The 286,789-nt window shown below is 46.5% G+C and overlaps 3 protein-coding genes, 2 long non-coding RNA genes and 2 pseudogenes across 31 annotated transcripts; 4 read left to right on the plus strand and 3 right to left on the minus strand.

The window, feature by feature from the left end:
* The first annotated feature begins 53,086 nt into the window (after window positions 1-53,086).
* On the plus strand, window positions 53,087-212,660 carry INSR (insulin receptor). Of its 5 annotated transcripts, none has more exons than XM_074384730.1 (22): window positions 53,087-53,728; window positions 72,543-73,094; window positions 152,108-152,243; window positions 158,736-158,884; window positions 161,191-161,335; window positions 163,148-163,362; window positions 165,968-166,094; window positions 168,531-168,781; window positions 171,425-171,592; window positions 176,145-176,346; window positions 177,879-177,914; window positions 184,398-184,672; window positions 186,798-186,937; window positions 195,611-195,770; window positions 197,873-197,975; window positions 200,174-200,241; window positions 201,294-201,538; window positions 203,077-203,187; window positions 203,292-203,451; window positions 205,834-205,963; window positions 207,039-207,173; window positions 207,468-212,660. In XM_074384730.1, exons 1-22 carry the CDS (start codon window positions 53,629-53,631, stop codon window positions 207,820-207,822), a joined length of 3,963 nt encoding a protein of 1,320 aa, XP_074240831.1. In that variant the 5' UTR covers window positions 53,087-53,628; the 3' UTR covers window positions 207,823-212,660. The 5 variants fall into 5 exon arrangements, with proteins under 5 accessions (XP_074240831.1, XP_003938922.1, XP_010347837.1 ...); XM_003938873.4 differs by having other exon boundaries at window positions 53,088-53,728; window positions 152,108-152,429; XM_010349535.3 differs by having other exon boundaries at window positions 53,088-53,728; window positions 152,108-152,429; window positions 197,876-197,975.
* On the plus strand, window positions 84,664-120,796 carry LOC141581115 (uncharacterized; annotated as a pseudogene).
* Window positions 212,661-234,276: 21,616 nt separating the features above from the next.
* On the plus strand, window positions 234,277-250,572 carry LOC141581039 (uncharacterized). Its single transcript, XR_012513479.1, has 2 exons — window positions 234,277-234,363; window positions 243,857-250,572. It is a non-coding gene; the product is annotated as an uncharacterized LOC141581039 (long non-coding RNA).
* Window positions 234,358-260,722, minus strand: LOC104653024 (uncharacterized). 22 transcript variants are annotated; one of them, XR_012513470.1, is made up of 8 exons: window positions 260,606-260,713; window positions 259,731-259,822; window positions 256,679-257,393; window positions 250,290-255,733; window positions 248,595-248,932; window positions 241,914-247,847; window positions 240,981-241,101; window positions 234,358-235,071 (listed from the first exon to the last, which is right to left on the minus strand). It is a non-coding gene; the product is annotated as an uncharacterized LOC104653024 (long non-coding RNA). The 22 variants fall into 22 exon arrangements; XR_012513466.1 differs by lacking the exon at window positions 234,358-235,071 and adding an exon at window positions 235,121-235,866; XR_012513461.1 differs by lacking the exon at window positions 234,358-235,071 and having other exon boundaries at window positions 239,458-241,101; window positions 256,679-256,767; window positions 257,283-257,393.
* Window positions 260,723-263,392: 2,670 nt separating this feature from the next.
* On the minus strand, window positions 263,393-265,783 carry LOC101045310 (methyl-CpG-binding domain protein 3-like 2B). Its single transcript, XM_003938993.2, has 2 exons — window positions 265,739-265,783; window positions 263,393-263,974 (listed from the first exon to the last, which is right to left on the minus strand). The coding sequence occupies exons 1-2, from the start codon at window positions 265,781-265,783 to the stop codon at window positions 263,393-263,395; spliced, it is 627 nt and encodes a 208-aa protein (XP_003939042.2).
* Window positions 265,784-273,795: 8,012 nt separating this feature from the next.
* On the plus strand, window positions 273,796-277,374 carry LOC101028660 (methyl-CpG-binding domain protein 3-like 2B). Its single transcript, XM_074385737.1, has 3 exons — window positions 273,796-273,840; window positions 276,614-277,191; window positions 277,257-277,374. Exons 1-3 carry the CDS (start codon window positions 273,796-273,798, stop codon window positions 277,276-277,278), a joined length of 645 nt encoding a protein of 214 aa, XP_074241838.1. The 3' UTR covers window positions 277,279-277,374.
* Window positions 274,651-275,574, minus strand: LOC120362751 (large ribosomal subunit protein eL6 pseudogene; annotated as a pseudogene). The gene has a single exon (XR_012513480.1). The product of XR_012513480.1 is annotated as a large ribosomal subunit protein eL6 pseudogene (transcript).
* Window positions 277,375-286,789: the final 9,415 nt, after the last annotated feature.

Raw genomic sequence — 286,789 nt, forward strand, 5'->3', positions numbered from 1 at the left:
GCAACCTCCATCCCCTGGGCTGAAGTGATCCTCCCACCTCAGCCTCCTGAGTAGCTGGGACCAGAGGCACACATCACCATGCCTGGCTATTTGGGTATGTGTGTATTTTTAGTAGAGACAGGGTCTCGTCATTCGCTTAGGCTGGTCTTGAACTCCTGGGCTCAAGCAATCCACCCGCCCTGGCCTCCCAAAGTGCTAGGATTAGAGGCATGAGCCACTGTGCCCAGCCTAGGTTTAGATTTTTTTTTTTTTTTTTTTTTTTTAGTTTTTATTTTTGTAGAGACTCAGGGATCTTACTCTGTTGCCCAGGCTGGTCTTGAACTCATGGGCTCAAGCAATCCTCCCACCTTGGCCTCCCAAAGGGCTGGGATTACAAGCGTGAGCCACCATGCCTGGCCTCATAATCTATGCTTTTGAGGTCGCTTTTGTCTACTGAATCTGTCGGGAGAAATACTGTAGATTGGTGTGCTGCTGCACGTCTTTCCGACTCACGGTTCTGTGGCATCACTTGAAACTGGCTGTGGCGAGAGTATTTTCACCGTGAGAACTGGCAATGTTGTAATTCAGTGCTCTCCACTTGAGAGGTGGTTGTTCAGCATTTGCCAACACACCACTGCACAGCGGTACCCACAGCTGGTCTTGAGCTGCTGAACAATCACGCCTCACACATGGTCACACACAGGCACGGGGACTTACAGAGGCAGGCGCAAGTGTGCACACCTAGACGTAGGAGCCACCACACACAGAGGACACCAGACACACACATGTGCACAACTGCTCTGCACAACGGGGCTGCAGCTCCTGGAAAACATGAAGCTCAAGGACACACACAAGGAGAGGCAAACACAGACACGTGCTCACAGGCACAACTTCACACATGAGCATGCAGTTCCATGTAGACATGCAGAACGGGCATGTAGACACACACAACAAACACCGCTGGACATGTATGTGGACTCGCAATCACAGTCACACAGATCACACACACACACACACACACACACACACACACGAGCAGACGCTGGCTGGGCACAGTGTCTCACACCTGTAATCCCAGCCCTTTGGGAGGCCGAGGCAGGTGGATTACCTGAGGTCGGGAGTTGGAGACCAACCTGGCCAACACAGTGAAAACCTGTCTCTACTAAAAATATAAAAACCAGCTGGATGTGGTGGAAAGTGCCTGTAATCCCAGCTACTTAGGAAGCTGAGGCAGGAGAATAGCTTGAACCGGGAAGGTGGAGGTTGCAGTGAGCCGAGATTGTGCCACTGCACTCCAGCCTGGGTGACAGAGTGAGACTCCGTCTCAAAAAACAAACAAACAAAAACAAAACAAAACAACAACAACAAAAAAGAGCAGATGTTGGCCACCTCTGAGAACACCCATGGAGACCCTGACTTGCACACTGGTTGCCACGGGACCCCACAAAGTCACAAACACACAGACCTGGAAAACCCTCACCACAAATACTCAGTGACCCATGGCTCCATACTGTCCCCAGGGATACATGCGGGGCCACTCACAGAACCACCCCAACGAGACACAAGGAGACACAGACATACACAGATTTGTACACACCCATTTCTGTAACCAACTGATTATTTCTTTCATGCAACATGCATTTATTGAGCACCTACTGTATCCCAGGCACTGTGGCAGGTATAGGATCACGGTGAACAAGACAGACACAAAACGCCTTCGCCCTGCAGGAGCTCCAGTTGGGGGAGGCAAACAGTGAATCAATCAGGAAACATACCTAGGAGATAAATTTAGATGCTGTGAATTGCCACAACAGGAAGTAAACAGCGTGGTACAGCTGAGTGTGTCGGGGAGGTGTTCGCTTGAGCTGGAAGATCAGGGAAGGCCATTTGAGCTGAGATGCGTAAGCTCAGAAGAAGTCGGGCATATAAATCAAGGTCTAGCTGGGCTCAGTGGCTCACACCTGTAATCCCAGCACTTTGGGAGGCCGAGGCGGGTGGATCACCTGAGGTCAGAAGTTTGAGACCAGCCTGGCCAGTATGGGGAAACTCCATCTCTACTAAAAATACAAAAATTAGCTGGATGTGGTGGTGGGTGCCTGTAATCACAGCTACTCAGGAGGCTGAGGCAGGAGAATCACTTGAACCCAGGAGGTGGAGGCTGCAGTGAGCTGAGATCATGCCACTGTACCCCAACTTGAGTGACAGAGTGAGACCCGGTCTTAAAAAAAATTGGGGGGAAAGTTATTCTAAGGCTTGGAGGCAAGACCGAGCTTGGGGTGTTTGAGGAACAGGAGGAGGCAGGTCTGGCTGGAGTCAGGCTGGAGGAGGACCGACATGGGACCCAAGGTGCTGGGATTACACCATGTTAGTCAGACTGGTCTTGAACCCTTGACCTCAGGTGATCCACCTGCCCTGGCCTCCCAAAGTGCTGGGATTACAGGCGTGAGCCACTGCGCCTGACCTTATTTTACTTTTTGTAGAGACAGGGTCTTGCTATATTGCCCAGGCTGATCTCAAACTCGTGGGCTTAAGTATTCCTCCCACCTCAGCCTCCCAGAATGCTGGAATTACAGACATGAGCCACCACTGGAAGGTGTTAAGCAAGGGCCTGTGAACCCATTCTGCTTTCGGCTTTAAAAAAGATGCCCTTTTTAGGCCAGGCGTGGTGGCTCATGCCTGTAATCCCAGCACTTTGAGAGGCCGAGGTGGGTGGATCACAAGGTCAGGAGTCTGAGACCAGCCTGGCCAACATGATGAACCTTGTCTCTACTAAAAATACAAAAAAATTAGCATGGTGTGGTGGCGCATGTCTGTCATCCCAGCTACTCGGGAGGCTGAGGCAGGAGAGTCGTTTGAACCTGGGAGGCGGAGGTTGCAGGGAGCCAAGATTGTGCCAGTACACTCCAGCCTGGGTGACAGAGGGAGACTCGTCTGGAGGTGGGAGGGGAAGATGCCTCTTCTTCCAGCCGTAGCTGCTATCATCGAGATGGCCACGCAGGGGCAGCACTTCCCCGTGGCTTCTTCTCTGGCCAGGAGACCACAGAAAGAAAAACAGAAAAAAAAAAAAAAAAAAAAAAAAAAAAAGACCAGTATGGAAAGCTAGAAGGCTTACAGAGGCCAGGCAGCAGCGTGAGTCAGTGAGAACCATGGGATGTGAGATACAGGTTTACCCTTCCTTCTATCACATTTATTTTTTTCTTGTAAAGGAGTGGTTTCACTATGTTGCCCAGGCTGGTCTCAAACTCCTGGCCTCAAGTGATCCTTCCTCCTTGGCCTCCCAAAGTGCTGGTATTACAAATGTGAGCCACCACACCTGATCTCTTCTCACACGTTTGACAGAGACATGGCATAGTGAAATGTTCCTGTGCTGTTGAAAACTACATAATTTCAGATGGATTAAAAATAAAATGTGAAAAATAAAGCAATACAGATCATAGAAGAAATTTACAAGGCTTTTTTACAATTTAGGATTGAAAACATGCTTTATTTGAAATTGTTTTGTGTGTATGTTTTAACTAAGACAGAAAACCCAGAAGCCATGAAAGAAAACACAGAAATGCTTTATACGTAAAAATATATATAAACGTGGCCGGACATAGTGGCCCACACCTGTAATCCCAGCACTTAGGGGAGGCTGAGGAAGGTGGATCACTTGAAGTCAGGAGTTAGAGACCAGTCTGGTCAACACGGAGAAACCCCGTCTCTACTAAAAATACAAAAATCAACCAGGTGTGGTGGTGTGCGCCTGTAATCACAGCTACTCAGAAGGCAGGAGAATCGCTTGAACTCAGGAGGCAGAGGTTGCAGTGACCTGCAATCTCACCACTTCACTCCAGCCTGGGTGACAGAGTGAGACCCTGTCTCAATAAATAAATAAATAAATAAATAAATAAATAAGTGAAAAACTGAGCACAGTGGCTCACGCCTATAATCCCAGCACTTTGGGAGGCCAAGGTGGTCGGATCATGAGGTCAGGAGATCGAGACCATCTGGCCAACCTGGTGAAACCCCGTCTCTACTAAAATACAAAAAATTAACTAGGCGTGGTGGGGTGTGCCTGTAGTCCCAGCTACTCGGGAGGCTGAAGCAGGGGAATTGCTTGAACTGGGAATTGGAGGTTGCAGTGAGCTGAGATCGTGCCACTGTACTCCAGCCTGGCGACAGAGCAAGACTCTGTCTAAAAACAAACAAACAAGAAAACCTATATAAACATATGTTAAAAATCTTATAGTAAAAATATCTTAAATATAACTAACAGAATAATTTTATAAATTATCAGAGAAATATACATGAAAGCAATACATAAAGATGAATGGGTTGCTGGAGAAGGGTTAGTACCTTCATATGCAAAGAGTTTTCACACATTGATAAGAAAAAGATGCAACAGAAATAGAAGATTAAGAAAGAATATCTGGGTGCAATGGCTCCTGCCTGTAATCCCAGCACTTTGGGAGGCTGAGGCAGGCAAATCACTTGAGGTCAGAAATTCGACACCATCCTGGCCAACATGATGAAACCCTGTCTCTACTAAAAATACAAAATTAGCTGGATGTGGTGGTGGGCACCTGTAGTCCCAGGCACTCAGGAGGCTGAGGCAGGAGAATCGCTTGAACCTGGAAGGCAGAGGTTGCAGCAGTGAGCTGAGATCATGCCACTGCACTCCAGCCTGGCAACAGAGCAAGACTCTGTCTAAAAACAAACAAACAAGCAAACCTATATAAACATATGTGAAAAATCTTATAGTAAAAATATCTTAAATATAACTAACAGAATAATTTTATAAATTATCAGAGAAATATACACGAAAGCAATACATAAAGATGAATGGGTTGTTGGAGAAGGGTTAGTACCTTCATATGCAGAGTTTTCACACATTGATAAGAAAAAGATGCAACAGAAATAGAAGATTAAGAAAGAATATCTGGGTGCAATGGCTCCTGCCTGTAATCCCAGCACTTTGGGAGGCTGAGGCAGGCAAATCACTTGAGGTCAGAAATTCGACACCATCCTGGCCAACATGATGAAACCCTGTCTCTACTAAAAATGCAAAATTAGTTGGATGTGGTGGTGGGCACCTGTAGTCCCAGGTACTCAGGAGGCTGAGGCAGGAGAATCACTTGAACCTGGAAGGCAGAGGTTGCAGCAGTGAGCTGAGATCACGCCACTGCTCTCCAGCCTGGGCAACAGAGTGAGACTCCACCTCAAAAAAAAAAAAAAAGAGAAAGAGAGAGAGAGGAAGAAAGGATGTGAACAGGCAAGTCTCAGAAAAGCACAGCCAAGAGCCAAAGAATGATGAAAACATAGTTCCCAGAAGCCCAGAGAGTGCGAATTTCGATAATAGGGAGCGGTTCACTTCATATCGAAGAGTGTGGCAATAGCAACTTCAGAAAGGAATGTATCTGATTATCATCTTATTGTAGTTGAAATTATGTTGGAAATTAGAAAATTTATTTATGAAATTCTACTGGCTGAATTTGTCTATGATTTCTAATATTTCCTTTTGGAGACAGGGTCGCCCTCTGTCACCCAGGCTGGAAGGCAGTGGCGTGATCTCAGCTCACTGTAGCCTCAATCTCTAAGGCTCAAGCGATCTTCCCACCTCAGCCTCTGGAGTAGCAGGACAACAGTTGTATGCCACCACACCTGGCTAATTTTTATTTTTTTTTAGAGACAGGATCTGACTATGTTGCCCAGGCTGGTCTCAAACTCCTGAGCTCAAGTGATCCTCCTGCTTCAGCCTCCCAAAATGTTAGCAATAAAGGTGTGAGTCACTGCACCTGATTGACTTATAATATTTTCTAAAGTTGAACAAATCTTTCAAGCCAGTCTCATAAAATATGTAAAAATAAGGTAATTGGCAGGGCATGGTGGCTCATGCTTGTAATTGAAGCACTTGGAGAGGCTGAGGCAGAAGTACTGCTTGAGGCAAAGAGTTCAAGACTAATCTGGCCAACATAGGAAGACCCCATCTCTTAAAAAAAATAAAGTGATTAAAAACATTAAAAAGTGATAACACACACTGCTGGCAGTGATGCAGAGAAAAGCTTACTGGCATATTCTGTCATATAGTAAAAACTCTCCTCCTAACAACCATAGGCCATAAAGTTTCCATCTGAGGCTGCCCCTTATTTGCCTCTGCTGTCATCTTGTTTGTGAAGCAGAGTTTGGGATCTGCCTTTGATTTCCATCCCAATCTCGCGTAAGGAAGTAGAGCAGGGGTCCCCAAACTACGGCCCGTGGGCCACATGCGGCCCCCTGAGGCCATTTATCCAGCCCCCGCCGCACTTCAGGAAGGGGCACCTCTTTCATTGGTGGTCAGTGAGAGGAGCACAGTATGTGGCGGCACCGCAAAGCGCGGCATCGCTCACGTACAGTACTACTTCCGGTGACGCAGGACGCACGCATCACGGCTCCGGAAGGGCATCATATGACGCACATCTGGTCTGTGGCTGCGGCACCCCACATCACCAGAAGCAGTGTGAAATAACAGCAGAAGTAGGAAGAAAGGCAAAGCACTATAACCATGACTACACAGTACCACGGCCCCCATACTCCCCCAAATGTACAACAACATAATGGCCCCTATAACCTCCCTTTGCCCAAAAGTCTCCCCCCACATTACTACACACCGTGTTTCCCCTATTATAAGACCCTGTCTTATATTAATTTTACCCCCAAAAGACGGGGGCTGTCTTATTTTTAGGAGGTGTCTTATAATAGGGGAAACATGCAGCAGTGGGCTTCCCACAGAAGGGGCCCACCGCTGCTGCAGATGTCCAGGACGCTGTATACACAGTGTCACAGGCTGATCACCGCCATCCCTGTATACAACACTAGAGATGGTGCTGGGCCTGTGACACTGTATACCAGTGTCTGGGATAGTGGAGGCAGCGGCGCTGGCTGTGAAGGGTGTCACACCTTGCATAGTCTGGCCCTCCAACGGTCTGAGGGACAGTGAACTGGCCCCCTGTGTAAAAAGCCTGGGGACCCCTGAAGTAGAGTCTCATTATCTACAGTGAGTCTAAAGTGAGTCTAAAGCTTCATCTTGTTTTCTAAAACATTAATTATTATTATTATTATTATTATTAGTTTTTGTAGAGAAGGGGTCTGTCTATGTTGCCCAGGCTGCACTCAAGTGATGTGCCCACTTTGGCCTCCCAAAGTGTTGAGATTACCGGCATGAGCCACCTTGAGCTTCCTCTTCTTTTGATTTTTTACAAATTGAGATATGATTTGCACATAGTATATTCATTCTTTTTAGTGTACTGTTCTGGGAGTTTTAACGAATCCATACAGCCATGTAACCACCATTGCAATCAACAACATCTACAGCAGTAGCATTGCCCCCACAAACTCTGTTGTGCTCTTTTGTAGGAATCCTCTTTCCCTATCTTTTTCTTTTCTTTTCTTTTCTTTTTTTTTTTTTTTTTTTTTGAGACGGAGTCTTGCTCTGTCGCCCAGACTGGAGTGCAGTGGCGTGATCTCGGCTCACTGCAACCTCTGCCTCCTGGGTTCAAGCAATTCTCTGCCTCATCCTCCCCAGTAGCTGGGATTACAGGTGAATGCCACCATGCCCAACTATTATTATTATTTTTTTTTGTATTTTTAGTAGAGACAGGGTTTCATCACCTTGGCCAGGCTAGTCTTGAATTCCCAACCTCATGATCCACCCGCCTCAGCCTCTCAAAGTGCTGGGATTACAGATGTGAGCCACCATGCCTGGCTTCTTTTTTTTTTTTTTTGAGATAGAGTGTCTCTGTATCCCAGGCTGGAGTGGAGTAGCAGGATTGTGGCTCACTGCAGCCTCTGCCTCCTGGGTTCCAGAGATTCTCCTGCCTCAGCCTCTCAGCCTCCCAAGTAGCTGGGACTACAGGTACACACCACCACGCCCAGCTAAGTGTTGTATTTTTTAGTAGAGACTGGGTTTCACCATGTTGGCCAGGCTGGTCTTGAACTCTTGGCCACAAGTGATCTGCCCGCCTCAGCCTCCCCAAGTGCTGAGATTACAGGCCTTTTTCCCTACCATTGATGGTCATGAATTTCATCTTTGTCCCTATAGGTTTATCTTTTCCACAATATCACATAAATGGAATAATCATTTTTTAAAAGCCGACTTCTTTGACTTTGCCTAATGCATTTGGGATTCATCCATGTTGCTGTGCAGATCAATGTCTTCTTTCATTTCATTTTATTTTTAAAATTTTGTCTAGTTATTATTATTATTTTTTGAGGCAGAGTTTTGCTTTTGTTGCCCAGCGTGGAGTGCAATGGCACAATCTTGGCTCACCACAACCTCTGCCTCCCAGGTTCAAGCAATTCTCCTGCCTCTGCCTCTCAAGTAGCTAAGATTACAGGCATGAGCCATCATGCCTGGTTAATTTTGTATTTTTTGTAGAGATGGGGTTTCTCCATGTTGGTCAGGCTGGTCTCGAACTCCCAACCTCAGGTGATCCTCCCACCTTGGCCTCCCAAAGTGCTGGGATTACAGGCATGAGCCACTGCGCCTGGCCCATTTTAACTGTTTTTTACAAAGATTGCACCATTTTGCATTCCCATCAGCAATGTTTGAGAGTTCCAGTTGCTCCATGACTTAGTATTGTCATTTTCTTATTTCAGCCATTCTAATTGGTAGTGGTCTCTCATTGCGTTGGGGCCCCTTTATTAACATCAGAAAACTTTGAAGATGCATCACATGATTGCCACTGTGACTTTTAATATCCTTGGATGGAGAAGGTGGGCAATAGGGTCTGCAGGGGGTGAGAGTATAGGGAGTCTGGGTTCAACTCCTGGTTTTGCCAATTATGTGTGGTGTGTTCTGTTGGGGAAGCTGCCGCAATTCTCTCCTCTGGAGTGTGACAACATTCCCATCTCCTAGGATTAGATGAGATGATGCAGGTGAAGAGCTCAGCACAGGATGTGACCCACGTAGGCACCACCCAGGTTTTCTCATGGCTTCTTTGCTAAACTTTTTCCAGCTTCAAAACTTTTGCCCTTGCAGTTACCTCTACCGGACTCTCCTTCTCCTCCTCCTCCCCCTCTTCCCCCTCCTTCCCCTCCTCCTCTTACTCCTCCTCCTCCTTCCCCTTCTCCTTCCCCTTCTCCTTCCCCTTCTCCTTCTCCTTCGCTTTCTCCTTCTCCTTCTTCTTCTCCTTCCTTTTCTTCTTCTTCTTTCTTTTTTGAGAGAGTCTCATTCTGTCACCCAGGCTGGAGGGCAGTGCCTCCACGTCCCAGGCTCAAGCAGTTCTCCCACCTCAACCTCCCAGTAGCTTGGATTACAGGCACGCACCACCATGTCCAACTAATTTTTGTATTTTTAGTAGAGACAGAGTTTCAACATTTTGGTCAGACTGGTCTCGAACTCCTGACCTCAGGTGATCTGCCCACCTCAGCCTCCCAAAGTGCCGGGATTACAGGCATGAGACACAACACCTGGCTGGACTATTCTTCTTCTTTTTTTATTTTATTTTATTTCAAAAGGGCTTCTGATTACAGGATAAAAAATATATATATATGTGAGTATATATGTGTGTGTGTATACATATATAACTCTATAAACATACACACATATATAATTTCCCCCTATATTTTCTACTGGTAGGTAGGTTTTTGTTTTTATTTTTGTTTTAGAAAGAAAAAAAGAATAATAAGAAAAAGAATAAAGAAGAGGAAGAAAGAGAAAGAGGGAGAGGGAGAGATAATGGGGGTATTGCTTTGTTGCCCGGGCTAGAATGCAGTCTAAATATGGGTATGCCTGTAATTGTCCTTAATAATGGAGACATGAAAGAAAATGAGGGAAGAGAATAACAAACAAGGAGCCAACCAACATTTCGTTTAAACTTCTAAGTTGATATGATGTGGTACTGATAAGAGTGCATATTTTGTGTAAAGTGGAGAGTTCTATAAATGTTAATTTCGTTTACTTGTTCCAGATCTGAGTTCAAGTCCTGGATATCGTTGTTAATTTTCTGTCTCATTGATCTGTCTAATATTAATGTTGAAGTCTCCCACTATTATTGTGTGGGAGTCTAAGTCTCTTTATTACTCTTGTATGTCTGGGTATTCCTGTATTGGGTGCGTATATATTTAGGATCTTTAACTCTTCTTGTTGTTGCGTTGATTCTTTTATCAATATATAATGTCCTTCTTTGCTTCTTTTGATCTTTGTTGCTTTAAAGACTATTTTATCAGAGGCAAAAATTGTAACTTCTGCTTGTTATTTATTTATTTTTGCTCTCTGTTTGGTTGGTAAGTCTCTCTCCATCCCTTGTTTTGAGTCTTTGTGTATCCTTGAATGTGAGATGGGTCTGGATGCAGCATACTGATGAGTTTTAGTTTTTTATCCAAATTGGCTGTCTGTCTTTGAATTGGGGGATTTAGTCAATTTAAATTTAGAATTAATAATGATATATGTGAGTTTAATACTGCCATTTAATATTAGCTGGCTGTTTTGTCCATTAGTTGATGTAAATTCTTCATTATATTGATGCTCTTTACTTTTTGGTATTTTTTAGAAAGGCTGATACTGTTTGTTCCTTTCTATGTGTAGTGGTTCTTTCAGTAGGTCTTGTAAAGCAGGCCTGGTGGTGATGAAATCTCTGAGTGCTTGCTTGTTCACAAAAAAACTTTATTTTTCCTTCACTTATGAAGCTTAGTTTGGCTGGTTGTGAAATTCTTGGTTGAAAGTTCTTTTCTTTAAGGATGTTGAATATTGGTCCCCACTCTCTTCTGGCTTGTAGGGTTTCTGCTGAGAGATCTGCTGTAAGTTTGATAGGCTTCCCTTTGTGGGTAACCTGACCTTTATCTCTGGCTGCCCTTAGGATTTTCTCCTTCATTTCAACCCTGGTGAATCTGACGATTATGTGTCTTGGAGTTGCTCTTCTTGAGGAATATCTCTGTGGTGTTCTCTGAATTACCTGGAGTTGAATATTATCCTGCCTTACTAGGTTGGGAAAATTTTCCTGAATAATATCCTGAAGCATATTTTCCAGCTTGGATTCATTCTCTTCGTCACGTTCAGGTACACCTATCAAGTGTAGATTAGGTCTTTTCACATAGTCCCATATTTCTTGGAGACTTTGCTCGTTCCTTTTTATTCTTTTTTCTCTAATCTTGTCTTCTAGTTTTATTTCATTGAGTTGGTCTTCGACCTCTGATATCCTTTCTTCTGCTTGATCAATTCGGCTGTTAAAACTTGTGCATACTTCACGAAGTTCTCGTGTTTTTCAGCTCCATCAATTCACTTATATTCCTCTCTAAATTGTGTATTCTTGTTAATATTTCATCAAATCTTTTTTCAAAGTTCCTAGTTTCTTTAGATTGTGTTAGAACAAGTTCTTTTTTTTTTTTTTTTTTTTTTTTTGAGACGGAGTTTCGCCCTTGTTACCCAGGCTGGAGTGCAATGGCGCGATCTCGGCTCACCGCAACCTCCGCCTCCTGGGCTCAGGTAATTCTCCTGCCTCAGCCTCCTGAGTAGCTGCGATTACAGGCACGCGCCACCATGCCCAGCTAATTTTTTGCACTTTTAGTAGAGACGGGGTTTCACCATGTTGACCAGGATGGTCTCGATCTCTCGACCTCGTGATCCACCCGCCTCGGCCTCCCAAAGTGCTGGGATTACAGGCTTGAGCCACCGCGCCCGGTGCAGAACAAGTTCTTTTAATTCACAGAAGTTTCTTATTATCCACATTTTGAAGCCTGCTTCTGTAATTGGAACACACTCGTTCTCCATCAAGCCTTGTTTCGTTGCTGATGAGGAACTGGGATCCCCTGCTGAGGGAGAGGCGTTCTGATCTTGGGTATTCTCAGCCTTTTTTTGACTGTTTTCTTCCCTTCGTTATAGATTTATCCATCTGTGGTCTTTATAATTACTGTCTTTGTAATTGGGTTTCCGAGTGGACATCCAACTTATTGATTCTCAGCGCTGAAATCTGAGCAACCCACTGCGCCGACTAAATCAGAGGCGTTAAGATTGTTGGTGCTTTTCTGACTCTGCACCAAGAACCGACGCTCTGAGGTGCCGGCAAAACTGCCTCGCCGGTCACAAGAGTCGCACTGGCGACCCGTGGGGCTCCTCCGCTGGGAATCTCCTGGTGTGTGAGCAACAAGAATTCATGTGAAGGTGTGGCGTCCTCTCGTTCTTTGTGCTTTCACTGGGAGCTACAATCCCAAGCTGCTAGTGATCAGCCATCTTGGAGCTCTCTCTGGACTATTCTTTATCCTTCTTTTGGTCCTCTCAGTTATCTCTCTCTCTTTCTCTTTCTCTCTCCGTGTGTGTGTGTGTGTGTGTGTGTGTGTGTGTGTGTGTGTGTGTGTAGGCAAAAAGCTTAGGTTAGCTAATTAGGCTGGGCACAGTAGCTCATGCTTGTGATCCCAGTACTTTGAGGGGCTGAGGCAGGAGAATCACTTTCGCCTGAGAATTCAAGATCAGCCTGGGAGACATAATAAGATCCTGTCTCTACAAAAGTTTAGAAATTAGCGAGGTGTGGTAGAATCCACCTGTTGACCTAGCTACTCAGGAGACTGTGATGGGAGGATCCTTCAGGCCTGGGAGGTAGAGGCTGCAGTGAGCTATGACTGCACCACTGCACTCCAGCCTGGATGATAGAATGAGATCTTATTGCAAAAGAAAAAGAAAAATGGATTTATGTATACGCAGGAGATGTTACTTATTCAGACAAATGAGAATACCTCGCCACTTGTGGACTCAGAAATAGGGTTGTCAGATCAAATATAGGAACCTGGATGTCTTATACATTTATCTGTTAAATGTGGCAAGCCTATTCAGGGACTCTGTGGTAGCCTCTGTATCCCCAGGGGCTGGTTCCTCAATTCTGATAGTAATATGGGGTTGGAGAGCAGGCTGGGTCCTTTCTTTTCCTCATCAGCTTGTTGGACCCCAGAGCAACCACAAGGGACTTTAGAGGCTCCAACAGGAAAGCCGCATCTTAATATAACCCAAGAACTGAACGTTCTCATAAAGAGATGCCCACAGAAGCACAGCGTCATTACTTTACGTACTTCCAACGGCAAGATGTGTCCTGACTTGGCTTCTGGTGCTGGTTATGAATCATAAAAGAGGATCACCCCTCTCTGAGCACTTTCTATGTGGTTTATTTAATCTCATACAATCTTTGCAACCATCCAGGGAGGAAAGTCCCATCGGACCTACTGGCCCCATTCTGTAGATGAGGAAGCTAAGGCTCAGTGAGGCAAAGGTCTATGGCACACTGTGCCCCAGAGGCTGCAGCGTGTGGAACCCCTTAGAACATCTGCTTTAGTTAAATGGGTGTGGTACAATGGGTGAGAACACATAAACCCAGGGAGGGGAACATCACACACTGGGGCCTGTTGGGGGTGGGGGGTGCTGGGGGAGGGCTAGGAGGGGATTGGGGAGGGATAACATTAAGAGAAATACCTAAAGTTGGGGATGGGGGGATGGATGCAGCAAACCACCATGGCAAGTGTGTACGTGTGTAACAAATCTGCACGGTCTGCACATGTACTCCAGAACTTAAAGTCTACTAAAAAAAGAAAAAGATAAAGATAAAAAGAAGATAAGAATGTGGATTCTTATAAAATATAGTAATTAAGAACATTAATTCTTTATCACAAACGTTTGTAGCACAGCACATCTCCCCATGCATATGAGCATTGTACCTAGGGCCGATGTGTTCCTCCCACTTCCAGGAACGTCCTTTTCTGTCTATGGAGTAGCTGTACTTTCACCACTTTATTTTCTTAATACACTCATTTTTACTTTGCACTGAAAAAGAAAAAAAAGAACATCTGCTTTGTTGACGGCATGTCAAGACAGCCTCTGGGAAGCTGTGTTAACCACGCTGGCTGAGGGGCCGGGCATCCGTATTGCTAACCCTGCCTGCTTCTGCCATTGACCTGGACTCGTGCAGACGGTGCAGTGGACAACCTCTCCCCACCACTTGCACCTGCAGAAGACACATCAGGGGACACAGGGCTATGCCCCAGCCATTCCCTTCCCGTCACTGCATTCTTCAACAAGCACAAAGCACTGTGGCAGGTGTGATAGTGGAGCCCAGGGGAGCAGCCCCCGAGCCGCAGACTTGGAAGTCCAAGGAGGCTTCCTTGGGAAGCAGTGCCCAGGAGATACCTGAAGGACATGAGGGACCTGGGACAGGCACAGGGCCACAGGTGATTGTACCCATCCACATCAAGGAGAACCAAGAGGGAAAGTGGCTATGATGGGGGAAGCTAGAGACAGAGGCCGTTGTGTCTTGGTCCAATGGCATAGCTTTAGGTTTCATCCCCAAGGCAATGGAGAGCCATGGGAGGTTTTATGCAGAGAGGAGGCAAAACCTGACCTTTGTTTCTAACTGGGAATGGACAGAATGGATAGAGGGTATCATCCTGGAAGCTGGCAAGGTGGCAGTGCTGTCACTCAGGAAGATAGGACAGAGGCTCAGGTATAGGAGGGAGAAGAGTGGGTGACTCTAGGGGGAATTCGAGAGGCAAGATGAGCTGGACTTTGTTTAGATATGGGAGGATGGGGAGTAAGGATGCCACCCAGCTCTCAGCCTGCTTCCCTAGCTAGACAGGATCTGGGACATGCTCCAGGGTCAGCACTTTGGACTGACAGCCTCAGTTCCCAGCAGTCTATGGGTGTAGCGTCCCTGTCCACTTCCCTCCATTCATCAATTTGCATTTCCTGAGCCTGGAACTTTCCAGCTGCTCCTCTGCTTGCCCTGGAAGGGAGAGGGCTGGGAAGGAGGTCTCTCATCCCAGCAGCTGGCTCACAAGACAGAGGCTGCCCCGGGCTGACGCTTTTCCTTTTCCTCCAGGTAGCACTGTGCCAGAGCATCTGGAAATCCCAGAGGAAGGGGCAGGGTGTCCAGCAGGCGGGCAAGGGGTCATGGCCGTGGGCACCTCTCTTCCCATGCACTCATGGGCTCAGCACCCTGCCAGGTGTCAGCAGGAGAGGGCTTAGGAAGCCCAGGTTGGTGGTGGGGGCTGAGAGCCCATGTCTGGGTCATCCGGACAGGTGTGAGGATGTCACCCTGGGGGCATGTCTGGCTCCTTCTTAATTTAGTTTCTGCTCACACAGCACCTCCTCAAGGGTCTTCGCCTCTCTCAATCTCTCTGCTCCCCTCCACATCTTCCCCATTTTATTTTCTGAGTTGTCTTTATGTTATTTATTTATTTATTTTTCAGACAGGGTCTCACTCTGTCACCCAGACTGGAGTGCAGTGACACAGTCTCAGCTCACTGCAACCTCCACCTCCAGGGTTCAAGCGATTCTCCCACCTCAGTCTCTGGAGCAGCTGGAACTACAGGCTTGCGCCACTGTGTCTAGCTAATTTGTGTGTGTGTGTGTGTGTGTGTGTATACATACATACATATATATATATGTATATATATATATATATATATACTTTTTTTAGTAGAGATGGGGTTTTACCATGTTGGCTAGGCTGTTCTCACACTCCTGGCCTCCAGAGATCTACCCGCCTCGGCCTCCCACAGTGCTGGGATTACAGGCATAAACCGCCTTGGGCCAGGCCTAGTTGTATAATAATTTCATTCTATATTACATCATAGTAATAATAGAAATAAAATGCATGGCCAGGTGCGGTGGTTCACGCCTGTAATCCCAGCACTTTGGGAGGCTGAGACTCGCAGATAATGAGGTCAGGAGTTCAAGACCAGCCTGACCAACATGGTGAAATCCTGTCTCTAGTAAAAATACAAAAATTAGCTGGGCATGGTGGTGGGCACCTGTAATCTCAGCCACTCAGGAGACTGGGGCAGGAGAATCGCTTGAACCCGGGAGGTAGAGGTTGCAGTGAGCCAAGATCATGCCGCTGTACTTCAGTTGGGTGACAGAGTGAGACTCTGTCCCCCACACCAAAAAAAAATTAGAAATAAATTGCACGATAAATGTAATATGCTTGAATCATCCTGAAACTACACCTTCCAATTCTCTTCCATGAAATTGTCCCTGATAGATCTATCTATCTATCTATCTGTCATTCATCTGGCTGTAATTCTATCTAACCATCTCTCTCTCTGCCTCTCCCTCCCCGACACTCCTTTCCTATCTCCCAGGTTGTCATCCACACACCGCCAAGTTCTACCAGTCAAACCAATTCATAAAATCACAAAACCAGCCCAGATTCAAGGGCTGAGAGGTAGATTCCACTTCCTAGGAAAATCAGACAGAATTGCAGTCATATTTTCTGTTCAACCAGAGTAGCCTTTCCCAGCCACATAGCCAGGGTTATGCATCCCACAGCGGGGAGTTCAGTTTAAATGCCTTTGCTCCACCATTCAGGGGTTTCTGCCCCTAGTTGGCACAAACATCCATTAAAATATAAGTGGCCTCAGTTTCTTTTTTTATTTATTATTATTTTTTAAGACAGGGTCTCATTCTGTCGCCCAGGCTGGAGTGCAATGACATGATCTCAGCTCACTGCAGCCTCTGCCTCCTGGGCTCAAGAGATCCTCCCACTTCAGCCTCCAAGAAGCTGGGATTATAGGTGTGCACCACCACATGTGGGTAATTTTTGTATTTTTAGTAGAGATGGGGTTTCACCATGTTAGCCAGGCTGGTCTCGAACTCCCAACCTCAAGTGATCCACCCGCCTTGGCCTTCTAAAGTGCTGGGATTACAACCATGAGCCACCGCACTGGCCTCTCAGTTTCTGAGACCCCTGCCTTGAGCAACAGGCATTGCAGTGTGCATAGAATATATGGTCAATACATACATATATTTTGGATAAAAATGACTTTTGAGTTCTTTCTTTTTTTAGGTGTTTCCTTCTCCAGTGCGACTATTGTGTTTAAAAAAAAAAAAAAAAAGCAATCAGCTGTCATCTGACAGAGGTTTCTTAGGGGAATGGGAGGGGTGCTGAGTCTCCAGCCCTCTTCCTGGAAGGTAGATGGGGGTGACCCGAGGGCTGTGTTTGAGGACGTGAGGAAGAATGACTCGCTGACCGGTTGGGACCTTCCCACGCAGGACTTTCCTGAGCCAGACCTGGGAGAGGTTCCCATGGCAGACGCCTGTTCCATAGCCACGTCTGAAGGCCAGGGGACTTCCCAAAGCTCAGCCCCCAGGGGCAGCTATGGGGGCACCCACCTCTTAGAATGAAGTCCTAACAATTGTCACATTTAGTCAGTGTGGGCTGGGTGCCAGGCCCAGGACTGAGAAGTTATGAATGCTGCTTTTTATCTTCCTCCCAACAAATCAAATGCACAGGCTGCTTTTCCGTCCTTCAGACAGACCTCTCTCTAGCCTCAGGGACTTTGCACATGCTGTTCCCCCTGCTTGGTATTCTCCCTTCCAGTCTCCCCCTCTGCTTCCCAGATCTTCATGATATCCCCTTCTCTCTCTCTCTCTCTCTCTCTCTCTCTCTCTCTCTCTCTTTTGAGATGGAGTTTCACTCTGTTGCCCAGGCTGAAGTGAGTGCAATGGCACGATCTCAGCTACTGCAACCTCTACCTCCCAGCTTCAAGAGATTCTCCTGCACCAGCCTCCCAAGCAGCTGGGATTACAGGTGCTCGCCACCATGCTCAGCTAATTTTTTGTATTTTAAGTAGAGACAAGGTTTCACCATCTTGGCCAGGCTGGTCTTGAACCCCTGATCTTGTGATCCACCCGCCTCAGCCTCCCAAAGTGCTGGGATTACATGTGTGAACTGTCATGCCTGGTTGACTCCTTCTCATTCTCTGGACTTCAAGTGACAAGTCAACCCAGGCAGGCGCAGGCCTCCCTCCACCTGCCCCCCACCCCATGATTTTCTTTATTCTATTCACGACGCTTTTTGACTTATTCATTGTTACTGGGCTTTATTCGTTGTTCTCTGTCTGCAGCTGGAGTGGAAGCTTGTGCAAACAGGAACCTGTTAGTTCATTTCCAGTTATGTTCCATGCTCCACTACCTACTACTCGTGTGGGAAAGTTGCTTAACATCTGTGCTTCCTCTGTGTCATTTATTCACTGGGTATGATAATTATATATATGTAAAATATATATATAGATATATTGTATATTGTATATTATGTATATATGATATATAATATATATGTATAATATATTATAAAATAGCCTATATATCTATATATAGATATATAATATATAACATATGTAATATAGATACAATATATAATATATACTTTACATAAGTTTGCTCTGAATGGCCATATTGATGGTGGTGGTGATGGTGATGGTGGTGGTGTTGGTGGTGAGGAGATGGTATTGGTGATGGTGATGATGATGGTGATATTGATGGTGGTGATGATGGTGATGGTGGTGATGGAGATGGTACTGGTGATGGTGATGATGGTGGTCATGATGATGGTGATGACAATGATGGCGATATCTATATATAGATAATGTTATATCTTCCAAAGAATTGGGATTACAGGCATGAGTCACTGTGCTGGCCGATGAGAATAATTCTTAATTCAGAGCAAACCCATGTAAAGTGCTTAGAGAACAGTGTCTGGTGTGTGTGCACTCAATATATATAGATCTATATTATCTGTATTTTATATATATATATATATATATATGAATTCTTAATTCAGAGCAAACCCAGAGTAAATATATATATATTATACATATAATTATTTGAATAATTATACATACGAGTTTTTTGAAACAGAGTCTGGCTCTTGTTGCCCAGGCTGGAGGGCAATGGCATGATCTCGGCTCACTGCAGCCTCCACCTCCTGGTTTCAAGCGATTCTCCTGCCTCAGCCTCCCTAGTAGCTGGAATTACAGATGCCTGCCACCATACCCAGCTAATTTTTTTTGTATTTTTATTAGAGACGGGTTTCACCATGTTGGCCAGGCTGCTCTCGAACTCCTGACCTCATGATCCACCCTGATCAGCCTCCCAAAGTGCTTACAGGTGTTAGCCACCACACCTGGTCCAAGTTCCACTACTTACCACTCATGTGGAAAAGTTGCTTAACATCTGTGCCACCTTTGTTTGATCTATTCACTGGGTGTGCTAATTATATAGAAACAGAGTCTGGCTCTTGTCACCCAGGCTGGAGTGCAATGGCCCCAGGTTCAAGTGATTCTCCTGCCTCAGCCTCCAGAGTAGCTGGGATTACAAGCACCTGCCACCACACCCAGCTAATTTTGTTGTATTTTTAGTAGAGACAGCTTTTACCATGTTGGCCAGGCTGGTCTCAAACTCCTGACCTCATGATCTGCCCATCTTGGCCTCCTAAAGTACTGGGATTACAGGCGTGAGCCACTGTGCCTGGTCAAATGTTTTATTTTTTATAGAGACAGGTTCTCACTATGTTGCCTAGACTGGTCTCAAACTCCTGGACTCAAGGGATTCTCCCACTTTAGCCTCCCAAAGTGCTGAGATGACAGGGATGGGCCACTGTGCCTGGCTATCTATCTATCTATCTATCTATCTATCTATCTATCTATCTATCAATCAATCAATCATCTATCTATCATCTCTCTATGTATCCATCTATCTATAATTCAATCTATCCATCTCTCTCTGCCTCTCTCCCTCCCCAATTATCCTTTCCTATCACCCAGGTTGTCATTCATACAACGCCAGGGCCTACCTGTCAAATCAATTCATAAAATCACAAAACCAGCCCAGATTCAAGGACTGAGAGGTAGATTCTACTTCTTAACAAAATCAGACACTGACCCTCTGAGGACAACAAAGGGGGAAAGCACAAACAGAATGTAAATCTCCTTCTGCCTACCTCCCTCCTGTCCTGTGATCTTCTGTGACCCCCCACCAAACACACACACCTGTTCACCAGCAGCGTTTCTCATAGTTTTTATATTAATCCCTCAATGCCTTACTTGAGTCTCTCTTCTGTAGTGTCTCCTGTGTCGGTTTTGTAGGGAGGAACCTAGCAGCCCACACTAGTGTGCCACCTTATCACAAACTGGATCAGTATGAAATTAAAGATAGAACATAGTAACAGCAACACTAATGATCATTATGAGAATGATGTTGGTGATGGTGATGGTGATAATGGTGATGGTGATGATACTGATGATTATGAGAGTGATGATGATGATGGTGATGATGAAGAAGTTGATGGTGATGATGATAGTAGTAAGCATAGTGGTGATAATGATTATGATGATGGTGGTGGTAATAATGATGTCACCCTCACTGTCATCACCACCATAATGATGATCACTGCCACCATCATAAAGATGGTGATGATAGTGATGCTGATATTGATGATGATTATAATGGTGGTAGTAGTGAGGATGGTGACAATGATGATGGTGTTAATGGTGATGATACTGGTGATGGTGGTGATGGAGATGATGACGGTGATAGTAATGATAATGATGGTGATGGCAATGATGGTACTATTGATGGTGGTGATGTTGGTGATTATAGTGATGGAGATGGTGATGGTAATGATGATGGTGATGATGATGGTGGTGATGACAATGATGGTGATATTAATGTTGGTGATGTTGATGATTATAGTGATGGAGATGGTGATGGTGATGGTAATGATGATGGTGGTGATGAAGGTGATGACAATGACGGTGATATTGATGGTGGCGATGTTGGTGATAATGGCAAGGGAGATGACAAGGGTGATACGATGATGTTGATGATGGTGGCGATGATAATGGTGATGATGATAATGGAGATGATGATGGTGATCATAATGATAAAGATGATGATGGTGGTGATGATGGTGATGGAGATGGTAATGGTAATGATGATGATGATGGTGATGACAATGATGGTGATATTAATGTTGGTGATGATTATAGTATGGAGATGTGATGGTAATGATGATGTGGTGATGATGATGGTGATATTAATGTTGATGATGATTATAGTGATGGAGATGGTGATGGTGACAGCAATGATGATGGTGGTGATGATGATGGTGATGATAATGATGGTGATATGGATGGTAATGATGGTGTTGGAGATGGTAATGGTAATGATGGTGATGGTGGTGATGATGATGGTGAGGACAATGATGGTGATATTAAGTCGGTGGTGATGATTATAGTGATAGAGATGGTGATGTTGACGGTAATGATGATGGTGGTAATGATGGTGGTGATGACAATGATGGTGATGGAGACGGTAATGGTAACGATGATGATGGTGGTAATGACGATGGTGATGACAATGATGGTGATGGTGATGGTAATAATGATGGTGGTGATGATGGTGATGACAATGATGGTGATATTGGTGGTGGTGATGATGGTGATGGAGATGGTGACAGTAATGATGGTGGTGATCATGGTAGTGGTGGTGATGATGGTGGGTAGGAATAGCAACAGTAATGCAACAGTGATGTGCCAGGCACATGATTCAGTGTTTCATCCATTACTATCATTCCTCCAACAATACAGTGAGGAAACAGACTCTGAGAGATGTAGCATGATTCCTAGTCACAGTCACAGAGCTGAAAAGTGGAAGAGCCAAGATACGAATCTCAAGGTAGTCAATCTAAAGTGCATGCTCTTTCTGTCTCAGGCTTGTGGAGTTTGGAAATGAGGAAACAAGAAAGGCTGGTTCAAGCTATTCTCCTGCCTCAGCCTCCTGAGTAGCTGGAATTACAGGCACAGTCCAGCGTGCCTGGCTAACTTTTATATTTTTAGTAGAAACAAGTTTTGCCATGTTGGCCAGGCTGGTCTTGAACTCCTGACATCAAGTGATCCCCCCACCTTGGCCTCCTAAAACGCTGGGACTACAAGTGTGAGCCACCACTCTAGGCCTGATTTCTAAGACTTCTTACATATAAAGCGTCCTTTGAAAAATATGTTTCAAATATTGTTTTCTTGTTTTTCTCTTCTTATTCAATATTTTGAAAATGGTTTCTGGTCCCCTTAAAAATTCTATCTAGTCAAATTAATCAGCCTTTTTTGTTGTGATTTATACCTTTGGTAAATATTCTTTTAGCAGTGTGTTTTTGCCAATTTTCTACACTTAACTTTTTTTTTTTAAATATCCATATGGTATTTGTTTGGTTGTATGGGTTGAAGTGAAGGTCAAACTTATTTTTTTCCAAATGATTACTCAGTTGTCCAAGACCCACTTATTGAATAAGTAGCTATCTGCATTCTGATTTAAAGTTGTACATTTATAAATACCAAATAGTTATCTATATTTGGGTCTACTTAAGGATTTTCTGTTCTTCTCTTTTTAATCCATCTCTCCTTTTGTCTGTTTCGTAGTGATAGCTTCAAAATATTCTTTCCAACCAGGAATATTTATTTGTTTAGTTTCTTATATTCCTTAAAATTTTGTGATATCATTCACATAAGTCCTATACAATTATTATTAATTTTATTCCTAGATTATACATATTTTGGGTTGCTATTATAAAATAGTGTATTTCCCCATTATATTTTATGATTATGGGTAGTCCAGCAGAAAGCTATTAATATTTAAGTATTTACTTTGTCCTTGTTATCTTCCTAAATTCCTATTAACTTGAATAGTTTTTCAGCTAGGGTTTTCTACGGCAAATAGGTTAAAAATTATTTGAGCCCTCTCTCTCTCTCTCTCTCTCTCTCTTTGAGAGGAAATTTTTGCTTTTGTTGACCAGGCTGGAGTGCAGTGGCACAATCTTGGCTCACTGCAACCTCTGCCTCCTGAGTTCAAGCAATTCTCCTGCCTCAGCCTCCAGGGTAGCTGCGATTACAGGCGTGTGCTACCATGCCCAGCTAATTTTTTTTTTTTTTGTATTATTAGTAGAGGCAGGGTTTTACAAAGTTGGCCAGGTAGGTCTCGAACTCCTGACCTCAGGTGATCCACCTGCCTCGGCTTCCCACAGTGTTCGGATTACAGGCATGAACCACTGTGTCTGGCCCTCTTTTCTCTTAATACTACTTTTTCTTTGTGTGTTTGTGTGTGCATGCTATACTGTGATGCTCAGGACATCTAAATGTTAGCTGACAACCTCGGGAATTCTAATAATGACATGTTACTTCCTTAATTATAACAAGAAAGCTTGTTTTCCCTTGTTATTTATTTTTATTTTTATTTTGAGACAGAGTGTTAGTCTGTCACCCAGGCTAGAGTGCAGTGACATGATATCAGCTCACTGTAACCTCCGCCTCCCAAGTTCAAGTGATACTCCTGTCTCAGCCTCCCAGGTAGCTGTGACTATAGGCACACACCACCACTCCTGGCTAATTTTTGCATTTTTTGTAGAGACGGGGTTTCACCATGTTGCCCAGGCTGGTCTCAAACTCCTGACCTCAAGCGATCTGCCCACCTCAGCCTCCCAAGGTGCTGGCATTACAAGCATAAGCCACCTCGCCTGGCCTCCTTGTCAAACATGATACAATGATTGAGTTAGAACCGATTATTACCAAGAAGATACAATGCTTTCCTATTTTTAACAATTCATAGCAGTAGCTACCATTTACTAGGTTCTTACTACTAATATTTGCCAGGCATTTTTCTAAGCACTTTACAGGAATTATTTCACTTAATTCCTCCAGATAGCCTTCAGGAGTAGGAACTATGATTATTTCATATGCATAGGAGAAAGCTTAGGCTCAGAGAACCCATTAAAAAAAAAAAAAAAAAACAGAAAGTGGAGGAATCAGAATTTAAACACAGGCAATAAAACTTCTGAGCCTTTGCCTTTATCTGGGCTATACTGCCCCCACTGGACGATAAAAATATCCTCCCACTACTAATTTACTAAGCTTTTATATCAGAAATAGATAAAGATTTCATCAAACAATGGCTGGGTGCTGTGGCTCATGCCTGTAATCCCAGCACTTTGGGAGGCTGAGGTGGGCGGATCGCCTGAGGTAAGGAGTTTGAGACCAGCCTGGCCAACATGGTGAAACCCCGTTTTTACTAAAAAAACAAAAATTAGCCAGACATGTTGGCATGCGCCCATAATCCCAGCCACTTGGTAGGTTGAGGCAAAAGAATTGCTTGAACTGAGAGGTGGAGGTTGCAGTGAGCCGAGATGACGCCACTACACTCCAGCTTGGGCAACAGAGCGACACTTCATCTCAAAAAAAAAAAAAAAAAAGATTTCATCAAACAATGATCTGGATTCTTTGGAGATGAACATGTACTATTTTTCTTTCTTTTACCTACAGACAGTGAGTTTCATTTAAAAGATTTCCCAATGTTCAAGAAAATACTGGCCAATGGAAAAAAAGAGTGTCCCAAATTTGTAGCATTTGCCAATTCCGGTGGTGTAAATACTTGTGCTGTGGATGATTCAAGCTACCCAGCATGTTAGCACTGAGGGTAGGTTGGGAAGAGATGCTGTCCATTGACCCATGTGACCCATTCTGAGCCAATTCCAACACACTGCTGCCCACATTGATTCATACATGTGTTCCTGGTATAAATCTCAAGGGTTATGATGGTTTATTGTTTTAACACACACATACACACACACACACACACACACACATGTACATACACACATTCAATAGAGTGCATATAATGTGTTACTACCTAAAACCCCTTATGGTGTATATAGAGCATATTAATATCCGTAATCCAGCATATTATTTCAGCAGAGAAATATATTAATATTTCATCAGAGAAAATTCACAAATATCATATAGGTGTCATCATTAATATAAATAGACTCACATCACTTCTAGTGAAGTTAGTTACCAATAAGTTTTGGTACCAGATTTATGCCAATTTTTTTTTTTTAAGACAGAGTCTTACTCTTGTTGCCCAGGCTGGAGTGCAGTGGTACAATTGCAGCTCACTGCAACCTCTGCTTTCTGCGTTCAAGTGTTTCTCCTGCCTCAGCCTCCTGAGTAGCTGGGATTACAGGTGCCTGCAACCATGTCCTGCTAATTTTTGTATTTTTAATGAAGACAGGGTTTCACCATGTTGGCCAGGCTGGTCTTGAACTCCTGGCCTCAGGTGATCTACCTACCTCACCCTCCTAAAGTGCTGGGATTACAGGCATGAGCCACCATGCCCGATCTATGCCAAAAATTTTGTGTGCCCAGAGTATCTAGGTTTTCAGAATTATGGATAAGAATCTGTGAACCATAGCCAGGCATGGTGGTGTGTGCTTACAGTCCCAGTTACTTGGGAAACTGATGTGGGAGGATCACTTGAGCCCAGGACGTAGAGGTTGCTGTGAGCTACGATCCAACCACTGCACTCCAGCCTGGGCAACAGAAAGAGACCCTGTCTCACACAACAAAAGAGTTAGTGGATCTAGTTTTATTTACTTAGCTCTGTGTGTGTATGTGTGTGTGTGTGTGTGTGTGTGTACGAGAGAGAGAGAGAGAGAGAGAGAGAGAGACAGAGACAGAGACAGAGAGAGACAGAGAGAGAGAGAAATTGGTCTAAAAATTTTTTGGTAGGTTGTCAGGTTTTGTACCAGGATTGAGCTGTTTATAGAATGATTAGGAAATTTCTCATCTATTTTAGAAATCTTTATCTATTTCTTGAACTTTTGAAGTTTAATGATTCCACAAATCCTAGAAGTCTTTATCTATTTCTTGAGGTTTTGAAGGTTAAATGATTCCATAAACCATTTGGGATTGACCTTTTTGGAGGTTGTTTTTCATAATATCTCTAGTTTCTTTCATCATTATTTATCTATCCATTCACTGCCTCTATTCCTTCTTGAATTAATTTGGTAATTTACATATTTATCAAAAAGCTCAGTTTCATTGAGATTTTTTAAATTTTAGCATAGAATTGTATATCATATTCTTTTATTTAAAAAACTCTACATCTGAGTTTATAGCCACCTTTCTGTTATTTAGATAATTGAATTATCTGAAAAACAGTTTATTCAACAGGCTAGAGTTTATTCAAGAAACAGAAAAAGAAAACAAATTCTATTTCCCAAATTCTTTTCTTCATTCTAGCTTTTTTATGTTTTTAATGGATGAAGTTTCACTTTTGTACCCAGGACAACTTCTTTTCTCAGCCTATTTCTCTAGGACTTCTTGAATACTTAAAAGGTTTGTTGACTTCCCTAGTGGCACAGTGAAAGGAGGAGCTCATTTTGTGAGGTGTAGGAGAAAGGTGGATCGGGGAAGTAAACTTTAAGCTGGGTTTTGACGGATAAATAAGAGTTTTCCAGGAGGAGAGGTTCTTTCTGGTTGAAAGTGGCAGAGGAATGAAAGAGTGTGTTTTACTTTATTTAAAAATTATTTTCTTTTTTTATTTTCTACTCTAAGAGAACTGGAGTGCCAGCTGTGTTTTACAAAGAAGCACCAGTATGATAGGGTTGAATCAACCAGTGAATGGCACAGACTTCATTTTTAAGAGTATATTTATTTGTGTGATTGTCTGATTCAACTATAAGCTCCAGGAGGGCAGGGACTGTTTTCTAGTGCCATCTCCAGGACCTGGTCTTCCCAGCTCAGCAATGGGAGGAGCACCCCATGGATTATAATGTATTTAAAACAGAGAATCCTGTGGCTGCAGTGGTGAGAAATGGACTCTAGGGGGCAGGAATGGACACTGGGCCATCAAGGAGGAGGCAGCTGCCTTGTTGTTACAGGTGGGAGATGAAGGATTTAGAGAGAAGTGAGCTAGGATGAGCACGGTGGCTCATGCCTGTAATCCCAGCACTTTGGGAGGCTGAGGCAGGAGGATCACCTGAGGTCAGGAGTTTGAGACCTGCCTGGCCAACATGGTGAAACCCTCCCTGTCTCTACGAAAAATACAAAAATCAGCCAGATGTGGTGGCAAGCACTTGTAATCCCAGCTGCTTGGAGGCTGAAGCAGGAGAATCACTTGAGTAGTCCAGGAGGCAGAGGTGGCAGTGAGCTGAGATTGTGCCATTGCATTTCAGCCTGGGGGGGGGGGAGGGGGGAGGAGAGAGAGAGAGAGAGAGAGAGAGAGAGAGAGAGACAGACAGAAATTAGCCAAGCATGGTGGCAGGTGCCTGAATCACTATCCATCAACCAGGAGCACCACATTTTGCAGATGTGGAAACTGAGGCCTAGTCAGAGACTGTCACCTAAGTGAGCAACAAAGATCTAAAATGTTGGGGCTGGCTGGGTACAGTGACTCATACCTGTAATCCCTGTACGCGAGGCCGAGGTGGGCAGATCACTCTAGGCCAGGAGTTTGAGACCAGCCTGGCCAACATGATAAAATTCCATCTCCACTAACAATGCAAAAATTAGGTGGGCACATTGGCTCACGCCTGTAATCTCAGCACTTTGGGAGGCTGAGGTGGGTGGATCACAAGGTCAGCAGTTCGAGACTATCCTAGCCAACATGGTGAAACCCTGTCTCTACTAAAAATACAAAAGTTAGCCAAGCGTGATGATGTACACCTGTCATCCCAGCTACTTGGGGGGCTGAAGCAGGAGAATTGCTTGAACCTGGGAGGCGGAGGTTCCAATGAGCTGAGATTGTGCCATTGCACTCCAGCCTGGGTCACAGGGTGACTCTGTCTCAAAAAAAACCCGAAAAATTAGCTGGGTGGGGTGGAGCACACCTGTAGTCCCAGCTACTTGGAAGGTTAAAGTACAAGAATCAGTAGAGCCCAGGAGGCAGAGGTTGCAGTGAGCTGAGGTCGTGCCAGCCGCTGCACTTCAGCCTGGGTGACAGAGTGAGACTGTCTCAAAAATAAAAGAGAACGTTGGAGTTTATCTGAAACAGCAGGTAGCATGATCCTAACCTAGTGTTTCTTAATGGGGGGTGATTTTGCCTCCCAGAGAACACTTGGCAATGCCTGGAAACACTACTGGTTGTCACAACTGGGGTGTAGCTGCTATTGGTATTGGTGGCTGGGGACAGAGGCAGGGTACCATTCAATGTCCTACCATACACACAGGATGGTCCTATGCAAAGACTTGTGGCCGTCCTGTGAGAAACTATTCGAATGGAATGAACTCCATTTGGGGCCATTTTGTTTATTTATTTATTTTGTTTGTTTGTTTCTGTGCTGTTGAACACATTTCGTCTCTGGGCCAAGGAGAGGGACACGTCTTTTCATTTGGGGCAGGGCCGGCTGAGTGATAAGCTGACCCCTCTCTACTCAGAATAGAGCTGGCTTATCAGCTCCTGTTTGTTTTGGCCTTGCTTGGCGGGTGGATGGAGGATGTGACTTCAGAAATGACCTTCGGTCCTCTTGGTTTGGAACGTGCTTACGTTGAGGTCTCTCTCAGACAGACGCAAGACCTGTCAAGCGGGGGCTGTTTTAGGAGGTTTGTTGGCTCCGACCATCTGGCGGTGATCTCGGAGATGATGATGTATGATTGGCCTTGTCTATGATTGTCTATTTTTGGTTACAATTTAGAGAAGGCTCTTCCCGCCCACCCTCCTGCCCAACTCCCACCTGTGGGTGGTCTTGAGACATGACCCCTGTTGTTTGCTTTTTTTTTTTTTTTAATTTTAACTTTTAAGTTCAGGGGCAAATGTGCAGGTGTGTTATATAGGTAAGTTTGTGTCATGGGGGTTTGCTGGTGTTATATAAGTAAACTCGTGTCATAGAGTATTATTATGATTTTTTTTTGAGACAGAATCTCACTTTTTGCCCAGGCTGGAGTACAGTGGTGTGATGTCAGCTCACTGCAACATCCACCTCCCAAGTTCAAGTGACTCTCTCACCTCAGCCTCCTGAGTAGCTGGGATTACAGGTGCCTGCCACCATGCCCGGCTAATTTTTCTGTTTAGTAGAGACAGGGTCTCACCATGCTGGCCAGGCTGGTCTCGAACTCCTGACCTCAGATGATCCAACAGCCTTAGCCTCCCAAAGCCCTGGGATTACAGGTGTGAGCCGCTGTGTCCAGCCTGTACAGATTATTTAATCACCCAAGTATTAAGCCTGGTATGGGTTAGTTATTTTTTCTGATCCTCTCCCTCCTCCCCCTACACCTCACCCTCTGATAGGCCCCAGTGTGTGTTGTTCCCCCCATGTGTCTGTGTGTTCTCATCATTTAGCTCTCACATATAAGTGAGAACACGGAATATTTGGTTTTTTGTTCCTGCATTAGTTTTGCCAAGGATAATGGCCTCCAGGTCCAACCATGCTCCTGCAGAGGACCTGGTCTCATTCTTTTTTATGGCTGCATAGTATTCCATGGTGTATATGTACCACATTTTCTTTCCTTTTGAGATGGAGTCTCACTCTGCTGCCCAGGTTGGAGTGCAATGGAACGATCTCAGCTCACTGCAACCTCTGGGTCCAAGCAATTCTCCTGCCTCAGCCTCCTAAGTAGCTGGGATTATAGGCACCTGCCACCATGCCCAGTTAATTTTTGTATTTTTAGTAGAAATGGGCTTTCACCATGTTGGCCAGGATGATCTCGAACTCCTGACCTCAGGGGATTCACCCGCCTCGGCCTCCCAAAGGGCTAGGATTACAGGCATGAGCCACCACGCCCGGCCATATACCATATTTTCTGTTTCCAGTCTATCATGGGCATTTAGGTGGATTCCATGTGCTATTGTGAATAGGGTGCTATAATGAACATACACTGTCATGTGTCTTTATGATAGAATGGTTTGTATTCCTTTGGGTGTACACTCAAGCTCTGGGCCCAGGAATGGTCAGGAACATCTTCCCACAAGAAGTTTGCATTAATAGACAAATAAGAGTTAGTTGGACCAAAGGAGAGACCTTTTAAGCAGAAGAAACAGCTCGTACAAAAGTTAGGAAACTGAAAAAAGTCTGTTCTGTTCATTTCGACAATGGTTTATTAAATATGACACAAAGGTGGCCAGGCATGGTGGCTCATGCCTGTAATCTAAGCACTTTGGGAGGGCAAGGTGGGTGGATTACTTAAGGCCAGGATTCGAGGCCCGTCTGGCCAACATGGTGAAACCTTTTCTCTGCTAAAAATACAAAAAAACTTAGCTGGGTGTGGTGGTGTGTGCCTGTAGTCCCAGCTACTTGGGAGGCTGAGGCAGGAGAATCACTTGCACCTGGGAGGCAGAGGTTACAGTGAGCCGAGACTGTGCCACTGCACTCCAGCCTAGGTGACAGAATAAGACCTTGTTTCCAATAAATAAGTAAATAAATAAAATATCATACAGAAGCATGGGCAATAAAAGCCAAAAATAGACAAATGGGATTACTTCAAACTTAAAATATTTTGTGTAGCTGGGACTATAGGCACACACCACCATGCTCAGCTAATTTTGTTTTGTTTTGTTTTTGAGACAGAGTTTTGCTCTTGTTACCCTGGCTGGAGTGCAGTGGTGCAACCTCCACTCACTGCAACCTCTGCCTCCCAGGTACAAATGATTCTCCTGCCTCAGCCTCCTGAGTAGTTGGGACTACAGGCATGTGCCACCACGCTTGGCTAATTTTGTATATTTAGTAGAGACAGGGTTTCTCCATCTTGGTCAGGCTGGTCTCGAACTCCCGACCTCAGGTGATCCATCCGCCTTGGCCTCCCAAGGTGGTGGGATTATAGGCGTGAGCCACCATGCCTGGTTCTGAGCCACTGTGCCCAGCCCAGCCCTAATTTTGTTTATTTTTATTCTTTTTTTTTTAAATAGCAATGGGGTCTCACTATGCTGCCCAGGCTGGTCTCAAACTCCTGGGCTCAAGTGATCCTCCTGCCTTGGCCTCCCAAATTGTGAACCACTGTGCCTGGTCCCATGTTTCTTTTCTTATTTGCCTTTTTTTTTTTTTTTTTTTTTTTTGGGACGGAGTTTCGCTCTTGTTACCCAGGCTGGAGTGCAATGGCGCGATCTCGGCTCACCGCAACCTCCACCTCCTGGGTTCGGGCAATTCTCCTGCCTCAGCCTCCTGAGTAGCTGGGATTACAGGCACGCACCACCATGCCCAGCTAATTTTTTGTATTTTTAGTAGAGATGGGGTTTCACCATGTTGACCAGGATGGTCTCGATCTCTTGACCTCATGATCCACCTGCCTCGGCCTCCTAAAGTGCCGGGAATACAGGCGTGAGCCACTGCGCCCGGCCTCTTATTTGCCATTTTACAGAAGAGGTGCGTCTGCCTCTCACACAGCCGGGATGTGGCAGAGCTAGGATCTGAGAAGGCTGAGTCCACAGCCAGGGGAATGGAGCAGAGGCTTAGGAGAGACAGAATGGCTGGTGGATGCCATCCTGAAAGCTGGAAACAGAAAGGCCTGGGATAGATGGGAAGGGCTGATCACAGCTGGGAACAGGGAGGAAGGAAGGCCATGAGATGGGTGTGGATGGAGTTCCGGGTGAAGACGGAAGACATGTAATGGACCGCATGACTTCTCTTCCTCTCGGGAGCAGGAAAGGCCACCAGCTGGTGTGTGTCAGGCAGGGGTGGGAGGTCTTGGGAGCTGAGAAGAATGGGAGGGCTTGAATCAGGTTATGGGAAGTGAGTGGGGATGGCTGACCGAGAATTAGGGAAAGGTTGGTCCCAGGACCTGGCTATCACCCAGTACGCTGTACTGCAGTGGCTTCTGCTAGCAGAAAGCCTCCTTCCCCAGCCATCTGTGACCCAAAGGCATTCAGAAGACTGAGCATTCAGGAGAGGATCTGGGAAGCGCAGTGGTTAGGAACCCAGCTGTAGGGCTTGACTGTCTCCCAATGGGGTGCTCTGGAAGCAGACACCAAGAAAGTATTGGGGTGTGGGAAGTGTGCACAACAAGGCAAGGATGTGGAAGAACTGAGAAATTTTGGGGCAATGATTGTGGGAATATAAAATGGTGCCCCTGCTATGGAAAAGGGTACACTGGTTCCTAAAATAAATTAGACACAAAATAAGGCCGGGCCTGGAGTTCCAGGCTATGTCTGATATCCCAGCACTTTGGGAGGCTGAGGTTGGCGAATTGCCTGAGCTCAGGAGTTCGAGACCAGCCTGGGCAACGTGGTGAAACCCCATCTGTACTCAAAAAAAAAAAAAAAAAAAAAAAAAAGCTAGATGTGGTGGTGGGCGCCTGTAATCTCAGCTACTTGGGAGGCCGAGGCACAAGAACTGCTTGAACCTGGGTGGCAAAGATTGCAGTGAGCCGAGATCACGACATTGCACTTCAGCCTAGGTGACAGAACGAGACTCTGTCTCAAAACAAAACAAAACAAAACAAGAAATAAAACATAGAATTACCATATGACTTAGAAATTCTGCTTCTGGGTATACACACAAAGGATTTGAAAGCAGGGACTCAAAGACATACTTGTACACCCATGTTGACAGCAGCACGAGTCATAACGCCCAAAAGACAGAAGCCACCCTCATGCCCACCAAGAGACAAATGGATAAACACAACGTGGTCCCTCTGTAGGGTGGGATAGGATTTAGCCTTTTTTTTTTTTTTTTTTTTTTTTTTGAGACGGAGTTTCGCTCTTGTTACCCAGGCTGGAGTGCAATGGCGCGATCTCGGCTCACCGCAACCTCCGCCTCCTGGGTTCAGGCAATTCTCCTGCCTCAGCCTCCTGAGTAGCTGGGATTACAGGCACACGCCACCATGCCCAGCTAATTTTTGTATTTTTAGTAGAGACGGGGTTTCACTATGTTGACCAGAATGGTCTCGATCTCTTGACCTCGTGATCCACCCGCCTCGGCCTCCCAAAGTGCTGGGATTACAGGCTTGAGCCACCGCGCCCGGCCGGATTTAGCCTTTAAAAGGAAGGATATTCTGGCCAGGCACGGTGACTCACGCCTATAATCACAGCACTTTAGGAGGCCAAGGCAGGTGGATCACTGGAGGTCAGGAATTCGAGACTGGCCTGGCCAACATGCTAAAACCCCTTCTCTACTAAAAATCCGTAAGTTAGCTGGTCATGGTGGCATGCACCTGTAATCCCAGCTACTCGGGCTGAGGCAGGAGGATCACTTGAACTCGGGAGGTGGAGGTTGCAGTGAGCCAAGATTATACCACTGCACTCCAGCCTGGGCGACAAGAGTGAAACTCCATCTCAAAAAAAAAAAAAAAAAAAAAAAAAAAAAAAAAAGGTCTGGAACAGCAAACTTCATAGAGACAGAAAGTAAATTACCAGTTGCCAAGCAGCGTGGTGGGATGGGGAACAACTCCTTTGGACGAGTAGGGTTTCCCTTTGGGGGTGTTTAAAATGTCTGGAAACTTGATGGAGGTGTTGTACAGGTTGCACAACACTGTAAATGTGCAAAACACCACGAAGCTCTAAGTTAATCACTTTAAGATCCTTGATCTTATTTTATGGGAATTTCACAACAATTAAAAAATGCACACACACGGCCAGGCGTGGTGGTTCCTACCTGTAATCTCAGCACTTTGGAAGGCCAAGGTGGGTGGATCATCTAAGGTCAGGAGTTCGAGACCAGCCTGGCCAACATGGTGAAACCCCATCTCGCAAAAAAAAATTATCCAGACATGGTGGTGTGTGTCTGTAATCCCAGCTACTTGGGAGACTGAGGCAGGAGAATCACTTGAACCCAGGAGGCAGAAGTTGCAGCGAGCTGAGATTGCACTGCAGCCTGGGCAACAAGAGTGAAACTCTGTCTCAAACACACGCACTCCCTGCTTCTTCTGACTTCTGGTGGCTGCTGGCATCTTTTTGTTTGTTGCTAAATCACTCCAATCTCTGCAACTATCTTTACATGACCTTCTCCTCTTCTGTCAAAACTCTCTCTGACTCCTTATTTTTATTTATTTATTTATTTATTTATTTTGAGACAGGGTCTCACTCTGTCACCCAGGCTGGAGTGCAGCAGTAGGATCATTGTTCACTGCAGCCTGGAACTCCTGGACTCAAGCCATCCTCCTATCTCAGCCCCACAGAATGCTGGGACTATAGGAATGCACCATTGCGACTGGCCGATTTGAATTTTTTAACAGATGGGGTCTTGCTGTGTTGTCCAGGTAAGTCCTGAACTTCTGGCCTCTAGAGATATTCCCACCTTGGCTTTCCAAAGTGGTAGATTACAGGTGTGAGTCACTCTACCTGGCTAGGTACATTATCATTATCATTATCATTATTATTATTGAGATGGAGTCTCACTGTGTTGCCCAGGCTGGAATGCAGTGGCAATGATCTCAGCTCACTGCAAACCCCACCTCCCACGTTCAAGCGATTCTCCTGCTTCAGCCTCCTGCATAGCTGAGATTACCTGCCACCATACCAGCTAATTTTTGTATTTTTAGTAGAGACAGGGTTCCACCTTGTTGGCCAGGCTGGGTTCGAACTCCAGATCTTGTGATCCCTCCGCCTCGGCCTCCCAAAGTGCTGGGATTACAGGTGTGAGCCACTGCACCTGGCCAGGTGCATTCCTAACAGCCAGGAAACATCTTCACATTGCTTGCAGTTGTCCCTTTAAAAGCTGGTCTCATTCCTATTTGGAGAGGTTCATTGGCTGGATGGAATTTTTCATGCTAACTTTTCACCACAAATCCCGTGACACTTAATTCTGTCCTGTGAAATGTCTGGTGCAGCGTTACCATCTCTTACCTTGTCACGATCTCCTTTGCTCGGGATGTTTATTGCCTCTTTGATTCCTGTAGAGCTACTTTGTAATGAGAGATGGATGGTTTAACTCTGCAGGGTTTTTTTGTTTGTTTGTTTGTTTGTTTTTTTAAAGAAAAAAATAAAGGCCGGGCGCGGTGGCTCAAGCCTGTAATCCCAGCACTTTGGGAGGCCGAGGCGGGTGGATCACGAGGTCAAGAGATCGAGACCATCCTGGTCAACATGGTGAAACCCCGTCTCTACTAAAAATACAAAAAATTAGCCGGGCATGGTGGCACGTGCCTGTAATCCTAGCTACTCAGGAGGCTGGGGCAGGAGAATTGCCTGAACCCAGGAGGCGGAGGTTGCAGTGAGCCGAGATCACGCCATTGCACTCCAGCCTGGGTAACAAGAGCGAAAACTCCGTGTCAAAAAAAAAAAAGAAGAAGAAGAAGAAGAAGAAAAAGAATAAAGAAGAGGAAGAAAGAGAAAGAGGAAGAGGGAGAGAGGATGGGGGTATTGCTTTATTGCCCGGGCTAGAATGCAGTCTAAATATGGGTATGCCTGTAATTGTCCTTAATAATGGAGTCATGAAAGAAAATGAGGGAAGAGAATAACAAACAAGGAGCCAACCAACATTTCGTTTAAACTTCTAAGTTGATATGATGTGGTACTGATAAGAGTGTATATTTTGTGTATTTAAAGTGGAGAGTTCTATAAATGTTAATTACATTTACTTGTTCCAGATCTGAGTTCAAGTCCTGGATATCGTTGTTAATTTTCTATCTCATTGATCTGTCTAATGTGAATATTGAAGTCTCCCACTATTATTGTGTGGGAGTCTAAGTCTCTTTATAAGTCTTGTATGTCTGGGTATTCCTGTATTGGGTGCGTATATATTTAGGATCTTTAGCTCTTCTTGTTGCATTGGTCCTTTTATCATTATATAATGTCCTTCTTTGCTTCTTTTGCTCTTTGTTGCTTTAATGACTATTTTATCAGAGGCAAAAATTGTAACTTCTGCTTGTTATTTATTTATTTTTGCTCTCTGTTTGGTTGGTAAATCTTTCTCCATCCCTTGTTTTGAGTCTTTGTGTATCCTTGAATATGAGATGGGTCTGGATGCAGCATACTGATGGGTTTTAGTTTTTTATCCAAATTTCCTGTCTTTGGATTGGGGGATTTAGTCAATTTAAATTTAGAATTAATAATGATATATGTGAGTTTAATACTGCCATTTAATATTAGCTAGCTGTTTTGTCCATTAGTTGATGTAAATTCTTCATTATATTGATGCTCTTTACTTTTTGGTATTTTTTAGAAAGGCTGATACTGTTTGTTCCTTTCTATGTGTAGTGGTTCTTTCAGTAGGTCTTGTAAAGCAGGCCTGGTGGTGATGAATTCTCTGAGTGCTTGCTTGTTCACAAAAAACTTTATTTTTCCTTCACTTGTGAAGCTTAGTTTGGCTGGATGTGAAATTCTTGGTTGAAAGTTCTTTTCTTTAAGGATGTTGAATATTGGTCCCCACTCTCTTCTGGCTTGTAGGGTTTCTGCTGAGAGATCTGCTTTAAGTCTGATAGGCTTCCCTTTGTGGGTAACCTGACCTTTCTCTCTGGCTGCCCTTAGGATTTTCTCCTTCATTTCAACCCTGGTGAATCTGACGATTATATGCCTTGGAGTTGCTCTTCTTGAGGAATATCTCTGTGGTGTTCTCTGTATTACCTGGAGTTGAATATTATCCTGCCTTACTAGGTTGGGAAAATTTTCCTGAATAATATCCCGAAGCATATTTTCCAGCTTGGATTCATTCTCTTCGTCACATTCAGGTACACCTATCAAGCATAGATTAGGTCTTTTCACATAGTCCCATATTTCTTGGAGACTTTGCTCGTTCCTTTTTATCCTTTTTTCTCTAATCTTGTCTTCTTGTTTTATTTCATTGAGTTGGTCTTCGACCTCTGATATCCTTTCTTCTGCTTGATCAATTCGGCTGTTAAAACTTGTGCATACTTCACGAAGTTCTCTTATTGTGTTTTTCAGCTCCATCAATTCACTTATATTCCTCTCTAAATTGTGTATTCTTGTTAACATTTCGTCAAACCTTTTTTCAAAGTCCTTAGTTTCTTTGGATTGTGTTAGAACAAGTTCTTTTAATTCACAGAAGTTTCTCATTATCCACATTTTGAAGCCTGCTTCTGTAATTGGAACACACTTGTTCTCCATCAAGCTTTGTTTCATTGCTGATGAGGAACTGTGATCCCCTGCTGAGGGAGAGGCGTTCTGATCTTGGGTATTCTCAGCCTTTTTTGGCTGTTTTCTTCCCTTCGTTGTAGATTTATCCATCTGTGGTCTTTGTATTTACCGTCTTTGTAGTTGGGTTTCTGAGTGGATGTCCAACTTATTGATTCTCAGCGCCGAAATCTGAGCAACCCACTGCGCGGACTAAATCAGCGGTGTTAAGATTGATGGTGCTTTTCTGACTCTGCACCAAGAACCGACACTCCGAGGTGCCGGCAAAACTGCCTCGCCGGTCACAAGAGTCGCGCTGGCGACCCGTGGGGCTCCTCCACTGGGAATCTCCTGGTGCGTGAACAACAAGAATTCATGTGAAGGTGTGGGGTCCTCTCGTTCTCTGCGCTTTCACTGGGAGCTACAATCCCAAGCTGCTAGTGTTCAGCTGTCTTGGATCTCTCCCCGACTCTGCAGGTTTTACATCAGATATAATGGGGGCAGGTTTTATGGAATTATAACCCCTTGAATGAGAGCTCCTCATTAAGAAATTCCCACCCACCAACTCCACCACGGAATAGCAGGTAGCACCAATGTGTTCTGCCGTAGAGACTGGCCTCAATGATTGTGTCCTTAAACTTCAGAGTGTGGAGAACAGCAAACACTGTCAGAAGATTATCTGTCTAGGAGGCCAGGGATGGTGGCTCACGTCTGTAACCCCAGCATTTTGGTGGACTCATTGAGCCCAGGAGTTTGAGACCAGCCTAGGCAACATGACAAAACCCTGTCTCTACAAAGAAATAAAATAATTAGCCGGGTGTGGTGATAAGTACCTGTAATCCCAGCTGTTGGGAGGCTGAGGTGGGAGGATCACTTGAACCTAGGAGATCAAGGCTGCAGTGAGCTATGATTGCACTACTGCACTCGAGGCTGGGCAACGGAGTGAGACCCTGTCTCAAACTCACAAAAATAAAATCTTCAGTCGAAACCTGTAAAACACAATTTTTATTGCTTAAAAAAACAGCTTTATTAAAGTATAATTGACATGTAATAAACCATTCATATTTAAAGTGCACAATATGATACACTTTGCTGTATGTCTACACCTGTGAAAACACCACCACATCAGCAACACATCCACCACCTCTGAAAGTTTCTTTTCTTTTTCTTTCCTTTCCTTCCTTCCTTTCTCTTTCTCTTTCTTTCTTTTCTTTCTTTCTTTTTCTTTCTTTCCTTCTTTCTTTTTCTTCCTTTCTTTCTTTTTCTTTCTTTCTTTTCTTTCTCTCTCTCTCTTTCTCTTTCTTTCTTTCTCTCTCTTTCTTTCTCTCTTTCTTTCTTTCTCTTTCTTTTCCTGCCTGCCTGCCTTCCTCTCTCTCTCTCTCTCTCTCTCTCTCTTTCTTTTTTTGAAACAGAGTCTTGCTCTGTCACCCAGGCTGGAGTGCAATGGTATGACCTTGACTCATTACAACCTCTGACTCCTGGGTTCAAGTGATTCTCCTGCCTCAGCGTCCCAAGTAGCTGGAACGACAGTCAGGGCTTCACCATGCCTGGTTAGTTTTTTTTTTTTGTATTTTTAGTAGAGACAGTTTCACCATTTTGGCCAGGCTGGTCTTGAACTTCTGACCTCAGGTGATCCACCCACCTCAGCCCTCCAAAGTGCTGGGATTATAGGTGTGAGCCATCATGCCTGTCTGAAAGTTTCTACATGCTTCTTTGGAACCCCTTCCTCTTTCCCCTCTCCTGGCAGCTTGTGATTTGCTGTCTGTCATTACAGATGAGTCTATTCTTTTTTTCTTTTTTCTTTTTCTTTTTAAGTTGGAGTCTTGCTTTGTTGTCCAGGCTGAAGTGCAGTGGCGTGATCTCGGCTCCTTGCAACCTCCACTTCCTGGGTTCAAGCGATTCTCCTGCCTCTACCTCCTGAGTAGCTGGGACTACAAGTGTATGCCACCACGCCTGGATAAGTTTTTAATTTTTTGTAGAGATGGGGTTTTAGCATGTTGGCCAGGACGGTCTCTATCTCTTGACTTTGTGATTCACCTGCCTCCACCTCCCAAAATGCTGAGATTACAGGTGTGAAAATGGAATCCTGTATCATGCATTTTGTTTTGTTTTGTTTTGTTTGGCCTGGCTTCTTCTAACTCCGTTAAATTTCTAAGACCTTTTGGAATCATGTGCCATGCATTTTTTTTTTTTTTTTTTTGGCCTGGCTTCTTCTAACTCAGCAGAATTTCTAATATTTTCTGGAATCATGTACCATGCATTTTTTATATGGCCTGGCTTCTTCCAACTTAGCAGAATTATTCTGAGGTACATCCCTTTTGTTGCATGTATCAATATTTCCTTCCTTTTTATCTCAAAGCAGTGATTCATGGCATGGTTATATCACTGTGAGTTTCTCCATTCACCTGTTGATGAGCATCTGGATTGCTTCTAGTTTTGAGCTATTGCACATAATGAAAGCATGAACTGTCAGATTTTTATTTATTTAGTTAGTTTTGAGATGGAGTTTTGCTCTTGTTGCCCAGGCTGGAGTGCAATGGTAAGATCCCAGCTCACTGCAACCTCTGCCTCCCGGGTGCAAGGGATTCTCCTGCCTCAGTTTCCCGAGTAGGTGGGATTACAGTCATGCACCACCGTGTCCGGTTAATTTTGTAGTTTAGTGGAGATGGGGTTCCACCATATTGGTTGGGCTGGTCTCAAAATCCTGACCTCAGGTCATCTGCCTGTCTCAGTGTCCCAAAGTGCTTGGATTACAGGCGTGAGCCACCGTGCCCAGCCTCAGATTGTTATAATGTAACCAGAGAAGCTCAGAGAGGAAAAGGAGTAGAAATGTCTTCCTCTGAAGGGTAATGAGGCAAGGTGATTTAAGAAGTCAGATGGGGCCGGGCGCAGTGGCTCACACCTGTAATCCCAGCACTTTGGAGGCTGAGGGGAGACGATATCCTGAGGTCAGGAGTTTGAGACCAGACTGGCCAACATGGCCATACCCGTCTCTACTAAAAATACAAAAATTAGCCAGGCATGGTGGTGCATGCCTGTAGTTCTAGGTACTTGGGAGGGTGAGGCAGGAGAATTATTTGAACCTGGGAAGTGGAGGTTGCAGTGAGCTGAGACTGTCTTTGAAAAAATAAAAAAGAATGGAAAATGGGAAAGAGCTATAGAGGGTCTTGCTATGTTGCCGGGCTGGTCTTGAACTCCTGGCCTCAGTGCGTCTCTGCACCCGGGAGGCAGAGGTTGCAGTGAGCTGGGATTACAGGCATGAGCCACTGTGCCTGGCCTCCAATATTCTGTTCTTTTCCCCCATAAATAATAAGGCATATTTATTTACTTATTCAAGTTATAAAACATTCGTTTTTTTAAAAAATTGGGCCAGAGCCATTGCTGTTAATTTTTTTTCTTTATGTTTCTAAGTTGCTGTTGTTGTCATTTTAAGAGGTGGGGTCTCCCTATGTTACCCAGGCTGGAATGCAGTGATATTCACAAGCAGGAACATATTTCACTATATCCCTGAACTCCTGGGCTCAAGCGATCCTTCCATCTTAGCCTCTGGAGTAGCTGGGACTACAGGCAGGGCTTCACCACACCTGGCTAGTTTTTATTTTATTTTATTTTATATATTTTTTATTTTTAGTAGAGATGGTGTTTCACCAATTTGGCCAGACTGGTCTCAAACTCCTGGCCTCAGGTGATCCACCCACCTCAGCCTCCCAAAGTGCTGGGATTACAGGTGTGAGCCATCGTGCCCAGCTGAAAGTTTCTACATGCTTCTTTGAAACCCCTCCCTCTTTCTCCTCTCCTGACAGCTTGTGATTTGCTGTCCATCATTACACATGAGTCTGATTTTCTTTTATTCTTTTTTCTTTTTAAGATGGAATCTTGCTTTGTTGCCCAGGCTGAAGTGCCGTGGTGCAATCTCAGCTCACTGCAACTTCTACCTCCTGGGTTCAAGCAATTCTCCTGCTTCAACCTCCTGAGTAGCTGGGACCACAGGTGTACGCCACCATGCCCGGCTAATTTTTTATTTTTAGTAGAGATGGAGTTTTACCATGTTGGCCAGACTGGTTTCTATCTCTTGACTTTGTGATTTACCTGCCTCAGCCTCCCAAAATGCTGAGATTTCAGGCATGAAAATGGAATCATGTGCCATGCATTTTTTTTTTTTTTTTTTTTTTGGCCTGGCTTCTTCTAACTCAGCAGAATTTCTAATATTTTCTGGAATCATGTACCATGCATTTTTTTATATGGCCTGGCTTCTTCCAACTTAGTAGAATTATTCTGAGGTACATCCCTTTTGTTGCATGTATCAATATTTCCTTCCTTTTTATCTCAAAGCAGTGATTCATGGCATGGTTATATCACTGTGGGTTTCTCCATTCACCTGTTGATAAGCATCTGTATTGCTTCTAGTTTTGAGCTATTGCACATAATGGAAGCATGGACTTTCATATTTTTATTTAGTTAGTTAGTTTTGAGATGGAGTTTTGCTCTTGTTGCCCAGGCTGGAGTGCAATGGTGAGATCTCAGCTCACTGCAAACTCTGCCTCCCGGGTGCAAGGGATTCTCCTGCCTCAGTCTCCCGAGTAGGTGGGATTACAGTCATGCACCACCATGTCCGGTTAATTTCGTAGTTTTAGTAGAGACGGGGTTTCTCCATATTGGTCAGGCTGGTCTTGAACTCCTGACCTCAGGTGATCTGCCTGTTTCGGTGTCCCAAGGTGCTGGGATTTACAGGCGTGAGCCACTGCGCCTGGCCTCAGGTTGTTGTAGTGCAACCAGAGCAGCTCAGAGAGGGAAGGGAGTAGAAATGTCTTCCTCTGACGAGTAATGAGGCAAGGTGATTTAAGAAGTCAGATGGGGCTGGGCGCAGTGGCTCACGCCTGTAATCCCAGCATTTGGGAAGCTGAGGTGGTAGGATCGCCTGAGGTCAGGAGTTCAAGACCAGCATGGCCAACATGGCAATACCCTGTCTCTACTGAAAATACAAAAATTAGCCAGGCATGGTGGTGCATGTTCGAAGTCCTAGGTACTTGAGAGGGTAAGGCAGGAGAATCCTTTGAATCTGGGAAGTGGAGGTTGCAGTGAGCTGAGATTGCGCCATTGCACTCCAGCCTGGGTGACAGAGTGAGATCCTGTCTTTAAAAAAATAAAAAAGAACTGGAAATGAAGGAAAGAGGTAGACAGGGTCTTGCTATGTTGCCCAAGCTGGTCTTGAACTCCTGGCCTCATGTGATCCTCTCACTGCGTCTCTCCCAAAGTGCTGGGATTACAAGCATGAGGCACCATGTGTGGCCTCCAATATTCTGTTCTTTTTCCCAGAAATAATAAGGCATATTTATTTATTCAAATTATAAAGCATTAGTTTTTCTAAAAATTTGGGTCAGAGCCATTCCTGTTAAATGTTTTGTTGTTGTTGTTGTTTTTTTCTGTTTCTAAGGGTTTTTGTTGTTGTTGTTGTTTTGTTTTTGTTTTTTAAGAGGTGGGGTCTCCCTATGTCACTCAGGCTGAATGCGGTGGTATTCACAAACAGGAACATATTTCACTATATCCTTGAACTCCTGGGCTCAAGTGATCCTTCCCCCTCAGCCTCCGGAGTAGCTGGGACTACAGGCGGGGCTTCACCATGCCCAGCTCTCTCTGTATTTTATGTCACTTTGTAGCTATGGTAATGCTATTCTGAAAAAAAAAAAAAAGTATCTGTCTCATTCTGCCTTTTAAAAAGAGAATTAATATACATGGTTCAAACTCTTCAAATAGACAAAAAAAGATTGCCAGTTTTGAATGTGTTTTTGGAGACATTCTTCAAGATTCTAGAAATATCCATGAATGTGTATAGTTAGTGTACATAGCTGCACCTCCTCCTCCTTTAAAATGCAAATGATAGTTTTTCAGGTACGTGATTCTTCATTTAATTTTTTTTAGGTATAATATGTATGTATTTTGGAAGTTCTCATCTCAGGACCTGTAGATGTAGCTTGGTCTTTTCTGGAAGCATTGCAGTGTTCCACTGAATATCTTTACAGTGTTTATTGATGTTGCAAAAATAGTTTTACTTTAATTATAAAATTGTACATAACAATTTTCTACCTAGATTCAGGTAATGACCTCTCTCGGTCAGTGGGAAAGGGTCTTGCACATTTGCAAAACAAATCCGAGAAACGCTTTTGGAAATGAGAATATTTTACATGAATTTTGTCTTCATCTTTCTTGAAAAGTGCACCTGGCAGGGGTGGGGTGGGGGAGGGGGAGGGAAATGAGAAGAGAGAGAAACAAAGACCATTGCTCCAGTATCTCCAGATAAATTGGTAATACTTCCTTTATATCCTGTGCCTGATTCAGGCACAAACAGTTTGACAGAGAAGCCCCTCCCCTATTTCCCTCTCCCCTTTCCTCCTCTCTCCCCTCCCTTGCCCTTTTTCCTTCCCCTTTCCCCTTCCTTCCTTCATTCCTTCCTTCCTTTTTCTTGCTTCTTCCTTCCGCTTTTCTTTCTCTTTTTCTCCTTTCTTCTTTTCCTTCCTTCCTTCCTTTCTGGCTTTCTCTTTCTCCCTTTCTTCTTTCTTTCTTTTCTTTCTTTTTTGAGACAGGATCTCCCTTTTTCACGCGGGCTGGAGTGCAGTAGCAATTTTTCATATTTTTTCTAGAGACAGGGTTTCACCATGTTGCCCAGGCTGGTCTCAAATGCCTGAACTCAAGCAATCCATCTGCTTTGGCCTTCCAATCATTTTCTGCAAGTTTTATTTGTTGAGCCCAGATAACATCTATGCGCTCTGAAACTCTTTAACATGAAGCCTCGATTCTGATCATGGCCCTAGCAGCATAAGAAACTGGAGGAAGCTCATTGTCCAGAAATTCCTGCAGGTTGCACTTCTTGCATTTTTCTTTAAGGTTTTGTTTTTAATTTTTGTGAGTTCATAGTGGTTGATTATATTTACAGGGTACATGCAATGTTTTGATACAGTCATGCGACCTGTAATAGTCATATCATGAAGAAAGGGGAATCCATCCCCTCAAGCGTTTATCCTTTGTGTTACAAACAATCTAGTTATACTCTTGTAGTTATTTTTAAATGTACAATTAAGCCAGGCACAGTGGCTCATGCCTATAATTCCAGCACTTTGGGATGCCAAGGCGAGAAGATCGCTTAAGGTCAGGAGCTGGAGACCAGTCTGGCCAATATGGTGAAACCCTGTCTCTACCAAAAATACAAATATTAGCCGCGCGTGGTAGTGCACTCCTGTGATCCCAGCTACTTGGGAGGCTGAGGCAGGAGAGTCACTTGAACCAGGGAAGTGGAGGCTACAGTGAGCCGAGACAGGGCCACTGCACTCTGGCCTGGACAACAAGAGTGAGACCCTGTCTCAATCAATCAATCAATCAATCAGCATGGATTCAAAATAGGTGTGTGGAATGGGTCTGATCATATAGAATTGAAGGAATGATGAAATATTGTTCAGCCATAAAAAGGAATAAAGCACTAGGTTCAGGTAACAACAGGGATGAACCTTGAACATGTTATGCCAAGTAAAAGTAGCTAGTCCCCAAAGCTCGCATACTATAAAGTTCCATTTACATGGAGTTTCCAGAACAGGCAAGTCTACAGAGATGTGAAGTGGATTAGTGGGTGCCCGGGGCTGGGGAAGGGAGGTGGAGAATGGCTGCTGATGGGGAAAGGGTATCCGCCTGGGGTGATAAAAACATTTTGGAACAAGATGGTGGCAATGGTGCAATGGTGGCATCACATCGTGAATGTTCTGAATATCCCTGAGTAGGACACATTAAAATGGTTACAATGGTAGATTCTGTGTTATGTGTATTTTACCATGATAAACAAAAACAAGGGGGTATATTTCAATACTCCCACGAAGCTCTCTTAGTCTTAAATTATAAATTTCTGCCGGGTGCAGTGGTTCATGCCTGTAATCCCAGCACTTTGGGAGGACGAGGAGGGTGGATCACGAGGTCAGGCGTTCAAGACCAGCCTGGCCAAGATGGTGAAACCCTGTCTCTACTAAAAATACAAAAATTAGCCAGGTGTGGTGGCGGGTGCCTGTAATCCCAGCTACTCAGGAGGAGGCTGAGGCAGAGAATTGCTTGAATCCGGGAGGTGGAGATTGCAGTGAGCCAAGATTGCACCACTGTACTCCAGCCTGGGTGACAGAGTGAGACTCTATCTCAAAATGAATAAATAAATAAATTTCTGGGGCACGATGTACATTATTTGGGTAATGGAAGCACCGGAAGCACCAGAAGCCCAGGCTTCGCCACTATGCAACAGATCTGTGTAACAAAATTGCACGTGTACCAATTACATTTGTACAGATAAAAAATTTTCCCATTTCTGACCTTTATCAAATCCATTAGGATTGAATGCCTTTTTTTTTTTTTTTTTTTTTTTTGGACGGGATCTTGCCCTGTTACCCAGGCTAGAGTGCAGTGGTGCAATCAGAGCTCACTGCAGCCTCAAACTCCTAGCCTCAAGCAATCCACCCACTTCAGCCTCCCATGCAGCTGGGACTATCAATGCACACTGCCACATCCAGCTAATTTTTACATTCTCTGTAGAGATAAGGTCTCATTGTGTTGCCCAGACTGAATGCATGCATTTTATCTGCTGCATATAATTTCCTCATTTAAAAAATTTGTCTTTTGGACAAATATCACATGTTCTCACTCCTATGTGGGAGCTTAAAAAGTGGATCTCAGACACGTGTGATGGCTCACGCCTGTAATCCCAGCACTTTGGAAGGCCGAGTCAGGTGGATCATCTGAGGTCAGGTGTTTGAGACCAGCCTGGCCAACATGGTGAAACCCCGTCTCTACTAAAAATACAAAAAGTTGACTGGGCACGGCGGCGGGCACTGTAGTCCCAGCTACTTGGGAGGCTGAGGCAGGAGAATCACTTGAACCCAGGAGTTGAAGGTTGCAGTGAACCGAGATTGTGCCACTGCATTCCAGCCTGGGTGACAGAATGGGACTCCATCTGGAAAAAAAAAAAGTGGATTTCATAAAGGCAGAGAGTAGATTGGTGTTACCAAGGTCTAGGAAGGGTAGAAGAAAGAGGGAGATGAAGAGAAGTTGATTACTAGGCACAAGTGTACAATTTGATAGAAGAAATAAGACAGTGTTTGTCAGATCAGTAGGATGACCATAGTTTACAATAGCCTATTGAATATTTCAAAATAGCTACAAGAGAAGAATTTGACTGTTTTAACATAAAGAAAAGACAAATATCAAAAGTGACAGACATCCCAAGTACACTGATTTGATCTTTGCAAATTACATAAATGTATTAAATTATCACATGTACCCCAAAACTACGCTATGTTCATCTATTATGCATCAACAGAAAAATTTCTTTTTCTTTCTTTCCTCCCTCCCTCTCCTTCCTTCCCTTCCTTCCTTCTTTCCTTCTCTCTTTCTTTTCTTTCTTTCCTCCCTCCCTCTCCTTCCCTTTCTCTCCTTCCCTCCCTCCCTCCCTTTCTTTCTCTTTCTCTTTCTTTTCTTTCTTTTCTTTCTTTTCTTTCTTTTCTTTCTTTTCTTTCTTTTCTTTCTTTTCTTTCTTTTCTTTCTTTTCTTTCTTTCTTTCTTTCTTTCTTTCTTTCTTTCTTTCTTCCCTCTTTCGACAGAGTTTTGCTCTTTTTGCCCAGGCTACAGTGCAGTGGTGCAATCTCACCTCACTGCAACCTCTGCCTCCCCGGTTCAAGCGATTCTCCTGTCTCAGCCTCTCAGTTAGCTGGGATTATAGGCATGCACCACCACGTCCAGCTAATTTTTTGTATTTAGTAGAGACAGGGTTTCACCATGTTGGTCAGGCTGGTCTCAAACTCCTGACCCTCAGGTAATCCATCCACCTCTGCCTCCCAAACTGCTGGGATTGCAGGTGTAAGCCACTGTACCCGGCCAAGAAAAATTTCTTTAAAAATCTGTCTTTTGACTTGATATATGAGGCTTTTTTTTTTCCATTCATATGTCTTAATTTCTACATTGCCAAGTTTGTTACTTTACAAACTTAAACTTGGGGTTCATGTCTTGCTTGGAGAAACTTTCCTCACTCTGAAATTATAAAATAAAACTTCCAAGCCGGGCGCGGTGGCTCAAGCCTGTAATCCCAGCACTTTGGGAGGCTGAGGCGGGTGGATCATGAGGTCGAGAGATCGAGACCATCCTGGTCAACATGGTGAAACCCCATCTCTACTAAAGATACAAAAAATTAGCTGGGCATGGTGGCACGTGCCTGTAATCCCAGCTACTCAGGAGGCTGAGGCAGGAGAATTGCCTGAACCCAGGAGGCGGAGGTTGCGGTGAGCCGAGATCGCGCCATTGCACTCCAGCCTGGGTAACAAGAGCGAAACTCCGTCTCAGAACAAATAAATAAATAAATAAATAAATAAATAAATAAATAAAACTTCCATATCATAGTCTTATGGTTTCTTTTTTGAATGGCTGTGGAATTCACCAAATGCATTTTTAGTATCATGGAGATGCCAATCTTTTTCTCTTCTCTTTGTTTTTTGGAGTCTCCTTCTTGCTCAGGCTGGAGTGCTGCAGGGCAATTGCGATCTTAGCTCACTGCAGCCTCAGCCTTCACCTCCTACACTCGAGCGACCCTCCTACCTCAGTCTCCTGAGTATCTGGGACTATAGGCACCCACCACCATGCCTGGCTATTCGTTTTTTTTTTTTTGTTTGTTTGTTTTTTTGTATTTTTGGTAGAGACAGGGTTTTACCTTGTTGCCCAGGCTGGTCTCGAACTCCTGGGCTCAAGTGATCCCCGCTCTTGGCCTCCCAAAGTGTTGGGATTATGATTACAGTCCTGAGCCACCACACCCAGCCCCAAAGCAAATCTTCAAGTAGCGTATTCGAGGTTCTGCACCTTTTATAGTTGACCTTTCAGTAGTGTTGTGGTTGCTGGTGCCAGTTCACCCCCACGGACATGAAAATCTGGATATAACTTTTGACTCCCTGAAAACTTAACTATGCATAGCCTGCTGTTGACCTAAAGACTTAATAACATATACAGCCGATTAACAGGTATTTTGTATGTCACACTTATTACATACTGCATTCCTTTCTTTCTTTCTTTCTTTTTTTTTTTTGAGACAGAATCTGACTGTCTCACCCAGGCTGGAGTGTGGTAGTGGCATGATCTCGGCTCACTGCAATCTCTGCCTCTTGGGTTCAAATAATTCTCCTGCCTTGGCTCTCCACAATAGCCAGAATTACAGGCATGCGCCACCACGCCCCAGCTAATTTTTATATTTTTAGTAGATTTGAGGTTTCATAATGTTGGTCAGGCTGGTCTCCTGGCCTCAAGTGATCCATCTACCTCCGTCTTGCCAAGTACTGGGATCACAGGAGTGAACCACCACACACCTGCCCCTCTACATACTGTATTTTTACAATAAAGTAAGTTAGAGAAGAGAAAATGTTATTAAGAAAATCACAGGTGGCATGGTGGCATGTGCCTGTAATCCCAGCTTCCTGGGAGGCTGAGGTGGGAGGATCACTGAAGGCCAGGAAGTAGAGGCTGTAGTGAGCTTTGATAGAGCCACTGCACTCCAGTCTGGGCAGCAGACTGAAACCCTGTCTCAAAAAAGAAAAAAAGAAAAAAGAAAAGAAAAAAGAAAATCACAAGGAAAATACATTTACAGTTACAGAACGCTACAATATCTATCAGTGCCATAAATTTGTTTATAGGATGAATTGTCTCTCTGAAATGGACAACTGAAGCTGTAGAGCTCAATTTTTGTTACATATCAAGCAATTCCGCTTTTTCTTGTACTGTCATGACTTTTCTCTGCTTCTTGGGAGCACTTCCGACACTAGTGGCACTTCACATGGGTCTGATGATGTTATTCAGTATTTACGGTATTGCACTAAACACAGTGAAAAATACATGGGAACCGCAAGAGATCCATTTTTACTGGGGCACAATTTCCTGGAGAGGAGAACTGCCCACAGGGAGATAATTAGTGTAACATGACATTTTAAGCGGATATTTGCAACGCTTGCACTCACTCCAGCAGCAACAGGAGGTGGCTGTGAAATTATAACAGTAACACAATATAGTCTATAGTTAATTTTATGCAGTTATGAGTGAATGGTGCATGTTCACATTTATTTACATTTCTCTTAACTTCAAATAACACCATGTATGGTTTGTAAGTGTGTGTGTACATTTTAATACATTTAAAAATAATAGATTTATGTATGTTTTATGCTAGTAAATGATAAAATAGGGATGAACATGGTGGTTTATGGCTGTAATCTCAGCACTTCAAGAGGCAGAGGCAGGAGGATAAATTGAATTCAGGAGTTTGAGACCAGTGTGGGCAACATGGTGAGACCTCGTCTCTACAAAAAGTTAAAAAAAAAAAAAATTAGCTGGGGGTGTTGGTGCTTTCCTGTAGTGCCAACTACTTAGGAGGCTGAGGCAGGAGGATGGCTTGAGCCCAGGACTTGGAGGTTATAGTGAGCTGTGATTGGGCCACTGCTCTCCAGCCTAGGCAACAGAGCAAGAACCTGTCACTAAAAGAAAACAATAGGCCAGGTGCAGTGGCTTGTGCCTGTAACCACAGCACTTTGGCAGGCTGAGGTGGGCAGATCATGAGGTCAGGACATGGAGACCATGCTGGCCAACATGATGAAACCCTGTCTCTACTAAAAATACAAAAATTAGCTGGGCATGGCAGTGCATGCCTGTAATCCCAGCTATTAGGGAGGCTGAGGCAGGAGGATCACTTGAACTGGGGGTGAAGGTTACAGTGAGCTGACATTGCACCACTGCACTCCAGCCTGGTGACAGAGTGAGACTTTGTCAAAAAAATAAAATAAAATAATAAAATATATCTACATATATTTTATGCACTCATGACATATCTAATTTAATTTTTTTGGGATATTTCCTGGTCATTAAGTTCACCTGCAAGTATTCTCAAATTGTTGCAGATCTCTAAAACTGTTTCCAATATATTTATTAAAAAACATTCTGCTTAAAAGATGACCTCACTTTGGGAGGCTGAGGTGGGCAGATCACCTGATGTCAGGAGTTTGAGACCAGCCTGGCCAACGTGGTGAAATCCTGTCTCTACTAAAAATATAAAAATTAGCTGGGTGTGGTGGCACATGCCTGTAGTCCCAGATACTTGGGGAGCTGAGGCAGGAGAATCACTTGAATCTGGGAGATGGAGGCTACTCAGTGAGCCAAGGTCGCTCCACTGCACTCTAGCCTGGGCAACAGAGCAAGACTTTACCAAAAACAAAAACAAAAACAAACCAAAAAAACAAAAAACAAAAAAACAAAAAACAAACCAAAAAAAACCCCTGCACCGTTCAAACTCGTGGTTCAAGGCTCTGCCGCAGTTCTTACCCGTGGCTTCACTTTTTCCTCATTCTTTCTTTCTTTCTTTTTTTTTTTTTTTGAGACTGAGTCTCGCCCTGTCGCCCAGGCTGAAGTGCAGTGGCACAATCTCAGCTCACTGCAACCTCCACCTCCCAGGTTCAAGCGATTCTCCTACCTCAGCCTCCTGAGTTGGGATTACAGGTGCGTGCAACTACACCTGGCTAATTTTTTGTATCTTTTGTAGAGATGGGGTTTCACCATGTTGGCCAGGGTGGTCTTGAACTCCTGACCTTCATGATCCACCCACCTCAGCCTCCCAAGGTGCTAGGATTACAGGCATGAGGCACCATGCCTAGCGTCTCCTCTTTCTTTTCTACAGCTACAGTGAATGACTGGTTCAGTTGGAAGAATGCCTTGCCCACCCTCCTCTGGGCCTATCCTCATGCCTTTCCCTCTACCTGAAACACTTCCCCATGGCTTCCCTAAGCTGGCTCCTCTTCATTTTCAGACTTAAGCTGAAAAACACATCCTCAGTCAGGTGCGGTGGCTCACATGCCTGTAATTCCAGCATTTGAGGAGGCTGAAGAGGGCGGATCTCTTGAGGTGAGGAGTTCGAGACCAGCCTGTCCAATATGGTAAAATGCTGTCTCTACTAAAAATACAAAAATTACATGGGCATGGTGGCAGGCACCTGTAATCCCAGCTACTCAGGAGGCTGAGGCAGGAGAATTGCTTGAACCCTGGGGGACGGAGGTTGCAGTGAGCTGAGATTGTATCACTGAACTTAGCTTAGGGGACAGAGCGTGATTTTTCAAAATCCAACCAACCAACCAACAAAAGCTGCCCTCAGCAGATCCCTCTCTATGGCCCTCCTATTCCCCTCAACTCATCACACACTCAATTATTTTAAGGGCTCTCTCCTAAGCTCAGCTGTGAACTTCATAAGGAAATGGATCATGTTGATTTTGCTCACTGTAAAATCCCATATTACTTATTGCTTGTTGATTCTCCCACTCAACAAATATTTATTAAGCAACAGCTATGTCAGGCACTGGATTTAATCAGTAAAATGAGACCGTTAAGATTTCCACCTTCACAGGGAGGGGAGAAGACACAGAGCACATTGAATAAGAATGTCAAGGCCAATCAAAGTGACGCATGTCTGTAATCCTAGCACCTTGGGAGACCAAGGCAGGAGGACTGCTTGAGGCCAGGAGTTCAAGGCTCCAGTCAGCTAGGCTTGCACCACTGCATTCCAGCTTGGGTGACAGCAAGATTCTGGAAAAAAGAAAGAAAGGAAGAAAGAAAGAAAAAGAGAGAGAGAGAAAGGTAGAAAGAAAGAGGAAGGAAGGAAGGAAGGAAAGGAAAGGAAGAAAACAGAAGAAAATAATTTCAGGCAGAGAGGTAAGCATGCTATGAAAATGAGAGAGAAGGGGCCAGGTGCAGTGGCTCAGACCTGCAATCCCAGCATGTTGGGAGGCCAAGGCGGATGAATCAAGTGAGGTCAGGAGTTCAAGACCAGCCTGGTCAACATGGTGAAACCCCGTCTCTACTAAAAATACAAAAATTAGTTGGGTGCAGTGGTGGGCACCTGTAATCCCAGCTACTTGGGAGGCTGAGGGAGGAGAATCGCTTCAACCCAGGAGGTGGAGGTTGCAGTCAACCAAGATCATGCCGTTGCACTCCAGCCTGGGCAACAGAGCAAGACTCCATCTCAAAAAATAAATAAATAAATAAATAAAAATAATAAAAATAAAAATAAAAAAGAAAGAAAGAAAAAAAAAAGAAGGGAACAGGGAACTGGGGGGAGGATTTCCAAAATGTGGTTAGGGATGAGTCCTTGGAGCAGAGATGAAGCCAGAAGAAGTTTGGCTTGTTGCACGAAGAGTGGGCCCAGCTCTGAACAAACTATTTATTTAATAATGGAAGAATGGTCCAGGCGCGGTGGCTCATGCCTGTAATCCTGGCACTTGGGAAGGCTGAGGTGGGCAGATCACAAGATTGAGACCATCCTGGTCAACATGGTGAAATCCAGTTTCTACTAAAAATACAAAAATTAGCTGGGGGTGGTGGAGCATGCCTGTAGCCCCAGCTACTTGAGAGGCTAAGGCGGGAGAATTGCTTGAACCCAGGAGGCAGAGGTTGCAGTGAGGCGAGATCAAACCACTGCACTCCAGCCTGGGCGGGACAGAGCAAGACTCAAATAAAAAAATAAAAATAAAAATAAATAAAGAGAATGAATGCCTTGGGTCTGCGGTTGTGCTGTGTGCATTCTTAAGTTTTCTTCCTCGGGTACCTCCCCAGATCTGGTATACAGGTGTTATCAAACCCATCACTCAAGCAAGACTGACCCGGACATAGTGAAGTAGCTGGTCCAAGACGACACAGGAGTGAGGGGTGGAGGAACCCTCTTCCCACTGAGTTCTGGCCTTCCTCTCCTTCAGTATGGTGGGTGGAACCGCTGTCCCGCCTTGTTCGTGACTGACATTGCTAGACGTTCAGACACACACAGCCTGGTCTGCTGATAATCAGACTAGTCCACCCCCTATCCGAGGTCTCCCGCGTCGTCTTTCCCCTTTCAGAAGCTTCTGCACATTTTCCTAGGTGTCTGTCGCCAACTTGAGCACAGGGAGCTCACTGGACGCGCGGGCACGTGGCTGTCCCCAGGGGCCTGACTTGGGTCTTGCCTCTGGGTGGGGGCGTACGCGCGGGTGGGATATCTGGGGGAGTCCACCCGCTCTGGGACGAGTGTCTCTGGCCAGGCCTGGACGAGGGAAAGGCGGTGAGTGAAAAACTACTCGCCTGGGGTGCAAAATTTAAGGGAGTGGCCCCCTAGCAAAAAAACCACACATACAAAATAAAAAAACAAAAACAAAAAACCGAAACCACTTCGAGTCACCAACATAAATATTTTAATGCAATATTTAAAAATTATTAACAGGAATCTTCCAAAGCCCCACTCCGAACAAAAGAGCAAAATGGTAGAGAAAAGATTTATGTCGCTGCGTCGGGCCTGTGGGGCGCCTTCGGGGGGGTCTGAGGCTGGAGGAGACTCGGGGCGGTGTAGATCGCGCGGATCTGGGGCGGCCCCTCGGTCCAGGAGCGCCCAGGGCCTCCAGCGAGGGGCCCGGCTCGGGGAGGCGGGGAGGCGGGGCGGGGCCGGGCGCCACCTCCCTCCCCTGTCCCCCGCTTTCCCTCCCTTTCCCGGGCCTCTCCCGGGCGCACAGTCCCTTCCCAGGCCAGATCCGCGCCACCTTTTCCCGCGGCCCGCAAGGGGCCCAGCTGACGGGTCGCGTTGTTTACGGGCCCGAGCAGCTCTCATTCCCGCCGCCCGCCACCAGCCACTCGCCCGCCCAGGTGCTCCCCCACCGCCCGGCAGCGCGTCCTTCGGTCCGCGCGTCCCTCTGTCCCGAAGCCCGCCGATCGCGACCAAGAGTGCGCGGGGCCGAAAGCCAGGCGACAGTCCGGGGCGCAGCGCAGAGCTCCGGGCCTCGAGATCGTGGGACGGGGCCCGGGCCGCAGCGGCCGGGGGGTCGGGGCCGCCACCGCGGGACCTCCCCGCTCCGTCTTTGTAGCGGGCGAGGCCGCGCGCGCGTCCTCCCCGGGGCTGCCTCTAGGACCCCCGATCCCGGGCAGGGAGGCTGCGGCCCGCGGATCGCCCGGGTGAAAGAGAAGGACGCGCGGCCCCCAGCGCCTCTCGGGCGGCCGCCTCGCGGCATGACCCCCGCGGGTCCGAACCGAGCCTTCTGATCCGAGGAGACCCTGCGCTCCCCGCAGCTATGGGCGCCGGGGGCCGCCGGGGGGCGGCGGCCGCGCCGCTGCTGGTGGCTGTGGCCGCGCTGTTCTTGGGCGCCGCTGGCCAAATGTACCCCGGAGAGGGTGAGTCTGGGGGCGCAGGAGTGGGCAGGGAGCAAGGCGATGGGGAGAGGACCCCCCCACCCGAGACAAAAGAGAGCCCTCTTCCCCCACCCTCCCGCTGGTGGACTGAGACCCCTTCCCGAGGGCGGGGGGCGGGGGTCGGTGGCCCGGGCGGTCGCTCCTGTTCCGCTTGGGGGGCGGTAAGCCGCTGACCTTGGCCTTTGCCCGTCCGGACTCGCGCCTCCTCGCCCCGCGTGCCAGACCTGAGCCCGAGGAACCTTGCCCCAATGCCCGCCCCGCCGCAGGCGCCTCTCTCGAGCGCCCCTGCTACCAGAGCCCCGGCCTCTCCGAGGCCAAGTCTCTCTGGAGACAACATAGGCGTCCTCTCTGGGTCGCGGCTGCAAAGTGGGGTCACTAGGTCTGGGCAGCTCCGGACAGCCCATCTCTGGAGCGCATACGGCGTAGATAAAGCCAAGCGCCCTGAGTGCCTCATCGGTGGGAGACGCTGCCCGGGGTCAGGGATTGTAGAACCCCCCACCCCCACCAGCTCCACCCCGATATCTTGGATCTAGGCCGGTGGCCACCCCCGGACTCTAGGTCCATGGTTTCCCTTTTGGGTTCTGTTTCCAGATGTCTCGAGGCAAATTCTAAAGCCTTAGAAACAGCAGCAATTGTGGCAGAAGTAGTGGCGTGGTTTTTTTTTTTTTTTTTTGCCGTATTTATTGTAATTGGTGTCACCACAGGCCACACGCTGGTCTATCTTATCTCTCTGGACTGTCACAGTGGCCCCAGGAGGCGGTTACAGTTATGCACCCATTTCACAGAGGAGTGAATTGAGGCTCAGGTAAAACGCGTAACTCCCTTGCCCTAAAGTCAGTGCCAGAGCCAGGACTTGAATCTCTCTGTTCCCTGTTCTGCCCAGGAATCGGGACTAATGTCCTTCAGCTGCTGTTTCCTTAACGCCTCCTCTCCCCTCAGCTCTGCCCTTCATGAAAGAGCCTTTCATTCCCCCTGACCCCCACGGGCTCCTCTCCCACGTGTGGGCAGCATCTTCCTAGAAGACGCCTTTGGGGTTATAGAATGAAGATGGAGTAATCATTTAAGAGAAAATAGCCTGGGTTTCCCACTGCAGGGTCTGAGACCCTGCTGAAAAAATATCTGTTGGGTTGCTGTTGCAGATTTCTCCATAAAAGGAAATTAGTGGTGATGAGGAAGGGGTCAGAGAGGGACGGAACTGAAGCTCCTTAATATATAGACGGAGAATGGGGTAGATGTAAAATCAGAGGTGCTGGAGTGGACCAACCAGGTTGGCTGAGTTGACTCTATCAATTACATAATGCCTAAAAGCCCCCCCACCACCACCCCAGCACCTGGTAGACAGCAGGTGCTCAATGAAGGGTGGCAGTTAGTTTGGGTTCTTGTTAAGAAAATCCAAGAAGAGTGGTTTAGAACTATGCCAGGCCAGGCATGGTGGCTCACACCTGTAATCCCAGCACTTTGGGAGACCGAGGCAGGCAGATCACGAGGTCAGGAGATCAAGACCATCCTGGCCAACATGGTGAAATCCCATCTCTACTAAAAATGCAAAAATTATCTGGGCATGGTGATGCGCACCTGTAATCGCAGCTACTCTGGAGGCTGAGGCAGGAGAATCAGCCTGGGAGTTGAAGGTTACAGTGAGCCAAGATCTCGCCACTACACTCCTGCCTGGGCAACAGAGTCTCTGTCTCAAAAAAAAAAAAAAAAACTATGCCAAGTTCTGTGTGTGCCTGTGTGTGGTTCCTTGCTCTTCTGTTCCTTGTGGCTTTGGTAATTAATTGTGGATCTGTGCCTGTGCTTTCAGGATCAGTAAATGGATTTACCATTTGTTAGCACATTTATGGCTTCCATATGGGCGGGGGCTTACGGTTTGTTGTTGTTGTCATTGTTCACTTCTGCATTTCTAGAGCCCAGAACAGTGCCTGGCACATAGTAGGTGTTCGGCAAATATTTGTTCGGCAGTGGAGCACAGGTGGTGGAATCCCTGGGTGTACTGGGCTCCTTTATCATCTTCAGGAGTTCCTCATTCTCTGCATAATACCTTTCTAAGAATTATAAGAGCAAGGCCTTAGCAGGTGCTGTTCTGTGTGCTTTGCATATATAATCTCAGTTAATCCTCGCCACAAAACCCCACGAGGTGCAGTTTAATCATCTCTTTTCACAAGTGAGAAAACTCCACTTGGGGCCAGCAGGCAGCAGGGCTGGGATTAGAATCTAGCTAGTGTGGCTGCAGAGCAGTGGTGTTTTTTTTTTTTTTTTTTTTTTTTTTTTTTTTTTTTTTTTTTTTAACAGATCCTTGTTTTTTTTAACAGGTATGAGCCTCCATACTTCCCATGCTTGGGGTAATGGTGAACAAAATCCTATCAAATAAATGGGCTGTGATGCCTCTTGAAGGCTTGGAGAGGGGCAAATAACTTTTCAGATCATTAATCTCTAATGTCAACCAATATGGCTTTTTTTTTTTTTTTTTTTTTTTTCTGAAGGGAGTCTTACTCTGTCACCCAGGCTGGAGGGCAGTGGCATGATGTCGCCTCATTGCAACCTCCACCTCCCATGTTTAAGAGATTCTCCTGCCTCATCCTCTGGAGTACAGGCACGCACCACCACATCTGGCTAATTTTTTGTACTTTTAGTAGAGATGGGGTTTCACCATGTTAGCCAGGATGGTCTTGATCTCCTGACCTTGTGCTCTGCCCACCTCAGCCTCCAAAAGTACTGGGATTATAGGCATGAGCCACCATGCCCAGCATTTTTTTTTTTTTTTTTTTTTTTTTGAGACAGGGTCTCACTGTCACCCTGGTTGGAGTGCAGTGACAAGATCTTTGCTCACTGCAACTTCCAATTTTCAGATTCAAGTGAGTCTCCTGCCTCAGGTCCTGAGTAGCTGGGATTACAGAGTGTATCACCACCTCTGGTGAATTTTTGTATTTTTAGTAGAGATGAGGTTTTGCCACGTTGGCTAGGCTGGTCTCAAACTTCTGATCTCAAGTGATCTGCCTGCCTTGGCCTTCCAAGGTACTGGGATTACAGGCTTGAGCCACCAATCCCAGCCCCAACATGGCATTTTGATTGGGATGAAGGGTGGAGCAAAACCAGTGTGATTTTTGTCTCTATTGGTCTAGCTATCTATCTGTTTTACTGCATTTATTTTTTGAGATGGGGTCTTGCTCTGTTGCTTAGGCTGCAGTGCAGCCGTAGTCGGGCAGTGACGGCTCACTGCAGCCTCCACCTCCGGTGCTCAAGCCATCCTCCCACCTCAGCTTCCCTGGTAGCTGGGACCGCAGTTGCATGCCACCACGCCCAGCTGATTTTTTTTTTTAATTTGTAGAGATGAAGTCTTGCTATTTTGTCCAGGCTGGTCTCAAACTCCTGGCCTCAAATAATACGCCTGCCTCGGCCTCCCAAAGTGCTGGGATCACAGACATGAATCAGGTGCCTGGCCTCTACAGTTATTTTTACCCTTTGCTTCTTTCCTGGAGACCTCTATCTTGCCCTTCCAGACTCATGCATAGAGGCCACAGGGTGTGGCTGAGTCCCCTGGGGTCCCCACCTCACCCCACTCCGTCCTTGATTTCCATTCTTCTGCGGTTCAAGCAGGGCTCTCAACCTGGGCACTGCTGACAGTGCAGGTTGGATTATTCTTGGTGGTGGGGGCCGTCCTATATGTAGAGTGCTGAGCCGCAACCCTGGTGTCAGCCACTTGGTCCTGGTAGGACCACCCCCCCCCCAAGTCATGACCACCACAAATGTCTCTAGACACTGCCAAGCACTGCACTGGAGGAGTTAACCTTTCCCTGTCTGAGACATTTACCCATCTGGGCTCTTGCTCTGTCTCCTCTCTTTGTTCAAGAATCTTTGGCTGGGCGCAATGGCTCACACCTGTAATCCCAGCGCTTTGATTGGCCAAGGTGGGCAGATCCCCTGAGGTCAGGAGTTGGAGACTAGCCTGGCCAACATGGTGAAAACCTGTCTCTACTGAAAATACAAAAATTAGGTGGGCTTGGTGGCAGGCACCTGTAATCCCATCTACTCGGGAGGCTGAGGCAGGAGAATCTCTTGAACTCAGGAGGAGGAGGTTGCAGTGAGCCGAGATCAAGCCACTACACTCCAGCCTGGGTGACAGGGTGAGACGTGAGACTCCATCTCAAAAAAAAAAAAAAAAAAAAAAAAAAGTATCTACCCACATGCTTTTTCAACCTCTAAACACCCAGTACCCCCCGAGCCCCTTACCCACCACTGACCTCCAGCCTCCAGCCTGTCCAGCTTCCCTGTCAGCCCTCCCCGCCCTTGCCATCCCACTCTTTCCCCACTGTTCAGCCCTGGTGTCTGGCTTGCGTCTCCGCCACTTCACCAATGGCTCTCAGAGGTAATCTCTCGTCTCCCAGTTTCGTCTCCTGCGGCCTCACCTCACTTGACCCCTCTGGGTTTGCCAAGCCCTCCTCCTGGAAGGCTCTCTCCTGTCACGGTCTCACCTGCACCTGGGTTCTTCCGTTCTGCTGTTCTCCTTCCACCTGGGCTAAGATTTTGGCTCTCTCTTCCCAGAGGGTCAGTGTTTACTCTTCTCTCAGCTCAGTTTTTTTTTTTTTTTCTTAAATTTTTATTTCTTTTTAGAGACAGGATCTTACTCTGTCACCCAGGCTGGAGTGCAAAGGTTCGGCCCTAGCTTTCTGCATCCTCGAACTCATGGCCTCAAGCAATCCTCCCACCTAGGTTTCCCAAATAGCTGGAATCACTGGCAGGTGCCACTACACCCAGCTAATTAAATTTTTTTTTTTTTTTTTGCTCAGGCTGGTCTTGAATTCCTGGACTCAAGTGATCCTCCCACCTCAGCCTCCCAAGTATCTGGGGTCACAGGCAGCCACCGCCACGACCAGCAAATTTAATTTTTTTTTTTTTTTTTGGTAGAGACAGAGTCTTGCTATGTTGCCAAGGCTGAATTGAACTCCTGGCCTCAAGCGATCCTCCCGCCTCAGCCTCCTGAGTAACTGGGATCACGGGCAGGCACCACCATGACCAGCTAGTTAAAAATAATTTTTTTTTTTTGGTAGAAATAGAGTCTTGCTATGTTGCCCAGGCTGGTCTTTAATTTCTGGCCTCAAGCAACCTGCTTGCCTCAGCCTCTTGAGTACCTGGGACCACAGGCAATCACCACCATGCCTGGCTAATTAAAAAAAAAAAAAAATGTCTCTAGAGACAGGGTCTTGCTATACTGCATAGGCTGGTCTTGAACTCCTAGACTCAAGCAGTCTTCCCTCCTAGGTCTCCCAAGGGCTGGGGTTACAGGCATGAGGAGCCATTCCAACCAGCTAAGAAATTTACTATGGTGTCCAGCTTCTTCATTTGGACAGGGGTCAGCACACTCTGGCCCTCAGGCCAAATCCTGCGGTTTTTGTAAATGCTGTTTTACAGTCATGCAGTCACACTCATTTATCTGCTTATCATCTGTGCTGCACAAAAACGCCCCAACACGGCAGGTTGAGTCGTTAATTCCACAGGAATTCCACAGCCAAAATATTTACACTTTGGCCCTTTATAGAGAATGTTTACTGACCTCTGATTTGGGACAGGCGCCTTGAGGTTTCATTCATGATAGCATGCCTGATAGCTTGCATAGTCACTTGTACCACTTGAATGAAGTCAGTGAAATGAAACGCTGTGTCTTTCTCTTTACACCGCAAGACATGTTAAAGAAATGTGTATCATTTGCTGCACTGAATATACAGGTTCCAAGGATGAGAAAGATCGCAGTGATGTTTCCTACTTAGCTATGTGTATGATCTTACAATTTATTTAAACAGCTATATTGACATTGAATGAGGATTTCATGCTTTCAGCCCAGCCTCTAGAACCCAAAAGGAAGTGAGTGGTGTATGTCATGAGATGGTTTTTTTTTTTTCCCCTCCTGCCTCCCTTGTGTTAATTTCTATTAAGAATACTTCTGAGCCAGGTGTGGTGGCAATCCCAGCACTTTGGAAGGCCGAGGCGGGTGGATCACAACGTCAGGAGTTCAAGACCAGCCTGGCCAACATGGTGAAACCCTGTTTCTACTAAAAATACAAAAATTAGGTGGGTGTGGTGGCGTGTGTCTGTAATCCCAGCTACTTGGGAGGCTGAGGTAGGAGAATCGCTTGAACCCAGGAAGTGGAGATTGCAGTGAGCCAAGATCATGCCACTGCACTCCAGCCTGGGCAATAAAGTGAGATTTTGTCTCAAAAAAACGAACAAACCAAAAAACCAAACAACAACAAACCCAGTCCTTTTAGTGGCTATTTGGTGCCACGTTTTTAGCATTTTTATGCTTTCAGTTGGTGTGGGACTGTCTCAAATGCCCCCCAGAGTGCTGAAGCACTGTTACCTGCTGTTCCTTAGCTTAGGAAGGCCATGACCACCCTTGTGGAGAAAAAGCAGTGTGTCCAGCACGGTGGCTCACACCTGCAATTCCAGCACTTTGGGAGGCCAAGACAGGTGGATCACTTGAGGCCAGAGTTCAAGACCAGCCTGGGCAACATGGTGAAACCCCATCTCTACCAAAACTACAAATAATATTACTAAATTACTACTTACTAAATCTACTAAAAATAGCCAGGAGTGATGGCACATGCCTGTAATTCCAGCTACTTGGGAGACTGAGGCACAAGAATTGCTTGAGTCCATGAAGGTTATAGTGAGCTGAGACAGTGCCACTGCACTCAAACCTGGGCAACAGAGTGAGACCCTGTCTCCAAAAAAAACCCCAAAAAACAACACACACACACACACACACACACACACACACACACACACACACAGAGGCATGTGTTAAGATAAACTTTTTCAGGCATGGGTTCTACTGCTGTTGGCCATGAGTTCAGTGTTAATCAATCAACAATATAGATTCAGTAAAGTGTCTTTCAACAGAAACACACGTAAAAGAAGGGTAGGTATCGATTCATGGATAAATGTGTTGTAGTCAGAAGCTCTCAGGTACTTACCCTTGCTTTTTTCTAGGAGCAATGGCTCAGTGTTCACTATTTCAACATTCAAGGTAACTTCACAGGGCCAAACTATCACCAATAACAAGAATTGGCTGCAAATGTTTTAAAATTGCAGCAGATTCTGTGGCTCATGCCTGTAATGCCAGCACTTTGGGAGGCCAAGGCAGGTGGCTCACCTGAGGTCATGAGTTCAAGACCAGCCTGGCCAACATGGTCAAACCCCATCTCTACTAAAAATACAAAAATTAGCTGGATGCAGTGGCTCATGCCTGCAGTCCCAGCTACTTGTGAGGCTGAGGTGGGAGAGTCATGGAAACCCAGGAGATAGAGGCTGCAGTGAGCTGAGATTGCACTACTGCATTCCAGCCAGGGCAACAGAGCAATACACCGTCTTAAAAATATTGTGAGTTTGTCGTTTTTTGTTTAGAATCCTTTGAATGCAAATGCGCTTTTTCCTGTATTTTCATCTGCATGGAAACTGCTGGGTTGATTATGTTTTGGAAAGTTCATGAGATATCAAAAAACCCCTGGCTGGTGTTTCAGTGAGGGGATTCCTGCCCTCTGCCAACCCTGGTGACAAGGAGAGGCAGCAGGGGCTCTCAGGATTTTATCTCATTTATCCATTTATATTTTTTTGAGGAAGGCTCTTTTTCTCTTGCTCAGGCGAGAGTGCAGTGGCAGGATCACTGTGGCCTTGACTTCCTGGGCTCAAGTGGGCCTCCCACCTCAGCCTCCTGAGTAGCTGGGACGATAGGCGTGTGCCACCATGACTGGCTAATTTTTGTATTCTAGTAGAGATGAGGTTTCATCATGTTGCCCAAGTGGGTCTCAAACTTCTGAACTCAAGCCATCCGCCTGCCTCGAACTCTCGAAGCACTGGGATTACTGGTGTGAGGCACCTTGCCCAGCTGGCTTACAGGATTTTAGAAACATATTTTGTTTCCAGCAGAGTAAGATTTGCTATTCTGCGCTGCCATATACAGACTGGCTCTGCGTTCCTGCTGGAGTTCAAAGCAGACTTGTGAGAATGAATGTTTAATTTCAAATCTGGCATTTGCTTCCAGTTCCTTAAAAGTAGGGTATCTCATCGGGTTTGGGTTTATATGAAAGCTCCCATCTTATGTTCAGGAAGGACAGGATGTTATCATAAGATTCTTGTTTCTTTTGCCTTTGTGGCAATGTGGAAAACATAGGTACTTTCCTTTTTTTTTTTTTTTTTTTTTTTTTTTTTTTAGAAAGAGTCTCGCTTTGTCTCCCACGCCGTAATGCAGCGATGCAGTCTCATCTCACTGCAACTTCCACCTCCTGGGTTCAAGCGATTCTCCTGTCTCAGCCTCCTGAGTAGCTGAGATTACAGGCTGCTGCCACCACGCCTGGCTAATTTTTGTATTTTTAGTAGAGATGGGGTTTCACCATGTTGGTCAGGCTAATCTCGAACTTCTGACCTCAGGTGATCCACCCGCCTCGGCCTCCCAAAGTGCTGGGATTACAGACATGAGCCACCTCGTCTGGCCAACATAGGTACTTTCTAAAAATTACTCTCGTTATCAATGCAGGCAAAAATAGACAGGAAGGAACTCAAGAGAGCAGGGATGCAACTTCTTTTTTATTGATTGATTTTAAAGTCTCATTTATTATTATTATTAGAGACAGGGTCTTGCTCTGTCGTACAGGCTGGAATGCAGTGGTGCACTTACGGCTTATTGCAGCTTCGAACTCCTGGCCTCAAATGATTCTCCAGCTTCATCCTCCCAAGGAGCTGGGACTGCAGGCATGCATGCACCATCGCACTTGGCTAGCTTTTTTATTTTTACTTTTTGAAGACACAAGGTCTAGCCATGTTGCCCAGACTGGTCTCAAACTCAAGACCTCAAGTGATCGTCCCGCCTCAGCCTCCCAAAGTACCAGGATTACAGATGTGAGCCACTGTGCCTGGTGGGATACAACTGTTTTCTGACTGCCGTGTGTGTGTGTGTGTGTGTGTGTGTGTGTGTGTGTGTGTGTGTATTGTTGCCATTCTACTCTCAAGAATGTATCCTTTTGTTTCCTTCCAGAAGATCAGAAAAGGGAGGGTCCCATATGCTCCCTCCTAATTGGACTCAGTTACATGGTCTCTATACCACCTGTTACAAAGTGTCTTTCTGGTCTAGCAAGACTTTCTCTTGTTTTTCGGTCTATCTTCTGCAGGCCTGTCTGCCCGGTCTGTGTAAATTTCAGGACTCCTGAAATAGCCTGGAAGCCCCCTTCCAATCCTGTGGTTTGATGTTGTTACCATTACAAAACTATGTAATAGACTCACCAGGCACTCCAGAGCTTATAGAAGGCCTGCCATCAGCCCGGCTGCAGCACACAGGTGCCCTTCCTAGTAGTCCCTGGCCTTTCATACTGTGCCCCCAGGAGCCCTTCTTCCTTCCTTCCTTTCCTCCCTCCCTTCCTTCTCTCCCTCCCTTCCTTCCCTCCTCCCTTCCTCTATCCCTCCCTCCTTTCTCTGCTTCCTTCCTTCCCTCCCTCCCTCCCTTTCTTCCCTCCCTCCCTCCTTTCTCTCCTTCTTTTCTTCCTTCCTCTCTTTCCTTTCTTCCTTCCTTCCTCCCTCCCTCCATTCCTCCCTCCTTTCTCTCCTTCCTTCCTTCCCTTCCTCCCTCCATCCTTCCTTCTTTCCTTCCTTCCTTCCCTCCCTTCCTCTGTCCCTCCCTCCCTCCTTCCTCCCTCCCTCCCTCTCTTCCTCCCTCCCTCTTTTCTCTCCTTCCTTCCTTTCTTCTTCCCTTCCTCCCTTTGTTTTGTTTTTTTTGAGATGGAGTCTTACTCTGTTGCCCTGACTGGAGCACAGTGACACGATTTCCACTCATGGCAACCTCTGCCTCCCAGGTTCAAGTGATTATCCTGCCTCGACCTCCCGAGTAGCTGGGACTATAAGTGCATACCACCACAGCTAGCTAAGTTTTTATATTTTTGGTAGAGATCGGTCTCTAACTTTGGCCAGGTTGGTCTCAAACTCCTGACCTCAAGTGATCCACCTGCTTTGGCCTCCCAAAATGCTGGGATTACAGGCGTGAGCCATTGTACCTGGCCTTTTGCTTTTGTTTTTGAGACAGGGTCTTGCACTACTGCCCAGGTGGGAGTGTAGTGGCATGATCTCTGCTCACTGCAACCTCTGCCTCCTGGGTTCAAGAGATTCTCTTAGCCTCTCAGGTAGCTGGGATTACAGGTGTGCACCTCCACGCCTGGTTAATTTTTGTATTTTTAGTGGAAATGGGGCTTCACCATATTGGCCAGGCTGATCTCAAACTCCTGGACCTCAAAGTGCTGGGATTACAGGCACACACCACCATGCTGTGCTAGTTTTTGTATTTTTAGTAGAGATGGGGCTTCACCATTTTGGTCAGGTTGGTCTCAAACTCCTGGCTCAGGCAATCCACCTGCCTCAGGCTCCCAAAGTGCTGGGATGACAGGGCCGAGCCACTGTGCCCAGCGGATATTTCTACTTTTCTACTTTGTCTTTTTGCTGCTGCCAGCCAGATCCTTTCCCCTGCTCTTGACCTTGGCTTCCTTGATCCCCATGAGCTCCTGGAGGCTGCAGTTCCTTGGAGTTTCCTGTTCTTGATGCCTCTGCGTTTTTCCACATACTTTTGGCCACTCGACACCTGCTTCTTCCTCACAGAACCAGGTCAGAGGCCTGCTGCCCCTCTCTGACTTCATCACCCACCTGGGCTCCTGCTGTGGTATGGACTCGGCTTACCTGCCTGGGGTTGCATTGCCTTTGGTCTGCTCACCAGGGCGTGTTCTACTGAATAGTGGACTGTATGAACAGGAGTGTGGAAGAAGGACTTGGCACACATGCTTGTTCGAAGCAGCACACAGGGTCTTACCTAGATGGGGCAGGTCCTGGAGGGGGTGGCGTTGGGCGGCTTCAGTTATGAGCAGAATGTTTGCTAGGAAAAGGACCATGATATAATGAGCTGCATATCCTTGTCCCCCAATTCAAATGTTGAAAGCCTAACCCCAGTGTCACTATGTTTAGAGATAGAGTCCTCAGGAGGTGATTAAGGTTAAATAAAGTCATAAGGCAGGGACCTTGATATGATAGGATTGGTGGCCTTATTAGAAGAGAAGAGGCTGGGTGTGGTGGCTCATGCCTGTAATCCCAGCGCTTTGAGAGGCCAGGGGAGGTAGATCACTTGAGGTCAGGAGTTTGAGACCAGCCTGACCAACATGGTGAAGCCCTGTCACTACTAAAAATAGAAAAATTAGCCCAGCGTGGTGGCATGTGCCTGTAGTCCCAGCACTTGGGGAGGCTGAGGTGGGTGGATCACCTGAGGTCAGAGTTCGAGACCAGCTTGGCCAACATGGTGAAACCCCATCTCTACTAAAAATACAAAAAATTAGCCAGGCCTGTAGTCTCAGCCACTTGGGAGGTGGAGGCAGGAGAATCGCTTGAAACTGGGAAGTGGAGGTTGCAGCAAGCCGAGATCGCGCCACTGCATTCCAACCGGAGGAACAGAGCGAGACTCAGTCTCAATTAAAGGGGAAAAAAAATTAGCTACCACTAGCATCCTCTTCCTCATCGCCGTTCTCTACCTGTGGATAGAGTGGCCATTAACCGGGTACCCCTTGTGAAGCACTTGAAGCACCCTTCACCTCCCACTCAGAGACACTAAAAGCCAGGAGAAGTGCTTGCATCTATTTCTGCGCCATTTCTGATATCCTCTGGGTATGTACTGTCCGGTGGTAAATTGCTCGATTGTATTTCCCTAATAGGGACACATACGGCTTTAATGAATTAAGAGTTTGATTCACAGGAGATTTAAAAAGAACAATTCTTTATTGTCCCCTCCAATTAGAGTTGTTTAATCTTTACTCAAAACAACTTTACTGAGCTGGAATTCACAGGACATACAATTCATCCATTTTAAGTGTGCAATTAGGTGGTTTTCAGGACATTTACAGGAGTCGTGCAACTATAACCACAGTCAGTTTTAGAACATTTACATCACCCTCAGAGAAACCCTGCACCTTTCAGCTACCCCTTCCCATCCTCCCTGTCTCCCCAGCTCTGGACAACCACGAATCTATTTTTTGTCACCATGGATTTGCCTCTTCTGGATTTTTTTTTTCTTTTTTCTTTTTATTTATTTATTTTTTAATTTAAGATGAGGTTTCACCATGATGGCCAGGTTGGTCTTGAACTCCTGACCTCAGGTGATCCACCTACCTCAGCCTCCCAAAGTGCTGGGATTACAGGTGTGAGCCACTGCGCTCGGCCCACTTCTGGATTTTTTTTGTATGAATGGAGTTGCACAGCATGTCGCCTTCTCTGTCTGGCTTCTTTGACGGTGAAGATTCATACCTGGAATCCCAGCACTTTGGGAGGCCAAGACTGGAGGATTGCTTGAGAGTAAGCTGGGCAACATAGCGAGACCACTATCTCTACCAAAAAATTTTAAATTGGTTGGGCATAGTGGTGCGTGTCTGTGGTTCCTGGAGGCATAATTTTTTGTTTGTTTGTTTGTTTGTTTTGAGATGGAATTTCACTTTGTCACACAGGCTGGAGTGCAGTGGCGCCATCTCAGCTCACTGCAACCTCGGCCTCCTGGGTTCAAGTTATTCTCAGTTCAAGTGATTCTCGTGGCTTAGCCTCCCAAGTAGCTGGGATTACAGGCACATGCCACCACGTCCAGCTAATTTTTGTATTTTTAGTAGAGACAGGGTTTCACTATGTTGGCCAGGCTGGTCTCAAACTACTGAGCTCAGGTGATCCATCCACCTTGGCCTCCTAGACTGCTGGGATTATAGGTGAGAACCACTGTGGCCGGCCTTGTATTTATTTTATTTTGCTTTATTTTATGTTTTTGAGACAGAGTCTCTCTCTCTTGCCTGGCTGGAGTGCAGTGGCACGATCTTGGTTCACTGCAACCTCCAACTCCCTGGTTCATGCAATTCTCCTGCCTCATGTGCCACCATGCCAGCTTTTTTTTTTTTTTTTTTTTTGTATTTTTAGTAGAGACAGGGTTTCACCATGTTAGCCAGGATGGTCTCAGACTTCTGAACTCAGGTGGTCTGCCCTGCCCGCCTTGGCCTCCTAAAGTGCTGGGATTACAAGCATGAGTCACCAAGCTCAGCCTGTATTTACTTTTGAGACAAGATCTTGCTCTGTTACCCAGGCTGGAGCTCAGCAGTGGAGATCGATGCAGTCACGACCTCCTAGGCTCAAACAATCCTCCTGCCTCAGCCTCCCATATAGCTGGGACCAGAGACACGCACCAGCATGCCCCGCTAATGTTTTAATTTTTGTAGAGATGAAGTCTCACTGGATTGCCCAGGTTGGTCTCAAATGCCTGGGCTCAAGCACTCCTTCCATCTCTACCTCTCAAAGTGCCAGGATGACAGGTGTGACCCACTGTACTCAGCCTCAGCTATTGTGACTAATGCTGCTATAGACATTTGTGCACACATCTTTGTGTGGACATATTGTGTCATTTCTCTTAGTGGTTACCTAGCAGTGGAATTGCTGGGCCCTATGGCAACTCTTGGTTTAGTTTTTGAGGAACTACCGGAGTGTTTTCCACAGTGGCTGCACTGTTTTACACCTTCATCAGGAATGCAAAAGGACACTAATTTCTCTACATTTTTTTTATTATTATTCCTTGAGATGGAATCTTCCTCTGTCACCCTGGCTGGAGTGCAGTGATCTTAGCTCACTGCAACCTCTGCCTCCCAGGTTCAAGTGATTCTCCTGCCTCAGACTCCCAAGTATCTGGGACTACAGGCACCTGCCACCACACCCAGCTAGTTGTTTTTGTATTTTTAGTAGAGACGGGGTTTCTCCATGTTGGCCAGGCTGGTCTGGAACTCCTGACTTCAGGTGATCTGCTGCCTTAGCCTCCCAAAGTGCTGGGATTACAGGCATGAGCCACGGTGGCTGGCCCCTTTCTCTATATTATTTGCACTTGTAATTGTCAGTCTTTTTGGTTTTAGCCATCCTAGTGGGAATAAAGTGGTATCTCATTGTGATTTGAATTTGTATTTCCCTGATGTCCAATAGCCAGTTAAGCTTTGCTGTTGTTTTTTTTAATTGACACGAGGTCTCACTGTGTTGCCCAGGCTGGAGTGCAATGGTGTGATCACAGCTCAATGTAACCTTGTATTCCCGGACCCAAGCGATACTCCTATCTCAGCCTCCCAAGTAGCTGACACGACAGGCACATGCCACCATGCCGGGATATCAATTGATTGATTGATTGATTGATTGATAGAGATGGGGTCTTGCTATGTTGCCCAGGCTGGCTTTGAACTCCTGGCTTCAATTGATCCTCCCAATGTGGTCTCCCAAACTGCTGGGATTACAGGGGGGAGCCACTGTGCTTAGCCCTAGATAACATTTGAATGCATATTCGTGTCTGATTTTGGTTCTGCCGTAGCCTGGGGAGGATGGTGGACAAGTGTCCTTTGTACCTGCAGTGTGTGTGTGTGTGTGTGTGTGTGTGTGTGTGTGTGTGTGTGTTTTCTTGACTTAGCCTAATTCACTTGCTGAGGGGAATGCGATCCAGGCTCATTGCTACTCTGCTTTTCCCGTTTGTTTGCTTTCGCTGTTTTTGTTTGTCCCCCCCCCCCCTTTTTTAATTTGTCCTTCTTGTATAATTTTTTATTAATAACAAGCATTTTTACAGTCTGAAGTCTTCAAGTAAGGAAAGGTATATGAAGATGAATAGAAAATAAATCTAATGTTTATAATCATCCAATAACACTTAACAAATTAAGGTTTAGCTGGTAATAGGTCTAATTTAGAACTGCCCTGTTACAGTTAAATAATAACTGGATACAAATGCGTTGTTTCCACTTTTCTTATTGTTATTAGTTGATAGTCCTTTGTGAGAAATATGGTCGATGGTTTTTTTTTAATTGTATATTTACTTGTGTGATTCTTTTTTTTTTTTTTGTGAAACTATGAAAGAAGAGAGAAAGAAAGAGAGGAAGAGAGGAAGGGAGAAAGGGAGAAAGGGAGGGAAGGAAAATAAAGTAGCAATAGCTTTTAAAGGCAATTTGTTTTGTTTTTTTTTTTTTGTTTGTTTGTTTTTTGAAAGAGAAAGGGAAAGGGGGATAGAGAACAGGAATCTTGCTCTATTGCCCAGGATGGAATACCATCTAAAAATAGGTATTAAAAACCTCTTTTATGCTGATAATTGTGCTTAACAGCGGAGACAGGAAGGAATAAGGGAAGAAAATAACAAACAGCCAACCAATATTTCATTTAAGTCTGTGAAATGCTATGCAAATGCTCAAGAGTGATTTACTTCCAATTATGTGGTCACTTTCAAAATAGGTGTAATAGGATACTGAGAAAAATATATGTTCTGTGGACCTGGGGTGAAGAATTCTATAAATATTCACCGAGTTTACTTGTTTCAGGTCTGAGTTCAAGTCATAGATGTCCCTGTTAATTTTCTATCTCGTTGATCCGTCGAATATTAACAATGTGGTATCCAAGTCTCCCGCTATTATTGTGTGGGAGTCCAAGTCTCTTTATAAGTCATTAAGAACTTGTCTTATGTATCTGGGTGTTCCTATGTTGGGTGCATATATATTTATGATCATTGACTCCTGTTGTTGCATTGATCCTTTTACCGTTATGTAATGTCTTTCTTTGTTTCTTTTAGTCTTTGTTACTATTAAAGTCCATTTTGTCAGAGGCAAACCAACTTCTGTTTTCTTTTCTTTTTTTTTTTTTTTCTTTTGCTCTCCAATTGATTGGTAAGTCTTCCACCAACCCTTTGTTTTTAGTCTTTGTGTGTCATTTGCTTATGAGATGAATCTGGATACAGCAAACAGATGGGTTTTGACTTTTTTTCAATTTGCCTGTCTGTGTCTTTGATTGGGGCATTTAATCCATTTAAATCTAGGATTAATATTGATATTTGTGAGTTTAATATTGTCATTTAATGCTAGCTGGCTGTTTTGCCCATTAGTTGATGTAGATTCTTCATTATGGAGATACTCTTTACCTTTTGGTAAGTTTTTGGGATGACATACTGGTCGTTCCTTTTTGCTTTACAAGAAGCTCTTGTAAAGCAGGCCTGGTGGTGATGAAATCTCGGACTGCTTGCTTGTTCACAAAAGATTTTATTTTTCCTTCATTTATGAAGCTTAATTTGGCTGGATATGAGATTCTGGGTGGAAAATTCTTTTCTTTGAGGATATTAATATTGACCCCCACTCTCTTCTAGTTTGTAGGGTTTCAGCTGAGAGATCTGCTGTGAGTCTAATAGGCTTCCCTTTATGGGTAACCTGACTTTTCTAGCTGCTCTTAGAATTTTCTCCTTTATTTCAGCGCTGGTGAATCTAACAATTACGTGTCTTGGGGTTGCTCTACTTGAGGAATATCTTTGTGGTGTTCTCTGTATTACCTGGAGTTGAGTATTGTCCTGCCTTACAAGGTTAGGAAAGTTTTCCTGAATAATATCCTGAAGAATATTTTCCAGCTTGGATTCATTCTCTTCATGACATTCAGGTACACCTATCAAACGTAAATTAGGTCTTTTCACATAGTCTCATATTTCTTGGAGACTTTGCTCATTCCTTTTTACTCTTTCTTCTCTAATCTCGTCTTCTCGTTTCATTTCATTAAGTTGGTCTTTGACCTCTGATACCTTTTCTTCTGCTTGATCAATTCGACTGTTAAAACCTGTGCATGCTTCACGGAGTTCTCGTGTTGTATTCTTCAGTTCCATTAGTTCACTTATATTCCTCTCTAGATTGTCTATTCTCGTTAGGATTTCGTCAAACCCTTTCTCAGGGTTCTAAGTTTCTTTACATTGGGCTAGAACGTGTTCTTTTAACTCACAGAAGTTTCTTATTATCCACCTTCTGAAGCCTAAATCTGTTAATGGAACGCACTCGTTCTCCATCACGCCTTGTTCCCTTGTTGATGAGGAACTGTGATCCCCTGTAGAGGGAGAGGCATTCTGGTTTTGGGTATTCTCCGCCTTTTTACGCTGGTTTCTTCCCATCATTATGAGTTCATCCACCTGTCGTCTTTGTAATTACCAACTTTCAAATTAGGTCTCTGAGTGGACGTCCAGCTTGTTGATTCCCAGCACCGGAATCAGCAACCCACTGCGCAGGCCAAAACAGTGGTGTTAAGATTCTTGGTGCTCTTCTGCCCGGGAATCTCTGGTCTCGCTGCCTTCTTGAGTCCCTTTTTCAATCAGCTGAATAGGTGACTCCAAACGTCGACCAAAAGGGGACCCAGTCCCGTTTACTCTGCACTGAGAACCACCACCATGTCGGAACACTGGGAAAACCTCTGCACCAGCCACAAGAGTCGCGCTGGGAACCCGTGGGGCTCTTCCGCTGGGAATCTCCTTGTTCGTGAGCAACAAAAATTTGTCCGAAAGTGTGGCGTCCTCTCGTTCTCTGTGCTTTCACTGGGAGCTGCAATCCTGAGCTGCTAGTAATCAGCCATCTTGGATCTCTCTCGTTTGTTAGTTTTCTCATTTGTGCTGCTTTTGTGGGTCATTTTCAGGGTGGAGTTCTTTTTGTTTCTTGTGTAAGACGACTTACTATTCTTCTTTAGAACAATCTGTTTTTCTCAAAGATATTTGTGAAAGGTTTAGTGTTTTGGAACAAAATAAGCAGGGGTTGTATGCTGAGCGTTATATTCTAGGTGCTGTGTGTGTTGGGGATGTGGTGTGTGTGTGTCTGTAGAGAGAAGCCACCTAAAGAGTTTGATTCTGAAAAATGTTAACTCAAGTGTAAGGGATACAAAGAGAAGGAATACCCAAATAGGTGTGCCAAAGAAAGGAAATCAGGGAAGACTACTTGGAGGAGGAGGCAGCATTTGCACTGGATATCTTGAAGTATGATGGGCTGGATTTAGAAATAAGGAGCTAAGGTACAAAGCACTTTGCCAGCCAAAAGATAGACTAGCCTACAGATGCCCAGAGATCACTGTCGTATGTTCAGGGGAATCAACAATAGCAACAGCAACAGCAAACAACAAAATAGCTGACATAATGTAGCACTAACTATATTTCAGGCACCGTTTGAGTGTTTGCCCTGAATTATTTCACTTTCTCTATATAAGCCACGTTACAGAGAAAGATAGGAGTCTTGGAGTTGTGCAAGAGTGGTGGGCAGGCTTGTTTCGTGGGGTGCAGGGGATGAAGGGGTGGAATCTTGAGGGGAGCACAGGGTGATGTGGAGCCATGGAGGGTGTTGGAGCCTGGGACAGACCGCCTTCAGGAGAGGGAGAAGGCAGGGCATTTGTGCAATGGAGATCAGACTCCCTGGAGAGTGTGAGCACACCACACCCAGGTGAAAGGTAATTAGGTCTTGATTGCAGGCCAGGAGAGCTGTCGGGGAAGGAAAGTCAGCCAGCGAGGTGGGAGGATTGACAAAACAGATACATTCAGCTTTCCTTGCCCTATTTCTGACGCGGGTACCTTTATCCCCAAAAGTCATCTCCTGAAGGTCTTCGGCGTTGACGCACTGGAGACAGTTCCCCTTTCGCCTTCTGCACCTGCCGCGTTACCCAATCCCCTGTAATCCTATTGTCACGATTGCATCATTTCAGAGGTGATGGTTTTAAGGATTTTAACAGGGCTTGCCAAAAGAATTATTTTCTTTGCCTTTTGAAAGTAATTACTTAGGCATGGGGACTTTACAGAGAAAGTCACTCATCCCAGTTGGCTGCAGAGTGTACAGGGCCCAGGATGAAAACACAGGGCCCAGGTTTCATGCCCATGAAGCCGGCTCTGCCCCTGATCCTTCTGAGGCATCCACCAGGCATCCACTCAACTCTCTTGTTTCCCGCTCACTTTCTCTTCTAGTGTGCCCTGGCATGGATATCCGGAACAATCTCAGCAGGCTGCATGAGCTGGAGAATTGCTCTGTCATCGAAGGACACTTACAGATACTCTTGATGTTCAAAACGAGGCCTGAAGATTTCCGAGACCTCAGTTTCCCCAAACTCATCATGATCACTGATTACTTGCTGCTCTTCCGGGTCTATGGGCTCGAGAGCCTGAAAGACCTGTTCCCCAACCTCACCGTCATCCGGGGATCGAGACTGTTCTTCAACTATGCGCTGGTCATCTTCGAGATGGTGCACCTCAAGGAACTCGGCCTCTACAGCCTGATGAACATCACCAGGGGTTCTGTCCGCATTGAGAAGAACAATGAGCTCTGCTACTTGGCCACTATTGACTGGTCCCGTATCCTGGATTCCGTGGAGGACAATTACATTGTGTTGAACAAAGATGACAACGAGGAATGTGGAGACATCTGTCCAGGTACCTCGAAGGGCAAGACCAACTGCCCTGCCACTGTCATCAACGGACAGTTTGTCGAACGGTGTTGGACTCACAGTCATTGTCAGAAAGGTATGCTGGGGATACAGGGTTTTAAGCAGTGTCTCATGGGTGTTCTAGAAACCTTAAAAGATTTATTAAATATTTTAAGCTTAAAAAGTTAAATAGCCATTAGGTAGGGGGCAGGGGACAGCGAGTGGTGGCATTCACTGGCCCAGGGAGTGGCAGACATTTTCTGGAAAGACTCAGATAGTAGATACTTTAGATTTTGCAGGCCATGTGGTCTCTGTTGCAAGGACTCAATTATGCATTGTAGCAGGCAAGCAGCCACAGGCATGCATAAACGTATGAGTATGGCTGTGTTTCAATAAAACTTTATTTACAAAAACAAGTTGTGGGCCAGATTTTGCCCAAGGACAGCAGTTCGCCACCTCCTGTGCCAGACAGTGTATGTTTTTGTTGCTTGGGAGAGAAAAAGGAGTGTGAAACAATAGATTTGGTTTTTTTAAAATGTAGTTTAGTTCTCATCTGATTATAGAAGTGATATTGCTCATAACAGACATTTGGAAAAAGAAATGTGTAAAGGAACAGAAAAGGAAAACATTCATCTTATTCCACAATGCATGCCACTGAGAGTTTATCGGGGGTTGTTCTTTCTCGTGGTCTTCAAGAATCTGTTGTGTCTAGTAAAGGTTTCCTTAACCATTTCTGTTATTGGGGATAAAGATGATTTTCAGACGGAGTGTGGTGGCTCACGCCTGTTATCCCTGCATTTTGGGAGGCTAAGGCAGGTGGTTCACCTGAGGTCAGGAGTTCGAGACCAGCTTGACCGACATGGATAAACCTTGTCTCTACTAAAAATACAAAATTAGCTGGGCATGGTGGTATGTGCTTGTAGTTCCAGCTGCCTGGGAGGCTGAGGCAGGAGAATCACTTGAACCCAGCAGGCGGAGATTTCGGTGAGCCGAGATCGCACCACTGCACTCCAGCCTGGGCGACAAAAGCGAAACTCCGTCTCAAAAAAAAAGAAAAAGGCGATTTCTAGTTTTCACAGAGAGACTGATGAACATTTTGGAGTGGAAGCTTTATCTAGCAGTTGTTTCTTTAGGCTTGCTTTCCAGAAGTGAAATTTCTGGGTCAGAGGCTCTTGGTGCAGATTGCCAAATGGTGATCCGGAAATGTTTTACCAATGGCCTCTCCTCCTAGCTTTGGATGAGAGGGAGCACCTTGGCCAGACTTTGAGTGTTATTTGAAAAATCTTTCATAATTGACTGTGGGAGGGAGGAGCTGACATGTTGTCATTGTTTCTATTTGCATTTCTTTGATTGCTATCGGGGTTAAACCTTTTAAAACACATTTATTTATCATTTGGGTTTTCTCTTCCTGTTCAAATCCTTTGTGCGTTTATCTTTTAGTACCTCAGCAGCTTCTGTAAAATTAATCTGTATGTGGTTGCATCAGTGACTGCTGCTAACCCTTTGCCAATTGAATTTCATTGTTGTTGCTCTGTGGTTAAAATAGCCTGGGATGTATTTTGCTGGAGAAGCTTAAAATGTTTATGGAGCTCCGAGCTGGATTTCTGTGTGCCACTTCTGTGCTTTACACTTAGAAAGTCTTTTTCTACCCATGAAAGAATTTTTTCTCTACATTTTGTATTTTAATTATTTTTTCTTTTTGAGACAGAGTTTTACTCTTGTCATTCAGGCTGGAGTGCAATGGCTCGATCCCGGCTCCCTGTAACCTCCACCTCCTGGGTTCAAGCAGTTCTCCTGTCTCAACCTCCAAGTAGCTGAGATTACAGGTGTGCACCACCACCACCACACCCAGCTAATTTTTGTATTTTAGTAGAGACGAGGTTTCACCATGTTGGTCAGGCTGGTCTTGAACTTGTGACCTCAGATGGTCCACCTGCCTTGGCTCTGAAAGGGCTGGGATTACAGGTGTGAGCTACCACACTCGGCCAACAGCCAGCTAAGTTTCGTATATGTTGTAGAGACAGGATTTGGCCATGTTGGCCAGGCTGGTCTTGAACTTCTGAGCTCAAGTAATCCTCCCACCTTGGCTTCCCAAAGTGCTGCGATTTCATGCATTGGCCACCGTGTCTGGTTGTGCCTGATGTTTCCAGTGAAATTAAACATCTTTTTACTATTAAGAACCAGGCTTCTTGTGTCTGGGAGGTTGAGGCTGCACTGAGCCCTGTTTGTGCCACTGGGCTCCAGCCTGGGTGACAAAGTGAGACTCTGTCTCAAAAACAAAAGAAAATAGAAACAAAACTGAACACAAAACAAAACAAAACAAAAAAAGGGCTTGTTTTTCCAGAGCTGGGGGTTTTGTCACCCAGGGAAGGTTCGACTAACACTTCCTGGGGTCCTGGTTCCTGGCATCTGGTATATATCTCAGCCATCATTAGTAGCAGTATCCCGAGGGGGCCTGCTATGTCCTGATAATAATGTCAAGAAATGATTGTTTTATTTTATTTGTTTATTTATTTATTTATGAGACCGAGTCTCACTCTGTCACCAGGCTGGAGTGCAATGGTGCCATCTCGGCTCCCTGCAACCTCCGCCTCCCAGGTTCAAGCGATTCTCCTGCCTTAGCCTTCCCAGTAGCTGGGATTACAAGCATTCACCATCATATCCAGCTAATATTTGTATTTTTAGTAGAGATGGGTTTTCACCATGTTGGCCAGGCTGGTCTCAAACTCCTGACCTCAAGTGATCCAACCACCTCAGCCTCTGGAAGTGCTGAGATTACAGGTGTGAGCCACCGTGCCCGGCCAAGAAATGCTTGTTTTTTGAACTGTTGCCCCTGTCTTTGGAGAGCAACTCAGCTTCAGCTTTCTTTCCTCTCTTCAGTTTCTTTTATTGTGGTAAAATACACATAGCATAACATTCGCCATCTTAACTTTTTTTTTTTTTTTTGAGATGGAATCTTGCTCTGTCACCTAGGCTGGAGGGCAGTGGTGCAATCTCGGCTCACTGCAACCTCTGCCTCCTGGATTCAAGTGATTCTCCTGCCTCAGTCTCCCCAGTGGCTGGGGCTACGGGTGCTAGCCACCATGCCCGGCTAATTTTTGTACTTTTAAGAGAGAGGGGGCTTTGCCATGTTGGCCAGACTGATCTCAAGCTCCTGGCCTCAAGCGATAACACCCACGTTGGCCTCACAAAGTGCTGGGATTCCAGGTGTGAGCCACTGTGCCCGGCCTCATCTTAACCATTTTAAGTGCACAGTTCAGTGGCCTTAAGTATGTTTACATGATTATGCAGCCATGGCCACCACCATCTCCCAAACCGAAACTCTGTCCCCACAAAAAACTCACTCCCCGTCTCCCTCTCCCAGCCCCTGGCACCCACCATCCCACTTCCTGTCTCTATGAATGTGATGACTCTGGGGACCTCCTGTGAGTGGAATCAGACAGGATCTGTCCTTTTGTGACTGGCTTATTTCACTGAGCCTGATGTCCTCAAGGTTCATCCTCATGGTATCAGTGTTGGATACTCTTTCCTTTTTCAGGCTGAGTCATATTCCATTGTATGGAGGGAGCACATTCTGTGTGTTCATTCATCCATCCACGGGCATTGGGCTGCTTCCACATTTCCGCTATTGTGAATCACGGCGCTGTGAATACCCGTTTACATTTGTAGCTCTTCAATGCCTGCATTCACCTTGTGGCTGAGGCTTTCCGAGGCTTATTTATTTATTTTTTGAGACAGAGTTTTGCTCTTGTCGCCCAGGCTGGAGTGCAGTGGTGTGATCTCAGCTCACTGCAAACTTTGCCTCCTGGGTTCAAGCCATTCTCCTGCCTCAGCCTCCTGAGTAGCTGTGATTATGACATCTGCCACCACACCTGGCTAATTTTTTAATAGAGATGGGGTTTTACCATGTTGGCCAGGCTGATCTCGAACTCCTGCCCTTAGATGATCTGTCTGCCTTGGCCTCCCAAAGTACTGGGATTACAGGCATGAGCCACTGCACCCAGCCTTAGGAGGCTTATTTAATGTCTGATGGGATTTTTGAATGCAGAATAGATTGCACCTTCAGAGGATACTCTTCTGTCTTAGGGGACAGAAATAGGCTGGAGAAAGCTATCCATTAACCTCTTTTTCCCCAGAGTCTTCTCAGACGCTTCTGTGAACATCTGTGGTTGTCATTTTTTTTCTTCAACACTTGGCAGCTTCTGGAAGCATCAGGGGAATGGGTAAACATTTAGGATGAAGGTACTTGTTTGCTTTGGACCTAGTTTAAGCAATTCTGTGAAAAGTCCAACCCTTCTTCTACCTGTCCCTTAAGCAATGATGCTTTCTGCAGAAAGACCAAAGGAAGGCTTTCAGTGGTTAAGGGGGCTGGGTGTGGTGGCTCACGCCTATAATCCCAGCACTTTGGGAGGCTGAGGTGGGTGGATCACTTGAGGTCAGGAGTTCGAGACAAGCCTGGCCTACATAGTGAAACTCTGTCTCTACTAAAAATACAAATATTTAGCCAGGCATGGTGGTTGGTGCCTGTAATCCCAGCTACTCAGGAGGCTGAGGCAGGAGAATCGCTTGAGCCCAGGAGGCAGAGGTTGCAGTGAGCTGAGATCATGTCACTGGACTCCAGCCTGGGCAACAGAGTGAAACTCCGTTTAAAAAAAAAAAAAAAAAAGAAAAAGATAGTTAAGGGAATTAAAAGAAAAAGCAACAACAAACCGCTGTGGTGTGTACTAATGATTCATAGCCTGGACTCCCTCTCTCCATTATCCTGCTGTGGATTTGGGGGGAAGATACCAGAAGAGGTCAAATGCAAGAAGCTCTGAATGGGAAGAGTGGAGACAGGGTCTGTGTACTGACTGCCTACTAGGTCATGTTCTGGGGAACTCAGGGCATAGGAAGGGAGCCAGCCTTTGCCTCCTCAGAGCGGCAAGTCTAGTGGCAAATGCAGACTAGACTTGATCATAAAACCAAGTACACTTGGGAGGGGAAGAGTGAGAGGGAGATGGATATTGGTTCAGCCAGCCAGGCGCAGTGGCTCACGCCTGTAATCCCAGCACTTTGGGAGGCTGAGGAGGGCAGATTCCTTGAGCTCAGGAGTTCAAGACCAGCCTGGGCAACCTGGAGATACAATGAAAAAATACACAAATTACAAATCATGAAAAAATACAAAAATCAGCCCAGGCATGGTGGCAGGTACCTGTGAGCCTAGCTACCCGGAAGGCTGAGCTGGGAGGATCGCTTGGGCCGGGGGCTGGAGGTTGCAGTGAGCTGAGATTGCACCACTCCCCTGCAGCCTGGGTGACAGAGTGTGGTGGTTTGGGGGTTAAATGAGATGGTGCAGGAGGAGGCACTTAACCCAGCCTCAGGTGCTCTGTGAGTGTTCTGAAAGTTTCTGGTAAGTAAGCACCATGGGCCCCCCCTATCTGGGCAGATCTGCTTCCAGGTGAATATTTACCAGGATTCAGCCTCATTTCTGACTTTGGCCTTGAGGCAGGCAGAGGAACGTGTATCTTGTGACCCTGCCGATGAGGAGTGGCTGCCCCAGACGAAAGACCACCCCGATTTTCAGGTGCCAACAGCATACAATGCTCTGGAAATTCTCAGCTCTGGGCATTTCGAGGGGACCCAAAGCCACATGCCTTGCCTGACTAGCTGCTTTAGCCAAAGCCACTGGCATTTTCTTTCTGGGAGGTCACCCCAGCTGCTCACTGCCGATCAGAGGGGTGGGTGAGGCCGGGACACGCTGGGTGCCAGGGGAAACCAGCCTGAGATGCCACATATGGACGTCGGCACCAAAGCAGGAGGAGGAGGCGGAAAGCAGCAAATCCCTCCTTGGGTCTGAGATTACAGCTTCGAGTCTCTGAAAGTGTGGTATTCTGTCTACCACATTAAATAGCATGTATTGAAATGCATGACTTTAAATGCACGCTCTTGAAGGGTTTGACTTTTGGCGGAATTTTTAGCTGCCTATGGAATCATCTCTGCTTCTTTTTCTTCTTCCACTTAAAAAGTTTGCCTTGATATTTTATTTTTATTTTTTACATTTATATTTAGTTTTTATTTCTTTTTAATTGAGATGGAAGTCTTGCTACGTTGCCCAGGCTGATCTCAAACTCCTGGGCTCAAGGGAAACCTCCCACCACAGCCTGTCTTTAAAGTGCTGGGATTATAGGTGTGAGCCACCATGCCGGACTTGCCTTAATTTTTTCTTTCTTTTTTCTTTTTTTGATATAGAGTCTCAGCCTGTCACCCAGGCCAGAGGGCAGTGGTATAATCTCAGCTCAGTGCAACCTCCATCTCTCGGGTTCAAGCAATTCTCCTGCCTCAGCCTCCTGAGTAGCTGGAATTACAGGCATGTGCCACCATGCCCGGCTAATTTTTGTATTTTTAGTAGAGGTGGGGTTTCGCCATGTTGCCTAGGCTGGTCTCGAACTCCTGGCCTCAAGGGGTCTCCCTGTCTCGTCCTCCCAAAGTGCTGGGATTACAGGTGTGAGCTACCACGCTGGGCCAATCGGAACTGTCCTTGCAGCAAATGCTGATTTCATGCCAGCTGTGGTTCCAAGTGCTCTGATTAGGATACTGCATCCCATCTTCCCAACAATCTCATTTATAGTTGAGGCCACTAAGGCTTCGAGAGATGAAGCAACTTCCCCGTTCCCAGCACCACTCCGCTCCCACACACACATGGGTAGTAAGTAGTGGAGATGGGATTTGAACCCAGGGATTCTGGCTCAGCATCTAAGCTCCTTATCATTGTGTTTTATGGATAACATTGTGGGAAGTTGGTGAAGTGCAGGAAACTGTGAAAGGAAAGGAAGGAAGGAGGGAAGGGAGGAAGGAGGGAAGAAAACGGAGGAAGGAAGGAGGGAAGAAAGGAGGGAAAGAAGGAGGGAGGGAGGAGGGAAGGAAAGGAAAGGAAGACAAGAGAAGAAAGGAGGGAAGGAGGGAGGGAAAGAGGAAAGAAAAGAAGGGAGGAAAGAAGGAAACCAGAGGAAATACAGAATTTGCCCCTGTGAACGTGCTGTTGCCTCTTCTTATCAGCCCTTCTCATCCTGTCTGGACCCAGCGGCTTCTCCCATCAGACAAAGCTCCCCTGAAGGCAGGGATTTCGTGTATTCCAAGCACCTGTCATGGCACCTGGCTCACAGCTGACAAACAATGACATCCTTAACACCTATCAGTAGCTAGTGTTTATTGAACACTTACTATGTGCTAAGCAATGCCTTAGGGGATCCCACCACAGCCTATGAGGGTTTGTTATCCTCATTTCACAGAAGAGGGAGTGGAGGCATGGCTAAAAATGAAGAGACTTGCTCTAGGAGACCTAGCTCAGGAATGGTTTGACTTCAGACTTGTCTGACATAAGGCCTTTGCCCACAGATCAGCAAACTACGACCCGTGGGCCAAATCCAGTCCGCCAGCTGCTGTTTTTGTATGACCTATGAGCTAAGAATTTTCTATTTTAATTTTAGAGATGGGGTCTCACTCTCGCCCAGCCTGGAGTGCAGTGGGGTGATCATAGGTCACTGCAAGCCCAGCCTCCTGAGTAGCTGGAGCCACAGGCATGCGCCACCATGCCTAGCTAGTTTCTTTTTATTTGTTTGGTAGAGATGGGATCTCAATGTGTTGCCCAGGCTGGTCTCAAACAATGGGGCTCAAGCAGTCCTCCTGCCTTGGCCTCCCAAAGTGCTGGGACTATAAACGTGAGCCATTGTGCTTGCTCGGCTTAAGAATGCTTTTTTCACATTTTTGGCTGGGCGCAGTGGGTCATGCATGTAATTCCAGCACCTTGGGAGGCCGAAGCGGGTCGATTACTTGAGACGAGGAGTTCGAGATCAGCCTGTCCAACATCAAGAAATGCCATCTCTACTAAAAAAAAAGTACAAAAAGGGACCGGGCGCAGTGGCTCATGCCTGTAATCCCAGCACTTTGGGAGGCCGAGGCGGGGAGATCATCTGAGGTCAGGAGTTCAAAAGCAGCCTGGTCAACATGGCAAAACCCTGTCTCTACTAAAAATACAAAAATTAGCCAGGCGTGGTGGTGGGCGCCTGTAATCTTAGCTACTCGGTGGGGCGGGAGGGCTATGGCAGGAGAATCACTTGAACTTGGGAGGCGGAGGTTGCAGTGAGCTGAGATAGCACCACTGCACTCCAGCCTGGGTGACAGAGCGAGATGCCATCTCAGGGGAGAAAAAAAAAATGTACAAAAATTAACCAGTCATGGTGGCAGATGCCTGTAATCCTAGCTACTTGGGAGGCTGGGACAGGAGAATTTCGGTTGTCACCCCAGCCTGGGTGACAGAGCGAGCCTCTGTCTCTCTATATGAGTGGGACATTCAGCATTCAGGGATAGAAGCTGTTGCAGTAGAACTCGGGGGCACACAGCCTCAGGCCAACGCAGCCCTGCTGCCCCTTGCTGGTTCTGAGGAGAGGGGGCTGCATGGCATCAGATGCCACCTTTGCCCCTTTTGGAGCTCCCTGTTTGGGTGGGGGAGTGCAGCAAATGTACAATACAAGGCCCCCCTCCACCCGACTCCCTCCTCCCTCCTCCCACCCCCGCCTTTCCCTTTCGAGTGAGTCATCGAACCGGTGCTTCTAGATGCCTTTGGAGCAGAGCACCTGGAAATCATGATGTTCTCCAGATAACAGAGTATATTGATACATTTCCTTGTGACAATGTCACTATAGTCCATGAAGAACACAGAAAGTGCGACACCTGCGCATGGGATCCAGCAACAAAAAAGATAAAGTTGGGGAGGCCGGGCACGGAGGCTCACGTGTCATCTCAGCACTTTGGGAGGCCGAGGCAGGCAGATCACCTGAGGTTGGGAGTTCAAGACCAGCCTGGCCAACATGGTGAAACCCTACCTCTACAAAAAATACAAAAATTAGCTAAACGTGGTGGTGGGTGCCTGTAATCCCAGTGCGAGGCTGAGGCAGGACAATCGCTTTAACCCAATAGGCGGAGGCTGCAGTGAGCTGAGATTGCACCACTGCACTCCAGCCTGAGTGACAGAGCGAGACTGTCTTAAAAACATAAATAAATAAGGTGAGGCGCGGGATGTGAATGATCATGTTTCTTCCCTTTTATGTTGTCAAAGATCTTTAAAAGAAAAAAAAAAATCTAGGAGAGAAACAAATGAAAAAAAGCACTGTGCTGAAAAAATTCCATAGTAGTTGTAATTCAGTTTTGACTTGGATGATTAGAATTTTTTTTTTTTTTTTAAATAACAAAGGTCTCAACTCTGTCCTGCAGGCAGGAGTGCATTGGTGAGGGGTGGGGAGGGGAGAGGGAAAGGAAGAAGAGAGGGTGGGATGGAAAGATATTCAGGTGGATGCAATGGCAGACGAGGCCGAGAGGTGTTTTGTGGAAAAGGATGAGGAGGGTGCCTCGGCAGGAAGGGAGGCTTGGACCAGCACAGAGTCATCATGCACTCCAGTGCCATCATGAAGGTCACACAGGGGCCATGTTTAGGAGGGGCTCTTTCCACCAGTACTCAGTGGACAGCCTTGCTGAGCCAGGCTTTTTGCTGGGGCCCTGCAGTCCTTGCCGAGTCAGGGAGGAAGTCAAAGTAATTCTAAGGGCCGGACACGGTGGCTCACGCCTGTCAGCCCAGCACTTTGGGAGGCTGAGGCAGGCAGATCATGAGGTCAAGAGATCAAGACCATTCTGGTCAACATAGTGAAACCCCATCTCTACTTAAAAATACAAAAATTAGCTGGGCATGGTGGCCTGCACCTGTAGTCCCAGCTACTCGGGAGGCTGAGGCAGGAGAATGGTTTGAACCCGGGAAGCAGAGGTTGCAGTGAGCCAAGATCTTGCCACTGAGCTCCAGCCTGGTGCCTGGCAACAGAGCAAGACTCTGTCTCAAAAACAACAACAAAAGTTACTCTAAGGTTATATAAGCTGAGTGGGCAGAAAGCCCTTTGGTGGGCGCAAGGCTGCATTGAAAGATGGGGGACCAGTTGGCGGTGTGGTCACTCTGCTGCCCTGAAGATAAGGAAGACGACTTTGTCTGCATCTGTAATGGTGAAGATAACAAATTTACAATTCGCACAGTTGCCTGGCTTCCTGGAGCCAGTGGGCGGGGGTGGGAGGCTGAGGGATATCAATTGAAATGTAACCTTTTGGCCCACTCCTTTTGGGAGGAAGGTGGAGGGGGTTAAAGCCACCGTTGTGGAAAGGCTGCTCTCTCTGCTCTCCTGGTTGGCTGTCTGCTAACTTGGTAACTGGTCTGACAAGTTTTTCTTTTTCTCCCTCCTACCTGATGATATTCATTGACCAGTTATTTCCCATGTCACCCGACCCTTTGTCAGAATTAAAATCTGTTCTTTGTGACTGAACACCTGAAATGCCCCAGGGAGGACCCAGGGATGGCAGCGAGGGAGGGAGTGCACATCAGGCCAGGATTCCAGGTCTCTCTAGAACTGTCCGTTTCCCAGTAAAGGGAGGGGATGTGTGTGCCGGAGTTTCAAAATTGTACCCCTTATCCGATCTCCTCTGTCCTCTGTCTTCCCTCTGTGTTTTTGTTTGTTTGTTTTTGAAATGGGGTCTTGCTTGTTGCCCAGTCTGCAGTGCAGTGGTGTGATCACAGCTCACTGCAGCCTCAGCCTTCTAGGTTTAAGCAGTCCTCCAGTCTCAGGCTCTCCAGCAGCTGGAACTAAAGAAAGAGAAGGGGAGGGGAGGGGAGGGAAGGGAGGGGAGGGGGAAAGGGAAAGGGAAGGGAGGTGAAGGCAAAAGGGGAGGGAGGGGAGGGGGAAAGGGAAGGGAGGGGAAGGGGAAGGGGAGGGAAGGGGGAAAGGGAGGGGAGGGGAGGGGGAAAGGGAGGGAAGGGGAAGGGGAGGGAAGGGGGAAAGGGAGGGGAGGGGAGGGGGAGGGAAGGGGGAAAGGGAGGGGAGGGGAGGGGGAAAGGGAGGGGAGGGGAGGGGGAAAGGGAGGGGAAGGGAAGGTGCACACCGTCACACCCAGCTAATTTTTTTGATTTATTTATATATTTTTTTTTAAGAGGTGGAGTCTTGTTGTTTCCCAGGCCAGAACTCCTGTCCTCAAGTGACCCTCTCACTTCAGCCTCCCCATTAGCTAAGACTACAGGTGTGCAGCACCATGCCTGGCTAATTTTTATTTTATTTTTATTTTTGTAGAGATGGGGATTTTGCTATGTTGCCCAGACTGGTCTTGAACTCTTAGACTCAAGCAATCTTCCCACCTCGGGCCTCCCTAAGTGTTGGGATTACAGGTATGAGCCACCATGCCTGATCTATATGCTCATTCTTTTTTTTTTTTTTTTTTTTTTTTTTTTTGAGATGGAGTCTTGCTCTGTCACCTAGGCTGGAGTGCAGTGACATGATCTTGGCTCACCGCAACCTCCGCCTCCTGAGTTCAAGCGATTCTCCTGCCTCAGCCTCCTGAGTGCTGGGATTACAGGTGCATGCCACCACGCCCGGCTAATTTTTGTATTTTATAGTGGAGATGGGGTTTCACCAGGTTGGCCAGGCTGGTGTCAAACTCCTGGCCTCAAGTGATCCACCAGCCTCAGGCTCCCAAAGTGCTGGGCTGACAGGTGTGAACTACTGCGCCCAGCCTGTTTGCTCATTTTTAAACATAAATGATGTCAAGAGTGGGAAGCAAGTAAGAGCACACTGATCTCTTCTCGTCCCGGATTGCTTGTCATCATGGGGCTGGAGGAGGAGCAGCAGATTGGGCCACCTTTCTCCAAAGACAGGTTTGGGAAGTGGACCAAGGCCTCGCAACACACTGGACTTAACATGATCATCAAATTTCCACTGGAGGGGCCGGGTGAGGTGGCTCATGCCTGTAATCCCAGCACTTTGGGAGGTCCAGGAGGGTGGATCACCCAAGGTCAGGAGTTCAAGACCAGCCTGGCCAACATGGAAAAAACCCCTCTCTACTAAAAATACAAATATTATTGGTTGTGATGGTGGGTGCCGCCCAGCTACTCGGGAGGCTGAGGCAAGAGACTCACTTGAACCCAGGAGGTGGAGGTTGCAGTGAGCTGAGATCACGTCACTATACTCCAGCCTAGGCGACAAGAGCAAAACTCTGTCTCAAAAAAAAAAAAAAATAAAATTACACTGTAGGGCACGTGGTAGGTGAAGCTCATCATTGTCAAGTACCTGGAGGGTTTGGGGTAGAGAGTCATGTGGCTTCTTTATTCTAGAAGTTTCTTTGCCTCTCATTTTGTCCCAGGCAAAGAAGAGGGTCTTGGATTTTTTTTTTTTTTTTTTTTTTTTTGAGACGGAGTCTCACTTTACCACCCAGGCTGGAGTGCAGTGACGTGATCTCTGCTCACTGCGGACCGGGTTCAAGCAATTCTCCTGCCTCGGCCTCTCAAGTAGCTGGGGTTACAGGCACCTGCCACCGTTCCCAGCTATTTTTTTTGTATTTTTAATAGAGATGGGGGTTTCTCCATGTTGGCCAGGCTGGTCTCGAACTCCCGACCTCAGGTGCTGGGATTACAGGCGTGAGTCACCGCACTGGGCCAGGTCTTGGATCTTTAATGAAGACTCCAAGACTTATTGACTGCAGCCTAGAAAGAATGGCTGTTTAATAGGCTTTATTACGGAGTGTTTCCGAGGGCTCACGTGAGGAAGGAAAGCGTTCCTATTAGAAGATCGGATCAGAATGGGCTTTGCAGTGCTGGCCCCTAGTCATGTTGGCACGCGGTGCGCGAAGCACACCGTTGTTTACTGACCACTGACCACTTGCTGGAGACCAGCCTGGGCGACATACTGAGACCGCATCTCTACTATAAATAAAATTTAAAAATGAGCTGAGCATGGTGGTGTACACCCGTATTCCCAGCTGCTTGGGAGACTGAGATGGGAAGATCACTTGCGCATGGAAGATTGAGGCTGCAGTGAGCCGAGATCACACATTGCCCTACAGTCTGTGTGACAGAGCAAGACCTTGGCTTGGAAATAAATAAATGGGTTGGTTTGTTTGGGTCTCTAGCAGTAGTTTTTGTCTCCCAGGGGACATTTGGCCATGTCTGGAGACATTTTTGGTTGTCACAACTCCAGGGAATGTGTGCATGCTGCTTTCACTGAGCAGATGGAGGCCAGGGATGCTTTTCAACTTCCCGCAATGCAGAGAGAGCCCAGCCACAAAGAGCAATTCAGCCCCAGGTGTCAATAGTGCTGAGGGTGAGAAACCCTGGTCTACAGGTTCTCCCTCCACCCCTTTCTGTTCCTTACCTTCTCTCTGTTAAAGAGCTGGGCTCTGGCTTGGGGTGCATTCCCCAGTCTGGATGTTGCTGATCGCTCGTTCCTGGGACAGTTCCGTTTGCCCCTCTGAGCTCCAGACTCAGAGCTACAGCCACACTCAGGTTCTACCTCCTGGACTGACTTTATTTAATGAGTGCCACTCCCATTCAGCACTCTCTGGAGGCAGCTGTTTTCAAGGGCAATCGTGCTTGACGCTGTTCTTTTGCACATGGGTCTGAGTGGGGGTGTGTTCTTTGATTTTTTAAATTTTTCTTTTGTTTACACCTGTTTCCTTCTTTCCTTCCTTCTTCCCTTCCCTTTCCTCTTTCTTTCTCTCTTTCATTCTTTCTCTTTATTTCTTCCCTTCCTTCCATCTCTCCCTTTCTCCCCCTTTCTCTCCTTCCTTCTCTTTCCTTCTTTCTTTTCTTCCTTTTTTCTTTAATTCTTACCTCCCTTCCTTCCCTCTCTCTTCCTCTTTCCTTCCCCCCTCTCTTTCTCTCTCTTCTTTTCCTTTCCATCCCCTCCCCTCCCTTTCCCTTCCCTCCCTTTTCCTCCTTTCCTCCCTCTTCCTTCCCCTTCCCTACCCCTTCCCTTTCTTTTCTTCTTTTCTCTTTTCCTTTCTTCTCTTTTCTTGACAGGGTCTTGCCCTATCACCCAGGCTGGAATATGGTAGCATGATCATAGCTCATGGCAGTCTTGAACTCCTGGCCTTAAGCTATCCTCCTACCTCAGCCTCCTGAGGAGCTGGAACTACAGGTGCTACCATGCCCAGTTAAATTTTTTTTTTTTTTTTTTTTTTAGATGGAGTCTCACTCTGTTGCCCAGGTTGGAGTTCAGTGGCATGATCTCAGCTCACTGCAGCCTCCACCTTCTGGGCTCAAATGATCCTCCTGCTTCAGCCTCCTGAGTAGCTTGAATTACAGGCACAAGCTACCTAATTTTTGTACTTCTATTAGAGATGGGTTTTGCCATGTTGGCCAGACTGGTCTCGAACTTCTGACCTCAAGTGATCTGTCTGCCTCAGCCTCCCAAAGTGCTGGGATTATAGGCGTGAGCCACTGTGCCTAATCCCAGCTAATTTTTTAAAATTTATTTTTTGTACAGATCAATCTATTTTTTGTACGTTATATTGGCCAGGCTGGTTTTGAACTCCTGGGCTCAAACAGTTCTAACCCCCTTCCCTCCCCCAGTTCACTGGGATTACAGGTGTACCCTTTTTTTTTTAATGGGCAAGACTAAAATATTTGTTTAGAGTTCATACTTGAGTGATAAAGCTATCCAGGGATTACATCTGAGAATTTTGTTCTGCAGTAAAATGGTGCCGATGGGTCTCCCTTTTTTTAGTGTCTGACAAACAGGGTACAGACCGAACCTCATAACAAAACTTTGTGTTCCTAATGAAGGCAAGTTTTGCTTAGAAAATTATTTTTATAAGCAAGAAAGGTGGGCAGAAGATGTCACCACAGATGTCACCGGGAAAGTGATAGCTGAACCTCTGAAAGGAAAGAGCTTCCCAGGGAGGGATGAATTTGATGCAGTAAAAAAAGCTAGAGGATGCTGTTAAGTTTGCCAGTACAATTCAGAGGAAGGTGAAATTCTTCACAGACTTAGTTTTGAAAGGGTTGCTTCAAAAGATACCTGGGGGGCATCTTTTGTGTGTAGGGGGAAATGGGCATGGTAGGTCACACCTATAATCTCAGCACTTTGGGAGGCCAAGGCAGGTGGATCACTGGAGGTCAGGAGTTCAAGACCAGCCTGGCCAATCTGGTGAGACCCTGTCTCCACTAAAAATACAAAAATTATCCAGGCATGGTGGTGCACGTCTGTAGTCCCAGCTACACGGAGGCTGAGGCAGGAGACTCGCTTGAACCCCGGAGGTGGAGGTTGCAGTGAGTTGAGATTGCGCCACTGTGCTCCAGTCTGGGTGACAGAGCAAGAGTCTATCTCAAAAAAAGAGAGAGAGAAGAGAGAGAGAGAGAGAGAGAGGGAGACTGGGGTGTGGTTTGACTTGAATTGGGGGCATCTGGCCATGAGAACATCATATGTCTAAGTGTCTTCTGTTGGGAATTGCAGATATCAAGAGTGGACATTGGATATCATGGGAAAAAAAGCATTGCATGATGTGATAAAGTGAAGGACATGTCGTCATGTTGACCCTGATTCTTGGGAGGAGAGATCCAGGTGGCTAAAGTAGACCCAGATCATAAGAGCTATAAACTCAGAATCAAATAAGTCAGAAAATGACATGGATGTTTTTTCTTTTGACCCAAAGTACGAACATTGCCCACACAGTGGTGAACATGTTTCTTCTTCTTCCTCTTCCTCTTCCTCCTCCTTTTCCTCCTCCTCCTTCTTTTCTTCTTCTTCTTCTTTTTTGAGATAGAGTCTTGCTCTCTTGCTCAGGCTGGAGTGAAGGGTGCAATCTTGGTTCACTGCAACCTCCGCCTCCTGTGTTCAAGCCATTCTCCTATCTCAGCCTCCTGAGTAGCTAGGATTATAGGTGTGCACCACCATGCCTGGCTAATTTTTGTATTTTTAGTAGAGACAGGGTTTCACCATGTTGGCCAGAATGGTCTCAAACTCCTGACCTAGTGATCCGCCCACTTTGGCCTCCCAAAGTGCTGGGATTACAGGCTTGAGCCACTGCATCTGGCCTGGTGAACACATTTCTAAGTTTTTCCCAGGTTGACAGAGACCTTGAAAAAAATCTGGCAAGCCAGGAATAGTCAAGGGCAATCCATTCTTCAGAACTTGTTCTTGCTAACTCAGTAAATGTCGAATGGCGTGGGTTGTTTATTGTATTTTAGAGGACATTAGAATATTTACAAAGAGCTTTCCCAGGTTTGGTCATAACTTTATTTTCCTCATGCTGTTTGCCCCTTAAGGTCTTAAATCTTTCAGTTGCCACTGCTGGGTGGGTGGGTATGTATGTTGAGGGTTGTACTTTTTTTTTTTGAGATGGGGTCTCCCTCTGTTGCCCAGGCTGGAGTGCAGTGATGCAATCACAGCTCACTGCAGCCTCAACCTTTCAGCCTTAAGCAATCCTCCTACCTCAGCCTCCTAAATAGCTGGGACTACAGGCATGAACCATTGTGCCTGGCTAATTAAAAAAAATTTTTTTTGCTAAATGAGCCACATGTGGTTGTGCATGCCTGTAGTCCCAGCTGCTTGGGAGGATGAGGTGGGAGGAGAGCTTGAGCCTGGGAGATTGAGGCTGCTGTGAGCAAAGATCATGTCACTGCACTCCAGCCTGGGTAACAGAGAGAGACCCTGTCTCAAAACTTAAAAAATAAAAGATGGAAACTTGCTATGTTGCCCAAGCTGGTCTTGAACTCCTGGGCTCAAGTGATCCTCCTGTCTTGGCCCAAAATTCTGAAATTATAGGCACGAGCCACTTCACCTGTCTGGGTCCTGCTTTTAATAGTGATATAGAACAGACTTAGTGACATTCTAGAAATACCCTGTCAGCCACAGCCACATGTGGCAATTTAAGTAGAAATTCATTAAAATTAGATATTTGGACCTGAGTTGTATGACCATATTTAGACATTGCAGACATAGAATGTTATTATATTATCACTGCAGAAAGTTGCATTGGGTATCTCTGCCTTAGAACACTTCATTCCATGATTAAAGATAGTTCTGGAGTCAGACAGGCCTACATTTGAATCCTGTATCTGTTTTGTGACCTTGATCAAGTTGTCTAGCTTTTCTGAAAGTCCGTTTTCTCTTCTATCATGAGGACACAATTAAGGAACCCGTGTCCAATGTTTTCTTCAACTTTGAACTAGTATATCCCCGCTTTTGATAAAAATTAAAAATCCAATTTCTCTTCCCTATTTGGAGTTTGTTCTTTTTTTGCTTCCTCTAAATATAAAATATACCATTGGATGTTTTTTCAACCTCTCTACCCCTTGAGAGTCCCTGGAATAGAGGAAGGAGTGGCTTGGGAAAGTTGATCACAACAAAGAGGCCATTATAGGCACATCTAAGCAAGAAGAGGAAGAAGGAAGGAGGAGGTGTGTTGACCGAGGCCCAGAGTGTCTTGTCTATGGGTGACCAAGAATGAGGAATGTGTCGGTTCCTTCCTGGCTTCTCCTCTCTGGGAACAGAGCACAGTGCATTTTAGCTTAAGTGGAGTAAAATCGTTGTGGGTATTGAGGAAGTGGATTAAGGATGGGGAAGGAGCTGGTGGATAGAACTCCAGTCTGAGTTTGTCTTCCTGGTTCAGCACTGAGTGTCTCAGTCAACACATGATTGCCAGTAATGGGAATCTATTTGGACTCACTTAAGCAATGAGGTGGGGGTAGGGTGTTAATTGGGACAACACAGGGCTTTGAGTTTGTATCAGCTAGCTTTTGCTGTGTAGCAAACCATTCTGAAACATAGAACTTGGAACTTGTATCCACATTCAGTCACTGAGCTTGTATCAGCTAGCTTTTGCTGTGTAACAAACCACCCTGAAACATAGAACTTGGAACTAGTATCCACATTCAGTCATGGAGCTTTTATCAGCTAGCTTTTGTTGTGTAAGAAACCATCCTGAGTCATAGAACTTGGAACTTGTATCCAAGTTCAGTCTTGGAGCTTGTATCAGCTACCTTTTCTGTGTAACAAATTACCCTGAAACAGAGCACTTGGAACTTTTTGTATCCAAGTTCAATCCTGGAGCTTGTATCAGCTAACTTTTGCTGTGTAACAAACTACTCGGAAACATAATGGCTTAATCAACATTCATGTACTTAGCTCATGATTCTGTGAGGTAGCCGGGCAAGTTTTCTTGCTTAGACCCACCAGCTGACTCATAAACACAGGTTCTGTTCTCACTAATGTCTGGGTCTGGTAGCTAAATGGTTTAGCATGGCCTCACTCACATGTCTGGTGGTTGGTGCTGGCTGTCAGCTGGGAAGCCTTGGTTTTCCTCCCTGGAGCTGCTCATCCTCTAGTTGGCTAGTTTGGGCTTAGATGACATGATGGTCTCAGCATTCCAAGAGTGGCAAGAGATCAATTTCCAGTGCACAGTGCCTTTCAAGTTTCTGTTTGCATCTTGTGTGCTAACGTCCCATTGGCTAAGGTGAGCTGGGAGGGAAAGGGAGAATATAGTCTTTGCCTGTTGATGGAAGGGGAAGAATTTGTGGCCATCTGCCAAGAACCCTGGGGTGGGAAACACAGTGGGACTCATAAAACATTTTTTAAAAAATCTTTATTCCGGATTCATGGGTACAAGAACATTTCAGCCAGGATTTGGAGCTCAGTTGCACATCAGGACTGTGTATGGTGTGACTGAGGACATTAAATGATTTTTTTGAGTAGTAATTTAATTTTTATGAATTCCAATTATTGAATAATGAATTCCTTCCCCAGTAATTCTTGATGTTTTCCTCATCAGGTATTACATTCAACCAAAACCATGAATTTGCTTTTGGGATATCAATTCTATTTCAAGTCCTCTGTGTCTTGATCTTGCCCTGGTACCATCATGTTTATAGATTCAGAACATGTGGCTTTTTTTTTTTTTTTTTTTTTAAGACGTTGAGCTCGGCTGAACTCGGTGGCTCATGCCTGTAATCCCAGCACTTTGGAAGGCCAAGGCGGGTGGATCGCTTGAAGTCAGGAGTTCAAGACCAGCATGGCCAAAATGGAGAAACCCCCACTAGCATAAATACAAAAATTAACTAGGTATGATGCTGTGTGCCTGTAGTCCCAGCTACTTGGGAGCCTAAGGTAGGAGGATTGCATGAACCTGGGAGGTGGAGGTTGCAGTGAGCTGAGATTATGTCACTGCACTTGAGCCTGGGTGATAGAGTGAGACTCCGTCTCTGAAAAAAAGAATGGGGGTTCACTGTGTTGCTCAGGCTGGACTCAGACTCCTGGGTGCAAGTGATCTTCCTGCCTTAGCCTCCAGGTAGCTGGGACTACAAGCTCATGCCTGATAAGAACATGCTTCATGAAGTGGCAAATCTAGGGGTTTTTCCTTATTACGCATTTTTAGAAAAGCGTTTCCTTTTCTGGATGAACTAAATCTCTCCCTCCTCTCGTCCTTATATAAAACTCATTGAGATATTGATTTAAAAATTTAATTTAAAATGTAACCCATTTCCCACAGAAAAAAAAGTGCAACTCACTGCCTGCACTCATTTAATTTCACATCAACATGCTCTTCGAAGCCGGAGCAAATCTGCCTGATTTTCAATGTGAGAAAATGTAAAAAATGATTCTTGGAGTTATTTCTAAACAGAACTTGTCTCTACTCTTAATGTAACAGAAATGTCTATAATTAGGATTATACTACATTAGGATTAGTTGGGACAAATGGAAAATGGGTTAAAATCCATCAATTAAGAAATCAATACCTTCGTATTTTTCCTTTCCAGGCAGGTATGGGATGTCCTTTTCCATCTGTTCAAATATTTCTTTCTTTTTTTTTTCTTTGAAATGGAGTCTCGCTCTGCCACCCAGGCTGGAGCACAGTGGTGTGATCTCAGCTCACTGCAACCTCTGCCTCTCGAGTTCAAGCAGTTCTCGTGCCTCAGACTCTGAAGTAGCTGGGATCACAGGCAGCTACCACCACACCTGGCTAATTTTTGTATTTTTAGTAGAGTCAGGGTTTCACCATGTTGGCCAGGCTGGTCTCAAACTCCTGGTCTCAAATGATCTGCCCCCCTCAGCCTCCCAAAGTGCTGGGATTACAAGCATGAGCCACCGCACCCAGCCTATCTGTTCAAATCTTTTATATTGTCCCTTTTCCGTCTTTATCCTGTATATTTTTGTTATGGTGATTCCTGATTTCTGTATCACAGAGTTTTCTTGTGTTAATTATGGCTACTGTGAATAGCATATTTACACTGAATCCAGGTCATTTAGTGAAATTGATTGGTAGGTTTTTTAATTGTTTTATTTATTGTATGCAATTTTGTCCTCTACAAATTACGGTCATTTAAAAAAGTTATGTCTGCTCAGTTATGGAAGCATAAAAAGTGATGTCTACAAGTCATACCTCTTAATTCAGTTTTAAATCTTATTTTATTGACCAGGGCTTCTAGACTGATATTAAATATTTAACAATGGTATTATCTGACATCCATGTTTAATAGACTTCCTAATAGAAAATCATCCTTGCTTTCCTGTGGTAAACCCTACTTGGTGGTGATGAATTATTCTTTCAGCATAATGTTGAATTCGATTTGCTAGGTTTGCTTTGTTTCATTTTTTGAATTCTTGCCATCTGTGTTCATGAGTGAAACTGGGCTGTTTTTGGATTGTTTTATTTTGCAAACTCTTCATCAGTTTTGATTATTATGTTCTAGCCATATAAAATGAAATAGCAGGTAACTGAGTATTCATTGACAAATTTTATGGTGCCATCATTTTTGGGGGAAAGCAATTCTTTGAAACTTAAAGAAAAAATGTAGGTGGAGTGCGGTGGCTCATACCTGTCATCCCAGCCCTTTGGGAGGCCAAGGTGGGTCACTGGAGGTCAGGAGTTTGAGACCAGCCTGGCCAACATGGTGAAACCCCGTCTCTACTAAAAATACAAAACTTAGCTGGGTGTGGTGGTGGGCGCCCGTAATCTCAGCTACTTGGGAGACTGAGGCAGGAGAATTGCTTGAACCCAGGGTTGGGGATGGAGGTTGCAGTGTGCTGAGATTCCGCCACTGCACTCCAGCCTGGGCAATGGAGCTAGACTCTGTCTCAAAAATAATAATAATAAATAAGAAAACAATGTGTGACTGGCTGTGACGTAAGGCAGTCAGACCTTTCCTTCCAAATGGGCCATGATTCATCTTTATTTTTATAGGACTGTATCACATTAGAAGCACTACAGCAGAAGTTTTCATTGGGAATCTAATAATGTTTTTAAATCTGCCATCTGGAGTCTGTGTTCCTTGTATGTCTTATTGCTCGTGACTAAGAGTGGTGTGTGTGTCTGTGCTGGGGGGGTTGGCTTGGTAATATTGCTAGCATTGGCCCAAAGGATCTGTCCCACTTCCTGAGACCTCATTTTTCTCTGCTTTAGCAGTAGACCAACGCAGAAAACAGGATGCTGCTTTTTAGATCGGTCCTGATTTGAATTCTTTTTCTTTCTTTTTTTAGGCCAAAATTTTCTTTTATAAATAGCTTCTGTGGTATACAACATGCAAATATTTTTGGTTTCACATATTACACCATAGATGTAGGGTTTTGTTGTTGTTGTTGTTGTTGTTTTGACAGAATGTCGCTCTGTCACTCAGGCTGGAGTGCAATGGTGCAATCGCGGCTCACTGCGACCTCCACCTTCCGGGTTCAAGAGATTCTCCCTCCTCAGCCTCCTGAGTAGCTGGGATTATAGGCGAGCACCACCACACCTGGCTAATTTTGTATTTTTAGTAGAGATGGGGTTTCACCATATTGGCCAGGCTGGTCTCAAACTCCTGACCTCAAGTGATCCACCTGCCCCAGCCTCTCAAAGTGCTGGGATTATAGGCATGAGCCACCACACCGGCCAAACTTTTATTATTTTTAAAACATTTTTGTTTATGGTAAAAGTCACACATAACATAAAATTTGCCGTTTTTAGAAAGAATGTTTGAAAAGATATGTACCATGTTGCCCAGTACAGTGGCTATTCAGAAACACAGCTGTAGTACACCACAGCCTCGAACCCCCAGGCTGAAGGGATCCTCATGCTTCAGCCTCCCAAGTAGCTGGGACTACAGGAACATGCCAGCACATACAGCTTGTTTTCTTGTTCTTCCCCCTCCTTCTCCTTCTTCTTCTCCTCCTTCCTCCTTCCTCCTTCTCCTTCCTCTTCTTTCTTCTTTCTTCTTTTTTGAGATGGAGTCTCAGTCTGTCGCCCAGGCTGGAGTGCAGTGGCATGATCTTGGCTCACTGCAACCTCTGCCTCCTGGGTTCAAGTGATTCTCCTGCCTCAGCCTCCCGAGTAGCTGGGATTACAGGTGCCTGCCACCATGCCCAGCTAATGTTTGTATTTTTAGTAGAGACAGGATTTCACCATGTTAGCCAGGCTGGTTTCAAACTCCTGACCTCAAGCGATCCTCCTACCTCAGCCTTTCAAAGTGCTGAGATTACAGGCGTGAGTCACTGCACCTGGCTTGTTTTCTTCTTTTTTAAAATTAGTGAGCTTAGGCAGGGTTTCTCAGCCTCCACAGTGTTAGCATCCCGGACTGGATACCTCTCTGTGGAGGAGACTGCCCTGTTCATTGTAGGAAGCTTAGAAGTGTCCCTGGCCTTTGCCACTCAATACTAGTAGCAACCCCAAGTCATGAAAACCAAAAATGTCTCCAGACACTGCCAAGTGTCCCCTGGGCAACAATGCTCCCTCTTCCTTTGTTGAGAACTCCTGCTGTGGGGTGAATCCTTGTTAACTTCCTTCATTTCAAGAAGTAGCAATTTGCCATTGCTCACATTGCAGTCCCAGCCCTCCTCTTCCCCCAGATTAACCACTGCTCTCACTTTTGTAGTAATCACTCTCTTGTATTACCGTATAGCTGACAACCCAAAGTTCCATTCCTAGATACTACAGTTTGATCTTGCACCTTCAAAAAACATTTAAATGTGCCTGTAGTCCCAACTACTCAGGAGGCTGAGGTGGGAGGATGGCTTGAGCCCAGAAGTTAGAGGCTGCAGTCACCTATGATCACGCCACTGCTCTCTAGCCTAGGTGACAGAGTGAGACCCTGTCTTTAAAAAAAAAAATTAAATTGGCTGGGCATGGTGGCTCACGCCTGATATCCCAGCACTTTGGGAGGCTAAGGCAGGCAGATCACGAGGTCAAGAGATCGAGACCATCCTGGCCAACATGGTGAAACCCTGTCTCTACTAAAAATACAAAAATGAGCTGGGCGTGGTGGAGCCCACCTGTTGTCCCAGCTACTTGGGAGGCTGAGGCAGGAGAATCCCTTGAACTCAGGAGCTGGAGGTTGCAGTGAGCCGAGATCATGCCACTGCATTCCAGCTGGGGTGACAGAATGAGACTCCATCTCGCAAAATACCAAATGAAATAAAACAAGGAAAATGAAGCTCTGTGATACTTAGCATGCCTATGTTGCATCTGCCATTTCCTCTTGAATCTGTTAACACTCTCTTTTGGCTGAGCTTGGCGACTCACGCCTGTAATCCCAGCACGTTGGGAGGCTGAGGCGGGCAGATCACTTGAGGCCAGGAGTTCGAGACCAGCCTGGCCAGCTTAGCAAAACCCCGTCTCTACCAAAAATACAAAAATTAGCTGGGCGTGGTGGAGCCTGCCTGTAGTTCCAGCTACTCAGGAGGCTGAGGCAAGAGAATCACTTGAACCCAGGAGGCAGAGGCTGCAATGAGCTGAGATTGGGCTCACAATATCCTGGGTGGCAGAGCAAGACTCTGCTGAAAGAAAGAGAGGAAGGTAGGAAGGGAGGAAGGGAGGGAGGGAGGGAGGGAAACAGCTGAGCACCTCGGCTGCTTAGCTGCCTGTGACTGACTTGCACCTACCAACAGGGCTGTCATGGGAATCCACTAAAATGTGGAGCGTGAACTCTTTTGTCAGCTTTGTGAAATCCTGTGCAAATATGAGCTGAAACCAGCAGGGCTCTGGTCCTCCTACTTCATTCGTTTTCTTCTTAATAGCACAAAGTACAGATTGCATAAGCCCTCGGAGATGGAGGTGATAGACTCTGAAAGCGGATGTTTGGGATGTCACCGGGTAGCAGGGCCCAGTTACCAATGACCTGGGCTCTCGGGATGGACTTCCAGAGGCTGCATTTGGGTTGGCTTGCCTTGCTTTCTGTATGCCTGGGGTGTCCTTGCTGGGAAAATGCAGAGCAACAGGGCTGGGGGGTGGGAGCAGGGTGCTCATTGGGTGCATGACAGGCATTTTGGGTAAACTGAGTCAGGATTTTTCACAGGCGCAGTGCTTGAGTCTGGGCAGGTGACTCATTTGGAGAGCAGATGTCAGGGACCAGGATAAACACCCAAGTCACATGCCTTTTTATCAGACCTGTGTCTCATATGAAGAAAAAGCCTGGCATGGTGGTGCACATCTGTACTCACAGCGATTCAGGAGGCTAAAGTGGGAGGATTGGCCGGGCGCAGTGGCTTATGCCCGTAGTCCCAGCACTTTGGGAGGTGGAGGTGGGCGGATCACTTGAGACAAGTTCGAGACCAGCCTGGCCAACATGGTGAAACCCTGTATCTACAAAAACACAAAAAGTAGCCAGGCATAATGGTGTGTGTAATTCCAGGTACGTGGGAGGCTGAGGCAGGAAAATCACTTGAACCTAGGAGGCAGAGGTTACAGTGAGCCAAGATTGTGCTATTGCACTCCAGTCTGTCTCAAAAAATAAAAATAATAAATAAATAAAATGAAACAACATAAGTAAATAAGCGAAAGTAAGAAAATGTAAGATACTGTTGCTCTCTGTCATCTTCCCTTGCCATATTCTCCACCCGTCTTCCCAGAGGTAACAACTATGTCAAGTTTGGTACATAAACTCCCAGCCCTGCATGCATTTTTGACACATAAGCTAATACGCATCAATGCCGTACACAGGTTCAGTATCCCTTATCCAAAATGCTTGGGACTAGCAGTGTTTCCAACTTCGGATTTTATTTCAGATTTTGGAATATTTGCCTGTATGTAATGAGGTACTGTGGGGCTGGGACCCAGGTCCAAACATCAAATTCATTTATGTTTCGTATATACCTTATACCAGGTGTCCCCAAACTATGGCCCGCGGGCCGCATGCGGCCCCCTGAGACCATTTATCCGGCCCCCCGCCGCACTTCAGGAAGGGGCACCTCTTTCATTGGTGGTCAGTGATAGGAGCACAGTATGTGGCAGCCCTCCAACGGTCGGAGGGACAGTGAAGTGGCCCCCTGTGTAAAAAGTTTGGGGATGCCTGCCTTATACACATAGCCTGGAGGTAATCCTATACAATAGTTTGAGTAACTTTGTGCAGGAAGCGCGGTTTTGACTGTGCTGACTGTGACCTGTCACATGAGGTCGGTATGGAATTTTCTTCTACTTCTGTCATGTCAGCACTCAAGAAGTTTTGAATTTTGGAGCATTTAGGATTCTGGATTTCTGGATCAGGAAATTTTGGAGCATTTAGGGTTCTAGATTTTGGGATATCTTTGGTTGTTCTTTACATCTTTATAATTATTGATTGCTTGATTGACATGGAGTTTTGCTCTTGTCACCAGGCTGGAGTGCAGTGATGCAATCTCGGCTCACTGCAGCTTCCACGTCCCAGGTTCAAGCAATTCTCCTGCCTCAGCCTCCCGAGTAGCTGGGATTACAGGTGTCCACCACCATGCCCAGCTAATTTTTGTATTTTTGTAGAGACAGAATTTCACTATGTTGGCCAGGCTGGTCTCAAACTCCTCACTTCAGGTAATCTACCTGCCTCAGCCTCCCAAAGTGTTGGGATTACAGGTGTGAGCCACAGCTCCTGGCGTAAATCTTTCTTTAAATCATTTGTTGTTGTAATAAAATATACATCATAAAATTTGCCATCCTAACCCTTTTTAAGTATACAGTTCACTGGTGTTAAACACTGCCATTTATATTGGAATACACTTTCGAGTATTCTCAAGATTTGCATATATTGAGAAGCTGAGCAATATGATCCCTTGGGAAGCCAGTGTATATTTTGCACTTAAAGCACATTTCAGTTCTGACTGACCACACATGGCTGGTCCTACCTTAATGGATCTAGTCTTTAAAAATACTCAGCGATCCCCCTCATCATGCACACATACGATTTTTGTGTGTGTGTGTGTAATTCAGATTTCTACACCTGCTGCATGAATTCTTAAGCCAGATGCTTTTTTTTCCTCTCAGCCAATATGTTCCTTAAGTTTATGCTTCTTGATTTGGTAGTGCTAGTTCATTCATTTAAGTGCTACGTAGTATCTTGTATGAATAAGCCACATGCTACTCACCCCCCTAGTGGAAGAAGGCATTGAGATTGTTTCCAGTTTGTTTCTGTTATAAACAATGCTGAAATGAACATCTTGGTGTCAATCTCTTCCTTCCCATTTGTGAATGGTTTTCTAGGATTGATGTTCAGGATTGAAGTGACTGGGAGATGGGGTATGTGCATTTGTAGGCCTAGGATATACTTCCCAAATGATCACCAAGGTGGCTGTAACAGCATACAGTTTCACCAGTGGTGCATTGAAGTATAGGCCAAATGTGGGCAAGGCTGCAGGGAAATTATGTTAGTTCCAGGGCATGGAAATTGGTATCCCACGGCTTTCTCTTACATCCCTTTGATTCCTGGCAAGACTGAGAATCTCTCTGTATGGTTCTTAGCCATATCTTCCTACTTCTTCCTCCTCTGTCCCTGGGAGCTGTTTTGGGGTAGGGGCTGGGTCTTTTTCTTCAGGGACTCTGTCACAAAGAGGTGCACAGGGGATTGAAATGTTGGAAACACTTTGCTGCTGTCATTGAATTTTTTTGTTTCTGTTTTTGTTTTTGAGATGAAGTCTCACTCTGTTGCCCAGGCTGGAGTGCAGCAGTGTGATCTTGGCTCTCTGCAACCTCTACTTCCCAGGTTTAAGTGATTCTCCTGCCTCAGCCTCCCAAGTAGCTGGGACTACAGGCACACACCACCATGCCTAGCTAATTTTTTGGTATTTTTTTAAGTAGAGACAGGGTTTTGCTATGTTGGCCAGGCTGGTCTTGAACTCCTGACCTTGTGATCTGCCCACCTCGGCCTCCGAAAGTGCTAGGATTACAGGTGTGAACCACCATGTCTGGCCTGTCATTACATTTCTTTACCCAGCATTTCAATGTGTACTTCGCTTTTCTCACTTGAAATAGTGACTAGATAGAAACCAAGTTAGACCAGTGGGCATCCTTCTTTTTTTTTTTTTTTTTTTTTTTTTTTTTTTTTTAAGATGCTGATGTTTGGATATCTTCAGTGGCTCTTCCTTAAATCTCTAATTGTTTTTTTCTTTGAGGATATAATTGTTTTTTTCTTTGTTGTTGTAATAGAACATGCATCATAAAATTGACCATCTCAACCTTTTTCTTTTTTCTTTCTTTCTTTTTTTTTTTTTTTGAGAATTCATCTATTAATGGACATTTGGATTGTTTCCACCTTCTGGCCACTGTGACTCATGCCAGGACACACAGGGTACTACTATGGTTTATAACCAACCTTTACCCGTTAGTAGCCATGGGACCCTGAGCAAGTTCACTGGAGTTCTCTGGGATTGCTGTTTCCCCTTCTGTAAAATGGGAACTAAAAGGTATCACGGGCCAGGCATGGTGGCTCATACCTTTAATCCCAGCACTTTGGAAAGTTGAGGCCAGTGGATCACTTGAGTCAGGAGTTAGAGACCAGCCTGGCCAAAATCTACCAAAAATACAAAAATTAGCCAGGTATGGCACCTGTAATCCCAGCTACTCTGGAGACTGAGGCAAGAGAATCGCTTGAAACCAGGAAGCGGAGTTTGCAGTGAGCAGAGGTCCCCCCACTGCACTCCAGCCTGGGTGACAGAGGGAGACTGTCTCAAAAAAGCCACAACCAAACAAAACGTAAAATGTATCATGAGCTTGTTCTGAGGATTGGAGAAGAGGATGTGGGAATGAGACACAGGGTAGTTACATTGTTGCTAATATTGATATACGTGGTAGTGACATTGTTGCTAGTGTTACTATTGTATCTGCTGTTATTCCTTTGGTTATGTTTAACAAGTTACATTGTTGCTAGTAATGTAGCTATGTTGCAATTATACATTGTGATCCTTTTGTAGCTGCTGCTATTGTTTTAACAACTGAAATATTTAACTTGCAATAAAATGCCCATGGCCGGCCTTGGCCGCTCATGCCTATAATCGCAGCACTTTGGGAGGCTGAGGCAGGAGGATCACTTGAGGTCGGGAGTTTGAGACCAGCCTGGCCAACACGGTGAAACCCCGTCTCTACTAAAAATACAAGAATTAGCTGGATGTGATGGCGCATGCTTGTAATCCCAGCTACTTGGGAGGTTGAGACAGGAGAATCACTTCAACCCAGGAGGCAGAGGTTGCAGTGAGCTGAGATCGGGCCACTGTTCTTCAGCCAGGGCGGCAGAGGGACTCTGTCTCAAAATAAAATAAAATAAAATGCACAGATCTTAAGCATTCAGTTCAATGAATTTTGGCAAAAAATATATGCATAGTGTGACCACCACTGAAAACAAAATGGAGAACATTTCCTCATCCCAGCTCTTTCCAGTGAATTCCCAGTACCCCCAGGAATGAGGTGTTACTATGATTATTAACACCATTATTGATGATTATTGTTTAGTTTGGTTTTATTGAAGAAGAGAGTAGAGAAAGAAATCAATAGCTTCATTCAAAAGGTAGGGCACATGAGAACATGAGATGTGGCCTAAAAAGAGTATTGTTTGAAAAGTGTGGCTGGGTGCAGTGAAAAGTGTGGCTGGGTGCAGTGCTCACGCCTATAATCCAAGCACTTTGGGAGGCCGAGGCAGGAGAATTTTTTCTCTATTACAGAAAAAAGAGAGAGAGAGAGGAAAAAAAAAGTTTAAGGGATGCTGGCAGGTTGTCCTAGATGGGGTTTATTGCCAGAAGCAGTTAGGATTCAAAAAGCAAAAATTTGAGGGTAGAGGATGTGTGGCAGTTTGTTGGGTGGATATACAGCCCCAACATCCAGTGACTTTGAACTCTGTCAACACAACACAGGGCTAGGTGCCATGGCTCACATCTGCAATCCCAGCACTAGGGGAGGCCAAGGTGGGCAGATCACTTGAGGTCAGGAGTTCGAGACCAGCCTGACCAACACGGTGAAACCCCGTCTCTACTATAAATACAAAAATTAGCTGGGTGTGGTGGTGCATGCCTGTAATCCCAGCTACTGGGGAGGCTGAGGCAGAAGAATTGCTTGAACCCAGGTGGCGGAGGTTGTAGTGAGCAGATTGCACCACTGCACTCCAGCCTGGGGGACGGAGTAAGACTCCATCTCAAAAAAGACCAAAAAAAAAAAAAAAAAAAAAAAAGGTAGAGACAACACAAAGTGTATGAGCAAAAACAGCATTCACAGATGCAGATTCAGGATCCAAAACTCATTTTCCCTCCCTCTTTGCTGAGCTGTCAGAACGTTCCGGGGCCACCCCTGCTTTCCAGTTTCCTCCGTGGCATGTAGGTTGTACCGAGTAAGTGGGCAATTGTGAGTTTCTGGAAATCAGTGAGCTGGTGTGGCTCCTGGCTCCTGGCTCCTGGCTCCTGGCTCTGGCCAAAGGAGTAGGCTTCCCTGTGTACGCGCCAGAAGGGGAGGCTGGAAGCTTTTAAAGGCCGCAGCTCCGCTGTAGACACGTGCCTCCTTGGCACTTGCTTTGTTGAAAACGCTTTCCCTAGACAGTCTGTCTTCTGCACAAACCTCTGAAGTTCTTCCGCATGCTGGAGGGCCTTGCTGCAGGAGGAGCGGTCTGACCTCATCTCTCCTAGAGGAGGCCTTGAACTTATTCTTTCTTTCTCTTTCTTTCTTTTCTTTCTTTCTTTCTTTCTTTCTTTCTTTCTTTCTTTCTTTCTTTCTCTCTCTTCTCTTCTCTTCTCCTCTTTTTCTTCTTCTTCTTCTTCTTCTTCTTCTTCTTCTTCTTCTTCTTCTTCTTCTTCTCTCTCTCTCTCTCTCTCTCTCTCTCTCTCTCTCTCTCTCTTTTGCTTGAGCTCAGGAGTTTGAGAATAGCCTGGGCAACATAATGAGACCCTGCCTCTATTACAAAAAAAAAAAAAAAAAAAAGAGAGAGAGAGGAGAAAAGTTTTAGGGATGTTGGCAGGTTGTCCTAGACGGAGCATACTGCCAGGAGCCGTTCTCCTGGGGAGAGCAATTCTCCCACCTCGGCCTCCCAAAGTGCTGGGATTACTCTGTCGCTCAGGCTGGAGTGCAGTGATGCAATCTTGGTTCACTGCAATCTCTGCCTCCTTGGTTCAAGCAATTAATTATCTTGCCTCAGCCTCCCAAGTAGCTGAGATTGCAGTTGTCTGCCACCACACCCAGCTAATTTTTGTATTTTTAGTAGAGATGAGGCTTCTCTGTGTTGAGGGGAGGCCAGGCTGGTCTCGAGCTCCTGACCTCAGGTGATCCACCTGCCTTGGTCTCCCAAAGTGCTGGGATTACAGGCATGAGCCACCTCACCTGGCTGAGCTAATGTTTCTGAAAGATGGAGTACCATGCTATGAGCTAGATGCTTGGTGTGGTTTGAACTGCCATCTCCTCAGTGACCCCATCAGATGAACACTGTTAGGATTCCCAATTTGCAGAGGGAGAAATTGAGGCTGACAGAAAGGTCAGGACTGTGTTTACAGCGATGCAGCTGCTCCCAGGATGAACTGCAGCCTTTCTCTGAGCTCACAGCCTGACCTCAGTAGAGCCGGGAAGCTTTCTCTCTCTCATTGCTACACCTGATCAGTGACTGAGTCCCATCCCTTTAACTCCTTACATGGCCTTCAAATCCATCTTCCCTACCTAAGCTGCCTGTTCACTGACTTCCAAATGCATTCTGTCCATCTCCTAAGAGCCAGGTGCTGTGCTGGGCTCTGAGAATGTGACCGAGATAAAACTTTTATTCAAAAAAAATATGGATAAAAGTTCTCAGCCAGCTTTGGTGGCTCATGTCTATAAACCCAGAGCTTTGGGAGGTTGAGGCAGAAGACTTGCTTGAAGCCAGGAGTTAGAGGCCAGCCTGGGCAACAGAGCAAGTCCCTGTCTTTACCAAAAAAAGAAAAAGAAAAATTGGCTGGGCATGGTGGCACTCACTTGTAGTCCCAGCGACCTGGGAGGCTGAGGTGGCAGCATCACTTGACCCCAGGAGTTCGAGAATGCAGTGAGCCATGATTGTGCCACCGCACTCCAGCCTGGGCAAGAGCAAGACCCTGTCACAAACAACAACAACGACAACAACAACAAAAAACCAAGACTGTAACTATACCCTCCAGAGTAATTCTTCTTTTCCATTTTTCAAAAGTACTCTTGCTTTGTTTACTCCTCCAAAAGTTTAAAAACTGTAGCCAAGTTCCAAGAAAGAAAAAGGGAAGCAGAGGGGAAGGAAAACACAGACCCAGAGGCCCTTTGTGGGTTTTATTTCATGTGAAGTCTGTAAACTGATTTGAAGAGAAGGAGCATCTTGACAGTATTTACTTGTACTATCTTATATCATGGATTTCCTCTCCATTTTCCCAAGGGTTCCTTCCTGTTCTTAGAATGTTTTGTGATTTTGCTTCAGGCACAGTTTGTCCACTTCTTGTAAGCTTTGTTCTTAGGTTGCTGACTTTATGTTTATCTCTCCCTCCCTCCATCCACTCACTCATTTCCCCATCCATCCATCCAATCCATCCATCCACCCACTCATCTATCATCCATCCATCCATCCATCCATCCATCCATCCATCCCTCTATCCACTTGCTCATCTGTCCATTCATCCATTCATCTAGTCCATCCATCCATCCACCCATCTATCATCCATCCATCCATCCCTCCATCCACTCACCCATCTGTCCATCCATCCATCCATCCATCCTTCCCTCCCTCCCTCCATCTACTCACTCATCTGCCCATCCATCCATCTATCCATCCATCCATCCATCCATCCATCCATCCATCCATCTATCCATCTATTCATCCAGTCTATCCATCCATCTACCCATCTATCATCCATCCATCCATTCCTCCATCCTTTCATCCACTCACCCATCTGTCCATCCATCCCTCTATTCACTCACTCAAATGCCCATTTATCCATCCATCCAGTCCATTCATCTACCCACCCATCTATCATCCATCTATCCATCCATTCCTTCATCCATTCATCCCTCACCCATCCATCCATCCATCCATCCCTCCATCCACTCGCTCATCTGCCCATTTATCCATCCATCCATTCATCCATCTACCCACCCATCTATCATCCATCCATCCATCCATTCCTCCATCCATTCATCCACTCACCCATCCCTCCATCTACTCACTTATTCATCCACTCACCCATTCCTCCATCCACTCATTCATCCACTCATCCATCCATCCATCCATTCATCCATTCACCCATCCATCCTTCTATTTGCTCTCCCAACAATCCACACAGCTGTCCTTCCATCCCTTCCAACCACTCATCCACCAATATTCCTCATCCATCTATCCACCCATCCATATACCCACTTATTCATTCATCCATCCCTCCACTCACCCACCCGCTCGACCACCCATCTCCATGTTTCCATTTGTCTCTCCATCTATCCATGTGTCTATCTAATCTAATATAAGGGAGATGTTTTGAAGCATTAAAAGTGATTATTTTGTAGAATAGGGGACAGGAATTGTGTTTTCTTTACTCACTGCTACCTTATTAAATGCTTACTAGTTCTAAAAGCCCAGCAATTGAGTCCCTTCAGTTTTCCAACTCTATAATTGCAGCATCTGCAGAAAATGATGATTTGTTGCCTTTTGCCAATAATTAGGCCAGTTATTGCTGTTCACCTTTTTACGATAGGAATTTCCAGAACAGTATTTGGTGACACAGCTGAATGTGGTCAGTGCAGTTTCATTTCTGATTTGAGTGGAATGTGTCATTTTACTGTAATTATATAATTACAGAGGATAATTATATAATTGTTAATACTCTTGACCTTCCTGTCTTTAGGCTTACTGAGTAAATGGGGTGCGATCATGAAATCTTGATTGTCTCATAGATGCAAGAGACACAAATCACATTTGTCTGTTTATAAAGACGGCAGATTTATTTTGATAAGCCATTAAACAAGCCTTTAAGCCCCCACCTTGATTTTCAAGTGGAGTGGAATATTGTTTTGTTGCCTCTGGCCAAATGTCAATATTCGTTTTAGGAATGAATGGAAACTCTGGTGGACTGTAGGTCTGGATACTCTCCAGACCCTGTGTCCTCACTAAAGTGAGGATGGGTTTCAGAACCATCCAGTACCACAGTGAACAGAGACAAAGGGCCTTAGTAAGCAGTACCCATGGGACCCTCTGGGGCTATTTCTTGTGCCCTGAGAGAGGTCCTAGATTTGGGACAGTCTGATTTATCTCGTTTTTTTTTTTTTTTCTGGGTGATGCTACCCCGATTTCTGTGTTGAAATATGACCTCAGTGTGAAGGTCCCAATCTCAGACCGTCTTGTTTCTGGTATGTTAAGAAACAGAAAAATACCTTTTAGGACACAATGTTGACCACTGGGAATACATATCAGTGTTCTGGAAAAAACAAAAACAAAACAATTTGTACCACGACTGTGATGTTCATCAGGGTGGTCTGCCTTTCCAATCTGTAACCCTGTGTGGCTTGATAGAGAACTTGTTTTGTAATTTGCAAGGACATCTGTGATAGCTGCTGGTCCTCTTGGTGAAAGGGGAGGACCTGCAGCAGGTCTAAGCTGGCTGGAGTTGATGCAAAACTCTCATGCTTTGGGAAAAGCAAGTGATCTTCAGGCAAGAATGCAAATGTTGACCCGGTGCAGTGGTTCATGCCTGTCATCACAGCATTTGGGGAGACCAAGGCAAGCTAATTGCTTCAGTCTAGGAGTTCAAGACCAGACTGGGCAACTTGGTGAAATTTGTCTCTACAAAAAATACAAAAACTAGCCAGGTGTGGTAGTGCATGCTTGTAGTCCCAGCTACTTGAGAGGCTGAGGTGAGAGGATTGCTTGAGTCCAGGAGGTTGAGGCTGCAGTGAGCTGTGATTGTGCCACTGCACTCCAGCCTGGGCTACAGAACCAAACCATGTCTCTCCATCCCCTGTCCAAAACAAAAGAATGTAAATGTTTGCTCAATTATTCAACTGATATTTGTTTGCTCGATTGTTCAACTGGTATTTTTTCTTTCTTTTCTGTTTTGAGATGGAGTCTCACTTTGTCGCCCAGCCTGGAGTGCAGTGGCACGATCTCGGCTCACTGCAACCTCTGGCTCCCGGGTTCAAGCAATTCTCCTGCCTCAGCCTCCAAAGGAGCTGGGACCACAGGCGTGCACCACCATGCCTGGCTAATTTTTGTATTTTTAGTAGAGACAGGGTTTCACCATGTTGGTCAGGCTAGTCTCGAACTGCTGACCTCATGATCCGCCCACCTCGGCCTCCCAAAGTGCTGGGATTACAGGCGTGAGCCACCATGCCTGGTATTTATTCAGCTGGTATTTAACACACAGTTCTTTGTTCCAGAGTGACTGTCTGACAGCAAATAGTGAATTTGTTAATTTTTTTATACCAAACCTATTAAAAATAATCAGAAAAGGTACATGCTGGAAAACTCAATGTTCTAGAAACATTTGTGTTTGCCACCCCAAGAGCAAAATCACAGAATGCCTGGTGTTTAGTGCTAAGAGGAAGGAATTCCACACAGCCTGTGGCTAGCTCTTCTTATTTCATTGGTTTCCAAGGTAAGATTTGAACTGTTTACTACAGGAAATTAGCGTAATAAGTCTCCTCTGGCATATATTTCCAGCATCCAAGTGGAGTTGCTGAGATCTTGCTCAAGAGCAGCAAAATTGGCCGGGGGAGAAGGGCATTGGATCTGAGTCCAGGAGTATTTACTGCATACTAAGAGGATAATGGGTATTACAGATGATGGAGTGAAATGTATATTTAAAAGTCATGGGAGTAATTATAATAAATGTTGATAGTATTATGCCTTCCAGGCATAATAGGGATAATATTAGGTAGGATTGATAGACAAATTCTTTAATCAAATTATTTTGATTTCATTTTTTTAATCAAAATTCTTTATAGGCAATGTTTGCAATTTGGAGACCTGTTTGGAGTAGGGGTGTGTGGAGACGGGATTGGGCTGTTTCTAGGACCCATCTCCTCCTCTGGGCATTTTTTTTTTTTTTTTTTTTTTTTTAAACAGGGGCTGGCTCTGTTGCCCCAGCTGGAGTGCAGTGGTGTGATCGTGGCTTACTGTAGCCTTGACCTCCTGGACTCAAGCGATTCTCCAACTTCAGCTTCCCAAGTAGCTGGGACTATAGCACCCACCACCTTGCCTGGCTAATGTTTTGTAATTTTAGTAGAGACAGGGTTTCATCATGTTGGCCAGGATGGCCTCAGACACTTCTTAATTTTCCTGTTTTAGGGTTATAGCCAGCCATTTGAAAAATGAGACTTCCCTCTAACTTTGCATCAAAGGCAGAGACGTTGTCATCTTGGGTTTCATGTGATAGAGAAGAGAGACTTCCCATTCTGGGACAGTGTTTCTCTGCCTGGGTCCTGTGGACATTGGGGCTGGATTGTTCTCTGGGGTGGGCCATCCTGGGCACTGCAGGGTGCTGAGAAGCATCCCCTGGCTTCCACCCACTCCATGCCAGGCACCACCCTCCCAAGGCCTGGCAAACACAAATGTCTCCAGACACTGCCAGCTCTCTCCTAGTGGGCACAATTGCCTCTATTTGAGGATCCCTGGATCAGGGTGCTCGAATGGGAGTGAGGGGTAGTCCCAGCTATGCTGGAGGATGAAGCAGGAGGTTTGCTTGATTCCAGGAGTTTGATGCTGCAGTGAGCTATGGTCACACAACTGCACACCAGCCTGGACAACAGAGCAAGACCCTGTCTCTTAAAAAGAAAAAAATAGGGAAGCCAGATGGGTGCTGGGGTTGGGGGACACATGTCAAATGTCAGAGGGGTATGCTGCAATTATTCCCTGCTCTTTTGTGGGGGGCAAAAAAGGAAACCAAGAGCCTGTCATCAGCCACGTGGCTCAGTTGGCTTGACTCTGTAGTGCTACCTACAAAAACCACATCCCTAGTCTTGGGGGACCGAGGAATCTGGGGAAATATTATTTAGGCATTTTGTTTATTTATTTATTTATTTATTTATTTATTTATTGAGATGGAGTTTCGATATGTCGCCCAGGCTGGAGTGCAATGGTGCGATCTCGGCTCACTGTACCCTCCGCCTTCCAGGTTCAAGCAATTCTCCTGCCTCAGCCTCCTGAGTAGCTGGGATTACAGGCACCCGCCACTACGCCTGGCTAATTCTGTATTTTCAGTAGAAACGGGGTTTCTCCATGTCGGTCAGGCTGGTCTCGAACACCTGACCTCAGGTGATCCACCCACCTCAGCTTCCCAAAGTGCTGAGATTACAGGTGTGAGCCACCGTGCCTGGCCTCTCATCCTCTTTTCTTTCCTCTGTTCCACCGCCCCTACCACTGGCACAGTTTGGACCAAGCTTTCTTCAGCCAGCTAATTGAGTGACAAACAGAACCTGGCTATTTAATGGGGGCTTGGGGAGCATCCTTACAGCCTCAGGTCTCTATGAAAAGTGCCCTGGATTTCTCTGCAAAAACCCACCTGCCACCGGTTAGCCAGGATCATCTCCACTTTCAGACACCCGCTTCGTCAAAACACCCTTTGCTTGTATTTATAACCGTGGTGCATTTCCTCGGGACGCACATCTTATGGCTTCTTGGCCCCTTCGCCCAAGGTGCACTGCCTGGACCATCGCCCTCTGGCAGAGACAGTGTATCTCTTTGTGTGTTCTCCTTCCTCTGGTCGAGATGTGGCTTGGTCACCTGGAGTAGGGCCGTCAGCAAGTCGCCTCGGCTTCATGGAGGCTCCCTGTCCCCACGGTGGAAGGCTCGGCCACACACCCTGATGTCTCGACACCTTTGAGCTGCCCGTGAATGGGTTTTCAGAGCTTCTCATGTTTACTTCGAGGCACGCCTCTGTTTGGGCTCTGGGGAAATTCTTGGCAGAGGAAAAGCCAAGTGGAAAACAGCCCTGCTTGGTGTCAGGCCTTGAGGTGGAGGGAGAGAGACTGAAACGGAGATTTGCATGAATTGGTTTGCACATGTGATAAGATTTGGTCAAAAAAAATTGTGTTCCAGTCTGTTCTAGTGGCTTACAGGAGGGCAGTTGGGAAATTTTGGGTGTAATAGAGTAATGTACATCTGGTTAAGGGCTTTGAAGCACCTGAGAACATCCACAACTCACTATTTATTGAGCACCATCTGTATGCAGTTATTGAGCATGTATTGTTTCCCAGGCACATGGTCCTCATGACAATCTTTTCACAGAGCTAGGATTTGAACCCACAGTCTCTCTGGCTTCAGAACACTAGTTTTTCCTGCTATACTCCGCCTTACAGAGGAAGGGAACTTTTCTAATGGGTTTTGAAGGGTGAATAGGAGTTCAATGAAGAAAAAGCACACTCTGTGCTAACCCTGGCTTCCTGCTCCTCTTAGAATTGGCCAGAAGCCGATATCTGGAGGCCAAAATTGGGTCACTAGGATAACCAACTCATCACAGCATGTCCAGATCACCTTACTTTTCACCCAAAAGCAGAATTTTATACCAGAGCCTGGACACCGATTGAATTCTCTTTATTTCTGTCAGGAGTTACCTCCTTGAGGTAAAGATGTCGATGCTCCCTTGCATCTTTATGCTGGGCTTGTTTCTCTAAATACTTCCATTTCTTGGTTTGGGTAAAAATCTAATGAGGTAATTAATACTTGTGACATGTAAAGTGTAGTGCATGGCACATGTAACCCCTTTAGTTTTACCCCCCCCCTTTTTTTTTTTTGAGACAGAGTCTCATTCTGTCACCCAGGCTGGAGTGCAGTGGCCCTATCTCAGCTCACTGCAACCTCCATCTCCCAGGTTCAGGTGATTCTCCTGATTCTCCTGCCTCAGCCTCCTGAGTAGCTGGGATTACAGGTGCCCACCATCATGCTCGGCCACTTTTTGTATTTTTAGTAGAGATGACATTTTACCATGCTGGCCAGGTTGGTCTCGAACTCCTGACCTCGGATGATCCACCCGCCTCAGCCTCCCAAAGTACTGGGATTACAGGCATGAGCCACCGCACCCAGCCAGTTTTAGCCAGTTTTCATTGGCTTCCTTCTTTGCCTTTTTTGCAAGGGAGCTGTCCCTGGAGTAAGCAGGCTTTCTCATACCTATAGCCTCCTCTACGGAAGCGTAGTTACCTTTAGCCTGGCCCTCCCCAAGGACATAGCTAGGTCCCCCACCAAGAGCAAGGAGCGGACAACATGACTGCCAAATAGGGAAGCCAGGCTGGGCGCAGTGGCTCATGCCTGTAGTCCCAGGACTTTGAGAGGCCGAAGTGGGAGGATCGCTTGAGGCCAAGATTTCAAGACCAACCTGGGCAATGTAGCAAGACCCTGTCTCTAAACAAATAAAATTAGTCAGCTGTCGTGGCCCATGCCTGTAGTCCCAGCTACTCAGGAGGCTGAGGCAGGAGGATCGCTTGAGCCCACGAGTCTGATGCTGCAGTCAGCTATGGCCACACCACTGCACACCAGCCAGGACAACAGAGCAAGACCCTGTCTCTTAAAAAAAAAAAATAGGGAAGCCAGATGGGTGCTGGGGTGGGGGATGCCTGTCAAATGTCAGACCTCTGTCTGAGCAAGGAAACAGGTTCAGAGTTGGGAGTCAGGGCCAAGAAGCTTGAGGTCACCAGAGGCCAGGGATTTGCACACAGGCTACAGTGCAAAGTGCCAGGCGGGGCTAGATAGATGTTGGCAGAGTCTGTTCTCTTCTGTGCACCCCCGCCCTCTTTCCTTCCCCGTGATGCTGTCAGCTGAGCCTGGGTCGCTCCTGCTTGTTTACCGAGGACATAGGCTCAGAGTGTCTTCTAGCTTTCAACCCACTCCAGACTCTGACCCAGCCTTTCCCGAATGGTGTTCTGCAGAAAAATGAAAAGATTGGCTGGGCAGGGTGGCTCACACCTGTAATCCCAGCACTTTGGGAGGCCGAGGCGGGCAGATCACAAGATCAGGAGTTCCAGGCCAGCCTGGTCCATATGGTAAAACCGTGTCTCTACTAAAAATACAAAAATTAGCCTAGCATGGTGGCGGGTGCCTGTAGTCTCAGCTCCTTGGGGCTGAGGCAGGAGAATTACTTGAATCTAGAAGGCAGAGGTTGCAATGAGCCAAGATCACGCCACTGCACTCCAGCCTCGGTGACAGAGCGAGACTCCATCTCAAAAAAAAAGAAAAAGAAAAAATGGGAAGATTGTTACAGGGATCATGTGTCTGCTGAATTGTGCGTACTTGATAACTGTAAACAAAACAGTTGGTGCTCAATAAATCGTGGCTTTATGAGGATCTTCCCAGCTGCTTCCCAGCCCCGAGTTTGCTATATAATTGCTCTTGATCCCTACAACAGACCCATCAGGTGGATGTTGCTATGATTCTCGTGTCCTGGCAAGTCAACAGTGGGGTGTGGAGTAGCTGAATTGCTTAGAGAAGGGGACACAGCTAGGAAGGAAAAGTTGAAACTCAGTGTGATGCCAGAGCCATGCAAACTTTATCTTAAAAAGTCAGATAGTATTTTTGGCTTTGGAGGCTGTGGGATCTCTTTTGTTTCTTTTTTCTTTTTTTTGAGATGGAGTCTTGCTCTGTCACACAGGCTGGAGAGCAGTGGTTCTGTCTTGGCTCACTGCAACCTCTGCCTCTCAGGTTCAAGTGATTCTCCTGCCTCAGCCTCCCAAGTAGCTGGGATTACAGATGTGTGACACCACACTCAGCTAATTTTTGTTTGTTTGAGATGGAGTCTCACTCTGTCACCAGGCTGGAGTGCAGTGGCGCAGTCTCAGCTTACTCCAACCTCCACCTCCCAGGTTCAAGAGATTCTTCTGCCGCAGCCTCCTGAGTAGCTGAGATTACAGGCATGAGCCACCACACTCGGCCAATTTTTGTATTTTTAGTAGAGATGGGTTTCCACCATGTTGGCCAGAATGGTCTTGATCTCTTGACCTCGTGATCCACCCAACTCAGCCTCGAAAAGTGCTGGGATTACAGGCATGAGCCACCGCGACCAGCCAATTTTTGTACTTTTAGTAGAGACAGGGTTTCACCATGCTGGCCAGGCCAGTCTCGAACTCCTGACCCAAGGTGATCCGCCCACCTTGGCTCACCAAAATGCTGGGATTACAGGCGCAAGCCACCATGGTGAGCCCAGGATCTCTATCTTGACTACACTACTCTGCTGCTGTAGCACAAATGCAGCTATAGACAGGAAAATGAATGGTGTGCCTGTGTTCCAAGAAAACTTTACTAAACAGGCAAAGGGCTGGAGTTTGCTCACCCCATCCAGGCTAAAGAAAGAACCAAACCAGCGGCCTCAGCACTTACATTCTTCTTTTTTTTTTTTTTTTTTTCCCCAGAGACAGTCTTGCTTTGTTGCCTAGGCTAGAGTACAGCGGTTCGATTTCTGCTCACTGCAACCTCCGCCTTGCAGGGCCAAGTGATTCTCCCACCTCAGCCTTCCGAGTAGCTGGGGTTACAGGCACACAGCACCAAGCCTGGCTAAGTTTTGTGTTTTTAGTAGAGACAGGGTCTCACCATGTTGGCCAGGTTGGTCTCAAACTCTTCACCTCAAGTGATCTGCCTGCCTTGGCCTCCCAAAGTGCTGGGATTACAGGCGTGAGCCACCACACCCGGCCTGGTGAGGACCTTCTTCCCGGTGGGGACTCTGCAGAGTCCTGACAGGGCGGGGAATCACATGGTGAGGGGGCTGAGAGTGCCAGTTCAGGTCTCTCTTCCTCTTCTTACAAAACCACCAGTCCCACTCCCATGGTTACTCACTGATCCATGAATGGATTAATCCACTTATGAGGACAGAGCCCTTATAATCACCTCTTAAAGGCCCCACATCTCAATACTTCCACATGGGGGATTACATTTCAACATGAGATTTGGAGGGGACACATATCCCAATCATACTATTATGTTACCAGTAAAATTTATAATCTAGGAATAATGATGGCCAATGTGTGGCAGGCTTACCGAATACTAGATCCTGTGTAAGTGTTTTATATCTATTATTTTTAAAAATTGTTTTAGTTACTGCATAACGTATGCTCTGTCAGTTTCAGTTTTTTGAATGAACATAACAGGACTGAACCTACTTAGAGTTGGCACAAGTTGTAAAAATAGGTTCACGGCTGGGCTTGGGGGCTCATGCTTGTAATTCCACACTTTGGGAGGCCGAGAAGAGAGGATCACCTGAAGTCAGGAGTTCGAGACCAGCCTGGCCAACATAGTGAAATGCCATGTCTACTAAAAATACAAAAATTAGCCAGTGGTGGGTGGGTGCCTGTAATCCCAGCTACTCAGGAGACTGAGGCAGGAGAATCACTTGAACCCAGGAGGCAGTTGTTGCAATGAGCTGAGATGGGGCCACTGCACTCCAGCCTGGGCGACAGAGTGAGACTTTGGTCTCAAAAAAAAAAAAATAAGTAAATAAAAAATAGGGTTTACTTTTGCCACCAACTTGAAAAGGAGGCAAACACAAGACTACCTGTCTCTGGAGAGGAGACACTCAGTTTTGCCTATTCAGCATTCCTGGAGATAGAAGCATATTTGCATGGGTTAGAAACATATTTTGCATGGGAAGGCAAAATATGGACTCCAGAACCACCTTCCTTTATTCCTTCAGACTCTATGATTGGCTCAGAGGAAGGCACATGACTCGGGTTGGGCCAATCAGTTTTCCTCATTCCTCCAGCCTCTATGATTGGGTCAGGGGTGGGCATGTGACCCCAGAGGGTTTCATAAGATTCAGTTCTGAGACTTTGGTGGGAGTGATTGAAAGAGAGATTTTTCCTTGCTAGGTCTTCCTTTCTGTGACGCTGTAATCCAGGTGCCACCATGTGGAGACCACCTGACCACCTGTCTCAGACTTCTGACACCACAGAGGGAAGCAGGACTGAGAAAAGGAGAGGGAGAGAGACAGAGTCCGCATTACATCATTTGACACCTGGATCTAGCTGTACCTGAATCCTTATCCTATGACTTGTTAGTTACACGAAACAGAACCTAATCTTACCTTTCCTTCCTTTTTTCTTTTTTTTCTCTCTCTCTCCCTCTCTCCCTCCCTCTGTCCCTTGTTTCCCTCCCTCCCACCCTCCCTTCTCTCTCTCTTTCTCTTGCTTACTTTTTGTATAACTGAGCTTTCTGTTTGTTCTCACAAACTGAGAGAGATCTTGTTAATCCAAGGCATGACAATCAAAGCAACATGTGAAGCCCAAAGAGCTGCGGAACTGCCCTCCATGGCTTCCAGCCCCTGGGGTGGTCAGTGGAAACAACTGGAGCCCAGAGCTTCAGACGCCAGTGCAGAGGTTGGGAAGGCTGTGGTTGGGAGAGAGTGATATATCTGGTCCCTGCAACTGACACCCCAGCAGTTTTATCCTGGATTCTGGGTAATTTCTTCAGGTCCTGGGAAGCTGAACAAAGCCCTTACTCAGATGTTGGATTGCAGGTCTACTTTTTTTTTTTTTTTTTTCAAATCCACTTTAAATTTGTCTGAAAACCACACACAGAGTGACTGCTGCACAGAAGAGCGAATGGTTCATGCCTCCTTCTTTGCTGCCACCAACAGAACAGTTGCCTGTTTCTCTGTCGTGGGACCCTTGGCTGGAGTTCATTGGCTGATTTCCTGCTGCCTCTGAGCCTCTGCACTTGCTGTTCCCTCTACCTACGTGCTTTTCCCTGTGATCCTTCCTCATATGATTTCCTCAGATTGTCTTTGCTCAAACAGCAGGCAAGGGCTGGGCACGGTAGTTCATGCCTATAATCCCAGCACTCTGGACAGCCAAGGCAAGTGGATCACTTGGGATCAGGAGTTTGAGACCAGCCTGGCCAACATGGAGAAACCCCATTGCTACAAAAAATACACACACACAAATAGCCAGCTGTGGTGGCGGGTGCCTGTAATCCCTGGTGCACTTGGGTGGCTGAGGCAGGAGAATCACTTAAACCCAAGAAGTGGAGGTTGCAGTGAGCTGAGATCGTGCCATTGCACTCCAGCCTGGGCAGCAGAGAAGGACTCCGTCGAAACAAAACAAAAACAAACAACAAGAGGCAAGAAGTTCATTGTGCCCAAACTCTGAGAAAAACCCATGGTCATTAACCCCCGGTCTGCCCCTTTTGAGCAGGGTGACAGTAGGTAACTGATTTGATTTCTCTTAGATGAAATTTCCTCACTTGTAAAATAATAGAGTCTACTCCATGCTTATTCAACCACAGTACTGAGGAAGTTTCAGGCTGGATTAGTCTTTCTGGTGCGGGATGTCCTGGGCATTTCAGGGTGTTTAGTAGCATCCCTGGCCTCTCCTCACTAGATGCCAGTCGCACTTCCACCCACACCAGTTACGACAACCAGAAATGTCTCCCAGACACTGCCAAGTGACCCCCAGGGGCGGGGTGGGGGTGAGTCAGAATTTCTCCCCCTTCTCCCTGTGTTTCCTTATGGAGACGCAATGTGTTTATTTCTTTCTGACCATCTTGCAATCTCTCTTGCCTCACTGCAAGTCTGGGACTCTCCTAACTCCGTCACCATCCCATCCTCCCACGGCGAAGAGAGCTTTCGGGATTAGCCCAAGCAATAGATTCTTGGGAGCAGGGTTCTGTTTCCTTCTGGGGGTTGTATCTCTGCTGAGTGATGGGTACACGAGAACGCTCTGTCTCAGTCTTGCAACTTTCTGTTCTGTATTTACAAAGAAAAAAGGAAAAGGTGAGAGATGTCACTCGATGTCTGCTACCGAAACGTTCTGTGGCTGGGAGATGAAAATACTGGGAAGGGTGAATGTCATCAGTGGAATGATGCCCCTCCCTGCCCCCAGAGATGACCACGTTGTAATCTCTGTCACCTGTGAATTCAGTACCTCACTTGGTACAAGGCTCTTTGCAGATGTTGTGATTAAGTTGACGCTCTTGAGATAGGAGGATGATCCTAGATTATCTGGTGCACCCGATGTCATCACAGGGATTTTTTTCAGGTAAAGAGGGAGGCAAGAGAGTCGAGTGCCTATCACTAAGAAAAAGGGGCTGCCTTAAAAGCTGGATTCTTTCTGGAGCCTCCAGAAGGAACCAGCCTTTGTGACACCTTGATTTTAGCCCTGTAAAACTCATTTTGGGCTTTGTGTGTGTGTGTGAGATGGAGTCATGCTTTGTTCCTTAGGCTGGAGTGCAGTGGTGCGATCTCAGCTCACTGCAACCTCTGCCTCCTGGGTTCAAGCAATTCTTTTGCCTCAGCCTCCCAAGTGGCTGGGACTACAGGCATGCACCACCATGCCTAGCTTTTTTTTTTTTTTTTTTTTTTTAAGCAGAGACAGGGTTTCACCATATTAGCCAGGCTAGTCTCAAACTCCTGACCTCTTGATCTGCCTGCCTCAGTCTCCCAAAGTGCTAGGATTATAGGCATGAGCCACTGCACCTGGCCTCATTTTTTAACCACCCAAACTGTAAGAAAATAGGCAGGGCATGGTGGCTCATGCCTGTAATCCAGTGCTTTGGGAGGCCAAGGTGGAATGAGTTTTTTTTTTTTTTTTTTTTTTTTGAGACGGAGTTTCGCTCTTGTTACCCAGGCTGGAGTGCAATGGCGCGATCTCGGCTCACCGCAACCTCCGCCTCCTGGGTTCAGGCAATTCTCCTGCCTCAGCCTCCTGAGTAGCTGGGATTACAGGCACCTGCCACCATGCCCAGCTAATTTTTTGCACTTTTAGTAGAGACGGGGTTTCACCATGTTGACCAGGATGGTCTCGATCTCTCGACCTCGTGATCCACCCGCCTCGGCCTCCCAAAGTGCTGGGATTACAGGCTTGAGCCACCGCGCCCGGCCGGAATGAGTTTTTGAGGCTATGAGTTTGAGACTAGTCTGGGCAATATAGCAAGACCCTATTTCTACCAAAAAAAAAAAAAAAAAAAAAAGAAAAAAAAAATTAGTCAGGCCTGGTGGCACACATCTATATTCCCAGCTACTTGGGAGATTGAGGTGGGAGGATTGCTTGAGCCTGGGAGTTCGAGGCTGCAGTGAGCCATGATTGCCCCACTACACTCCGGCCTAGGCAACAGAGTAAGATCCCGAGGCAGGAGAAAATAACAAACGTACGTCCTTTACATTTGCAGGCATTTGTTAGTAGAAATGGGGAATGGCTACAGTGAGAAACCCATCATCTGGGCCTGGAAACCCCTCTGGGCAGGTCAGTAGGCTTGGTGAGAGGTGGATAGGGGTCCCCAGCATCCTGATGGCCTTGCTGTGGCTTCTGGGGATCCCTGCAGTGGTTCCCTATTGGCATTCACTCGGGTTGGCTGGCAAAATATTAGGGAACTATTAGAGAAAGTTAGGAGATTATAGTCTCAAACCTTTTGGAAGGCCAAAAGGTTTTGATGTAATGGGCTGAAGGCAGCCAGTTCATTATGTTAGAGTATTAAGTCATAGGGTAAAAGATAGGGACAATAAAGCTTCCCCAGTTGAGTCTGTTACCCCACATCCCTTTGTCTCTGCTGTTTGCTCATGTGAGCTTTGTGCTGGATGGTCCTCTCAGGGGGAGGTCAAAGGGGAATTACCTGTTAATGGTGTTGACTCTGGGCCCTGGTACCTAAAGCTTTTATCATTCATAAACCCACTCTTTTGCTTTTTTTTTTTTTTTTTGAGACAGAGTTTCACTCTTGTTGCCCAGGCTGGAGTGCAATGGTGTGATCTGGGCTCATCCTCTGCCTCCTGGGTCCAAGCAATTCTCCTACCTCAGCCTCCTGAGTTGCTGGGATTACAGGCATGCACCACCACGCCCCACTAATTTTGTACTTTTAGTAAAAAGACAGGGGTTTCTCCATGTTGGTTAAGCTGGTCTTGAACTCCCAATCTCAGGTGATCTACCCACCTCAGCCTCCTAAAGTGTTAGGTTGACAGGTGTGAGCCACCTCACCTGGCTGTAAAACCACTCTTTTAACCATGTTAATTATCCACAAGTGTGTTGACTTAGAACCTCTGTTATTAGATCTATATGGAATAAATGTGATATGATCAGTTGGCTGTTGGCTGCAATTGCCCTCTGAAAGCAGCTGACAACCATCCCTCGCCCACTCAGATCAGTGCATGTGAGTGCATTCATTCATCCGTCACTGAGTCAGGGTCTGCAGGACAGACCTCTGCAGGTGGTGATCGACGTCTCAGATGGTGACTCCGACGTGATCGAGATCTCTGTTCCCTTAGATCGTGGCACTCTGTTCCTTCCTAGACCTCCTGGATACAAGGGGCCTGCACTTTAGAACCCAGAGCCCAGGGACATCCCCACTGGTTCCCTGTTACCCTCTGGATGTCAGTCCTGCTACTGTGGACCTCTCCCCAACTCCTGGTACACAGCACAGTGGGAGTTCAGGGGCCAGCTCCTTTGTACCACGTAACAACACGGAGGTCCAAGAGCCCAAGAGTTTATGCAATACTCTGTTTAGGATTTCAGAGTCACAGTCGGTACTTCCATCTTTTTTTTTTTTTTTTTTTTTTTGAGACAGTCTTGCTCTGTCACCCAGGCTGGAGTGCAATGGCACAATCTCAGTTCACTGCAACCTCTGCCTCCCAGGTTTAAGCAATTCTCCTGACTCAGCCTCCTGAGTAGCTGGGATTACAGGCCCCTGCCACCATACCTGGCTTTTTTTTTTTTTTTTTTTTTTTTGGATTTTTAGTAGAGACGGGATTTCTCCATATTGGCCAGGCTGGTCTTGATCTCCTGACCTCAGGTGATCCTCCCACCTCGGCCTCATAATGTGCTGGGAGGACAGGTGTGAGCCACCACACCGGGCCTACTTCCATCTTCTTAGCCACTTTACCCTGAAGTGAGACCATGAGATTAGGAACCTGTTTCAATTCCTATTCAAATTTCCCAACAGAGTTGGGGCTTTGTGATTCGAATATGTTTAAAGAAGGAAGCGGAAATGAGGGATGGTATCAAAAAAGGAGGCTCGAGGTCGGGCATGGTGGCTCACGCCTGTAATCCCAGCACTTTGGGAGGCCGAGGTGGGCAGATCGCCTCAGGTCAGGAGTTGGAGACCAGCCTAACCAATACGGCAAAACCTCATCTCTACTAAAAAATACAAAAATTGGCCAGGCATGGTGGTGCATGCCTGTAATCCCAGCTACTCAGGAGGCTGAGGCAGGAGAATCGCTTGAACCCAGGAGGCAGAGGTTGCAGTGAGCTGAGATTGTATCATTGCACTCCAGCCTGGGTGACAGAGTGAGATTCTATCTAAAAAAAAAAAAAAAAAAAAAAAAAAAAAAAGGAGGCACAGTAGTTTTTAGGGACTGCTGGCATTGCCAAGCTATAGGCATTTTGCTTTGAGGCTTTTTCTGTCTTCAGAGTCATCCTGAAGTGGAACCGGGAGGGGACCGAGTGGGTGGAGGGGTGCTGGCGAGGACGGCTGTCTGCTCTGCTGGAAATGAGAGTCTGGGAGATCACTGTGGTGTTTCTGGAGTGATTCTTAACCCCAGATATAGAGAGTGACACAAGGGGCATAAATACGAGGAACAAGAACCTTCTCTGGTGTCCTTGTGTGAAGCATTTGACCATCTGGGCGAGGCCTGGGAGCGCCTGAACTGACTGGTGCTTCCATGAAAAACAGACTCAGAGCCTGTGGTCCTGCGTTCGAATCCTGGTTCTTCCACTTCTTTGCTGTGTGACCTTTGTCTACAAAAAATAAAAAAATTAGCTGGGCACAGTGGCGTGTGCCTGTAGCCCCAGGTGCTTGGGAGGCTGAGGCAGGAAGATCCCTTGAGCCCAGGGGTCAAGTGCAGTGAGCTATTTTGCAACACTGCACTCCAGCCTAGGCAACAGAGCCAGACCCTAAAGAAAGAAAGGAAAGGTGGGAGGGAAGAAGGAAGGAAGGAGGGAGGGAGGGAGGGGAAGAAGGAAGGAGAGAGGGAGGGAAAGAGGGAAGGAAGTGGGAGGGCAAGGAGTGGGGAAAGAAGGAAGAAAGGAAGGAAGAAGGGAAGGAGGGAGAGAGGGAGGAAGGAAGGGAGGGAGGGAGGAAGGCAGGGAGGGAGGAAGGAGGGAGGAAGGAAGGGAGGGAGGAAGGAAGGGAGGGAGGGAGGGAGGAAGGGAGGGAGGGAGGAAGGGAGGGAGGGAGGAAGGGAGGAAGGAAGGGAGGGAGGAAGGAAGGAAGGGAAGGAGGAAGGAAGGGAGGGAGGAAGGAAGGGAGGGAGGGAGGGAGGAAGGGAGGGAGGAATGAAGGGAGGGAGGAAGGAAGGGAGGGAGGAAGGGAGGGAGGGAGGAAGGGAGGGAGGGAGGAAGGGAGGAAGGAAGGGAGGGAGGGAGGAAGGGAGGAATGCAGGGAGGGAGGAAGGAAGGGAGGGAAGGAGGAAGGAAGGGAGGGAGGAAGGGAGGGAGGAAGGAAGGGAGGGAAGGAGGAAGGGAGGAATGCAGGGAGGGAGGAAGGAAGGGAGGGAGGAAGGAAGGGAGGGAGGAAGGCAGGGAGGGAGGAAGGAAGGGAGGGAGGAAGGAAGGGAGGAAGGAAGGGAGGGAGGGAGGGAGGAAGGAAGGGAGGGAGGCAGGGAGGGAGGAAGGAAGGGAGGGAGGAAGGGAGGGAGGAAGGGAAGGGAGGGAGGCAGGGAGGGAGGAAGGAAGGGAGGGAGGAAGGGAGGGAGGAAGGAAGGGAGGGAAGGAGGAAGGGAGGAATGCAGGGAGGGAGGAAGGAAGGGAGGGAAGGAGGAAGGGAGGAATGCAGGGAGGGAGGAAGGAAGGGAGGGAGGAAGGAAGGGAGGAAGGAAGGGAGGGAGGGAGGGAGGAAGGAAGGGAGGGAGGCAGGGAGGGAGGAAGGAAGGGAGGGAGGAAGGGAGGGAGGAAGGGAAGGGAGGGAGGCAGGGAGGGAGGAAGGAAGGGAGGGAGGAAGGGAGGGAGGAAGGAAGGGGGAAGGGAGCGGGAAGGAGGGAAGGGAGGAATGCAGGGGGGAAGGAGGAAGGAAGGGAGGGAAGGAGGAGGGAGGATGCAGGGAGGGAGGAAGGAAGGGAGGAAGGAAGGGAGGGAAGGGAAGGAGGAGAGGAAGGCAGGGAGGGAGGAAGGAAGGGAGGAAGGAAGGGAGGAAGGAAGGGAGGAAGGAAGGCAGGGAGGAATGCAGGGAGGGAGGAAGGAAGGGAGGGAAGGAGGAAGGGAGGAATGCAGGGAGGGAGGAAGGAAAGGGAGGGAGGAAGGAAGGGAGGAAGGGAGGGAGGGAGGGAGGAAGGAAGGGAGGGAGGCAGGGAGGGAGGAAGGAAGGGAGGGAGGAAGGGAGGGAGGAAGGAAGGGAGGGAGGCAGGGAGGGAGGAAGGAAGGGAGGGAGGAAGGGAGGGAGGAAGGAAGGAGGAGGGAAAGGAGGAAGGGAGGAATGCAGGGAGGGAGGAAGGAAGGGAGGAAGGAAGGGAGGAAGGAAGGGAGGAAGGAAGGGAGGAAGGAAGGCAGGGAGGGAGGAAGGAAGGGAGGAAGGAAGGGAGGAAGGAAGGGAGGAAGGAAGGCAGGGAGGAATGCAGGGAGGGAGGAAGGAAGGGAGGGAAGGAGGAAGGGAGGAATGCAGGGAGGGAGGAAGGAAGGGAGGAAGGAAGGGAGGGAAGGAAGGGAGGAAGGAAGGAGGAAGGAAGGCAGGGAGGGAGGAAGGAAGGGAGGAAGGAAGGGAGGGAGGGAGGAAGGAAGGGAGGAAGGAAGGCAGGGAGGGAGGAAGGAAGGGAGGAAGGAAGGAAGAAGGAAGGGAGGAAGGAAGGGAGGAAGGAAGGGAGGAAGGAAGGCAGGGAGGGAGGAAGGGAGGGAGGAAGGGAGGGAAGGGAGAAGGAAGGAAGGGAAGGAAGGAAGGGAGGGAGGAGGGAAGGGAGGGAGGGAGGGAGGGAGGAAGGAAGGCAGGGAGGGAGGAAGGGAGGGAGGAAGGCAGGGAGGGAGGAAGGGAGGGAGGAAGGAAGGGAGGGAGGCGGGGAGGGAGGAAGGGAGGGAGGGAGGGAGGGAAGGGAGAGAAAGGATAGGAAGGGAGGGACCTTCAGAATACTAAACATCTCTTTCCTCATCTATAAAAGAGAAAACCATCACAGTACCTTCCTCTATGGTGACAGAGTGGATTAAATTAGACATTTGCAAATCCCCTCACGCATACCTGGCCCCCGATTTAGTTCCTTGGCTGTAGCTATAATAGAGGTTTAAAACCCCCAAACCGCTGTGTTGAATCTCTCACGTGGACAACCAGCCCACCGGCAGAGAAAGTCATTTTCCATCCTGGGTGAACAGAGGAGAATGAGGACCTGAGGCCAGGTTAGAGAGACCTCGCTCTGCGACCTTGGAAGGCTTCTAACTCGTAACTGGAATGCTAACGTCTGGTTCCCTCCGGTTAGGCGGTCGGTCCAGAGGCCCAGCCGTCTTGAAGTTTCTGTTACCTTCAATCGTTGGTTTATTTGGAGGGCCAGCACTGGTAGGGGGGAACAAGAACTGGAGTTCTGGGAGGACGTGCAAAGAAACAAGTCCCAAGCTCCAGGGAAGAAAGAGGTCGTTGCCTCTCTCCGGAAAAGGGTTCTTCTCATACCTGGTTCACTTCTTAAGTGGAATTGCCCCCTTCCCATGAGTAAGGAGTTTAGTTACAAAGAGAAAACACCTTCATCATGTTGCCACCTTTAAAAGACATTTGTTGAGAAGCTGGTTCATAGACTTCTTGCCCAGATTGTTAATAGCCAACCCGTCTGGGTTTTGGGAAGTTCAAGTGTCTATATTCTTTTTCTTTTCTTTTTGAGACAAAGTCGCCCTGTCATCCAGGCTGGAGTGCAATGGCATGACCTCAGCTCACTGCAATCTCCGCCTTCTGAGTTCAAGCAATTCTCCTGCCTCAGCCTCCCAAGTAGCTGGGATTACAGGCACTCACCACCATGCTCTGGTAATTTTTTAGTAGAGATGGGCTTTCACCAGGTTGGCCAGGCTGGTCTTGAATTTCTGTCCTCAGATGACCTGCCCACCTTAGCCTCCCAAAGTGCTGGGATGACAGGTGTGAACCACCACACCTAGCCAATTCTGACTTTGTAACTTGTGATTTGACTTGTCCTGGCTGACGTCTTTCCCTGCTGATCTCGAGTTGTTGAAGGTGTTGCTTTTCTTCGTAGACAATTAGAGCAGCGCATGCACTGGGCTATGGATGATAATACTTTGAAGACGTGCAAATGATTTGCAACCTCTGCTGCAGAAATCATCCTTCTGCGATGACCTTCAGCTCGATAAATAAAAGACCTGTAAGAGAGAATTTATCTTGAGTATTCCTTGGGGAGAGAAGCAAAGGGCAGATGAATGCTGCATAACCGTTCTTTGCACACTGTATGGAGGGTGGGTTCTCGCAGTGCCCTGTGGGGGCTTAAAGCGTCTTCACTGTTGCTCTAAGCCTCACATTTTAAACAGAGCTGAAAAGGGACTCTGATTGCTAGCCTGGGATCCTTGTGTGTTGTAGGAATTCACTGAGGGGCTGAGGCTGAAGAGGTCTGCTGGACGGTGGCACACAAGCAGATGGAAATTTCTCTTTGGCTGGGCACAGTGGCTCATACCTGTAATCCCAGCACTTTGGGAGGCTGAAGTGGGTGAATCACCTGAGGTCAGGAGTTCAAGACCAGCCTGGGCAACATGGTGAAGCCCCATCTCTGCTAAAAATACAAAAAATTAGTGGGGCATGGTTGCAGGCACCTGTAATCCCAGCTACTTGGGAGGCTGAGGCAGCAGAATTGCTTGAACCTGGGAGGTGGAGGTTGCAGTGAGCTGAGATTGTGCCATTGCACTACAGCCTGGACAACAACGGTAAAACTCCGTCTCAGAAAAAAATATATATACATGGCCAGGTGTGGTGGCTCATGCCTGTAATCCCAGCACTTTGGGAGGCTGAGGTGGGTGGATCACCTGAGGTCAGGCGTTTGAGACCAGCCTGGCCAACATGGCAAAACCCTGTCTCTACTAAAAATACAAAAATTAGCCAGGCATGGTGGCACATGCCTGTAGTCCCAGCTATTTGGGAGGCTGAGGCAGGAGAATCCCTTGAACCTGGGAGGCGGAGGTTGCGGTGAGCCGAGATTGCACCATTGCATTCCAGCCTGGGCAACAAAGAGCGAAACTCCATCTCAAAAAACAGAAATCCAAAAATAAATTTTAAAAAATTCTCTCTGATTCTTCCTGCCTGCCAGGCTGGAAGCGCCATGAGGTCAATATCCAGGATGCCTTGTTCGTATTGAAGTGGCCCCCAAAACATGGCAGACCCTCAGCAAACCTCGGACAGGCAGATGTGCATTCAATTCAATGTGTCTGCAAGGTGGGAGCTGAGCGGGAATTGCAGGGCTTGGGTCTCAGGGATGATGGGAAGCAGCAGGTGACTGAGGGGAAGCCAGAGCAGTGGGGTGCTGGAGTCCCCAAAGCTGTAAATCAGGGGCTGATGGACAGACAGACAGATGGGCCAGCTCATCCATTTCAGCACCATCCTCTTTGATGGTTTCCCTCTGGCTTTGGCAAGGGTCTCATTCACCAAGTGGCTCTCGCCCTACGGTGGGTCTGGATATTTCTGGGGACATCCGTGGTTGTCCCACCTCGAGGTGGGGGTTGCTTGGCATGGAGTGGGTGGAGGCTGGGGATGCTCCTGAGTACTGCAGTGTACAAGATGGCCCCACCCCAGACAAAGATCCGGCTTCGAATACCACCAGTCCTGAGGCTGAGAAACTCTACTTTGAGATAACAGTGCCTGGGTATGGTGGCTCACACCTGTAATCTCAGCACTGTGGGAGGCTGAGGCATGTGGATCACCTGAGGTCAGGAGTTTGAGAGCAGCCTGGCCAACATGGAAAAACCCCGTCTCTACTAAAAATACAGAAAAATTAGCCGGGCACTGTGGTGGTCACCTGTAACCCCAGCTACTCGGGAGGCTGAGGCAAGAGAATTGCTTGAACCTGGGAGTCAGAAGTTGCAGTGAGCTGAGATTGTGCCACTGCACTCCAGCCTGGGTGACAGAGTGGGACTCTGTCTCAAAAAAGAAACAAACAAACAAAAATAACAGTGATGGGGGAATTATCCACCCCAGAGGCTGAGTCCGTGACTTAGAAAACGGTCCTGGCATTAACAGGCGCTGGATTCAGGAGAATAAAGGGAGAAGGGGTGTCGCCTGTGACCCCATCCTGCCCCAGACAGACCGATCTTCCCACCAAAGCTCTATTTGGCAGAAGAAGTGTTTTTGTTGTCTCTTGCCCGGGGTAGCTCTGATAAGCCTTGTGGATTGTTCCAGATCGCGTGGATGGGGACAGCTTCCTCCTCCGCGGCTGCCTGCCCTGACCCGGCGGCTTTCAGTCTGTGGGAGCGAAGGCAGCTGTTCCGCAGTTTACTCTGCCCTGTGTAAATGAGGCTATGCATGTTGTGGTTCACGAGGGGTCACCGATGGTGCACTTTTCTTTTGTTGTTAGTCAATTTAATTTGTTACTAATAATAAAATCCGGAACTTACCTGGCCCTGGAGTCCCAGGTCATTTAGAATGCTTGGTGGCACGCGTGTCCTTTTCAAACACCAGCTCCTTTGGAAAACACAGAGGATAAAGTGAAATCCTCACCTGGATTTGACTGGCAGTTGGATGACAGCATCATCTCCTGAAAACGGAATTTAGCTTATTGCTAAATAAGACAGCACTGGCTGGGCGTGGTGGCTCATACCTGTAATCCTAGCACTTTGGGAGGCCAAGGCAGGCGGATCATGAGGTCAGGAGTTTGAGACCAGCCTGACCAACATAGTGAAACCCTGTCTCTACTAAAAATACAAAAATCAGCCAGGAGTGGTGGCACGCACCTGTAATCCCAGCTACTCAGGAGGCTGAGGCAGGAGAATCGCTTGAACCCAGGCGGTGGAGGTTGCAGTGAGCCAAGATCGCACCACACCATTGTACTCCAGCCTGGGTGACAGAGCACAACTCTGTCAAAAAAAAAAAAAAAGGGCCAGGTGCAGTGGCTCACACCTGTAATCCCAGCACTTTGGGAGGCCGAGGCAGGTGGATCACGAGGTCAGGAGATGGAGAACATCCTGGCTAACAGGATGAAACCCCGTCTCTACTAAAAATACAATAAATTAGCACCTGTAGTCCCAGCTACTCGGGAGGCTGAGGCAGGAGAATCGCTTGAACCTGGGAAGTGGAGGTTGCAGTGAGGTGAGATCATGCCACTGCACTCCAGCCTGGGTGACAGAGTGACACTCGGTCTAAAAAAAAAAATTAACTGGTCTGGTGGTGTGCACCTGTAATCCCAGTTACTGGAGAGGCTGAGGCAGGAGGATCAGTTAAGCCTGGGAGGTCGAGGCTGCAGAGAGCTGTGATAGGCAGCCTGGGTGACAGAGCATGACCCTGTCTCAAAACAAAACAAAACACGATTTTTATGGAGTTGAGTTCAATGTTTGCATACACATAAAGAGCCAAAGCTGGAGATTCCAAATAAATATCTGGCTTTTGCAGGGTGCCTGGAGTGAAGTGAGAGTGAGGCACTGGTCACCCAGCCTGGAGTGCAGTGGTGTGATCACGGCTTGCTATAGCCTTGACCTCCGGGGCACAAGCAGTCCTCGCACCTCAGCTTCCTGAGTCGCTGGGACCACAGGCGTGCGCTGCTATGTCCAGCTAATTTTACTTATTTATTTAATTGTTTGTTTATTTATTTAGAGATGGAGTCTCTGTTGCCCAGGCTGGACTGCAGTGGCACAATCTTGGTTCACTGCAACCTCTGCTTCCCGGGTTCAAGCAATTCCAGTGCCTCAACCTCCTGAGTAGGTGGATCACAGGCATGTGCCACCATGCCTGGCTACTTTTTGTATCCCTAGGGAAGATGGGGTTTTGCCATGTTATCGGCTGGTCTCGAGCTCCTGGGCTCAAGCGACCCACCCGCCTGGGCCTCCCAAAATGCTGGGATTCTAGGTACGAGCCACTGCACCTGGCCACAGCTGTTGTTTTCTCACTGGCTTGAGAACTGTTTCTCTCAGGCTGGTCAAGGTTATGATAATGTGTGTGCTGTGTGTGCACGTGTGTGTGGTCAGATTCCATTTTTCTAATGCAAAGTTTCTATTTGGGTATCTGCTGTTTAATTTTTCAAGGACTTTTTTTCCCCGTTGCTAAGGAAAGTGCATTACATTTTATCTTTGCATCCTGTAGAACTGCCTGTGAATAATACACAGCCAGAGGGATGATGGGCTGCAAAAACAGATAGGAAGGAAGTTGGGGGGGTGGTGCGGGGATTTCTGTGTGAGACCCAAGAAACACCTTTGATCTTTAGATTTCAAAGTGGGAAACTCAAGGTGAGGTGGGAGCGGAATTAGGAGTAAACCTAAGAAGACCAACTGGGTAGTTCCTCCTGGCAGCCACAGAATGGTTACGTGGCATGAGATCAGTGGTATCTCAGAGGGGGTTGTTGTCTTTGACTTAGACGAGTTCCAAGAAGCAGAAGTTCATGAGCCAAACACAAGGTGGTTTTCTCGGGGGTACAAGGGCTGGAAGGGGAGCCAGTTCTTAACCATAAATCCCTTTCCATGCCCAAGGCCAAGCTCCTGTAAGTAACTCTTTTCTTTTCCTTCCTTCCTTTCTTCTTCCCTCCTTCCCCCTTCTTTCTTCCTTCCTTTCTTCCTCTTTCTCTTCCTTTCCCTCCCTCCCTCCTTCCCTCCTTTCTTTTTCTTCCTTCTTTTCCTTTTTTTCTTTTTCTTTCTCTTCCTTTCCCTCCCTCTGTCCCTCCTTTCTCTTTTCCTTCCTTCCTTTTCTTTCCTTTTTCTTCTTTCTCTTTTCCCTCTCTCCCTCCCTCCTTTTTCTTCCTTCTTTTCTCTTTCTCTTTTCTTTCTTTCTCTTCCTTTCCCTCCCTCCTTTTTCTTCCTTCCTTCCTTCCTTCTTCCCTCCTTCCCCCTTCTTCCTTCCTTCCTTTCTCTTCCTTTCCCTCCCTCCCTCCTTCCCTTTCTTTGTCTCTCTTTCTCTTCTTTTCTTCTTCCTTCCTTTCTTCCTTTCCTCTTTCTCCTTCCTTCCTTCCATTCTTCATCAGACAAGGTCTCACTCTGTCACCCAGGCTACAGTGCAATGACACAATCATAGCTCACTGCAGCCTCAAACCCTGTGCTCAAGTGATCCTCCCACTTCAGTCCGTCAAGTAGTTTTTAAACTTGTTTGTAGAGACGGCTCTCACTATATTGCCCAGGCTTATCTCAAACTTCTGGTCTCAAGGGATTCTCCTGACTCAGCCTCCCAAAGTGCTGGGATTATAGGCGTGAGCCTCTGCCCTGGCCCACTCTCCTTTGTTTAGCCAGGCTAGGGGGACATTAAGTGGAAAGACTCATATTTATTTGAGTTGCTTGCTTTATTCTCTATGTGATAATTTCCTTCTTTCCAACTTCCTCATGCCCTCCTCAGCCTCCTCTCGGCTTCTGTGTGTGGGTGAAGGTGCTTCACTATACCTGATGCTTTGGGTCGCATTCATTTTATTTTTTTGTTCTGTTTTGTTTTGAGATGGAGTCTCACTCTGTTGCCCAGGCAACAGAGTACAGTGGCACCATCTTGGCTTACTGCAACCTCCTCCTCCCAGGTTCAAGCGATTCTCCTGCCTCAGCCTTCCGAGTAACTGGGATTACAGGTGCCTGGCACCATGCTCTGCTAATGTTTGTATTTTTAGTAGAGATCGGGTTTCACCATGCTGGCCAGGCTGGTCTCCAACTCCCGATCTCAGGCGATCTGCCTGCCTCGGCCTCCCAAAGTGCTGGGGTGACAGGTAGGAGCCACCGTGCCCCGGCTGTGGGTCTCATTCATTTTACTTGGATCCCAAATCCACTGGCGGTTCAGGTTCCCAATCATTCTCAGCGTGCTATGATCACAGGCCTCAGAGAGCAGTGCACTCAGTGGCCCTCAAATTATGGTTTCCGTAGGAGGCTATTAAAACTTGATTTCTGAGAGAAAAATTGGGGATTTTGTGTTTTCCCTTTTAGACTTGAGTGTTCTGTTACCATGGGTGAGCTCTTTTAGAAACTTCCAAGCGGTTTCAAAGGGCATTTAGGTGTCATCAGGAAGTGTGGTTATTTGATGACATGGTATTTGGGCTTTAGAAAAACAGCATGGCACCTGTTTTATTTATTCCTTGATGACTTTTTTTTTGAGATGGAGTCTCTCACTCAGCTGCCCAGGCTGGAGTGCAGTGGCACAATATCTGTTCACTGAAACCTCCTCCTTCCGGGTTCAAGCAATACTCGTGCCTCAGCCTCCCCAGTAGCTGGGATTACAGGCGCCCGCCACAGTGGGGACAAACACCGTTTTCCCAAGAATGCATTAAAGAGGGGGGCGGAAAACTACAGTTGCTTGGTGCACGCTCTGAATTCCATCGTTTAATCCTGACGTCAGCAACCTTTTTGACACCAAAGGACTGGTTTCGTGGAATGGAAGACTTGTCTCCAGAGTGGGGGTGGCAGGGACGGTTTCGAGATGATTCCAATGCGTTACGTTTACTCTGCATTTTTTATTTCTATTATTATTACACTGTAATGTACAATGAAATAATTATACAGCTCACCATAATGTAGCATCCATGGGAGCCCTCAGCTTGTTTTCCTGCAAATAGACGGTCCCATCTGGCGGTGGTGGGAGACAGTGACAGATCATCCGGCATTAGCGTCTCATAAGGAGCGTGCAACCTGGATCTCCCGCTTGCGCAGTTCACAGCACGATTCACGCATGCGCAGGTCACAGTACGATTCACGCATGCGCAGTTCACAGTACGATTCACGCATGCGCAGCTCACAGTAGGGGGTCACACTCCTACGCTGCTGATCGACAGGAGGCAGAGCTCTGGTGGCCACGTGAACAACGTGAACAATGACCAATGTAGATACAGAGGAGGAAGCTTCCAACGCTTGCCCGCTGCTCACCTGCCGCCCGGTTCCTGACTGCCTGGTTTGAAACCAGACTGGGCAACATGGCAAACCCCATCTGCACAACAAATTAAATTCAGCGAATACAAGAATTAGCTGTGTGTGGATCACAAGTGTGTGCCTGTAGTCCCAGCTACGTGAGAGCCTAAGGTGGGAGGATGGAGTGAGCCCAAGAGGTTTATTCCTTGATGACCTTTTTTTTTTTTTTTTTTTTTTTTTTTTTTTTTTTTTTAAGATGGAGTCTCACTCTGCCGCCCAGGCTGGAGTGCAGTGGTACAATCTCTGTTCACTGAAATCTCCTCCTCCCGGGTTCAAGCAATTCTCCTGCCTCAGCCTCCCAAGTAGCAGCGATTACAGTGTGCCACCACACCCAGCTAATGTTTGTAGTTTTTAGTAGAGACGGGGTTTCACCATGTTGGCCAGGCTGGTCTTGAACTGCTGATCGCAAGTGATCCACCTGATTTGGCCTCCCAAAGTGCTGGGATGATAGGCGTGAGCCACCGCACCCGGCCTTCCTTGAGGACTCTTTTGAGTTGTTTCCTTTTGGGAAAGAGGTGAATGAAGGGTTGATGGGAATGTGGAGAGACTGTGGATTCAGATGCAAATGCACACATAACAGTATCTGGCCGTGATCTTCCTGGACTCAGCTGTGGGATCCTGGAGGGCAGTTTCTGCCTCCTGTGCAGCTGCAGTGAGTTACGATCACACCCACTACGCTCCACCCTGCGTTACAGAATGAGACTCTGCCTCCCAACTCCCTGGGTGGGAGGGGGAGGTGTGGGGAACTCCTGGTTGAATCCATCCAACCCTGTCTTCCCCAAGAAATATAGAAAGTTGTGAGTGATGTTTTGTGCATCATCCCCTCCAGAACTCAAGTCAGCCCAAGGGGCCACAATGGTTCACTTCTGCACATGGGGAAACTGAGGCACATAAAGCCAAGTCACGTGACCAGGAAGTAGCTGTGTCTGCTTGAAACTCAGGTCTGTCTGATGCCATGATGTTTTGCACTCCACATGCTGGTGATTGAAGCTGTGGCTCGCAGGTCTGATGGGAGAGTCTCAGGCAGTGTCTCACTCTGTCACCCAGGCTGCAGTGGCATCATGGGATCATAGCCAACTGCAACTTTGACTAATCCATCCTCCTACCTCAGACTCCCGAGTAGCTGGGACTACAGGTGTGCACTGCAGTGCCCTCCTAACTTTCGTATTATTTGTAGAGATGGGGAGGTCTTGCCATGTTGCCCAGGCTGGTCTTGAACTCCTGACCTCAAGTGATCCTCTGGCTTCAGCGTCCCAAAGTGCTGGGATTACTGGCATGAGACAGCCACTGCAGGAAGCCAAGAGAGCAGATTTGGACAATGTAAAATTTCTCTGGGCTCCTCCTACTGTCCCCATCTTAGCCCTGGCTGCTGTAGGACTGACAGGCATTGCAGACTGTCCATCTCTTCCTTAGTTTGATTGCATAACAGAGATGAGGAAGGAAGGCGAGAACTCAGAAAGTTGGCATTTGGCTCTCTGGTTGTTCAAGGCAAGAAAGTAACACGTTGGCTTTTATAGAATACCTTCTGAGGAAATTAACAACCCAGGTATTTCAGCCCCCTGTGAACTTGCTTGAAGCATGGTAGCAATTTGTAATGAAATGTAATTGCAGGCCCAGTGCTGAGATCTCTCTGTCTACCCTTTAGGCTGTGGAATAGTCTGTTCTAACCATCAGGTTGTATCTGGAGCTCAGATACTGCCCGACACTCTGTAGGAGCTCAGTTCTGTTGACAGAGGCCACTAGAGGATTCTAGAGGATGGGACTAGCAACCGGGGGTGTTTTGCTGTCTAGTAAACTTTTTCTTTTTTTTTTTTTTGAGATGGAGTTTCACTTTTGTCACCCAAGCTGGAGTGCAGTGGTACAATCTCGGCTCACTGTAACCTCCGCCTCCTGGGTTCAAGTGATTCTCCTGCCTCAGCCTCCCGAGTAGCCAAGATTACATGCACCTCCCATCACGCCCAGATAATTTTTGTGTTTTTAGTAGAGATGGAGTTTTATCGTATTGGCCAGGCTGGTCTCGAACTCCTGACCTCAACTGATCTGCCCACCTTGACCTCCCAAAGTGCTAGGATTACAGGTATGAGCCACCATGCCTGGCTCTACCCATCTTTTTTACATGATGACATCCAGCAGCCAGTCTGATAGGGAAGCATCGTTTGTCTTTATTTTCCTTCTTGCATTTTCTCCATAGAGGTGCCCGGCCTCAGTAGCATAAATCCAGGTGGAGCTGGGAAGTTCCAGGTGTCTGGGCTGTTTGCTCCCGTGGACAAAGAGCTGCAAGGTGGGGCTGATTAGCCAGTGAAGTCTGAGGATCCAGAGGGAAACTTACTGCTTTCTCTTGCTGAAATACACATGGGCAAGAAATGGACCTCACCCCCAATCAGAGAACTTCACGCTTTTTTTCTAATAGAATAGCAATGTCTGAAGTGTATACACAGGGAGTGCCCGCCCTGGGTAAAGAAGGCCGTGAGGCTCCTGGCATAGAGATGGCACACAGAGCCTTTCATAACTTCTAGAGTGGAAAATAAAGCAGTCATTCCAGGCCGTGTGCTGTGGCTCACAGCTGTAAACCCAGCAGATTGGGAGGCTGAGGCGGGTCGATCACCTGAAGTCAAGACTTCAAGTCCAGCATGGCCAACATAGTGAAACCCTGTCTTTACTAAAAATACAAAATCAAATAAAATTAGTTGAGCTTCATGGTGGGCACCTGTAATCCCAGCTACTTGGGAGGCTAAGGCAGACGAATTCCTTAAATCCGGGAGGCGGAGGTTGCAGTGAGCCAAGATCGAACCACTGCACTCCAGCCTGGGTGACAAGAACAAAACTCTGTCCGCCCCCCACCCCCCACCACTCCCAACAAAAAAGAAAAGAGAAATTAGAGCAGTCATTCTGGCTTTTAGGAACCCACAGAATCAGGAAATAAGCTACAAGTTGTCTCCCTTTTGTCACAGTGGCATTTGAAATAGGTGCATTTCCGTCTGACTTGCGATTCTGTTTCATGGTGCCCCTACAGACATTCAGCATGTCCTCAGGTGGACTTGTGTCCTTCAGGAGTTGAGGAAATTTTCTCCATTCCCTGTCCCTGTTCCTAGACTCTGCCAGCTCGTGCATGCAGCAGCTCCCAGGAAACTGTCAAACTGTGTACATTCAAAACCACCACATCCTTGTTATTGAAAAGCCATCAGTCATGTGAGCTGAACTTTCTTATGGTTGAGACTGTCCCCAGGGAAACCCGCCTTGCAATTAAGACCCTCCTCGGAGATCAATTCCAAACTCTCTCATCCTGTTCCCACTTCCTTGTTCCCATGGAGGCTGTGGTTCTCTCTCTCTGCCACTTGGAAATTGTCAAATTGTCGTGCCTAATTCCAAAAATGACACAGAAAACTTAAACATGTGGCTAAATTTAAACAGAGAAAAATAAGCCAAGAATTCAAAGGCACAAGGCATTTTCAGGGACAGAGGGAGAGCTTTAGCATTGTTTGAAGGGATGATCTTTTTTTTTCTTTTTTCTTTCTTTTTTTTTCTTAAATTATACTTTAAGTTCTGGGGTACAAGTGCAGATCATGCAGGTTTGTTCCATAGGTATACACGTGCCATGGTGATTTGTTGCATCCATCCCCCCGTCATCCATATTAGGTATTGCTCCTAATGTAGCCCTCCCCAATCCCTCCAACCCCTGCTATCCTTCCCATAGCCCCCTACCCCAGACTGGCCCTGGTGTGTGATGTTCCCCTCCCTGTGTTCATGTGTTCTCATTGTTCAACACCCAGTTATGCGTGAGAACCTATGGTGTTTGCTTTTCTGTTCTTGTGTCAATTTGCTGAGAATGATGGTTCCAGCTTCATCCATGTCCCTGCAAAAAACAAGAACTCATCCTTTTTTTGTGGCTGCATAGTATTCCATGGTGTATCTATGCCACAATTTTCTTTTTTAGTCTACCTTTGGTGGGCATTTGGGTTGGTTCCAAGTCTTTGCCAATGTGAACAGTGCTACAATAAACATACGTGTGCATGTGTCTTTATAACTGAATGTTTTATAATCCTTTGGGTATATACTCAGTAATGGGATTGCTGGGTCAAATGGTATGTCTAGTTCTAGATCCGAAGGGATGATCTTTAATGCGTTGAGGGTCACCTAGAATAGAATTAAACTGTGGAGAGCAAATTGTTGGAAACACAAGGAGAAACCTCGGAGAAGATGCCAACACAGCCTTGATCTTATAGATAAGACACAGGTAAGAAAAAGTTTGGATAACATGGTTAATAAGATTGCGGTAACAGATAGGACTGAACTTTGTACTCTGCAAACAATGTACATTTTAAAGTGCTCTTGGAATATTTAGAAAAATTAATCATCTGTTAAATCTGAGGGGGAAAAAAAAAAAACCCAAACCAATGCATTCCAAAAAAGCAGACATTGTACTTGCTGTAATCTCTGGCTGCAAGTAAGCATCACTGAAAATTAATTTTTAAAAGCTTAACTGAACAACCATACAGGAGAGACTCCTACCACTTGATAACTAAAAAGAAAATAAAAACCAAAAACCAAAAGCCAAAAAACCCCAAAAGGGCTGGGAATGGTCATTCACAACTGTAATCCCAGCACTTTGGGAGGCCAAGGAGGGCAGATCACCTGAGGTCAGGAGTTTGAGACCAGCCTGGCCAACATGGTGAAACTCCGTCTCTACCAAAAACACAAAAATTAGTCAAGTGTGGTGGCACGTGCCTGTAATCCCAGCTACTCAGGAGGCTGAGGCAGGAGAATTGCTTGCGCCCCGGAGGCGGAGGTTGCAGTGAGCCGAGATCGCACCATTGCACTCTAGCCTGGGCGACAAGAGCTAAACTCCACCCAAAAAAAAAAGAAAAAAGAAAAACTAAAAAACCAACCCATAAGTCTTAAGTTGGAGTGCTACAAGAATACACTATTTTAAGATGATAATGATGTGGTCATGGAGACAAAGGCAGAAGTTTAAATGATTACAGAGGAAATTTGCTTGACATTTTATTATAAAAATATAGAGAGAAATCACAGAAATGAGATGATGAATATTGGAAATAAAAATTAGCACAGACAAACTGAGTAGAAAACAAATAGAGCTGACAAAGTAAAAAAGCTGGATCTTTTAGAGCTATGCTGCTCACTAGGGTGGCCCCAACCCATGTGAAATTAAATTAGAAATTCATTTTCTCAGTCACAGGAGCCAAGTTCCCAGTGCTCAGTGTATGGTTAGTGACTACTGAATTGGACAGTATAGATATAAGACTTTTCCATCACTGGGCCAAACATGGTGGCTCATGCCTGTAATCCTAGCACTATGAAGCTAAGGCAGGCAGATCATGAGGTCAGGAGTTCAAGACCAGCCTGGCTAACATGGTGAAACCCCTCTCTCCTAAAAATACAAAAATTAGCCGAGCGTAGTGGCGGATGCCTGTAATCCTAGCTACTCGGGTGGCTGAGGCAGGAGAATTGCTTCAACCTGGGAGGCGGAGGTTGTCGTGAGTGAGATCACGCCATTGCACTCTAGCCAGCCTAGGCAACAAGAGCAAGATTCCATCTCAAAAAAAAAAAAAAAAAAAAAGAACTTTTCTATCACTGTATCATTGCTGTAAGTTTGTTGAACAGTGCTGTTTTAGAGGGAAGAATCAATAAAATAGAATAACTAAAACAAAGAAGGAGGAGAAAACAAATATTGTATATAAAATTAAGAATGAAAACAGGTGTAATTTGTTTATTATTGATTGATTGAGACAGAGTCTTACTTGGTTGCCCAGGCCGGAGAGCAGTGGTGTGATCCCGGCTCACCACAACGTCCGTCTCCTGGGTTCAAGTAATTCTCCTGCCTCAGCCTTCAGAGTAGCTAGGATTACAGGCATGCGCCATCATGCCCAGATGATTTTTGTATTTTTAGTAGAGAAGGGGTTTCACCCTGTTGGCCAGGCTGGTCTGGAACTCCTGACTTCAGGTGATCTGCCTGCCTTGGCCTCCCAAAGTTCTGGGATTAAAAACAGATGTCATTTAAATCCATAGACAATTGTAAAGACAGCTCTACTAACAATATTGGAAATATTAAAAATAACTTCATTTACTGATTTGTTACTTTTATTTAGATTGTTTCTCTTTACCAGAAATTGAGGCTCTGAATTTGCCTCAGAGAACAGCTATGCCTATCTCTCATAAGCTGCCTTCTCTCATTATTAGTAATTTCTAAATAGCCTATAAAATGCATATGGACTCAAAAAGCAGGAAACATACGTAAGTTGAAACTCAACAACCTTTAAAAAGTTACTCCTGTACTAAATTGCATAAAATGTGTATTACCTACATGAATGAGAAAAACAAATAAACAAAAAACTTCCAAAATGTCCCCAACAAGCAGGGTTTTTTTGCACCTTACCACAAGTAGCTTTCTGGAGCAAGCCAGGGTGGTTTGAGGTGTGACTTGGCAATCACAAACACAACCATTTTTTATGTAGAAGTGGTGTTTTATTGGTTTTTGTTTTTGAGACAAGGTCTCATTGTGTTACCCAGGCTGGAGTACGATGGCACGATCCTAGCTCACTGCAGCCTCAACTTCCTAGGCTCAAGCAATCCTCCTGCCTCAGCCTCCCAAGTAGCTGGAACTACACTCGTGTGTCATTATGCCCAGCTAATTATTATTATTATCATTATTTTTAAAAGAGATGAGGTCTTGCTATGTTGCCCTAGCTGGTCTCGAACTCCTAGGCTCAAGCAGTCCTCCCACCTCTATATCTTGAACTCCACCCCTCAAACCCAGATTGTCCACATCTGAGCACCTGTCTTTTCGGTTTGCTGTTTCTCTCACGAGTCGTATCCAGTTGCCCCAGGTGGAAACTTGGGCATGATCCAGTAGATAAGTCCCGACAACTCCACCTCCCTGATGGCTTCAGAAGCCAGCTGCTTCTTTTCTGTTTCCTCTGCCTCTCACCTTCCTCATCCATCTACCATAAGCCAGAAAAGTGACCCCCAAGTATGAATCTGATGATGTTCTTTCTGCCTGGCATCTTTCTTTGGCATCTCCATTGGGGTAAAGTCCAAGCCCCTTGGCTCCCCGTCTCTCCTCTCTGGTCTAATCTTGTGTTCCTCTCACCCTGTACTTTGCCCTTCATCAACTCTGAACTGTTTATAGTTCTCTGAACGCAGCCTGAGTGATTCACACATTTGCACGTACTTTTCCTCCCCTGCTGTGATAAAGCAACAGTCACCTAACCCCCCCTCCACCATTGCATTTTTTTTTTCTATAAGATTTATTATGCACCTGCTGTGTGTATGGCTCTGGGATGTCGTAATAAGCAAGACAGACACCATCCTTCCCTTCATGGGGCGTATGTGTCTTGTGCATACTAGAAGGGCAGGGACAGGGTCTCCATCCATTTCTGCATTCCAATGCCAAGAGGGTGCCAGATCTGGGTGGCCTGGGGTAGGGAAGAGGTAAACATAACTCACAGTGTAACGCCATGTTACAGCCAGGTGGGGAAGCTCAGGCTTGTAATCACAACACATTGGGAAGCCAAGGTGGGAGGACTGCTTGAAGCCAGGAGTTAGAGACCAGCCTAAGCAACAGAGAGAGAACCGCCCCCACCACCAATGCCTACAAAAAAGGTGGGGGCGGGGGGGGGGGAAGCTGTGCACAGTGCATACTCCTGTAGTCCTAGCTCCTTAGGAGGCTGAGGTGGGAGGATCACTTGAGCCCAGGGGTCCTAGAGTGCAGTGAGCTATGATGGCACCATTGCACCCCAGCCTTGGCCACAGAGCAAGACCCTGTTAAAAAAATAAAAAACACCAAACCAAATCAAACAGCACCTCCCCCAATTCCATGATATCACACCCTGTCCCAGTCTCTCTGGGAGACCTGGGTTCAAGTTCTGGCAGAGCTGGTTGTTGGCAAAGTAGCTCTTCTATGCCTCAGTTTCTTCAACTCTAATGGGGATGATTGCTTGAATAATTGAGTTAATATGACCTCACGGATGAATTGGACCATGTGTGCTGCAAACAGAATACATATTTTAAGGTGTATTCGGGCTGGGGCAGAGGATCATGCCTGTAATCCCAAAACTTTGGGAGTCTGAGGCAGGAGATCACTTGAGGCCACGAGTTCTAGACCAGCCTGTGCAACATAGTGAGTCCCTATGTCTACAAAAAAAAAAAACAGAAAAAAATAGCTGGGCATAGTGATGCACGCCTGTAGTCCCAGCCACTCGGGAGGCTAAAGTGGGAGATGATCAGGAGTTTGAGGCTGTAGCGAGGGACGATCACGCCACTGCACTCCAGCCTGAGCCGACAGTGCGAACCCCTGCCCCACCGCCAAAAAAAGTGTATTTATTGGGGTGAATGTTAAATGAGAATGTGCACTTGCTGCCTTGGTTTACTGGAACTGCAAATTCACTGGGGACACACAAGTTTTCAAATGCATGGGGAACACTGGGCTGGAGGTCACCCCAAAAACGTAGCCTGTGGATTTTAAGAACGGATTTGTGAGTATGGTTCTTGTTTTTCTGGGCGAGCGGTGGGTGAGAATACAGGATGCACTGGCCCCGGGAGTCCAGAAATGCGGACCCTCCCCCCTGCAATGTGGGGAATTTTGCTATGTGACCCTCGTGAGCCGCTGCCCCTTTGTGGGCTCCTCCCGAGGGAGGCCTGGGGTCAGGGCGCCCCTCGGCCGTCCCGGGCGCTGCCACGCAGTGACCCGATCTCCTCCCGGGCACACGTCCAACGCCGCGTGCAGCCTCAGCCACCCCGGTGCGTGCTTGATGCGCCCTTGCACGCTCGGTTTCTCCTTTTCCCTAGCTTTTTCCAAAGTTCCAACCATGGCAGGCTCGCCCTGCAGGGTCTGCAGCCACGAGGGGCCCTCCCAGGGCGCCCCCTCCTCTGGCCCCAACCTTCTAAAGGCGGCCACTGCCAGATAGGGAGTCCGAGTAGTTGGCCGCCTCCCGCACCCCGCACCCCGCACCCCGCACCCCGCACCCCGCACCCCGCACCCCGCACCCCGCACCCCGCACACCCCCTGGGGGGCGGGGCCAGCGCCCCGGCAGCACGCCCGCCCATTGGCTGAGCGCGAGGGCGGCTCTGCGGCCGCCGCCACTGACCGGCCTGGATTCCCCGGAGCGGAGCGTGCCCCGGCCTTTGTGCTGCGCGAAGGCCTCTAGCTCGAGGGGGCGGGGCCTTGACTGCCCAGGTTCCCTCCCCCGCCCCCGTGGACACACACACACTTGAAGACACACGCCCCTCATGGACACACACACTTCCACACTCCCGCCATGGACACACACACACACACACACACACACACACACACACACTCTTCCACATTCTTACTCTGGAACCGACCAATCCTGGGGCTGTTCTAGCGAAGTAGCTGGGAGGCCCCTGGGACCCCGTCTCTTTCTGGGCCTCTACGTGCGCGGTATTTCTCCGAAAACATCCGCAGCATGCGGAGGGTCCACAGGGACTCACTCTCTCCCCACTCACTCCCTGGCTGGCTTACTCACTCTCTCCTGGAAAGAGCAAGCCTGCGGCTCCTAAAGCGGTAAGGCCCCCGGGACTCCTGCATTCCCTTTGTAGCCTCTGTACGCGCCGTATATCTCCAAAGAGCTGCGCGATTGGATTCCAAAGCCTTCCGCGCACGTTGGGCGGTATTGTCAGGCAAGGAAAAGGGGCGCTTCCTCTTTTCAAGGACACGCGCGCTCCAGCGGTCGTCGCTGCTGACCACCCAGCTATCAAAAGTTCACCCCCTCGTCTGCCCCCAACACCTGCCCCTCCACCATTAAATCATTTACTAGATTCCAAGGAGAGGAATTTGGCCCTGGGGACTCGAACCTCTGAGGTCAGGGTCCGGGCAAGTGTGGGAGAGAAAGGCCTTGAATGGAAACAAAATAAATTACTTGAAGGAGTTTATAAAATTCACACTCATAGGGAGAGCCGCGGGGCCCTGTGGTGAATGTACCAGCAGGCCCATGACGCAACTGTTCCGTTTGGAAATTTCTGGAAAGCAGTAATTTTTGAATCATAGATCTTGAGTGTTTTTTCTTTGTTTCTTTTTTTTTTTCTTTTTTAAATGACAGGCTCTGGAAAGAATGTAACAAAATGTTATTAACATATGTGGGACTATGGAATCATTTAACGGTGGTTTCTGTGTTTTCTGTTTTGTTTTTACCACATACCTTCTTAATTAAGGAAAACCCAAACTGATTTCAACTTAAAAAGGGAGGCAAAGAAAAAAGTGTCAAGAGTGACTGCATTTTTGTTCGCAGGTCGTTTAACAACACAGTGCTGCATCTCATCTGCTATTTTTCTGGCTTTTAACCTTGCTTTGGATAAATTCGTCGCTTTTTGTTTTTGATGTAGTTTCAAGCTTACAGAAAAATTGCAAGATTATATCTAGATCAATCATTTACCTTTTATCCTAGTTGTTCTGTTACCTCTCTAATATATATATGCACACACCTTATATACATTATTGCCCTGAACTATTTGAGTCAGTTGCAGGCATGATACATATAGCTTAATCCTTCAGTGGGTATTTCCTAAGAAAGTTCTCAGGCTGGGCGCAGTGGTTCACGCCTGTAATCCCAGGACTTTGGGAGGCCGAGGCAGGCGGATCACCTGAGGTCGGGAGTTTGAGACCAGCGTGGCCAACATGGAGAAACCCTGTCTCTGCTAAAAATAATGAATTAGCTGGGTGTGGTGGCATGGGCCTGTAATCCCAGTTACTCAGGAGGCTGAGGCTGGAGAATCTCTTGAACCTGGCAGGTGGAGGTTGCAGTGAGCTGACATCAGGCAATTGCACTCCAGCCTGGGCAAGAAGAGCGAGACTTAGTCTCAAAAAAAAAAAAAAAAAGGAAAGAAAGAAAGAAAACAAAGTTAATTCTCTTATACAGTGAGGTTACTGGTACCGTGGTCAAAATCAGGAAATTAATATTGATAGTCTTTTGATACAATGTCTTCTATAAATCTCATCAGTTGTCTCAATATTACCTTACGTAGATTTTTTTTTTCCTAGTTGAAGGTTCCAGTCTAGGATCACACTTTGCTTTTGAATGCCGCTGACTCCTTAGTCTGCACAGTTCCTCAGTTTTCTATGTCTTTCACAACTTTGGAATTTTTTTCTTGAGTAGCAGGCTCACTCTCTTGTCACACAGGCTAGAGTGCAGTGGCACCATCTTCGCTGACTGCAGCCTCCGCCTCCTGGATTCAAGCGATTCTCCTGCCTCAGCCTCCCAAGTAGCTGGGATTAATGCCCGGCTAATTTTTGTATTTTTAGTAGAGACAGGGTTTCACCATGTTGGCCAGGCTGGTCTCAAACTCCTGACGTCAAGTGATCTGCCTGCCTCAGCCTCCCAAAGTGCTGGGATTATGGGCAAAGACGATTTTAAGATAAGCTTTGTAAAAGCTCTCACCGATGTCTGTCAGCTGTTTTATGCAGTCATTATTAGAATATTTGGGAGTAGAATCATGTATCTGATCAATAAGATTGTTTATTGTCTAGGAGAGGCTTTAAAAAAATGTATTTCCAGGCTGGGCATTACAGCTTATACCTGTGATCCAAGTAGTTTGGGAGCTTGGGGAGAGCAGATCACTTGAGCCTAGGAGTTTGAGACCAGCCTGGGCATTATTGTGAGACATCATCTCTATCAAATATATATGTATACACATAGCAAAATTAGTCAAGCATGGTGGTGGGCGCCTGTAATCCCAGCTACTCAGGAGGCTGAGGCAGGAGAATTGCTGGAACCCAGGAGGCAGAGGTTGCAATGAGCTGAGATTGCACTATTTCACTCCAGCCTGGATGACAGTGAGATTCCATCTTAAAAAAGAAAAATCATCCATGCTGTTATGGGGTGAGCATTTAATTTCTTTTTATTGCTGAGTGGTGTTTCCTTGTATGGATGTGCCACGGTTTATCCATTCCTCAGTTGAGGGACATTGAGTTGTTTGTAGTTCTGAGTGATTATGAATGCAGCCATTATCAGTATTCAAGTACAGGTTTTTGCATGAATATATGTTTCCATTTACCTGGGTAAAACCCTAGGAATGAGATTTCCAGGTTCTGTGGTAAGGATAAGAAGCATATGCTTAACTTTATTTTTATTTTATTTTATTATTATCATTATTTTGAGATCAAGTTTCACTCTTGTCGCCCAGGCTGGAGCGCAGTAGCACCCAGCGATCTGCGCTCATGGCAATCTCCACCTCCTGGGTTCAAGAGATTTACAGCTTCAGCCTCCCAAGTAGCTGGGACGACCCGCCACCATGCCCGGCTAATTTTGTATTTTCAGTAGAGAGGAGGTTTCACCATATTGGCCAGGCTGGGCTTGAACTCCTGACCTTTGGTGATCAGGCCGCCTTGCCTTCCCACAGTGCTGGATTACAGGCGTGAGCCACCGCACCTGGCCCATATGCTTAATTTTATAAGGAACTGCCTGGCACAGTGATTGACACCTGTGAGCACAATGTGAGGCCACGGTGGGAGGATCGCTTGAGGTCAGGTTCGAGATCAGCCTGGGCACCAAGCGAGACTCCATCCCTATAGAAAATTACAAAAATGTGAGCTGAGTGGGCTGGCCCATCCCTGTAATCCAGCTACTTAAGAGCTGGGGCCACACAACGAGAGAGAGAGAGAGAGAGAGAGAGAGAGAGAGAGAGAGAGAGAGAGAAGGGAAGAAAGAACGGACTGCTGGGGCAACACAACGAGAAAGGAAGGGAGGAAGGAAGGAAGGAAAGAAGGAAGGAATCACCAAAGAAAGAAAGAGAGAGAGAAAGAGAGAGATTAAAGAAAGATGAAAATCATCAAAGAAAGAGAACGAAAGAGAGGAGAGAGAAATAAAAATTGCCAAAGAAAGAGAGAGAAAGAGAAATTGCCAAACTGTTTTCCAAAGAAAGAAAGCAAGAGAGAAATGGCCAAACTGTTTTCCAAAGTAGCCATCCCATTTTGTATTCACGCTATATATGTCGCTTTCCCTTCTCCACAAACGAATTAGACTGTGTAGACATCGTGGTTCACCTTGATGTTTTTCAAGTGAATGCTATCTGAGTAGCGATTCCAGCTTCACAATGCACAGAGCAATCTCCATTTCCACAGCTGCATCTGATTCCCCCTCCCTGACCCGCAGGAATTTATTTACCCAGTCTTCTATGTTGGCTCTTTAGGTTGTTTTCTGTCGTTTGCTCTTGTAAACACAAATGGCTCAGGTCTGACAGGGCAAAGAATATCCCCATCCAAGCGTCAACATGTACATTGCCTCTGTTGTCTGCAGGGTAATTTCAAGGAGCAGAAATACTGCTTCAAATTGCACTTGCCTCTCAATGCAACGTTCCTTCCTTTGCTTTGAACCGGAAAGCAAAGGAAGCTTTGCTCCCTGAAGCGAACTGGTGTTTCTGTGGATCCCTCTGTCTGGGGAAGGTGTCTTTTTAGTGGGGACATTGGGACATTGTTTTGCCTTGGGTGGGTCCACCAGAGAACTCTGACAGCGATCTCCTTTTCCCTCCATCGATTTATTTAGCTTTGAGCTCTGATCTCAGCAGTGTATAGTGAAAAAGCCATCGGCAGGTGAATGTTTCAGGAAGGCGATGGTCACTTCTATTTGCTCACCCAGGAGCTTTTGGGACGTTTAGGGAGAATTGAGGGGAAATTGGGACCAGCAGCTCAAGGTAGCTCTGAAGGGGAGAAGACGGATGGACACAGAACTTGCATTTTTGGAGAGAGGAGGTCTGGGGAGATGTTCCCTACACACACTGCATGCACGTGCATGCAGGTGTGAAGCGGTGACAGCTCCCAGGTGGCTTGGCATTTTCCTGAAAGTCTGCCGTCTTCCCGGGCAGACACAGCCTGGGCTGCTGACTGTCCCTACCTCAAACCAGAATCTGGGCAGGAACCGACACTCGGGCTTGATAAGTATCAATGTGAGGGATCAGGTCAGGGACACAGTTAGAGGAAAGTCAACCCTGTCCTCCTCTGGAGCTGGCTCTAATCGTGCATGACACGTGGCTCTCATACCGTCTTCACTTTGCGGTCTGTCTCACCAGGAGAAGTTGCTGGTTTGTGGCTATGACCTGGGCTGGTGTCATGACCTGGGCTGCTTGTGACTTTCCCCTACTTTCCTCCTTTCTTGTCTTTACATCTTTCTCTCTCTCTTTCTTACTTCTTTCTTTCTCTGTTTCTTTCCTGCTATCTTTTCTTCTTTTTCTCTTTTCTTTCTCTTTCTTTCTTCTTTCTCTTTGTCTTTTCTTTCCTTTCTTCTTTCTCTCTCTTTGTCTTTCTCTGTTTTTTTTCTCTCTTTTCTCTCTCTCCTTTCTCTTTCTCTCTCTTTCTTTCCTTCTTTCTCTTTCCCTCTTTCTCTTTTTTCTGTCTTTCTTCCTTTCCTTTTTTCTTTCTCTATCTCCTATTTTTCTTTCTTTTGTTCTCTTTTCTTCTTTATTTCATTTCTTTCTCTTTCTCTCTTCCTTTTCTTCGTTCTTTCTTTCCTTATTTCTTTCCTTCTCTTTCTTTCTCCCCCTCCCTCCTTTCTTTTCTGTCTCTCTCTCCTTCCTTCCCTCCTTTCTCTCTTTCTTTTCTCTCTCTCTCTTCTTCCTTTCTTTCCTCCTTCTTTCTCTCTCTTTTCTTTCTCTGTCTCTTTCTTCTTTTTAGAGATAGGGTCTTTCTCTGTTACCCAGGCTGGAGTGCAGTGGCACAGTCACAGCTCACTGCAGCCTCAAACTCCTGGGCTCAAGCCCTCCTTCCGCCTCAGTCTCCGTAGTAGCTAGGACTACTGGCATACTGGCATGCACCATCTCACCTGGCTAATTTTTTTTTTTTTTTTTTTTTTTTTTTTTTTTTTTTTTTTTTTTTTTTAGAGAGAGACAGGGTCTGGCTATTTTTCCCAGGCTGATTTTGAGCTACTGGACTTAAGTGATCCTCCCATGTTTGCCTCCCAAAGTGCCATGACATACTCCAGCCACAGCACCTGACAGCCTCGTGATTTTCATGTGGAGTTTTTCATATTCTCTCCAGCAGTTCATGTTCAGAGGAACCAGCATGGGGAGCAAGAATACATGGGAATATCCAGTGCCAGTTTAGAGGGCTCCCGCTCAGCTACGAGGTGCAGTGTATTGGAAAGACCAGCTCCCAACATATCAACGTGGGTTTGAGATCTCTCAAAGTGATCGCATGGTCAGTCAAAAAGAAAGGGAGACAAGGAAAGTTTTCCTTAAAGCTGGGCCAGGGGAGACATCACATAAAGCCGCTCCGTGGATGTCTAAAGTTCCCCTGAAAACCTCAGTTTTTTATTACGCTTTCAGTAGGGGAGGGAGAGCAAGGTTACACAACGTTTCAGTGATAATGATGCAAAAAGAATGCATTTGCCAAAACTGGTGCACAAAAATCACAACGTGATGCTATAAAAGCAGAACAATGTAAAGATGACTTTCTGTGTGTCAGCATAGAAATCATACACCTTAGCAAGATTGTAGGTTAAACATAAACTTATGTTTGTCAGCCAAAACCTTGGGCTCACAGCTGCAGGGGGAACAGGATCTGACACAGGACAACCAGGCTGACCACAAAGCTGCAAGAGGAGGGGACTTCCATGCAGACCTGGAGGAGCGGTGGGAGAAGGGCTTTTACATCTTTATCTCGACCACAGAGACAGACGCCCCTCATGTGTCCATTTATAGACTCTCCATAAGGGTCGCATTCACTTTCCAGGGCCATAATCAATATGCCTTTCCTGGGAAAGGCATCTGGGTAACGAGCCTCTCCATTACACGTCCATGTGTAGGCTTTCTGCAATGAGAAACCCATTACCCTCTGTCATCTCTATCTGGCAGTCAAGCTGTGTGGTTAGTCCCTTTCACAGAGTTCCTGTTTTTACCAGAACAGCTCAGCAGAGCCAGAGTTACAAGTGACATCTCAACATTTCACGTTATTCTTCATTTTCTCAAATATAATCGATAGACTAAGTAACAAGCATCACGAAGCAAATAACTCATTTCGGGGAAACCAAATTCTAAGAGAATTTACAGGTTAAAAATCAACAACAATTTCTTCTTGTTATTGCAGATAGCTCGGGTTTTGCCAATTCTTCCAGAAGGCTGGGATCACTCCGTCACCACCAAGGAGTCCACAGTGTTCCCAGCAGCTTTGGCCACCCCGAGTGGCTTTTTGTTTCTCTTTCCTTCCTGTCTCTTTCTTTCTTTCTTTCTTTTCTTCTTTTTTTTTTTTTTTTTTTTTTTTTTGAGTTGGAGTCTCACTCTGCCTCTCAGGCTGGAGTGTAGTGGCACAGTCTTGGCTCATTGTAAACTCCACCTCCTGGGTTCAAAAGATTCTCCTGCCTCAGCCTCCTGAGTAGCTGAGATTACAGGCATGTGCCACCACACCCAGCTAGTTTTTATTTTTAGTAGGGACGGGGTTTTTCCATGTTGGTCAGGCTGGTCTCAAACTCCCAATATCAAGTGATCTGCCCTCCTCAGCCTCCTAAAGTTCTGGGATTACAGGCGTGTGCCACCATGCCCAGGTGAGATTATCTTTTCTCTGAGATGAAAAAAATTTGCAGCATATCTGTCTGTAGGTTAGCACCAATTTCCGTGAGTCTCGGCCCTAATAGAAATAGTAAAATCAGCCAGGTGTAGTGGGTCACACCTATAATCTCATCACTTTGAGAGGCCAAGGTGGGCAGATCACTTGAAGTCAGACTGGCCTGGCCAACATAGTGAAACCCTGTCTCTACTAAAAATACAAAAATTATCCTGGCATGGTGACAGGTGCCTGTAATCCCAGCTATTCAGGAGGCTGAGTCAGAAGAATCACTTGAACCCTGGGATGCAGAGGTTGCAGTGAGCGGAGATCGCACCACGATACTCCAGCCTGGGCAACAGAGCAAGACTCTGTCTCAAAAAAAAAAAACAAAAAAAAACACAATAAAATAAATAAAATCAGTTACAGGTACATTTCACTAGAGCAGGTTGGTGAACTATCTGGCCTATTGCTGGCTTTCATTTATTTTTTATTATTATATTTTAAGTTGTGGGATACATGTGCAGACCGTGCAGGTTTGGTACATAGGTACACACGTGCCATGGTGGTTTGCTGCACCCATCACCCCGTCATCTACATTAGGTATTTCTCCTAATGCTATCCCTCTCCTAGCCCCTCACCCCATGAAAAACCCCAGTGTGTGATGTTCCCCTCCTGTGTCTATGTGTTCTCACTGTTCAACCACACCGCTTATGAGTGAGAACATGCAGTGTTTGGTTTTCAGTTCCTGTGTTAGTTTGCTGAGGATGATGGTTTCCAGCTTCATCCATGTCCCTGCAGAAGATATAAATTCATCTTGTGTGTGTGTGTGTGTGTGTGTGTGTGTGTATGTGTGTATATATATATATAAACTTCTATCAGACTCAGCCATCCCTCTTCATGTACGTACATCTGTAGCTGCTATCATGCATCATGGCAGAGTTGGGTAGTTTGAGCAGACAACATGTGTCCTGCAAAACCTCAAGTATTTGCTTGTGGTCCTTTATAGAAAAAGTTGACCAACTCCCATTGTGGAGCATGAAGGAGCTCAGCTGGACCTGCCAGACAGGGCTGTAACAGGCTCGAAGTCTCACAGGATTGTAGTCTCGCAGCCTCTGGCCTTGTTTGCAATGGTCGGATAATTTTTCTTCTTCGCATTGTCTAGGCCGGAAGGCTTATGTGTTTGGGAGGTTTTGTTAAGGCCATTGATGACCCTCTGAAGTGGCTCCAGCCCAGGAAACAAGCCCCTTCCTGTCCTAGTGTGTGTCCTTGCCAGAGCACTGGGACTCCGTGGGCCCCAGATAATTGTTGTCTGCTTTGTAGATTGCTTCCTTCAATTGAATTTCAATCCGAAGTTTCCCACAGACAGACCAGCGCTAATGATGTTGATAGTTATGATAATTATAGGTACCCCTTGTAGCTAATTTCTATCGAGCCTAAAAATGTCCGAATCAAAGAATCTGATGTGTTACTGTCATCCTGTTTATTTTTTGCAACAAGTTTAAGAAGGAAACAAGGGACCCTTAACAATCCCCCGCTTTCTTTTGGAGATGGAGTCTAGCTCTGTCGCCCAGGCTGGAGTGCAGTGGCACAATCTTGACTCACTGCAACCTTCGCCTCCTGGGTTCAAGCGATTCTCCTGCCTCAGCCTCCCAAGTAGCTGGGATTACAGGTGTGCACCACCACACCTGACTAATTTTTGTATTTTTAGTAGAGATGGGGTTTCACCATGTTGGCCAGGCTGGTCTCGAACTCCTGACCTCAAGTAAGTGCCCACCTCAGCTTCCCAAAGTGCTGGGATTATAGGCGTGAGCCACTGCTCCCAGCCCCAAGAAAATTTTCCAGAGTGATCCGTGCAATAAGGAAAATGTAATGAGATAATGTGTTAGCTCATGAATTAAGGAGGGGCAGCTTCTGCTGGAGAGGTCAGGGAAGGTCTGTGTAGGGTGTCAAGACTTGAAGGATGCAAAGGAGCCAGTCATGAGGGGACAAGGGACCAGGGTGCTCCAGCCAGGACAGCTTACGCAAGGTCCTAAGGCAGGGCTGAGCCTGGGTGTGTGTGGGTGCGGGGTGCAGAAAGGAAGCCAGCATGGCTGCTGCTTGGGGTTGGGAGAAGGATTTAGCAAGACTGGCAGGGATTAGACCCACAAAGCCTGTAGGGAGTCTGGTTTTCTTCTCTATGCCTGTGCTGTCTAGTATGGGAGGTGGTAGTCATCTGTGGCTCATTAACATTGGAACTGTGTCAGGCACGGGGGCTCACGCCTGTAATCCAGCACTTGGGGAGGCTGAGGTGGGAGGATCGCTGGAGCTAGGAGTTCAAGACCAGCCTGGGCAACATAGGGAGACCCCGTTTCTACAAAAAATTAAAAACTTAGCTGGAGATGGTGGTGCATGTCCGTAGTTCAGCTACTCAGGAGGCCAAGGTGGGAGGATCACCTGAGCCCAGGAGATTGAGGATAGTAATCACGTCACTGCATCCCACAACCTGGGCGACAGAGCCAGATCCCATCACACACACACAAAAGAAATAGTTACACATTTTATCCCTGTGACAAAATAGCACATGTACTCCACAAATAGGTAAAATATTATTGTATCAATTTAAAACTTTTTAAAAATGTTAAACTGAAATTAAAATGAAACGCAGTTAAAAGTTTGGTTCCTTGGTAAAAATTGTAACCCTGGTACACTGTTGATGGCAATGTAAAATGGTGCAGCTAGGCCAGGCATGGTGGCTTACACTGGTAATCCCAGCACTTTGGGAGGCCGAGGCCGGCGGATCACCTGAGGTCAGGAGTTACAGACCAGCCTGGCCAACATGGTGAAACCCTGTCTCTAGTAAAAATACAACAAAATTAGCCAGGCGTGATGGTGGACATCTGTAATCCCAGCTGCTCAGAAGCTGAGGCACAAGAATTCCTTGAACCTGGGAGGTGGAGGTTGCAACTAGTTGATATCTAACCACTGCCCTCCAGCCTGAGTGATAGAGTGAGACTCTATCTCAAAATAAATAAATAACAAAGAATAAATCCCATATTATTGCAGTTACAGGAGGTCCCTAGAGTCGTCAGATACACAGAGACAGAAAGTTGAATGGGAGGTGCCAGGAGCTGGGTAGGAGGGTGTGTGTGAGTGTTTCATGGGGACAGAGCTTCTGTTTCGGAAGATGAGAAAGTTCTGGAGATGGGTGGTGGTGATGATTGCACAGCCATGCGAAAGTGTGTAATGCCACTGAACTATACACTTAAACATGATTACAGTGGTGAATTTTATGCTATGTGTGTTTTACCACAATTAAAAAAAAAAATCGGATTTCCTAGTTGTACTAACCACATTCAGTAGCCACAGGGGAGAAGTGGCTTCTGTGTTGGACGGCTCAGATAGAGAACATTTCTGTCATCGCAGAAAGTTCCATTGGACCGTGCTGCTCATATATGGATGTAGCTTCTGGGGCCACTTCTGTTCCCTGAGTTTGCCCAGTAGGATCCACTGTGCTGAGACTCACAGTCTGAGGATTTGGGTAAAGAACACTCCCCAGCTTTCTTTCTTTTATTTTGGTTTTGTTTCGTTTCTGTTTTGAGACAAGGTCTGGCTCTGTCACCAAGGCTGGAGTGTAGTGGCATGATCTTGGCTCTCCCTGCAGCCTCCACCTCCAGGGTCCAAGTGATTGTCATGCCTCAGCCTCCCGAGTTGCTGGGATTACAGGCGTGCACTACCATGTCTGGCTAATTTTTGTATTTTTGGTTGAGGCAGGGTTTCACCATGTTGGCCAGGCTGGTCTCAAACTTCTGACCTCAGGTGATCCACCCACCTCGACCTCCCAAAGTGCTGGGATGACAGGCATGAGCCACCACATCCGGCCACATTTGCATGTTGCAGTAATTCACAGGTCTCCTCCATTAGACCTTGTGCTCCCAAAGGCAGGGTCTGCGGCCACCTCTTCCCCCATAGTGGCTGCAATGTCTAGCTTAATGCAAGCAAATATCTGTCCAAGCAATCAGTAGTTTGGGGGCAAGTTACTTAACCTCCCTGTGCCTCGGTTTCCCTTTTTGTAAAGTATTTTTTTAATGCGATAACAATATATCTACTTCACATGTGGGGTCCAGCAGCATGCTAGAGCCAATGGTGAAATTTCCAGGCCATGTTTGAGCTACTTGTTAAACGTAGATATTCATAAAACTTACATAAACCTACAATTAAACAAATTACATTAAAATCAAAGGTTTTAAAATTAAAGGTGTTTGAAGGTTTTAAAAAATAATAAATACTCAACTTACCACCTGCCAATATCATAGGGTGCTTTCCTGTCATTCACGCTGTTGAGGTTATTGACTACTTTCGTGTCAATAGTGGGCATACTTTGTATTTACTTATAAATACTATTTAGAAGAATGCTCCTCTGTATCTCTTGCCAGCTCTGTGTTTAGTAACTTTATGTTGATAGCCTGAAATCCACCACTGGCAGGAATATTTACACCATGGAAATTGGCAAATGCTATATAAATCTGGGCCCCTCTGTCCCCGTCCCCCAGGCAGCGGTTAAACATTTCCAGGCACACCAATCGTTTGGAGGCTTAGACCAGTGAATAGATGGTTCTGGCACGTGGCTAATGGTGTAGAAGAGCCGTTTTTATTGTTAGTATTTTGCTTGGCTTTCACTGTCTGACCCAGAACTGCTGCATAGGCAGACAGGAATTAGACAAAGCCACTGACCAGCCGTTTTATTTTTTCTTCGCCCCCCCTCTCTCCAGTTTGCCCGACCGTCTGTAAGTCACACGGCTGCACCGCGGAAGGCCTCTGTTGCCACAGTGAATGCTTGGGCAACTGTTCCGAGCCCGGTGACCCCACCAAGTGCGTGGCCTGCCGCAACTACTACCTGGACGGCAGGTGTGTGGACTCCTGCCCGCCCCCATACTACCAGTTCCAGGACTGGCGCTGCGTGAACTTCAGCTTCTGCCAGGACCTGCACTACAGATGCAAGAACTCGCGGAGGCAGAGCTGCTACCAGTACGTCATTCACAACAACAGGTGTCTCCCCGAGTGTCCCTCTGGGTACACGATGAATTCCAGCAAGTGAGTCCTGCATGTGGGTCTTGGGGGGCAGCCAAGAGAAGAAGGAACATGTGGTTTGTTGTGATGGTACTGCCTGTTAAAACTGTGTGCAGGCCGGGCGTGGTGGCTCATGCCTGTAATCCCAGCACTTTGGGAGGCTGAGGTGGGTGGATCACCTGAGGTCAGGAGTTCAAGACCAGCCTGACCAACATGGAGAAACCACGTCTCTATTAAAAAAAATTTAAAAATTAGCCAGGCGTGGTGGCACATGCCTGTAATCCCAGCTACTCGGGAGGCTGAGGCAGGAGAATTGCTTGAACTCGGGAGGCAGAGGTTGCCATGAGCTGAGATCACGCTATTGCTCTCCAGCCTGGGTGACAAGAGTGAAACTCTGTCTCAAAAAAAAAAAAAAAAAAAGCAGCAAAAAACTGCGTGCAAACCCAGGTTTCATTGGCTGTGAGTGAGGTCTCCGCTTTCAGATGTTACTTTTGCCCTCTGTTTTGACTACCTTTTTGTCTAAAGCAGGCGTCCCCAAACTTTTTACACAGGGGGCCAGTTCACTGTCCCTCAGACCGTTGGAGGGCCACCACATACTGTGCTCCTCTCACTGACCACCAATGAAAGAGGTGCCCCTTCCTGAAGTGCGGCAGGGGGCTGGATAAATGGCCTCAGGGGGCTGCATGCGGCCCGTGTGTGGGCCGTAGTTTGGGGACGCCTGGTCTAAAGGGCCAGATAGTATATATTTCTGGCATTGTACATACCATTCTTTTTTTTTTTTTTTTTGAGGTGAGGTCTTGCTCTGTTGCCCAAGCTGCAGTGCAGTGGCATGATCCTGGCTCACTGCAACCTCTGCCTCCTGGTTCAAGCGATTTTCCTGCCTCAGCCTCCCAAGCAGCTGGGATTACAGGTGCCTGCCATCGTGCCTGGCTAATTTTTTGTGTTTTTAATAGAGACAGGGTTTCGCCATGTTGGCCAGGCTGGTCTCGAACTCCTGACCTCAGGTGATCCACCTGTCTTGGCCTCCCAGAATACTAGGATTACAAGTGTGAGCCACCGCACCCAGCCTGGCATTGTGCATCCCAGTTCTAAGCTTTCTGTGCTTAGCTTCAGAACAAGAAAAAAGCATAAGGTCAGAGTCCTTGGTTTTCTCTAAAGTCCTCCATGTGGACTGTCCTCACTGAGGTCACTTCATCATTGTCACATCAAGGATATTGACAAGGTCTTTTGTGTCTTCCCTGACCTGTAGTCTGGTGGTGTGCCAAGATTAACCCAGCACATGCCGTCTCCAGGAGGAAGAGACTCACTTCTGCATAATTGTCAGGGCTTTGCTGTTCTCTGAAGGGCAGTATAATCAAACCATTTCCTGCCTTTTGGGTGAGAAATAGCAGGATTTTCTCTCTTCGGCAGTGAGTCAGATTTTCTGCGCACATCGCAGACTTTCTGTTTGTGTTGTTAGCTTCTTCCATGAGCTATTTTGGGGCCATAACTGAATTTCAAAAATCTGTTTCCTGGTTTTCATATTGAGGCTTTTTGTTTTGTTTTACACACACACACACACACCACAAAACAACACAAAAACAAATCAGAAACAGACACACACCAAGAGGCCTTGAGCTGACCTGCTTACGTAAAATATCTTCCTCTTCAGACTTGAAAATTGGCCAAGCGAGAGTGTTGTGGTGGGAAGTTTTAGTTCCCTGGGTGGAGAGGGCGGGAAGGAAAACAAGTTTTCATTTTGATTCTTATGACTCTTTCTTCTAGTGTTTGCGAAAACTGCAAGTACAATATGTTTTGTTTTGCTCATTTTTGATACAAATCCTACCAACAAAAATCTTTTGGCTTTATTGACGAAAAGTGTCTATAAATCACCTTTTGCATACCAGACAGAACTTTGTGTGTGTTTGTGTGTGGCCAGTATATTCCCAAGATTGGGAAAATAGCTATATTTCTTTTGATTCATTTCTTTCTTTCTTTTTTTTTTGAGATGGAGTCTTGCTCTGTCGCCCAGGCTGGAGTGCAGCAGCATGATCTCAGCTCACTGCAACCTCCGCCTCCCTGGTTTAAGTGATTCTCCTGCTTCAGCCTCCTGAGTAGCTGGAACTACAGGTGCCCGCCACCATGCCCGGCAACTTTTTGTATTTTTAGTAGAGATGAGGTTTCACCATGTTGGTCAGGCTGGTCTTGAACTCCTGACCTTGTGATCCGCCCACCTCAGCCTCCAAAAGTGCTGGGATTACAGGCGGGAGCCACCATGCCTGGCCTCTTTCTTTGTTTTTAAAATCACATTTGAAAGTTTTTTAAAACATGGGTTAATATCCCCTGGCAAGATGTTTAAGACATTGGCCTTATGTAAAAGGTGTTTTTCCCTCACCTTATCTATGGCCTGAGAAATATAGCAACCTCCTTTGATTTTTCTCACTGATGGTGCAGTAGATGCTAAAACAAAAGCCCCGGAAATTGACAACATATCTTTGGCATCTGGGACCGTTCCCTAATAGAGAGAATGGTTCATTGTCACAGTGTTTTATTTCGTAGGTTTAAAAAAATTAATATTTCTATTTCTGAAGCTTTTATTTATTTATTTATATTCGGAAACAAAGCCTCACTCTGTCACCCAGGCTGGAGTGCAGTGGTGTGATCTCTGCTCACTGCAACCTCCATCTCCCGGGTTCAAGCAATTCTCCTGACTCAGCCTCTCAAGTAGCTGGGATTACAGGCACCCACCACCACACCCAGCTGTTTTGTTTTTGTTTCTTTAAGACGGAGTTTCATTCTTGTTGTCCAGGCTGGAGTACGATGGTGCAATCTTGGCTCACTGTAATCTCAGCCTCCTGGGTTCAAGCGATTCTCCTACCTCAGCCTCCCAAGGAGTGAGGATTACAGATGTCTGCCACCACTCCTGGCTAATTCTTTTTTCTTTTATCTTTTTTTTTTTTTTTTTTGTATTTTTAGTAGAGATGGGGTTTCACCATGTTGGACGGGATGGTCTCGAACTCCTGACCTCAAGTGATCTGCCCACCTTGGCCTCCCAAAGTGCTGAGATCACTGGTGTGAGCAACCGCACCCAACCTGAAGCTTTGATTTTTATCTTATAAAAGTCTTTATAGTATTGTAGCATTTTCTAATGTGGTTTGATATCAAATAGGGCCAGATGTTTTCTTCTATTCTGATGCCTTATCTGGGAAAGAGTTCTTGATGTTTTCAGAGCAGAGTTCTGGGAACTCATGTGGATTTGTTAAAAGGTCTTGGCCGGGTGCAGTGGCTCACACCTGTAATCCCAGCACTTTGGGAGGCCAAAATGGGCGGATCACCTGAGGTCAGGAGTTTGAGATTAGCCTGGCCACTGTGGTGAAATCCCGGCTCTACTAAAAATAATTTTTAAAAATACAAAAATAAAAACAGCTGGAATTGGTAGTGACTGCCTGTAATCCCAGCTACTCAGGAGGCCGAGGCACACGAATTGCTTGAACCCAAGAGGCAGAAGTTGCAGTGAGCTATCACACCATTACACTCCAGCCTGGGTGAAAGGAGTGAAACTCCATCTCAAAACAAACAAAAATCTCACCATCTACTGTCATCCCAAGTACCTGCTAGGATGTAAGAGCACAGTAGTGCTTCCTGAGATGAGGGGGACCAGATATTTGTGATGAATAAATTTCAAAGGGTATGGGGCATCCATTGGGAAGGGGAGAGTTACCTAAAGTCCTTGACTCTTCTTGGCCTCCCTCACTTCTTCGTATTAAGCTGAGGTCTTAGATTTGTCTACAACTCTTGTTTATTTCATCTTCATGTCTGATCCAGTCCCCTTGAACAATCTCTTTGCTCCTGCTTCCATTCTAATGACCCTGATTAAAAGTGGCCATCTGGGCCATGTGCGGTGGGTCACGCCTGTAATCCCAGCACTTTGAACAGCCAAGATGGGTGGATCACCTGAAGTCAGGAGTTCAATACCAGCCTGACCAGTATGGTGAAACCCCGTCTCTTCTAAAAACACAAAAAAATTGCCAGGCATGCTGGTGCGTGCCTGTAGTCCCAGCTACTTGGGAGGCCGAGACAGGAGAATTGCTTGAACCAGGAAGGCAGAGATTGCAGTGAGCTGAGAGGGTGCCACTGCACTCCAGCCTGGGAGACAGAGCAAGACTCTGTCTCAAAAAAAAGAACTCATGGTCATTTATAATTTCCCACAAGGAAAGCACATTATCTGCTTTGTTCACTCATGTATACCTGCAGCTGGGAACAGAGATTGGCCAAGGGCCAGACAGTAAATATTTTCAGCTCTCAGCCATATGGTCTCTGTTGGAGCTAACTCACCTCTGCCTTTGCAGCGTGAAAGCAGGGTGAAACCATATACAAACCATTAAATGTGGCCATATTCCAGTAGGAGATTATTTGCAAAAACAGATGGCCAACTGGCTTTGGCTCCTAGGCCACTGTTTGCCAAGTCCAGGCTCAGAGCATCGCCTGCCACATCATAAGAATAGAGCCAATAAAAGAAGTCAAACATTTCATCACTATTTTGTTTCTGCCTCAGCTGTTCTGCCACTACCTGGGTGTACCGCAACACTCTTCTGACACCATCCTCCTCAAAAGTTAGTATCAGACTCCACAAGTTTAAGGCTCAGGCCTGGGCCGGACATGTGGCTTACACCTGTAATCCCAGCACTTTAGGAGGCCAAGGTGGGCGGATCACGAGATTAGGAGTTCAAGATCAGCCTGGCCAACATGGTGAAACGCCGTCTCTACTAAAGATATAAAAAATTAACCAGGCATGGTTGTGGGCACCTGTAATCCCAGCTACTGAGGAATTTGAAGCAGGAGAATCACTTGAACCCAGGAGGTGAAGGTTGTAATGAGCAGAGACTGTGCCACTGCACTCCAGCCTGGGCAACAGGGTGAGACTGTGTCTCCAAAAAAAGACTCAGCCCTTCATGAGATTTCCTTTACTTCAGACACTGGCAGAATCCTGGGGATCCCTCAACCACCCACACTTCTGACCAACTCGCTCTAAATTGGAGGATTACCACAAACTCTAGGTTTGATAATTTGCTGGAAAAACTCACAGAACTAAAATAAACCTGGCCAGGTGTGGTGCCTCCCAAGTAGCTGAGACTCCAGGCGTGCGCCACCACACACAGCTAATTTTTGTATTTTTAATAGAGACAGAGTTTCACCATGTTGGCCAAACTGGTCTTGAACTCCTGACCTTGTGATCTGCCTGCTTCAGCCTCCCAAAGTGCTGGGTTACAGATGTGAGCCACTGTACCCATCCCAGTGTCCAGAGTTTTAACTGGAGTCTCATTCCTTAGGCGTGATTGATTGAAATCCTTGGCTATGTGGTTGAACACTGCCATTTCCAGTCCCCTCCCCTCCCTGGAGGTCAGGTGACTAAAAGCGCCCACCCTCCAATCACACAGTTGGTCTCTCTGGTGACCAACCCCCACCATAATGTTATCTAGGCCCCCCCACCACAAGTCACCCCAACATTCTTAACACTCCTAACAAAAGCATTCCTATGACTCAGAAAATTCCAAGGGTTTCTGAGGCTCTATGCCAAGAACTGGGATGAAGACCAGATACATTCTTTATGATACTACAGCCACAAAAATCATTCTAAAGAATTGAACACACAGAGGTGTGAGAACAGCAGCAGTAGCCACAACAGTGATGTCACTAATAACAAGTGACCATTGGGCCGGACACGGTGGCTCACGCCTGTAATCCCAGCACTTTGGGAGGCCAAGGCGGGTGGATCACCTGAGGTCAGAAGTTTGAGACCAGCCTGACCAACACAGTGAAAACCCATCTCTACTAAAAATACAAAAATTAGCTGGGTGTATTGGTGCACACTTGTAATCCCAGCTACTTGGGAGGATGAGGCAGGAGAATTGCTTGAACTAGGAGGTGGAGGTTGCAGTGAGCTGAGATCTTGCCACTCCACTCCAGCCTGAGTGACAGAGCAATACTCTGTCTTAAAAAAAAAAAAAAAAAAGGAAAGGCTAGATTGTTTTCCTAAATGGCTGAAACAGTTGGAGCCTGTTGTATTTCTACCAGCAATGTATGAGAGTTCTAATCGCTCCACATCCTCAGCAGCACTTGCTATTTATTGTCAAGCTTTATTATTATTATAATTGCTTGAACCCGGGAGGCGGAGGTTGCAGTGAGCTGAGATCCCAACAGAGCAGGACTCCGTCTCAAAAAAAAAAAAAAAGGATAAAAAAAAGAAAAGAAAAGAAATACCATATCAGGCGGAAAGATGCCTGAAGTGTCTGAAGGACCTTGAGTACCCTGATCCTTCTCCCTCTTTCTCTCTCTCTCCTCCATCTATAGCTTGATGTGCACCCCGTGCCTGGGTCCCTGTCCCAAGGTGTGCCACCTTTTAGAACGCGAGAAAATCATCGACTCAGTGACGTCTGCCCAGGATCTCCGAGGATGCACCGTCATCAATGGGAGTCTGATCATCAACATTCGAGGAGGCAGTGAGTCTCTCTGTGGGGACGTGGGGGCAGCCTCCTGGGCTCCACGTCCCTGTGAGCTGTGAGTGGGGAGGAAAAGCAGCGCAGACTAGGATGCACGCTTCTAAAGCACTTTTAGGGTGATCATTCCATGGCTTTCCCGTGGATAGAGCCATGCTGGGAGTTTGCCACAAAACGTGAAGTGAACAGCCCAGTCGTGGCCTCACTCACCTTGTTATTCCCATTTTCTACGTTAGGAGTTGAGGCATCAGGAATCTGCTTTAAAATCTATTTTTATTTTTAGAGATGGGGTCTTACTCTTTTGCCCAGGCTGGAGTACAGTGGGGCAACCCTAGCTCACTGCAGTCTCAAACTCCTGGGCTCATGCAGTCCTCCTACCTCGGCCTCCCAAGTAGCTGGGAGGACAGGCAGGTGTCACTGTGCCCGGTTCATTTTTTAAAAAAATTTTTTTTCAGAGACAGGGTCTCACTATGTTGCCCAGGCTAGTCTCAAACGCCAGGGCTCAAGCAATCCTCTTCACTCAGCCTCTCAAGTTGCAGGAATTACAGGCACAAGACACCCCACCTGGCTTTGGAATTGTCATTTTTTACAATTGGGCAATATGCCCTACTGCAGACTGTGTTTTCAGAAATAAATCTCAGGGCCAGGTGCGGTGGCTCATGCCTCCAATGCCTTTGGCACTTTGGAGGCCTAGGTGGATGGGTCACTTGAGGTCAGGAGTTTGAGACCAGCCTGGCCAATATGGTGAAACCCCATCTCTACTAAAAATACAAAAAATTGACCTGGCATGGTGGCGAGCACCTGTAATCCCAATTACGCAGGAGGTTGAGGCAAGAGAATAACTTGAAATCAGGAAGCAGAGGTTGCAGTGAGCTGAGATTGAGCCACTGCACTCCAGCCTGGGCAACAGAGTGAGACTCCATCTCAAAAAAACAAAAAAGCCTATTCGGTGACTCATGCCTATAATCCCAGCACTTTGGGAGGCTGAGGTGGACGGATCATTTGAAGTCAGGAGTTTGAGAGCAGCCTGGCCAACATGGTGAAACCCTGTCTCTACCAAAAATACAAAAATTAGTCAGGTGTGGTGGCATGTGCCTGTTACTTGGGAGGCTGAGGCAGAAGAATCACTTGAACGCGTGAGGTGAAGGTTGCAGTGAGTCGAGATTTTGCCACTGCACTCCAGCCTGGTGAGAGAGCAAGGCTCCGTCTCAAAAAATAAACAAAAATAAAAAAGTTAGCTGGGCATGGTGGCACGTGCCTGTAATCTCAGCTACTTGGGAGGTTGAGACGGGAGAATTATTTGAACCTGGGAGGCGGAGGTTGCAGGGAGTCGAGATTGCACCACTGCACCCAGCCTGGGTCACAGAGCAAGACTATGTCTCAACAATCAATCAATCAACCAATCAATCAATCAGTCATAAGCCGTCTTAGGCAAAAAAGGCATTCCTTTGTTTATTTCTTTAGCTAACATTTATTGAATACTGACAGTGAGCAAGGCAAAGTCCTTGCCCTAATGGATTTTTGCACATAAGTAAATCAACAGATAATGTAAGGTCAGGTGCGGGTCTGTGCTGTGAAGGGAAATGCAGCAGGGTCATAGGTGGAATGGAAACGGGCAACTTTTCCCTACAAAGGGCTGTTTTGTGAATATATGCAGCCTTGCAGACTGGGCAATCTCTGTCATAACCACTCAACTCTGCCGTTGTAATATGAAAGCAGTCATAGACCCACATCAGCTAGAGGGCATGGCTTTGTTCCAGTGAAACTTTATTTACAAAAAAGGTGGAATTGAGCCAGTGGGCTGTCATTTGTCAACCACTGAAATACAGAATAGCAGGGGTTGCTTTAGTTTTTGTTTTTGTTTTTGTAGTATTAGTCAAGACAGGGTTTCTCCATGTTGGCCAGTCTGGTCTTGAACTCCTGACCTCAAGGGAGGCACCTGCCTCGACTTCCCAAGGTGCTGGGATTACAGGTGTGAATCACTGTGCCCAGCCTGGGGTTGCTATTTTAGAGAAGTCTCTGGTGTGGGGAAGGAAGGTTTGAGATGATGATGGAACAAGCCAAGCAGATAGATGGTGGAATAATATTCTGAGCAACAGAGGCAGCCAGTGCAAAGGTCCTGAGGGGTAAGTATGCTTTGCCCATTTAAGGAATGGTAAGGACTTCAGATTGTGTTCTAAGCGTGAGGAGTTTTAAGCTGGGTATGTCCAATTGTTTGCAGCCTAAGGGTTATCTTCTCACCGTGGAGAATCATGAAAAGATTGAAATACTTTCATAGAAACCCACTGCATATTCTCTCTTTTCCTTAGACAATCTGGCAGTTGAGCTAGAAGCCAACCTCGGCCTCATTGAAGAAATTTCAGGGTATCTAAAAATCCGCCGATCCTACGCTCTGGTATCACTTGCCTTCTTTCGGAAGTTGCGTCTGATTCGAGGAGAGACCTTGGAAGCCGGGTACGTGGACCTGATTGTGTGTATGGCCTGAGCACTAACTAGAAAGTTAGTGCATTAGAAAGATTTAAGGATGCTTTTGGCCAGGCGCAGTGGCTTATGCCTGTAATCCCAGCACTTTGGGAGGCTGATGCAGGCAGATCACTTGAGGCCAGGAGTTCGAGACCAGCCTGTCCAACACGGTGAAACCCTGTCCCTACTAAAAATACAAAAATTAGTTGGGCATGGTGGTGAATGCCTGTAATCCCAGCTACTCGGGCGGCTGAGGCAGGAGAATCGCTTGAACTCAGGAGGCGGAGGTTGCAGTGAGCCGAGATTGCACCACTGCACTCCAGCCTGGGTGACAGAGTAAGACTGTGTCTCGGAGTCGGGCGCGGTGGCTCACGCCTGTAATCCCAGCACTTTGGGAGGCCAAGGTGGGCGGATCACAAGATCAAGAGATCGAGACCATCGTGGTCAACATGGTGAAACACCGTCTCTACCAAAAAATACAAAAAATAAGCTGGGCGTGGTGGTGTGTGCCTGTAATCCCAGCTTCTTGGGAGGCTGAGGCAGGAGAATTGCCTGAACCCAGGAGGCGGAGGTTGCGGTGAGCCGAGATCGTGCCATTGCACTCCAGCCTGGGTGACAAGAGCGAAACTCCAAGAAAGAAAAGAAAAACTTAAGGATTTTTTAAAAAAAACAAACAGAAGTCTATCCAGCGAAACCTCGGCAGAAAAAAGCTTGGAATGTACCTAAAGGCCCATTCAGCCAAGATTTGTAAAAGCTGTTTCACGGTCATTCTTGAGAAAAGTGGGAGCAGCCCCCTTGGTGCCCACCCTCCAAGGGCGCGGGCTGGAATTTTTGCTAAGTAGGTGGTCGGGCTGTCTGGGCTGCCTTGTGAGTAGAGTTTAACGTGCATAAAATGGAGCTTCAGTCCTAGTCCCGTCCCAGTTGTCCATCCTGATTTCTGGGATGGACTCCATCTCAGTATATCCCACTACATTGCAACTTTCTCCTTGAGGTCCTAGAAACTCTGTTTTCGTTAGAGTCAGTCTGGAGCTGTGTGAAGCACACCTCGTCTGAAACAGCAGGAATTCAGCTGAGCTGTGCTTCACGCAGATCGGGATTGACTCGCAGGCAGGAGGTCTGTGGAAAACCCAGGTTCTTTCCGTCCTTGTGCTCCTCATGGTCACAAGGTGGCTGCCTCAGCCCCAGCCTCACATCTGTAGAATGGACAGCAAATGGGGAAAGGGACAAAAGAACGTGCTGATCAATGTGAGCTGGTAAGTGATTCGAGAAGATGGTCTAAACAGTAGAGTTTAGACGGTATTGTGTGCACTCTAGCCTGGGAGACAGAGTGAGATTCTGTCTCAAAACAACAACAACCCTTCAATGGCTCCTTGCTGCTTATTGAGGATTGGTCACATATTCTTGGTCTTGGTCTGGCATGCAGTACACTAGAGGGTCTGGTCCGTTACAACTCCAGCTATTTCTTGTCACTTATTGGCCAAAATAGGCTTCTTTGCTCTTTCCTGAGCTCAGCTTAGGCGCCTCTATGTCATCCATATTTCCCCTATTTGCAGAAATAGGTTTCAGTCCATCACAGACTCACCACCCCCTTCAGGGCTGAGTGGAGCCTCCTTCCTGGCCATGAAAACTCCCTCAACTTCCCCTGTTATCCCCATTAGACAAATATGTATTGAGTGCATAGGGTCCAAGCAAGTGCGTAGGGTTCGGGACGAAGCCCTAAACATCACCTCCGGCCATAGCCACATCCTCTTGGAGCTGTAGAAGACCAGCCGTGGAATGACTGGATGTGTGTTATTTCCATAGGAACTACTCCTTCTATGCCTTGGACAATCAGAACCTAAGGCAGCTCTGGGACTGGAGCAAACACAACCTCACCATCGTTCAGGGGAAACTCTTCTTCCACTATAACCCCAAACTCTGCTTGTCAGAAATCCACAAGATGGAAGAAATTTCAGGAACCAAGGGGCGCCAGGAGAAGAATGACATTGCCTTAAAGACCAATGGGGACCAAGCATCCTGTAAGTCCGTGGTCTCCAACCTTTTTGGCACCAGTGACCTGCTTAGTGGAAGGCAGTTTTTCCACAGACTGGGAATGGGGGTGGGGGTGGGGATGGTTTCTGCATGATTCAAGTGCATGACATTTATTGTGTACTTTATTCCTGTTATAATTGTTATTAATTTTTTTTTTGAGATGGAGTCTCGCTCTGTCTCCCAGGCTGGCGTGTAGTGGAGCAATCTCGGCTCCCTACAACCTCCACCTCCCGGGTTCAAGTGACTCTCCTGCCTCAGCCTCCTGAGTAGCTGGGATTACAGGTGCACACCACCACTCCCAGCTAATTTTTTATGTTTTTAATAAAGACAAGGTTTCATCATGTTGGTCAGGCTGGTCAAACTCCTGACCTCGTGATACACCTGCCTTGGCCTCCCAAAGAGCTGGGATTACAGGCGTGAGCCACCGGAATTTCGCTCTTATTACCCAGGCTGGAGTGCAATGGTGCGATCTCGGCTCACCGCAACCTCCGCCTCCTGGGTTCAAGCAATTCTCCTGCCTCAGCCTCCTGAGTAGCTGGGGTTATAGGCACGTGCCACCATGCCCAGCTAATTTTTTGTATTTTTAGTAGAGACGGGGTTTCACCATGTTGACCAGGATGGTCTTGATCTCTTGACCTTGTGATCCACCCACCTTGGCCTCCCAAAGTGCTGGGATTACAGGCTTGAGCCACTGTGCCCGGCCTAGTAACACCTTCTTATATGTGTATCAGGCCAATGCTGAAGAGTTCAAAGTTGAACTATCAGTCTGCATCTCCTGGGAAGTAACTGCCAAGTTGAAGTTAGAAATGCAGAAAATATATTGAGGGTGATACCTATTAAACATGAAAGAGAGGAAGACTTTTTTTTTTTTTTAAGACAGAGTCTTGCTCTCTCACCCAGGCTGGAGTGCAGTGGCATTATCTTGGCTCACTGCAACCTCCTCCTTCTGGTTCAAGTAATTGTCTCGTCTCAGCCTCCAGAGTAGCTGGGATTACAGGCACATGCTACCATGCCCAGTTAATTTTTTTGTATTTTTAGTAGAGACAGGGTTTTGCCATGTTGGCCGGGCTGGTCTCGAACTCCTGACCTCAGGTGATCTGCCCACCTCAGCCTCCCAAAGTGCTGGGATTACTGGCGTGAACCACCACACCCAGCCAGGAAGAGCCTTTTGACAACACCATGGGTCTGACCTCTGTGAACAGAGAGAGGGAAGGAAGGAGAATAGGGCTGGGTGAGCCTCAGACAGTGGTGCACCCCTGAGTCTTGGACAAACCCAGAAAGAGCTCAAGGCCGTGGTTGCCTGCAGAGTTCTGCATTGCAAAGGGACAGCCAGGCATCCGCCAAGCTCAGTCATAGGTGGGGGCTGCCCGCAGAGTCAGGTCTTGGTTGGGATGTTATAGCGGGTCCTGCAGTTTCTGCAGCTGCAGGCTGCCTGCTGACTGCACACCCTTCATAGATTCTGAGCAGTGAGCTGCCAGGGCCTTCTGTGACACCATGAGGAGTTAGTTTCTTATGTCAAAATGTAGTGCGAGGGCCGGGCAGAGTGGCTTATGCTTGTAATCCTAGCACTTTGGGAGGCAGAGACGGGCAGATCACTTGAGGTCAGGAGTTCGAGACCAGCCTGGCCAACATGGCAAATGAAACCTCATCTCTACTTAAAAAAAAACACAAAACCTAGCTGGGCGTAGTAGTGGGCACCTGTAATCCCAGCTACTTGAGAGGCTGAGGCAGGAGCATTGCTTAAACCCAGGAGGCAAAGGTTGTAGTGAGCAGAGATCATGCCACTGCACTCCAGCCCTGGCAATAGAACAAAACTCTGTCTCCAAAAAAAGAAAAAAAATTGTAGTGCAAAGAGAGAGAACGAGGCTGGAGTGAGGGTTAGGATGGGTTTGCCTTCTGGGCACAGAGAATTCCTTAGGTGCATCTCTCCAGTGTGTAATGATCTGCAGGCTCTCTAAACTCGCTCCGCGTGGGTTTATTTGCACTGGAGTTGCATCTCCTTCCATCTCATTCTTACAAGAAAATGTGCAAGGCAGCATTCAGTTCGAGACCAACCTGGCCAACAACATGGCAAAACCCTGTCTCTACTAAAAATACAAAAATAATTAGCTGGGCGTAGTGGTATGTGCCTGTAATCCTAGCTACTCTGGAGGCTGAAGTGAGAGAGAATTACTTGAACCCAGGAGGAGGAGGTTGCAGTGAGCCAAGATTGCACCACTGCACTCCAGCCTGGGCGACAGCAAGACTCTGTCTCAAAAAAACAAAAACAAAAACAAAAAAAATCACCCTTGAAAATCCCTTCTCCCAGTGACTATTGGCCAGATGTCCTTGCGTGGCCACAGATTGCTCTTATTCAATTGAATATCTGGCCAAGTAATTGGCTTACGTGAACAATCAAGTTGCAGAACTGGTTCTTGCCTTTGAATCTCCTGGGATTCACGCTTAGCAAGGCACATGGGAAGGAGACCCATGAGGGAATAGCAAACTGAGCTCTCCCTTCTCACAGACCCTCCAGGAAGTGTGGGGTCACATCCCTTGTTCTGAAATGATACTGAAATAGCTCGCTTTTGCCTTTTGTTTTAAATTTTCCAGGTGAAAATGAATTAATTAAATTTTCTTCCATTCGGACGAGTTCTGACAAGATCTTGCTGAAATGGGAGCCGTACTGGCCCCCTGACTTCCGAGATCTCTTGGGGTTCATGCTGTTCTACAAAGAAGCGTAAGTACAAGAGTTAGACCCTGCGGAGACGAGGGCCAGCTAGCTCTGTGCTTGCTACATTTGTGCTCAACTCTGTCTCTCTCAGGTTCCTCTGCAGCTCACTCCTCCTCCTGGAATGAATATCTTAGGTTCCTTTTTACAATCTCACCAGTCAGTGGTACTCAAAGTCAGTGGTGTCCACTTTTATCAAATGCCTAAAATGGAAGTAGATAGCTTTCCTGTAGAAACCCAGACAGTATTCCTAGGGCACGATTCCATTGTGCCTTTCCTGTATATGTCTCATCAGACATCCTTAGTAGCCAGGAGCTCAGCCTACTGAATGGATGTTATCAAATGTATTGCTTATCTATTTTTCTTTCTTCCTTTCTTTCCTTTTTTTTGAGACAGAGTCTTGTTCTGTTGCCCAGGCTGGTGTGTACTGGCATGATCTTGGCTTACTACAACCTCCGCCTCCTGGATTCAAGCAATTCTCCTGCCTCAGTCTCTTGAGTAGCTGGGATTAGGGGCATGCGTCATCACACCCGGCCAATTTGTGTATTTTTGGTAGTGACAGGTTTTGCCATGTTGACCAGGCTGATCTCAAACTCCTGACTTCAGGTGATCCTCCCACCTTGGCCCCCCAAAGTGCTGAGATTACAAGCATGAGCCACCACAGCTGGCCAGTAGTAATATTAATAATAGTTCTGGCCGGGCATTGTGGCTCTCACCTGTAATCCCAGCACTTTAGGAGGCTGAGGTGGGCAGATCACCTGAGGTCAGGATTTTGAGACTAGCGTGGCCAACATGGTGAAACCCCGTCTCTACTAAAAACACAAAAATTAGCCAGGCGTGGTGGTGGGCGCCTGTGATCCCAGTTACTCGGGAGGTTGAGACAGGAGAATCGCTAGAACCCAGGAGGTGGAAGTTGCGGTGAACCAGGATCAGGCTACTGCACTCCAGCCTGGGGAGCAAAGAGCGAAACTCCGCCTCTCTCTCCCCCCCCTTCTCTCGTGTGTGTGTGTGTGTGTGTGTGTGTGTGTGTGTGTGTGTGTGTATGTGTATATATATGTATGTGTGTATATATATGTATATATATGTGTGTGTATATATATATACATATATATAATATATATATGTATATATATATATAAAATAGTTCTGCCGAGTGCAGTGGCTCATGCCTGTAATCTCAGCATTTTGGGAGGCTGAGGTGGGTGGATCATGAAGTCAACAGATCGAGACCATCCTGGCCAACATGGTGACATCCCGTCTCTACTAAAAATACAAAAATTAGCTGGGTGTGGTGGCACAAAAATTAGCTGGGTGTGAGATCACACCACTGCACTCCAGCTTGAATAACAGAATGAGACTCCGTCTCAAATAATAATAATAATAATAATAGTTCTAGCTCTCAAGATTTACCTGGTGCCTTGCTGAGAACTTACACACAGTCTCTCATGTAATCTTATCAATAACTTGTGAGGGAATTCCTGCTATTACTATTATTACAGGTTTAATATCCCTAATCTGAAAATCTGAAATCTGTAGTGCTCCAAAATCCAAAGCTTTTTGCGGACCAACTTAATGCTCAAAGGAGATGCTCACTGGAGCATTTCAGAATTCAGGTTTTTAGATCAGAGATGCTAAACCAGCACAATGCAAATAAACTGGTAAAATGCCAATATTTCAAACCCAAAAATATCCACAATCCAAAACACTTCTTAGCCAGGCATGGTGGCGTCTGCCTGTAGTCCCAGCTACTCGGTAGGCTGAGGCAGGAGAAGTGCTTGAACCCAGGAGGCGAAGGTTGCAGTGAGTCGAGATAGCGCCACAGCACTCCAGCCTGGGTGACAGAGCGAGACTCTGTCTCAAAACAAACAAACAAACAAACAAACAAAAAGACTTCTGGTCCTAAGCATTTATTTATTTATTTATTTTGAAACAGTCTCCCTTTGTCGCCCAGCTACTGGAGTGCAGTGGTGCGATCTCGGTTTGTTGCAACCTCTGCCTCCCGGGTTCAAGCAATTCTCCTGCCTCAGCCTCCCAAGTAGCTGGGATTACAGGCGTGCGCCACCATACCCGGATAATTTTTGTATTTTTAGTAGAGACAGGGTTTCACCATGTTGGCCAGGCGGTTCTCGAACTTCTGACCTCCAGTGATCCACCCACCTGGAACTCCTAAAGTGTTGGGATTCCAGGCGTGAACCACCTCCGTGCCTGGCCAAGTGCCAAGTATTTTGAATAAGGGATGCCCAAGCTGTGTTTCATCATTGAGATGTCAGAGTTGGGGGTTCCTTTCTCTTTGGCTGTTTCCGAGTTATTTTTTTCTGGTGGCATAAGATTGTTGGGTGAATAGGATGTGACTCTATGGGATGTAACTTCCCAGGCCCCATCTGCACCGCACTCAGTGTGATGGTCTTGTCAGGGTAACCACCTTCTGCTGTTTTGTCTGGAAAGCCCTTATCAGAATGTGACGGAGTTCGACGGGCAGGATGCTTGTGGTTCCAACAGTTGGACGGTGGTAGACATTGACCCACCCCAGAGGTCCAGTGACCCCACGTCACAGAGCCACCCAGGATGGCTGATGCGGAATCTCAAGCCCTGGACCCAGTATGCTATCTTTGTGAAGACCCTGGTCACCTTTTCCGATGAACGCCGGACCTATGGGGCCAAGAGTGACATCATTTATGTCCAGACAGCTGCCACCAGTGAGTGTGTCTTGGGAATGTGAATTTGTATGTGAATCGGACCTCTTGCTTTTAAGAGGCTGACACAATGAGGTTGTTTAAAATGATCCTTGATATGGTTATTCGCTTTTTTTTTTTTTTAGATGGATTTTCACTCTTGTTGCCCAGGCTGGAGTGGGAGGGCGTGATCTCGGCTCACCGCAACCTCCGCCTCCCGGGTTCAAGTGATTCTCCTGCCTCAGCCTCCCGAGTAGTTGGGATTACAGGCATGTGCCACTACACCCAGCTAATTTTGCTTTTTTTTTTTTTTTCTTTTTTTTTTTTTAAGTAGAGACAGGGTTTCTCCATGTTGGTCAGGCTGATCTTGAACTCCCGACCTCAGGTGATCTGCCTGCCTCGGCCTCCCAAAGTGCTGGGATTACAGGCGTGAGCCACCGTGCCTGGCCATTTTTGTATTTTTAATAGAGATGGGGCTTTACCATGTTGGCTCTCGAACTCCTGACCTCAAGTGATCCACCCACCTTGACCTCCCAAAGTGCTGGGATTGCAGGCGCAAGCCACTGGGCCTGTTCTAATTATATTTTTATAAAACCTAAGTCCTTCTGTTATAGCAGTAGTTCCCAAATGTGGGTAACTGCTCTCCCAGGGAACAGTTGCCAGTCGATATCAGGAGACATCTTTGGTTGTCACAGCTGTGGGGATGAAACCACTGGCATTTTGTGGGTGGAAGCCAGAGAGGCTGCTCCATGTCCTGCATCACACCGGATGCACCCTCCCTCATGACAAAGAATTATCCAGCCCTAAAAGCCAATAGTGCTGAAGGTGACAAACCCCATCCTATAGGCTCAAATTCAAACTTTTTTCTTTTTGAAATGGAGTTTCACTGTTGTCACCCAGACCAGAGTTCAAGGGTGTATTCTCGGCTCACTGCAACCTCTACCTCCTGGGTTCAAGTGATTCTCCTGCCTCAGCCTCCCAAGTAGCTGGGATTATGATTTTTGTGTTTTTAGTAGAGACGGGGTTTCACCATGTTGGCCAGGCTGGTCTTGAACTCCCGACCTCAGGAGGTCCACCCGCCTCGGCTTCCTAAAGTGCTGGAATTACAGGCGTGAGCCACCGCGCCCCCATCAGCCCTATCTTCTTCACTTAGTCCCCTCTCGTCCCGTATCCTTTAGTGACACGAAAAGACTTAGAGTTTTCAGAAACGTCTCACTCCCGGGTGTTTTGGCCCCTTCTCCATCCCCAGCTCCCTCAGCCACCCCCATTACTTTGGGTTTTAGAGTTTCATTTGTTTGGTTGGTTGTGTTTTTTTGTACTTTTTTTGTTTGTTTTGAGAAAGGATCTTGCCCTGTTGCCCAGGTTGGAGTACAGACGCGCAATCACGGATCACTGCAGCATCAACCTCCCGAGTTCAAGCGATCCTCCCATCTTAATCTCCCAACTGGCTGGGACCACAGGCGTGCTTCCCCATGCCTGGCTGATTTTTATGATTTTTAGTAGTAGAGACAGGGTCTTGCTATGCTACAGAGGCTGGCCTCAAACTCCTAAGCTCAATCGATCCTCCCGTCTCAGCCTCCCAAAGTCCTGGGATTATAGTGTGAGCCACTGAGCCAGCCATCTCCATTTTTGAGGGGAAGGTTTTATAGAGTGAATACCAGCTCAATGACACGATCCAATGGCTTCATGTCTGCCCCATGACTGGGTTTAATTAGGAACAGATGTTAATCAGAAAACATGAGTTTATTGGTCTCTTCCCACTATCCTCTCTTTCCTGGGCAGCGTCTACCCAGTTCCCAGAACAGAGAGAGCTTAATGCATAGTCAGAGCCTATTGATGTTTGTTGCAGAAATGGACACATGAATGCTCATATCATCTGTGATGTGAATGGGCTATATAGCTTGGTAACCTGTGCACTGATTGGGTGAGGATTTCCTGTGTGTCTCCAGTTTTCACCGATGTTAAATAACACTGCAGCAGCCGAATGCGGTGGCCCACACTTTGAATTAAAATGTCGGCCAGGCTTGGCGCTCGTGCCTGTAATCCCAGCACATTGGGAGGCCAAGGTGGGAGGATCACTGGAGCCCAAGAGTTTGAGACCAGCTGGACAACAGAGCAAGATTCTATCTCTCCAAAAATTTTTTTAAAAAATGGTGGTGTACACCTATATTCCCAGTTACTCAGCAGCCCCATGCGGGAAGATCTCTTGAGCCCAGGAGTCTACGGTAAGCTATGATTACTTCACTTTGGGAGGCCGAGGGAGGGGAAGATCACTTGAGGTCAGGAGTTCGAGACCAGCCTGGTCAACATGGCGAAACCCCGTCTCTACTAAAAAGACAAAAATTAGCCAGGCCTGGTGGTGCACACCTGTAATCCCAGCTACTCGGGAGGTTGAGGCAGGAGAATCACTTGAACCCGGGAGGCAGAGGTTGCAGTGAACCGAGATCACGGCACTGCACTCCAGCCCGGGCAACAGAGGAGACTCCGTCTAAAAAACAAAACAAAACAAAACAACAACAACAAAAAAACAACAAAACACTGCAGCAAACTTCCTCCTGATGTCTTTAACTGGTGTGTCCCGCCCCCCACCTCCCGCGTTCCCCCCGACCCCGAGCTTTTTTTGCACATGCTTTCTCATGATTGACTCATTTCCTTTCTCCTTGGCAGACCCGTCCGTGCCACTGGATCCAATCTCAGTGTCTAACTCATCATCCCAGATTATTCTGAAGTGGAAACCCCCGACGGACCCCAATGGCAACATCACCCACTACCTGGTTTTCTGGCAGAGGCAGGTGGAAGACAGTGAGCTGTTCGAGTTGGATTATTGCCTCAAAGGTGAGTGCAGGCAGCCATGCTGGGATCAGTGGGGTTTGCACGTGTGTGTTTCATGTACTTTGCTTCACCTCTAGGAAAGCAGCCATCCCTTCTCGTGTCTCAGTGTCGGGAGACACACACACATACTGCGTTCTGTCTCCTATGAAAACATACGTACATATTTTTATCTATTTATTTATTATTTATTTTTTTGAGGCAGAGTTTTGCCCTTGTCGCCCAGGCTGGAGCGCAATGTCGCGATCTCACCTTGCTGAAACCTCCACCTCCCGGATTTAAGCAATTCTCCTGCCGCAGTCACCCAAGTAGCTGGGATTACAGATGTGCATCACCACGCCCGGCTAATCCTGTATTGTTAGCAGAGATGGGGTTTCTCCATGTTGGTCTGGCTGGTCTTGAACTCCCAACCTCAGTTGATCAGCCCACCTTGGCCTCTCAAAGTGCTGGGATTACGGGCGTGAACAACCATGCCCAGCCCAAAATAATTTTTTAGCAGCAGGGCTCTTGATATATTGCCCAGGCTGGTCTCGAACTCCTGACCGCAAGCGATCCTCCAGCCTCAGCCTCCTAACACTCTGCTATTACAGGCATGAGCCACTGCACTGGGCCTATTTCTTTCTTTACTTTTGGTTTCCTTGTGTGTCTTGATGTCTTTTTCTTGAGATATTTTTGGTTCGTGGTAGCCTCAGTCCATGACCCTGGAGGAGAAGTCCAGGGGGCCTCTGGTGATGTGTGGCTGAGGCCAGGAGCCCACCATTGGCTCTTGGCTCTGGCCCTGACCTGCTGAAATGCTTTTGCCAAGTTCCTGATCAAGTCACTCTCTGCCTCCTTTTCTGGGAGAAGGGGCGGGAGGACAGATGACCTCTGGGAGCTGTCCCAGCTCTAAGCTCATGTGCTATATGTATGTGTGTGACATCATCCCCACCCAAGCTGAGGGCTGCAAACGTGATTTATCTCCTCCAATGCTTTATATAACTCCAGGGCGAGTCCAGTCATAAGCTCCGCCGTTAGCTGTTGGCCCTGCGTCCAGGTAACCAGAACCACCCGTGAGAGCTGCCACCACCCACGTCAGTCAAAGCTTTCTCTCTCTCTTTTTTTTTTAATTCTGAAAGTCTAAGCCTCTAATTACCATGAGACCATTTCAACATGGTTTTATTCGTAAATGTCATAAAGTTAATATCATTAAAAGTCAAGTCACTCAGGACAAATTCTGTGTGATTTCATACCTAGGTGGTCCCTAGAGTCCTTCATAGAGACAGAAAGTAGAATGCAGGGTGCCAGGGGCTGGGGAGTGGAAGGGTTGGGGGCAGAGTTTCAGTTTGGGAAGATGAGAAAGTTCCGGAGATGAAGGTGGTGGTGATTGAAAAACATTGTGAAGGAATTTAATACCACAGAACTGTGCGCTTAAAATGGAAGAGATTTGCCGGGCAGAGTGGTCCACTCCTGTAATCCCACCACATTGGGAGGCTGAGGTGAGTGTATCACTTTAAGGCCAGGAGTTCGAGACCAGCCTAGACAACATGGTGAAACCCCCGTCTCCACTAAAAGTACAAAAATTAGCTGGGCATGGTGGTGGGTGCCTGTAATCCCAGCTACTGCTGAGGCTGAGGCAGGAGAATTGCTTGAATTCGGGAGGCAGAGGTTGCTGAGCCGAGATAGCACTACTGCACTCCAGCCTAAGAGACAGTAAGACTGTTTCTTAAAAAAAGGTCCAGGTGTATTGGCTCCTGCCTGTAGTCCCAGCACTTTGGGAGGCCAAGGTGGGTGAATCACAAGGTCAGGAGTTCGAGACCATCCTGGCCAACATGATGAAACCCCATCTGCACTACAAATACAAAGAATTAGCTGGGCGTGGTGGCACACACCTGTAATCCCAGCTACTCGAAAGGCTGAGGCAGGAGAATAGCTTAAACCTGGGAGGTGGAGGTTACAGTGAGCCGAGATCACGCCACTGCACTCCAGCCTGGGTGACAGAGTGAGACTCTGGCTCAAAAAATAATCATCATCATAAGAAAAGGAGCCCTGCATTTTTCTTCCATTTGGAATGTTGTAACTAGCTCCCATCAGAGTTAACCCACACGGGTTATTCTATGTCTATTTATAAACATAAGTATTCTCCAGTCTCTCTTAGGCTTTTAAAGCTGTATAAATACTTGGGTTTCCGAGTTGATACTCACCATTCATGAGAAAGTACTTGATACACGATTTCGAGCTTATTGTCTACACTTGAGGCATTAAGGGGAGAAAAAAATGGAATTTCCTGTGCTCAGCAGTCACCAGGCACCAGGCAGGCTGGCAGCAAGGGAGGTGAATCTCCAGGGGCTGTAGTACATTTTGCATGTAAAGAGCTGTGTCTTTCTTTGTGGCTGTAGCAGAGGTGTAATTGTGTGTGCACCAGGGGTCACAAGAACCTTTGAAATCTAACTTCAGGGGTTAAGACATGACCAGCTGTGGTACTTAAGGATTGTAGGCTGGCTCGGTGGCTCATGCCTGTAATCCCAGCACTTTGGGAGGCCGAGGAGAGCAGATTGCTTGAGCTCAGGAGTTTAAGATCAGCCTGGGTGACATGGGAAAACTCTGTCTCTCAAAAAGATACAGAAAGAGGCCGGGGGCAGTGGCTCACGCCTGTAATCCCAGCACTTTGGGAGGCCAAGGCAGGTGGATCACCTGAGGTCAGGAGTTTGAGATCAGCCTGGCCAACATGGTGAAACCTTGTCTCTACTAAAAATAAAAATTAAAAAAAAAAAAAAAGCCAGGGATGGTGGCTCATGCCTATAATCCCAGCTACTTGGGAGAGCTGAGACAGGAGAATCACTCAAACCCAAGAGGTGGAGGCTGCGGTGAGCCAAGATTGCACCACTGCACTGCAGCCTGGATGCCAGAGCGAGACCCCATCTCAAGAAAAAAAAAGAGAGAGAGAGAAATTGCATTTTTAGGACTGCTACCTTTATAAGCTAATGGTGTTCTTTTTTTATTAATTTTTAAATTCCCTTTTCTATGCATATTTGAAACATTCCTTCCTCTATTTCTTCTCATGCCCTTAGCTCAGAGTTTCTCTACCTTGACATTTTTTATATTTGGCATTGAATCACTCTCTGGGGTGGGACTGTCCTGGGCACCTTGGGGTGCTGAGCACCCTGGCCTCTTATCCATTCCATGCTGCAGGAGGATGCCCTGGCCAGGATTACAGGTATGAGGCACTGTGCTTGGCTATATATATATATATATATATTTTTTTTTTTTTTTTTTGAGACAGAATCTCGCACTGTCACCCTGGCTATAATGCAGTGGCGCAATCTCCACCTCCTGGGTTCAAGCAATTCTCCTGCCTCAGCCTCCTGAGTAGCTGGGACTACAGACGTGTGCCACCACTCCCAGCTAATTTTTTTGTATTTTTTAGTAGAGGGGGGCTTTCACCATGTTGACCAGGATGGTCTCAATCGTCTGACCTCGTGATCTGCCCGCCTTGGCCTCCCAACTGCTGGGATTATAGATGTGAACCACCGCGCCCGGCCCCACTTGGCCGTCTCTTTAATCTTTTGAGACAGGGTCCTACTCAGTTACCCAGGCTGAAGTGTAGGGGGCACGATCATGGCTCACTGCAGCCTCAACCTCTTGGGCTCAGGTGATCCTTCCGCCTCAGCCTCCCAAGTAGCTGGGACCACAGGTGTGAGCCATAGTGTCTGGCTTTCTTCCAAAGCAGAACTTGAATCTAGGCTCTGTCTCAGCTCAGCCTCTCAGGCAAGGCCCTCTTCACTGTGTGTATGTGATGTGTGGTGTGTGTGTGTGTGTGTGTGTGTGTGTGTGTGGTGTGATGTGTGTATGCGTGGTATGTGTATGTGTGGTGTGTGTGGTATGTGTTGTGTGTTGTGTGTGTGGAATGTGTTTGTGTGGTGTATGTGGTGTGTGTGTATGGTGTGTTTATGGTGTGTGTGGTCTGTGGCATGGGCGTGTGTGGTGTGCGTGTGTGGTGTGTGTGGTGTGTGTGTGGTTGGTATGTGCTGTAGTGTGTGTGCATGTGTGGGGTGTGTGTGTGGTGTGTAGTGTATGTGGTGTGTGTGTGGTGTATGTGGGGTGGGTTTGTGGTGTGTGTGGTCTGTGGCATGTGTGGCATGGGTGTGTGTGGTATGTGTGGTGTGTGTGGTATGTGTGATGTGTGTGGTGTGGGGTGTGTGTAGTTGGTGTGTGCTGTAGTGTATGTGCATCTGTGGTGTAGTGTGTGTGTGGTGTGTAGTGTATGTGGTGTGTGTGTGGTGTGTGTGTGGTCTATGGCATGGTGTATGTGATATGTGTGATGTGTGTGGTGTGGGGTGTGTGTGGTTGGTGTGTGCTGTAGTATATGTACATCTGTGGTGTAGTGTGTGTGTGGTGTGTAGTGTGTGTGGTGTGTGTGGTCTATGGCATGGGTGTGTGGGGTGTGTGTGTGGTGTATGTGGTGTGTGGTGTGTGTAGTTGGTATGTGCTGTAGTGTGTGTGTGTGTGTGTGTGTGTGTGTGTGTCTGTGTGTGTTTTCAGCCACAGAGACCAGAGCCCCCTTTTCTGTTTCTTTCTCCAGGATTGAAGCTGCCCTCAAGGACGTGGTCTCCACCAGTTGAGTCTGAAGGTTTTCAGAAGCACAACCAGAGTGAAGAGGAGGATTTGGCCGGCGAGTGTTGCTCCTGTCCAAAGACAGACTCTCAGATCCAGAAGGAGCTGGAGGAGTCCTCGTTTAGGAAGACGTTTGAGGATTACCTGCACAATGTCGTTTTCATCCCCAGGTTAGGACTGGGCATGGCGCTGGGCTCCCTTAGCAGGTGTCAGTTGGCTTGGTGTTGTTGGACGGTCCCTTAAGTAAGGGACCCAGAGGCGGCAGAAGGGTGGGTGGAGTCTGTACGGAGCCCTTCCCTGGGTGGAGGAAGAGATCTTGCTATTTCCAGGAGAATGTTCTTAGGAAGAGCAAATAATCGCACACAAGGGGAAAAATGGGCAAAACAGCATGTGCCTTTCTTATCTCTCCTGAGCTGGTCTGATTTCTCCATTACATGGTTAAGACTTTTTTTTTTTTTTTTTTGCCAGAGTCTCACTCTGTCACCCAGGCTGGAGTGCAGTGGTGCAATTTCGGCTCACCACAACCTCTGCCTCCCGGGTTCAAGTGATTCTCATGCCTCAGCCTCCCAAGTAGCTGGGATTACAGGTGCCTGCCACCATGCCCTGCTGATTTTTATATTTTTAGTAGAGAAAGGGTTTCTTCATGTTGGCCAGGCTGGTCTCGAACCCCTGACCTCAGGTGATCCACCTGCCTTGGCTTCCCAAAGTGCTGGGATTACAGGCATGAGCTACCATGCCTGGCCATGATGATTGAGGCTTTAGCTGGCTGCAGTGGTATAAGCCTGTGGTCTCAGCTATCTGGGAAGCCAAGGTGGTAGGGTTGCTTGAGGCCAGCCTGGGCAACATAATGAGAATCCATCTCTACAAAAAACAATTGAAAAATCAGCCAGGCATGATGGTGTATGCCTGAATTCCTAGCCCATGAGGAGGCTGAGGCAGAAGGATCACTTGAGGCCAGGAGATAAAGGCTACAATGAGCTATGATGGTGCCACTGCACAGAGCAAAACCCTGTCTCAAAAAGAAAATAAAGAAATAAATTAAAAATAAAGAAAGGAAAGAGAACGAGGAAGGGAGGGAGGAAGGGGGAGAGAGAGAAACAGAGAAGAGAAAGAGAAGAGGAAGGAGGGAAGGAAGAGGGAGAAAAAAAGAAAATAAAGGAGAGAAGGAAAGAGGAAAGAAGGAAGGAAAGGAAGGAAGGAAGGAGAAAGACAGAAGAAAAGAAAAGAAAGGAGGGAAGGACAGAGAAAGAGAAAGCAGAAAAGAAAGGGAAGAAACGAAGGAAGGAAGGAAAGAGGGAGAGGGAGAGAAAGAAGGAAAGAAAAAAGGAGGGAAGAAAAGGAAGGAAGGAAAGAAAGAAGAAAGAGAAAAAGAGAAAGAGAAAGAAGGAAGGCCGGCAGACTTAAAGAAGTGTTGAGTCAGTTGTGGCGTCTACACATAGTCATGTTTGCCATCCTAGGGCCACCTCAGCAGTCTGTCTCTGGGGAGAATCTTCTCTGCTTTCTTCCCCTTCCCTTGCTGGATCTGGGCGCCTGCTGAGGAAAAGGCAGCTCCCTCCCTCCAGCAAGTGATGGAAGCCAGTGGGCCCCGGGTCAAAGCCAGGCTGCCCTAACTTGGACGCAGTGTGCCTCGGAGCGTCAGAGCCCAGTGGTCTGTCTCACGAAGTTCCCTCTGTCCTCAAAGCAGTTGGTTTTATTTCCACAGAACCACCTCTCCAGGCCCTGGTGCGGAGAACTCTAGGTATGGCTCATCCATGTGACCCCTTATATCTGCTCGGTGCAGGGCTGGCAGCGTGCCAGGCAGATGCCTCGGAGATTCCAGGGGTTTCTGTGGCTTTTTGCATGTGGTGGGCTGCTGGGCTGGAGAGCAGATGCTTCACAAATTCAGAAATCCAGTGCCTTCACTCTGAAATGAAATCTGGGCATGAATGTCGGGGAGAGGGGAATCTTCACTAACACGCTCTTCCTGAAACCTAGAATCACGGGAGGATTTCCTGGGCACCCCCTCTCTGCCCTCTGTTTGCAGCCACCCTGTGCTCACTAAACATCTCTTTGCACCTCCTGAGTGGGTCTACGGTACTGGGTTGGGGTCCCCGGGGTCTGAGCTCCCCGCAGCTGGATGCCCTGACCCAGCAGCTCCTACTCCATGGTGGGAAGTTGATCTGGAAACAAAACATTTTCCTGAAAGGGCGACACGTATGAACACAAGAACACCGTGTCGCTCACTGAATTCCACGGAGGAGAGTCAGGAACGTTTGCTTTCAATTTGCATCCTAAGAGGAAAAAGAAGTGGGGTCCTGGGAGAGAGAGAAAGGCAAGGAGATGAGATTTTGGGAGGAATAGGAGGTGAGACTAGAAAGTCAATTTGGGACCACTTCGAGGGATTTCTATTTTTTATTTTTTATTTATTTTTCTTGAGATGGAGTTTTGTTCTTATCCCCCGGGCTGGAGTGCAATGGCACCATCTCGGCTCACCGCAACCTCTGCCTCCCAAGTTCAAGTGATTCTCCTGCCTCAGCCTCCCGAGTAGCTGGGATTACAGGCGTGTGCCACCACGCCGGGATAAATTTTGTATTTTAAGTCGCAACGGGTTTTCACCATGTTGGTCAGGCTGGTCTCCAATTCCCAACCTCAGGTGATCCGCCCGCCTCAGCCTCCCAAAGTACTGGAATTACAGGCGTGGGCCACGGTGCCTGGCCAAGGAATTTTCTTCTTTTAGCAGAGTGTTTGTTTGTTTGTTTGTTTGTTTTCCGGGAACTTGTGTGGCCTGATCTGACCTCTAGTGGCCATTTGCAACACTATCTGTAGCCAAGAAGGGTCTAAAAATGTGTGGGCTTGGTCCAAAGCGGATCTCAAGCTCAGTCCTGCTATTAATAATATTTGGGGCTAAGGCTGGACATGGTGGCTCACACCTGTAATCCCATCACTTTGGGAGGCCAGGGCAGGGCGATTACTCGAGGACAGGAGTTGGAGACCAGCCTGACTGAGATGGCGAAACCCCGTTTCTACAAAAAATATAAAAATTAGCCGAGCCTCATGGCGCATGCCTGTAGTCCCAGCTACTTAAGAGGCTGAGGCCAGAGAATCGCTTGAATCCTGGAGACAGAGGTTGCAGTGAGCCCAGATCTCGCCACTGCACTTCAGCGTGGGTGACAGAGCGACACTCTATCTAAAAAAAAAAAATAAGAATAAATAACAATAAATAATATTTGGAGTCAGATTATTCTAGGGCATGGAAACTTTCCTGGGCACTATCCAACAACACGGGACAGAATCCCTGGCTTCCACACATCTGATGCCAGTAGTGTGTCTGCCTCCCAAAGTTGTAATAACCAAAAATATCTTCAGACATTGCTAGATATCCCCCTGAGGGCTGGGGGCAGAAGGACCCTTGGTTGGGCCCACCAGTTTAGGGTGGGATTGTTGGATCGTCAAATGCTGCCTAGAATGGGCACAGTGGCTCATGCCCGTCATCCTAGCACTTTAGGAGGCCAAGGCAGGTGGATCACCAAAGGTCAGGAGTTCAAAACCAGCCTGGCCAACATGGCGAAACCCCGTCCCTACTAAAACTACAAAAATTAGCCAAGCATGGTGATGCACACCTGTAATCCCAGCTACTTGGGAGGCTGAAGCAGGAGAATCACCGGAAGGTGGAGGTTGCAGTGAGCTGAGATCAAACCACTGCACTCCAGCCTGGGCTACAGAGCGAGACTCCATCTCAGGAAAAAAAAAAAAAAAAAAAGTTAATCACTTACATATCTATTGGCCAAAGCAGAAATGGAAACTTCCATTGAAGTCCTTTTGGAAAATAATGAAAATGTGAATATCATGTACCTTAACTTTTAGCGTATTGCCAAAGCTTGGCTTTGATGTTAATTAGCATATTTAAATGAATTGGTAAATTAATAAATAAACTTTAAACTATAAAAATATAAATGTATTAGGAAGGGAAAAGCAATAATAGCCAAACCTATGGCAAACATAAAGGGAAAACACAAACAAAGTAGAAGGAAAGAGGAAGACATAAAACTAGCATCTGAAGAACATTTTAATGTGTTAAGGTATTTGGACAACTGTGCATGCTCAATTCGAAAGCTTCTGTAAGCTAGAAAAATGTAACTTGTCTAAACGGATTTAAAAAGAAGCAGAAAAATTAAGTGGTTATGAACCTTGGAAAAAGGCATGTGTCAATTAATTTCCCCAAAAAGTCCCCTCAGCCCAGAGAGGTTTATAGACACATTCTTTCAAATTCTGAAAAAGCAACTATTTCCTATAATATAAAAACTGTCTTAGGGCATAGAAATACATAAAAAGTATCCCAGCTGGGTGTGGTGGCTCATGCCTGTAATCCCAGCACTTTGGGAGGCCAAGGCAAGCAGATCACGAGGTCAGGAGTTCAAGACCAGCCTGGCCAACATGATGAAATCCTGTCTCTACTAAAAATACAAAAATTAGCTGGGTATTGTGGCACACATCTGTAATCCCAGCTACTTTGGAGGCTGAGGCAGGAGAATCACTTGAACCCAGAGGTGCAGGTTGCAGTGAGTCCAGATTGTGCCACTGCACTCCAGTCTGCGTGACAGAGCAAGACGCCATCACAAAAAAAAAAGAAAGAAAAAATTATCCCAGTTCATTTTATGAAATGAACAGAACACCCTTAAAGAACTTAACAAAGATATTGCACTCAATAAAAGCCACAGACCAAGCTAATATGTGACGTTAGGTTCAAACATCCCAAATAAAACACTGCACTGCAATATTTTTTACCTCCAAAATGCAAGGATGGTTTAAGATCTGATCTGATAACATCATCTATGCCATCAAGAGGTGCAATAAGGAAGATCAAAGCTGTTTCAATAACATTAATTTAAAATTCCTAACTTAGAGAAAGGGGAGGGAAAAAAAGAATCCTCTCATAAAACTAGTAGGAGAGTATTTCTTCTACAGGACAAATGTTACCTAGAGTAAACCAACAGCCAAGCTAACATCATTCCTAAAATTATTCTCAGCTGAGTTAGGAACAGAACAAGGAAGCCCAAGCTCATCATTACTAATTAACATTTCTCTGGGCATCCAGCCAACGTAATAAGACAAGAAACAGAAATTAGAATTGTAAAGAATGGAATGTGGGAAATAAAGTCATTGCTATTTGCAGAGCGTCTAGCTCAAGGCTAGGCAAACTATGGCCATGGGCCAGCTGCCTGTTTTTGTAAATGAACTCTTATTGGAATGTAACCCCACCCACTTGTTTACACAGCATCTAGGGCTGCTTTAAGCTACAATGACAGAGTAGTTTTGACAGAGGTCATTTGGCTTGCAAAACCCAAAATATTTATTATCTAGCCAGTTACGGGAAAATTTTGCTGACCCCCTCTTCTAGTGTGTCATTGAAAACCCAAGAAAGTCAATTATGAAACTTTTAAAATGAGTTAAGAGTTTGGGAAAGTAGGTACAGTAGAAATAAGCAAAAAGACAGTTTGATATACAAGCAATAATTAGAAGATACAATAGGGGAAAAGATCCCCTTCAAAATTGCCGTAAAACCTTAGCACACCTCCTAACAACCCCATCTAGAATGACTTGGAACAAATTTTAAAAATGTTACTGATATATTAAATTGTACAGATAACATAAAAGCCTGCTTGGAATCATTTAAAGAAAGCTTAATGGCAAATGGAAAAGAGTAAGTTGTATAGCATGATACATAAAAGGTTAATATCCTTAATAAACAACACAGGAGTAAGGAAAACACGAGAAATCCATGAAAAATAGACAAAGGACAAAGGACAATTCTTTGGAGAAACACAGAGAATCAATAAAGGAAAAATGAAGTCACACTCAGTAACATAAAGATCCACAAATAAAGTAGTTGAGTGATGACATATTTTTAATCTCTTGGGTTAAAAATCTAGACAAACAAAGCAAACACAGAAAAAAAAAACCTGTTAAGCCTTAGGGTTGCTGAGATTGTTCTGGATTGAAATTTTATGGCCTGCTGGTTGAACCACAAGTCAGTATAGGGTTTCTGGATAACTAGCCAGAAGCTTAAAGAGTTTCCTATCTCCTTGAACCTAGTGATATTTTCCTCTATGTATCTACTTTGGGGAAAGTAATAAGACAGTCAGACAATGATCAAAGGACTATTTATAACAGCACACACACACAGAAAAATGAGGGCCAGGCACAGTGGCTCATGCCTGTAATCCTGGCTCTTTGGGAGACTGAGGTGGATCGCCTGAGATCAGGAGTTCGAGACCAGCCTGGCCAACATGGTGAAACCCCGTATCTACTGAAACTATAAAAAAATTAGCCTGGCATGGTGGTGGATGCCTGTAATTCCAGCTACTCAGGAGGCTGAGGCAGGAGAATCGCTTGAACCCAGGAGGCAGAGGTTGCAGTGAGCCAAGATCATGCTATGGCACTCCAGCCTGGGTGACAAGAGTGAAACTACATCTCAAAAAAATATAAAATAAGGAGGATGGTTGATTGAATGATGAATCATGTAGTAAGTGGAATATTTTACAGTCATTCATTGTTTTCCAAGTTTTCTGCAGAAAGCACAGGTGATGGGGGAAAACACTGCTACTAAAAAGGAAAAATCCCGAAATTCTCTCCTAGTTAAAATGTTATGTTTTCAGGAAAATATTTAATAAATGCTTCCAATACAGCAAGTAAACCAAGTTTACCTATAAAACAGGCTTGATCCTCATCATGTTCACACATAATATTTACAGAAAAAAAAATTGTCCAGGGAAGCAGTGGGCGGTGAATTTGAGTAATTTATTTTTTATTTTTTCTTTTCTTTTTCTTTTTCTCTTTCTTTCTTTCTTTCTTTCTTTTTTTTTTTTTTTTTGACAGAGTCTTACTCTGTCAACCCTGGCTGAAGTGCAGTGGTACGATCTCAGCTCCCTGCAACCTCTGCCTCCAGGGTTCAAATGATTCTCTTGCCTCAGCCTCCCAAGTAGCTGGGATTACAGCTGTACACCACCATGCTCGGCTAATTTTTGTATTTTTAGTAGAAACAGGGTTTCCCCATGTTGGCTAGGCTGGTCCCAAACTCCTGATCTCAGGTGATCTGCCTGTGTCAGCCTCCCAAAGTACTGGAATTACAGGCATGAGCCACCGGGCCAGCCTACATTTTCTTCTGTATCCTTTTTTCATTGTGTTTTAAAATATGTTAGCTATCAACATTTGTTGTTTAGTATATGTTTTTACAGGAAGGGGAGAAGTGCACCAATTGCATAGATGTTTCTTGGAGTTACCCTTCCTGACCTGAGTGGTGTGATTCCTTTCCTAAGAATTGCAGCTTAATCACTCAAATTATGCAGGTTCCCCAAGCAGTCATAAAAAGGAGAAGATGCTTTTTTCCCGTTTAAACTGATGCTGTCGATCAGCAGCTTAGGCCATTGAGCAAATGCCATTTGGCAGGGCTTCCTGAAAAGCTGGACTCTTACTTGCTTTTCGTGTCTTATTTTTGTCACTGTCCCTGGCTGGCCTATGTATCTGCAAAATGAAAAACCTGAAATTGAGCATGTCCAGGGGGAATAAGGGTGTGTGTCTACTATTGACGGCCTTGGAAACACTCATCCCTCACAAGGTGGGCCTGCTCTAATCCTTTCAAGAGGGCATCTTAAAAGCTGCTCTGGGTGGTAATTCCTGGCAGTCTGCATTTTAATCCATGTTCCCCACCACTGCACCCTCCTGCACTCTGATCGTTCTTCTTAATCAAGCCTTGTATTCTCCAGTGTCATGATAGACTAGATAAAGAAAATGTGGCATATATACACCATGGAATACTATGCAGCCATAAAAAAGGATGAGTTCATGTCCTTTCAGGGACATGGATGAAGCTGGAAACCATCATTCTCAGCAAACTGACACAAGAACAGAAAACCAAACAGTGCGTGTTCTCACTCATAAGTGGGTGTTGAACAATGAGAACACATGGACACAGGGAGGGGAACATCACACCAGGGCCTGTCGGGGGGTGGGGTGGGAGAGCTAGGGGAGGGATAGCAGGGGGTAGGAGGATTGTGGAGGGATACTATTAGGAGAATTACCTAATGTAGTTGACGGGGGGATGGATGCAACAAACCACCATGGCACGTGTATACCTATGTAACAATCCTGCATAATCTGCACATGTACCCCAGAACTTAAAGTATAATAAAATAAATAAATAAAAACGATGGTGTTGGTGTGATCACACATATTGTCGTTCTAGGCCGACTCGGAAACGCAGGTCCCTTGATGACATTGGGAACATGACAGAGGCCGAGCCCACGGTGGCAGCTCTCCCTAACACTTCCTTGACCATGGAGCCCATGAGTCCGGAGGAGCCCAAGCCCTTCGAGAAGGTGGTGAACAGAGAGTCGCTGGTCATCTCTGGCTTGCGACACTTCACGGGCTATCGCATCGAGCTGCAGGCTTGCAACCAAGACACCCCCGAGGAACGGTGCAGCGTGGCAGCCTATGTCAGCGCCAGGACCATGCCTGAAGGTGGGGCTGCTGCCCTGGGGTCTGAGTGTCATGGGGTGGGAGATCCAGGCTGACTGAGGACAGATTATTGGCCTTCTTTTTTGGCGGGGACAGAGGCTTGCTCTGTCACCCAGGCTAGAGTGCAGTGGTGCCATCTCAGCTCATTGCAATCTCTCTGCCTCCTGGTTCAAGCAATTCTCCTGTTTCAGCCTCCCGAGTAGCTGGGACTACAGGTGTTTGCCACCACACCCAGCTGATTTTTGTATTTTTAGTAGAGATGAGGTTTCACCACATTGCCCAGGCTGGTCTGGAATTCCTGGGCTCAAGTGATCTGCCCACCTTGGCCTCCAAAGTGCAGGCATTACAGGCATGAGCCACTACACCTGGCCTTTTTTTTTTTTTTTTTTTTTTGAGACGAAGTCTCACTCTGTTGCCCAGGCTGGAGTGCAATGGTGTGATCTTGGTTCACTGCAACCTCCACCTCCCTGGTTCAAGCGATTCTCCTGCCTCAGCCTCTCAAGTAGCTGAGACTACAGGTGTGTGCCACCACGCCTGGCTAATTTTGCATTTTCAGTAGAGATAGGGTTTCATCATGTTGCCCAGGCTGGTCTCCAACTCCTGGGCTCAGGTGATCTGCCCACCTCGGCCTCCCAAAGTGCTGGGATTACAGACATGAGCCACCACGTGTCATATTTTTAAATTACAAGAGTCATAGTTAACCATCATGTAAACTTTAGAAAATACACAAAAGCAATAAGAAAACTATAGTAAAATTAAGAAGTTTAATACTTATCAGTAGTGCGTTAGCCAGGGTTCAAGAGAGAAACAGCCAGCATGGTGAGTGTGTGCATACGTGCAGTTGACCCTCAGTATCCACCGGTTAGGCATCTGTGGGTTCAACCAGCCTCAAATTGAACATTTAAAAAACAAACAAAAACAATACAACAATAAAAGATTGAAATTTTTTTTTAATGCAACAATAGCCTGGGCGAGGTGGCTCACATCTGTAATCTCAGCACTTTGGGAGGCAGAGGTGGTCAGATCACAAGGTCAGGAGTTCAAACCAGCCTGGCCAATGTGGTGAAACTCTTTCTCTAATAAAATTACAAAAATTAGCTGGGCGTGGTGGTGGGCATCCATAGTCCCAGCTACTCAGGAGGCTGAGGCAGGAGAATCACTTGAACCCAGGAGGTGGAGGTTGCAGTGAGCCGAGATGGCACCACTGTACTCCAGCCTGGGCAACACAGCAAGACTCCATCTCAAAAACAAACAAACAAACAAAATGCAACAATAAAACAATAATACACATTTTACAACCAACCTCAGATTGAAAATCGAAGATTTTTTTTAAAATGAAAAAATACAGTGGAACAACTATTTACTTAGCATTTGCATTGTATTCGGTATTATAAGTAATCTACAGATGATTTAAGTATATGGGAAGGGCCAGGCATGATGGCTCACACCTATAATCCCAGCACTTTGAGAGGCTGAAGTAAGTGTATCACCTGAGGTCAGGAGTTCAAGACCAGCCTGGCCAACATGGTGAAACACCATCTCTACTAAAAAAAAAAAAAAAAAAAAAAAAAGCCAGACATGGTGGCACACATCTGTAGTCCCAGCTGTGGGGAGGTTGAGGCAGGAGAATCGCTTAACCCAGGTAGAGGTTTCAGGGAGCTGAGATCACACTACTGCACTCCAGCCTGGGTGACGGAGTGAGACTCTGTCTCAGAAACAAAGAAAAACAAATAAGGGCTGCAATTCAGTTAACAGTAGTATGCTAGTTTTAAAGGAAACTTTAACATTTAATAATGTTAAAGTTTCCTTGCTTTAATAATGTACAAGACTTAAGTGAGGTGTTATCATTGGCAGAAGCTGGGTGAAGCCTCCATGGGAACTCTCTGTGTTATTTTTGCCACTTCTTGTGAGTCTGCAGTGACTTTAGCATATAAGTCATATGCAGAAAGTAACCCATTTAATCTTCCAAACAATCCCATGGGATGAGTTTCAGCTGTCCATTCTCCAACGAGGAAAATGGGACATGGGAAAATGACACCACCATCCCAAGGTTGCTCCACGGGTCGGTGACAGAAGTGGGATCTGATCCAAGACTTACACCCCTGCCTCTCACTTCCTCTCCTTACAGCCAAGGCTGATGACATCGTCAGCCCTGTGACCCACGAAATCCTTGAGAACAACATCGTCCACTTGATGTGGCAGGAGCCAAAGGAACCCAATGGTCTGATCGTGCTGTATGAAGTGAGTTATCGGCGATATGGCGATGAGGTAAGGCCCCTTCAGACTTGGGCATGCCCCTTCTGAGTTGCTCCTGGTACCTCCTAACTTTGCTTAAATTCTGATTCCAATGCTTCTATCATCAGCTATTGTGTTATTAGCACTTAAAGCCTTGATACGTGACTTCTCAGGGAGCTGGGTCTTAAATGCCAACCTATGAGCTTGTTACTTTCCTTAGTTTCTCACAATGCTTTTCAGCTGTGTCCTCTAAATTGGATGATGTCTGCCATGACAGGAGACTTATTTCACTTTAGAAGGAGTTATTTGAGTCTTAAAATATTACAAGTGGCTGGGCACGGTGGCTTACACCTGTAATCCCAGCACTTTGGGAGGCCAAAGCAGGCAGATCACTTGAGTCCAGCCTGGCCACCATGGTGAAAGCCCATCTCTACTGAACATACAAAAAATAGCCGGGCATGGTGGTAGGCACCTGTAGTCCCAGCTACTCAGGAGGCTGAGGTGGAAGAATCACTTGGTCCTGGGAGGCGGAGGTTGCAGTGAGCCAAGATTGCGCCACTGCACTCCAGCCTGGTGACTCGGTCTCAAAAACAACAGCAGCAACAACAACAACAAAACCTTGTAAGTTGCTTTTCATGAGATCCTTCCATTCAGCCAGACACCATGCAGGCTGCTGGGTGAATGCAGAGATGCACAAAACACAGAATCCAAGACAACCCAAAAGAACCCAAACCATTGCTAAACTATTCCCAGAGTTCACTGTATGTCCCAAACACGTTCAGTACATTACACACAGTATCTCACTGATCACATTTTATTACCTCTAGGACATTTTGAGAGGCCCCTTTATTTTTATGAACAGCTAAGCAGAAAAAAAAAGGTGCTGTTAATTCTAATTTTATTTTTATTTTTTCCTAGAATATAGATTCTGAGCATTGTTAATTCTCATTGTAAGATGGCATTGCTTGTAAGATGCATTCCGATTTCAGAAATGCCAAAATGCAAAAATAATATACCTCTCAGAACTGAGGAAGTATAATATGTCCTCAAATTATCCCAGTGAGCTGGGTACTGAGGCTTCCAGAGTTGAAGTTACTGCACAAGGACTATTGAATAGAATCAGGATCCAAATGCAAGACTGATATTCCAATCTGGAAACTGCCAATTTTTCTTTTACCATAAAGGTCTGGATAGTAAACATGTTTGACTCTGTGGCCGGATGATTTCTGTTACAAATACTCAATTCCACCATTGTACTGAGAAAGCAGCCGTGGATGATATGTAAATGAATGGGTGCGGTTGTGTGCCAATAAAACTTTATTTACAAAAACAAACGGTAGGCCAGGTTTAGCTAGTGGGCCAGAGTTTGTCAACAACTAACAGAGGTTACAGCTAAATGTCTGATTTCCTGAAACTTTGAGAGAGTGTCTTCCTATGACCAGTTGGACCTTCCTCCCTCTACTTACCCCTCCTGGGACCACATCTACTCTTGGCACCCAAAGATTTTGGCTTTGACAATAATTTAGAATTGAGATCCATACACCATGGCTTGTGGGCCAAATCTGGCTTGCAGAGCATTGTAAAGACTATGCAACAGGGCCGGACCGAGTGGCTCACACCTATAATCCCAGCAGATCACCTGAGGTCAGGAGTTCAAGACCAGCCTGGCCAATGTGGCAAAACTCCATCTCTACTAAAAACACAAAAATTATCTGGGTGTAGCGACAGACACCTGTAATCCCAGCTACTCAGAACGCTGAGGCTAGGAGAATTGCGTGAACCCAGGAGGCAGAAGTTGCAGGAGGCCAAGATTGTGTCACTGCACTCCAGCCTGGAAGACAGAGCAAGACTCTGTCTCAAAAAAAAAAAAAAAAAAGAATATGCAACAGAGACTTTCTTCTTACTGTCTTCTTCTTTTTGATGTGGCCCTTCATAGAAAAAGTAAACTTTCAAAAATAGAAAGGGTCCGGCAGGTGCAGTGGTTCATACCTGTAATTCCAGCACTTTGGGAGACTGAGGCAGGCAGATCATGAGGTCAAGAGATTGAGACCATCCTGGCCAAACTGATGAAACCCATCTCTACTAAAAATACCAAAAATTAGCTGAGTGTGGTGGTGCTCACCTGTAGTCCCAGCTGCTTAGGAGGCTAGGCAGGAGAATCACTTGAACTCAGGAGTCAGAGGTTGCAGTGAGCCGAGATCTGGCCACTGCACTCCAGCCTGGCAATAGAGTGAGACTCCATCTCAAAAAAAAAAAAAAAAAAAGAAAAGAAAAATAGAAAGGATCCTTACTGAAATTGTCATTCTGGGCCTATTTTGGGGCCCTGCTTACTAAATGAATGGCTTGATTTGCCTTTTTTTAATGTTTGTTTTTAAAATAAAATTCCTTATCATACAGAGCTCAGCTAGTTTTTAATTGGCACAAACGTGCCCATACAGCTAACTCATATTCATGAGTTACTTTCTTCTTCCTCTTGATGTCTCTGTCTGCAGTAGCCTTTGGGATTATGGTTTGTACTTGCTACACAGGACTTAATCTCATGATTGGGCTATCATTTATTTTTGGAGATTTTGGTTGCCTAGTTTTTACCATTTTAGGCAATACTTATTTTATCTGGAAAGCAGTTTAGCTTTTTGGATTGGCAGCTTTAGTTATTGTTTCAGTCAGTTTTTGCTGTGTAACAAACTGCCCCCCAAAAGTACTGGTTTTCTGAAAAGGACATTTATTCTTTCTCTCAATTCTGCAGGTTCACTGTGTGATTCCTTTGTCTGAGCCAGTCTGGCTGGAGCTGGATGACCTCATTCACATGGCCAGGGCTCAGCTGGGGGCACTTGGAGCTTTTTCCCTGGGTGATCTCTTACTGCCCAGCAAGCTAGCCCAGGCAAGGAACGACATGCCCCATGTACAAACACTTTTCAGGACTTTGTTTACATCCCGTTTGCTAGTGCCCCTTTGGCAAAGTGAGGCCTTGCCTAAGTCCAGAATGAGCAAGGACAATACATCCTCTGAGCATTTCAGTGAGCGGGATATTGAGGCTTCCAGAGTCTCATAGACACAGAAAGGCACGATTCCCCGAGGGCCATAATTGCAAAGTTTATTAATGTATTGTCCCATATGTATTAATCCTATAGGTCCTAAGGAAATCGTTCCAGTTTGGGGCAGGGAACAAAGCTCTATGCACAAGATTTTCTTCCGTAGCAAAAAATGCAAACCACTAGATGTCCATCTATGGGAGAATAGACACATGGAAGACAGTACATCCATAAAACTGGTGGATGACAAGCCATTTAAAACAATATTTGGGGCTGGGCACAGTGGCTCATGCCCGTAATCCCAGTACTTTGGAAGGCTGAGGCAGGCAGATCAGATGTGTGCCTATAATCCCAGCTACTTGGGAGGCTGAGGCAGGAGAATCGTTTGAATCTGGGAGGTGGAGGTTGCAGTGAGCCTAGATTGCACCACTGCACTCCAGTCTGGGCAACAGAGTGAGACTCCATCTTGATAAATAAATAAATACAATTAAAAAAAAATATGCCCAATGGTTTTCAGTACATTCTCTAAACGTTTTCTTGTGCCACATCACCACAGTCAATTTCAGAATGTTTGTGTCACCCAAAACATCACCCCGAAATCCAAAAATGCACCCTACCCCCTGTACCTATCACTCCTTCCTGCCAAGCTTTCCTGCTCTTCTCCCCTGGGAACCATTAATCTGCTTTCTTTCTCTTTGGGGACTCTGTTTCTATTGCCTATTTTGGACATTGCAAGTGGAATCATACACCATGTGGCCCTTTGTGTCTAACTTCTTTCACTAAGCATCATGTTTTCTTTTCTTTCTTTTTTAAAAAATGTATTTACTATACTTTAAGTTCTGGGGCACATGTGCAGAATGAGCAGGTTTGTTACATAGGTATACACATGCCATGGTGATTCGCTGCATCCATCCCCTGTTATCTACATTAGGTATTTCTCCTAATGGTGTCCCTTCCCAATCCCCCGACCCCCTGCTATCCCTCCCATAGCCCCCCAACCCCCAACAGGTCCTGATATGTGATGTTCCCCTCCCTGTGTCTATATATTCTCATTGTTCAACTCCCACTTATGAGTGAGAACATGCAGTGTTTGGTTTTCTGTTTTGGTGTCGGTTTGCTGAGAATGACAGTTTCTAGCTTCATCCATGTCCCTGCAAAGGACATGAACTCATCCTTTTTTATGGCTGCATAGTATTCCATGGTGTATATGTGCCACATTTTCTTTATCCAGTCTATCACCGATGGGCATTTGGGTTGGTTCCAAGTCTTCGCTATTGTGAACAGTGAGCACGTTTTCAAGGTTTATCTACGTGGTAACCTGTGTCAGAGCCTGATTCCTTTTTTGTGTGTGTGTGAGATGGAGTCTCACTCTGTTGCTCAGGCTAGAGTGCAATGATGCAATCTCAGCTCACTGCTACCTTCACCTCCCGGGTTCAAGCGATTCTCCCTGCCTTAGCCTCCCAAGTAGCTGGGATTACAGGCACCCACCACCATGCCCAGCTAATTTTCTGTATTTTTAGTAGAGACACGGTTTCGCCATGTTGGCCAGGCTCATCTCGAACTCCTGACCTCAGGTGATCCACCCGCCTCAGCCTCCCAAAGTGCTGGGATTACAGGCATGAGCCATCGTGCCCAGCTGGGAAATGTATCTTCTAATGACAATCATTCGCCCCAGATACCTTGAGGAGTGAAAAACAAGAGAGATGCATGTGGGAAGGATCTAGAACCTCTGTCAAGCTGAGAATTGCCTAAGGTCGGGAGTTAGAGACCAGCCTGTCCAACATGGAGAAACCCCGTCTCTACTAAAAATACAAAATTAGCCAGGCGTGGTGGTGCATGCCTGTAGTCCCAGCTACTCTGGAGGCTGAGGCAGGAGAATCTCTTAAATCCGGGAGGCAGAGGTTGCAGTGAGCTGAGATAATGCCACTGCACTCCTGCCTGGGCAACAAGAGCGAAACTCTGTCTCAAAGAAAAAAAAAAAAGACGCATTTCCCCTTTGTCCCGGATAGCAGCTACCTTGGGTTTCTATATTTGCTTATTTGTCCCTCTCTACTCAGTGACTCATGCCACTTGGAAGAAACTTTGGACTGCAGTTCCCTGCCCCCGCCCCTGCCACCAGACTGATTTGTTTTCTTGCTGTTATTATCACATGATAAGCATGGGGGTACTGGCTTTTTTTTTTTTAATGTGTCTTTCTCTTCTCCACTCTCCACCCGCCTGCGCCGCCCCCAACCCTCCCCAAACCAAGTGTTCCAGCCCGGTTCTCTGCATGCACTATTACCTTGGAACTGTTTCGAAAACTTTTCAGAGTTTTGGCTCGCCGCTTGCAGGTTTCGTGGTCGTATTCCCCAGAGACGCTCTTCTCATAAGTTCTGGGTATATCTCTAGTTACGTGCTTGTCACCGGGTGTCTTCCACACTTTGCACACCTCCTCTTCTTCCCACCAGAGACTTGGGTGGATCTCAACTGTTTTCATAATGTTTTTTTTTTTTTTTTTTTTTTTTTTTTTTTTTTTTTTGAAAATCGAAGGGCAGCACCATGGCAAAGATAAAGCTTTTTTGGTTGTCTGTAAACATGAAGCCCATATGTGCATTCGGTTGTGATGTGCAGAGGCCGAGAGTTGCAGGGAAAGGCTGGAGATCTGGCTTGGACCATGCAGATCCTTCATTTCCACCCTTTTCTCATTTTGCTGGAGACCTGCAAAAATATTCTGCAGGGGTCTGAAGGAGACGTTTTTGCGCCAGACAGTTCTGAGTTCAAGAGCTGGCCCTGCTGCTTTTCAGCTGTAAGATCTTGGACAAACCATGTAATCTCCTAAACCAGGGCTCAGGCGGCAAGCTGTGTCCCATAGGCCACATGTGGCCCGCTGCCCGATTTCTAATGATTCATGAGCTAGGAGTCACTTTTGCATTTTATTTATTTTTATGTTTACTTTTATTGTTTTGAGACAGTTGCGCTCTTGTTGCCCATGCTGAAGTACAATGGAACAACATCGGCTCACCACAATCTCCGCCTCCCAGGTTTAAGCGATTCTCCTGCCTCAGCCTCCCGAGTAGCTGGGATTATAGGCATGTGCCACCATGCCCAGCTGATATTTGTATTTTTAGTAGAGACGGGGTTTCTCCATGTTGGTCAGGCTGGTCTCGAACTCCTGATCTCAAGTGTTCCACTCGTCCCGGCCTCCCAAAGTGCTGGGATTATATGCGTGAGCCACTGCGGTTGGCCCTACTGCCTGATTTCTAATGATTCGTGAGCTAGGAGTCACTTTTGCATTGTATTTACTTGTTTTTGAGACAGAATCTTGCTCTGTTGCCCAGGTTGGAGTGCAATGGCACAATCTTGGCTCATCGCAACTTCTGCCTCCTGGGTTCAAGTAATTACCCCTGTCTCAGCCTCCCGAGTAGCTGGGATTACAGGCATTCACCACCACACCCAGCTAATTTTTGTATTTTGGGTAGAGATGGGTTTTCACCATGTTGGCTAGGCTGGGCTCGAACTCCTGACCTCAGGTTGATCCACCCACCTCAGCCTCCCAAAGTGCTGGGATTACAGGTGTGAGCCACCCTGCACCACCCACTTCTCTATTTAAAATGGTTGGGAGTGGGGAGCAATCAAAGGAAGAAGAAGGAGAGATGTGACTCACAGGGTGCAAAGTTTCAGACAGGAGGAATACATTCTAGGAATCCATTACTCTGTAGATGAATGGTGACTGTGGCTAATAACACATAGTTTAAAGTTGCTAGAATAGATTTTAAATGTTCTCACAACAAAGAAATGATAAGTACATGAGGGGATGAGGATTTAATTAGCTTGTTTTAAATCATTCCACAATTTATACTGCATCATAACTTTACACTGTACCCCATACATACATACAACTATTATTCTTATTTTTGTTTATTCATTTATTTTAGAGACAGGGTCTAGCCCTGTGTCCCAAGCTGGAGTGCAGTGGAGTGATCATAGCTCACTGCATCCTTGACGTCCTGGGCTCAAGTGATTTTCCTGCCTCAGCCTCCTGAGTAGCTGGGACTATAGGTGTGAACCACTGTGCCCGGCTAATTGTACTGTTTTCTGTGGAAATGGGGTCTCACTATGTTACCCAGGCTGGTCTCTAACTCCTGGGCTCCAGCGATCCTCCCATCACAGCCTCCCAAAGGACTGGGATTATAGGCATGAGCCACTGTGCCTGATCTATAATACTATTGTTTGTCAATTAAAAATAAATGATTTTTGGAAATATAATATTATAGAAAATAATATTAGTAGAAAATAGACAATAGGTCCGGGCGCAGTGGCTCCTGCCTGTAAAAAGGCAGGAGGATCGCTAGTACCCAGGAAGCAGAGGTTGCAGTGAGCCAAGATTGTGCCACTGCACCCCAGCCTGGGTGACAGAGTGAAACTCCAAAAGAGAGAGAGAGAGAGAGAAAGGAAGGAAGGAAGGAGGGAAGGAAGGGAGATACTAGAAATAGATAATAGAAAATGATAATAGAAAAATAATATTCCAGAGATGAAAATTATACGAAGTTCAACTTCTCAGTGTCAACAAGTTTTGTTAACATACAAACAAACTCTTTTGTTTATGGATGTTATGAAATTGTCCATGAAGTATAACAGGCAAATTGCATCTGGCCTAAGAAGCTGAGAATAGTTACTATCTGTCCTTGATGGCAGAAGTTGGCCAGTCTCCATCCTAAGTCTCAGTTTCCTCACCCCTCCCATGAGGCTAATGTAATGTTACCTGAGCCACGGTTTGCAGGAATTAGATGAAGGCTGGTGTAGTGGCTCACGCCTGTAATCCCAGCACTTTGGGAGGCTGAGGTGGAAGGATTGCTTGAGGAGTTCAAGACCAGCCTCAGCAGCATGACAAAACCCTGTTTATACAAAAAATACAAATATGAGCTGGGGGTGGTGGGTGCCTGTAGTCCCAGCTACTCAGGAGACTGAGGTGGGAGGACCGCTTGAGCCCAGGAGTCGGCAGAGGTTGCAGTGAGCTGAAATCATGCCATCATACCACACCAGCCTGGGTAACAGGGTGAGACTCCAAAATAATAAATGAATACATAAATTAATTAATTTAATTTTAAAGAAGGTGTTTGAGACAGAGTCTCGGTCTTGTCCTCCAGGCTGGAGCGCAATGGCACAATATCGGCTCACTGCAACGTCCACCTCCTGGGTTCAAGCAATTCTCCTGCCTCAGCTTCCCAAGTAGCTGGAATGTCAGGCATGCGCCACCACACCAGGCTAATTTTGTATTGTTTTAGTAGAGACAGGGTTTTACCATGCTGGTCAGGCTGGTGTTGAACTCCTGACCTCAAGTGATTCACCCGCCTCGGCCTCCCAAAGTGCTTGGATTACAGGCATGAGCCACGGAGCCAGGCGAATTTAATTAAAATTTTTTAAAAGGATTAGATGAAACCATCAGGGTCTGATACTTGGCTTCCGGCTTAGGAAGTCTGGCTCTTACCAATAACGACAACCCCTGCATCTATATGCTTATCCATAGCACTATGGTTATAAAATTCTGCAATTCCCAAAGCCACTCGCGTGTCGTCGTCTGTGCTTTGCTGCCTCAGCGTCATCTCTGAGCTGGATCCTGGCTGTGAGCTCCCTGCTAGAGGTGGACACTCCCAGATGTGCAAAGCTAAGCCACCCTCCTCCCCCTCCCTTCCAGGAGCTGCATCTCTGTGTCTCCCGCAAGCACTTCACTCTGGAACGGGGCTGCAGGCTGCGTGGGCTGTCGCCGGGGAACTACAGCGTGCGAGTTCGGGCCACTTCCCTAGCGGGCAACGGCTCCTGGACGGAACCCACCTATTTCTACGTATCGGACTACTGTAAGTCTCTGTGGCAGCCTCGGGGGCTGGGGCTGCGCTTAGCACCGAGCATGGTGGGATACTGCAGAGAATGACATGAAGAGGCCACGGGTGCTGGCCCTGGCCTTGACCCTTGGGTCCATCAGCTGCCACTGTGTGACTGGGACTAGGTGCTTGCCCTCTCTGACCCGGCATTTTTTTTTTTTTTTTTTTTTTTGAGATGAAGGATCGCTCTGCAGTACAGTAATGTTGGCTCACTGTAGCCTCCGCCTCCCAGGTTCAAGTGATTCTACCACCTCAGCCTCCCAGTAGCTGGGACTACAGGAGCCCGCCACCACGCCTAGCTAATTTTTGTATTTTTAGTAGAGACGGCATTCCACCATGTTGGCCAGGCTGGTCTCCAACTTGTGGACTCAAGTGATCCACCTACCTCGGCCTCCCAAAGTGCTCTACCAAAAAAATACAAAAATTAGCTGGGCATGGTGGTGTGTGCCCACAGTCCCAGCTACTTGGGAGGCGGAGGTGGGAGAATTGCTTGAACCAGGGAGGCAGAGATTGCAGTGAGCTGAGATCACGCCACTGCACTCCAGCCTGGGCAACTGAGCCAGACCCTGTCGCAAAAAAGTAAGAAAGAGAGAGAGAGAGAGAGAACAAAGGAAGAAAGAAAAGAAAAAGAAGAGAAAAGAAAGAAAAGAAAGAAAGAAGAGAAAGAAAAAAATAAAGAGAAAAGAAAAGAAGAGGCCTGACACTGGGACTAAGGAATTTATAAAGAAAAGAGGTTTAATTGGCTCCTGCTTCTACAGGCAATAAAGGAAGCATGATCCTAGTATCTGCTCAGCTTCTAAGGAGGCCTCAAGAAACTTTCAATCATGGCAGAAGGCAAAGTGGGAGCAAGGTGTCAAATGGGGATGGTGCTACACACTTTTTAAACAACCAGATCCCAGGAGAACTCACTCATTATACAGTAGCGAGCAAAGATGTTGCTAACCCATTAGAAACTGCCTCCATGATCCAGTCACCTCCCTCCAGGCCACTCCTCCAACACCGGGGTTACATTTCAACAAGAGCTTTGGGTGGGGGACACAGATCAAACCACATCAGCCCCGCTGTCTCTTGTTCCCTCCTTTCTGCCCACGTGGCTCAGTGTTTCATTCTCATTTATGGGTGAGAACATGAGGTAGCTGGTTTTCTGTTCCTGTGTTGATTCACTTAGGATAATGACCTCCGGCTCCTTTCATGTTGCTGCAAAGGACGTGGTCTCATTCTTTCTTATGGCTGTGTAGTATTCCATGGTGTGTGTGTATCACATTTTCTTTAGTGATCCTGCACTTCCTCATCTGTACATGGAGATAATAACAGAACTGCTTCTGGAGGTGGAGGGACATTTTAGTGATATAAATGTTAAGTGCCTGGCACCTCGTGTTAGTGTCTTCATCTTTGTTATTAGAGTTTTTTGGCTGGTGCAGTGGCTCGTACCTGTAATCTCAGGACTTTGGGAGGCTGAGGCAAGAGGATTACTTGAGGATACACCTTAGAGACCAGGCTGAGCAACGTCTAGAGACTCTGTCTCTACAAAAAATACAAAAATGGCCAGGCGCAATGGCTCACACCTGTAATCTCTGCACTTTGGTGGGCCGAGGAGGGTGGATCATCTGAGTTCAGGAGACAGAGACCATCCTGGCCAACATGGTGAAATCCCATCTCTACTAAAATACAAAAAATTACCCGGGCATGGTGGCGAGTGCCTGTAGTCCCAGCTACTCGGGAGGCTGAGGCAAGGGAATCACTTGAACCTGGGAGGCAGAGGTTGCAGGGAGCTGAGATTGCACCACTGCACTTCACTTTGGAACAGGGCTGCAAGCTGTGCAGGCTGTCGCCGGGGAACAACAACAACAACAACAACGACAACAACAACAAAAAATACAAAAATTAGCCAGGTGTGGTGGTGCACGCCTGTAATCCCAGCTACTTGGGAGGCTGAGACAGGAGAATTGCTTGAACCTGGGAGGCAGAGTTTGCAGTGAGCCAAGACTGCACTCATTCCATGAGTGGATGTGATTTTTGGTGTTAACTCTGTTGGGAACATACTGATGTGAAACATACATTTTCTTATTCTATTTCAGTAGATGTCCCATCAAATATTGCAAAAATTATCATCGGCCCCCTCATCTTTGTCTTTCTCTTCAGCGTTGTGATTGGAAGTATTTATATATTCCTGAGAAAGAGGTGAGTGCAGTGGTGTGCTGGTAACCATCAGCTCTCTATAGGTATATTTAAGTTTATTATGAATTTTACTGATACAGGATATGTAACATGCAATTCACAGGTAATAATCATAATATGATATACACAACTCTTTATTGTAAATTTTCTCTAACCAGTTGATTCTCGTGGAATGTTTTTGTTGATTTTTTTTTGTCCAAATCTTTATATCCAAAGCCAACCTATTATTGCAATTGATGAACAAGCATAGCTCCAATGTGAATGTTGATTGATTTTTCAAAATTTACATTAAAGAGTAGGACATGGCTGGGAGCGGTGGCTCACGCCTGTAATCCCAGCACTTTGGAAGGCTGAGGCAAATGGATCACCTGAGGTCAGAAGTTCGAGACCAACCTGGCCAACATGGTGAAAGCTTGTCTCTACTAAAAATACAAAAAAATGTACCCAGGTGTGGTGGCATGCACCTGTAATTGCAGCTACTTAGGAGGCTGAGGCAGGAGAATTGCTTGAACCCGGGAGGTAGAGGTTGCGGTGAGCCAAGATCATACCACTGCACTTCAGCCTGGGTGACAAAGCAAGACTCCGTCTCAAAAGAAAAAAGTGTAGGAAAAAATGAAATAAGACATGTATGTTCATCAATGATATGAGTGACGTCTTTGCTGAGTCAGACAATAATTCTTAAAGACCAGAAGAACATTTTCTTAATGTTTTGTGTTGTGTGTAATGTCGTGGTTGCAGATGTGACATGCTTTTAAGTTTAATCTGCATTATTGAACATTGTTCACATCACTTTCTCAAGCCTGGACAAACAACAAAACAACAAATCTAGTCCTGGGTTATAGCATTTGCCAGTTTCCGTGGTGTAAATATTCCCAGCATGCTCTAGACATAATGTTACTGAGTGCAGTTTTGGAAAGAGATGCATAACAGCTCCCTCTTGTATCCACCCTATGGATACAATATGGTACATAAATGATGTAACGTACATAGCCTCAACTGCATTGATCATAGAAAAATGTAGTATGAGAGTTAGGAAGTGATCAGTTTTGAACTTGTATTGTCTTTGCTTTTAGGATAACTTACTTAATTGTAAGCCTCTATAATTTAAATTTTTTGTTCTATTTGGAAGTCATTGTATAATTTAATCTTTAATGATGGTTATATTTCACAACTGGATCACTAGTTTCCTGAAAATGTAATAATTGTTTCTCATGAGCCAGGACAATCTCACTCTAGAACAGTACTGGGTGAGTGGCTTTTATTTATTTTATTTTATTTTATTTTTTGAGATGGATTTTCGCTCTTGTTACCCAGGGTGGAGTGCAATGGCACGATCTTGGCTCACCGCAACCTCCGCCTCCCGGGTTCAGGCAATTCTCCTGCCTCAGCCTCCTGACTAGCTGGGATTACAGGCACGCACCACCATGCCCAGCTAATTTTTTGTATTTTTAGTAGAGACGAGGTTTCACCATGTTGACCAGGACGGTATCGATCTGTTGACCTCGTGATCCACCCGCCTCGGCCTCCCAAAGTGCTGGGATTACAGGCTTGAGCCACCGCGCCCGGCCTGTGAGTGGCTTTTAAGTGTTATGTGGACGGCCATAAATTATAATAAGAGCCACCCACCCAGAGCCTGGTGTGGTGGTGCACATCTATAATCCCAGCCACTCTGGAGGCTGAGGCAACAGGATCTCTTGAGACCAGGGGGAGTTCAAGACCAGCCTGGGCAACATAGTGAGACCCTGTCTTTACAACATTTTAAAAATTAGCTAGGTGTGGTGGTGAGTACCTGTATTCCCAGCTACTCAGAATGCTAAAGTGGGAGAATCTCTGGAGCCTAGGAAATTGAGACTGCAGTGAGTTATGATTATACTGCTGCCCTCTAGCCACAACACAGCAAGACTCCAACTCTGAAATGTAAAGGAAAAACCATCAAGGGAGGGATGAGTGCTCTCATGCTGTTGCACTTAGGTGCCTGTCTGACAGGCTTCCATTCAAAACATAAAGGTCCCCCATCCTGATGGGCTTCCATTCAAAATATAAAGGTCCCCATCCCTGTCCTAGACTGCATCTAGGATTATGGGGATTCTGCTGATAAGGGCTGCCATTCGCCTTGGAGAGTCTTGTATGTAACCCCTTTGTGGTGACTCTCAAAGTTCCATGAGAATCTCAAGCTAATGTGCATCATTTTTCTCTTCCAGGCAGCAAGATGGACCACTGGGACCACTTTATGCTTCTTCAAACCCTGAGTATCTCAGTGCCAGTGATGGTGAGTACCATCCCTTCCCCGTGGGTGGCCAGAACCCTAATCATCAGCTTTCTTTGCTTTCATCATTGAGTGAGAGTAAAGGATGGGTTCCCCAGGGAGGCCAAGAAAAGCCCTCTTATTCATAGGAGTTTGCCAAACTGCCATTGCTGCAGAAACCTCATTACTGTGTGCATCTGGACACATGGTATCTGGCACCTACCTGAATGGGCTCATCTAGCTGGTCTGGGACCCTTGGGCAGGGTCAACCACTTGGGCTGGGCTCAGCTGGGTGGTTCTTCTGGTCTTGCCTGGCTTCACCTACGTAGCTACATTTTGCTGGTGTGACGGCTAGTGCTCAGTAGTCTTAGATGATTTCACTCACATTTCTGGTGGTCGGCAGGCTGGGTGTTCCCAAGGTCAGGGGGCCTAAGTTGGGGGAGGCTAAGCCTTCTCCTGTCCATGTGGCCTCTTAGGCTCCAGCAGGCTGGCTGAGACTTCATTGCATGGTACTCTGTTGATGCCTAGTAACAAGGGAGGGCAAGCTCCAGGGCATTAGTCCATTCCAAGTTTCTGCCTGGGTCATTCCTGCTGAATCCCATTGACCAAAATAACTCACAAGGCCATGCCTAGGGCCAAGAGGTGATGAGAGAGACTTCACTTTTTCCTGTGAAGAGCTGCCAAGTATCCTGGCTTTTTAATTTTTTCCCACCTATTACAACCTGTCTTCCATCCTCTTGGCACTTTGCAGAAACAGTAGTCTTAGGTGGGAAGTAGCATCACTCTGTAGCAAGGGTCTGAAATCAGACAAAAAGGGGGGTGTAGGCTTGCCTCCGGACACATTGGGCAGGATCTTGGACCTGTTATGGCTCCTTCCTGAGTCTCTGCCATGCCCTCCATGGGTGCAGATGCCCATCCTGTTCTTGGCCATATGCCCAGTGCCTGGCATGAGCCCTGGATCACAGAACTCACTTCATGAGTGTTTTTGAGGGGATTTGGGTGACGGCTTGGGAGGAAGGTGGCTGCAGACCCCCAAGGGATCCACCAAGGATGCTGTGTAGATAAGTGAGAAGTAGTGTTTCCATGCTCTGTATACGTGCCGGACGAGTGGGAGGTGCCTCGAGAGAAGATCACCCTCCTTCGTGAGCTGGGACAGGGCTCCTTCGGCATGGTGTATGAGGGCAATGCCAAGGACGTCATCAAGGGTGAGGCAGAGACCCGTGTGGCAGTGAAGACGGTCAACGAATCAGCCAGTCTCCGAGAGCGAATTGAGTTCCTCAATGAGGCCTCAGTCATGAAGGGCTTCACCTGCCATCACGTGGTGAGTCCGGCAGGGATGGGACACAGGCTTGCCTTCCTGCCCCTTCCCTCTCTCTGCCTCCTCCTCCTGCACAGAGCAACAGAGGACCCTGCCCAACCCCTGCTGCACTAAGCTTACCATCCTAACGCTGTGGGGAGGGATCTTTCCCTTCTCAAATCCCATCCTCTCCCGCTTTGCCTGGAACCAGACTGTATCACTGTCCCATCACTTTCTGGAATCCTTCATTGCTTTCTGGAATCTTCCATCATTTTCTGAAATCTTCCACCACTTTCTGGACTGTTGCATCATTTTCCAGAATCTTCCATTGCTTTTTAGAATCCTCCATTTCTTGCCTCTTCCTGGCTCGTTTGTAATCATGGACCACGCGGAGGTCCACCCCATATTACCTGCCCTCATTCCTACCCTGCACTGAAGGCAGCACAAACTCTTCCTGCCTTTCAGCTCCTTTGTTTCTCTTTGGGTCCCATGTGCTTTCATCCTTGCCACACATATTTATGCAGCATTTAAAGCCCTGCTATTGTCCCTGGATACAGTGGATTTCTACCCCTGTAGAGCTTCCAAAACAACACGTGGAGACAGACTCCAAAACCTTTATTTTTATTTTTATATATTTTTAAGACAGTGTCTCTTTCTGTCACCCAGGATGGAGTGCAGTGGTGCAATATTGTCTCACTGCAACCTCTGCCTCCCAGGTTCAAGAGATTTTCCTGCCTCAGTCTCCTGAGTAGCTGGGATTACAGGCACCCACCACCACATCCGGCTAATTTTTGTATGTTTAGTACAGTCGGGGTTTCACCATGTTGACCAGGATGGTCTCAATCTCTTGACCTTGTGATCTGCCCGCAAAGGCCTCCGAAAGTGCTGGGATTGCAGGTGTTGAGCCAGCATGCCCAGTCTATTTTTATATATTTTTTAAGACAGAGTTTCATTCTGTCAACCAGGCTGTAGTGCAGTGGGGCAATCTCAGCTCACTGCAACCTCTACCTCCCAGGTTCAAGCAGTTTTCCTGTCTCAGCCTGCTGAGTAGCCAGGATGACCAGTGCCCACCACCACACCTGGCTGATTTTTGTATTTTCAGTAGAGATGGGGTTTCACTATGTTGCCCAGGCTGGTCTCAAACTCCTGACTTCAGGTGATCCACCTGTCTCAGCCTCCCGAAGTGCTGGGATGATAGGCATAAGCCACCGCCCCAGCCTACTCCAAACCCTTTATGCATTTGGAGGAAATCTATGGAAACGTGAAGAAAGGAAGGAAAGGAGGGCTGGGCAGGGGTGTCTTTGAGCAAAGACTTAAAGGACATGAGGGGCTGGGCCCTGTGGATGTGGAACAGAGAGCCAGGCAGTGGGGGGGGAACAGTTAAAATACAAAGGCCTGTCTGTCTGCTGTCTGGGCAGGTCCATCTGCTCCCCTAAACCAGGGCTGAGCTGCCTGCACCCAGGTCACAGGGTGCTGTGTGTGACATGGACACCAGGCAGGGAAAACCTTGGGGAGTGGAATCACGGACCCTTCGCCAAGAGCCCTGGTTGCATGATCTGCAGGTGCGCCTCCTGGGAGTGGTGTCCAAGGGCCAGCCCACGCTGGTGGTGATGGAGCTGATGGCTCACGGAGACCTGAAGAGCTACCTCCGTTCTCTGCGGCCAGAGGCTGAGGTGAGCTGCCTCGGGGGACCCAGCAGGGTGCTCAGGGGGCACTGGTTCCCAGCCTCCTTGGATACCAGTGCTGCTGAAACACCAACCCCATGTTTCCGTTTTAGAACAATCCCGGCCGCCCTCCCCCCACCCTGCAAGAGATGATTCAGATGGCAGCAGAGATTGCTGACGGGATGGCTTACCTGAACGCCAAGAAGTTTGTGCATCGGGACCTGGCAGCCAGAAACTGCATGGTCGCCCATGATTTCACTGTCAAAATTGGAGGTTGGTCCAGCTTCCCGCTTTGAAAACATAATGACCCAGGCCAGGTTTGATTCCAGAAGGAAGCTGTCTATCTTGAGCCGATAGATCTTCCTGATAGTATAAAGGGGCAAGTTATTTCTTTTTTGTCTGTTTTTTGTTTGTTTGTTTGCTTGCTTTTCTGTCGCCCAGGCTGGAGTGGACCACCCCCCAGCTGTCATTTAATTGCATGTGTTGATAAACTTACCCATTCACTTTCTGGAATCTTGCTTTGCTTTCCAGAATCTTCCATCACTTTCTGGAATCTTCCATCATTTTTTGGAATCTTCCACCACTTTCCAGACTCTCATATCAGTCAAAAGACGTTTCTAGGCCCAGGGCTCCTGCCTGTAATCCCAGTGCTTTGGAAGGCCAAGGTATAAGGATTCTTGAGTCTGGGCGTTTGAGTCGAGCCTGGGCAACATAGTCAGACTCCATCTCTATGAAAAAATTTAAAAATTAGTAGGGTGTAGTGGTGCATACCTGTGGTCCCAGTTACTCAGGAGGCTGGGATGGGAGGATTGCTTGAGCCCAGGAGGTGGAGGCTGCAGTGAGCTGTGATTGAGTCACTACACTCCAGCCTGGGCAACAGTGAGACACCATTTCAAAAGATAAACAAAAAAAGGAATACAGAGGGGACCAGAGCAGCCATGAGACGTGAGGTTGAGGAGAGAGACAGAAACCAGACCCAGAAGCACCTTGCATGTCTGGGCAAGTCATCTCACCATTATCTTACATTCGCAACGGGCAGCAGGAAGTGATAGGATTCTATATATGACTCAAAAAGACACCTCTTGGCGAGGCTTAGTGGCTCACACCTGTAATCCCAGCACTTTGGAAAGCCAAAGCAGGAGGATCACTTGAGGCCAGGAGTTCAAGACCAGCCTGGTTAACATGGTGAAATCCTGTCTCTACTAAAAATACAAAAATTAGTTGGGCTTGGTGGCAGGTGGCTGTACTCCCAGATACTTGGGAGGCTAAGGCAGGAGAATCGCTTGAACTTGGGAGGTGGTGGTTGCAGTGAGCAAAGCTTGTGCCATTGAACTCCAGCCTGGGCAACAAGAGTGAAACTCCGTCTCAAAAAAAAAAAAAAAAAAAAAAGGCAGGCACAGTGGCTCATGCCTGTAATCCCAGCATTTTGGGAGGCCAAGGCGGGTGGATCACAGATCATGAGGTCAAGAGATCAAGACCATCCTGGCCAACATGGTGAAACTCTGTCTCTACTAAAAATACAAAAATTAGCTGGATGTGGTGGTGGGCACCCGTAGTTCCAGCCACTTGGGAGGCTGAGGCAGGAGAATCACTTCAACCTGGGAGGCAGAGGTTTCTGCCAAGATCGTGCCGTTGTACTCCAGCCTGGCAACAGAGCGAGACTCCATCTCAAAACAAACAAACAAACAAAAACACATCTCCTACATTAGCAATAGGAAGCAGGAAGTGACATGGAGCAGTGGGTTGTGAGGGTCAATGTGAAAGGAGGGTCCTCCAGGTAAGAGATGGGGAGTGTGGGTCTGGTTGAAACCAGAGTAGTAGATGGATTGGGTAGCAGAGACTAATGGAGAGAGAATGGGTTGAATCAGATGTGGGCTGAGAGGAAAGGGAGATGGTCAAAGGAGGGGCCAACTCTGGGTTTCTAGGGGGCAGCTGGGTGATGGCATGGCCATATCCAATGGGCAACTGTAGGTTTGCTGGAGAAAGGCAGAAGTTCAGTTTGGGATGCCTGTAGTGGTAATGGTGGGAAGGAAGCCTTGTTAAGACTGGGATTCCCAAGCTGTTGGCCAAAATGTAGCTCCTTTGGCCGGGTGCGGTGGCTCACACCTGTAATCCTAGCACTTTGGGAGGCCAAAGCAGACAAATCAACTGAGGTCCAGAGTTCAAGACCAGCCTAGCCAACATGGTAAGACCCTGTCTCAAAATACAAAACATTAGCCAGGCATGGTGGTGGACACCTGTAATCCCAGCTACTCAGGAGACTAAGGCAGGAGAATCACTTGAACCCGGGAGGTGGAGGTTGCAGTGAGCTGAGATTACACCACTGAACTCCAGCCTGGGCAACAGAGCAAGACTCTCTCTCAAAAAAAAAAAAAAAAAAAAAAAAAAAGAAAAGAAAGAAAAAGAAAAATGTAGCTTCTTTGTCATTTGGTACCTTCTTTCCTCAGGCTTTAAATAGTGGCCCGTCCTTCCCCTTCACTTCCCCATGCATACCCTCAGAATCCATTCTTACCGGATTTGGCCACCACCCAGGCGAGCACACACCTGAGCCAGGCGAACCCCTCTTAGGGCTCTGTGAGCGGTGGGACAGTCAAGATGGCAGGTGCTGGGACCAAGGCTGAAGGTTAAGAGCGTGTGAACCGTTTGTGTTGTCAGACTTTGGAATGACCAGAGACATCTATGAAACGGATTACTACCGGAAAGGGGGCAAGGGTCTGCTCCCTGTGCGGTGGATGGCACCAGAGTCCCTGAAGGACGGGATCTTTACCACTTCTTCTGACATGTGGTGAGTTGTGCGTGGATGGGGGGGCGGTCGCTGGGCTTGAATTCCAGGTGCCCTGCCAGTGACCGCCAAGAGCAGGAGAAGGTAGCCTGCCTTCCTCGTGGGCTCCCCATCAAGAAAAAAAAGGCAACCTCCTGTCTGAGGACCTTCCCATGGTTACTCGTATGTCCTAACCAATCCTGTGGGCATTGTGAACCCGAAAATCTGAGACAGGTCTCAGTTAATTTAGAAAGTTTATTTTGCCAAGGTTGAGGATGTTTGCCCAAGGTGACGACACGTGCCCAAGGTGACCAGAGCACAGCTTGGTTTTATACATTTTAGGGAAACATGAAGCATCCAACAACATATGTAAGATGAACATTGGTTCTGTCTCGAAAGACAGGACACTTGAAGCGGGGTGGGGGTTTGTGGGTCATAAATAGATAAGAGACAAATGGCTGAATTCTTTAGAGTTTCTGAGGAGCCTCTCCTAAGGAGGCAATCAGACATGCATTTATCTCAGTGAGCAGAGGGGAGGACTTTGAACAGAATGAAGGCAGGTTGGCCCTAAGCAGTTCCCAGCCTGATTTTTTTCATTGAGTTTAGTGATTTGGGGGCCCCGAGATTTATTTTCTTTCACAGCATTTATGAACTGCAGATGAATTGTTTCATTAGCTGGCCAACCATGTTCAAGCAAACCAAGAGATGTGTTTGCATGTGTGTATGTGTGTATGTTTGTGTGTGTTTGCATGTGTATTCGTGTTTGTGTGTGTGTGTGTCTGTATGTGTCTGTGTGTATTTGTGTGTCTCTGTGTGTGTCTGTCCCTGCGTGTGTGTGTACTGTATTTGTGTTTGCCTGTGTGTGTGCATTTGTGTGTTGGTGTGTGTGTGTCCATGTGTTTGTGTGTCTGTGGTGTTTGTGTGTGTCTGTGTTTTTGTGTGTATGTATACTGTGTTTGCACGTGTGTTTGTGTGTGTTTGCGTGCCTGTGTTAGTGTGTGTATTTGTGTCTGTGTGTGTTTGTGTGTCCCTGTATGTGTCTGTGTGTGTGGTGTGTGTGTGTGAACGGCTTTGTTGCTACCCTCAACTGTCACCGCAGGTCCTTTGGCGTGGTCCTCTGGGAAATCACCAGCTTGGCAGAACAGCCTTACCAAGGCCTGTCTAATGAACAAGTGCTGAAGTTCGTCATGGAAGGAGGGTATCTGGATCAACCCGACAACTGTCCAGAGAGAGTGTAAGTGAAGAAAGGGGTTGAGGTGTGTGAGGTGTTCATTAAAAGGGTATCGCCCCTTACGCGTGTGCTTGGCTTTGCCTTTCATATGTCTACGTGTGCACTGCGTTTGCAGGCTACGTGTTACAGGCGTTTTTGTGTTTGCAGAGCTTGTCTTTACATGTGCGCTTGCATTTGCATATTGCATTGTGGTACCCACACTTGAGTTTCCTTATGTGCTACATATGGGTGGTGGGGATGGGAGGATGCTTGGCTGGGCCCCCAGACTCACCCAGGACGTTTCCTTCTGCTCCGCAGGACCGATCTCATGCGTATGTGCTGGCAATTCAACCCCAAGATGAGGCCAACCTTCCTGGAGATTGTCAACTTGCTCAAGGATGACCTGCATCCCAGCTTTCCGGAGGTATCCTTCTTTCACAGCGAGGAGAACAAGGCTCCCGAGAGCGAGGAGCTGGAGATGGAGTTTGAGGATATGGAGAACGTCCCCCTGGATCGTTCCTCCCACTGTCAGAGGGAGGAGACCGGGGGCCGGGATGGAGGGTCCTCACTGGGTCTCAAGCGGAGCTATGACGAACACATCCCCTACACCCACATGAACGGAGGCAAGAAGAACGGGCGGATTCTGGCCTTGCCTCGGTCCAATCCTTCCTAACAGTGCCTACCGCAGCGGGGGCGGGCAGGGGCTCCCATCTTCACTTTCCTCCGTTTTGAAACCTCTGGAAAACTCAGGATTCACACAACTCTACAGTGTCCAATGGAGCTCAGAGATCGTTCCTGTACATTTCTGTTCATCTTAAGATAGACTTGTTTGGTTGCCAATTTGACTAGTCCTGCCAAGGATTTAACTGTGAACCTAGGGGGCAGGGGTTTCCACAGCTGCTGCCTCTTTGGGGCAACCACAATTTCAAAGCAGGATTTTGTGTTTTTTGTTCCGCCCCCCCCCCCAATAGATGGAAAGAAAGCACCTGTTTTTACAGATTCTTTTTGTTTTTTGTTTTTTTTTGCTGGTGTCTGAGCTGCAGTATAAAAGATAAAACTTCTTGTTTGTGGAACAAAAACTCGAGAGAAAAAAAAACAACAACAAAAAACACCCAGCCCTGTTCCAGGAGAATTTCAAGCTTTACAGGTTGAGCTTCAAGAAGAAGGTTTTTGTTTTCCTCATCCAGGCTGAAGGATTTTTTTTTTTTTTCTTTACAAAATCAGTTCCTCAAATTGACCAATAGCTGCTGTTTTCATACTTTGGATCAGGGTCTGTGGTCCCGGCGTGTGCTCACGTCTGTATGCGTGTGTGTGTATCCGTTAGACACGGCTGATGTGTATGCAGCATACCCACGCGGAGTTGATGCTTTGGAAATCGGCTCATGAAGGTTTTTCTCAAGTGTGCCAGCTCATGTCCCCCACTCTTTCCTTCTTATTGACTGGGAGACTGTGCTCTCAACAGATACTTCTTGTGTCAGAAGGTTAGCCTCAGGTTCCTACCCTCCCTTCACGTTGGTGAAAAAAAATGCTTTTGGGGAGCCAAGGGAGGAATATTTCATTTGGAGTGATTCTGAAGCTTTTCAAGACCAAACCAAGCTAGGACGTTAAAAAAAAAAAAAGAAGAAGAAAAAGAAAAAAAAAGAAAAATGGAAAACGGAAAAAAAAAGAGAGAACTGAGATGACATAGAGTTTTGAGAATATATTTGTAGCATATTTAATTTTTAAGAAGTCTCCAGAATTAGCCTCATAAGTTATTGACTCTTCCCCAGGGTTGGTGGGGAGTGGGGACGTGAGTAGCTTTGCCTGTTGCGGGGCCGGGAGGGGGAGGGAGTGAGGCATGAGTGACCTCTTTGTTTGGTCTTAAAGGCATCCATTTCTGGGAACGAAGCCACGTTCGCTGCTAACACTTTTGGACGTTGTGAGGCCATGTGGAGTGTGCGGGAGACTAGGTTTTGTGGATGGTCTGGTTCAGGTACCAAGCTGTTCAGACAAAGCTGGTAGCTACCGAGCTCTGAGCCTGCCTTCCTCTGGTTCATCCTCTGGTTCTCTGTGTGTACCTCGTGTGGCGTTTCCTCTCCTGGGTGTGCACATACTACCGTTATTGTGCAAATGCAAGAATATCAGATCCCAAAGAGCCAGCAACCCAGATGGACTTTGGGAACATCTAAGCAATATAAGAGAGAGGTGCACTGAGACTACGTCTTGGTCCCCTCCAGCCTGAGGACACCTGGCGGTCCTCCGTACTGAATTCCCGGAAGCTGCTCTGAGCTCGGTGACCTCATCTGGGCCAGGTGTAGTGCCCGAGCAGAATGCTCAGGCGCTTACGGTGTTGCAATCCCTAAGACAGTAGAGTCTGGAGGAGAAACCGTGAAAAAAGACCTTCACACCACCAAGAACTTCCGACGGGGCGTCAATCCACCGTTTCTTCTCTTTGCAAAAAGAACCACCACAGCTGCTCAAAGAACACAGTGAACTCATCACTTTGGTTCATCCAAAAACTCATCACCCATGCGTTATTCCTGAATGCATTTTCTTACAAGCTTTTGACTGCTTCCTTTCTTCTTCTCTTAAGAGCTGTGGGCTTAAGAATGGGATAGAGTCATAATGGCAAACTCCAAGCCCTCTCAATTCTTGATTAAGAACACCGGTAGACACAAATCCCAATGGTCTATTGCTATCTTATTTATATGATTCTGGAAATTACAGCATGTAAAAATATTGCCGAGGAGCCTCAGCGATTGGATACAAGAAGCAAGAGTACAGAAATTATTTTTGCCAAATTTATTTTGCAAATGTGAGGGTCTGTACGTAAATTTTAAAAACACACACACGTAGATCTAGGTATTTTGTTCTCTTCCTAGTAAATTTGTAGTGGTTGTATACTACACTAGCTGCAATTTTCACATTTTTCTAATTCAGAAAGGTTTTTCTTATACTAGGGAAAAACATATTTATTTTAATATATAAAATCACTCTGAAAATCACTCTTGTAAAAAATGGAGCGCATGTCAATTTTTATCAAAGAAAAAAAACAGGTGAATGGGAGATAATAATTTTTTTTTCAGCACAGTCTACCTCAGTGTATTGTTAAGATGTGATTCAATAATGGACATCTTTGAGATTTCAGAATTCTACCTGGAACCAGCCTGAATCAGGCAAAGTGTCTATTAGCTGATTCGAATGCCAGGGACCATTAAGAATTTTGAGGGAGGGAGTTGGGATAGAGAAGGTGTGGCCTTCATGTGAGCATAGATCCTTTTCTTTCTGGCTGGTAATATTCTTCTCTGAATTTAATCTTCCTTTAAAAAAAAATCCTCCATCTATTGTCACTAAGTTCCCCAAACATAAACTAAGTTCCAGGATGTCATGATGTATCTGATATATGGGGTGCCCCAGCATGTTGTACCTTCCTTTGGTGAGAGGTGGCTGCTGGGGCAAAGACAGGCTTTGAATTAGAACGAGCATTCCCACCTGTTCCATGGAATCCCCCTGAAGTGAGCTCAAAGGTGCCCTGGACTCTCTGACGTCTTATTCCTGCTTCTTTCAGTCTGCTGCTGCACCTGACACACAAACACTTAATACAATGTCTGGTTTAATTCTCCAAGTGGGATGGGAGCATGTGGGGGAAATTCTAATCCAAAATCCATTAATGGATTTTGCTGAATGCTTTTTTTTCACTTTTTTTTTTTTTTTTTTGGCAACAGCACCTTAGACCTCTGTGTTGGGGTTTGATTAACCTCAAGCTGATATTGTTGGACACTATGCAGCTTTGATAACCCATGTGAGAGTCTAGGCAGGGCCAGGCAGGGCCAGCAGGCCCCAAACCTTGCTGCTCTTCTACTTTTAGGCGCTGCCCTTGCAGATTCATCTTTCTCCACCTGCCCTGGAGAAAGGTATGGTGCTGGGCCTGCCAAGGGGTGCACCAATCTCATTTATTTGACTTTACTGCTGCAGTGAAAAGGGCAAGCAGCTGTTGGGTTGCAAGAAAGCCTCCTTTGACTTTAGGAAATGTTGGCTTTGTAGCAATAGAACTTTGGTCCTAGAAAGACATGGTTGTCCTGGGAGTTTGTAGTGTTAAGTTAAAAAAAAAAAAAAAAAAAAAAAAAGGCAACAAAACCAGCTTAGGGTAATACTTTTTGTTGCTTGTTTTTAAAGATGTCTCACTATGATTAAAACCCTTTTCATTAATGTAGTAAAATCCACACAGTAGTTTCTTCTTCCAGGAGGAGAATACTAAGCACGTCACTTTCTCTCTGCATCAGTGATGTTAAATACTCGTCCGAAAATGTTTGGATTCTGGGAGCTGTCCTAGGTGCTATTCTGTCATTGGAAGTGGTGGGAAAGAGAAGCACTGTGGCTTGTCTGGATGTAGGCTGAGGACAGTTGAGATAAACTGTGGGAACTGACACAAGGGGTCTACACAGGTAATCCTGTGACCCTGGGAACTCTGTTGCCAACTGATGGACAGATCTTTCACTGTATCCTGTGGCAGATAGTCCACCAAGAAATGTGCTTATTGGGTTGGGAGGTGTTTATTTGCATTCCGCTGTAACACTTGTGAAAGAGCAGAAACATCATCAGGTTTTGACTTGTGCCAGCCATCCTGGTAAATGGACATGCTATAATCCCAGTGATGATCACTTTTCTACTTCACGTGAGTGGAAGTTTAGGATTAAATGTCCTTTGGATGCCACCTGATGAGTCCTTGACACCTTAGGCTCTTCAGAAACAATGGTTTTGTTAGGGATGGGAAACAGGGAATGCCGATTTTATATACATGGTACACGTAGCGTGGTGTCACTTTGAAAATCTTCCAGCATGTTCTTCAGAATATTCATGTATATGAGAGGTGAGATTGGGAATGAAAAGAACAGGTCAGAATTTTTTTTTTCCCTAGAACATACAAAAGAACATAGTGGACCTTCAGGGGCTACAACAGAAGGTGAATATTTCCTTAGGGGTCCCCAAGAAACAGGGGCAACAGAAGGGGACACAATGGCTTTTTGAGCTTACTGTTACCTTCTGATAACAGTCAAGGTCCAGAACCAGACACCAGCCATATTTCTATCTGGGTGGGTGTGGGCCATTGAAAATCCTTGTTATAAAACAGATCACAACTCTGGGGCTCTTGGTCCCATTTGAGAAGGAAGGAAGAGCCTCAAAATGAGTGTGCATCTGTGCTTTCAAATTCAGGAACGGCTTGTTCAGTCTTTACACTTTGCCTCAAAGTTGCTGCTCCTCATCCCTTTGTGTGCCTGGGTGGCCTCGGCCCTGCATTTTGGCAACAAAGGATCAAATGTGCCGCAGCTTTTGTAGAAAACAACTCAGAAACACAAAACCCACCAACAGCTCAATATTATTTTTTCAATGTTTTCCTACAAGAGCCAAGTAGCACCATGTATAGAAGATGCCTTTTTTTTTTCTTTTGGAATATTGAAATCTTTTTGCATGTAAAATATGGGATAATGACCTGTTTATATTAAAATTCTGATTAAATGATCTGAGAATACACTTGTTTTTGTGTGGTGTCCTGGTAAGGACCTGTTGTGTGGTGGGGGGATGTGGCTGTGGGTTGGGCTGTGTTAAGGAAAACCTCTTGGAATTTGTGGGTACCTTTTTTTTTTTTTCTTTTGAGATGGAGTTTCGCTCTTGTTGCCCAGGCTGGAGTGCAATGGTGTGATCATGGCTCACGGCAACCTCCGCCTCCCAGGTTCAAGCAATTCTCCTGCTTCAGCCTTCTGAATAGCTGGGATTACAGGTACCCACCATCACACCCAGCTAATTTTTGTATTTTTAGTAGAGACGGGGTTTCACCATGTTGGTTAGGCTGGTTTTGAACTCCTGACCTCAGGGGATGGGCCTGGGCCCGCCTTGGCCTCCGAAAGTGCAGGGATTACAGGCATGAGTCACCATGCCTAGCCTGGGCACCTTTTTTTAGAGGGGAAAAACACCTAGATTCTTCCATACATCAAGAGGGAGGTTAAATAACGGCTACCAGCAGAGTTGATGACTCACAGGGACATACTGGTATGACCAAACCGGTGGTTTAAATATTGCACTATTTCCATGCCATTTCATAATTAAGCACCTCCCCAAGGGCTCCCAGGCCTCCCCATGGTCCAGCCACTAAAGGGTTCACTCCAGGAATACCAATGAACCTTCAAGATCTTGCTCTATTCTGACATGCAGGAAACTCAGATGTTAAATATTCTCAATGTCATCCTGGGAGTGGAGACCTTTTCCCAGGGTGGGTGGATAGGTGGGTGACCATGGCTTAGACCACGGAATTGAAAGCCTTTTGAATAGCCTTTCCTGAGCTACTCATGCGCAGTGCAGCGTGTAGTGGGGTCAGGAGACAGACTCCTCACCTTCAGTTCCTTGAGTGGCTTTGAATGAGTCACATCATTTCACATGTTAATTTTTGCTAAGTAACAAACAGCCCCACAACTTAGTGGCTTAAAACAGCAACCATTTATTTCTTTTTGTTCGTTTGTTTTTTGAGATGGAGTCTCACTCTGTCACCCAGGCTGAAGTGCAGTGGTGTGATCTCAGCTCACTGCAAGCTCTGGCTCCAAGGTTCAAGCAATTCCCCTGCCTCAGCCTCCCAAGTAGCTGGGATTACAGATGCGCGCCACCATGCCTAATTTTGTATTTTTTGTACAGACAGGGTTTCACTATGTTAGCCAGGCTGGTCTCAGACTCCTGACCTCAGGTGATCTGCCCACCTCGGCCACCCAAAGTGCTGGGATTACAGGCGTGGACCACCACACTCAGCCTTATTTGTTGTTGTTGTATTTTTAGTAGAGAAGGGGTTTTGCCATGTTGCCTAGGCTGGTCTCGAACTCCTGACCTCAAGTGATCTGCCCGCCTTGGCCTTCCAAAGTGTTGAGATTACAGGTGTGAGCCACAGCACCCGGCCTGTTTCTTACAGTTCTATGTGTTGGTTGGGTGGTGGTTCTAGGAGCAACCTCACTCCTGTGTTGAGGCCTCTGCTGGGATAGCCAGGATTGCTTGTCTTCCATGAGGTTCGCTCAAGCTTGTTCGTATCATGGTGGCTGCAAGGATACCCAGCTGAAAGAAACAAGCCCCAAAATGCAGACAGTTCCCAAACTTCTGCTCATGTGGTATTTGCTACTGTCTCGTTGCCCAGAGTAAGTCCCATAGCCAAACCCTGAGTCAGCTTTGGAGAGGACTGCTCAAGGATGCAGGTAAAAAGGGTAATGTGAACCAACTAGAGTCCAATCCTGCAATAATCTTCCACTCCTTTACTATCCTATTACTAATATTTATTATTATTAATATTGCTTTATTCTGACACACAGGAAACTCCCATGTTTATAAAGATGGGCCAGGCATGGTGGCTCACGCCTGTAATCCCAGCACTTTGGGAGGCCGAGGTGGGTGGATCATGAGGTCAGGAGATCAAGACCATCCTAGCCAACATGGTGAAACCCTGTCTCTACTAAAAACACAAAAATTAGCTGTGCATGGTGGTGCTCACCTGTAATCTCAGCTACTCAGGAGGCGGAGGCAGGAGAGTCGCTTGAACCCAAGAGGCAGAGGTTGCAGTGAGCCAAGATCGCACCACTGCACTCCAGCCTGGGCGACAGAGAGAGACTCCGTCTCAAAAACAAACAAACGTGTACAGCCGGCTAAATGGGAAACCTGAAAATTTGGAGGCTAGGGTTTTTTTAAAGATAGTTTGGTAGGTAGGAAACGGGCGCCACTAATTGGTCCGGGAGGCATGGAAATAAACGGTCCTTGTACACAGAGTTTGTTTCTGGGTGGGGACTACAGGAATCATCTGGTTGTCAGAAATGCAAGTCTTTTTTTCTTTTTTCTTTGACAGAGTCTCTTGCTCTGTCACCCAGGCTGGAGTACAGTGGTGCGATCTCGGCTCACTACAACCTTTGCCTCCTGAGTTCAAGCTATTCTCCTGCCTCAACCTCCCAAATAGCTGGAATTACAGATACCTGCCACCACACCCGGCTAATTTTTTGTCTTTTTAGTAGAGACAGCGTTTCACCATGTTGGTCAGGCTGGTCTCGAACTCCTAACCTCAGGTGATCCACCCACCTTGGCCTCCAAAATTGCTGGGATTACAGGTGTGAGTCACCACACCCAGCATACTTTGTTTTATACACTATTTCTCTGTCTCCTTTCCCCATCTTCCCCTCTGTCTTTCCTTCTATATAGGACTTCTCTATCTTCCCATTTTTTCCTCTATCTCCCCCCTCCTCCTTCCACTCTTGTCTTATGTTCTTCTCTCTCTTTGCTTCTCTTTTGTCTGTTCCTTAGTTACTCTCCTTCTTGGTCACTTTCTCTCTCTGAACTATTTCTCCAAGTTTGGACTCTTGTTTTTCTTTCTTTGCATCTGTATTTCTACCACCCGGTCTTCCTGTCACAGTAGAATTTGGTCTTGCTTTTCTTTCTCTCTCATTTCATCTTCCTCCTGCCACTAATATCTCTGGCCTCCTCTGGCTTTTCTGCCATTCTTTTTCTATCCCCACTTGTCTTTTTTTTTTTTTAATTATCATTTTAAAAGCCAGTCAAATTTAGCAGTGGGGGGTTGTAGACCAACTTCAGCGACACTAATGTTATTAAGTTCTGACAACCCACTACCGTCAGACCAGCCTGATTCTGCCTCCTCCTCTCTCGGGGCCTTCTTTGCCTGTTTGTATTTGTGATTTCCTAGATGTTTGTTTATTACCTTCTCCTCCTCCACTCATCCATCTATCTGTCCTTGTTTCCCTCCTTTCTTTCTATCCATCCACCCACCCGTTTGTCTGTACATCCATCTTGTCTATCTATTCATCTATCTATCCACCTGTCTATTCCTCCACCCACTTATCTATCCATCCATCCATCCATGCATTTAAATTTATCCATCCAACTATCCATCCATCCATTCATCCATCCACCCCTCTGCCTGTGTGTCCATCAATTTATCTATCTCCTTGTCCTTTCACCCAAGGCTCCTACCCAGTGATAAGACCCTCACAGGCTGAGAAAGCAAGGCAAAAGTTTTGGTTTTATAGACCACAGTCTCACAACCAGAGGAGGAACTCTGGCTGGGCTCTGGGTTAGAATGAGGATGTGAGTTGCTGAGGCAGTCAGACTTGGGAGCCAGGAAATGCAAATTCTGGCCTCGGCTCTGCTCCATGTGTGTTCTGCATGACCACAGATGAGACACTGGTCACCAGGAGAGTGCACACGTGAGAGAAAACACATGAAAACTTTGGTATCTTGAAAGTACTCCTCAAAAGAGGGAAGCAATACTTTTAATAAGGGTGACATCGTTGATGGGTGGTTTAGACTCTCAGTCCCAGGTCTAATGTTCTCAACTGTTGATCTACAGCCTCCTTGGAGGCTGCTGGTTCATCTCCTGAACATAACTCCAACCTCACGAAGTTGACTCTGCTACCTGAGATTGTGCCCTCAAGGTGACTCCCCCAGAATCTTATACCACAAGCACCTCTAGAAGCCCTTGTTATTATCAAGACCCAAAGAATGGAAACTCTAGTGGATTCACTGTACTGGATGCTGGGGTGGATGTTGTTGGGCGCACTGTGTTGGATTCACTGTAGTGCATTCTGTAGTGGATGTGGTGATTGCTGTGGTAGAGCCACTGTAATGGATGCTATCGTGGAGGTAGCAGATGCTGTAGGGGAGGTAGTAGATGCTGCAGTGGATGCTGTAGTGGAGGTAGTGGATCCTGTAGTGGATGCTGCAGTGGAGGCAGTGGATGTTGTAGTGGATGCTTTGGTGGATGCTTTGGTGGATGCTGTAGTGGATGCTGTAGTGGAGGTAGTGGATGTTCTAGTGGATGCTTTGGTGGATGCTGCAGTGGATGCTGTAGTGGAGGTAGTGGATGCTGTAGTGGATGCTGTAGTGGAGGTAGTGGATGTTGTAGTGGATGCTGCAGTGGATGCTGCAGTGGATGCTGCAGTGGATGCTGCAGTGGAGGTAGTGGATGTTGTAGTGGATGCTGTGGTGGATGCTGCAGTGGATGCTGTAGCGGATGCTGCAGTGGAGGTAGTGGATGTTCTAGTGGATGCTTTGGTGGATGCTGCAGTGGATGCTGTAGTGGATGCTGTAGTGGAGGCAGTGGATGCTGTAGTGGATGCTGTGGTGGATGCTGCAGTGGATGCTGTAGTGGAGGTAGTGGATCCTGTAGTGGATACTGCAGTGGATGCTGTAGTGGAGGCAGTGGATGTTGTAGTGGATGCTTTGGTGGATGCTGCAGTGGATGCTGTAGTGGAGGTAGTGGATGTTGTAGTGGATGCTGTGGTGGATGCTGCAGTGGATGCTGTAGTGGATGCTGTAGTGGAGGCGGTGGATGTTGTAGTGGATGCTGTGGTGGATGCTGTAGTGGAGGCAGTGGATGCTGTAGTGGATGCTGTAGTGGATGCTGTAGTGGATGTAGTGGATGCTGTAGTGGATGCTGTAGTGGAGGTAGTGGACGTTGTAGTGGATGCTTTGGTGGATGCTGCAGTGGATGCTGTAGTGGAGGCAGTGGATGCTGTGGTGGATGCTGCAGTGGATGTTGTGGATGTTGTAGTGGATGCTGTGGTGTCCCCATGTTGGTCAGGCTGGTCTCCAACTCCTGATGTCAGGTGATCTGCCCGCCTCAGCCTCAGAAAGCACTGCAACTCCGCCTCCCAGGTTCAAGTGATTCTCCTGCCTCAGCCTCCCAAATAGCTGGGATTACAGATGCATGCCACCATGCCCAGCTAAGTTTTTGTATTTTTAGTAAACACAGCTTTCACTGTGTTAGCTAGGATGGTCTCAATATTCTGACCTCGTGATCGCCCGCCTCAGCATCCCAAAGTGTTGGGATTACAGGCATGAGCCGCCGCGCCCGGCCTATTTATTTATTCATTAAGTATTAGATTTTTTTTGTCAGTGTGTTTGCTTTTGTTTAGGCACGTGTGGGCGCTGCTGATCTGAGGCCACCTGTAACAGAATTCTTGACTTAAGGTGTCTGGGGTGTCCTGGTAGATTTCATTCAGACCTTAATCACATGTTAGGCTTGCCTGTGGCTTTGAATTATAGGGGAGATATCCCCCACACTGCCCAGAGAAGTTAAAGAACCAACATTCTGGCCAGGCACGGTGGCTAATGCCTGTAATCCCAGTACTTTGGGAGGCTGAGGCAGGCGAATCACTTGAGGTGGAGAGTTCGAGACCAGTGTGACCATCATGGAGACACCCCATGTCTACTAAAAATACAAAATTAGCTGGGCATGGGGGCATGCACCTGTAATCCCAGCAACTTGGGAGGCTGAGGCAGGAGAGTCACTTGAACCAGTTTGCAAGGCGAGCCGACACCACTCTAGGATCCCAGTTTCCTCTTAGGCGCCTCATGTCTATCAGGATCTCCCGTTGCCAGAACCAATGCAAATACACAGCCCTCATATTGATGGCTATACGTCGTTTTGTGGGGTCCTGCCCTACAGGGTTCTGTGAGTCCCTCTCTGCTGGTGTGGGGAGGAGAAATTGTAGAAATAAAAGACACAAGACACAGAAATAGAGAAAAGAGAGTTTGGGCCCTGGGGTCCACTGCCAACCAAATCTCGGAGTCCTGCAGTGGCCCTGAGAGTCCACACTGTCTGACTTTTACTGAGTGCAAAAGCTGGAGGCAGGGAAGGTAGGGCGTAGATAGGGCGTGGCCTTGGTGGTGGACAACTGGGGGCAGGGTAAAACGGGGTGTGGCAGTGATGGGGTCAAGTTCATCATCTGTCTTGCATGTAGGGGCTAAGGAATTTTCTGCAGCCAAGATGATGTGTCAGCACTTTTTCCACGCTTGTCACAAAGACATTAAGATTTGTGTTACTTTGACTGATTAATTCTTACAAGAAAAAAGGAACCGGGTGCAGAAGCGGGACATGAGATTGACGTGGAATGTGACCGCGGAAGCACAGCCTCCCACAGAGACAGTTAAGCCTCTGGATGTCCTCCAGCCTGCCTGACCACATCAGGTCTACCGCAAGAGCCTGGAGAAGCGAAGTTTTCTCCTAACTCCTCCAGGGAAGGAGACGTCTTAGCTCTTCTGGACGTCTCCTTCCCTAGCTGGCTAAACAGCAGGCACATTCCCAGCACTGGCAGTGCCCCTCAGCCACTGTGCCCTCCAGCAGCCCTTATGCGGGCGTGACAGAGGGCTTAAAGCGTCTTGTCTTAGGGTCATTCATTTCACAATGACACCTCAGGTTCACACTTCCCACCTGAGGGGTACCAGTAAAAGAATTAAGATCACCCATGAATAACTCAGATCACACATGAATAATAACTACTATGATTATATTTCTAGTTACTTTCTTCTTCATTATTTATATGGAAACAGGCTGAGACTTTTGGCTCCTGCTTCGGCACTTATGGGATCTCCCCCTACAGAGTTTCCCTTTTTTTTTTTTGTTTGTTTTTGGCTTTTGTTTTCTTGCTATTTTAAGTTTCCATGAATATTCTGGTACCATCGTGGAGTACAAGGTATACAGGGGATGAGAATTTTCTTTGGCATTTTGTAGCTCTGTTTTTGGGACCTCTGGTTAGATAGCAAGTAGTTGGAAGAGAAACGAACTCCTCTCTTGCAAGCCATTCTGTGCCCTAAGAAGGATCAGTGTCTGCCGGTGTGAACCCCAATTATCTGAGACAGGTCTCGGTCAATTCAGAAAGTTTATTTTGCCAAGGCTAAGGACGTGCCTGTGACACAGCCTAGGAGGTCCTGGTGACGTGCCCAAGGTGGCCGGGCACAGCTGGGTTTTGTGTATTTTAGGGAGACAGGAGCCGTCTGTCAATATACATAAGATGAACGCTGGTTCCGTCCAAAAAGGTGGGACAACTCAAAGCGGGGTGGGGGACTTCCAGGTCACAGGTCAACAAATGGTTGAATTGAGTTTTTGTCTTTCTTTTATCTTTTTCTTTCTTTCATTTCTTTTGATCTTTCTTTCTCTTTCTTTCCTTCCTTTTCTTTCTTTTTATTTCTTTCTCTTTCTTCTTCTTTCTTTCCCCTCCCACTCTCTTTCCCTCCCCTCTGTCCGTCCCTCTCTCCCTCCCTCCCTCCCTCCCTCCCTCCTTCCTTCCTTCCTTCCTTCGAGTTTTGCTCTCATTGCACAGGCTGGAGTGCAGTGGCTCCATCTCGGCTCATCGCAGCTTCCATGTCCCAGGTTCAAGTGATTCTCCTGCCTCAGCCTCGCAAGTGGCTGGGACTACATGTACCCACCAGCACACCCAGCTAATTTTTTGTTGTATTTTTAGTAGAGAGAGGGTTTCACCATGTTGGCCAGGCTGGTCTTGAACTCCCTTCCTCAGGTGATTCACCTATCTCATACTCACAAAGTGCTGGGATTGCAGGCACGAGTTACCATGCTCGGCCTTTTTTTTTTCTTATTTCTTATTTCCTTTTCTTTTTTCTTGAGATATAGTTTTGCTCTTGAGGCCCAGGCTGGAGTGCAGTGCCATGATCTTGGCTCACGGTAACCTCTGCCTCTTGGGTTCAACCGATTTTCCCACCTCAGCTTCCAGAGTAGCTGGGATTACAGGTGCCCACCACCACACCCAGCTAATTTTTTGTATTTTTAGTAGACACAGGGTTTCATCATGTTGGCCAGGATGGTCTCAAACTCGTAACCTCAGGTGCTTCTCCCACCTCAGCCTCCCAAAGTGCTAGAATTACAGGTGCCAGTCACTACGCCCGGCCTCTTCGGAGTTTCTAATTAGCCTTTCACTGAATGCGCAATTTACAGAAATAGTCACTGATGCCTTAGTCTGGCTTCGTGAAACAACAGGAGAGAGGATGCCACTAGATACACATTTGTCTCGTGTGAACAGAGGGGTGACTTTGGTTCTGCCTGTCCTCTGTCTGCAGGGAATTTCCTCACCGGAAAATTGTGAGGGAAGTGTGTAGACTTTTTTCATCTTTGTATTTATCTGATTTAGGAGTAGAATGGAAAGCAGGTTTGCCCGACGCAGTTCCTGGCTTGGCTTTTCCCTTTGGCTCAGTAATTTTGGAGGGAGATTTATTTCCCTTTCACACTGGCTACCAAACACAAGGTATTGCTGATTCTTAGCCTAGGTTCAAATGAAAACCATTTTGGTTTGTGGATTTAGGATGGTATAATACTGCCATCTACAGGGCATATTTTGAAATTAAAAAAGGAAGGCCCTCTAGATCTATCAGCCTTAGGGAAAACAGATCAAAGTATTAGAGACTCCTCCTTCAATGAGGCCAGGAAGGCTCACGCCTGCAATCCCAGCACTTTGGGAGGCCAAGGACGGTGGATCACCTGAGGTTGGGAGTTCCAAACCAGCCCGGCCAACATAGTGAAACCCTGTCTGTATTAAAAATACAAAAATTAGCTGGGCATGTGGACACATGCCTGTAGTCCCAGCTACTCGAGATGCTGAGGCAGGAGAATTGCTAGAACCCAGCAGGTGGAGGTTGCAGTGAGCTGAGATCACACTACTGTACTCCAGTCTGGTGACAGAGCAAGACTCCGTCTCAAAAAAAAAAAAAAAAAAAAAAAAAAAAAAAAAAAAAAAAAAGTAGGTATAAACAGGAATGTAAAACTGCCCTGAGCTGCTCCGCTCCGCCTACGGGGTAGCCCTGCTCTGCAGGAGCCATCCCAGAGCTGTAACACTGCAGCATCAATAAAGCTGTTTTCTTCTACGTCTGACTTGTCCTTGAATTCTTTCCTGGGCAAAGCCAAGAACCATTTCAGGCCGAGCCACTTAGGGCCTGTCCTGCCTCAATGTCATGTTACCTTTTCTCAGCTGTGTTCTGTTCATTGCAATGTCACTTGTATGTTTTTGGCTTTGCTATTTTTTTTTCAAGTCTTAGATTTCTCTGACAGTGTTAATTTTGTTTAGACTCGTGTGGGCACTGCTGATTTGCGGCCACCTGTCACAGAATTCTTGGCTTAGGATCTTTGGGGTCTGCTGATGGATTGAATTCAGACCTTAATCCCATGTTAGTGCTTGCCCGTGGTTTTGAATTCTAAGGAAGATTTCACCCCCACTGCCAAGAGACGTTAAAGAACCAGCATCCTGGCCAGGTGTGGTGGCTCAGGCCTGTAATCCCAGGACTTTGGGAGGCTGAGGCAGGTAGATCAGTGAGGTCGGGAGTTTGAGACCAGCATAAGCAGCATGGAGAAACCCCATCTCTACTAAAGATAAAAAATTAGCCAGGCGAGGTGGCGCGTCCCTGTAATCCCAGCTGCTTGGGAGGCTGAGGCAGGAGGATCACTTGAAGTTGGGAGGCAGAGGCTGCAGTGAACTGAGATCGTGCCACGGAACTCCAGTGCAGGTAACAGAGCGAGACTTCACTTTGGGAGGCCAAGGTGGGAGCGCAGATCACCTGAGGTGGGGAGTTGGAGACCAGCCTGACCAATGGAGAAACCTCGTCTCTAATAAACAAAAATTAGCTGGGCATGGTGGTGCATGCCTGTAATCCCAGCTACTCAGTAGGCTGATGCAGAAGAATCGCTTGAACCTGGGAGGCGGAGATTGCGGTGAGCCGAGATTGTGCCATTGCACTCCAGCCTGGGTAACAAGAGCAAAACTCAGTCTCAAAGAAATAAAAACCAACCCTAATGATACCTTGATCTTGGACATCAGCCTCCAGAAATGTGAGTAAGTTTCTGTTTTCAAGGCACCCAAGCTGTGATGTTTCGTTCTGGCAGCCCTAGCAAACTAAGCTAGTATGATAGCTCAGAAGCTCTTTTCTTTTCTCCTGTAATTTTTGTTTCTTTAGAGACAGGGTCTTGCTCTGTCTCCCAGGGTGGAGTGCAGTGGGGCATTTATAACTCACTGTAGCCTCAACCTCCCAGGCTCAAGACAACCTCCTGCCTCAGCCTCCTGAGTAGCTGGGACTACAGGTGCACACACCACTGTGTCCAGATAATTTAAAACAAAACAAAAAAATTGTTTCGTACAGATGAGATCTGGCCATGTTGACCACAGTGGCAAAACCTGGTTTAAAAAGATATTTGTTGATGGTCAGGGTCAGCGGCTCACGCCTGTTATCCAGCACTTTGGGAGGCTGAGGCATGAGGATTGTTTGAGCCCAGGTGTGGGAGATCAGCCTGGGCAATAGAGTGAGATCTCATCTCTAATAAAAAATAAAATAGCTGGGCATAGTGGCACGTATCTGTATTTCTGTAGTTCTAGCCACTTAGGAGGCTGCGGTGGGAGGACTGCTTGAGCCTGGGAGATTGAGGCTACAGTGAGCTGTGATCACCCCACTGCGCTCCAGCCTGGGCAATGGAGCAAGATCCTGTCTCTAAAAACAACAATAATAAAATATATTTGTTGAATGCTGCTATGTATCAGTGCTGTTTCTGGTTCCAGCCATGAACAAAATAGCCCTGAAAAAATGGGTCTCAGTGGCTTATGCTTGTAATCTCAGCACTTTGGGAGATCAAGGCAGGCAGGACGCCTGAGGTCAGGTGTTCGAGAACAGCCTGGCCAAAATGGCAAAACCCTGTCTCTACTAAAAATATAAAAATTAGCAGTGGGTGCACTGGTTTGTGCCTGTAATCCCAGCACTTTGAGAGGCTGAAATGGGCAGAACACCTGAGGTCAGGAGTTTGAGACCAGCCTGGCCAACATGGTGAAACCCCGTCTCTACTAAAAATACAAAAATGAGGCGGGTGTGGTGACAGGTGTCTGTAATCTGAGTTACTTGGGAGGCTGATACAGGAGAATTGCTTGAACTAAGGAGGCGAAGGTTGCAGTAAGCTGAGATTTCACCATTGCACTCTAGCCTGGGTGACAAGAGTGAAACTCTGCCTCAGAACAAAACAAAACAAACAAAAAGTGAGGTGAATGTGGTAGCTCATGCCTGTAATCCCAGCTACTTCGGATTCTTGTGCTGAGGCACAAGAATCACTTGAATTTTGGAGGCAGAGGCTGCAGTGAGCTGAGATCGCGCCACTGCGCTCCAGCCTGTGTGACCTCAAGATCTCGTCTCAAAAAAAGAAAGAAAGAAAAAAAAAAAGGCTGAGTGCTCTGGTGGATGCCTGTGATCCCAGCATTTTGAGAGGTCGAGACCAGCCTGGCCAACGTGGTGAAACCCTGTCTCTACTAAAAATATGAAATTAGCCAGGCGTGGTGGTGCATGCCTGTAATTCCAGCTACTCAGGAGGCTGAGGCAGAAGAATTGCTTGAACCTGGGAGGTGGAGGATGCAGTGAACCCAGATCACACCACTGCAACTCCAGCCTGGGTGACAGAGTGAAACTCTGTCTCAAAACACAACAAAACAAAAGAAGAAAAAGCTGGGTGTGGGGGCTCACACCTGTAATCCCAGCACTTTGGGAAGCTCAGGCAGGTGGATCACGAGGTCAGGAGTTAAGACCATCCTGGCTAACACAGTGAAACCCCGTCTTTACTAAAAATACAAAAAAGAAAAATTAGATGGGGGTGGTGGCGGGTGCCTGTAGTCCCAGCTATTCAGGAGGTTGAGGCAAGTGAATCGCTTGAACCCAGGAGGTAAAGGTTGCAGTGAGCCGAGATTGCTCAACTGCACTCCAGCCTGGTGACAGAGACTCTGTCTCCAAAATTAGAAAAATGGAGAGAGGGTGTTTCTGGCTGCAGTGGGGAGAACGGAGCCTGCAGGGAGCAGAGAGACCAGGGAGGGGGAAACTGCACTGATCCCCAGAGGTCAGGAAGGGGCAGAACCTAGCTGGCAAGTGCCGGGAGGTCAGGCACTTAACCCTTGGGTTTAAACTGGAATGATGAATTTGGGAGTTGTGTCGCCCCCTTGTGGTATAGGCCGGGAAGGCATTGGACTCCAGTGTTTGGACTGGAATGATGAATTCGGGAGTTGTTTGGCGCCCCCTTGTGGTACAGGCCGGGAAGGCATTGGACTCCAGCGTTTGGACCGGAATGACGCATTTGGGAGTGGTGTGTCGCCCCCTTGTGGTAGAGGTCGGGAAGGCATTGGACCCTTGGGTTTTAACTGCAATGATGAATTTGGGAGTTGTGTGGCTCTCCTGCTGGATTCTGGGTCTGTTTTGGAGGAGAAGGTGATGAGGCTGCAGGATTGGCAGGCACATCGGATGCAGGTGGGAGGAGGCGCAGATGCCTCAGAACTGTCAGAGTGGAGCCTCAGAAGATGGCACTAACCATGAGGGGGAGACGATAGGACAAGGCTTGGGTGGGAAACTCCTAGGACACCAGACTAGAACCTGCAACACTGGAGCAGCCTGCAAGGTCCCCTTGTGGTAGATGCTGGGAAAGCCCTGGACCCTAGGGTTTGGACTGGAATGATGAATTTGGGAGTTGTTTGGCGCCCTCTTGTGGTAGAGTCCTGGAATGCACTGGACCCTTGGGATTAAACAAGAATAATGAATTTGGGTGTTGTGTGTCGCCCCCTTGTGGTAGAGGCTGGGAAGGCACTGAACCCTTCAGTTTGGACTGGAATGGTGAATTTGAGAGCTTTGTGGCGCCCCCTTGTGGAGAAGCCAGCCCGGAATGATGAATTGGGGTGTTGGTGGCGCCCCCTTGTGGTAGAGATCAGGAGGGCACAGGATCCTGGGTTTTGGATTGGAATGATGAATTTGGGAGTTGTGCCAGGGCCCTTTCTGGTACAGACTGGGAAGGCACTGGACTCTGGGTTTGGACTGGATTGGTGAATTTGGGAGTTGTGAGAGGCCCCTTTGTGGTACAGACTGGGAAGCACTGGACCCTAGGGTTTGGTCTATGATGAATTTGGGAGCTTTGTGGCGCCCCCTTGTGGAGAAGCTGGTAAGGCACAGGGCCTTAGGATTTGGCTTGGAATGATGAATTTGGGAGTTGTGTAGCGCCCCCTTGTGGTAGAGGCTGGGAAGGCACTGGACCCTTGGGTTCAGACTGGAATGATGCATTTGGGAGTTATGTGGCGCCCCCTTCTGGTAGAGGTCGGGAAGGCACAGGAACCCTGGGTTTAAACTATCATAATGAATTTGGGAGTTGTGTGTCACCCCTTTGTGACAGAGGTCAGGAAGGCACTGAATCCTAGGGTTTGGACTGGAATGATGAATTTGGGAATTGTCTGGGACCCTTTTTGTGGTAGAGACCGGGAAGGCACTGGACCCCTGGTTTGGTCTGGAATGATGCATTTGGGAGTTGTGTGGCGCCCTCTTGTGGTAGAGGCAGGGAAGGCACTGGACCCTTGGGTTTGGACTGGAATAATGAATTTGGTAGTTGTGTGGCTCCCCTGTTGGATTCTGGGTCTGTTTTGGAGGAGAAGGTGATGGGGCTGCAGGATTGGCAGGCACATCGAATGCAGGTGGGAGGAGGCGCAGATGCCTCAGAACTGTCAGAGCGGACCCTCAGAAGATGGCACTAACTGTGACAGGGACATGCTGGGACAAGGTTTGGGTGGGAAACTCCTAGGACACCAGACTAGAACCTGCAACACTGGAGCAGCCTGCAAGGTCCCCTTGTGGTAGATGCTGGGAAGGCACTGGACCCTAGGGTTTAAACTGGAATGATGAATTTGTGAGTTCTGTGTGACCCCCTTGTGTTAGAGGCCAGGAAGGCACTGGACCCTGGGTTTGGTCTGGAATGATTAATTTGAGAATTGTGTGGCACCCCTTTGTGGTAGAGGCCAGGAAGACACTGGACGCTAGCGTTTTGACTGCAATGATGAATTTGGGTGTTGTGCGAGGCCGCCTTGTGTTGGAGGCCGGGAAGGCACTGGACCCTAGGGGTTGGCCAGGAATGATGAATTTGGGAGTTGTGCAAGGCTCCTTTGTGTTGGAGGCCAGGAAGGCACGAAGCCCTTAGGTTTGGACTGGAATGATGAATTTGGGAGTTGTGTGGCGCCCCCTTGTGACAGTGTATTTGCTTTTGTTTAGGCACATGTGGGCACTGCTGATCTGGGGCCACCTGTAACAGAATTCTTGGCTTGTGATCTCTGGGGTCCTTTGGTAGATTTAATTTAGACCTTAATCTCATATTAGTGCTTGCTTGTAGTTTTGAATTCTAGGGGAGATTTCACACCCACTGCCAGGAGAAGTTAAAGAACCGACATTCTGGCCAGGGGCAATGCCTCATGCCTGTACTCCTAGCACTTCAGGAGACCGAGGAGGGTGGATCACCTGAAGTCGGGAGTTTGAGACCAGCATGACCAACGTGGTGAAACTCCATTTCGACTAAAAATACAAAATTAGCCAGGTGTGGTGGTGCCTGCCTGTAATCCCAGATACTTGGGAGGCAGAGGCAGGAGAATCACTTGAACCCTGGAGGCAGAGGTTGTGGTGAGCCAAGATCTCGCCGTTGCAGCCCAGCCTGGGCAACAAGAGTGAAACTCCATCTCAAAAAACAAAACAAAACAACAACAAAAAGGATATTATTTGCTTCTGATGAAGGGTTCTTTAGGGTTCTTTTTAAGAAAATGGATGTTTTCCAATTTAACCTTCCCCTAGCTCTTCCAGTATCCCAGCTCGATTGCCTCGTATTACAATAAAATCCTAGATCAATGGAAATTGGTGGGAATTCTTAGGGAGGAAGGAATCTTTACCACTAGCTTATTTCTTAGCATTCTTATGCTTTTGTTTTTCAGTTTCCCTTTTTTTATTGGCACCTTATAAAAATTTTTCTTTACTATTCTTTTTTTTTTTTTTTTTTGAGATGGAGTCTCACTCCGTGGCACAGGCTGGAGTGTAGTGGTGTGATCTTTGCTCATTGCAACCTCTGCCTCCTCAGTGCAATAGATTCTCCTGCCTCAGCCTCCTGATAGCTGGGACTACTGGTGCTCACCACCATGCCCAGCCAAAATTTTTTTTTGTTTTTTGTGTTTTCAGTAGAGACAGGGTTTTGCCATGTTGGCCAGGCTGGTCTCCAACCCCTGACCTCAAGTCACCCGCCCACCCTGGCCTCCATAGTGCTGGGATTACAGGTGTATATTCATGTTTTTATGTGTTCTGTAGTAGGAGTGTTTTTCAAGATAGCCTGCCGTAAACAAGTCACCTTGTCTCACAGTGATTTTTTTTTTTTTTTTAATGGGCTTCTTCCCAGCTGAGTCAACTGTGCTTTACATTCCAGCGAAGAAAGTGAAGACTTTCGATGATGAAACTTCCATTGCTCACTGTGATCCATCATCATCACAAAGGGATTGGCTATCTGGTCTGTTGAACTGAAGAGATTTCCCTTATTCCAAGCAAAGAGCTGTAAGTTGCCTTCTAAGGAACCAGTGCGTTGTTCTTAAGGGAAGGAGTAATGCTAACTGGCTCACCTCTCTAATTGTGATTATTGTTTTCAGAAGACGGACATGTGTTAGCCATCATGGCAATCATTTGGAAAAGGGCTTGAACCCACTGAGGCATGAAGAGGAGATGATGATGCTGTTTAGCACCGAGATGCACTGCAGTTTCTATGTTTTACTGTGTTGTGTGTGTTGTGAGCAACCAAACCAGCCTGGAAGGTAACTGCTTCCCTTTAAGTCCAATACACTATAGCCAGTTTTCAGGGTGAGCTGACACGGCTCTAGGATCTCGATTTCCTCTTAGGCGCCTCATGTCTATCAGGATCTCCTGTTGTCAGAACCAATGCAAATACATAGCCCTCATATTGATGGCTGTATGGAGTTTCCTTTTTCTTTTTTCTTTCTTTTCTTTTTTTTTTTTTTTTTTTGCTTTTGTTTTGTTGCTGTTTTCTAAGTTTCCATGAATATTCCGGTACCATCTTGGAGTACAGGTTATAAAGGGGATGAGAATTTTCTTTGGCATTTTTTAGCTCTGGGTTTGGGACCTCTGGTTAGAATGGCATGTAGGCAAAAGAGAAAGTCCTCTCTTGTAAGACATTCTGTGCCCTAAGAAGGATCAGTGTCTGCCGGTGTGAACCCCAATTATCTGAGACAGGTCTCGGTCAATTTAGAAAGTTTATTTTGCCAAGGCTAAGGATGCGCCCATGACACAGCCTCAGGAGGTCCTGATGACATGTGCCCAAGGTGGCCGGGCACGGCTGGGTTTTGTACATTTTAGGGAGACAGGAGCCATTTATCAATATAAGATGAACATTGGTTCCATCCAAAAAGGTGGGACAACTCAAAGCGGGGAGGGGGACTTCCAGGTCATAGGTAAACAAATGTTTTTTTTCTCTCTCTTTCTTTCCTTCTCTCTCTCTCTCTTTTTTTTTTTTTTTTTTTTTTTTTTGAGACAGAGTCTCACTCTGTTACCCAGGCTGGAGTGCAATAGTGCGATCTCAGCTCACTGCAACCTCCACCTCCAAGGTTCAAGCAATTCTTCTGCCTCGGCCCCCTGAGTAGCTGGATTACAGGCGTGTGCCACGATGGCTGGCTAATTTTCTGTATGTTTAGTAGAGATAGGGTTTCACCAAGTTGGCTAGGCTGTTCTTGAACTCCTGACCTCAGGTGATTCATCTACCTCTGCCTCCCAAAAGGCTGGGATTAAAGGTGTGAGCCATCAGGTCCAGCTTTGTTTTTTATTTATTTTTGAGACACAGTTTTGCTCTTGTTGCCCGGGCTGGAGTGCGGTGGCATGATCTCGGCTCACTGCAACCTCTGCCTCCCGGGTTCAACTATCTTACCGCAGCCTCCTGAGTAGCTGGGATTACAGGTGCCCACCACCCCACTATGCCCGGACGGCTAATTTTTTGTATTTTTAGTAGAGGCAGGGTTTCATCATGTTGGCGAGGCTGGTCTCGAACTCCTAACCTCAGTTGCTCCTCCCACCTCAGCCTCCCAAAGTGCTGGGATTACAAGGGTGAGCCACTGCACCCGGCCTCTTTTGAGTTTTGCCTTTCACTGAACACACAACTTACAGGAATAACCACTGATGCCTTAATATGGCTTCGTGAAACAATAGGAGAGAGGAAGCCACCAGATACACATTTGTCTCATGTGAACAGAGAGATGACTTTGGTTCTGCCTGTCCTTTGTCCATAGAGAATTTCTTCACAGGGAAGTTGTGAGGGAGGGATGTAGCTTTTAAATTTTTTTTGTATTTTTTCTTTTCTTTTTTTAATTGCATTTTAGGTTTTGGGGTACATGTGAAGAACATGCAAGATTGTTGCATAGGTACACACATGGCAGTATGATTTACTGCCTTCCTCCCCATCACCTATATTTGACATTTCTCCCCATGTTATCTCTCCCCAACTCCCCACCCTCACTGTCCCTCCCCCCGACAGACCCCAGTGTGTGGTGCTCCCCTCCCTGTGTTCTCATTGTTCAACACCTGCCTATAAGTGAGAACATGCGGTGTTTGATTTTCTGTTCTTGTGTCAGTTTGCTGAGAATGATGGTTTCCAGGTTCATCCATGTCCCTATAAAGGACACGAACTCATCATTTTTTATGGCTGCATAGTATTCCATGGTGTATATGTGCCATATTTTCCCTGTCCAGTCTATCATTGATGGGCATTTGGGTTGGCTCTAAATCTTTGGTATTGTAAACAGTGCTGCAATGAACATTCGTGTGCATGTGTCCTTATAACAGAACTATTTATAATTCTTTGGATATATACCCAGTTATAGGATTGCTGGGTCAAATGGAATTTCTATTTCTAGGTCCTTGAGGAATCACCACACTGCCTTCCACAATGGTTGAACTAATTTACACTCCCACCAACAGTGTAAAAGTGTTCCTATTTCTCCACATCCTCTCCAGCATCTGGTGTCCCCAGATTTTTTAATGATCGCCATTCTTACTGGCATGAGATGATATCTCAATGTGATTTTGATTTGCATTTCTCTAATGACAAGTGATGATGAGCATTTTTTTTCATATGTTTCTTGGCCTCATATATGTCTTCTTTTGTAAAGTGTCTGTTCATATCCTTTGCCCACTTTTGAGTGGGCTTGTTTATCTCTTGTAAATCTGTTTTAGTTCTTTGTAGATTCTGAATATTAGCCGTTTGTCAGATGGGTAGATGGCAAAAATTTTTTCCCATTCTGTTGGTTGCCGATTCACTCTAATGACTGTTTCTTTTGCCGTGCAGAAGCTGTGGAGTTTGATTAGGTCCCATTTATCTATTTTGGCTTTTGTTGCCAATGCCTTTGGTATTTTGGTCATGAAGTCCTTGCCTACGCCTATGTCCTGAGTGGTTTAGGAATGGAATGGAAGGCAAGTTTGCCCGGTGCAGTTCCCAGGTTGACTTTTCCCTTCGGCTTAGTGATTATGGGGGGAGATTTATTTTCCGTTCACACTGGCTACAAAGCACAAAGTACTGCATTAGTGATTCTTAGCCTGGGTTCAAATGGAAAAGAACCATGTTGATTTGAGGATTTAGGTGGTATAATAGTACCATCTTCAGGGTATATTTTGAAATAAAAAAGAAAGGCACTCTAGACGTGTCAGCCTTAGGAAAAACAGATGAAAGTATTAGAAACTCCACAGTCAAAGAGGCCAGGAAGGCCAGGTGCTGAGGCTCACGCCTGCAATCCCAGCACTTTGGGAGGCCGAGGCAGTGGATCACTTGAAGTCGGGATTTGGAGACTAGCCTGGCCAACATGGTGAAACCCTGTATCTACTAAAAAACACAAAGATTAGGCGGGCATGGTGGCATGTGCCTGTATTCCCAGCTACTTGGGAGGCTGAGGCAGGAGAATCACTTGCACCCAAGAGTTGGGGGTTGCAGTGAGCCAAAATCACGGCATTGCACTTTAGCCTGGCCAACAAGAGAGAAACTGTTTTTTCTTTTTCTTTCTTTTTTTTTTTTTTGGTTTTTTTTTTTAAAAAGAGGCTAGGGAGGCCACAAAATCAAGATAAGGGGTGTTCTTTTGGAGGTTTATTTGCTTCTCTCATTGTTTTTCTCTTTCCCTCATAGCAGAATGGTTAAGGGTACTGATTCTGGCGTGAGACTCTCCCATTTAAATACCTTCCCAGCTGTGTAGCTTTGGGTAAGTTACTTAACCCCTCTGTGCCTTCACATGTCAGTTTCCTCCTTCCTAAAACAGTGTCATAATTCAAGCCCTCAGAAAAGCAAACACCAGAACAGAATTCCCATGTGAAGATAAACGGGTGAGGGGCCAGAAGGTCTCAGCGCAGTTCAGAGAAAATGTCTGCCGGGCTGATGGGGTGTCCCTATGCCAGTGTCCCTGATGAGCATTCACAGGGGCAGAGAACGGGCAGCTGTTGCCATGGAGCATCCCTGTCAGGGGATGGTGGCAGCGCCCAAGCAACAGGACCAGGAGCGCAGGGGACCTGAAACCAGCAGAGTTCATCTTGCTCATCAATGTACAGCTGACTTATCAAGGCAGGAGAATTGCGATAGAGAAAAAATTCAAAACACGTGCAGCCGGCTGGGCATGATGGCTGACACCTATAATCCTAGCACTTGGGGAGGCCGAGACAGGTGGATCACAAGTTCAGGAGTTTGATACCAGCCTGACCTACACAGTGAAACCCAGTCAATATATACTAAAAATACAAAAATTATCCAGGCGTGGTGGTGCACGCCTGTAGTCCCAGCTACTCAGGAGGCTAAGGCAGGAGAATCGCTTCAACCCAGGAGGCGGCGCTTGCAGTGAGCTGAGATGGCACCACTGCACTCTAGCCTGGGCAACAGAGTGAGACTCCCTCTCAAAAAATTAAAAAAAAAAAAATGTACAGCAGTCTAAATGGGGAACCTGAAAATTTGGAGATCTGGAGGCTAGGGTTTTTCAAAGATACTTTGGTGGACAGGGAACTAGGAAACAGGTGCTGCTAATTGGCCCTGGATGCATAGAAATAAAGGGTCCTTGTGTGCTCAGTTTGTTTCTGGGTGGGGGCCACAGGAATCATCCGGTTGTCAGAATGCAAAAGTTCTTTTCTTTTTTAAAGACAGAATCTCTTGCTCTGTCGACCAGGCTGGAGTGCAGTGGCGCAATCTCGGCTCACTGCAACCTCCGCCTCCCGGGTTCAAGCGATTCTCATGCCTCAGCCTCCAACGTAGCTGGGTTTACAGGCATGTGTCACTGCATCTGGCTAATTTTCGTATTTTTAGTAGAGATGGGTTTCACTATGTTGGCCAGGCTGGCCTCGAACTCCTGACCTTAGGTAATCCACCCGCCTGAGCCACTGCACCTGGCCCAAAAGTCTTAAATGAGATCTCAAAAGGCCAGTCTTAGCTTCTACACTAGTGATGTTATTCACAGGAGTAATGGAGGAGTTACAAATATTGTGATCAGCTGGACAAGGGCTGGCAATCCTTAACAAAGTCTACATTTTAGCAGAATTCAGGCCCTTTTCCTAATCCTAACTTCATGGTCTCTTAGTTTTACAAGGCGGTTTGGTTTTAGGAAAGGCTGTTATTACTGTAACTATTTCCCAGGGCTAGCTTGGCCCTCACCCAGCAATGACCAAGGGCAGTCTGGAGGTTAAAGGGGAGATGAAGTGGGTTAGGTCAGATTTCTCATAGTCATAATTTTCTATTACCATTTTTGCAAAAGCAGTTTGAAGCCCTGCAGGTGACTCTGGCCATGTTGATAGCTTCGGGCTCTACCACCCACGGCCCCTTCCCCACCGCAGCCACCTGACCTCTCTCACCCTGATCCCAATTAGGTGGATCCTGGCTCAACTTTCCGCGCTTTTCGCCCGCTCGGCTCCTCCCACTTGGCCTCAGCTCCTCCCACCCGGGCTTGGCTCCTTCCACTTGGCCTCAGCTCCTCCCACCCGGTCTCGGCTCCTCCCACTCGGCCTTAGCTCCTCCCACCTGGTCTCGGCTCCTCCCACTCGGCCTCAGCTCTTCCCATCCGGTCTCGGCCCCTCCCACTCGGCCTCAGCTCCTCCCACCCAGTCTCGGCTCCTCCCACTTGACCTCAGCTGCTCCCATCCGGTCTCGGCTCCTCCCACTTGGCCTCAGCTCTTCCCATCCGGTCTCGGCTCCTCCCACTCGGCCTAAGCTCCTCCCACCCGGCCTCGGCTCCTCCCACTTGGCCTCAGCTCCTCCCACCCGGTCTCGGCTCCTCCCACTTGGCCTCAGCTCTTCCCATCCGGTCTCGGCTCCTCCCACTCGGCCTCAGCTCCTCCCACCCGGCCTCGGCTCCTCCCACTTGGCCTCAGCTCCTCCCACCCGGTCTCGGCTCCTCCCACTTGGCCTCAGCTCCTCCCATCCGGTCTCGGCTCCTCCCATCCGGTCTTGGTTCCTCCCACTCGGCCTCAGCTCCTCCCACCCGGTCTCGGCTCCTTCCACTTGGCCTCAGCTCCTCCGCACCAGCCTCGTCTCCTCTCACCTGGCCTCGGCTACCACCTCCGCTACCCGCTGGACCTCGGCTTTCCAGGACCTGCTTCGGTTAGTTCGTCCCTAACCCTCACACTGGCTCCCAGTTTCCGCTCTTTCTGCCCAGCTCGGCTCCCCCGCCAGCCCTCGCCACAGGCGCCGTCCTCCCCTCGCCCAGTCTGCCCCGCCACCTCCCTCCCTTGGCGCCGTGTGGCGCCGCTTTTCGGCCCAGTTGGGATCTTCCCGCCCGGCCTCGGCTACTTTCGCCTAGCCTCGGCTACCCCCGTTAGACCTCGGCTTTCCCCGCCCGGGTTCGACTTCCTCCGTGCCTGGCCTCGGCTCTTTCCGCCCAGCTTCGGCTTTTCCACCCACGCGTCGTCGCCTCGTGCCCCAGTATGGAGCCGCCTGTTCCTCACTGTCTTGGACTTGAGACCTCCCTTCCCTCCATGCTTGGCCTTGGCTCGGCTTCTCCGCCGTCCTTGCCTCTGCTTTTCGGCCCGGCTCCCTCCTGCCACCGGATGCGGCTCTTCCTGTTTCTCTCGGCCGACCTCGGCTCCTCGGGTCAGTTCGTTTAGTTCGGCTTTCTCCGCCCGACCTCGGTTTTCTCCGATTTCCCTGCTTTAGTTCGGCTCTTTCCGCCTATCCCCGTGGTACCCTGGGCTCGGCTTGGCTCTGGGTCAGGTTGGGTCCTCGTCTTAGTCTGCGGAGGTTGCACCAATGGAGTTCCAGTCATTATGATATGGAAGTACCACTGTCTCCAGATCCTGGTCAATCTTTTATCTTTTTAAAGTAAAAAAGAAAACAATTCCCGATCTGAACAATGACAAAGGAAATCTCAATGTTTTACTTTCAATTTTTCTTAGAGCCACTCGTATGTATTTCTGTGAACTGTTGTTAGCGTTTGCTCTTTAATTAACTTTTCGTATTTCTCTTATTGGTAGTTCTTGAATACTAGCAAATTATGAGCAGTGTTCAAGCATGGGAATAATTTTTGAAAAAATGTACAGGGGCCGGGCGCGGTGGCTCAAGCCTGTAATCCCAGCATTTTGGGAGGCCGAGGCGGGTGGATCACGAGGTCAAGATCGAGACCATCCTGGTGAACATGGTGAAACCCCGTCTCTACTAAAAATACAAAAAATTAGCTGGGCATGGTGGCGCATGCCTGTAATCCCAGCTACTCAGGAGGCTGAGGCAGGAGAATTGCCTGAACCCAGGAGGCAGAGGTTGCGGTGAGCCGAGATCGCGCCATTGCACTCCAGCCTGGGTAACAAGAGCGAAACTCTGTCTCAAAAAAAAAAAAAAAAAGAAAAAAAAAAATGTACAGGAACATTCATCAGTAACACTTTACTATACTTGCTTTGTCCTGTACATCTGTGTATCAGCCATCAATTCATCTTTTTTAGTGCATTCTGAAGTAGGTTGCAGATAGTTTACGTATCATTAATTACAGTTCAAAATTTGGGTCTGGAGGTCTTCTAAGATGGCTCATCCCCTTGCTAGCAATGTGGTGCTGGTGAGTTGGTTCCTGGTCGTGGGGCTGCTTGAATCTCCTCATGGCATGGCGGATGACTTCCGCTAGAGAAGGAGCAATAGAAGAGACCAAGGAGGAAACTTCAGTGTGTTTTATAACCTAGTCTCAGATGTCACACGCAGCAGTGCTGTACTGATCATATGGCTCATGTCTGATTCAGCATTGGAGGTGGGGTACACAGGACTGGAATATCAGGTGGCAAGGGTCTTTGGTGAGCATCCTGAAGGCTAGCCAACACCCCCACCTTTCCTTCAGACCACCTCTTTTCATCAGCTCAGAATTTTGTGTGTGTGTGTGTGTGTGTGTGCGCGCGCGCGCGTGCGTGCGTGCTGGAGTGCCTGATCTGATTGTAGCTGTTTGGAGCATCTGGAATTCATGGCTGGGTTTGGGACAACTTGGAAGGCCTCCTTTTCCCCTCTTCTCTTTTACCCTTCTCCCCTTTTTCTCTCAGCCTCACCCCCAGCTCCAGTCTTTCTTTGCTTCTAGTGACCGAGTAGGAGAAGATGCTCTGAGAGTCAACTGGGAATGCAGCTGCTAAGGGTCTTCTGGGTGAAGGAGATGCTAGAAGGTTTGCTTGCTCGGCTGTATCACCTCCTGTGTTATGGAGCTTGTCAGGACTACCGTTGTTTTCCATGTTCTGAGACTGGAGGACCCAACATTCCCCTGGCAGGGGACACTTGATGTGATAGGTCTCTATCAACCTATAATATGGGGGTAGAGATACTCATATTGCAAGGGGAGGCTGCAAGAGTTGCCTCCTGGAGTTAAGATTATTCCTTGTGTTTGGGATAGAGGGGTCACCGTAGGGGCAGTCAAGTCATGTTAGGGGTGACAGGGGATTTGTATTCTGGGCTCCCCTCCTCATTTATGTTAAGGGTGTTGCTTGCTGATGCTTTTATCAACTCTTACTTTGGGGTAATGGGAAGAGAGATGGTTTTCTGGGGTATGAGTTTGTCACTGATGTTGAATGGGGTGGGCTGCCTGTTGAGTTTCTGACCATTCCTTGTTTTGGGTATCATTGCTGGGGAGACTTATGTATAGTCTTGGAAAGACAAGAGATACACGTTTGAGCTGTGTTGGGTAAGAATGGTGGCATTTGCTGGATTTCCTTTCTTAAGTGTGTAGAGGATTGGGGGTTCTTTCTGGAGTTTCCATCATTATTAATGTGGGAGGCATATGGGGAATCACTTAGTGAAGTGCTTATTGTCTCTGATGTTGGAGGTAACTGGAGGGTCAGTGTCTGGGACTTCCATTTTTTTCTAGTGTTGGGGAGATCAAGAGGACTTATCAGATAGAGGCCTTATTGTATACTGTTTGGGGAGAGGATGGTGGGATTACTGGATGGAGCTCCACTTATCCCTAGTTGGGGAGGGTCATGTTCTGGGTCTGCCCTTGCCTGTACTATTGGTATAGACTGGGTGGGCCACTGGGCTTGGGCTCCCCATTCTCTAGTGTTGAGGAGCATCTGAAAGGGTCATTTCAGGAGTTTGTACTTTTAGACGTGACTGAGCGGGGTTTGCTGGAGTAGTTTTGGGATGATGGAAGTCTTCATGTTTGGACTCAGTTTTTTTTTTTTTTTTTTTTGGGATGGAGTCTTGCTCTGTCTCCAGGCTGGAGTGCAGTGGCATGATCTTGGCTTGCTGCAACCTCTGCCTCCTGAGTTCAAGCAATTCTCCTGTCTCAGCCTCTGGTAGCTGGGACTATAGGAGCATGCCACCACACCTGGCTAATTTTTTTGTATTTCAGTAGAGATGGGGTTTCACCATGTTGGCCAGGATGGTCTCAATCTCTTGATCTTGTGATCCACCTGCCTTGGCCTCCCAAAATGTTGGGATTACAGGCGTGAGCCTCCACACCTGGCCTGGAATCCACCTTTTGTGTTTGTAAGTGATTGAGGGGTGGAGATCTGACGTCCTTTTGTCTTTTGTTTTGGGGGTGGCTGGTGGTTTACCTGCTAGGGCTTCTGCCAGCTCTCCTGCTGTATGCAGACTGTGAGAATCACTTGCTGGGGCTTCCACAATCTCAAGTCTTAGGGGACTAGGAAATGGCTTGCCATGCCTTCTATCATTTCTAGTTTTTTTTTTTTTTTTTTTTGAGACGGAGTTTCGCTCTTGTTACCCAGGCTGGAGTGCAATGGCGCTATCTCGGCTCACCGCAACCTCCGCCTCCTGGGTTCAAGCAATTCTCCTGCCCCAGCCTCCTGAGTAGCTGGGATTACAGGCACGCACCACCATGCCCAGCTAATTTTTTGTATTTTTAGTAGAGACGGGGTTTCACCATGTTGACCAGGATGGTCTCGATCTCTCGACCTTGTGATCCACCCGCCTCGGCCTCCCAAAGTGCTGGGATTACAGGCTTGAGCCACCGCGCCCGGCCCATTTCTAGTTTTAAGGGACTAGTTCATCGTGACTTAAAACTCTTTTTAGTTGGAAAAAAAAATTAGGGCTGGACGTGTTCGCTCATAAAAAAATTAGGGCTGGACGTGTTCGTTCATGCCTATAATCCCAACACTTTGGGAGGCCAAGGTGGGTGGATCCCTTGAAGTCAGGAGTTCAAGACCAACCTGGCCACCATGGCAAAACCCAGTCTCTACTAAAATTACAAAAATTAGCCTGGTGTGGTGATGCATGTCTGTAATTCCAGCTACTTGAAGGCTGAGGCAGGAGAATCGCTTGAACCCGGGAGGAGGTTGCAGTGAGCCAAACCTGGGCAATGAGTGAGACTCCCTCTCAAAAAAAAAGAAAAGAAAAAATCAGACCAGCCTGTGCATCAGAGTGAGATTTGTCTTAAAAGAAAAAAAAATTAGACATATAAAAGTGTTAAAAATCTACAGGCTTGTTTTTTGTTTTTTTGACAGTCTTGCATCGTGGCCAGGTTGGAGTGCAGTGGCGCGATCTCGGCACACTGCAACCTCTGCCTTCCAGATTAAAGCGATTCTCCTGCCTCAGCCTCCTGAGTAGCTGGGACTACAAGTTGATGCCACCGTGCCCAGCTAATTTTTGGTATTTTTAGTAGAAACGGGGTTTCACTGTGTTAGCCAGGATGGTCTTGATCCCCTGACCTCATGATACACCTGCCAGCCTCCCAAAGTACTGGGATTACAGGCGTGAACCACGGTGCCTCGCCATGTTGTTGATTTTTCTAAAAATCCACCCCTCCCTGTTGGTAGAAATTGTGTCACAGGTAAAACTTGAGTTTCAGTCACTGCTCAAACAGTGCTTGGCTACGTAGAATAAATAATAAATAGGACAGTGGTTTTGAGCATGAAGTATCTGGGTTATAATCTGTGCTCTACTACTTACTAGCTGGTGAACTCAGGCAAGCAACCTAAACATTCCATGCCAGTTTTCCCATCTGTAAGTTGGAGATAGTAATAGCCCATACTTTGCAAGCTTGTAGTGACTATGTAGTTAACATTCATAAGGCACTTTTGAAGAGTGCCTGGTTTATAGGATGGGCTAGCTAAATGGTTTTTTTTTTGTTAATGTATTTTAATAGTAAAATTCTTTGCTGTGAAAAAGGTATGGCCCCTACTGAAAAGAAACATTTCACAAGAAAATATCTAAACCTCTAGGCACCTAGTTACATTACACATAAACATATATAAAGCAAAAGTGACAGAATTATAGAAAGCATTTGTTAATCCACCATCCTCATGGAAGACTTTAATATACAACTAAGTCAGGTCGAGAGAAAAATTTAAAGTACATATTGAAAAACACAACTAGTTTGAGTACGTATGTCCATCTGTATCCAAAAATTAAAGAATATATAGTATACTATTTTCAAAGAATCATGGAGCACTTACAAAAATAGATCAATAAACAGGATAAACAGATACTGCATTCACCTGGAAGCTAACAGAACCCCTCCTCTCTAAAGTGCGCACACGCGCGCGCGCGCGCACACACACACACACACACACACTCTCACACTCTCACTCACTCACTCTTTGGTTTTAACCAGTTAATGGTTACTTGTAATCATGTAAGAAGTCTAGCAATGCACAGAGTAGAGCCGATGCGGCCAATGAAAAGTTTTTGAAGAACTCAAATTATTGTGATTTTTCTGCGTTTTTCACCACTGTGGTGAAAAAAAAAAAAGGCTGTTCTAACTATGCCTTGTGTCCACTTTCTGAAAGAATAAAAATAGATGAGAACAAGCCAGATGGTGTCTCACCCAGGGCCTTATTCCTACTTCTCATAGCCAGCAGAGTGGGACAAAGCCTGTCTAACCCTCTTCAGGAAAGCCTGTTACATTGAACATTTTCTTCTTTTGAGATGGAGTCTCACTCTGTTGCCCAAGCTGGAGTGTGGTAGTGTGGAGTGCAGCTCGTTGCAACTTCCGCCTCCCAGGCTCAAGTGATTCTCTTGCCTCAGACTCCTGAGTAGCTGGGATTACAGGCACCTGTCACCATGCCTGTTTTTTTTTTTTTTGAGTTTTGACCATGTTGGCCAGGCTGGTCTTGAACTCCTGACCTCAGGGGATCTGCCCCCTTCAGCCTCCCAAAGTGCTGGGATTACAGGCATGAGCCACTGCTCCCAGCCCCACTGTATATACCTTTTCAATACTGCTCACTGACAACTTGAATAAAATTGTTTTTTCTTTAAATAAGTAGGGAGAATGAACATTGAGAAGGAAACAGTATTTGCTATATTAGTACAGAGAGAGAAAACTATCAAAGTAAGAAAGCCCATGTACTCTGATAAAATGCTATTAAATTAGAAAAAAAAAATATTGTCTATTTTTTGTTTAACAAACTAGATCACTCAGGAGCTCTTTGGAAATGCCTTTTTGAATATTTGGTGTATTGATGTTTTAGAATACACTATATATAAAATGGTATAATAAGATTTTCAGGACAGCTATAGCCATAAATGCTTATATTCAAACAAAAAGGCTAAAAATTAATGAGCTAGTGGCCCATCCTACAAATGAGATACTGATGAAGCATTTATGCCTTTTGTTCTCAGTGTAAGTTACTGTGTGGCCACTCAGTTAAGAGCTGAGGCATCCTAACATTGATTACAAAAAGCCAAGGATGAGGAATTAATGAAGGCTTTCCCATAGTCACTGCATTCATAGGGCTTCTCCCCATTGTGGATTCTCTTATGAATAGAAAGGTAACATCTAGTCCTGTAAGATTTACCACACTCACTGCAGTCATAGGGTTTTTCTCCAGTATGAATCCTCTTGTGCCGTGTAAGGGAAGATTTTGAGCTGAGGACTTTAAAACACTGATTACATTTGCTGGATTTTGCTCCAAGATGATTTGTCTCCTGTTGATTAAGAGATGACTAGTAAGTACAATTTATAGTATTTTTAGCACTAAATACTGACATGGGTCCCTCTCCCAGGAATTCCGTTGTGTATCATGGTATTAGAATTAATGTTTTTGCTGCTATGAGTGTGCTGGTACATGGCTTCTGTTGGTTTGATTCTTAGAATTTAAAAAAGATGGATTCTTTCTACACATCTTTATTATATTCATAGAGCATTTTTCTGGTAAGTTTAAGGCTAATTTTTGTTATTGTTTTTGTTTTGGAGATGAAGTTTTGCTCTTGTCACCCAGTCTGGAGTGCAATGGCATGATCTTGGCTCACTGCAACCTCCATCTCCTGGGTTCAAGCGATTCTCCTGCTTCAGCCTTCCAAGTAGCTGGGAGTACATGCTTGTGCCACCATGCCCAGCTAATTTTTTGTATTTTTAGCAGAGATAGGGTATCACTATGTTAGCCAGACTGGTCTCAAACTCCTGACCTCAGGTGCTCCACCCACCTTGGCTTCCCAAAGTGCTGGGATTACAGGCGTGAGCCACTGTGCCCAGCTACTTTGTTTTCCAAATACCCAATATCTGACTCAGACTATTGGATGTATTTACTTGTGGGACTTCTCAGGAAAAACAAGTTTGGGGCTAATGCTTTTCTCCAAATTCTAAATAATTTCACAGTATCTCTCCAGAGACACTATTTTCTCTTGGAAAAATGACACTTTCCTTTAGTAACTATTTAATAAAGCCACTCTTTGTGGCTTTTCTGATGTAGGGCATTATCCTACCATGAAAAGCCAGAAACCACCCATGTTAGTCTTACCATTTTCATATTTCTTGATCTTTTCAAAAAACATGTAGCTTAGAAGTTAACCCGCTGGCTTCAAGTGGAGTCTCCACATCTGAAACAAGTTAAAAAGAAATTTAAGTTAATAGAAAAGTGGCAATTTTAAGTTGATGGTGAAATGGCAAAATGCATATATATGAGTGAAGGCAGAATCTGAGATGAGGGCTTTTGAGAAGGCATTCAACAAATGGGATACAGGCGTGAAAATTTTAGGCAATGTTTAAAAAAGATTCCAGCAAGATAGAGACTGATGTGGACAAAACGAAGGAATTGTCAGGAAGGCAAGGTGGACTGAAACTGCTCAAGGAACTCATAGGAGACTTACATTTAGGAAAACGAGATGTGTCTTTTTTTTTTTTTGAGACGGAGTCTTGTCGCCTGGGCTGGAGTGCAATGGCGCAATCTCAGCTCACTCCAACCTCCGCCTCCTGGGTCAAGAGATTCTCCTGCCTCAGCTGTTGTACCCAAAGCAAGTTTAAAACAGAAGCCCCACACTGAGTTTGTTGAGAGTCTGTTTAATGCCGATGTTCAAGAGTCAGCTATTGCTCAAACCTCTCAGCCCCGAACAAAAGGCAGTCAACATTTTTATACCTTTGCGGGGTTAGGGGGTGGAAGGCAAATTGTTACAGAAGCAGAAAGAGCAGGTTAGGGGAGGGGGGACCTAACAACAAAGATTCTATTTAAAGCTGTTTGTCAAGCAGGATGTGGGGTAGGCAGTGACGCTGCTGCAGGTACAGCGAGTGCTCGACCTACGACCACGACTGGTTCCGACAGACCAGTCCTAACACCATTTGGTCATAAGTTGAGTAGGCTATATGTACAGTACTGTGAAATGATGTCACAAAAATCTTTAAGTCATATTTTATCATAATTTTCTTTCATTATTGCTATATATTATAATTTTCTTTGTTCATTTTATGCCATTTGTATCATCTCTACACCATATTGTTTCTTGTTTTTAAACAAAACACAAATTACTGTACCGAGTCTGGGATAACAGTTGAAATGGTGCACGCGGAGATGGTAGTGCTGCTGGAAGCTGGTCCACACTGTCGTACGCCCAGCTGGGCAATGTTTGCGCTGCCAGATGTGGAGCAGTTGTGGCTAGCGATTGTGGTCGTAAAGTCGAATGGTCGGAAGTTGCATAGGTCGTAAGTTGATCAATACCTGTACAGGATTTACGGGCCAGTGGGCAGTGTTTCTCAGAAAAACCGGTTACAAAATACCAGGTGCCTCAGGCTACAAAGTTTCAGGAACAAAGTGCTCTGTGTAGCTAAGGGTGATCAGAATGGGAGTTAACAGGATTGCTTAAAATGGAGTCACCATAGACAGGCTAGATTATCTCACTGGAGTTCGCCTCTCCAAGGGCCAGCCCTGAACCCTATGTGAATTAGAATGGCCAACCTTTGACATGGGATGGCCGAACACAGGCCCTGACGTGGTCCAGGCAGTTTGGAGGGTAGTCACAAGAAACCCAGGTCACCCCAACCAGTTCCTATATATTGATCAGTAGCTAAGGCTGGTCCTGAACCCACCACCGTGGCTGCAGTCCTGCACAGCTCAAAACCCTGCCTCTAAGGTACTCAACCATACTACTCGGTCACCACCCTCTTCAGCTCGGCCCCTCCAGTCCTGCCCCCGTCTGGGGAGGACAAAGGTTTCCCCCCAATCCTCCCTCTGCCCTATGACCCAGTTGTTGCTCACCGTTACTTTTTCTGTACCCGCCACTGCATCACCACCTGTGGCCTCCAGGCTTTGGCCACAACAGAAGGTGGAGGCTGCTCCCCTCCTCCCTTTGAGGGAAGCACCGCCTCCGGCTGGTAGTGAACAATCAACCCCATTTTTGGTTTATGTCCCATTTTCCACCTCTGATTTATATAATTAGAGAACTCAACCTGCTGTTTTCTGAAAAAACCCAGGTTCTGACCTCCTGGTGGAATCCATACTCCAGACTCATCGTTCTACTTGGGACGACTGTCAGCAAATCCTCCACTGGCCAACCTGAAGAGGAGGGCAGGACCTGGTTGGAGGAAGTTTCCCCCTCAACCGGACCAGACTGGACCCTAACTTCTCCGCGGGGAGAAGGGCTTTGGACAACTTCCACCGGTATCTTCTCTCAGGTATTAAGGGAGCTGCACGGAATCCCATGAATTTACCTAAAACCACAGAAGTGGTCCAGGGGACCAATGAGTCTCCAGGGGGTCACGCTGTAACATTTTTAATTTGAAGCTGGAGCGAACACTCAGTATTAAAAACACCTTTGGGCCAGGTCACCAATCACAAAAGGAGCAGTTCTAGGGGCCACAGGGACTATCTGCAACTACCCAGAAGTAAATCTAGGCCAGGAAAGAGTAACTCATTCCTTCTTGGTAGTTTCGGAGTGCCTGTGTCCCCTAATGAGAAGATACCTACTCCATAAACTGCAAGCCTCTATCTCTTTTCTCAACCCGAGGAACTCATCTCACCTTAGAGGACCACGATTCATCAACTACCCACCTCTTACTGACCATCCCCGTGTCAGAAGAATACCTCCTGGTTTTAAATACCCCAGCCGTAGCCTCAGAAAACGGCTCACTTATGCTGGAATTAGAGGCCTAGTTTCCCCACTTTTGGGCAGAATCAAACCCCCTGGGACAGTGGACTTGTTGGCTACAGCTCTACCGGTACAAGTAAAACAGTATCCCATGAGGCAAAAAGCCAGGGAAGGCCTAAGTCCCCACATACAGCGGCTACTGCAGGCAGATATTTTAAGGCTGTGCAAATCGGTCTGGAATACTCTGTTCCTGCCAGTAAAGAAGGCTGGTACCAATGACTATCGGCTGGTCCAGGACTTATGGGACGTTAACAAGCAGTCTGGTCGCTGTTCACCCGACTGTCCTGAACCCATACACCCTCAGCCTGCTCCCACCAAACCATCCAGTATACACTGTTTTGGACTTAAAGGACACTTTCTTCGCCATCCCCTTGGCCGCCAGCAGCCAGCCCATCTTTGCTTTCAAATGGACAGATCCAAACTCAGGAGACACCATCCAACTTACTTGGACCCACTTATCCCAGGGGTTCAAGAATTCTCCTACCCTTTTTGGAGATGTTCTCCAACAGGACCTAGTGCCTTTCTGAGCCAGTTATCCAGACTGCACCCTTCTCTAGTATGTAGATGACTCACTGCTGGCCATGGAAACAGCCAACAGCTGTCTACAACATACAAAAGACTTGCTGTGTCTCCTCCAAGGACTTGGATACCAAGTCTCAGCAAAAAAGGCCCAAGTCTGCCTCCAGAAGGTACTTTACTTAGGATATGAACTCACCAAAGAAAAGCGAGCACTTTCCGATGCTCAAAAACAGGCTATCTTACAAATTCCAAGTCCTACCACAAAAAAAAAAAAAAACAGTTGTGGGAATTCCTGGAGGCAGCAGGGTACTGCCGCCTCTGGATTCCGGGGTTCACAGAAATCGCAAAGCCCCTCTACACTGTGACCAGTGAAAGCGGAGACTTGGTCTAGATTGAGACAGAGGAACGGGCCTTCCAGAACTTAAAAAGGGCTCTCACTGAAGCACTGGCTTTGCACTCCCTGATGTGTCAAAACCTTTCCACCTGTTTGTCCAGGAAAACAAGGGCATGGCTAAGGGAGTCCTCACCCAGTCCCTGGGACCATGGTGGCAGCCAGATGCCTACTTATCAAAAAATTTGGACCCAGTGGCTTCTGATTGGCCAAGCTGCCTGTGGGCAGTGGCAGCTACTCCAAGTTTGGTCCAGGAAACCGGTAAATTAACCTTGGGCCAGTAACTGATCCTTACGGCACCCCATGCAGTGGAAACTCTGCTCAGGAGTGCCTCGGAAAAATGGATGTCAAACTCGCAGATCTTACAGTACCAAAGCCTGCTACTGGACCAGCCCAGGCTGACTTTCCATCCTGCATGCTGCGTGAATCTGGCAACTTTGCTCCCAGACCCAGACTTCTCTGCTCCCATTCATGACTGCCAAGAAATACCTGAGGTCACTAAGACCTGTAGGCCAGACTTGGAAGATATCCCTCTGGAACAGGTGGACACCACTCTGTTCACCGATGGAAGCAGTTTCATCAACCAGGGGGTATGCAGGGCCGGTGCAGCTATCACAACAGAGACCAATATTATTTGGGCCCAAGCACTACCGGTGGCACCTCCGCACGAAAGGCTGAACTAGTAGCCCTCACCCAGGGCCAAAGACAAGCAAGTAAACATCCACAATGACAGTCGGTACGCCTTTGCTACTGTACATGTACATGAGGCCGTATACCAGGAGAGGGGATTACTTACCTCTGCAGGAAAAACTCGGAAACAGAGGAAATCCTGGCCCTGCTCGAGGCCAAGTCAAGGCCTTTCCTGTCAGGTCACTGTAATCACTGCAAAGGACACCAGAGAGAAACATGACCATTGCCCGGGGAAACCAGAAGGCAGACTCTGCAGCCCATGAAGCAGCTATGCTTCCTGTCACCCCACTGACTGTTGCCAGTGGTATCCTACCCACAGCCAGAGCTGCCCAACCATCCAACATATTCTCCAGAGGAAGAAAAGCAAGCATCAGAAGAAAAGCAAGCTTCAGGCCAACAAAAACCAAAATGGATGGTGAATCCTCCTGGACTCGAGAATCTTCCTGCCTGAGTCCCTTGGACGGGCCCTAGTCGGCCAACTTCATTCCACCACTCACCTAGGAGGAACCAAGTTGGCTCAGCTTTTACGGGTGCTTCAAAATCCCCCACCTTCAGGACTTAACTGTACTGGCAGCCTACAGCTGCATGGTCTGTGCACAAGTAAACGCCAGGCAAGGTCCCAAACCTGAACTGGGCTGCTGCCTCCGAGGATGCAGCCCAGGAGAAAGGTGGGAAATAGACTTTACAGAAATAAAACCACACCAGGCAGGATCTAAGCATCTCCTGGTGATGGTGGATACTTCTTCTGGATGGACTGAGGCGTTTGCCACTTGAAATGAAACTGCATCCACAGTAATCAATGAAATCATTCCCCAGTACAGGCTGCCAATTGCCACTGGGTCAGACAATGGTCCAGCCTTCACCATGTCCATTACTCAAGTGGTCAGTAAAGCACTAAATGTCCAGTGGAAACTATACTGTGCCTACCAGTCCCAGAGCTCCGGAACGGTTGAACACATGAACCCAACTTTAAAGGACACCCTTACAAAACTTATTCTGGAGACCGGTGAGAGTTGGACAAACCTCCTTCCCCTCGTACTCCTTAGAACTAGATGCTCCCCTTATCGGGCAATTCACCCTGTACAAAAATAATGTTTGGTAGAGCACCACCCGTTCTACCAAGGCTGAAGGATGTCCATTTGGCAGAAATCTCTTGCTAACCTGTTACAGTACTTACAGTCTCTCCAACAGTACAGGACTTTATCCAGCTGCTTGTTTGAGAAACATACTGGACCCCTACTTCTGACCCGCCTACATCTGGTCATCCTTTCCACCCAGGAGACCTCGTGTATATCAAAGTTCCAGAAGGAAGGACTTACCCCATCATGGAAGGGACCCTACACCAAGATCCTAGCAACCCCCACCGCCTGAAGGTTAACAGTATCCCGACCTGGATCCACTGCTCCCACGCAAAGTCCGCTACCGAGACTCAACAAGCAACATGGGTCCCTGACCCAGGACCTACTCCCTTAAGCCTACGAGATTAGGGCAGACGGGTCAACTTGGAGGATTAACTCTGTGGGACAGCGTTCCCTTCCAGGTAGTATTACTGACCACTTGTCCTGTCTGGAAGGAGCACTGGTACGTGGTGATGGGGAGAGAAATGAGAGAGAGCACACCTACTCCTTCCAGTCTGCCGTAATCTCGGAAGTCAGCCTTCTTTTCAGCTGGGGCTCCCAGCGTGACCTCGGGATGCCTTGGCTGGGATGTGGGAGATCTGACAACGAGGAAAAGGAACTTCAGTCAATTGACTTTTACATGTGTCCAGGAAACCCCTCAGATGTAAACTGCCAGCAAGCAGATGAATATTTCTGCCCATACTGGTCCCGTGTAACCCTAGCCACCTATCACGGGAGACCAACAAAATCTTCAACCCTCTCTTTAGCCCGTGCTGCTCATCCAAAAACATGCTCTACGGGATCCTCTAACCCCCTAAGCCTCCTATCCACAATCCCTCTGCCTTCTTTTGACCAAGGGGATGACCTGGGGACTCAGGCTATATGCAACTGAATGCGATCCGGGGACTCTGTGATCCAAAAAAAAGGTCCTTACCTACTGGAGACTGCCAAAACCTACGGGGCCATATCGGACTTAGGAGAACCTATGTTCCAGCCCCATCCCCACTTAAAAATTTCAGCCGGCCCACCCTGGGTGGTTTCCGGGCTCGGGCCTAAACCTCATCTAGCCCCAATTTTAATGTATATCCTTGCTGACATGAGTAAGCTTCTAAATACCACCCAACCTGAACTGGCTCAAGACTGTTGACTGTGCCTGAAGACAAAACCTCTGTACTATGTGGGAGCAGGAGCAGAAAAACCTATCCCAGTGGAATCTCCTCCCTGCACAAAGCCTACCTGCTGCTCACTCTAGATTATATTGCGGGAAATGCAGCCTGCTTAATCATCTCTGGATATAACCTGTCTGCTTCTCCCTTTCAGACCACTTGCAGTCAGTCTTTACTCACTGTTAGGAACTCCTCATTGTCCAGTCGAGCTCCCAGTGGCCTCTGGTTGGCCTGCACCTCCAGTCTCACCCGTTGCATAAATGGAACAAACTCTGAAGACAGGGCCCAAACTGTGTGTCTTGGTCCATGTACTTCTCCAAGTATATGCGTATGGCGGATCAGAAGGACACCTCCTCTTCAGCCCACCGGGACTACACTCCAGGTTCAGCCACAGGGCCCCAATTCTAGTGCCTCTCTTGGCGGGACTTGGTGTAGCAGGCTGCACCGCCCTGGGGACTGCTGCTTTAATCCGAGGAGAAACTGCACTGGTGTCATTCTCCCAACGCATTGATACTGATCTAGAAGAAATTCAGTCAGCCATAAACATGCTGGATGCCCAATCAGATTCCCTAGCCAAGGTGGTCCTTCAAAACCACTGAAGTTTAGAGTTTTTGTTTCTGTCCCAAGGAGGACTCTGTGCTGCATTAGGGAAAAGCTGTTGTTTCTATGCCAACAAGTCTGGAGCCATCAGAGATACTCTCCACAGAGTCAGGGATAACTTAGACCAATGCTGCCAAGAGCAGGAGAGTAATACTCCCTGGTATCAGGGACTGTTTACCTGGAAGGCCTGGCTCACAACCCTGTTCACCAGGCTGGCAGGCCCCCTACTGCTTCTCCTTTTAGGCCTAACTTTTGGACTATGCATACTAAACTGGCTCCTAAAATTCATTAGACAGCCCACAGCCTGTCAGCCTCATGTACCTCAGAACTCATTACCATCCTGTAGATGCCACTGAGGAATCCATGATTTCATTCCGCCAAAACATCAGTGGGGAATGACATAATCTAGCCTGGCTATGTTGACTCCATTTTAAGCAATCCTGTTAACTCCATTCTAACCACCCTGAGCTATGTAGAGCACTTTGTTCCTGAAACTTTGTAGCCTGAGGCACCTGGTAGAGAACTGCGTAAATGGTAGGCACCAGGGAGAGAAACACGGCCCACTGGCCCATACATGCTGTACCTGCAGCAGCGTCACTGCCTACCCCACATCCTGCTTGACAAACACTTTAAATAGAATCTGTTGTTAGGTCCCCCCTCCCCTAACCTGCTCTTTCTGCTTCTGTAACAATTTGCTTTCCACCCCCTAACCCTGCAAAGGTATAAAAATGTTGACTGCCTTTTGTTTGGGGTGGAGAGGTTTGAGCAATAACTGACTTGAGGACACCAGTAAACGGACTCTCAACAAACTCAGTGTGGGGCTTCTGTTTTAAACTTGCTTGGGGTACAGCACAGCCTCCCAAGTAGCTGGGATTATAGGCACGCACCACCATGCCCGGCTACTTTTTTGTACTTTTAGTACAGATAGGGTTTCACTGTGTTAGCCAGGATGGTCTCGATCTTCTGACCTTGTGATCCACCCGCCTCAGCTTCCTAAAGTGCTGGGATTACAGGGGGGAGCCACCGTGCCCGCCCAAGACGTGTCTTTTTTTTTTTTCCCTCTCCTGAGGCCAAAGTAAAGTATGAGATGACAAACTGAAAGTTAAAGTAATGAAGGGACGTGAGCCGCAGACCAAATGTTCTTGGCCTTGTTGGGAAAAGGGGCATTTACGCAGTTCTCTCCCTCATATTTCCTAATGTATTATAATACTCCCAGCTTCTCACTCCCTGGCCAGACCTGTTCCTTGCAATGATTTATATCCACCTGGTGCTCACCGGGTTGGGTGCCTGGGACAATTCCTCTCTCTTCTGTCATCAATTTATCTTCTTGCTCCAACTGGGAGATCAGACTAGGTTTATCAACTTGGTTCCCTGTACATGGAGAAAAGGCACACGATGTAGGGGTCTGTGCAGCAGATAAGCTCCCCCATGAAACTGAAATCAGTACTTATGAAGATGAAGAGGTGTGACTTCAGGAGCAAAGGAATCATTATGCCAAAATTGAATATATACAGTAACCCTCTTTCACAAAAATTAAAAAAAAAAAAAAAAAAAAAAATCACAAGCCTCCTCAGTCAGTAGCTAGGGTGGTTGCAGGATAACTGGTCCCAGGAGTCCCAGTCCAGGCTTCAATACAGAATTTGAAAGCCCCAGATTTAACTACAGAGAATATACCATCAGTGTGGGAAGTAGAAAAGTTCCCTTTCTTGTTAAAGAATAATTGTGCTAATAACTTTGTAAGCCCTATCCTAGGTAGGTGTCAGACATGGCATGCTTACAGGCACATAGTACATTCTATGTTATTGTACTTTAAGCAAGATATTTTTGTGCTGGACGTGCTCACAGGCATGTCGCAGCTCTCCATTGCTTTTACCTAAGTTTTAAGTTGTTAGCCAATTGGGTTTTAGTTTAGATTGTGAGGTCTGGCTACAGCCAAAGGAGATCAGACACAGCAGTAAGAACCCCAAATGTGTAAAAAATAAATGTGTGTTTTCCTTTGTTCATTGTACTCTTGTGGCGTGATGGCTAGCATGGGTACCCTTTCCTGCAGGCCAGGAAGTAAAAACTGCGTTGCTGAAGAATCCCTTGTCTCAGTGCTAATTTTTCTTTGCGGCACCGAGCATCTATTTCCAACAGTCAGGGCAAGAAGTAAATCTTCATTTCATGGGAACAGGCTGAGACAGAGAGCTCCATGAGGGTGGGGACCGTGTCTGTTGCATTCTTCACTGCACTCCCACATCCTGGCAGAGACCTGAGAACACACATGCTTAAGAAGGACTTAAAAGAAGTGATGTCAGTGAAAGTAGCGGACTAGGAACTCCAAAACTCCATCCCTTCACAGAAACAGTAAGTAAACGGGGCAAAACCAGAATCAACTTCATTGGAACTCTGGAATGTTATCAGAAGTGTACGACCACAGGAGAATGCCTAATCAAGACAAACAGCTGAATCTGGGTAAGAGGGATTTGTGACATTTTAACTGACACTAGCCACATACTCTATTCCCCATTTTGCCTTGGAGACAACAATACTAAAGGTAACAGAATGCACCTTAGTCTAAAAAACTGTGGTTGGTTGTTTTGACTGTCTGGTGGCTCCCTGATGTGCTGGGTCAAAGGGCTTCCCTTTATTTGTATAAATCCGAACTCTCACAGGTCTGAAGAGGCTATACCTGTGGAAGCTGGAGGGTAGAGAGGGAAGTGTGTCCCAACACATCTAAAGGCAAATACATTTAGCCACTGCTGAATGGGGCAAGGGAAAACTGAAGCAAATGAAAGACTAAACCAAAACATCCGGGAGAAGTGGAGAACGAGATGCGCTGGGGAGCAGAGCATCTCTCCACACATTCCTCACCCCCACCAACAAGACAGAGTCTTGCTCCATTGCCCAGACTGGAGTGCAGTCGCATCGGCTCACTGCAACCTTCACCTCCTGGGTTCAAGCACTTCTCCTGCCTCAGCCTCCTGAGTAGCTAGGATTACAGGCATGTGCCACCATACTTGGCTGATTTTTTTTGTATTTTTAGTAGAGACAGGGTTTCACCACCTTGGTTAGGTTGGACTCAAACTCCTGAGCTCAGATGTTTCATCCCCCTTGGCCTCCCAAAGTGCTGGGATTAAAGGCGTGCGCCACCACGCCCGGCCTGCACACATTCCTAGAAGGCCATGCACGTACCCAGGGATGAACGTATGCTCAGAAAGATCTGAGAAGGCAGCAAGCCCTCACCTTTGACCTTCAGGCTCTGCATAAGCAGCAATTGAAGGCTAAGGCAGAGTTGTAAAGTGCTTTAGCTGAGTGTTGAAGGCATGCTCCAACATATAGTATAATTCAGATCCATCAACGAAGACTAGTAATCTTTAGGGTTCCAGGTATTTAAGAAAATCTCTGACAAATTAGTCACAAGCTGAACATTACACTAACAGAACAGAGACTTCAGTGGCCACACATGACAAATATGGATATGACAAAATTAGTGCAGAAATGTCACCAAAGAAACAATACCAGCTACAACAAACCTTGGGGATGGGAAAATCAGCTTTACAGAACTGCCATATTGTCATATTCTCCAAGTCGTTTTCAGCAAATAAATTATGAGGCACATAAAGAAACAAAAATGAAACTGCATTATAGGAAAAAAGAAATGAACAGAAATGGTCCCTAAGAAATCTAGTCATTGGACTTACTAGGCAACAACTTCAACCATTTCAAGCTCAAAGAGTTAATGGAAATTGTGTACAAAAAAAACTAATGGAACCAGGAGAATGAATTCTCACTAAACAGAGAAAATCCTAAAGAGATGGAAATTATAAAAAGGAGCCAAACAGGAGTTTTAAAATTGAAAAATATATTATCTGAAATGAAAAATTTACTAGAAGGGGTTCATCAGAAGACTTGATCGGGAGTAAGACAATCAGTGTGAACTTGAAGACAGGTCAATAAAGATTGCTTGAGCTGTAACGCAGAAATTAAAAAGGGAAAAAAATGAATAGAGCCTAAGAGACCCAGAAGACATCATCAAACATCCAAATACACATAACGGGAGTTGCTACTGGAGAGGAGGCAGAAAAAGGAGAAGGAATACAGGAAAAATAGGTCAATCACGGTGGCTCACACCTGTGTTACAGCACTTTGGAAGGCTGAGGTGGTAGAATCACCTGAGGTCACGAGTTTGAGACCAGCCTAGCCAACATGGTGAAACCCTGTCTCTACTGAAAGTACAAAAATTAGCCAGGTGTGGGGGTGTGCGTTTGTAATCCCAGCTATTCAGGAGGCTGAGGCAGGGAGAACTGCTTGAACCCAGGAGGTGGAAGTTGCAATGAGCTGAGACCTTGCCAGTGCACTCCAGCCTGGGTGACAAAGCAAGTCTCTGGGGGAAAAAAAGAAAAAAGAAAAAGGAATATATGGAAAAATAAGAGCCAAACATTCCCAAATCTGATGAAAATTACAAGTCTATACACCCAAGCAGCTCAATGATCTCCAAATAGGATACACTCAAAAAACTCATACTGAGATACCTTAAAATTAAACTGTTAAAAACCAAAGACAAATAGATTACCCTGAAAAATAGCAAGGGCAAAATAAGTCATCATATACAAGATTAACAGCTGATTTCTCATCAAAAACCATGGAGGCCACAAGCCAGTGGGATGACATAATCCAAGTACTAAAAGATCAACCAAGAATTCTATCCCTTGCAAAACTATCATTCAAGACAGTAAACAGGCAATCCACTGAATGGGAGGAGGTATTTGAAAATGATAAATAATATTTGATAAGGGTCTAGTGTTGAGAACGTATAAAGAACTCTTACAACTCAATAACAAAAAAGCAAACAATGCCCCCCAAACAGAAGAAGGATTTGAATGAACATTTCTCCAAAGTAAATGTGTAAATCGCCAACAGGCACAAGGAAAGATGGCCAATCTCATTTTTTTAGGGAAACAGAAATTAAATACCACAGCCAGGTTTGGTGACTCATGCCTATAATCTCAGCATTTTGGGAGGCCGAGATGGGAGGATCACCTGAGGTCAGGAGTTCGAGACCTGCCTGGCCAACATGGTGAAACCTGTCTCCACTAAAAATACAAAAAGTAGCCTGGTGTAGTGGTAGCTGTAATCCTAGCTACTTCGGAGGCTGAAGCAGGAGAACCACTTGAACCAGAAAGGCAGAGGCTGCAGTGAGCTGAGATTGTGCCACTCCAGCCTGGACAACAGAGTCAGACTCTATCTCAAAAAAAAAAATAAAGGAAATAAAAAGCACAATTAGATGAAACAAGAATGCCTATAATAATAATTATTTTTTTTTAATGGAAGAGAGAAATGTTGGTAAGGATGCAGAGAAACTGTAATACGTTGCTGGTCTCATACACTGCTGGTAGAAAGTAAAATGGTACAGTAGGTGTGGAAAGTGTGGAGGCTCCTGAACACATCAAACATAGAATTACCACAGAATATTCCACTCCTAGGTATATACCCAAGAGTAAACTGGTGTTTAAGCAACATCTCGTACATGAATGTTCATAGCACACTACCCACAAGAGCCTAAAGGTGAGAACAGGCCAAATTTCCATCAGCTGATGAACTGATACATAAAAAGTGGTATATTCACATAATGGAATAATAGTCAACCATAAGAAGAATGAAGTTCAGCTATCTGCTACAACATGGTTATACTTTGAGAACATCGGCCAGGCGTGGTGGCTCCCACCTGCAATCCCAGCACTTTGGGAGGCCAAGGTGGGTGGGCAAGAGTTGAAGACCATCAGCCTGGCCAACATGGTGAAACCCCGCCTCTATTAAAAATACAAAAATTTGCCTAGTGTCACATGCCTGTAGTCCCAGCTATTCGGTAGGCTGAGGCATGAGAACAGAATGAACCTGGGAGGTGGAGGCTCAGTGAGCCGAGATCCCACCAGTGCACTCCAGCCTGGGGCAACAGAGTAAAACTCTGTTTCAAAAAAAAAAAAAAAAAGAAAAGAAAAGAAAACATTATGCTAAGTAAAAAGTGAAAACATTTTGTATGATCCCATTTATATAAAATGTCAAGAATAGAGCCAGGCATGGTGGCTCACAGCACTTTGGAAAGCTAAGGCAGGAGGACTGCCTGAGCCCAGAAGTTAAAGACCAGCCTGGGCAACATAGCTAGACCCTGTCTCTACAAAAAAATACACAGATTAGCTGGGCGTGGTGGTGCACACCTGTAGTCCCAGCTACTCAGGGTCATGCCACTGCACTATAGCCTGGGTGATGGAGGGAGACAGTGTCTAAAAATCACCCCGACAAAAACAGGAGACACACCCATAGAGACAGAATGATTAGTGGCTGCCAAGGTTTTCAGAAGGGAGGAGTGGGGAGTGACCACTTAATGACTCTGGGGCTTATTTCTGGTGTGACAACTATGCTCCGTAATTAGTGGTGGTGGTTGTACTACATTGTGAACGTATGAAAAGCCACTGAATTGGACACTTTAAAGAAATAGTTTAAATGGTGACTTTTCTGTCTTGTGAATGTTACCTCAATTAAAAAAAAAAGAAAAAAAAGGCTTACCTCCTGAGTCATTAAATAAATGCAGGAATGGCATCAGGCTTACCCAGTGAGGAAGACAGGTTCCAGAAATTCTCCAGCGTCATGTTCCTGTGTAGCATCCTTTGGGCAGGGTCCAGCAACGCCCACTCCTCCTGGGTGAACTCCACAGCCACATCCTCGAAGGTCACCAACCCCTAAAGCATCGCAAACATCACAGTTTAGCTGAGGACAACCCTCACCAACTGCACAGGAAGAGGGCCCAGGAGAACAGAGCCAGGGCTGGGGAAACCTGAGCACAAGATGTGGGGCGGGGTTCTGAGCTCCGCTCCCTGGCTTCCAGGCTCAGCCCTCAATGCTTGACTCCTTAGGCCACTCCTCAGGTTTAATGCACAGTACCCCAGAGCAACTGTCTTTTCTCTCTCAGACTGGGGGTTCCTGTGATCTTACTCTCTCAGTCTCCAGGGGAGCATGGGCCTGGGACATGGCAGAAATCAGAGGAATACTTGGTAAGTGAATGAACGATTTCGTATGGCTTTTATAAATTGCTTGGGCTTAGAACATCGTCACAACTTTACTTGGCTTTCCCTTAAAACTCTCAGGGGCCGGGCGCGGTGGCTCAAGCCTGTAATCCCAGCACTTTGGGAGGCCGAGGCGGGTGGATCACGAGGTCGAGAGATCGAGACCATCCTGGTCAACATGGTGAAACCCCATCTCTACTAAAAATACAAAAAATTAGCTGGGCATGGTGGCACGTGCCTGTAATCCCAGCTACTCAGGAGGCTGAGGCAGGAGAATTGCCTGAACCCAGGAGGCGGAAGTTGTGGTGAGCCGAGATCGCGCCATTGCACTCCAGCCTGGGTAACAAGAGTGAAACTCCGCCTCAAAAAAAAAAAAAAAAAAAAAAAAACTCTCAGGAGCACATGACGTATTTATGGACCCTGGAGAATGCTCTGAACCTCCGGTAACCGTCCACACAAACTGACATTTTCTGGGCAGCCCTCACTCTCCATCAGATGCCTGGAAATCCTGGGATGCCTCAGGAGCCAGTTTGGCTGCGAGGCTCCAGGCTGCTGGGAGGTATGAAATCCAACCTTCTGGCTAAAGGAATAACAATTTGGGAAAAGGAGCATCCAACTCACCTGTAGCCAGCTTGTCAGGAGCTCATTAACCAGCCCTCAGCCTTCTGTGTATCCTTTTTACCGAGAGGCTGAGAATGGGGAAGACGCAGCTGGAGGAGGAGAAATGAGTCCCGGAGATTTAGGCTTGTCTAACGCCCATGTATCTGCCTGTGACTGACCACATCCCCCTCCTATGCCCACACAGCACCTACCTACACCCCATGCAAACACTTACCCACAGCTCTCCTAAGACACCCAAACAGCCCTGTCTCACCAACGAAAGGTAACAGGGCTTAAGGTCTGACTGCACCTGGGGAAGAGATTATTCCCACTTCATAGATGAGGAAGCAGCTTCCAAAGACATCACTGTTTTTATCAGGTTCACAGAAAGAAATAAAGGGAGAATTCAAAAGCTCCAGGACATTCACTAACTGGTCACATCCACAGACACCCAAACACCTAAGTCCCAAATCCCAAGAGCCGCCCTGTCGGGCACGGAGGACCTCTAGGACCCTGGGGCTCCACTTCTGCCTCACCTGCTCTGCCCAGCCCCCTCCTGTGCCAGGCTGAGGGTCAGAGCCTTTCAATCCTGGACTATGAGAAATGCTAAGACCCCGTGACTCACCACCGGTGGCAGGTAGGACAAGGGCCACCATCCTGTGACTCCGACAGCAACAGGGCAGCCGGGAGGCAGGACGCGCCTCCCTTCTTCTGGAAGCACCCTCAGGACAGTGCTCTGGAAGAAATGGGACACTCCAAGTCCCCACAGGCCCTCCTCAGCTCATTCTTCCTGTCCTCCTTCAAATACAAGTTCTGGCTTCCACATTGAGCCTTTATTTTCCTGAGCAGATGAATTTAGGGCCACCTAATGGCAACACTTGCCTTCCTCTGTCCCCAACACAATGACCAATATGTCCCTGGCTCCATACCCCTTGAAAACCAAGGCTTCGTGGAGTCTCATAGCACATTCCGCTTGTCCAAGTGTGGTCAGTAATGTGTTCCCTGCCACACCCTCCTTCCCTGGGGACTTCAGCACCTGCCTCCATCACTCCTCCCACCTCCAATCCCAGGTCCCGCATGACATCAGAGACCTCCAGAGTCTCAGGGGTTCCTAAGCTCTGCGGCCCTCTGCCCTCACACCCCTGGGCCACACATTTCCATGGGTACGCTCAGCCCCGATCATCGCCGGGCACTGTCCCACCATCTAGAACAATGCTCACAAACTCCCCTGTCTGAACCCAACCTCCCTCCTCAACTTCCACTGCGTTCACTCATTTTTCTCTCACTGTGTGTCCTGTGACCACAAGCAGACCTCGGCCACCCCCTCTCCTGCCCATCCCCTGCCTTGGCCACCCCCTCTCCCGCCCGCGCCCTGCCTCCGTCACCCCCTCTCCCGTCCGCGCCCTGCCTCGGTCACCCCCTCTCCCGCCTGCGCCCTGCCTCCGTCACCCTCTCTCCCGCCCGCGCCCTGCCTCCGTCACCCCCTCTCCCGCCCGCGCCCTGCCTCCGTCACCCCCTCTCCCGCCCGCGCCCTGCCTCCGTCACCCCCTCTCCCGTCTGTGCCCTGCCTCCGTCACCCCCTCTCTCGTCCGTGCCCTGCCTCGGTCACCCTCTCTCCCGCCCGCGCCCTGCCTCCGTCAACCCCTCTCCTGCCTGTGCCCTGCCTCCGTCACCCCCTCTCCTGCCTGTGCCCTGCCTCCGTCACTTTGGGAGGCCGACGCAGGTGGATCACCTGAGGTCAGGAGTTCAAAAACCAACCTGGCCAACACGGTGAAACACTGTCTCCACTAAAAATACAAAAAATTAGCTGGGCGTGGTGGCGCATGCCTGTAATCCCAGCTACTCGGGAGGCTGAGGCAGAATTGCTTGAACCTGGGAGGCAGAGGTTGCAGTGAGCCGAGATAGCACTATCTAGGCTGGGCAACAAGAGTGAAATTCCATCTCAAAAAAATAGAGGTAAGATCTCCAGGTATCAATAGAGGTTATTGTCTCCAGTAAATTAAAGGGGAAAAAAATAAGGCACCCAACAGTGTATATGGAATGTTTTCTTTTTTTTATGAGAAAAGGGCTGTGTGTGTGTGTGTGTGCGTGTGTGTACACACAAAGATGAAAGCAGCCAAGGGTGGGATGGGGAGTGAGGGGTTGGCATCTGGATTTAGGGATTTCTAAGAGTGAATGTGGGCCAGGCAGACAAAACAGAGTTGCAGGGAGTGGGTGGTGGTGGCTGTTCATGGAAGGCAGGGCCACTCAGTCTCTCTCCAAATTTGTACCGAGATGCAGCATTCAGGCCCTGGCTTCCTTCTAGATCTCTTGCCCAGGGAATTTATACTGGATGATCCCCATAGGCCCTATCTCCAAGGAGGAAAGGACTGGGAGGGAACTGAATAGACAGCCGTTCCCCACCGCCAGGTGTTCACTGGTACTTGGAACCAAGCAGAGATCCGTGGCTCTTTCCCCATTCCCGCCTGCAGCGTCTCAGCCTCCACCCTTTAATGAACACAGCTGCCAAGTGTTTCTGCTATCTGGTCCCTGTGGCTGGCAAAACAGCACCCCCAAAATTCACATATACATGTGAAAAGTTGATATATTTGTACTCATCTGTAAAAGTCTGAAATTTTTAGTATCATGACATTCAAGAAAATCTGCATTATGGCCAGGCTCGGTGGCTCACGCCTGTAATCCCAACACTTTGGGAGGCCGAGGTAGGCGGATCACCTGAGTTCAGGAGTTCGAGAACAGCCTGGCCAGCATGACAAAACCCCGTCTCTACTAAAAATACAGAAGTTAACTGGGTGTGGTGGTGCGCACCTGTAATCCCAGCTACTGGCGAGGCTGAGGCAGGAGAATTGCTTGAACCTGAGAGGCGGAAGTTGCAATGAGCTGAGACAGCACCACTGCACTCCAGCCTGGGCAACAGTGAGGCTCTGAATCAAAAAAAAAAAAAAAAAAAAAAAAAAAAAGATATGCTCACTCTTAGTAATTCCTTGTGTTTGCAACCTGAGCACAGGAAAAACTCGTTCAGTTTTTCTGCACAGTGGAGTCTTGTAACCTGCACGTTCTACACGGTACTCACCTGATCTTACAGAAATCCACTCATCAGTGAGTATAGGTGAATCCTGAGGCTGGCTTCAACACAAATCTGAGCCTGAATGATACTTTTCTTGTCTGAAAAAAAGGGGAGGGGGCACAAAAATCGCTTACGAGGCCTTTTGTAGGGAGTAGTATGTACATATAGTAAAATGTATTATTGAGGGTAATAGAGCTGTTACATAGAAAGGCCACCCCATTCACTTAAAAAAAGTGATTTAAAGAATAGTAAGAACCCCGGCTATCGGCTGTGCCTGAATTCACCTGATTCCTCTCCAGCCATCTGCTCCGTAAAATGAAACAAGGAGCTTAAAGCTGTCTGCATTTGACATGCTTAACTCACGTGGCTGGAGATTTTATGGCGACTCCAGATGCTTTAAATTCGTCACTACAGCCTTCTAAGTGACTCAGCTGAATTGTAAATAATTTCTGCAGTGTATTCAGGACTGCAGAGACCTGAATGCCCTCCAGCAGGGTTTCCCAACCTGGGCACTACTGACATTTGGGGCTGGAAGAGTCTTTGCAGGCGGCAGCTGCTTTTACGCGCTGCAGGGTGCTTGCGCTGCTAGCATTCCCGGCCCCCACCCTCTAGATTGCAGCAGCACAGTCCCTCCTACCCTGCATTCTGTGACCTCCAGAAATGTCTCCAACTAGAGCCAAAAGTCCCATGGGGCGCAGAATCACCCTGAGTGAGGGCGACAGGGGCGCGGGGGCCACGACCCCGGAAGCAGCAGCAGCTTCGGGCTGGCCTGGGCGCACAGCCCGAGGTATCGGGCGGAAACCCGGCTCCCGGGAGGGACGTGGGGCCAGAGGCTGGGCCCCTTCTCTGCATTCGGACCCGAACCCCCACCTGCAGATTACCGAGCCCAGCACCTCCAGACGGGCCCAAAACGCCGACTCACGATCAAGACTCTTTCCAACGCGACGCGACCGAGGCTTTTCTCACAACACACTCCCGCGCTTCCGCTTCCGGCCTCGGGCTGGCAGAGCTGCACTTCCCCTTCCGGCCCCAGCTGGTCCCGCCCTAAAATGCTGCGCTTCTCAGGTTTAAGTGATTCTCCTGCCTCAGCCTGCCGAGTAGCTAGTATTACAGGCTCCTGCCACAACGCCCGGCTAAATTTTGTATTTTTAGTAGAGACGGGGTTTCACGTTTGTCAGGCTGGTCTCAAATTCCTGACCTCAGGTGATCCACCCACCTCGGCCTCCCGAAGTGCTAGGATTACAGGCGTGAGCCACTGCGCCTGGCCTAATTTTGTATTTTTAGTAGAGATGGGGGTTTCTCCATGTTGGTCAGGCTGGTCTCGAACTGTCGACCTCAGGTGATTTGGCCGCCTCAGCCTCCCAAAGTGTTGGATTACAGGCGTACACCTGATCTCTGGATGCCCCTGAGAATGCCGTATTCTAGAATAGGGCAGTTCACTGCATTGTGGAACTCCTGGCCTCCTGTAATTCTGATATTTCCTGTGAGGCACACAGCTGTGAACTGTCAGCAGGCAATATTCCCAGCAGCTGGGGGATGGAAGCATTGGCCATGGACAGGACTCCGGGTTGAGGCTCACAGCATCCACTGCTCCTTCTCTTTTATCCCCATCCTGGCTGTTAATAATCTCGACTGGCAAGGTGGCTCACGTGTGTAATCTCAGCACTTTGGGAGTGTATTATATATAATTTAATTACTTAATTTTTCACTTAAGTAATTCACTTAAGCACTTTGGGAGTGTACATTATATATAAAAATATGTAACTATATTATAAATATATAATTATATAATTGTATAATATGTGTTATGTGTATGATTTATATATAAATTACACATATATTTAGAGACACAGTCTTGCTGTGTTTCCCAGTCTGGTGTGCTGTAGCTTCCCGATAGGCACTTCCTGCCACCCTAACTCTGCTAGAGTGTGCTAACTTACCCTGTGTTAGCCTGACAGACTCCATCGTCACCTCTGCCTCACCCCTTCCGCCATTTCTCCCAAGTGCATACCTGGGTCACACGGTGCTGGGTCATGTTGTACTTAGAACCACAGAACCATGTAACCGTTGTAACCATATCCTGCTTGACAAGCCCACTTGCTATTGTGAATACCCCTTTGATTAACTGTATGAAACATATTGAATGCCCCTCCTTGGTAACCAGCAATCGTGGGAACCACTTGTCTGTACCCTCCTTAGTTAACCCACGATCATGGGAGCCTCCTGCCTCCCAGTTACCAGCCTCCTCCCATAACTTGCTTATTCTGCTTCTGTAAAATTCTGCTTTGCCCCCATTATCCTGAGCAACATATAAAAGGGAAATCACACTGGGGCCGAGAGATTCTGAGCGTGAGCTGACTCTCCATCTCCGGCAATGAAGGACTCGTGATTCCAACTCAGAGTGCGGCCCTTTCCATCCCTTGGTTTTAACAAGAGTGAACACAACCAGTAGCTTCTACCTAAGCAGAACATGCATAAAATAATTGCTGAGAAGTATTCTATTCCATGTTTTGGTCAATGATAGGGTAAGAGAAAGAGGTAAGGAAACTCAAAATTAAACAGCTGGAAGGGACATAGTATGTGTCTATATTTATGTAGTACATGAGATATTTTGATAAAGGCACAAAATGTCCGGTAAGCACATCAGAGTAAATGTGGTAAAAATGTTTAATAAAAAAATAATCTCTTGGGATATGTATCAATTCCTCCTTGAGAATGTATATTATAAGGAGAAAATGTAATGACAAAACACTGAATAATCCTTCAGTCTAGGTTAATTGAATTTAATTACCCATTGGTTGAAAACTTAGCTACTGGGTACAATGTTCAATATTTGTTTAACCCATAAACTACAAACCCAACCCCCACCATTAACCAATATATCCACAGAACAAACATATACATGTACCCATGGGTTGAAATTTTCAAAAAAAGAAAATTTAAAAATGAAAATATAATAAATTTTTATTAAATTATGTATTGTATTTGTTTCATTTAAAAATTACATAATTTAATTTCATTTTTAAAGGATTTAATCTGAAATTAAATTAGAGGGTTTTTTTTTTTTGAAACAGAGTCTTGTTCTGTCTCTAGGTTGGAGTGCAGTGGTGCAATCTCAGCTCACTGCAACCTCCACCTCCCAGGTTCAAGTGAGTCTCCTGCCCAGCGTCTTGAGTAACTGGGACTACAGGGCCATGCCACCACTCCTGTCTAATTTTTGTATTTTTAGTAGAGATGTGGTTTTGCCATATTGGCCAGGCTGGCCCCAAACGCCTGACACGGATGAAATGCCCACCTCAGCCTCCCAAAGTGCTGGGACTACAGGCATAAGACACAGCACCCAGCCAAAAATTAAATTAGAATATAAAAACTAATTAAAATCATAGTAAACAGAAATTGAGGTGTACAATGACGTGTAAAGGTCTCCCTCTCTGTCCCAGGAAACCCGAGTTCTCACTACAGAACCTTCCACTCCTTATACCTGTTGCTTTTAAATACTTTTAATAAAGAACAGGTGGAGAAGGAGAAAGTGTTACAATTCATAGTAGGAAAGAGGATGGGAATTAAAAGATAGGGACCTAAAACCCAGGACTGTCTACACTGACAGCCCCCCCAACACTGGGGCCAATTCCCACAGCTTCCGACTGCCCCTTCCTCCTCCACTTTATCTACTTGTTAGCATGTCTGTCTGCCTCCCTGGCCAGCCTGTCTGTCTGCAAGGCCTTGGCCAGTCTCTCCCTGGCTTTCTTCACCTTCCGGGCTTGTCTCCGGATATCTGCTTGAGTCACCAATTGGCCAGAGAGGGGCGGTGGGAGCTGACAACCCACTCCTGGGGGAGCCCCTACTCCAGCTGGAAGCTGCCCAGGGGTGGGCTCAGGCCGACTGTGTGTGAGCTCAGTACCAGCTCTGTCCAGAGATCCCCCAGCCATGCCCGGAACAAGAACACTTAAGACGCTGTCCAAATCCAGTGGACTTGCAGAGCCTTCTCCTTGGCTGCTGCAGGGGGGCAGGGCCTGCATTCTCTGGTAGGCGCAGAGCTGCCGTGGCTTCTCCAGCTGCTCCTCGCCTATTTTGTGTCTGACCTGGTTGTCAGGATGAGACCTGATCTTTGTCACTGGCTTCCGGAAGATACAGCTAGTGAGTCTCATGGGGAGGGCAGCCCTGGCAGCTCGTCTTCGATGGGCCTTGGCCACGTGGATATCTCGTTTCTTCTGTAAATCCCAGGGTATCATGCTTCTTTTGAGCTTCCCCTTTCAAATGAAAATGTGAAATTTCATCCAAAGAAAAGAAAATGTGAAATTTCATCCAAATGGAAGCTGGAGAAGATCAGCTCTGGGGGCTTCTCTCAGCTCAGTGCAATCTCCCCACCAGCCTCTCTTTCTGGGGAAATGGGTCTCAAATGACACCATCCATCCTCAGCACCTGCAGGGTTTGTAAAACTCAGATCTCTGGACCTGAACCCAGGGAAGTCTAGGGTGGACCTAAGAGTCTGCATTTCTCCGTGTGATGCTGATGCTGCTAGCAGAGGCTCCAGGCATCAACACTGGGTCCTGGGACCTCACTGGGCTGATGTGAGTCAAAGACTGAAAGCTCAAGATAATGACCCAGGGCCAATTCCAGACCATATCCCTGCTCACCCTCCTCAGAGGACCCCCCTCTCTTCTCTTCCCTGCCACTGTCAGCTACACACATGCTGGTGCCTCCTGACCCATCCCCAACAGGACACTGGGATCCCGGAGTTCCCTGTTACCCAAGACCTCAGATTTATCTGTATCTCTTTTTGCTGTGCTTCAGAACACATCATTTTCATAGCTCCTTGACTCCCTGGTCTCCAAAGAAATTGTGCACTCGCCAACCCTTGAATACTCACTGCCACACCCAGATCCCATCTTCACCTGAACTCCTCCTGCTCATGAAGAAAAACCTCAGAAACACCATGTTTACTTTCTGATTCTAATAAGCTCGATTAACTAGAATTATACAATGAGAGACTGTTTTGATGACATGCTGCAAAAGATGATGAAGTGCTCCCTAAGATTTGAAATCCATTCTTGCTCTATCTCAAATTGGAAGACTCTGGTCTCGTGAAGCTGTTTCAACTGCAAACCTCATCAGTGCACTTTTCATTTTAAAGCCTTCACTTCTGTCCTTCTCATTTCATTTCTGTTGTCCTGGCATAAAGATTGATACCCTTTACACTATGCAAGATGTTCCAGTTTGGAGGTAAAATTATTTAATCCCTTTAGGTACAGGGCACCTATGATGTGTCAAGCTGTGCAGCAGAACCCCTGATACAGAAATTAACTTCATCAAGTCACTGTTCTGTTGATTTTCATCTTGGTGTGAAGGAAAACATAATATGCACACTAAAAACAAATTTCTGATTGTTGGAAACATGCTTAGTGACTAGAAAGGGTACCCTTTCTGCAGAAAGTAAAGATTGCCTTGCTGAGAGATCCTTTGTCTCAGTGCTGGCTTTTCTTTGCAGCACAGAGCATTTGTTTCCAACAGCATAGAATATCAGATATATTTAAGTTCCATAATGAACAAGAAGGGAGAGACAGAGAAGGATGGAGGGAGGAGAAAGGGAGAAACAGAAAAGAAAGAAATTCACTACAGTGAATCGTGACAGTGAGTTTAGGGAAGGACTAAGTAATCATGAAATTTTACCAGAGAACTATTTTTTTTTAAAGGGACCAAGCAATTTCTGGTTCAAGAACTTTCCAGAGGGGGAGACAATTTGAAGAGTTCAAGGCTAAATAATACTTCTTCCCCTTCTTAGTGATGTTGGATTAAAAAAAAAAAAATTCAGAGCTATTATCCCCATATAGCTTCATGGGGAAAAATAAGAATACCTTAAATATTATTCAACAATTATTAACACCTAGGGCATAACTTTCCACCACATAGCATCTAGTTTTAAGAACAACTCCCTGCTAACTGTAAAGGTGTTTTACAGGAAGAAAAAGGACACAAATGGACATTCTTGTGGTCAGTAAGGATCCGGTACTCACCAGAACAGGCAGACTTGGAAAAGATCTGGACCCAGGCTCTCCCATGGCTGTTGAGTTTCTCCTGCTGATCCCACTCCTGAGATGCAGACAGCCCCTGGCTTGCTGAAAATGCAGTGACTTCTGCCTCTGGCTCCCCTTTTATATAGGGAAGGAGTGATAATGCAATTAGCGGCTAATCCACAGGGAACACCCTGTCTCCACCCATTGGAGTTGAGGCATTTCTAAATCCTTATATGGAATCCATTGTGGTGTTACCAACATAGACTGTTAGTAGAAAATAATTTAATATGTTTTGGTGTGTGTGTGGGGGGGAGGGGTGGTACTTGCAGTTAATATCAGCATTTTGGATATGTTTCCCTTTTCTCCCATTCTTTCAAACATCTTTGAAAGCATTCTATAGAAATAGGGATGAAATTGTCTATGTACATAAATTTTCATGTCATATTTGATTTAGCAACAAAAATTAAAGACTGTTTAAATGTTCTTCAAGAAAAGAAAGCCCAGCCAGGCATGGTGGCTCATGTCTGTAATCTCAGCACTTTGGGAGGCTGAGGTGGGTGGATCACGAGGTCAGGAGTTCGAGACCAACCTGGCCAAGATGGTGAAACCCTGTCTTTACTGAAAATACAAAAATTAGCCAGGCGAGGTGGCATGCAACTGTAATCCCAGCTACTCAGGAGGCTGAGGCAGAAGAATCGCTTGAACCCAGGAGGTGGAGGTTGCAGTGAGCCAAGATTGTGCCATCACACTCCAGCCTGGGCGACAGAGTGTGCCTCCATCTAAAAAAAAAAAAAAAAAGAAAAAAAAAAAAGAAAAGAAAGTCCAAAACTTATTTACAATCCTATAGAATATACCACACAGTCATTACAAAGAAATTATTACTTTGGCCAGGAGAGGTGGCTCATACCTGTAATCCCAGCACTTTGGGAGACCAAGGTAGGTGGATCAGCTGAGGTTAGGAGCTCGAGACCAGCCTGGCCAACATGGAGAAACCCATCTCTACTAAAAATACAAAATTAGCTGGGTGTGGTGGCACGTGCCTATAATTCCAGCTACTCAGGAGGCTGAGGCAGAACAATTGCTTGAACCGGGAAGGCAGATGTGGTGAGCCGAGATTGTGCCATTGCCCTCCAGCCTGGGCAACAAGAATGAAACTCTGTCCTCCACAAAAACAAACAAACAAACAAACAACCGAGGTAGAAGAACAGCTTCACAGTCAATGAGGAGACAGTGTTTCTCCTTGATAAAATAAAACTCAATATAGAAAGAAGAAAATTAAAAATTGAACCATATTAAGACATATTAAGAGCAATTATTCATTAAAATGCATCAGTAAGAGAGAAAAGGTGGAAAATCAGAGTGGGAAAAGAGGTTTTGATTCTACATCCCCAGAAAAGTACATCAAGCCAGAGTATGTAAAGAATAATGTCAAACAAACAGAGAAAAATAGTGAAAACACACTTGAAATTGGGTGAAAACATTGAATGGATCCTACACAAAAGAAGATAAACAAATGACAATTAAAAAAATTTTTTTTGGAGATGGAGTCTCTGTCACCTAGGCTGGAGTGTAGTGGCATGATCTTGGCTTACTGCAACCTCTGCCTTCTGGGTTCAAGAGATTCTCCTGCCTCAGCCTTCTGAGTATGCAGGATTACAGGCTCCTGCCACCACGCCCAGCTAGTTTTTGTATTTTGAGTAAAAACAGGGTTTCACTTGTTGCCCAGCCTGGTCTTGAACTTCTGACCTCAAGTGATCCACCCACCTTGGCCTCTCAAAGTGCTGAGATTACAGGCATAAGCCACCGCCTCCAGCCTAAATGACCAGCAAAAGTTGAGCAAATGTTTAATCCCTCTAGCTTCAGGGAAATGCTAAAAAAAATTAAAGTTACAATGAGATATTATTATACAGATATCAGCTTAGCTAAAAGGAAAAACCCAGAAACACCTAGTGCTGACAAGACCCTGGAGAGACCAGTCTTACCTGTAGAGATATTGGGAGTTAAAACTGGAATAACCACTTTGGAAAACAATATGCAAACATCTATTAAGGCTGTATAGGGCTAGGCATGGTGACTTACGCCTGTAATACTAGCACTTTGGGAGGCAGAGGTGGGAGGATTGCTTGAGCTCAGTAGTCCGACATCAGCTTGGACAACATAGGAAGACCCTATTTCTGCAAAAACTGAAAAATTGCCAGGCATGGTGATTCGTGCCTGTAGTCCATCTTCTCAGGAGGCTGAAGTGGGAGGATCACTTAAGCCCAGGAGATCAAGGCTGTAGTGAGTTATGTTTTGAAGCCACTGCATTCCAGCCTGGGTAACAGAGCAAAACTCTGTCTCAAAAACAACAGCTGTAGGCTGGGCATAGTGGCTCACACCTGTAATTCCAGCACTTGAGGAGGCTAAGGCACGTGGATTACTTGAGGTCAGGAGTTTGAGATCAGCATGACCAACGTGATGAAACCTTGTCTCTACTAAAAATACAAAACATTAGCAGGGCATGGTAGCGAATGCCTGTTGTCCCAGCTATTTGGGAGGCTGAGGCAGGAGAATCTCTTGAACCTAGGAGGTGGAGGTTGCAGTGAGCCAAGATTACACCACTGCACTCCAGCCTGGTCAAACAAACCAACCCCAAAAGCCGTATATATGTCTACCTTCTTCCCTTGCACACAGCATTTATCTCAACACTGTAAACACGTGCCCACCAATTTCATGTTCTCAGGGTCACAGAACCTGCAGTCATAATAGCTCTTGCTGGAAACCAATCAATGAAGCAGGAGAATGAATAAATGCTGGGGCACCTGCACCTATCGGATCTCCTCACAGCAAGCAGAACTCACAGATGACAACCGGCTCTACCTTAAGCACTGATCACCAAAGCTGAGGTTGATCCACACCCAAGACAGTGCATACCATGTGGTTCCCTACACGTGAGAAGAAAACCAGCAAAACAAATCCTAGATGCTGTTACAATACAGGGTGCCCTTGTAGGGCAGGACAGGGTGGCAGGAAAAGGCACCTGTGGATGAAGCTGCTATTCTGTTCATTGATTTCAGCGCTGGGTACCTGGGTGTGTTCAGTTAGTGAAAGTTCGTGAAGACGTATGTGTCTGATTTTTTGCACTTTGCTCTATAAAAGTTCTATGGCAATAACCGTTGAGGAAAAGAGAATGAGAATAAACTCCTGATTATGGCCAATCTATAGCAAACTTCCACCTCATACAAGCAACCTCAGGACTATTGCCTTGTATACTGGGAATTTGCCTAAAGAGTAGATTTCGGCCACTCTTTCTACACACACATACACAAAGGTAATAGGTCAGGAGATGAATATGTTCCTTTGCTTCATTATAGTAATCATTTCACAACATATGTGTATCAAAACATCATGAATGCCTTAAATATATACAGTTAAAAACGAAACACGGCCAGGTGCGGTGGCTTGTGTCTCTAATCACAGCACTTTGGGAGGCCGAGGCAGGTGGATCACTTGAGGCCAGGAGTTCAAGACCAGCCTGGCCAACATGGTAAACCCCATCTCTACTAAAATACAAAAATTAGCCTGGCGTGGTGGTGGGCACCTGTAGTCCCAGCTACTCGGGAGGCTGAAGTACAAGAATCCCTTGAAGCCGGGAGGCAGAGGTTGTGGTGATCTGAGATCACGCCATTGCACTTCGGCCTGGGCAACAGAGTGAGACTCCGTCTCAAACAGCTTTTTAAAAACCCAATACCTAATCAATAAACAGATAAAAAATACAATCTCAATAGACACACTGCAGAGTGTCTCTGCAGTGACACTCCATTTTTTCTTATTATTTTTCATGGTCCTTTCCTTGTATTAATCTTCCTGGTTTGGTCTTCTAGGATGTAGTCAGATGCTGGCTATTTTGCCAATTTGGACCTGGGGCTAGGAACTTTAAGACACAATTAGCTTACATATTTAATCACATAGGGCAATTTCGATGTACTGAAGCCTTCCTCAGCATCTCAGCAAACTATTATACAAATACAAATACCCGTGCCGGGGGTCCAGACACCAATCATTTTACATTTTAAAAATAAATTCAAATGTGCCACAAAGCCTGAGACCCCCTGAAATGACAGAAATCTCCCCCTTCTTGACTTACAGTTGAAGGATTTGGAGGTTTTTGTTTTGTTTTGTTTTGTTTTGTTTTGAGACGGAGTCTCGCTCTGTCACCCAGGCTGGAATGCAGTGGCGTGATCTCGGCTCACTGAAAATTCCAACTTCTGGGTTTAAGCGATTCTCCTGCCTCAGTCTACCAAGTCACTGTTATTATAGATGCCTGCCACTATGCCCAACTATGTTTTCTTTTCTTTTCTTTTTTTTTTTTTTTTTTTGAGACAGAGTCTCGCTCTGTCACCCCTGGAGTGCAGTAGTGCAACCTGAGGTCACCGCAACTTCTGCCTCCTGGGTTCGATTCTCCTGTCTCAGCCTCCATCATAGCTGGGATTACAGGCATGCGCCACCACACTGGGCTAATTTTTTATTTTTAGTAGAGATGGGATTTCACCCTGTTGCCCAGGCTGATCTTGAATTCCTGACCTCAAGTGATCCGCCCCCCTTGGCCTCCCAAAGTGCTGGGATTATAGGTGTGAGCCACTGTACCTGGCCTAATTTTTGTATTTTTAGTAGAGATGGGGTTTCCCTTAGTTGGCCAGGCTGGTTGCAAACCCCTGACCTCAAATGATCCACCCACCTCTGACTCCCAAAGTGCTGGGATTACAGGTGTGAGCCACCCCGCCCATCCAGGACTTGGAGTTCTTATAATAATAATAACAATAATAATAATATATTCTGTTTGGAAGGCTGAGGCAGGCAGATCTCTTGAGGTCAGGAATTCAAGACCAGCCTGGCCAACATGCTGAAACCCATCTCTCCTAAGAATATAAAAATCAGCCAGGCATGGAGGCGCATGCCTGTAAACCCAGCTACTTGGGAGGCTGAGGCAGGAGAATCTCTTAACCCAGGAAGCAGAGCTTGCAGTGACCTGAGGTGACGCCACTGCTCTCCAGCCTGAGCAACAGAGAGAGATTATGTCTCAAAAATAAATAAATAAAGGCCGGGCGCGGTGGCTCAAGCCTGTAATCCCAGCACTTTGGGAGGCCCAGGCGGGTGGATCACGAGGTCAAGAGATCGACACCATCCTGGTCAACATGGTGAAACCCCGTCTCTACTAAAAATACTAAAAATTAGCTGGGCATGGTGGCGTGTGCCTGTAATCCCAGCTACTCAGGAGGCTGAGGCAGGAGAATTGCCTGAACCCAGGAGGCGGAGGTTGCGGTGAGCCGAGATCGCGCCATTGCACTCCAGCCTGGGCAACAAGAGCGAAACTCCGTCTCAAAAAAAAAAAAAATAAATAAATAAATAAAATAAAATAAAATAAAATAAAATAAATAAATAAATAATAAATTCTGATTTCCTGGTCCCTCTCATAGGCATCCCGAGACACCGGTCTGGAAGGTGCCCAGGTGTGAAAACACTCCTAGGTTTGTTTTATGTAAACCAAGGTTCAGAACCACAAACTCCAAGCCAACCCGGGAAGTGGTGTGTCATCCTGAGCTGTCCTTTGGACCTTTGGGGATTTAAAAATTCCTATAGCCCAGGGTACATCCAACATCAGTGGAATAAAAATGTGTAGGGACTGGTGCTGCCATTAGGTTTTCAAGGTCTCTGGGAGAATCCAATGTACTTCCAGGTTGGGAAACAACAAAGTACATTTCTTTCCATTTAAACTCTCACTGGCTATATATGAATGGTGCAATGTCTCCACAGCCTTGTCTGCACTTGGTATTGCTGTTTTTTCATGTTAGCCCAACGGAAGTGTGTATGAGTATCTCACTGTGATTTTTATGAGTGTTTATCTGAAGCTAAACAGCATTTAGACATGTGTTCAGAATTGTACTGACCATTTATTTATTCTCTTTTCAGTAGTGCCTACTGAAGTTTTTCATGCATCTTGTATGCAAATTTTCAGTATTTTTTTTTTCTCATTTGACAGACATGTTTCTATTCTGTATTGTGGCTTGATGTACTTTACTGGATGCATGTCATGCAAATATCTTCTCCAACTATGATTTTCCAACACCAGTTTCTAGCTGCATTTTGATTAATAGGAGATCTTCCTTTTTTACATGGATTCTCACTCTGTCACCCAGGCTGGAGTGCAGTATATTGTATCTGTATATTGGAACTCGCTGGGTCGGGGGGTGGGGGGCACCGTACATTGAAATTGCCATGATGTACTTAAATATGTAAGCTAATTATGTCTTAAACTTCCTAGCCCCAGGTCCAAATTGGCAAAATAGCTATCATCTGTCTGCCTTCCCAAGGATGAAACCAGGAAGATTTATACAAGGCAAAGATCATGAAAAATAATAAGAAAAAACAGTAGTCACCACAAAGACCAAGGCTGTTGAGATTGTATTTCTTTTTTTGTCTGTTTAATTATTGGGTATTTTTCTTTTCTTTTTTCTTTTTTTTTGAGATGGAGTCTCACTGAGTCATCCAGGCGGGAGTGCAGTGGTGCAATCTCAGCTCAATGCAACCTCTGCCTCACAGGTTCACACGATTCTCCTGCCTCAACCTTCTAGCTGGGATTACAGGCACCTGCCTCAACCTGAGTAGCTGGGATTACAGGCACCCACCACCATACCCAACTAATTTTTGTATTTTTGGTAGAGACAGGGTTTCACCATGTTGGCCAGGCTGATATCTAACTCCTGACCTCAGGTGATCTGCCCACCTCAGCCTCCCAAAGTGCTGGGATTACAGGTGTGAGCCACCATGTCCAGCTTGATTAATAAGAGCTCTTAATACATCTTTTTCATCTTAATATAATTTAATGTGATCCAAGTTATAATTTTCTCCTTACCATTTTGCATTTTGTGGTACTGAAAAGAGAGATTGTCTCTCACTCGGGGTGTGTAGCTGCTTTTCAACCTATTATTTAATTAAAGCTATTCTGTCTTGTAGTTAGAACTGCAGTTAAGAATGTAAGAAATTGGCTGGATGAGGTGGCTCACACCTGTAATCACAGCACTTTGAGAAACGGAGGGAGGATCACTTGAGCCTGGGCAACATGGCAAAGTGAGACCAGCCTGGGCAACATGGCAAACCCTGTGTCCAAAAAAAAACACAAAACAACAACAACAAAAAAAAAACAGGGAGAAAATAAGATGAGATTGAACTTAGCAAAAGGCTAGATTACTAAAGTGAAAGTTCAAAAGCAGATATCACAACCAAGGCATGCAGTGAGCAACACTGGAAGACCATTGGGCATTATTTTCTGTATGAATATATATATATATATTTTAGATGGAGTTTTACTCTTGTCCCCCAAGCTGGAGTACAATGGTGGAATCTCGGCTCATTACAACCTTTGCCTCCTAGGTTCAAGCGATTCTCCTGCCTCAGCCTTCCAAGTAGCTGGGATTACAGGTTGGCTGCCACCACACCTGACTAATCTTTGTATTTTTAGTAGAGACAGAGTTTCACCATGTTGGCTAAGTTTGTCTCAAACTCCTGACCTCAGGTGATCCACCCACCTTGGCCTCCCAAAGTGATGGGATTAAAGATGTGAGCCACCATACCCAGCATGGATGAACATTTACATTGTCTTTAATTTTTGTTACTAAATCAAATATGACATGAAAATTTACGTACATAGACAATTCCATCCCTATTTCTATAGAATGCTTTCAAAGATGTTTGAAAGAATGGGAGAAAAGGGAAACATATCCAAAATGCTGATATTAACTGCAAGTACCACCCCCCCACACACACACACCAAAACATATTAAATTATTTTCTACTAACAGTCTATATTGGTAACACCACAATGGATTCCATATAAGGATTTAGAAATGCCTCAACTCCAATGGGTGGAGACAGGGTGTTCCCTGTGGATTAGCCACTAATTGCATTATCACTCCCTCCCTATATAAAAGGGGAACCAGAGGCAGAAGTCACTGCATTTTCAGCAAGCCAGGGGCTGTCTGCATCTCAGGAGTGGGATCAGCAGGAGAAACTCAACAGCCATGGGAGAGCCTGGGTCCAGATCTTTTCCAAACCCGCCTGTTCTGGTGAGTATGGGATCCTTACTGACCACAAGAATGTCCATTTGTGTCCTTTTTCTTCCTGTAAAACATCTTGGCAGTTAGCAGGGAGTTGTTCTTAAAACTAGATGCTATGTGGTGGAAAGTTATACCCTAGGTGTTAATAACTGTTGAATAATATTTAAGGTATTCTCATTTTTCCCCATGAAGCTATATGGGAATAATAGCTCCGATTTTTTTTTTTTAATCTAACATCACTAGGAAGGGGAAGAAGTATTATTTAGCCTTGTACTCTTCAAATTATCTCCCTCTCTGGAAAGTTCTTGAACCAGAAATTGCTTGGTCCCTTTTTAAAAAATAGTTCTCTGGTAAAATTTCCTGATTAGCTAGTCCTTCCCTAAACTCACTGTCACAATTCACTGTAGTGAATTTTTCTTTTCTGTTTCTCCCTTTCTCCCCCCTCCATCCCTGTCTCTCCCTTCTTGTTCATTACGGAACTTAAATATGTCTGATATTCTATCCCGTTGGAAACAGATGCTCTGTGCTACAAAGAAAAGTCAGTACTGAGACAGTGGATCTCTCAGCAAGGCAATCTTTACTTTCTGCAGAATGGGTACTCCTGTTAGCCATCTTGCCATGACAGTACCGTTTCTGCAGAAAGTAAAGATTGCCTTGCCGAGAGATCCTTTGTCTCAGTGCTGACTTTTCTTTGCGGCACCAAGCATATGTTTCCAACAATCAGAAATTTGTTTTTAGTGTGCTTATTATGTCTTCCTTTTCACCAAGATGAAAATCAATGGAGTGGTGACTTGATGAAGTTTATTTCTTTTTTTTTTTTTTTTTTTTTTGGTTATTTAATTAGATTATTAGGACATTTGAAATACCAATTTGTGAGGATAAATTCCATTTGTTAGGGCAAACACAGATCGCAGGTAGCCCTGGAGCTGAGGAATAGCTTTGATTTTTGGTAAAATTTGTGAGTCCACAGCTTTCTGATCAATCTTGCGCTGCTCTGTAATCTCGTATTTCTCTTTTTCTGTGTCGAAGATCTCACCTTCCTGGTGTCTGGGCTTTCGCAGCTTCTTCTTCTTGAAGTAAGCATCAGTAAGATGTTTTGGAATTTTTACATTGCTGATATCAATTTTGGTTGAGGTGGCAATGACAAATTTCTGGTGTGTTCTTCGCAGAGGAACTCGATTGAGGACCAGAGGTCCAGTCACAAGTAATAAGCCACTAGCCAGCTGCTTCAGGAAAACCACCCTCTTGCCCCTGTGGCGTCCAGTGAGGATGATCAGAATGGTCCCGGGGGTAATGCTGGCTCGCAGTTTTCTCACGTGCTGACTAAAGGGTTTCTTGCCGTGGCTCAACAGCTTTCGAGGCACATCTTCAGTAGGATAATACCTAGGCATTTTGCGAAGTTTAACCACCCGGGTACCGCCGTTTTTGTCACCACCAACTGGTTTTGTAACAGTTGCAAGAACCTTCTCCTTCTTTTTTTTTTCAACCTTGGATTTAGCGGCTGAGTACTTCCTCTTGTACATGGCCTTTCTGGAGTACATGGCAGATCGGGAATACCTGCCGATTCCTCTGACAAGGACAGGATTGCGGCTGCAATGGGGCTTCCCCTTCTTGGGCTTTTTAGCCTTGAGGTGACCCTTTTTCACTTTGCTACCAGCATCAGCCTTCTTGGCTTCAGGTTTCTTCTCTTTAGTATCCGGCTTCTCAACTTTTTCACCCGCCATCTTGCAAGATGGGAAAGAGCTGATGAAGTTTATTTCTAGAGCAGAGTTTTTTCTGCACAGGTTGGCACATCATAGGTGCCCTGTAACTAAGGGGAGTAAATAATTTTCCCTCCAAACTGGAACATCTTGGGTAGTGTAAGGGGTAGTATTAATCTTTATGCCCAGAACAACAGAAATGAAATGAGAAGGACAGAAGTGAAGGCTTTAAAATGAAAAGTGCACTGATGAAGTTTGTGGTTCAAACAGCTTCATGAAACCACAGTCTTCCAATTTGAGACAGAGCAAGAATGGATTTCAAATCTTAGGGAGCACTTCATCATCTTTTGCAGCATGTCATCAAAACAGTCTCTCATCGTATAATTCTAGTTAATTGAACTTATTAGAAACAGAAAGGAAACACGGTGTGCTGAGGTTTTTCTTCATGAGCAGGAGTTCAGGTGAAGATGGGATCTGGGTGTGGCAGTGAGTATTTAAGGGTTGGAGAGTGCACGATTTTCTTTGGAGACCAGGGAGTCAAGGAGCTATGAAAATGATGTGTCCTGAAGCACAGCAAAATAGATACAGATAAACCTGAGGTCTTGGGTAACAGGGAACTCCGGGATCCCAGTGTCCTGTTGGGGATGGGTCAGGAGGCACCAGCATGTGTGTAGCTGACAGTGGCAGGGAAGAGAAGAGAGGGGGTCCTCTGAGGAGGGTGAGCAGGAATATGGTCTGGAATTGGCCCTGGGTCATGACTTTGAGCTTTTGGTCCTTGGCTCACATCAGCCCAGTGAGGTCCCAGGACCCAGTGTTGATGCCTGGAGCCTCTGCCAGCAGCATCAGCATCACACGGAGAAATGCAGACTCTTGGGTCCATCCTAGACTTCACAGGGTTCAGGTCCAGAGATCTGAGTTCAACAAACCCTGCAGGTGCTGAGGATGGATGGTGTCATCTGAGACCCATTTCCCCAGAAAGAGAGGCTGGTGGGGAGATTGCACTGAGCTGAGAGAAGCCCCCAGAGCTGATCTTTTCCAGCTTCCATTTGGATGAAATTTCACATTTTCTTTTCTATTGAAAGGGGAAGCTCAAAAGAAGCATGATACCCTGGGCCTTACAGAAGAAACGAGATATCCACGTGGCCAAGGCCCATCGAAGACGAGCTGCCAGGGCTGCCCTCCCCATGAGACTCACTAGCTGTATCTTCCGGAAGCCAGTGACAAAGATCAGGTCTCATCCTGACAACCAGGTCAGACACAAAATAGGCGAGGAGCAGCTGGAGAAGCCACGGCAGCTCTGCGCCTACCAGAGAATGCAGGCCCTGCCCCCCTGCAGCAGCCAAGGAGAAGGCTCTGCAAGTCCACTGGATTTGGACAGCATCTTAAGTGTTCTTGATCCGGGCATGGCTGGGGGATCTCTGGACAGAGCTGGTGCTGAGCTCACACACGGCCGGCCTGAGCCCACCCCTGGGCAGCTTCCAGCTGGAGTAGGGGCTCCCCCAGGAGTGGGTTGTCAGCTCCCACCGCCCCTCTCTGGCCAATTGGTGACTCAAGCAGATATCCGGAGACAAGCCCGGAAGGTGAAGAAAGCCAGGGAGAGACTGGCCAAGGCCTTGCAGACTGACAGACTGGCCAAGGAGGCAGACAGACATGCTGAGGAGTAGATGAAGTAGAGGAGGGGGCGCTGAGAAGCTGTGGGGTGTGGCTCCGGGTGAGGGAAGTCAGCGGTGACAGTCCTGGGTTTTAGGTCCCTATCTTTTAATGCCCGTCCTCTTTGCTACTATGAATTGTCACACTTTCTCCTTCCTCACCTATTCTTTATTAAAAGCATTTAAAGGCAACAGGTGTAAAAAGTGGATGGTTTTGTGGTAAGAAATTTGGTCTCCTGGGACAGAGAGGGAGACCTTTACATGTCATTGTATACCTCGATTTCTGTTTACCAGGATTTTAATTAGTTTATCTTTCTTTTTTTTTGAGATGGAGTTTTGCTCTTGTTGCCCTGGCTGGAGTGCAATGGCATGATCTTGGTTCACTTCACTACAACCTCTGCCTCCGAGGTTCAAGCGATCCTACTGCTTCAGCCTCCTGAATAGCTAGGATGTCAGGCATGTGCCACCATGTCCCACTAATTTTGTATTTTTAGTGGAGACATGGTTTCTCCATGTTGGTCAAGCTGGTCTCGAACTCCCAACCTCAGATGATATACCCTCCTCGATCTCCCAAAGTACTGGAAGTACAGGTGTGAGCCACTGTGACCAGCCTGATTTTAATTAGTTTTTCTATTAAATTCTAGTTTAACTTTAAATAAGTCTAAAAGATGAAATTACATTGCAGAAGTTTTAAGTGAAATGGTTATGTTACATAATTTAACATTAAATTTTTATTTTTTACACAAAAAACCTTGAAGATATAAATTTTTATTTTTTTTACTTAAAAATTTTTTTATAAAAAAGTGCTAATGCAACAAATTTTTATTTTTAAATTACATTTTTATTTTTTAGATTCAGGGGTACCTGTATTTGTCCATTTTATTAATATATTGCTTACCGATATGGATTTGGTTTCTAGTGTACTTGTCACCCAAATGGTGAACATAGAACACCAAAGTTAATTTTTTTGTTGTTTTTATAAAATATAACTTTTAACCAAGAAATTATTAATCTATGCTGAAGGATCATTTAGTTTTGTAGTCATATATATATATTTGAAGTCACACACACACACACACACACACACACACACACACAATTTTTTTTTTACTTGCTCTGCCGCCCAGGCTGGAATGCATGTTGGTCAGGCTGGTCTCGAACTGCTGACCTTGTGAGCCTCCTGCCTTGGCCTCCCAAAGTGCTGGGATTACAGGTATGAGTCACCAAGTCTGGCTCCCCATCATTTTTTTTTTTTTTTTGAAACAGTCTCATTCTGTCATCCAGGCTGGAGAGTGCAATGGCGTGACCTTGGCTCACTGCAACCTCTGCCTCCCGGGTTCAAGTGAGTCTCCTGCCTCAGCCTCTCAAGTATCTAGGATTACAGGTGCCTGTCACCATGCATGGCTAATTTTTGTATTTTTAGTAGAGACGGGGTTTTGCCAAGTTGGCCAGGCTGGTCTCAAACTTCAGACCTCAGATGATCTGCCTGCCTTGGCTTCCCAGAATGCTGGGATTACAGGCGTAAACCACAGCACCTGGCCTCCAGCTACTTTCCTTTTTCCTGACTGAGAAAACACAGTGGTCCTTGACTGCTCTATGACCTGGCTAGCTGTCTATTCTCCACTGTACGATTAGAGGTACTCTGGGCTCTAGAAGGTGTCAGGGAGCATTCCAAGGCATGGACCAAGCTGTGTAGGATGTTGCCCTACACAATTGTGATGAGAAATTTGGTTCTGTGGGGCAGAGAGGGAGACGTTTATTACACCTGTAATCTCAGCACTTTGGGAGACTGAGGCGGGTGGATCATCTGAGGTCGGGAGTTCGAGACCAGCCTGATCAACATGGAGAAATCAAGTCGCTACTAAAAATATAAAATTAACTGGGCGTGGTGGCACATGCCTGTAATCCCAGCTACTATGGAGGCTGAGGCAGGAGGATCACTTGAACCTAGGAGGTGGAGTATCAACACGCTGCTGAACACGTAGAAACTAGCTCCTCCCTCAGTTTCCTTGAATATTCACACAAACCCCAAAACCCGACCCTCTTGTTAAAGACAGGCCTGGTGTCACATCTCCTTTCTCGCTGCCCATCACGAGGACTCTGGATGTAAGTTCCCCCTAATAAATACTTGGGATGGATTATCCTAGAGGCATCCTTCAGGTTCTTCTGTCTTGAAATCCCAACTGATGTCATCTTGAGATGGTCTGGGATAGCCCCTTGAGGAACCTCCCCTGACGCCACCTTTGAGGCATCTCTAGCAGTAGGTTTGGCCATAGGGAAAAACACTGGATAAGTCAGTATCGAGTCAAACCGGATTTTTTAAAATTTTAGATATTAGCTCAATCCCCAAAGTAGGAACTAAATATAGCTAAAAACTATACAGAATACACTTGGGAGAGCTGGGATGGCTTTGCCAATATTAGATATAATAGATTTTAAGCCAAAAATGCTTACACAAGAAACCAACAAGGTCGTTACAGTTCGCGCTTGAACAAGAGTTTGAACTGCATCGACCTATTGATATATGGATTTTTCTTCCATGTCTGCCACCCCTGACACAGCAAGACCAGCTCCTCCCCTTCCTCCTCCTCCACAGTCTACTCAACCTAAAGACGACGACGATGGAGACTTTTATGATGATCTGCTTCATATTTTTTCTTCCTTAGAAATTTTTTCTCTTTATTTCCTTTCTCTTACTCTTTCTTCCTTCCCTTCCTTTCTCCTCTCTCTCCCTTGCTTCCTTCCCTTTCTCTCTTTCTTTCATTTTTTTTGACAGAGTTTCACTCTTGTTATCCAGGCTTCAGTACACTCTTGTTACCCAGGCTGCAGTGCAATGGCTTGCTCTCAGTTCACTGCAACCTCCACCTCCTGGGTTCAAGCAATTCTCCTGCCTCAGCCTCCCAAGTAGCTGGGGTTACATGCACCTGCCACCATGCTTGGCTAATTTTTATATCTTTAGTAGAGATGGGATTTCGTCACGTTGGCCAGGCTAGTCTCAAACTGACCTAATGTGATCTTCCCTCCTTGGCCTCTCAAAGTGCTGGGATTACAGGCGTGAGCCACAGCAACTGGCCCTTATGATTTTCTTAACATTTTATTTTCTCTAGCTTACTTTATTGTATTAATATAGTATATAACACACACGGCATACAAAATATGTGCTAATCAAGCATATATTTGGGAGAACTTCTGGTCAATAGGCAACTATTAGTAAAGTTTTAGGGAAGTCAGAAGTTTTATGTGGATTTTCTTTTTTTTCTGAGACAGAGTCTTGCTCTGTCATGCAGGCTGAAGTACAATGGCATGATCTCAGCTCACTGCATCCCAGGTTCAAACGATTCTCCTGCCTCAGCCTCCTAAGTAGCTGGGATTACAGGCATGTACCACCACGGCTGGCTAATTTTTGTATTTTTAGTAGAGACCATGTTGATCAGGCTGGTCTCAAACTCCTGACCTAGTGATCTGCCCGCCTTGACCTTCCCAAGTGCTGGGATTACAGGTGTGAACCACTGCGCCCGGCCTCCCACGTTTCTTAAATGATCTGCATCATCAAATGTGGTGCTTTAATTACGTGCTATCCGGTTGTTCCTCATTACTTGGACAAGGATGGGTATTATCTCTGAGACTAGATTGCTTAGCTCTGTGGGGGTGTGCGCCTCAGCACATGCTCTTACAAAAACCTACTTCCCCTATTCTCTTCTTGTAGTTAGAACGCTGGGTGCAAACAAGTAATTGCTATGTGTTTGGCTATGAATGATAATATAGGGAATTAGATTCCCAGCTGTTGAGATGAATATTGATGAATGCTGAGTGTATGATAGAATATATTGTTTGCTGAGAACAATGGCAAGGAAAAACCTAGCCACCCCTCACTCCAAGTGGAAAACCATGTCAGGCATTCAAAAGTGGCAGGACAATGTATAAATATCACACACTGGGGGCCAGGCACGGTGGCTCAAGCCTGTAATCCCAGCACTTTGGGAGGCCGAGGTGGGTGGATCATGAGGTCAAGAGATCGAGACCATCCTGGTCAACATGGTGAAACCCCGTCTCTACTAAAAATACAAAAAAAAAATTAGCTGGCCATGGTGGCGCATGCCTGTGGTCCCAGCTACTAAGGAGGCTGAGGCAGGAGAATTGCCTGAACCCAGGAGGCGGAGGTTGCGGTGAGCTGAGATCGCGCCATTGCACTCCAGCCTGGGTAACAAGAGCGAAACTCCATCTCAAAAAAAAAAAAAAAAAAAAAAAAAAAAAAATCACACACCGGTTACAACAATTCTTCGAGATATCTGACCCTGCCCCCATGGCTCCCTCATGGAGAACACCTTTTAGTTTGTCTATGATCAGTGGTAAGTGGGTAACAGCTGCCTACTTGGTAAATTTTTGAGTTATGAGAAAATACAGAATACGTTAATAATAATCACCTGTTCAGAAGAGAGTAAATACGTGGATCAGAATCTTCTTGGGGTCTTCAGCCTGGAATGCTGTCAGTCTCTGAGGTTCTCAGGCTGGAAGGCTCCTGGCCCCTCGGATAGTCCCACTTTGCCGTTCCATCTGGGTGTCTGCCTCTCAGGTCCTTCAGTGCCGCCTGGGTGAGGGTCTCTCCAGCCAAGCTGATACTCGGTACCCAGCAGCAGAGGATCCATCTTTTTTTTTTTTTTTTTAAAGACGGAGTGTGGATCTGTCACCCAGGCTGGAGTGCAGTGACGTAATCTTGGCTCACTGCAACCTCTGCCTCCTGGGTTCAAGAGATTCTCCTGCCTCAGCCTCCTGAGTAGCTGGGATTACAAGCACCCGCCACCACACTCAGCTAATTTTGTATTTTTAGTAGAGACAGGGCTTCAGCCTATTGGCCAGGCTGGTCTCAAACTCCTGACTCCAGGTGATCTGCCTGCCTCAGTCTCCCAAAGTGCTGGGATTTCAGGCGTGAGCCACTGCACCCACTTGCATTCATGTTTAAAGAACAATTTAACAGAAAAGTAGGATCAAACGTAATAAGCACACGTGTTTTGTATATATGTAAAAATGTAAATTCATTAAACAATGCTAGGCAATGTGCTTTGCATATGAATATATGCTTAGATGTTATTAATATGTATTTGGATGTATATAATGTATGTGTATGAAATTCAGAGTAGAAGTATATACACCAAATAAATAATGATATTTGCCTGCTCTGGGAAACATGGAGGAGAGAAATTAGACTGTCTGGGGAGCCAACGAGAGACTACTTGTTTGTGAAATGTTATTTTTAAAAGACTCAAAGTGAGCACTTTGGCAGATTAAGGCTAGCAGATCACAAGGTCAGGAGTTGGAGACCAGCCTGGCCAACATGGCGAAGCCCAGTCTTTATTAAAAATACAAAAATTAGCTGGGAGTGGTGGTGCACACCTGTAATCCCAGTTACTTGGGAGGCTGAGGCAGGAGAACTGCTTAAACCCAGGAGGCAGAGGTCACAGTGAGCTGAGATCGTGCCACTGCATTCTAGCCTGGGTAACAGAGCAAGCCTCTGTCTTAAAAAAAAAAAAAAAAAAAAAGACTCAAAGTGAATATAACAAAATGTAATTGTCCATTCTGAGTGATTGGACTATAGATGTTTGATATTGTATAATTGCCTGATTTAAAATGTAAAAAATAGGCCAGGTGTGGTGTCTCATGCCTGTAATCCCAACACTTTGGGAGGTCGAGGTGAGTGGATTACCCGAGGTCAGGAGTTCGAGACCAGCCTTGCCAACATGGCAAAACCCCATCTCTACTTAAAATACAAAAATTAGCCAGACGTGGTGGTGGGCGCCTGTAACTGCAGCTAGCCGGTAGGCTGAGGAAAGAGAATCACTTGAACCCAGGAGGCGGAGGTTGCAGTGAGCTGAGATCACCCACTGCACTCCAGTCTGGGTGACACAGTGAGACGCTGTCTCAATAAATAAATAAAAATAAAATGTAAAAAATAGACTTTTTTCCCCCAGGTAGTGTTTATTGGAGGCATATCTGAACCTATAAATGAAAGACTTGGGGCAGGCTTCCCTCCAAATTCATATTATTGAAATATTTTGTTTCATCTTGGTTAATGGGAGCAAGTAGAATACTCATTTCCCATGCATGAAAACTATATACTTCTTTCTTCATATCCAAAATAATGGTTCTGGCACATGTATTAGATGTGACCATCCATTTAAAGTGACTCTATATTTCGAATCCTGTTTGTATCATAGTTTTTTCCATGATGTATGAAGTAGACGATGTGGTGGCTCAGGCTCGGATGCAGACTAGCCGGCATCTCCCTGTGTTCTAATCCCTGCAGCTGCCAGATGTAGAGCAAAGAAAAAAAATCCCAGATGGCCAGTGAAATTTGAATTTCTCATAAGCAGTAAATAATTTTTAATAGCGGTATATACTAAATATTTCTTGTCCCATATTTTAGCCTCCCAAGTAGCTGGGATTACAGGCATCCACCACCAAACACAACTAATTTTTGTATTTTTAGTAGAGACGGGGGTTTCACCATGTTGGCCAGGCTGGTCTGGAACTCCTGACCTCAGGTGGTCTGCCGCCTCAGCCTCCCAAAGTGTTGGGATTATAGGTGTGAGCCGCTGCGTCTGGCCCTAACTATCTATTATCTATCTATCAAACAGGCTGCTTTGGGGATGACTTCCTGTCACTGGAAAGCATTAAGCAGAGGTCATTTGACTGTCTGGTGAGGAAAGAATTTATTATTATTATTATTTGTTGGTTTTTGAGTTGGAGTCTTGCTCTGTCTCCCAGGCTGGAGAGAAATGGCACGATCTCAGCACACTGCAACCCACACCTCCTGGGTTCAAGTGATTCTCCTGTCTCAGCCACCTGAGTAGCTGGGATTACAGGTACCAAGCTAATTTTTTTATTTTTTAGTAGAGACAGGGTTTCACCATGTTGGCCAGGCTGGTCTCAAACTTCTGACCTCAGGTGATCTGCCCTCCTCAGCCTCCCGAAGTGCTGGAATTACAGGTGTGAGCCACTGGGCCCCGTCTGTTAACTTTCAAAATATTCCTTTTCCTTTGCAATAGGCTACCCTCTGCTGCATCTTCTTTGCTATGCGTCTCTTGTTTAAATTCGTTTAAACTAAGAAGACAAACAGAGGTCACATTATGACCATCAACAATTGAATCATTACATATTATATGTATGTATATGTAAATCCCAGCTGTGCCCCATAAATTTGCACAATTGTTATGGATTAGTTAAAAATCATTATTTTTGGTAGAGACGGGGGTTTCACCATGTTAGCCAGGCTGGTCTCGAACTCCGGACCTCAAGTGGTCTGTCCACCTTGGCTTCCCAAAGTTCTGGTATTACAGGTGTCAGCCACCTGTAATGCCTGGCCAGGGAGTTAGATTTCTTAGCATCATCAAACTACACTTGCCATTCTTTTACCCCTGTGGTCTCATTCATCTCCACTAGAGGGAGACAGGGGACGCAGTACAAACTGCATGGTTCTCTAATCCCATAAACACAACATGAAGTAAGTTTGCCTTCTTATAATCTGAACAATTTATGGTGTGCAAGAAAATACAGATCCATTCACTCATGAAATATTTATTGACCGTGTACAACACGGTTTGCATCCCAAAACATTAGTTGAAAAAATATTGAAAAACTGGAAAGTATATTAGAATTTAAAACATTGTTTAAATGTTTTATGTATCCCCAAACCAAAATTATTAAAATTTTAATTTCCTGTTTGTGTTTAAATTTTTGTAAGATTTTAAAATAACTTTTTCATTATTTTTGGAGTCAGATTCTTGCTGTTTCCCAGGCTGGAGTGTAGTGGCGTCATCTTGGCTCACTGCAGCCTTGACCTCCTGGGCTCAAGCCATCCTCCCACCTCAGCCTCCTGAGTACATGGGATTACAGGTGCACACCACTATGCCCAGTGCTTTCCTGGTTTTAATGGAAGTAAATTCATCAATAATATCTTCAAAATCAACTTCTGGGAAAAAAATGAACCATTAACTACATATGTATTATATATATTGAAATATTAATATTTCTTTTTTCTGCTTGTCATAATATGAATATCTTTTCAACTCATTAACCCTTTTAGAACTTGTTTTTGGATGGCTGCCTGGTAACCTCTAGTGTACCTGTGTCATAGCGTACTGAACATCAGCTTGTGTCATTTCCAACTTTTCACTACTGTATATAACACTGCGACAAACATCTTCAAGCTGCAACTTAAACACTCTACTATTGAAGTGCTTTTAAAATCAGTAGTGAGTTACCACTGGAAAGAAGCTTATATGTCTTTCTTATTGTCTGACTGAAGAAAAACATTTATGACTATACAGAAGCTGCTCAAACATTCCCAAACTGTAAAAAATACATCATTAGAAATATAGTACTTTGGCCAGGCAGTGGCTCACACCTATAATTCCAGCACTCTGGGAGTCCAAGTGTGCTGGTTGAATGGATGATGTGACACACCTTACTCACACAGGTGGTGACTGGCAACTCATAAAGTGATGAATGATTAGGAGGGAGGATTGTTTGAGCCCAGGAGTTCACAACCAGCCCAGGGAACATAGCAAAACTCTGTCTCTACCAAAAAAAAAAAAAAAGTAGCCAGGTATGGTGGTGGACACCTGTCATCCCAGCTACTTTGGAGGCTGAGGTGGGAAGATTGCTTGAGCCCAGGATGTCAAGGCTGCAGTGAGCCATGATCATGCCATTTCATTCTAGCCTGGACAACAGAGCAAGACCCTGTCTCTATCTCTAACAGAAAAGATAGTAATTTGAAGTTTGTTTATTTATTTATTTGTTGAGACACAGTTTCATTCTGTTGCCAGGCTGGAGTGCAACGGTGCAATTTCAGCTCACAGCAACCTCCACCTCCCAGGTTCAAGCAATTCTTGGGGTTCAGCCTCCCGAGTTGCTGGGATTACAGGCGCCTGCCACCATGCCCGGCTACTTTTTGTATTACAAGCAGAGATGGGATTTCGCCATGTTGGCCGGGCTGGTCTCAAACTCCTGACCTCAAGTGATCCACCCACCTCAGTCTCCCAGAGTGTTGGGATTACAGGCATGAGCCACTGCGCCCAGCTAATTTGAAGTTCATTTAATTTTCGCTCATAGCAAAGCTTTACATCATCAGTTTTAAGCCATCTGGTTACCTCCTGACTTAACATTTCTGTTTCGTTATGCCAAAGTTATTACTGATCTTTTATTTGTAATGCTCAGCATGTTGGATCATAATCAGATAAGTGATGAGTTCCTTGTCTGATTTATCTCGGTAAGTGTATTACCCAGCAGGAGATTGGGGTCACTGATTGGGTTGATGATGTTTGTTGAACGCATACATCTGGAAAAGAGAATGTGACAATTTACTGTACAGCAACAGAACATTATTGCGACATTCTGCCTCCCGAAGTGACCACTCTTGGTTTTATAAATAACATCATGTTTTTGCAGAATCACCCAAATCAAATCCTGTGGTTTAAGTTTCCAGTAACAATAACCATGCTGATTCTATTACTAATGTTACTGTTTCTAACATGGCAATAGGTGATGTAGGTCAGGTGCCCTAAAAAGCAGAGCCTGAGATGGGGATTGTGGTGCCCATGATGTATTGAGGGA

Source organism: Saimiri boliviensis, chromosome 14 (genome assembly GCF_048565385.1).
Source record: "Saimiri boliviensis isolate mSaiBol1 chromosome 14, mSaiBol1.pri, whole genome shotgun sequence".
Lineage (NCBI taxonomy): Eukaryota > Metazoa > Chordata > Mammalia > Primates > Cebidae > Saimiri > Saimiri boliviensis.

Bases quoted from the DNA above. Each gene is read 5' to 3' on its own strand.
- INSR (XM_003938873.4), top strand. From the start codon at position 53,629: ATGGGCGCCGGGGGCCGCCGGGGGGCGGCGGCCGCGCCGCTGCTGGTG. The intron at 161,336-163,147 runs GTACGTGGACCT...TTATTTCCATAG, and splicing joins GGAGAGACCTTGGAAGCCGG to GAACTACTCCTTCTATGCCT. The intron at 201,539-203,076 runs GTGAGTCCGGCA...CATGATCTGCAG, and splicing joins GCTTCACCTGCCATCACGTG to GTGCGCCTCCTGGGAGTGGT.
- LOC101045310 (XM_003938993.2), bottom strand. From the start codon at position 265,783: ATGGGAGAGCCTGGGTCCAGATCTTTTCCAAGTCTGCCTGTTCTG. The intron at 263,975-265,738 runs GTGAGTACCGGA...TTCATTTGAAAG, and splicing joins TTCCAAGTCTGCCTGTTCTG to GGGAAGCTCAAAAGAAGCAT.
- LOC101028660 (XM_074385737.1), top strand. From the start codon at position 273,796: ATGGGAGAGCCTGGGTCCAGATCTTTTCCAAACCCGCCTGTTCTG. The intron at 273,841-276,613 runs GTGAGTATGGGA...TTCTATTGAAAG, and splicing joins TTCCAAACCCGCCTGTTCTG to GGGAAGCTCAAAAGAAGCAT. The intron at 277,192-277,256 runs GTAGATGAAGTA...GAGGGAAGTCAG, and splicing joins GCAGACAGACATGCTGAGGA to CGGTGACAGTCCTGGGTTTT.